Below are 280,292 nucleotides of genomic sequence, written 5' to 3' on the forward strand. Positions count from 1 at the left end.
GTAATCTTTCTTTTTCTCCAGCAGGCCCAGATGTTTTCGGAATCCAGGCTAGGAAACAAAAGAAGAAAAAGGGTTACGTTTCCTCACAACATGATGGGAACCAGCATCTCTGGGGCGCTCAGTCAATCCATGTCCTTGGAGCCAACCTGCTACCCTCTTCCCTCCCCTCCCCCGACTGGGCTCTGCCTCAGGATGAGGGGAGCTGTGCAGGCGCCAGAGAGGTCACAAGCACCGCCGTAGTAGGCGTCCTGGCCTATTAAGGACAGAGCAAGGCAACAATGACTCGGCACTAAGCAAGCAGTTGCCAGTTGTACTAAAATTACTACAGACTTAATCCAAGGGCTTAAAAAATACTATGAGGGGAAAATATAGTAACGGGCAACTGTGGTAGGAGAGCTAAATTTAGAGACTGGAGAATTGGATTCAAATCCAAGCTTTACCTCTTAACAATTTGTGACCTTGGGCAAATCACTTAACTTCTCTGAGCTGCTGTTTCCCAACTATAAAATGAAAATAACAGTATCTATTTCTCGTGGTTATCATAAGGATTCCATAAGCCTCTGGAAGTGGTGGTGTCAGCACATGGCTTGGCACATGACAGGTGCCCAGCATATGTTTACTGTTATTATTATTCCTTCAATACAAAGTATGAGAGAAAACCAAGCATGACAGAATATACTTTCTGTGACACAGAACTTGGACAGCACAAAAGGTACAAGGATTATATCTTCCTATTATCTTTCTACAAGCTACCATTTGTTGAGCATTTAATATAATCAGGGTCTCAACTAGATGCTTTTGCATAGAGTATCCTAACCGGCCACACTTATTAGGTACTTACTCTGTTACAGAGCAATCTGCTATGCTCAGCAAGTATGAGCACATTTAATCCCCACAATTATCGTGGAAAATGGGTAAAACAAAGAAATGGTTATCCCAGTATTCCAAAGGGGAGGAAGGTTTAGAGAATGATTTGCGGAAGAACAGAACTAGTAAGTGGCAAAGCTAAATTAGAATCCATCCTATCTGGGCGACAGTCTGTACTCTTCCTCTCCCCACTGGACTGCATCCTTTTCTGCTCTAAACAATCTTAACTCTTTTTTTTTTTAAAGAGAATTTTTATGAGCTTTTTGAGCTAAACTGATGACGTATACAGGGAAGCAAGACATCAAATGCTCCCTTATCTCAACTTTTGAGGAACCGCATATACTTCTCCAATGTTTAAACTGTATATTAATTTTTAATAGTCACCTTTCTCACCTATTATCTTTGAAGTGATACAATAAAAAATTCAATATTTAAAAATAATACCCAAAACCTCTCTGAATAATTTTCATTTTAATGACAGCATATAAAGAAGACTGACAGAGCCAAAATCAGTCTGGCTCAGTGGATAGAGCATCAGCCTGCGGACTGAAAGGGCATGTAACTTGGTTGCAGGCACATCCAGTCAAGGGCATGTAACTTGGTTGCAGGCACGTCCCCGGTAGAGGGTGTGCAAGAGGCAGCTGATCGATGTTTCTCTCTCATTGATGTTTCTAACTCTCTATCTCTCTCCCTTCTCTCTGTAAAAAATCAATAAAGTATATTTTTTAAAAAATAAATAAATAAGAAGACTGACAGAGAGTAGAGAAAGAAAACTCAAGGGTCAAATGGGCAACATCATGAGGCAGAAATCTTGAAAGCTCCATGTCACTTGAATGTATATCGGCATTATAGAAAAAATTCTGGCACTGCATCTGAGATAGTTCAGATAATTACACTCCCCCATCCATACAGAATATCTTCAATAGCTCTCCACTGCCTCCATGAAGAATCAATAGGATAAAGTCCAAACTTGACCCAAATAGGAACTGCTCCTGTCAATGTGTTTACCAACCTTTACAGCTGGCCTTCTCCACACCTCTCCCACAAAGACCCTCTATTCCTATTCAGACATAGCCTTGTCTTATTCATCACCTGCCTTGAAAGCCCTCTGTCTCCTCTGCTAATCTAAACCAACTACTTACAACTATGACTCTAGACACACTACTCAATCTCTCTAAGCATCAGATGCCTCATTCGTAAAATGAGGACCGCATCCCCCGAATAGGGATGCTGTAGGATTATCAGATAATCCTTGTACAGCATGTTGGGCTGTACCTAACATACAGTCAGTGCTAACGAAGTGACAGCTACTATCATTGCCTTTCAAGCCCAACAAGTTTCATCATGATGCTTTCTCTCATCATCTCTACTCTTCCCACTCAAATTCCTCAGCTGGCATTTTTTATGTCCACCTCTTATAAAACTGCCTCTTTCTTCAACTTTTAGTAGCCTCTGGATTCAAAACACTTGGTCTGATTACTTTGCCACTTGCCAACTGCAGCTGTATGTCTTTGGGCAAATTACTTACCCTCTCTAAACCTTAGTATCCTCAGCTGCAAATGTGAAAACACAACAGAACCACTTCCACACACTGCTGGGAGTTACGTAAACGAGGTAATGAGAGGACAGCATTTTGCACTTTGTCTGGCTCAGGCACACAGTAAGCACTTCTAACTATTATTACTTTTAGCTAGATCTACACACAGGTCCAAACAAGGTGGCAAATTACACTATTGCTCCCAGCATACCACGGAGCACACACCAAGTAAACAATAAATGTCTGAGAAATGCGATTAAGCGGGAAAACTGAACTGTGGTTAAGCGGTCTTAGTTCCATTCCATCAGCTGGCCACATAACTTTAGGCACGTCCATCTCCCTCTTTTCTCATCTGTAAAATGAAGCTAGCCCAGATATCTCTAAGGGCCTTTCTGACTTGGATTATGGGATTCCCACAATTGGTCCTGCAGGCGTAAAAGTGGAATAAATTAATTCTGAAAACATTCATCGATTTTCTACTCACCTCCCCCACAACACACACACCCTCCAGAGAAGTCCTACAAATGTTTATTCAGCCTGAATTTGGTGTTTGTGACTGGGCACATCACTTTATTAAATCCCTCCCTCCCCCGCTGACACCGGACAGTTTATTGTGAAAAGCAATATGGGGGGGGGGGGGGGGGGACAGACTGGGGTGAACAGGACCAGAACCCATCTGGGGGATTTAGCTGGATATCAGGCATTTCTCCACGTGTTTAGAGGCAACACCTTCATGGATAAATCCCCCAGAGGGCTCGGCGGGTGAGTAGAGGCTCCTTAGGCCTCGGGCTCGATGTCCATGGTGGGAAAGCGGCGGTTGTACCTGCACACAGGCACGCTATTCGGGCCCACAAGGAACTTCTCCAAGTTCCAGGCCAAGCTGTAGCGGCACGTGCGAGATCAGGTGATGAACTTGGGGTTGTCACTGGGTGTGGGCAGAGCCTCGTGCAGGCAAAGAGGGGGTACGCCTGCACTGAGTTCACCTCGCACTTCTCGAAGAGTGTGAAGTTGGGCTCGAACCTGCCATCAGGCCTGACACACTTGAGGGAATTCAGGATCTCTTCATTCTAGGCGTTCTCCTGATGCCTGAACTGATAGCATGGGAAGCCCAGCACGACCAGGCCCCGCGGCCCGAGGCGCCTGCAGCTCATCTGGGTGAGGCCACGGTTCTCAATGAGAGCACCTTGCCCCGCTGGGAGCCCAGGCTCCCCGGCTCCCCGCCGGCCCCGTGTGCACGGAGTGTGGGGCCGTCCCCAGCAGAGCGGCGCACAAGGCGTGGGGATTGCAGAATAGGAAGCGCTGGGGACAGGAACCTGGGCACGTCACTTTAGCTTTCTGGGCCTCAGTTTCCTCATTTGTATAATGGGGGTGGGAAACACCAACATTACAGGGTGAGACATAAACAAAAAGCCCACGGTGATGACACTACATTCATAACATTGGTCGGTTATCTTCGGTCAGAGCCCCTCTACGCAGGGAGCAGAGCTGAGCACCTTTCGATCAGGGTGCCAGTTCCAGCCGGGCACTTACTGGCTGTGTGAGCTTTGACTTCAAGTTCCGCAGAGGTCAAGCCCTTTGCACACACAGTACCCCGATTAATTATCTCATTTAAAACTTGCAACATAGCTTTAATTATCCCCGTGCTCTCCCCAAAAAAAGAACGACAGGCCCCGTCCCGCGAAGCCAAGAGGCCCCGCCCCAGCCACGCCGGCGTCATTACCATGTATTTGCATTTATTTACACGCAGTGTCTGCGTACTGACCCGGCCCCGCGAGCAAAGAGGGGGTTGAGGTGAGAGAAGCACATGGGACCAGAGCCGGCGCTCGTGGGTCCTGTGCGGTCTTACCTGGCTTCGCTCTCGGTGCTCCCGCTGTCGGGACTTCGCTGCTTTCCGAAAAGCCGCCGACATGTCTGCTCACGCCTGGGAAAACTCAGTAGACAACGCCGGCGCCGCACCACCTCCGTCTCCGGGTCCACTGAACCGACAGGAAACGGGCCTACCCGGAACGGTTTAGGACCGCCCACTCTCTCTCCACAGCCTATGCGGCGCCTGCTTTTCCGGAAGTACGTCCTTTAGCAAAGGCGTCCACCACAGGCTGCTTCTGGGAAATGTAGTCTAGTCTCGTGACGTGATCAGAGGCAGTTCCTATTCGCCAGAGCATGTCCACGTGTACCTCGCCTTCGCGCTCGGCTCCGCGTTGGCACCTGGGAACACGTGTCTGGCACTGCCCTCGGCCGAGCAGGGCCTGGAGTTTGCGCATGCGCAGTTACCTGCGGCTGTATCACCCGGTGCATTTAAAGCCAGGAGCTGTGAATTTTACAGTGTACTGGGAAAGAGCACTCCATAGAGAGACAACAGACTCTAAAATCATGTCTGACTCTGCTTTGTGACTGTTGACAAGTCACTTGGCTTTAATGAGCATCATTTTTCTCATCCATAAAACAATACTAGCATGCACTGCTTGCCTCAGAGGGCGATCAAGGAGCTCACAGTTGAATGGAGGAGTCATACTACAGCAATAGTTTTAAAGTTATGAGCCTTATCCCCTCAAGAGAATGGCTGTTTGGCAGAATGAGTGTCAGAAGCAGTACAATGTAAATGATTAGGACCATGAACCATGGAAGTGTGTTCTGATCCTAACTGCTGCCAATCAAGACAAAGTTAACTTCATTCAACCTTGGTCTCCCCACCTGTAAAATTAAGGCAATGATACTCTACCCACAGGATGGTTGGGAGGATTAAATGAAATGATATGTTTAAAATGCTGTGTTCATGCATATAAGCCTAACCAGTGGTCACAGACAACAGGGGGTTGAGGGCATGCGTGGGGAGGGGTTTGGGATGGGAATGGGGGGATAAGGACAAATATGTGTCCATAATCAATAAAGAAATTTAAATAATAAATAAAATGCTGTGTTCAGCCCAGTTTGGGTCAGTGGATAGAGAATCCACTAGCATGTGCATGGCCAACATGTCCAGTGTTTGTGGGGAGGTTAGCATGTACAATATGTGTGGTGGGGGCCCTCCATCCCCAGTAGGGGATGTGCAGCAGGCTGATCAATGATTCTCTCTCATCATTGATGTTTCTATTTCTCTTTCCCTCTCCCTTCCTCTCTGAAATCAATTTAAAAAATTTTTTTTTAGCCAGGACTGGTTTGGCTCAGTGGATAGAGCGTCGGCCTGCAGACTGAAGGGTCCCGGGTTCGATTCCGGTTAAGGGCATGTACCTTGGTTACGGGCACATCCCCAGTGGGGGGTGTGCAGGAGGCAGCTGGTCGATGATTCTCTCTCGTTGATGTTTCTAACTCTCTATCCCTCTCTCTTCCTCTCTGTGAAAAATCAATAAAATATATTTAATAAATAAATAAATAAAATAAATAAATAAATAAATAAATTTTTTTAATGCTATGTTCACAATCAAGTAGAGCTATTATTGTTGTTACTATTACTAAACCTAACTGTAAGGACAGGGAGTGTTGGGCACAGCAGAGCCCTCATGAGGGATTTGATTTCTTTTCCATCACGTAAAGCTAGCCTTCAGTGAGTTCTGAAATTGCACCCATTTCACACGACAGGGCTCACTCTTCCAGCTGAAGAGCTCTAGGGAAATCCTCTCCTCTGTCCTTGGAGGCATGAAAAACCTCAAAGTAGCCAGGACCGATTTGGCTCAGTGGATAGAGCGTTGGCCTGCAGACTGAGGAGTCCTGGGTTCGATTCCGGTCAGGGGCATGTGCCTTGGTTGTGGGCACACCCCCAGTGGGGGGTTTGCGGGAGGCAGCTGATCGATGTTTCTGACTCTCTGTCCCTCTTCCTTCCTCTCTGTAAAAAAATAAAATAAAATAAAATAAAATAAAATAAAATAAAATAAAAACCTCAAAGTAGCTGAGATCTGCAGCGTAAAAAGTTTTTTTCTGCATCTGAGTCTGAACCTTGCCCAATTAGTGCTACATGCATTCACAAATTTCTATCTCATTTGTTATTGAAAGACAAGGCCCCTCATACTTTTCCAGCCTCATCTTTAAAAACATATATATATATATTGTTGATTTCAGAAAGGAAGAGGGAGAGGGAGAGATAGAAACATCAATGATGCCGAAACCGGTTTGGCTCAGTGGTAGAGCGTCGGTCTGTGGACTGAAAGGTCCCAGGTTCGATTCCGGTCAGGGGCATGTACACTGGTTGCGGGCACATCCCCAGTAGGGGGTGTGCAAGAGGCAGCTCATCGATGTTTCTCTCTCATCGACGTTTCTAGCTCTCTATCCCTCTCTCCTCCTCTCTGTAAAAAATCAATAAAATATATTTAAAAAAAAATAAAAGATGTCAACACATTTAAAAAAAAAAAAAGAAAGAAAGAAAAAGAAACATCAATGATGAGAGAGAATCATTGATTGGCTGCCTCTTGCACGCCCCCTACTGGGGATCAAGCCCACAACCCAGGCATATGTCCTTGACCGGAATCAAACCTGGAACCTTTCAGTCCCCAGGCCATATTCACTGAGCCAAACTAGTGAGGGCTCCAGCCTCATCTTGATTAAGAAGCCCAGCCATCAGGCAGAGTGACCAAGTGGCATTCCCAGTCCCTCCTGCCATTCCCTCTGAAAAAGGCATTGAGAGATGGGTCTACCCAGGAGAAGGCAGCTCAGCTCACTGAAAGGGGGAAGGAACCCCAGGCAGCCCACAGGGTAAGAATGAGCAATACACCCAAAGAAGGAAAGAAGTTTTCTCTCTGGGGGAAGGAGGGCTTGTGGTTACAAGCATCAGAGGATGATTCAGCACCCAGAGGAAACCACGAGCGGCCTGTCAGTCATCACCCAAGACCTCCTTTTAAAAGCTCTTCCAAGGTGAGAGAATAGCTGTGAACCCCTGAGCAAGCCCCCTTCCCCCACAAGATAAGCACGGGTGTGTGGGGACCTCCTGAGTGGCGGAAAGGCTCGATCTCACTTACCCAAGGCTAGTTGTTCCACACTCAGGCTCTGCTTCCAGTCCCAGCTCAGACACACCTGTTCCCCGAAGAGGGGGGAGGGGGGAAAGACTGACGAGAAACAGGAACAGGGAGTCCGTGTGGCTGATCCCTAGAGCTCTCTAGGGCACGTCCTCCAGGTCTTCGGAAATAGAGCAGGCGGGGAAATGTGAGCCCACTTGGGGAGCTGGAAATGGAGAAGGGAACCAGAGGGGCATTTATAGTGTAGGCAGCAGGAACAACAATGATAAACAGCCCCATGCCCTACACCAGTTCCCCTTCCAAAGGTTGGGCCAAGTCAGAAATCTCCTAGCTTTTTCTAGCCTCTAGACTCCAAGTCCGGCAGCACAACCTTAATGACTTGATCATGAAACATTGAGTATTGAATACCTACTGTGTGCTCTCACCCAATCCTCACGAGAATGCTGTGAGGCAGGAAGGCAGCCGCTCTTAACAGATAAGGAGATGGAGGCTTGAAGAGATTAAATGACTGCAGAGTGTAACAGTCAGGCTCTTGAAGGGAACCTAAGTTTTGTCACCCTGAAGCTGCCTTTTGGGGGATATTTAAGCTGTTTATTAAGAAACAAAAGACTTGCCGGCACCGGTTTGGCTCAGTGGATAGAGCGTCAGCCTGTGGACTGAAAGGTCCCAGGTTCAATTCTGGTCAAGGGCATGTACCTTGGTTGCAGGCACATCCCCAGTGGGGGGTGTGCAGTAGGCAGCTGATCGATGATTCTCATTGATGTTTCTAACTCTCTATCTCTCTCCCTTCCTCTCTGTAAAAAATCAATAAAATATATATTTTTTTTAAAAAATAGACTCAGAAATCTAATAAGCCATTCCCTCTTCCCTCCCCCTACTTTTCTCCTGTGTCCAAAAAGGTCTTGTACACCCATTGTTGCCTCGCTGTCTTTGGGACTTTCATGCCTATGTGGATACCCCTTGTTCATGTATTAAAAACTTTCATTTTCACCCTAGCCATTTTTGCTCAGTGGCTAGATCATTGGCTTGAAGGTTCCCAAGTTCAATTCCAGTCAAGGGCACATGCCTGGGTTGCTGGCTCAATCCCCAGTAGGGGGCATGCAGGAGGCAACCAATAAATGATTCTCATCGTTGATGTTTGTCTTTCCCTCTCCTTCTCTGAAATAATATATATATTCATATATATATTTTTTTTCTTTTAAGTTTTATTTTCTGAAATAGCATGGAGAGACATGGAGAATATCATGCTAAGCAAAATAAGTCAGTCAGAGAAAGATAAGTATCACATGATCTCACTCTCATGTGGAATCTAAGTAACAAAATGAACTGATGAACTGAGTGGATCCAGAAGTATGGAACAGAGTGCAGAATCTCTGAGGGAAGGCAGAGGAGGGTGGGTGGGTGCTTGGGTGCGTGGGTGGGTGGGATATAATCAACCAAGAACCTTGTATGCATATATGCATGGCTCTGACAAGGGGGGAAAGGGACAGAGGACCTGGAATAAGTGGTGGGGGTGGACTAGAGGGGGTCAATTGGGGAAAACATGGGACTTATGTAATGCTTTCTACAGTAATTATCAAAAAAAATTAAAATATAAATGCAAAAAGAAAAAGTAAAAAAACACTTATTTTCTCCTGTTCATCTTCTCTGTCAATTTGATGATTATCCCAGTAAGAAGAACTTAGAAGGTGAGGGAAAGGGTATTAATATTTTTAGCCCCACACTCTTTTCTTGGCACAAGAAGTTTTAACATCTGACTGGATTTGAATCCAGTCTGCCATTAGCTGTGTCGCCCTTGGCGGGCTGCTTACTCTCTGTGTGCCTCCATTTCCTCATCCCTAAAGCAGGGATAAAATGAGACATTTCAAACGTTGTTGGAAAATCAAAGTACATTCATATATATAAACTGCTCAGACAGGGCTCGTGCAAAGGAAGAACTCAGAAAAGGTGGGCTCTTTGAGGATGTTCAAGCCACCAGTAAAAACCAGAGACCCCAACTAGACCTTTGACCCAGCACCATCCTCACTCCCTCATAAGCTCCCCCTTTCAGAAGGCTGCTCACCAGCTCCCGTCCCCCAGAGCAAACTGGGTTTTGCCTTCTAGTCCAAACCGGCCAGACAAACCCCAAAGAAAGGGCCCAGCCGGAACCAGTTTGGCTCAGTAGATAGAGTGTCGGCCTGTGGACTGAAAGGTCCCGGGTTCGATTCTGGTCAAGGGCTTGTACCTTGGTTGCGGGCACATCCCCGGTGGGATCTAAGTAACAAAAGGTACAGGAGGCAGCTGGTCAATGTTTCTCTCTCATTGATGTTTCTAGCTCTCTATCCCTCTCCCTTCCTCTCTGTAAAAAATCAATAAAATATATTAAAAAAGGAAAAAGTAAGGGCCCACCCATGGCTGCTCCCTCCCTGATTCCTAATAACAGGTGCCTAGGGTCCAAACTAGGGGGGGAGAAGGGGTCCAAACTGAAGCACGTCTGTCACTCATGCATCCTTCAGACATTTATTACCCAGACCCTGCAGTAGGTACTGCGAATGGGGTGATGATCAGGAAGGACCCATGGCCTGCCCTCGTGGCACGTAACAGTTCAGGCATCAAGAACACCAATAGTGAACAAAGCTACGGTTAATTCTGAAAGGAAACCTAGCTTCGGGGGTGACTTGGGACCCAGGAAGGCGGGCAAGTGATTCAGAGACCGCAGAGGAGGATTCCCGGGCGCCCCAGCCTGGGAGGGAATGGGTCTCCGCGGACAGCTCGGCTGGACCCAGCGTGGGGACTGAAGTCCCTCTGTGGCACCCGGATCCCCACTCGAGGTGCTGAGGTTGTTTCCAGGATCGGTTTTGTTGTCTCTTGTTTTGCAAACAGCGCCGCCGAGCCTCCCTCCGCCTCCCCTCCCCACCCTTCCAGATCGAGGCTATTTATTCCTAGTGACAAGCCTGAGGCTCCCAGGAGAGGTGGCCTCAAAGACCTGGTGGGGCCTCGTGTCCCTGGCAGGCGCCAGCCTCCCTCCAGGGCAGCGCGAGGAAGCCAGAGGGCTGGACACCGCGGAGGTGAGGGAGGAGGGGTTCCCTCCACCACCCACGGCGGGCCCTGGCCGTGCACACTCCTCGCCTAAAAATCATGGGGCCGAGGGTCAGGGTCTCCCCTGGGCTTCGAAGGTCAAAACTATCCCCCGCACTGCGGAAACCTAGGCAGGACTTTTCGGTCCGGGGATGCAGCTGGAGGTGAGGAGGTGGCTACTTCTGCTTTTGTCACTCAGAGATGTGGACTAAGAAGGCCCTTGGAAAGTCTAGTCCCTTTGGGGGTGCGGGTGGGGGAAGGACCCCCTCTTCACTCCACCACCGAGGTCACTGACGACAGGGCCATGGCCCTGGGTCCAAAGCCACTCTCCCCTCCAGGCTGGATGAGGGCCTTTCACTTAAATTCGGGCTGAGGGTGACCCCGGGGGGGAACTGGTGTGGGGGAGAAGGACACCAAGAGGTAGGAAGGCTCTTGGTCCCCATATGGACTGGTTCCCCGTATCGGCTGGGTCCTGGGTCCGGTACCTCTTGCCCGAGATTGGAGACGGGGATGTGGGGGAAGCTGGGGGGGGGGGGGGGAAGGAAGGGGCACGCAGGGAGAGGCTGGAAAGCTGCAGCATGGGGACAGGGGCGGGGTCCTGGCCGCCGGGGCAGGGTGGGAGAGCCAGGTTAGTCTGGGCCCCTGGAGGGGGGCTGGAGCGTGCTTCCAGGCTAAGGGAGGCGGGGCGGGGTCTGCCCGTCCCCCCACCACCCCTGGACTCGGCGGTCGCGGGCGGGAGGCGGGGTCCGCACCGGCGGGCAGGGGCGGGGGGGCGGGGTCCGGGCGGGGCGGGCCGGGCCGGGCGCTCACTTCCTCGGGGAGGGGTTGGGGCCGCGCTCCCACTCGCCCACACGGCCGGGGAGCCGCCGGCAGCTCGCTCGGCCCCGCGCGGCGCGGCCCGCAGGTAGGAGCGGAGGGACGCGGGCCCGCCTTCCCGCACGGCCCCCCTCGCCACGAGCGCGCCCCGCCGCCGCCGCCCGCTTCGAGGTGAGCTCCCCGCCGCGCCCGGCTCCGATCCCGGCTCCCGGCCCCGGCCCCGGCCCCGGAGTCCCGGCCCCGGAGCCGCGGATGGAGCGGCGGCGGCCTGCCCCCGCCCCTGCCCCCGCCCCCGCCGGGTCTGGCCGCGGGCGCCCGGGCGCGGAGCCCCGGAGGGTCTGCTCCGGCCCCGGCGGGGCGAGGGCGCTGCTGGAGAGGCCGGGGGAGGGGGCCAAGTTTGAGATGGAAAAGCCAGAGTCTCTAAATACAGACCGGAGGGTCCTAGAAACTGAGGGTCCCAAAAGCCCAGTGGAATGGGAGTCCGGGACCGGGAACGGGACCGGGACCGGGAGCGGGAGGCAGGCTCAGACAGGAGGCTGCAGTTACTTGAAACAGGACCGGGACTTGGGCTTACTGAGAGTCAGTGAGACACAGCCCCAGGCATAGGCGCCAGCCCAGGTTGTGTGGAGCTTTTTAGGAAAAAGCGGACAGGGAATCTAGTGACCACTGCGTGGTAAGGCCCTTCCCAGGGTTGGGGGCAGAAATCAGGCAGCCTGAACCCCCCTTGGTTGTCCGGTTACTCCAGGGCGGCCGGGATCCTGGGGGGGAGAGGGGCCCAGGAGCCTAGGCTTCCTTAGCCTGGCTGTGAACCCGCCTCTGGAGGCCTGTCCAGACCTTCAGAGCCTGAGACGGAGACACTCGGGCACGCAGAGATGCGGAGAGATGGAGAACGGGATGGGGTGGGGACCGAGACTTTCTTCCCAGGAGAGACACAAGGAGACCAGACGTGGGTGTTCAGAGGTAGAAATTCACAGAGGCGAGCTGCTGGGAGATGGCCAGTGGGAGATACAGAGACACCCACTGCGTACAGACAGTTGTGAGGTGTGTGTGCACACACCCAGGCAGGGCCGGGGAACGGAACAGCGCTGGATGCAGGAGACTGAGATTTAATGGAGGCGCCCTGGCCGCCTCCCGGGCAGAGAGCAAGAGAGACCCGGGCCCAGAAGACTGGGAAGCAAGAATGTGGGGAAACACAAACTCGGGGCCAACGTAGTCCCCAAGAGGAGAGGACCTGGGACCAAGATTAGGATCAAGAGCCCCAGGCATATACAAAGGCAGTTTCAACTTATTTTTAAACTCGGATCTTGGACGGCCGCTTCAGCCCTGGGGGACTCGGGGTGAATGAACTGTTCCTCTCTTGTCCCCAGAGCAGCTGCTGGATCCTGCTTCCCACCCCTTCACCCCCCCTTCCCCCTAAACTGCTCTGACTCCCAGGCCCAGGACAGGGAGGGGGAGTGGAGGGTTGGGGTAGGTGCCCGCGAGCAGGGGGTGGGGGTAGCGGTGGGTTGAGTTCGGTGTCTCCCCTTTAGTCTCCTGTCATCTCCAGGGAGCTAGAGGGGGGGTCCGTGCTGATCCTGGCTCACAGCTGTGGGGCCTGGCCAGGGAGGTGGACAGTGGGGGCGGGAGGGGGGCAGAAAGGTTGAGCGGTTGGCACGGGTGATTGGAAAGGCTCCTGGGTGTCTTCCAAGGGCAGGGCTGGCAGCGGGAGAGAAGAGCCGGGCTCCTGTCCTGCTGATGTCACCTGGCATCTCATGTCCCCCTGCTCTCCGCGCTTTCCCCCCTTCCCACCACCATCGCAGCGTTTCTGAGGAAAGAGAAACAGCCAAGGGCCCCTGGGCTCTCGGGTACCTGAATGACCTTGAGTCTGCCCCCGCCCGGGCCCTGGCCTGAGACGGTGGTTGGGTGGGTGGGTGGGAATGCACTTTGCGAGAGGAGAGGAGCGTCCAGATGTGTGAGGGGGGTCTCAGAGTTATGCTTGCTGGAGTCAGGCTGACCTCCTAGCCTGGGCTTCTTCGGTGCCCCAAGTGTAAGGTGACCAGACGTCCCGCTTTTGGCGGGGCAGTCCCGATTTTTAACAATTTGTCCCGCGTCCCGGGGCGTTTTTAAAAAGTCCCGATTTTTTGGGAAAGATTCTTTCCAAAAATCGGAACTTTTTAAAAACGCTGCAGGATGCGGGACAAATTGTTAAAAATCGGGACGTCTGGTCACCTTACAGGTGGACACAGGGCTTCCCTCCCTGTTCTCTCCCCAGGCCTACACTAGGAATGTCCAGGTCAAATCCCAGGCCAGCTCCCCGATCCAGGCCTGGCTGAGAAACGATTGTCTGACCCCCTTAGGAGGGAGGGGCTAATAATAAAAACACGAATATCCTCCATTGACTGGCAACTAACTAACTCAAGGTGCTTCCAAGTATCATCACATTTTAATTTTTTTTTTCTGTGAATTTTCTTTTATCGGGACATAGGGGGTGGGTAACTTGGTGGTTATACCCCATCCGGGTACTGTCATCGTCACATTTCAGCCCGACAGTAAACCCAGGAGGTAGGAGGTCGTAGGAGATGGGAAAACAGGCTCAGAGAGCGTGAGTGGCTCGCCCAAGATCACCCAGGTTTACATTTCACAGCTGAAGCCTCTGCACACCACATGGCACGGCCATGTATCCAGCTATTCTGAGCTCCGAGAGGTGCCAGCTGGGTGGCTGGGACAGGTGTAGAGGTGTGTGTGCTGGTGGGGGTAGGGGCTGAGCGCCATCTGGCCACCTGAGCAGTCTCCGCTGCACAGCCCTCCCCGCCAGGAAGGAACACAAGCCTGGCTCCCTCGGTCCCCCAGTGCTGCCAGGGAGCGGGGGAAGGAGGGAAACGGGCAGAGACAGGTGGGCCTTGATAGTGCCCTTCACTCTGTCCTCACTGGAGCCCAGCTGGACAGACGAGGGGATTCTGGGAAAGAAACAGAAGCCATGCCCATACCCTATTTGGGGTGTCCCTGTCTCAGAGTGGTGAGTGCCTCCCGGGGGGGTGGGGGGGTGGCCAGGGCTAGCATGGGCCTGGGAAGGTGGCGGCTTCTCAGAGCCAGGCCAGGAAGGAAGGAAAAGGCCCCAGGCGCTCCTGGACAGAGGCATAGCCACACTCCACCTGTGTGCCCCCTGCTGCCCGTGGCTGACAGCCCAGGCAATCCTCAGATGCCGGGCCAGAGGAAACCCAGGCCTGAGCAGTAGGAAGCAGGGTTTCTAGCGAGGGTACCCTCCACCCTGCAGCATAGCCCCTACCCCAGAAGTCCCTGCTCCGAAGACGCCAGCTCCCGGTGGCCTCAGGCCCTGGCCAGGGTATGAAGTGAGTGTCCTCGCACCGCACAGAAGGCCGGCTATGAGCTCACGAGCCATCCCCTCCGAAGAGCCAGATCCTACAGGCTTGGGGCGTCCGTTGGCGCCTGGAGTCTGAACTCCAAGGCAGAGCAAACGCTTGTTGGCGAGAATTTCCCACTGTGGGTGGCTGAGAAAAGGAGGGCTTTCCCTTCAACTGGAGCCAGGGCAGGCTCTGGGGACTGCCAGTTCCTGAGGTCTGACGTGGAGGGAGTAGGTTGGTGGGTTCCTTTGTACTCCCCGGGCTCGTGTGTGCTGTGAGGACATGCCCTTCCGATGGGTCCTGGGGCCTCCTCTCCGCCCACCCCAGGACCCCGGTCCTCGGAGAGCAGGCTTCAGGATGGAGGAGGCCGGAGGTGGGGAGCACTGACTCTGGGGCGAGAGACTGGTGTCAGGGGCAACCGAAGGGACCAGGAACCCCATTTCCCCACCACCACCCCCACTCCCCACCCTCCTGTTCCAGAGGCAGCTGTGTGGATGACCTCATCCCGCAAACATGCTTTGTTCCTGAGAAAATGGAAAGTGTCTGAGGTTTGGTGGGGGGAGTGGGTGTCTGCAGCAACAGCTCTTAGGGCTCCCCCTTGCCTGACTCCCCACCCGAGAGGGGGTCTGATTTTGGGGAGAAAATGTCTTCCGTGGCTCCCTCTCTCACCCTTCACTCCCCCGCCCCAAACCCTTAGAAACCAGGAAAGCTGGGGAGAGGCTGTCTCTCCCAGAGGCAGGAGGAGGGACGTTGTGACCCAGGGGATGGAAAGATTCCTGGGTTTTGCCAGATGCTGCCAAGCGTGATGCCCCCCAGCAGGAGATGGCAGGGAGGCACGCTGCACAATCTGCTCCAGTTCCCCTCTCCCTCCCCGGGCGGCTCATTTCCCTTTTCTCTCCCTGTTGCCGGTAAAACCTGACATCTGGCCGTCTGGGCTGCCACAGCTGCTGCAGATGTTGCAGGCCACGGGCTGCCCAGGCTGGTGCGACCAGAGCTCAGGCGGGGGGTGAGAGCAGAGAGTCCAGCTGGGGAAGCTTGCCCAGGTCCAGCTTGCAGGATTTCCTTCCTGCTGAAACCCAGGCTGGGCCCCTGAAGTCCTCATTGCTGAGCTGACTCTCCTGGGAGGTGAGGCTCAATGACATCGCCTCCTCCACCTCCACCATTCATCCGCTCAGCGTACCTCCGACGTCCCACTGCTTCCTGGATGGGGACAGACAGGAACAGCCCCTTCCCATCCCTACGCTCCCCGCGTCTGGAGCTCCTTTATCTGCATCCCGAGGGTCCCTTCAGGCGAGGGTGGAGTGCTGTTCCTCCGGGAGAGGATGGGGTGGCTCTCTGCCCCTGATCTTGCCCCCTTGGGGACAGTAGGGACAGTGGAGGCTAAGCTCAGGCCGGGGCAGGAAATGAGTCACTGACCCAGGAAAAGCCCCCTCGCCCCAGATCTGCCAGGGCCCAGATAAGAAAACAACTTCTGCTTCCTGATTTTTTTCCTGACCCCCTTCTACCCCCGCCGTTAAATATAGAAACAGACATGCAGGACTCCTGGGTTCCCAGCAGCACCCTTTCCCCACCTACTCTGACCTGGCATTTTCTTTCTTTTAAAAAAAAAAATTTTTTTTAATTAAATTCAGAGAGGAAGGGGAAAAGAGAGAGACATCATTGATGAGAGAGAATCATTGATTGGCTGCCTCCTGCACGCCCCACACTGGGGATCGAGCCCACAACCCGGGCATGTGCCCTGACCAGGAATCAGACCGTGACCTGGTTCAAAGGTTGACATCCAACCACTGAGCCACACCGGCTGGGCTGACCTGGCATTTTCTATGCCTGGCCTCTTGCTCTTTATGTAATGCCAAGGCTCCTGCAAGGAGTGAAGCCGCAGCCCTCCTTGGTGACCCTGTTGCCCCTTGTGTCCCTAGCAGGGCTCGCTCGCCGCCACCATGAGTGAGGCCTTTGACTGTGCAAAATGCAGCGAGTCCCTGTACGGCCGGAAATACATCCAGACGGACAACGGCCCCTACTGCGTCCCCTGCTACGACAACACCTTCGCCAACACCTGTGCCGAGTGCCAGCAGCTGATCGGGCATGACTCGAGGGTAAGGACCAGCCCGGGCGGGGGGCAGGGAGCGGGCGGAGGCTGGAGGGAGGGGATAGAGGTGCCAGTGCCCCTGCGATGCTTCTGCTTCCGGCAGGAGCTATTCTACGAAGACCGCCACTTCCACGAGGGCTGCTTCCGCTGCTGCCGCTGCCAGCGCTCCCTGGCCGACGAGCCCTTCACCTGCCAGGACAGCGAGCTGCTCTGCAACGACTGCTACTGCAGTGCCTTCTCCTCGCAGTGCTCCGCCTGCGGGGAGACCGTCATGCCGGGTACGTCCCCGGGGGCTCCTGGCGTGTGGGACCGGCATGCCTGGCCTCTGTGCAGGGTTGGTTCATGCATGTGCAAGGGACTGGCAATGCCTGTCTGATACATACGTGGAGGTTTATACAGGAAAGACCTGCACAGGCAGCATGTCCTTAGAAACTCAGGGTATGCAGGATCTGTTGTGCTTGTATGATCTTGGGACCTTAGCATGCATAGGGACTGGCATGCACAGGTATACACTTGAAAGCTTAGCATGTACGGGAACTGACAGGCCTGGTACATTCCTGAGGGCTTATACTATGCACTGGACTGGTGGGCCAGGTATACACCTGTGGGCTCACCATGGATGGACAAACTGACACGCCTTAGGGCTTCGCATGCCAAAAGAGTTGCATGTTTGGTGCATGTAGGAGCTAAGCGTATGCTGAGACTGTCATGCTTGGTACAGTGGGTCTTGGTGTGTGCAGAGACAGAGGGCTTAACATGTGTTCTGAGTGCATGCTTACTAATATGTGTAAGGATGTAGAATATGTGGAGAAGGGCATGATTGGGATATGCAGGGGCTTAGCATGTACGGAACCTACCGTGTCCAGAACTTTAGAACTTGCTTGGCTAGTGTAAGTCAGGTAGCTGTGGGTGTGCTAAAACCATCAAATCTGGTGCGTAAGGGCCTAGCATATACTGAGTCATCATGTCAATGACATGAGACAGTCCTATCTGTTCCATATGAGGACTCCACATGTGCCAAACCCTCATGTGTAGTGTATGGGGGCCTAGCATGTGCCTGGCCAACATGCCCAGTGTTTGGGGAGGTTAGCATGTACAATACGTGTGGTGGGGGCCTTGCTGCATGTGCACGGACACCGCCCTGCCTGAGCTATGGAAACGGGATTCTCCTGGGGAACGGGGCCAGAGCGGAGGGTGGCACTCAGGAGCTTGGCGCCCAGCTTCTGAGCGGGACCCCTGTTCCCCACAGGGTCCCGGAAGCTGGAGTACGGAGGCCAGACGTGGCACGAGCACTGCTTCCTGTGCAGCGGCTGTGAGCAGCCCCTGGGCTCCCGGTCCTTCGTGCCCGACAAGGGTGCCCACTACTGCGTGCCCTGCTACGAGAACAAGTTTGCTCCTCGCTGTGCCCGCTGCAGCAAGGTGGGGGCTGGGCCAACCGGGTGGGGCCCTGGCCCCCACGGTAGGATGGGTGGGGGTTGAGCAAGGCTCTGTTGTGGGGTGGGAATCCCCGCTCCCCCCCTGCTGACAGATGCTGCCCCCACAGACGCTGACACAGGGTGGCGTGACATACCGTGACCAGCCTTGGCATCGAGAATGCCTGGTCTGCACGGGGTGCCAGACCCCCCTGGCAGGGCAGCAGTTCACCTCCCGGGATGATGATCCGTACTGTGTGGCCTGTTTTGGAGAACTCTTTGCACCCAAGTGCAGCAGCTGCAAGCGCCCCATCACAGGTGGGAGAAGGGTCGGAGAACTGAGAGGGTGGGGTGCAGGCAGGGGAAGGGGATCTGGGGTTGGAGGAGGCCGAGGGCCCGGACCGCCCTCCGGGTCAGCAGAGCTAACGTCCAGCCTCCCTCCAGGACTCGGTGGGGGCAAGTATGTGTCCTTCGAAGACCGCCACTGGCACCACAGCTGCTTCGCCTGCGCCCGCTGCTCCGCCTCCCTGGTGGGCCAAGGCTTCGTGCCCGACGGAGACAAAGTGCTGTGCCAGGGCTGCAGCCAGGCGGGGCCCTGAGCCAGGGCTCCTGGGCCCAGGCCCTCCCAAACCGGGGCCCTGAGGACTAAGGCTCCTTTTCCAAACCGCCTCTCGGACCCAGCCTCTCCCCAAACTGGGGCTCCCCCTGGGCTCCAGGATCCAGCCTCCCCACTCCGACATCCCCAAACTGGTACTCCCTGGCCCGGGGTCCCCAAACCTGGGCTCCTTCGGACCCTCTGCCATTCGTATCTCCTTCCCAAGCCTGAACTCTAGAATACTCAGTCCTGTCCCCTAGAGTTGTGGTTCCCAGACCAGTCCCTCTCCCCAAATCAGGGCCCTAGATCCCTCCCCTCCACACCTGGACTCGGACCCAGGCCCTTCAGTCTAGGCTTCTCGGCAGACTGTAGGTCTCCTCCGGGTGCCTGCGAAGTCCTGGACTCAGGCCTGACCCTCCCCACCCCCATCCCACTCCTGTACCCGGGGCTGGGGCTGTCTGGGCAGCAGGTCAGGGGCTCACTGGCTAGAAGGTCCTAGGGTCCAGGGTTCTGCCCGGCCCGCGATCCATCGTTGTTTGTTTTCTCATTTCAGCTCCATTTGCCCAGAGGTGGGCAGAGGGGTGGACTGGTTCACCCCCTTAGAGATTCTGCAATAAAGCAGTGTGAGGCCGCACGGGCCCTGTGTGTGTGTGTCCGGGGACGGAGGGGAAAGAGGGTTCCTCTGAGGCTACTCCAGGCCTCGGTGCCGGCAGAGGGGGGAGCTGCGGGCCGCGGGATGGGAAATCTCTCCGGAGAAAGGGATCTCTCCCCCGCCTCCCCCCGGCCGCCGCCCCGCTGCTACCGTCCCTCTAGGGCTTAACCTGGCAACCCGCTGCTGGCTACGGGCTCTTTCCTCCCGGGAGAAGGGAGGGGCTTACGGGAGCGCGGGGGTACGGGTGCGTCTCCCCTCCCTGAGTAGTCCTTCCCAAGCCCCGCAGAGCCCCCGGTGCGGGTCCCCCAGCCCCCTTCCCCCTCCGCCCGAGGATTAGCGGAGGCGGCCCGGGATCCGCTCGCCGCCGCACGTTTTTCGCCAAAAAAGGCAAGGATGCAGCTGCACGCGCCGCGGGAACATCTGGATCCGATTCCCGGCATGAATGGGTCACGGCCCCGCCTCCCCGCCCCCACGGCCCGAGGGCGGGGGCGGGGGCGCGCCGAGGGGGCTGGCCCCCGAAGTGGGGAGATGGGGCGGAGCGCTGCCCCCCAAACCCCTCCCCCGGCGCCCGGTCTGCGGCCTGCGGTCTGCGCGCGGCCCCGCCGCCGGAGCCCGAGGCTGGGCGCTCCCCGCGCTCCGGCCGCGGCGCTCCGAGGCGCCCAGGGCTCGCCCGCAGCCTCCCGGGGTGGGGCCCGCGCCTCCCGTGGAGGAGGGGCCCTCGGCCCGGCACGGCCGCGTGGTGATATCTATCGCGTGTAAAATCTTCCCTGAAATTCTGTGGGGCGGGCACGTTTCCATTTCACAGAGGTGAAGACTCCGCGGGCCATTCCCCCCCAAGGTACAACAGGTAGTCCCTGTGGTAGATCCGGGGTTCTGATGGGCTTCATACTGTCTCCCTGGCCCTCTTTCAATAATATATATATATATATATATATATATATATATATATATATATATATATATATATATATATATATATATATATATAGTTGATTCTTATAGAAAGGGAGAGGGATAGAGAGTTAGAAACATCGAAGAGAAAGAGACATTGATCAGCTGCCTCCTGCACACCTCCCACTGGGGATGTGCCCACAACCAAGGTACCTGCCCTTGACCGGAATCGAACCTGGGACCTTTCAGTCTGCAGGCCTACACTCTATCCACTGAGCCAAACCAGTTTCGGCGCTCTTCGAATTCTTAAACTTTCTGAGGCCGAGGTTGACATTTTCAAATGCCCACCATGTGTAAGGCTTCTAATGCAATGATTATACGTTTCCATTTTTGTCTCGCCCTGCCTCGCTTGGCCCTGCATTCTCAGCTCCCGGCAATTACTACATGTTCAATAAATACTTGTTGGAGGAAGAGTAGTCCCAGCCTAGGAAACAGCTGGTGCAAAAGCCTGGAGGCCTGGAAAGAAAAACACATAGGGTGCTTTGAGGAAGCACCAAGCAATTTCGTTTGGAGGAAGTGCCAAGAGGCTTAAAATGGCAAGCAGAAGCCAGGTCATGAAAAGTCAAACGCCAAGTTAAACAGACCTCACCCTGCGGGGAAAGCGGCCAGTGGAAATGTTTAAGCAAGGACATGAGACGATCGCTCGGCTGCTGCGGAATGAATAATGGATAGGAGAGTAAGCTGAGCGGCTGGTTAGGAGGCTGGTGCTGGGTCCAGGTGAGAGATAACGAGGCAGGCGGCAGCAGGCGTGGAGAAGACAGGGCTTGGGGACTGGCTGGGCAGGGTGGGGAAGGAGAAGGTTTGAGGGAAAGGAAGGGATCAGGTGAATGGTGTCGCTCAGATGACCTACCCACCTAAGGAAGAGATGTGCAGATACCATACTGAGTCGTTGATTTCGAGATAAACATTTTTCAGATTTAACATCTCAGAAAGCAAATGCATCGTATAATCTAAGGTGTGACCTCGTTTATTTGATCATTTGTTTTCTTTATTTCTCGGTGGAACATAAAATAATGGGGAGATTAACATTTTACAGGAGCTCATATTCAATAAAATTCAGTAGATCCCAAACCTGAGCCTCAAACACCCTCCTCCCAGAAAAAACAAAGAAAGAAAAAAAGATACACCTGAGTCTCCACGATACTGAATGGAGATTTCTTACTCTTTCTTAGTGGTGCAGGAGAAGCCTCTAGTGAGGAGTTGTACCCAGGGTCCTCTCCCTGATGTTGAGGTCTTGCTTAAATTTTTAGACACCCCGGAATAGACAAGACAAGAGTCATTATCTCAATGTTATTTTACAAACTTGTAAAATAAAAAGCAGCTGAAACCAGCTTGGCTCAGTGGATAAAGCGTCGGTCTGGGGACTGAAAGGTCCCAAGTTCGATTCCAGTCAAGGGCATGTACATTGGTTGTGGGCACATCCCCAGTAGGGGGTGTGCAGGAGGCAGCTGATCGATGTTTCTCATTGACCTTGACCAGGAATCAAACTCCTGACCCTTCAGTGCTTATAATGATGCTCCGCCCAACTGAGTCATACTGGTTAGGGCTTGAGTCAACTGTTATAAAGGATATCCTGCTTTACCTTTCAACCAATGGACTGAGACCTGCCCCAACCAATCAGAATTGTGTGATTCAGACCAATCAGAACTGTGTGAATTGGATATTCATTTACATAAAATGGACCTAATTACTAGTAGGAACCTGGGTGGGAACTTTGGTGTAAAGAACAGCCCTCCCCAGCAGACTGCACTTTCAGGGATCATTTCTATAGTTTGTTCCTGGGGAATGCCTCTGAATGTGCAGCACACCCAAAACCAGGAGGTACAGCATCCTCTCCTGAGTGGGAAACCCGCCCTTTGGAGAGGAAGAGGGAGAAGACGCAGTCTGAGTGGTTTTTGTAAAAACAAAAAATCATCTTACCCTTTGTCTCAAGTGAAGTACATTTTCATTTGTTTACCGGAAGCTGTGTCTCCCCAGTTTGCAAACTATTCGCCTGAATAAAGTTTTCTCCCTCTTTTTTTTTTTTTTTTTTTTTTGTTAATCCTCCCCTGAGGATATTTTTTTCCATTGCTTTTCAGAGAGAGTGAAGGGAGAGAGGGATGGGAAAAAAAAGAGGCACCCACATTGACTGCTGCCTTCTGCACTCACCTGGACCAGGAGCGGGGAGCAAACTCACAACCCAAGTGCATGCCCTTGACCAGAAATCGAACCTGGGACCCTTCTAACCACTGAGCAACACCAGCAAGGGCAAGCTTCTCCTTTTTTCATTCCGACACCATTTGGATTTGTTTCCATTTCGATGGCAGCAGTGAGATCTGAAGCAGCACCCAGGCTCTCCTCCCAATGCCGTCTCAGAATCAATGCCTCAGCACCAGCAAGGTTCGATTTGGACTTGGTCCATATGGCTCTTTGGGACATCACCCATTAAGTTTTGTGGGGACAGTGAGGCTTAAGGGCCACTTGGAGGTGTTAATGGACAGTCCATGTTCTAAGCTCCCATTCAATAACCAGCCACCCTCTGGTACCCCAGCCACCTTGATGCACAGGGCCCATGGCACAGAAAGTGGTCTCTAGCTGGGTCTTTGGACAAATATCACTCAGACCCAGCATATCTTAAATTTTGCTGACCCGGATGGGGCTCTGAGATTTCACAACTTGCTTATTTGCAAGCACAATCAGCACAAAGAAAATACCAAACCTCCCAAAGACAATGGGAGGCTTTCTTTAACTGGTACCTTGAGAGCACTAAATGAGACCCATTATCCCCTCTTAAATAGAATAATTTTAAATGGAATAAACACCTTGATAAATTAGAAAAAGGAATTTGCACCTGTGAGATTGAAGTTAAAGAGGAACCACTGGGGAACTCTCTAAATTTTGCCCATGTTATTCTGAAGCTAGACCCCCCCTCCAGAGAAAACACCCTCTTCACCTCTTCCACCACTCCCACGTCACACCCCAATTTTTTCTCTCTTTTCTGATCTTTCTGAACTTCCTGTTTTCTCCTCTCCTGATGTCTACTTCTCTTAATGCACCAGACCTTCCTTCCCCTTACTTAATAGTTCCTTTTAAGGTTGAATTGGGTGATGGAGACCATCAAAATTCTTATACTGCTTGGACTAAGTTTGAATTTATGGCCCCAGTAAAGGGCTTCCCTGACCCTAAGATTAATTCCCTTGAATTTGAATGGCATTTCAATCTCATTATCAGTGCCTATCAGCCTGGGTTTTCTGATCTTTATCACATTATTCACATGTTTGTAGGAACTGTTTAGCCTGGAAATGTTTGTTGACCGCTGATCGGAATGAACCTCAGGAGGACTTTGGTGCCCAGGGCTTTGAGAAGGCACACAGGCCACTAAATTATTCCTCAAATCTTTCCTTGCGAAGTCTTTTGGAAAGCCATACACCGTTGTCTACAGAGAAAGGACAAACCTGTTCCTATTTTGATAGAACTGAACGGACTTTCCAACAAAATTCAGGGATTAAAAAATCGAATAATGAAACTCTCAGTCTGTTCAATTCCATAATTGTGGCTAGCTTTAGTACTTTGGTAAAACATGACCTTAACTGGGCCACAAAACAACCCCATAATATAGCCTCTTTGGCTAACTAGCTATGTAAGACTTTAGAGAAAGACAGAAACCTAGGGCTACGTAGCCCTAGATTATCAGGAAAAGATTGCTAAACTCTGGCACTCGAACTACAACAATTAAAAAGAGATGTCCTGCTTGGCTGGTGTTGCTCAGTGGTTAAGAGTTGTCCTATGAGCAGAAACCGGTTTGGCTCAGTGGTAGAGTGTCGGTCTGCGGACTGAAAGGTCCCAGGTTCGATTCCGGTCAGGGGCATGTACCTTGGTTGCGAGCACATCCCCGGTAGGGGGGTGTGCAAGAGGCAGCTGGTCGATGTTTCTCGCTCTCTATCTCTCTCCCTTCCTCTCTGTAAAAAATCAATAAAATATATTAAAAAAAAAAAAAAAAAAAAAAAAAAAAAAAAAAAGAGTTGTCCTATGAACCAGGTCTAATGGTTTGATTATCGGCCAGGGCACATGCCTGGGTTGCAGGCCCTATGCCCAGTGTGAGGTGTGCAGAAAGCAGCAGATCAATGATTCTCTCATCATTGATGCTTCTATCTCTCCCTTCCTCTCTAAAATCAATAAAAAATGTATTTTCTTAAAGCTGAGAAATAAATACTTTTAAAAAGAGAGAGGGATGCCCCACTCTTCTCAAAAGTAGCCAGAGGTGCCAAAACCGGTTTAGCTCAATGGATAGAGCGTCGGCTTGGGGACTGAAGGGTCCCGGGTTCGATTCCGGTCAAGGGCATGTACCTTGGTTGCGGGCATATCCCCAGTAGGGGGTGTGCAAGAGGCAACTGATCGATGGCTCTCTCTCATCGATGTTTCTAACTCTCTATCTCTCTCCCTTCCTCTCTGTACAAAATCAATAAAATATATTAAAAAAAAAAAGTAGCCAGAGGTGATCTTTATTCACTTGACCCAGAAACACCCATAAAATCATACAAATCAAGAGATTCAAATATTCATGCTCATTTTAAGAACACTCGTGAAACTGCCCAGGCTATCAAGGGTTTGAGTGTCCAAAAAACCACCAAGTATCTGAAGGATGTCACTTTCCAGAAGCAATGTGTGTCATCCCATCGTTACACTGTGGAGCTGGTAGGTGTGCCCAGGTGAAACAGTGGGGCTGGACACAGGGTCGGTGGCCCAAAAAGAGTGCTGAATGATTGCTGCACGTGCTAAAAAAAAAAAAAACCCAGAGAGCAATGCTGAACTTAAGGGTTTAGATGTAGAGTCTCTGGTCATTGAGCACATCCAGGTGAACAAAGCTCCCAGGAGGTGGTATGCAACTTCCAGAGCCCACGGTGGATTAACCCATACATGAGCTCTCCTGGCGACACACAGGATCCTTACCGAAAACGTGCAGATTGTTCCTAAACCAGAAGAGGGAAATATATTCCAGAAAAAAATATATCCCGGCTGAGACTGAAGAAACAAAACTTATGACCTAGGAATAAATTCAGTATAAAGTAAATACTAATAAAATTTTTAGTCTACAGCTATACCACCCTGAATGCGCCAGATCTCATCTAATAAAAATTTTAAAAGAGAGAGACATGCCCCCGAATTACAGTCTCTCAAAATCAAAATCAGAAACTTGGGTGTGTGTGTGGGGGGAGAGGGGGTTGTAAATACTTGGACATTTTAAAAGGGACTGTCTCAAATACAAACAATGACTATAACTAAACCCTGATAATGTTTACCAACTCTCATTATTTTTAAAAAAATATATTTTATTGATTTTTCACAGAGAGGAAGAGAGAGGGATAGAGAGTTAGAAACATCGATGAGAGAGAGACATCGATCAGCTGCCTCTTGCACACCCCCCACTGGGGATGTGCCCACAACCAAGGGACATGCCCTTGCCCGGAATCGAACCTGGGACCTTTCAGTCCGCAGGCCGACGCTCTATCTACTGAGCCAAACCGGTCCTGGCCCAACCCTCATTCTTTAAGCAGGTCTAGAGATGCTCCAGGGTCAGTAGGGGACATTTCCACCACTTAAAACAAACCAGTTGGGGAAGAACTGGCTAGAGCTCTAATTGACACTAGAGCCACCCTCTCTGTCCTCAAACCCCAACATGCTTTCAGAACTCCCAGAGTTCTAAATTTATCTATAATAGATAGTCAGAGCAGCCAACCAACCTATGTCACTCCCTAAATCCTTACTCATCTCTTTGTGATTGAGATCTCTTACCAGTAATTATTATCATTTATTACTCATTCTATCAACCTCCTGGGAATAGACTTTTTAGAAACCTACCAAGCCCATATTTCCTTTTCTCACCAGGGATCCTATCTCTAGAGTGGCTCTCCCCCAAATCCCCCTTTATTCAACTAGTCTCATCAACTACATACAGCCTGTTCTCCCAGTGCTGCCCAAAGGCCTATGGGCACAGTCCAAACCTGATGTGGGCCATGTGCATTCAGAACCCCAAGTAAAACACTGATAGACCCCCAAAAACTCTTCCTCACCCTAGCTGGTTTAGCTACTTGGATAAAGCATTGGCCTGCGGACTAAAGGGTCCTGGGTTCGATTCCAGCCAAGGGCACATGCCTGGGTTGTGAACTTGATCCCCAGTGGGGTGTGCAGGAGGCAGCCAATCAATGATTCTCTCTCATCATTGATGTTTCTATCTCTCTCTCCCTCTTCCTCTCTGAAATAAAAAAAGAAATATTTTTTAAAAATCTCTTCCTCAGCTGAAACCGGTTTGGCTCAGTGGTGGAGCGTCAGTCTGCGGACTGGGTGGTCCCAGGTTCGATTCCGATCTAGGGCATGTGCCTTGGTTGTGGGCACATCCCCGGTGGGGGGTGTGCGAGAGGCTGCTGGTCGATATTTCTCTCTCATTGACGTTTCTGGCTCTCTCTCTCCCTTCCTCTCTGTGGAAAATCAATAAAATATATATTAAAAAAAAAAAAAGAACTCTTCCTCAATCTCTCTATATAAAAGCCTAAGTGACCCAATGACTGAACAGCTGGTCAACCAGTCGCTATGATACACACTGACCACCAGGGGGCAGACGCTTAACACAGGAGCTGTCCCCTGGTGGTCAGTGTGCTCCCACAGCCAGAACGCCGTTCAGCTGACCAGGATGAGAAGGCTGGAATGAGTGGGGCCAGGATGAGCAGGAACAGCTCCTTTCTGACCATTGGCTGCTTCGCACACTACTATATCCCTCAGGAGATGTTGGATGCCGGTTTCAGCCTGATCCCTGCAGGACCTGCCAAGAGACCCCACCTAGGCCTCTAGTATTAAATAATATCCCCTAAATCCTGAGGCCTTGGGTGGGATTATATATATATATATATATATATATATATATATATATATATATATATATATATATATATATATATATATATATATATATATAAAATATGTTGTACACACTAGAGGCCCGATGCATGAAATTCCTGCAAGAGTAGTCCTTCCTTCCCCTAGTTGCTTGTACCCGAGACCTGAGTTTCCCTCACAGCCCTGGCTTTGTCCAGAAGGTCATCAGATCTAATTACCATATTATGCTTTTATTATTATAGATGTCTAATCATTCCTAGGGGCAGCCCTTGTGTTACCCCCATCTTAGCCATCTGCAAACCCAATGGAAAAGGATGGAAATTTGCTCAAGACCTCAGCCATAAATAATATAGTCAGTCATTCCTTGACAGTCCATGATTGTCAGAACTGGCTTCTTAATTTTTTCTTACTGTCTCAACCACTTGTGACCTACTCAAGAATCCCTTTTCTGACTCCCTACAATGGACATCTGATGTCCATCAATCTTTTTTTTTTTTTTTAATATGTTCTTATTTATTTCAGAAAGAGGGAGAGAGAGAAACATCAATGATGAGAGAGAATCATTGATGGGCTGCACATCCCCAAGTTCGAAACCAGACATATGCCCTGACCAGGAATCGAACCGTGACTTCCTGGTTCATAGGGTGACACTCAACCCTGAGCCACACCGCTGGGCCTAACAATCTTTTGAAAGAATAGAAACTCAGCTTACCTTAGCTGAGACCTTAGAGTAGGGGTGTCGAACTCAATCAGAGAAGGGGCCAAAATCTAAAATCCAGCCTAAATTGCGGGCCGAATGGTTTACTGAACAGTCATAAACTGACAATGTCATAAACTGACAGTGTAGTGCAGTGATGACAGCGTGGTGCGGGCCACATTGCAAGGCCTGGCGGGCTAGATTTGGCCCGCGGGCCTTGTGTTTGACATATGTGCCTTAGAGCATCCAAATTATAACCTCCCTTTTCACATCTTCACTTATGACCCTGAAGTGACCTCTAGAATCTAGGGGCTCTTACTCAATCACATGGGGTTGTAAAATAGGCTATAGGATAGTCTAGTCAGCAATTAAATCTAGCTGTTCAAGGACTTCCCCCTTGCCTTAAGGCAGTTGTCACTGTTTCCATCCTTATAAGGCTACTGAAAAGCTGGTGATCTCTTATTACTGTGTATGTTCCACACTCCGCTGAAACTCTCCTTAATTCTTTTCATACTCAGAATCTTTCTGCTAGTCATCCAGCCAAATATAAAGTCCTCCTCTGTCTTCACCCCACCTTACTATCCCTCAAAGCAACTTACTAGTACTTCCTCCTGTACCCTACTTCCTTTTCCAGATGAATAACATCCCGCATGGCTGCATTACGTTGACTGACCAAATCCTTACCCCACAAATGGATATATACGAAACCCCACTTCCCAATGTAGACTATGAATGGTTCACCAACGGATCCGATTTAAGGGAACCCAATGGCAATTACAGAGCTAAATGTGCCACTGTCTCCCTTAATACAATCATAGAATGAAGCCCTCTACTTGAGGCCAAACCTGCCCAACGGGAAGAACTACATGCCCTTACTAAGCACGTTTATTAGCCAAAGATAAAACTATCAATACCTATACTGACAGACAATATGCTCTTGGAGTAATCCATGACTTTGCCATGCTGGTATCCCTACCACATCTGGACAGAAAATTAAAGACAAACTGTGTCCTGGCACTCCCAGATGCCATACTGACTTTCAGAGCCTTTTTGTTCTTCTTATCATTCAGGGACATTCTTCTTCTCCAAAGTGCAAGGAACTGAAATTGGCTATTTCCCAGGAGATAACAACAACCCTGCCTATAGGAACCATCTACTCCTGCCCTCCCTCCATTTCCTCACTTAGACCAAAGACCAGGCAAACCTCATGCCATGGCTCTGGAGGATGGAGAGGGGAAGTGGATTAAGCAAGGCTGTTCCTTTGATTCTTCTTGATGCTTATAGCTAGGACCTACTCACCGCCCTGTCCTCCCCAACAATCTCCAAAGGGAGATTTTAAACTTCATCGATGATTTAAGTCCTTAAAACACCGAGAAAATGATCCAATGAAGAAAAGAATGTTGATGGGACTCTTTACCCACTATTGCCCACCAGGCATCTAAGATGGGCAAAATTTGTCCAAACTATAACCCTGGGAAACTGTCGCATGCCTCTCTGGGCCACTTTCCATTCCTAATGGGTCCTTTAGAGGTATGGCAATTAGATTGAATCCAACGTCCCCTTCTCATGTGGGTATACATACGTGTTAATCATGATCTGTGTGTTTTCACATTGGGCTGAGGCTTTCCCTTGCCATGGCCCTGGCAGTAGCTAAGGCCTATTAGGAAAAATCAGTCTGTCCAACCAGCATGGCTCAGGGATTGAGCATTGACCTATGAACCAGGAGGTCAGGATCATGGTTCAATTTCAGGTTGGTTGCAGGCTCCATGGAGTGGGCAGAGAGTGGAAGGTGCAGGAGGCAGCCAATCGATGATTCTCATCATTGATGTTTCTATCTCTCTCTGTCTCCCTTCCTCTCTGAAATCGATAGAAAACATTTTTTTTTTAATTATTATAACTTCAAGAATCCCTCAAGAGCTTAATAGTGATTGAGGAACTCATTTTATAGGATAGATTTTTCAAATGTTTGTAAAATTTGGCCTATCCATCAGCATTTCCATTTTATCATCCCCAATCCTCTGGATTGGTAGAACAAGCCAATGGAAAAATAAATACTCGGTTGGCAGAAATTTGCATGGCATTTAATCTGTCATGGCCCAAGGCCTTCCTGAACCCGCCTTAACTTTTCGTTCTACTCCCACTGCAAGACACAAATTTTCGCCTTTGAGATGATCACAGGTCGTGCTATGCACCCAGATGAAGAACTGCACCAAAGGAGATCTCCTGCATCACTGCAAGGAGCTTATCAACACCCTACAACGTAACAGTGGCTCCTGGGAGACAAGGAATGTCCTCAGAGCCTCAGGCCCGGGCGTTTTGTTGCTGGAAAAGACACCAATACAGACTCTTCCATCCCAGCTGGACAGGACCTTATCAGGTCCTTCGGACCGATCTATTACTAAATTCCGTGGCGTTGACTCACGGGTTCATCTCTCAGCTAACCAGACCCTTGAGCAAAGTCCCGAAAACAAACTCTGACCAAAATCTAGGCAACAGGATGAGAAGAAGACAACAGCTGAAGTAAACAACTATTTCCAAGAAAATGGACCAGGCCTGCGTCACACCAATTCTTCCAGAGATTCTTAACTTAAATTTATTGTCTTTATCTCTTGTTGGTCTTTGCATATAAGGCGGACCTTTATTTTTGAGAAGATTATCAACATGATAACAAACCCAGTTGTTCTTCCTTTTCTCACTCTCTCCCTCATTTCTTCCCCCCCCCCCCCTCTGAAAAATAATATTTTACTAAAACTCTCTGAGAGTGCTGCTAAGGGAGGAAATTTTCACTGATTGCTGGATGTCACCCAAACCCTAAACCAATTAAAGACAAATACCTGCTACTTGTTGCTCCATTTACCAAGTTTAATATGGTTCCCAATGTCACTGTCTTCCCAGATCAACCTATATTCAACTTCACCTTTCAGGTAAAGAGTATTAAAAACCCAGAGACATGCCGAAACCGGTTTGGCTCAGTGGTAGAGCGTCGGCCTGTGGACTGAAAGGTCCCGAGTTCGATTCCGGTCAAGGGCATGTACCTTGGTTGCGGGCACATCCCCGGTAGGGGGTGTGCAAGAGGCAGCTGGTCGATGTTTCTCTCTCATCGACATTTCTAGCTCTCTATCTCTCTCCCTTCCTCTCTGTAAAAAATCAATAAAATATATTTAAATAAATAAATACCGGGCCCGGAGCAGCCGGGCCCAGAGCAGCCGGGTCGGGTGCGGCAAGGCCCGGAGCAGCAGCAGCCAAGTCCAGAGCAACTAGGTCGGGAGCGGCAGTGACCAGACCCGGAGCAGCTGGTTGTGGAACGAACCAGAGCAACAGAGGCCAGGTCCGGAGCAGCCAGGCCCGGAACAGCTCGCTCCTCGCCTGCCCCTGCCCCACGGCTGCCTCTCAGACATGGCTGGGAACTTGAGGGTCTGCTGAATCAAGTGATGAAGGCTTAGATCTGGATGTGTTGAGTTAGTATAGGGCTGTGGTATTGATCTGTGAGTGCCTTGGGTGGGGCCTGGATGAGACTGGTTGACCTATTTGGAAATGTCTTTTGTGTGAAATGTATCATTGGGCATGTGGAGGTATTATTGATATGAGAAAATGCTAAGTAAATGATTTACTATCTGAAAAGGGATTTACTATCGGGGAAAGGGAGGGAGAAAGAGACTGAACATAGACTGCACCTATGGATGAGGACAATGGGGGATGGGGAGGGGGCGGAGGGTGGGGTGGGAACCTGGTGGAGGGGGGAAGAAATGAGGAACCTTTGTAATAATATGAACAATAAAGATTGATTTAAAAAATAAATAAATAAATAAATAAATAAATAAATAATAAAAACCCAGAGACAGCCGAAACCGGTTTGGCTCAGTGGATAGAGCGTCAGCCTGAGGACTGAAGGGTCCCAGGTTCGATTCCGGTCAAGGGCATGTACGTTGGATGAGGGCACATCCCCGGAAGGGGGTGTGCAGGAGCCAGCTGGTTGATGTTTCTCTCTATCCCTCTCTCTTCCTCAATGTAAAAAATCAATAAAATATATTAAAACAAAACAAACAAACAAAAAAAACACCAGAGACATCTGCCCCCCGTTTGTTATTATTCATTGTCCCAGTCACCTTCACTGAATTTAAATTTAAATATGCCCCAATCTCTTCCATACTTGATCTCTAACTGTCTAGGTCAGTGGTTGGCAAACTCATTAGTAAACAGAGTGGCAAACTCACGAGCCGTGGTTTGCCAATTACTGGTCTAGGTGACATTTTAAAAGAAAGATATATGCCGAAGCCGGTTTGGCTCAGTGGATAGAGCATAGGCCTGCAGACTGAAAGGTCCCAGGTCCAATTCCGGTCAAGGGCATGTACCTTGGTTGCGGGCACATCCCCAGTAGGGTGTGTGCAAGAGGCAGCTGATTGATGACTCTCTCATCGATGTTTCTAGTTCTCTATCTCTCTCCCTTCCTCTCTGTAAAAAATCAATGAAAATAAATATTAAAAAAATAATAAAATAAAAATAAATCAATAAAATATATTAAAAAAAAGATATAACCAAATTATGTAAACTTGTTGCTTTAATTGGATACAAATCTGTTGGATTTTGCAAAGCATGCAAACAGTTTCACCATTGGTTGGAAAAATTCTCTTGGCATATTTATGAATGTATCCATAAAGAAGAATACGTAGGTGTGTGTGTGGGGGGGGTTGTTTATGCACCTCCCTGGTTCATTTTATTTTTAGTATTGGAGAAGATATCCCAACTAAAGAATGGGCACATCAATGTTTGGGCAGTTGCCTGTTGGAGCAATTTGTGACTGTTTTATCTGTAATAATAAAAGCATAATATGCTAATTAGACTGGACAGCCGAATGACCTGCTGGACATCCTTCCGGACATACTTCTGGATGAAGTCATCTCAGTGGGGGCTGAGGCACAGGTGGTTAGGGGTGATCAGGCAGGCAGGCAGAGTGGTTAGGGGCAATCAGGCAGGCAGGCAGAGTGGTTAGGGGCAATCAGGCAGGCATGTGAGCAGTTAGGGGCAATCAGGCAGGCAAGTGAGTGAATAGGGGTGATCAGGCAGGCAGGCAGGCAGGCAAGCAGTTAGGGGTGATCAGGCAGGCAGGCAGGCAAGTGGCTAGCAGCCAGTGGTCCCAGATTGCAAAAGGGATGTCCCACTACCGGTTTAGGCCCCATCCCACTGTGGAATCGGGCCAAAACCGGCAGTTAGACATCCCCCAAGGGGTCCCAGATTGTGAGACGGAGCAGGCTGGGCTGAGGGGGACCCCCCCCCCCCTTGTACGAATTTTGGGCACCGGGCCGCTAGTCTATTCATAAGAACCCCAGCCTTTCCATAAGTTCTTTTAACAAAGAACTGTTTCCACAGGACCAAAGGCAGATCATGAAGCCCAAAAGAGAAACAGTGGCCAGTAATGATAAAATAAGACAAAGTATACTCAGCATTCTAGTCCCTAGTGCCAGAATATATGTCAATAAGAATATAACTAGGGCCGAAACCGGTTTGGCTCAGTGGTAGAGCGTCAGTCTGTGGACTGAAAGGTCCCAGGTTCGATTCCGGTCAGGGGCATGTACGTTGGTTGCGGACACATCCCCGGTAGGGGGTGTTCAAAAGGCAGCTGGTCGATGTTTCTCTCTCATCAACGTTCCTAGCTCTCTGACTCTCTCCCTTCCTCTCTGTAAAAAAAACAATAAAAATATATTTAAAAAAAAAAAAAAAGAATATAACTAGGAATCTGTCCACCATCATCAGACAAATAGCCAAAGAAGTGACTAAGACTATTGCTGCCCAACAGAAGTCCCTAGATTCCCTTGCTCCAGTGGTCCTGGACAGGATCATTGTCCTTGAATATTTGCTGGCCAACAGGGGTCTGAAAAAGAAGATTACACTGGTATTTCAAAGGTGTGTTTACCTAGAAGCACAAGAACAATGGACTTGAACTCTTTTTAAAATATATATATTTTTTATTGACTTCAGAGAAGAAGGGAGAGGGATTGAAACATCAATGAGGAGAGAGAATCATTGATCAGCTGCCTCCTGCATGCCCCACAATGGGGATAGAGCCCGCAACTGGGGCATGTGCCCTGACTGGAATCCAACTGGAACTTCTTGGTCATAAGTCCACGTTCAACCACTGAACCATGCTAGCTGGGCTGGACTTAAACTCTTTACTAAAAGTGTTACATGCAGTGCAGCTGGCATGGCTGTGGTTGAGCATTGACCTATGAACCAGAAGATTGCGGTTCAATTCAGCTCGATTCCAATCCCCAGTGTGGGGCGTGCAGGAGGCAGCCAAAGAATGATTCTCTCTCCTCACTCATGTTTCTATTTCTCTCTCCCTCTCCCTTCCTCTATGAAATCAATAAAAACATTTTTTTAAATGTTATATGCCGTCCTGGCCAGCATTGCTCAGAAGTTAGAACATTGGCCTGTGCACCAGAGGGTCAGGTTGAGTCCTGGTCAAGGGCAGGTACCTGGGTTGCAGGTCCCATGAGTGGGAGGCAACCAATCCATAACATCAATGTTTCTCTCTTTCTCCTTTCCCTCTTCCTCCCCCTCCCCCTTCATTTTCTCTAGAATCGATGAAAAAATATCCTCACTCCTTGAATGAGGACAAAGACAAAGAGGTTATATGCCTGTGGCATGACTGCTCACCATGACCTACCCAGTTAGGAATTCATGATCAGATCACTCTGTGAGGTTCCATTTGGTCCCTGGACTTGTCGGTTTTATCATAGGATCCTCTTCTCATTCACAAAAGAAACAACCTAAAAACACTACCATCCTCATTTTACTGACAAAGACACTGAAGTCCAGAGAAGGGGGAAATGTTGACAAAAGTCACAATGAGAGCTAAGGACTTAAGTTCCAGTCTTCCGATTCGCATCCATGCTCACCGACTACTCTTATCCCCCTTGCCGCCTGGCGGGCTCGGGAAAGCGCATGAAACCTCAGGTTCCTGGACTTCCATGCGCCCCCTACAGGCAGCTGCAAAGCATCGCTTCCTCCACCACACCCCCCGCCAGCAGGGGGCACTGCTGCCATCTCGGTCGCCTTGTGGTGTTCACTTTCCCTCCAGTCCCCGAGGCACTTCCGGGGAAGCGGAACTTTGGTGCAGCGGGACGCGCAGCGTGGGGACGCGGGCGCGCCAGGCGGCAGCAGTCGTTTCCGGCCCCGTCGGTGGTCTGAATTGAGTGGCGGCGGCGGCGAAAGAATGGAGACGATTTTGGAGCAGCAGCGGCGCTATCATGAGGAGAAGGAACGGCTCATGGACGTCATGGCCAAAGAGATGCTCACTAAGAAGTCCACAGTGAGTGGGCCTGGGCAGGGACTCCCCGTGCGGCTGGGCCCCATGCTCGGGGTAACCTCCCTCGGAGGGCTTTCCGGGACCCTCAGACTCGCCCCGCTCCCGCCTCCTAGGGGCTCCCTGACCGAGGTCCCGCCTGGGTAACTTCACCCTGGGCCCAGCGCCCCGGGCCTGCTGGTTTAGCACCTAAGACCTGCCAAGCGGGTAAGCTCCGCCCTCGGCGGCCTTTCCACCTCCGGAACCCCGACTAACGGCACCTGTGTCTCTCCTCAGCTCCGGGACCAGATCAATTCCGACCACCGTACACGGGCCATGCAAGATGTGAGTGCCCCGCTGCCCGCTTCTGTTTGGGTTGGAATGAGCCGGGAGAGGGAGAGGAGGCGGGGTGCGCGGGCTCTGGAGCCCTGGCCAGAGATAACCAGGGTGGCCAGCCGCGGGTTTTCTGCCTGGAGATGTCCACGCGGCTACTTAGCTTGAGGGTGCAGAACTGCCCTCCCTCGCTTCTCTGAATGGGGAACCTATTCATTCTTCATTACTCGGAAAGACACCCCTTCTTACAGCATCCTATATACCAAGGAATAGTTCTGAGTAGTCGGATTACTCAGGCACAGAAGGTACTCCTCTCCGAAAGAGAACGCACCACTTTTTAAAAATATATATGTTTTTTTATTTTTTTTACAGAGAGGAAGGGAGAGGGATAGAGAGTTAGAAACATCGATGAGTGAGAATAAATAGTTCAATTTATTACTTTTAAAAAATTAAACAAAATGTTCATTCTCATTAAAGCTGAGTGATAGGCAAATTTGAGTTTATTATATGGTGCTCTCTTGCATATGTTTGAAATCTATTCAAAAAGGAATAAAAGACCTAATTAGAGTTTCTGAATTTTTAGGAGATAATTCATGTAACCAATCTCTAATCCCTTACCTCTAGTCCCATATCTAAATTCCCAAATCCAAAATACTCTGAAAACTTTTTTTGTTTGTTTGTTTAGGTAAATATTTGGTGGCAAAACCTGACATGAACTTTATCCCACGTAGTAAAAGATTTTTTACTGCAGAACTATTAATATTTGTTCCAGATTCCACCAGGGATATTACATAATATGTGGTACCTTTCTGAACCTAAAAATTCCAAATTCTGAAACGGATCTGGTTCCAGAAGTTTTAGAGAAGGGACTATGTACCTGTTCCATCCTAAGTTTGAATCTAAAGGAAGCTGTGAGGTGTTTTCGCCTGTGTACTCCTCAGTCAAGCTTTTTGAAGAAGTGAAAATCATCTTGGATCACTCTTTTGTCTTTGAGGGTCTTAGGTGGGAACTGCTGATTAGCAGGTGGCTCTCTGTTATGACTCTCGTAGGGGAAGTGAAGCATCAGTTGCATGTAAATATAGGAACTCTTTGCTACCCCTTAAATTAACCTGCTTTTAAAACTAACCAGGAATCAGTGCCAGAAAGCACAGGCACTCGTAATACCATATCTCAGGGTTTTCTTGGACTGACTAGAGAGCCCTTCGTAGTTGCTTAGCTTTATAGTTATACAGAGCGCTTCCTTCTGACGGGTTTGTGTTTGTCTTTCAGAGGTACATGGAAGTCAGTGGGAACCTGAGGGATTTGTATGACGATAAGGATGGGTAAGTGACAGTCACAGCCAGTCCAGGAGTTGGTGCCCATAGGAGCCATGGTTAAAGGACTGACCTTATACTATATGTTCTCTGATTTTTTTATTTTTTATTTTTTTTTTTTCTGAAATTGCAGGTTACGAAAGGAGGAGCTTAATGCCATTTCAGGACCCAATGAATTTGCTGAATTCTATAACAGACTCAAGCAAATAAAAGAATTCCACCGGAAGCACCCAAATGAGGTATGGCCTTAAACAGTATTTTCTCCAAACCTGCCTAAGAGCCTGCTGTAGAAAAGTTGTAAGGAAAATGGAGATGTGCCACTTAGATGTTTCTTAAAAAGAACTTGCTGTTTAGCTGCAGGAAGTGTAGAGTACATCTACAAATCCAGTTCTTTTAGGATCCCCCTCAGCTTTAAGCCAAATGCATTCTGTTCTTGGGCAGCCCCCAACCAGTGACTGAACACAATGGGGGTAATACAGCCTGGCTTTCTGCCCAATATGAGACTTTTTACGAGTAATCTTTGTTCCAGAGTTCCCTGTTGGGTTGCTGAAGATTTCATCCTAACGGTATTATGGTCCCTGCCCAGTCCTCCTGTTCCCATTTTAATCTTTCATGGGTATTACTCCCTCCCCCCAATAAGTTGCTTATGCTCTTAACTGTCTTGAAATCTGCTACCTAGGATCCAGTTAACACAAAGAGGCTGGATGAAGGTACTCTTACACAACTACGTGTGGCTCCCCACCTCCCTGAGAGGGTAGGGTATAAAGTCTTGCTTACCAAAAGAGGACATGAGTACCACTCTGGTGTGTCAACCATATTCCAGCCCTGGTAGAAAGGCAATGAATAGTTATATAAATGATTGCAAAGATGCTCAAGACATACTAAGTAGGCCGAAACCGGTTTGACTCAGTGGATAGAACATCGGTCTGCGTCCCAGGTTCGATTCCCGTCAAGGGCATGTACCTTGGTTGCAGGCACCAAGTAGGGGTGTGCAAGAGGCAGCTGATCGATGATTCTCTCTCATCGGTGTTTCTAACTCTCTATCCCTCTCTCTTCCTGTCTGTAAAAAAAATCAATAAAATATATATTTTTTTAAAAAGATAGACTAAATAGGAAAACATAAGTTTATGTGAAAAATAATCTAAATGTATAAAAATAAAGTAACCTTACACTAGCTGGTCTGTGCTTGTACAAACACCAGGAAGTAATAATGTGCTCAAAACTATTAACCTACTTTTGTCCCACCTTATGTATTTAATACCAAGCAGTGGTTTCCAAATTTTTCTGCATGTTTGAATCACCTAGGGATTTTTAAAAAGTACTGCTATGTCCCGGCCAGCATGGCTCAATGGTTGAGCCATAGGTCCGATTCTCAGTCAAGGTACATGCCGAGTTGTGGGCTCGATCCCCAGTGTGGGGTGTGCAGGAGGCAGCCCATCCATCAATAATTCTATTCTCTCTCGTCATTGGTATTTCTATCTCTCTCTCTCTCTTCCTCTCTGAAATCAATAAAAATATATTCTTTTCAAAAGTACCGATTCTTGCATACAGGTATCGGTACTTTCTGATTTAATTGGTTTCAATGCATCAGGATTTTTTTTTTAACACTCTTTTAGATGATTCTAATGTGCAGCAAAGCTTGGGATGGCTGGCATTAAAACTGGTCTGTTAACAGTAGCTACTTCTTTGTAGAATTATTAAATCAGACTTTGATTTTTCATTTTGTGTTTTTGTATTATTTGAGTTTTTGTGAACATGTGTTACTTTAGCAATATTTAGTCAAATAATACAAAAAAGGAACATGGTAAATGGAAAATAGCAGTTGGCTCTTAAAGGAAAATCAAGACCAAATAAAGGGTCAGAAGTCCCACATTCTATACAGCCCATTTTTGTGATATTGCAACTTTTATGTTGAAAAACCCACCTGAGCATTTATCTTTCTTTTTCATCAGATCTGCGTGCCAATGTCAGTGGAATTTGAGGAGCTCCTGAAGGCTCGAGAGAACCCAAGTGAAGAAGCACAAAGTAAGTAGGATTTAGTTTCCTGTCTGGCACTAGCAGAAGTACAAGTTCCTGACAGAGCTCAGTTTGCCCTCGGAGCCCTAGAAAACATGTCCCCGGAGAAATCTTACTGGCTTTCTCTATGCTGGTTTCTCTGAGCCAGCTTGGCCTACTAAATTGGCCTTGGACAGAACATCCAATCCTGTGCTAGCCTAGCTCTGAGTCACTGGAAGTAGACCTGGAAAGCTGGGGCCTGTTTACTTTGTGAGCCTGGGCAGGACATTTGGGTGAAGGGCTGCTTCATGGAACGAGGAACTAGCAGTCCATTTGAAAAGCCAAGTCCAAGAAAATGGTCCTTTAGTGTTTGAATCATTGGTGTCTCTGATTCCTTCAGATTTGGTGGAGTTCACAGATGAAGAGGGATACGGTCGTTATCTGGATCTCCATGACTGTTACCTCAAATACATTAACCTGAAGGCCTCTGAGGTAAGACCCAGGAGAAGAGAAAGTGGTTCTGATTCTCAAAGGGAGTCAGGACGCTGGGCTGGGCTCCTAGACATATAGCAGTTGGTGTCTTCCTTGTATTTTGTAACTGTTAGAGAAATATTAAAGAGGTAATGTGGGTTTTTTTCTTAGACAAACAGTATTCAAAGCCCTGGCCTTTTTGGCTCTGTGGTTAAAGCGTTGGTCCACAGACCAAAGGGTCTCAAGTTCAACTTCTGGTCTAGGGCATGTACCTCGGTTGCAGGTTGGATCCCTGGCCCTGGTTGGGGCATGTGTGGGAGGCAACCAATCAATGTGTCTCTCTCACATCGATGTTTCGCTCTTTCACTCTCTCTAAAAATCAATGTGAAAAAATGTCCCCTGGTGAGGATTAAAAAAAGGAAAGAAACAGTATGTAAAATGTCAGGTTTCTATAGTGAATACAGTAAGCATGGTATTTTATTAATACAGGCATATTTTGCTTTTGTAAAAATAAAAATTTTAGAAATCTCACGTTACGTGTTAAGCACATATAGTACATGGTGCATGGAAGATACAGAACATTCTCACCAGCAAAGGGCTATATAATGTATTTTTTTAAAGACATTATAAAAATAACTTACCACAAGAGATGCAATTTAAGGTGACAATCTCAGAAAGTGTTTAAGTTCCCCTTGGAAATGTCCCAAAAGTCCAGTGACTAAACTAAACTCCATGAGGACAGGTTCCTGCCTATCTTGTTCTCATATGTGTCCATGAACTTGATCCAAAGATGCTCAATAAGTGATTGAATGAGTGAATAAATGCACCTTCCAGGACTTCATTTTATGATATAATGGGTATTAGTATTTAACCAAGTGCCTGGCATGTACGTGTTTAACGTATTTCTTTTAGTTTGCTGTTTATTAACTTGATCTTTAATTTGCAGCATTAATTGTGTCTGCTGTTTTCCCCCGTTAGTGTCGGAATTCCATGATAGAATAGAAAAAGACTAAAATGAGCCAGGCCTTGTTATTTTAATGTCATTTATTGGAGGTTATACTTTAACTTGGCGGAAAAAACTAACTGAAGCTCTCGTCACCTCTCTTCTTTCCAGAAGTTGGATTATATCACGTACCTGTCTATCTTTGACCAGTTATTTGACATTCCTAAAGAAAGGAAGAATGCAGAGTACAAGAGGTAAGCATTACTAGCTTCTAGGCCTCTAGTGGATTTGATTAAATTATTTGATGTGAAGAATTGTTGCCTGAAAGACTTTCATGAATGACTCAGGTTGATTAAAGGACAGGGATTTTGAAGGGTGTGGTTTTTAAACCTTTGTATAATATTCTGGTTCTGGAAGAATGTGTGTCTGTGAGCATATCTGCAGTCTTATACCCACACTGTTCTTAATTTTGCCTCTGTCTTTGGAGTTTACTGGGGAAAATTAAACTTCCTCAGATTGTGACTAAAGTGAAGTGCTTGGGTCTGATGTATAGATGTCAATTTTTGTTTGTGTTATACCTCTGGTTAGTGATAAGGTATTATTTTACCTGATATCTTTTATGTGTGAGTTTAGACTTTAGTGTTTAGAACTAAGTTATAAGGATACAAGAAGATATAGGGGAGGTCAGAATCAAGATGACATGATAGGAAAAAAGTCAATTGTAAGCTCATTTTAAAACGTAGGAGTATTTTTAAAAATTGTAAGTATATTTTACAGGGCATAACTATATAAAAAATGGAAACCCTCTTTGCTTTTCTGTATTGCTTTTGTCTGTAGATACTTGGAGATGCTGCTTGAGTACCTTCAGGATTACACAGATAGAGTGAAGCCCCTCCAAGATCAGAATGAACTTTTTGGGAAGATTCAGAATGAGTTTGAGAAGAAGTGGGAGAATGGCACCTTTCCGGGGTGGCCGGTGAGCTTCCATGGGGTGTGGGTGGAGGACATGCCCGAGAATTAAAGTGGCTGTTTTACGTTAACCCTGAGCTCTGCTCTAGGGCATTGTGTGCTGATCTCAGGGTCAGTGGTGACTATGAGGAGTCCTCTTCTCAGGGTGATAGGTTTTCTCTGTGTACTTTGGGATGAGATTGCTCAGGGTCCACTTGCTATTGGCTAGGCTCAGGGTTTGCATCAACCATGTCATTACTGCCGTATTTATCCATTCCAACTGACCAAGAACAGATAAATTATGTGCTAGAAATCTATGTATTTTCACAAATCCTGGGGATAAACTTGAGTTTTCTTGAACTCTCAGGAAGAGAATGTGCCGTCAGTTGTCTTTTTTGTTTTTGCTCTGTTCTTATAAGAATTTGATTCTTATTCATACACTAGAGGCCCGATACATGAAATTTGTGCAAAAGTAGGCCTTCCTTCCCCTGGCTGCCGGCACCCGCGGTTGGTGTCCTGGGCATCCCTCTGCCGGGCGATCATGGGGTGATGGCTGGGCCCCCAACCAATCACATCACACCTGCCTTGGCTAGCATGGCGCCAGTGGGTGTCATAGCGTGGTCCCGGATGGTTATCTAGATGGTCATTCCGCTGTTCAGTCAATTCGCATATTATGCTTTTATTATATAGGATATATATAAGAACAGGGCCAACTGGCACCTGGTAATTTAGCTGTTCCCTTGCCTTCATTCTAAACCTCGATCTGAAACATTGTGTTGTTGTTCTTGCCAGAAAGAGACAAGCAGCGCCCTGACACACGCTGGAGCCCATCTTGACCTCTCTGCTTTCTCCTCCTGGGAGGTATGTTTTCCTCAGCCAGTGTGCTGGTCTGGCCTGTTCCCTTTCCCAAGGGACCAATTTCATGATTTTAATGCCATGGACTTCCTATGGTAAGATACCATTCCACAGGAGCCAGAGCTCATTGGTTAGAGCGTAGGCATGAGACTGAAAAGCACATTTCTCAGTTGCAGGCACGATTCCTGGCCCCGGTTGGGGCACATGCAGGAGGCAACCAATTGTTAGGTCTCTCTCACATCGCTATTTCTCTGTGTATCTCCTTCTCTCTTCTACTCTCTCTAAAAAAAATGAATGGCAAAATATATCCTTAGGTGAGGATTAACAACAACAACAACAAAAAAAAAAACAGTTCCTGGGACCAGGCATCTAAAAGAATATGGAAAAGGGGAAAGGGAAAAAAAAACACACCTTAAAAAACAAGTATTTTGAAAACTATGGAATAATAATTCAGACTCTATTCAGCTGTAGTGGAGGTAATGGAACTCTGCCAATATGGTTATTTGTGAACTTGTGTTCATCTTATAGAGAGGGTGAGCTTACCGCTAGGAGGCTGCCTGTGGAAAGTATGGTGTTGCCACAGCTTCAGGAATAGCCATACCACCAGCCTCCTGAGACCTAAGTTTGAGTGTTTGTTGTTTATCAAAATCTGTTTAAATAAGTTGTAACTTGTCTCTTTTTTATGTAGGAGTTGGCCTCCCTGGGTCTGGACAGATTGAAATCTGCGCTCTTAGCTTTAGGCCTGAAGTGTGGCGGGTAAGAGACTGGTTTTTCCTTCATAACTGTCCCATTTACTGTGTTTGCACGATCTTCTGCGTGGCTCTGATACCCTTCTTTCTCTCACCCCTCCCTCCCTACTGCAGAAATAAGCAGGCCTGTATGAAAGTAATCCTGAAATCCTTTCCCCTGTCTCCTTAGGACCCTGGAGGAGCGAGCCCAGAGGCTGTTCAGCACCAAAGGAAAGTCCCTGGAGGCGCTGGACACCTCCCTGTTCGCCAAAAACCCCAAGTCAAAGGGCACCAAGCGGTGAGTGGCGGGCAGCACCGCGGCTTAAGTTTTAAGATGTAATTTCCGTGAAGCCTGCTTTATCACCATTACTGATCCACAGAGGTCCATTCTGCTCCTTTTCTTGCTGACAGCAGAAAGTGCTGTCATTGTTATAAACCGGGCACAGTTTGTACTCAGGCAGGCAGGTGGTGAAGTCTCCGATGTTGAAATTGCTCTAGGTGCCTTTTTTTTTTACATTAATAGCTTATGGATAGGTTCAAAAAATATTTTCCCAAGTATATTTTTATTTTTTATTTTAAAGATATGTTTTTATTAGCCAAAACTGGTTTGGCTCAGTGGATAGAGCGTCAGTCTGCAGACTGAAAGGTCCCAGGTTCGATTCTGGTCAAGGGCATGTACCTTGGTTGTGGGCACATCCCCAGTAGGGGGTGTGTGCAAGAGGTAGCTGATCGATGATTCTCTCTCATCAATGTTTCTAACTCTCTATCCCTCTCTCTTCCTCTCTGTAAAAAAATCAATAAAATATATATTTTTTAAAATAAATAAAAAATAAAGATATGTTTTTATTGACTTGAGAGAGAGAGGAAGGAAGAGGGAGAGAGAGATAGAAGCATCAGTGATAAGAGAGAATCATTGATCAGCTGCTTTCTGCATGCCCCCTACTGGGAATCAAGCCTGCAACCCAGGCATGTGCCCTGACTGGGAATCAAAGCATAGCCTCCTGGTTCATAGGTCCATACTCAGCCACTGAGCCTCACCAGCCAGGCCTACACCTATTTTTCTTAATGACAGTTGAATCTGTTCTTGAGCCACTTGCTTATACAGGCTATTTTTTATTTCATTTTATTTTCTAATTCACACAACAACGCTGAAAAGTACTTGTCATCCTAATTATTTTTACAGTTGGTAACTCAAAAAAAGTTACTAAGCAGCAGCATCAGGACTTGGGCTCAAATCTGCCTGTTCTGGAGCTCGCTCTCTCTACCATATTTCCTTTGTAGATTATATTGATGGAAATTTAAATATCCAGGTATGTCCTCCACTTTCTGAGTGAGGTCAAAGGAAGCTTCCATGCATTCCCAGAAATAACCTCAGTACTTCGGTCAGCGCGTCCTGAGCTGAACAGAGCATTTGCTTTCACAGCCTATTTCTTGTGTGTTTATGATTTTTAATGCACCTGTCAAATACATGGTGCAGAGAACAAGGCGTTGGTTTAAAAGAACCCCTGAGTGATACCGCTTGTTCTTTGTTGTCAGAGACACCGAGAGGAACAAAGACATTGCTTTCCTCGAAGCCCAGATCTACGAATATGTGGAGATTCTGGGGGTGAGTACCTGCCTCTGGTGAGGGCTATAAACGCTACAAGGTATGGGAGTAGGAGAAATATGGACTCTTAAGATTTTTTTCTAGGACTGAAGGAGGGGGAGTAGGTGTTAAACTAGTTCAGCAGAAAATGGAGTCCTCTCAGGGGACTTGGCCCTTGGGTGAGGTCCTGCTCTGCTCTTAGGTGTCTGTTGTGAGGTGTATTCCCAAGCCTGCCCCATTCCCATAAGGCCGGACAGAGAGAATAGACTCCCCTCTCAGTATAGTGTTCAGAGTGGTGCGGAGTCTTCACCAGAGCTCCCGAATATGCCCAGGGGGTAACCCAAGAAGCAGGCACTCAAAAGACAAGAGAAAGGCTAACCCCAGCAGCTTTTCAGGTATAACTATGAAGAGGCATCACGTGTTACACGATTGTGAGAAACTCGTTGGAGCTGGTACAAAGCTGTCTGTAAGCTGTTCCTTGAATATTCTTTTGAGAAGGAGCTGGAGGTTGGTTGGGGTGGGAAAAGGCCTAACCTGACCAGGATGCTTATCTCAGAAAGAAGAGGCAGGAGTCGGAGGAAACTTGTTCTCTTTCAGGGACAGAAGAAGGAAGGGCAGCACTCCTCCAGAGGAGGTGGCCAGTGTCCCTGCAGTGGCCCAGCCTTGTCTGGCGGTGTCTGCTTTCTGCCCTCAGAGCCTTTCCCTGTACAATGCTCACGTGGTGTATTGAGTGGATGGCTCTGGCTCAGATGGCTTGTTTATGTGTCTGTCAGTTGTCATGGATGTTTTCATTCTGCTCTGTTTGAGGACCACACATAATAGCTTCACTTCTAGAGTCACCTGTTAGTTCCCTCTTACAGCTGCTTTCACTAAAAGGAGACTAGCCAGGCATTGGACACTGGGGACAGTTGTGTTTTCCACAGTGAACTTGGGCGTTGCTATGTTGGCAGCTGTTCAAGTTGCCAGTCCTCTGAGGATGACTGGGAGGCTAATTTGTGTCCTTGGCATAAGATGTATACACTCCATTCTCCCTCCTTTGAGAGCATTTTGCTTTCCCTGTCAGAAGGTGGCGCCATTCTCTTTGGAATTACAGAGAAACTCATTTCCAATAGTTGCTCCTTTAAGTCCTGATATGATTTCTGTCTAAGTATCACCATTTATTCACATCTGTTGGTTTTCAGACATCGTGTTGAATCTTTGGGTGTAGTAGTGAATATGACAGCCTTCTGCCCTTGTTGAAATACCCACTTTGTGAGAGACAAATAAATGAGATATGCTGTAATACATTGAGATTGAGTTTTCTAAGTAGAAGGAGGAAAAATATTTCAGGTAGAAGAAATGGTAAGTATGAAAAATTTGTTGAGTTATTTTAGAAATTTGGACTTTGTCCTTTAAACAGTCGAAATCCAATAAAAGTTCTTTGTGCCGAGTGTACCATTAGGTTGGTTATTTTAAGCAGTTAAGTCTGAGAACAGAATGGAAGCTGGACTGGAATGAGGAGAGACTCAGGGCAAGTTAGAAGCTTCTCATCTTAGTGAGGGTGTTACCAGAAGGAAGGAGGAGGAAGGACTGGCCCAGGAAAGGTCAGAGACTTTGTCTTCCGTTGTTCTGTGCTGGTCTGTGGCCTCAGGTGAGTAATTTAGGCAAGTGGCCTAGATCCTTTGACTTTTTCCTCTGGGATCAGGGAAGGCCTGCTGATAGGAGCTTCGACTCAAAGGCAGAGTTTCCCTTTATTCACCGAGAAAGGAAGCCTTGTCCTTGGGAGCGAGGGGTCAGCAAGGATTTCGAGAAAAGCGGAAATTTGCCTTCTTGTTTTTCACAACTTTTCTCTGACTTCCCTTTTCATTTATGGACCCGACTTAGGAACAGCGACATCTCACTCATGAAAATGTCCAACGCAAGCAGGCAAGGACAGGAGAAGAGCGAGAAGAAGAAGAGGAGGAGCAGATCAGTGAGAGTGAAAGTGAAGATGAAGAGAACGAGATCATTTATAACCCCAAAAACCTGCCCCTGGGCTGGGATGGCAAAGTAAGTCCCAGCAGGACCGTCTTTCTCCCCAGTTCCCATTTTGGAAGCAGACGCAGACACTCCTGAGACTGTTCTTTCTCGTTTCTTGCAGCCCATTCCCTACTGGTTGTATAAACTCCACGGCCTCAACGTCAACTACAACTGTGAGATCTGTGGGAACTACACCTACCGAGGACCGAAGGCCTTCCAGCGGCACTTCGCTGTAAGGAGCTCAGAGCCGTTTCTCCTGGAAATAGAAGTAAAAACCTGAGTCTTAGCGAATAGACAGGAGCGACCGGAGAGGGTCACAGCCTAAGAGAATCGCAGAGGATTGGTCTGAAGTCCGGCATGCGGCCTCGAGCCTTTGGCGCCAGGGCTGCCCTGTGTGACACCCGACACAGTTTGTGGAGGAATTCTGTCTTAGATCAATCTCCACTCCTTCGTCATTTCTCTACCCCATTGCTGACAGAACCAAGGAAGGGGCTGGCTGCCTCCTCCTTCGAGTCTTCTTTTTTTTTTTCTTTTTTTTTTTTTTTAATCTTCACCCTAGTATATGTTTTGTTTTGTTTTGTTTTTACTGATTTTAGAGAAGGGAGAGAAAGAGAGAGAAACGATGTGAGAAACACCAGTCAGGGCTCCTCCTTTGAGTCTTAAATGGGCCTTTGCCTTTTGAGGAAAAAAAAAAAAAAAAAACCTAAAGGGACGATTTTTATCAAGCTATTCTTGAGACCAGGCATTATCTGGGTGGTACTCCAGTAAGTGGATTCACCCTTGTTTTGTTTCGGTCTTCACATCTTAGTACTTGGAAGGAAATTTTGCAGAATGGAAAAGATTTGCAAGACCAAGGATGGCAAATTTGTGTGGACCCCCTCCCTCCTTCAGACTTACATATTGTTAATTGGTCCTGGGTCTTTTCTGCTGAGCACCTGAGTAGTCTCTGAATCTTTCTCAACACCACTTCCAACGAATTGGAATTGGCATCCCTGAGCCAAAACTGTCATTGCGTCAGCGTCTCTCCCTGCTCTTTCATATCCTTGCTTATACCTGATAAACAATCTCCTTTACTTACAAAGGCAGCACTGACCGGCTACCAGTACCCTTAATCATACTGATGGTGGGGATTGCATGTGAAGTGAGTGGCTAGAGTTGTGATGTTTTTCTGTGGACTTGACACAGGTTTTGTCTGAAAAACTACTGGATCTGGGATATAGATTTCATAAACCAGCCCAGTGAGGTAAACAGTGCAATGCTGTTTTGCCGTAGCTGCCTCTTGTCAGTTGTAGCCAGCTGTTCACAAACATGAACCTAGAAAAATGCAGCCTATAAGTGAAGTCTTCTGTAAGGGTCAGGTTAGGGCCTGTGAGGTGAGTGGAATGAGTGCTCTGTGTTCATCTGTTTCCACTTCACATTGACCTTTTCTCTCCTTCCAGGAATGGCGTCATGCTCATGGCATGAGGTGTCTGGGCATCCCAAACACTGCCCACTTTGCTAATGTGACACAGATTGAAGATGCTGTCTCTTGTAAGTCAACTTTGTTCTTTCCTAAGCCAGACCAAGTGGCCACTCCTACAGCTCACTGGCCCACCCCCCTCGTGTATCCAGGCCAAAGGGCAGGTTCTGGAGATAGGACAGCTACAATAGTCATACATGGCTGCATGTTTGAGGCTCAGCAGTACTGACTGTTTCTCTTGAGAAGAGTCTATGCTGGGTATAAAACAGGGCTTTTAACCAAGGTTCTCTGAATGCTACGTGCAAGATTTTGAGTGAATGGGCATATGTATGTTTTCCTGAATTGATTTAAATATGTTAAGCATATTCATTAATGTCTGGTGGTCCCTTTTTCTTCTTTTTTTTTTCTAAATATATTTTATTGATATTTTACAGAGAGGAAGAGAGAGGGATAGAGAGTTAGAAACATCGATGAGAGAGAATCATCGATCAGCTGCCTTCTGCCCACCTCCCACCGGGAATGTGCCCACAACCAAGGCACATGCCCCCCACCGGAATCGAACCCGGGACCCTTCAGTCTGCAGGCCAACGCTCTATCCACTGAGCCAAACCGGTTTCGGCCCCTTTTTCTTCTATCCCAGCGATTTTCAACCTTTTTTATCTTATGGCATACAAACTAATTCTATGGCAAAACAAAAATGATTATATTTTCTAGCTGATCTGACAAAATAAAAATAGGTATAATTTTGATTCATTCATACCAGACAACTATTGTGCTGCTGTTGTCCTTTTTTTATTTTACAGTCTAAGAGAAAGTAGGTCAGTGCCCCTAACTAAATAGTTAGGTGTTGCATATTTTAAACATTCTTGTGGCACACCAGATGAAAATCACTGTTCATCATGAACTTTTAAGACATTAAGGTCACTTTCACCAATAATTCCTATAGGTTGTACCACATTTACTTCTTTCTTGGAGAGTATCTGTTATTCTAAGAGGTCTTTGGTTTATTTGATTCAGTGTTTCTTTTACAGGAAAGCAAAGATTATGGTAAATTTGCAATGGAGGTGTGTACAGGTGGTCCAGAACCAAAATTCTAGTTTGGGGCAAGCAAAAGCTTCAAGAGCAGAGTCATCCAGGGGAACCCTAATGTGGGGGAGGGGACTGGGAGGAGGTTGTAACACTGTAGCCAATGAATACTCAGAGTCTGCCCTTCTCTCCCCCCTCCCCCCCCCCTCGCAGTGTGGGCCAAGCTGAAACTGCAGAAGGCATCAGAACGATGGCAGCCTGACACTGAGGTGGGTGCTAATGTACCAACAGGAACAGCATGAAATGATAAAGCCCCCATCACCATGTAGAGGGGGAAATGGTCCCCGGGCCCAGCTGGTGTTCAGTGGTTGAGTGTCAACTCTTGCACCAAGAGGTGGCAGATTCAATTCCTAGTTAAAGCACATGCTCGGGAGGGGATGTGCAGGAGGAGGCAGCCAATTAATGTTTCTCTCTCATCAATGTTTCTATTTTTCTCTCTCCTCCCTTCCTCTCTCCTAAAATCAATTTTAAAAACACTTAAGCCCTAGCCAGTTTGGTTCAGTGGCTAGAGGGCCAGCTTGCAGACTGAAAGGTCCCAGGTTCAGTTTCGATCAAGGGCACATGCCCGGGTTGAGGGCTCCATCCCCAGTGTGGGGCGTGCAAGAGGCACCAATCAGTGATTCTCTCCCATCATTGCTGTTTTCTATCCTTCCCTCTCTCTTCCTCTCTGAAATAAATTTAAAAAATAATAAAAAGAAGAATTAAGGAAGGATGTGATGCCCTAACCCGTTTGGCTCAGTGGATAGAGCGTCAGCCTGCGGACTCCAGGTTCGATTCCAGTCAAGGGCATGTACCTTGGTTGCGGGCACATCCCCAGTAGGAGGTGTACAGGAGGCAGCTGATTGATGTTTCTTTCTCATTGATGTTTCTAACTGTCTCTCCCTCTCCCTCTCTGTAAAAAATCAGTAATATATATATATAAAGAAGGATGTGGCACATAGTATTAGAGTCTTTTAAAACACCTCTCAGCACGAATGAAAAAGGGCGTCCTTTATTCATACTTCTTTTTTTAAAGAATGGTCCCTGATTCTCTGTAATACAGAGTATAATATGACTGTATCTATAAATTGGCTCTAGACATGTAAGCCTAATTTATTTGTGATATTAAGTACATGAGAGGTTGTTTTTTTTAATGGGTCAGACTTCAAATCTGTGTCTTAAGCTTGGTTATATTCTCCCACTGAAATTTTTTTTTTCCACCACCAGCATCTCCTTCAATGACACATGAAAGATTGTATGACAGGGAAGCGGGGGGTCTCCTGAAATTTTGAAGTGGCAAGCAGGATGCCCAGTGTATGTCCTGCGCTAGGTCAATGGTTTTCAATATTCATTTTTTTAGTAACAAACGCTCTTTCCACAGTGTAACGTAGAATTCCTGTATATAAGAGAGAAGAAAACAGAACTGCTCTGGAAGTGGGGAAGCTCGGCCTGCGTGGCCTCCCTTTCCACCTTCCTGACTGCAGTGGCCTCTTGGGCAGAAACCTAGGGTTCTTGGGAACCGTTTGAACTATTGTCTTAGGTCAGCCTTTCTCAACCAGGGTTCCTCATCTTAAACACAGGAAGTGATTCGAATGAACGACTTTATCATATGTGCCAAGGATGGGTTACAAGAGGGACCATTCTAGATCCCCAGGAGAGAAGTTAGTTCGTTCAGGCAGTGGGGCTTAACTCTCTTCCCAAACCCCAGCTGAGAAGGGCTATCTTAGATGAATGCCATGGAACCCGGCCAGGGTGAGCTTGGGCAACCAGACATTGGTTCCAAACATTCCTCCCAGGAGGCCTAGCTAACAGTGTGTCCCTTCTCTTGTAGGAAGAGTATGAAGACTCCAGTGGGAATGTTGTGAATAAGAAGACATATGAGGATCTGAAGAGACAGGGACTGCTCTAGTGTTCAGGAGTAATTTCAGCTTTGGGCTTGCCCAGGCTCCCCCTGAATCTGCTTTTTCTATTTCCCCCGACCAAATGCCCCTAAAGACTCTTTGCCACTTAGTCTTACGGTCTAGCATGCATCTTGTAGAGACAAGGCATGCTGCAGATGGTAGGGTTGAGATGTGTTTTATCTTTGTTTTATATAAAAAATAAAAAAACATTGTCAGAAAATAAAACCAGCCTTTGTTCTCAATGTGTATTGTTCTGAAGCCCTGGAATATGGACTAACTCATCCTTTAGCTCAACACATCCCTACCACTTCAGTAGCAACTAAGCTTTAATGAGCACCTGTTAGGTTGCAAATGTTACCCTAGCTCAGTGGTCGGCAAACTGCGGCTTGTGAGCCACATGCGGCTCTTTGGCCCCTTGAGTGTGGCTCTTCCACGGAATACCACAGCCTGGGCGAGTCTATTTTTAAGAAGTGGCGTTAATTTAAAAAATTTGGCTCTCAAAAGAAATTTCAATCATTGCACTGTTGATATTTGGTTCTGTTGACTAAAGAGTTTGCCAACCACTGCCCTAGCTATATCTGACCTAACCTCTCCCCATTTCCTCAAATGAGCATCGTCCCAGGATAAGGCCTGCCCCTGTCAGCCATTCGTGCACATGCTAGGGAAAGATGGGAAGAGGGACCAGGGCTCTGCTAGGGACAGAGTTGTTGGCACAGGTTTTCTGTTTTTATTTGCCTGAAGGAGTTAGGCTGTTTGGAATGGGCTGTAGGCCTGCCCCTTCCCCAAGCCTCAGCAGCCTAGCACACGAGGGAACAGGCGAGCAGTGACTTTCCTGCTTGCTAGCTCACAACAGAGTCTTACCCTGTTTCTTCTGCAAGATCTCTCCTTGACTGAGGAGTGGCTAGGTTCAGTGTCCATGTCTATGGGAGAAGTCCTGACAAGCTTAGGAGCCAAGGATGGACTTTGGGAGATTAATGAGCCCCTAAAATTCTGTGCAGAAAAGTGATGCATGTATTTCCCCTGGGAGAAAGTCCAGTTATCTTTGTAGTTCCAAAGGAATCGCTGATCCCTAAATGATTAAGACCTACTGACCTAAACCAAGAAAAAACAACCTCCATTCCTTCCCTAGCCTGGTGAGTGGGCTCGGCTAGAATCCTGGTCTCAAATAGCAGAACCCCAAAGTTCAGAGTTTGAGGAGTCACCTCTGGGGAAAGCCTCTTCTGATGCCAAGATTGCCTGAACCTAACAGCTCTGTGCCCCCCAGAACTGGATGGCTTGGGCACGTGGCTCTTCCTGCCAGCCCACGAGGTTAAGGAACCCCCTTACCTCTGGTTCTGCTCCCACCTCACCTCCACCTAATCCGCAAAATCTGTAAACCGAGGTGTGTCTGGCATGTGGAAGGCACTAAAAGAATATTTGGGTGAATGTAACAAATGAAGAAAAGTCTTTGCTATAATAGGGAAGCCCCAGGTTTCCTCCAAGTCTGCTCAGCTGCAGTTTAACTGGGCAAGAACGCCTCAGAACCTGGTCCCATCTCCCTTCCACACTGTAAAGAAGAAAAACAGGTTCTTGGGACACTGAGCTAACCTGGAGGCCGGGCACCCACTCCTAGAGGAATGACAGCTGTGTTCCTTGGGAGTCCCGATGCTGCTATTGCTCCACCAGGCAGGCTGGAGGGACGCTCCCTCCCCACATTTCTCACTTCTAAGGCTTCACTCTTTTCCCAAATGGCAATGTCTCCTTGCACTTCGGGCTAGTTTTCTGTAATCAGTTTCTAGTTGGCTCAATTAGGTTTAATTACACTCACTCTGCTTCAGAAGCTCAGCCCCTGAAGAGGTTGTCCTACTGGGCTTTTAAGCACCTGGAGGAGCCAAGCACAGAGCACGTGAGGAGTTGCCCCAGGGATGGGTTGAACCAGGAAGGAAAATCCCAACTGAGAGTGAAGTGCTGTAGGGGCTGAGGCGGTGAAGCCCTATTGCCACGGAGATGACCAGGGCAATAGGAAAGTGTGAGGGAGAGGGCCAGCTACAAGTACATGCCAAACAAACCAAAAATCCAAGTGCTGAGGGGGCCTCGGGGAAATCCTGTTCTGGAGTGCCCTCAGCTCCCCTGGTCAGACATCTGTGCCAGTGGGCAGACCCTCGGCTCTCCTAGTTCTTTCCACTTGGGATATCAGACTCAGCTCCCGGGGCTGGGGCTCAACTCCACTCAAATATTGGCTACCTGGGCCTGGGTGCTTCCTGCTGAGAACAGGTGACTCTCTCTCCCAGGAGGAAAGCTGCCCATCAGAGAAGCTGCAGGACTCAGCCTGCCCCTCCCAGCCCAGGCAGGAAGCATTTGGGACGTCCTTCCTGGGACTGGCCCCCACTCATGCTGCTGACCTCCCTGGAGCAGGAGTCTGTCTCCTCACCACATCTGACAGGGTACAGCCTCAACTGCTCATCCCTTCCTCCGTTTTCCTCCTGCCCCCCACTTGTGCTGGAAGGGTCTACAAAGGGAATACTAAAGGTAACCATGTGAAAAAAAAAAAAAAAAAAAAGGTAACCATGTGTAGGAGAAGTGAGGGGCAAAGTTCTGAGATTTTCCTCCTCCCTCTGCATGTTTTTTAATACTTGGAATAATAGCTACCTCTTCCTTCATCCATTGAGTGCTGCCAGCAGACTCACCTTAGAGTTCTCATGCTGGGAATGCACCTGTGACCTCTCCTCACGTACTTCTCTTTCCACTGCCAGCCAGGTCTCCATTCCAGGTGGGCTCTGGGAGAACACTGCCCTGCCCTCCTTCTGAGGGCCCTTTCTACCTGCCAGGCAAATAAGGCGCATCCTAGTGGGATGTTGGGATGGGGGTCCTTTGATCTGTCCAAACTGCCAATTGGTTTGGTTTCCTCCCTCCTGCTACAGTCTGGACGTCGGTGGTGCTTCCTTCTTTTGTCTGTGGCCCCTGTGTGGCCCCGGTGGCAGCAACATCAGGGAATTCTAGGAGCTAGCAAGTGACTGGAGGAGAGGAGGGGCAGCCACACATGCTGCCCTTGGTGCCTGCGGGTGTGCAGGTAGGTCTATAGCTGGGAGGGGGTGGGGAACAGGGAAGAGTCTCTTAAGCCATGGACAGGGGCACAAACTAAAGTAGATGGGCAAGGTAACCATTCTAGGCTCTCCTGGCTTTCCAATTCTGTTGAGTGTCTGACCCCCTCACATGCCTGGAATATCCTTACAGCCTCATCTCTCCACACCAGGGAGGAAGAAGAGGAGCTTGTGTGTGAGACCGGGGCTCTTCCTTCCACAAGGACAGGGACCTGGGTAGAACCCTTGGGGCCTCCCATTATCCTATTCTCCTTTGGGGATGGGAGTCCCATTGAATACTCCATTGAGGTACTAAGTGGATGAGAACTGCTTCTTGCCTGTAGGAAACAGTGGGAGGGCTGAGGCTCCTGGTAGTAAGAAGGGGTGAGAGTGGACAAAGGAGTGGCCCTTATTGCCAAGGGGCCCCATCCTGCCTCACCTCAGCACCCTGAATCCTGAGCACTGCCCCATTCATGCATTGAAGACCACAGCCAGAGGAACCCAGCCCAGAGTGGGCTCCTTCAGCTGTCACCTGAGAGAGATCCAAGTGCTGATGGAGGACTATAGCCATGAGAGTAGGGAAACATGCCGTTAGCCCTGGGAAGGCTGGGGATGGGGTGTGCTCAGCCCCAGGAGTCTGAACCCTTAAGAGCCTGGTCAAAGTGAGCCCAGACTTCTGACCCTCTGTGACCCAGGTTTCCCTGCCCTGGGTTCCGAGGCAGCCTGTCATCCCCACCCCCTCCCCAGGCCAGATCCTGTTGGAGTCAAAAGAGGCCAGATCAGTGGCAATGGCACCAGATATCCATTTCCTGTCACTGCACATGCTCCAACTCTGTCTCCCTGGATGCTGCTGTTGCCATGCCAATGACAACATTCACTCTCAGAGGGGCTATTCCTAGGCTGCAGTTCCTGTTGTGCCTGCATCAAAGTCACTAACAGTATGACTTTTGGGAAACAAAAGCTCAGCCTCTGAGTTGACCTACAGTTGACCTCCCCTGCTCCCCAGCCTGTTTATTCATCTGCATAGTGCAATAATGGGACTCTGTTTGCAGTTCTCACCTGGGCTGCCCAGGACTGGTCCTTCATTCTCTCCCGCTCCTGCAGCAACAGAAGATGTCTCTGGCCACTAGTAGCCATAGGGTAGCTCCACTCAAAGGTAGTTGTCCTCGGCCCAGGGATCCTGGATTCTGTGACCAGCCCTAACCCATGACTACTGCTGGACCCTGGGACTGCCCCTTCTTTGCCCTGACCTCATGACCTCTTCTACTTAACCACTCCTGACCTTTCCTTGACTTGTGGCCCTTGAGATGCTTACTCCCTGCAGTGGTCCTCTCTCTCCTTTTACCAGTCCTCCTGCTGGTCTTACTGATAGCAGGAGGACTGGTAAGAGGAGGAACCTGGTCAGAAGTCAGCTGACCCCTGCTCCTGCCCGGGTAAGTGGCATAGGAAGGAGGAGAGAGCCTCCCGAATGCTTCACCCAAGGGAATGAGGCCACAGTGTTCAAACTCTTCCACAGAGATGCCGCTGCTTCCACTGCTCTGGAGAGATGCGCTACAAGGAGGCTCAGTTCTCCAACCCAATGGCAGAGTGTGAATCCGGGGAGCACCACTGTGAGGTGCAGGTGGGGCCGCTGGGGGGTGGACATGAGGGCTGCTGCAGGGGTTGGGACTGGGTCCCTTGGAAGGGATTGATGTTTAGGTACATACAGGAAGGTACTGAGAGAGAGACTGTTTGAGATGCCTAGAGAGGTTGAGATACAGCCCAACACTGGCTGTGTCCTCCCTTTCCCATCCTCCTGGACTCTCTGGTATTCCTTTTTTTTTTTTTTTTTTTTTTTTTTGCTTTGAATTTCCTTGATTTTATTTATTTGGGTTCTCTGTATCTTTTTCCCCCCTGATGAGTCTGGTTAAAGGTGTGTCAATCTTGTTTACCTTTTTTATTTCTTTCTTTATTGATTAAGGTAATACATATGTGTCCTCCCCACTTCTCTCCCTCCCACCACCCCCTTTATCCAGCTGATTCAACTCAATGCCTCTCACTACATGGCCCGGCGCATCCACGATTGTGAGGGGGGAAATGAAACTGGCCTCAGCCCTTGCCTGCTGGCTAACAGTTCGGCCCCCAGCCCTAGTCCTGCTCTCTGCAGTGAGGCGGAGGCAGTCCACTCTGCCTGGTGCTCCATGATTTGGCTTCAGGTGAGAAAGGCCACCAGCCTGCAGCTCCGAGCCTCCCTTCTATTGCCCTCCAAGTCGGAGTCTCCCAGGGGTCTTCAAACTACGGCCCGCGGGCCACATGCGGCCCGCAGAGGAGTCTGATCCGGCCCGCCAGGTTTTTTGGGCAGTGAGCGCAGCTGAGGTGTTACAGTAGGAATTAGTAGTTCATATAGTCCGGCCCTCCAGCTCTCTGAGGGACCGTGATCTGGCCCCCACTTTAAAAAGTTTGAGGACCCCTGTGTCTACTCTGACTCCTTCTCCCATTGGCCCCATTAGCTCTTAGCCCCACCCATTCATGCCTTGCCCACCTAGTAACCCCCCAATTCTGAACTTCACTCTGACAGTTCCGCAAATCTTAGCTCAGTATTCACCAACTCCTCAACCTCTATCAATACCTCATTCCTGCCGAAACTGGTTTGGCTCAGTGGATAGAGCGTCAGCCTGCGGACTGAAAGGTCCCAGGTTAGATTCCGGTCAAGGGCATGTACCTTGGTTGCGGGCACATCCCCAGTAGGGCGTGTGCAGGAGGCAGCTGATCCATGTTTCTCTTTCATGGATGTTTCTAACTCTATCCCTCTCTCTTTCTCTCTGTAAAAAAATCAATAAAATATATTTTTAAAAAATATCTCATTCCTAAGCCTCGGCAGGCTGATCCTTAGCTTTGAGGTCTACTTTCCTCATCAAAGCTAAATAGACCTTAGACCTACTTAGTAGACCTCACGGCTGAGCTTTCTAACTTCAGTGCTCCAGCCCCTTCCACATTCCCTTGCCAATCCCCACACCTTTCCCAGCCCAGCTTAACCAGTGTGCCCTCCCCCCAAGCACCACGGCAGCCAGAGCAATCTCCTGTGCTTGTCTAGGGTGGCAGCAAAGCGGGGAGCTTCAGGTTGAGACTGTCCATACACAAGGTGCCTTCCCTTGGGGTGGGGGCTGGGACTGCAGAATTGCCCCCTGCAGAGGTACCACAGCCTTCCCTGGGGAACCCTGCTCTGATCCCAGGTCTAGGCCATCTGATCGTCCCAGAGAACAAGCTGGCTCCCACTCCACCAGCCCCCAGAGAAATGTGAGTGTCTCAGCCACACCTGGGCGCTCTGGGAGGTGGAGGCGGGGATGGACGGCATGTGGAAGCTGGGCCAGTGGGACCGGCATGATGGGGCTCCAGCCTCCCCTCTCTGTCACCCACTCCCTGTCAATCTGAGGAGAACTCCCTACCCCTCCGCCTCCCCTCCACTTTCTCTTCCAGGAGAAAACCTGTGCCACCTTCTCCTGCCAAGGCAACGAATACTTCAAAGGGCACAAAGCTGTGGCCATGTGCCCTGAGGGCGTGGACTTCTGTGAGGTGGGCCCCTGGAGTGCTCCAGGGATTGGGGCGCTGTCCTGCCTCATAAATGCAGGCCGTCCTCCTTCTGTCTGGACCGAGTAGGTCAGCAGTCAAGTCTGGCTGTAGCTGGTCCTGCTGGGAGCCAGGCTGCCTGGGGTCTAGCATGCTTGGCCGCTCAGCTCTGCATTCCGCCTAATCCAGGGCAGCAGCTGGAACTTCCGAAGTCTCCCTGGCATGCCCCTTGTTTCGGAGCACCCTGTAGATTCTCCAGGGACTACTTGGCTGACCTCATGGAGAGAGAGCGAGGAGCCCAGGGAGGCTCAGCTCAGCCATGGCCCACTTAACGCTTTCTGCCTCTGTGAGGAGTGAGGGGCAAGGAGAGGAGGCACGGTCCCATCTCTTCCTGCAGCTGAAACGGTCCAGCTTGGGCTGCACTGCGGGTTGCAGACAAGCCTGTGCGGCAGGGATCCACAGGTGTACGGGGCCGTGGTTCAGTCCTGCTCCCAGGGGTGCTGCCAAGCCTCGGCCTCGGGCAGCTGCCTCCATCTGGATGGGAGCCTCCACTTCAACCAGGCAGCCTCAGGAGCCACCGGGAGGGCCCTGCCCTGGTCCCTGGCTGCAGCCTCCGCTCTGCCCTGCTCCCCTGGCCAGGCCCAGCCGAATCAGGGAGAAACAGCCAGGAAGACCCTGCAGGCCTGGCAAGCCTCAGGCCCACCCCCAGCTCTGATTCCTGGATCTTTAGAGGAAGGGATTTATCCACAGCTCTGGGCTCAGGGCTCCTCACTCCTGCCTCCCACCACCTAAGCCTGGCCATGGTGCCTCCCAAGGGGCCAGGCCTCAGCCTCAATTTCAAGGAGAGGCTGGGTTTATCGGGGAAAACAGAACCATTGTTTTTCCCCCTGTGACCCCCATCAAGTGGGAGGACCCCAGAGTCCTACAGGGACAGACTGTAAAAAGTGCCCAGCCTTGCCGAAACCGGTTTGGCTCAGTGGATAGAGCGTCAGCCTGTGGACTGAAAGGTCCCAGGTTCGATTCTGGTCAAGGGCATGTACCTTGGTTGGGGGCACATCCCCAGAAGGAGGTGTGCAAGAGGCAGCTGATCGATGATTCTCTCTCATTGATGTTTCTAACTATCCCTCTCTCTTCCTCTCTGTAAAAAATCAATAAAATATATTTTTTAAATTAAATAAATAAATAAATAAATAAGTGCCCAGCCTCATCCACTTGTCCCAGATCCTGCTCCCCAGCATTTGACATTAAGATTGGGGCTGGAGCCGAAGCTGGTTTGGCTCAGTGGTAGAGCATCGGTCTGGGGACTGAAAGATCCCAGGTTTGATTCTGGTCAAGGGCATGTACATTGGTTGCGGGCACATCCCCGGTAGGGGGTGTGCAAGAGGCAGCTGGTCGATGTTTCTCTCTCATCGACGTTTCTAGCTATCTCTCTCCTTTCTTCTCCATAAAAAAATCAATAAAATATATTAAAAAAAAAAAAAGAAAGAAAGAAAGAAAAAAGATTGGGGCTGGAGCCCAGCTGGTGTGGCTCAGTGGTTGAGTATAGACCTATGAACCAGGAAGTCACCATTTGATTCCCGTCAAGGCACATACCCAGGATTTAGGCTTGATCCCCAGTAGGGGGCGTGCAGGAGGCAGCCCATCAATAACTCATTTCCCTTCCTCTCTGAAATCAATAAAAATATATTTAAAACAAAAGGGTGGGGCTGGAATTGGGGTGCCCCTGCTTTCCTGCAGTGACGTCCACCCTGTTTATCTCTAAGGGTGTAAGTCAATCTCCTTTTTCCTCATCCCCCACAGGACTTTGAAGTCAAATTCAAACAAACCTGCTCCATTTTGTGCTGTGGATATTTCCAGGAAGAGGCGAGGATTGGGAAGAAGGTGGTAGCTGCTTCTGGAATCGGTTTACATATTCAAAGTTGGACTTGGCATGAGGGCAGCCATTCCCAGCTTAGAGCAAGAAGAGGGGGCACTGGTTAGAAGTCACAGGGATCACTCCTTCCCCAGCACTGACCCATCAGTTTGGGTCAAAGCTTGAGAGCAGGTGTATTCATTCAGGCAATTCATTCATTAATTCACTAATTCAGTCAACACTTTCTGAGGGCCAGCTGTGCGAGGGTGGTGGGGCAAAGATGGCGAGGTTACAGTTGGACAAGTGACCAACAGGCTGAGAGAGACCGGTCCTGGCCTCCCTCATCTGAGCTGGCCCTTGTCCATCTGGAGCCACCTCCTCATCTTTGATGGGGAAATCGAGGCCAAATGGAAAAGGGCCTTGCCCAAGTGCAGGTGACCTGGTGAATCAGGGGAAGGGGCGTGAGAACAAGAAGGGACGGAGCTTCTGGAGGAGGAGTGGAGAGAGGACTGGGTCTCAGCATGATCGGAACAGTGTCACCCTCTCTCCAAAGTGCGTTCACATCCGTTGTCCTCAAACAGTCTCTGAGTCAGGCGGGACAGGGTGTTCTCTGTTGAAGGCACACAATACATTCCCGTGAGGCTGAGGGAGGAAATACCTGAGGGAGGAAATAGGACAGTGCGAGGCAGTGTCAGTGCACAAAAGCGGAGTCAGACCTTCAGCCAGGCTCAGTTTTGCCACTTGCAGCGCCTTGGCAAAACCGCACCACGTCTCTGAGCCTCAGTTTCTCCAGCTGGAAACCGGCTAATGGTTCTTCCTAGTGGTGTTCCTCTCTAAGCTGGGACAGGGTAGTTATTGGGGGAGGAAGAGTTCCAGCAGAAGCAGAATTGACCCACCTGGCTGAGATGGGTTCAGAATGGAATTGAAGAGAAAGTAAAAACGCATTACTTTTCCCTCTTAAAATGTGACCACCTTCCTTGCAGGCCGTGGGCGGGGAAATCTGGCCCCGTGACGTGAAGGGTCAGGGGTGGGGATCAGGGCATTTATTAGGAAAATCTTCCCGGAATAGGGAGTCCCGCACACTCCAGCACCTAAGGAGTTAACAGGGGTGGGGAGACCCCCAGGATGGACGCAGGCATGCTGGGACTTGCAGGCTGGGTGGCCATGGTGTGCGCTAGGGCTGCTGGGAAATGTAGTCCCGGGTGGGGCGCGGGCCACAGAACCCCGCACACCCAGCGGTGACAGCTGAGGAGGTAGGGGCGATGACAGCAAGCTGGGAGGGGGAACCAGGGCAGAGCTGGCCAGGAGGTGGCTGGCAAGCTGAGCGCTGGGACCCCTGTCCTGCGCTGCCAGCACCGGATACTCCCATGGCCTGTGGCTGATGCAATGTGGCCTACTGGATGGGGTGAGGGCCAAGGAGCAATGGGACACTTTTCCTGTCTTCAGGGAAAGAGGAACAGGACAGGACGGGGGTCCTTGTCCAGGATGAGACCTTCCCTTCCAAAGAGGAACGAGATGCCTCTCCCACCCCCATGCAGACACACCACTGACACCTCCCAAAGAGGAGCCAGCAGGACTAATACTGCTCCCCCAACGGGAGGCAGAGCCCCATCCCAGGAGCAATGGGGCCATGCCCTTTCCCCATTAATGGGACCAGGCACCCCAATTCCCACAATACACTGCACCCCTCTTGGGGAAGAACTAGGCACCCTTCCAGAAAAAGGGCGGCACAACAAATTTTACATCCCACTTGGGGCAAAGAAGTAACCCCGCTCCTCGGAGACTTTCCAAGGCCCATCCTGGAGGGGGGGGGGGGGAGGATCAGGCCTCCTCTACCTTCTCACTGCACAGGCGCCCTCTCCCTGCCCCTCAGCCCCCTGCAGACAGCTCCATCGCCTCCTGGCTAACTTGTTGACTAAAGGGGCCTCCCATCTACCCTCCCAGGGTGTGCTTGCTCCACAGGGACCAGCATGGACCAGTCTGTGGCCATCCAGGAGACGCTGGCTGAGGGGAAATATTGCATCATCATATCCTTCCCAGCACTGAGCTCCCAGCTCCAGGGCCTGCCTGGCCTGGGGAAGTGGAAAGGAAAGTCTGTGTATCTTTCTGCTCTCCCCCCTCCCTCTCTCTCAGCATCCAGGGAGAGGGACAGCGGTATTTACTCAGTACTTCCTCAGTACTGGACTCTCCTCCCGACTCCCCCGGTGAAGCTGGGGTTTATTATTCCCATTTCACAGATGGGGAAGGCCCAGAGAGGTGAAGCAACTTGCCCAAGGTCACACAGTGAATCTGTGTGGGCAAGGGAAAAGCAGGGAAGGTGGGGCAGGCTGGGCAGGCAGGGCAGGCTGCCCTGGCCTGCTGTTCCATTTCCCTTGACCCTGAGCAGCAGGCAGTGCAAGGCGTGCTGTGTGAGGGAGACAGCAGGCAGAGCCGCCTCCTGGGGCTCGTGCGCTACCGCCCGGAACATGGAGGCCAAGAACACGCGTAAGTGAGGGGTTCGGCTTCCCTGTCTGGGCCATGGGGTTTTCCTCACAGTACCCTCCAGCTAGACTTCAGCCATCCCTCCGGGGCAGAGTCCGAGTCTTCTAGAATAATTATACTAATGACAGTTAACAATTTTACAATACCGTATTCTAAGCTCTCCATGTGTATTAGCTCATATAATCCTCGACATTTGAAGAGGAAGCTTCTGGAGAAGAGGCAGTTGAACACACTGGCCCAGATCCTGAGTCTGACGGCCTGTGTGCCTGGGTTCACACCCAAGCTCTGTTATTTCCAAGACACTCAGTCTTGAGCAAGGGGTTTACTCCTCCAGACCTGTTTATCCAGGTTGAAGTGAGTCATTACATGGAAAGGGTTTAAAGCACTTTGAGCTGAAACCGGTTTGGCTCAGTGGATAGAGCGTCAGCCTGCGAGCTGAGAGGTCCCAGGTTCGATTTGGGTCAAGGGCATGTACCTTGGTTGCAGGCACATCCCCAGTAGGGGGTGTGCAAGAGGCAGCTGATCGATGATTCTCTCTCATCGATGTTTCTAACTCTCTATCCCTCTCTCTTCCTCTCTGTAAAAAATCAATAAAAATATATTCAAAGCCGAAACCGGTTTGGCTCAGTGGTAGAGCGTCAGTCTGCGGATTGAAAGGTCCCGGGTTCGATTCCGGTCAAGGGCATGTACATTGGTTGTGGGCACATCCCCGGTAGGGGGTGTGCAAGAGACAGCTGGTCGATGTTTCTCTCTTGTTGACGTTTCTGGCTCTCTATCCCTCTCTCCTCCTCTCTAAAAAATTAATTAAAAATATAGTTTTTAAATATATATATATATATATATATATATATTTAAAAAAATAAAACTAAAACACTTGGTAGCACATAGGAACTGCTCAGCAACACCCACATATTACACACACACACAGAGAATACCAACCCTGTCAAAGGTCTCCTCACCAGCAAGGGAATCTCAGGGTCTCAGAGCTGGGAGGGAGGGGCCTTAGACAGTTTCTAATCCACCACCATCACTTTACAGATGGGAAAAGAGGTTCAGGGAGGGAAGGGGGTTGCACCGTTTTTTGTCACAGGTCCCTCGGGCCGGCCGGCGGACCCTGTCCTCACCTCTGCTTCCTGCCCTTAGTCTCTTCCTGTATACGCACCGGAGGATGGCCATTACTGGGGATGATGTCTGTTTGGACCAGATAGTGCCGGTCTCGCGGGACTTCACACTGGAAGAAGGTGCACAGTGGGGATGGGTGGGATGAGTCCCTCTCCTCTGGGCTCCCAGGTCCTTACGGCCCTTGTTGGGGGTGGGGCAGTAGGAGGATGCTGAGGCAGAGGTGCTCAAGTGCTAAGGGCCTTTCCATTTCCCTCCCCACAGTGTCCTCAGATGGTGAACTCTACATTCTCGGTGAGTAGCTGGGGCAGAGGGCTCAGGGTCTGGGTGTGAAGTAAGTGCCTGGCACAGTTGGGAAGACTGGCTGACAGCCAGCCTCTCTTATCTGCCTCTGTGTGCTTCTCACTCCACTTGCTGGGGGGAGAGACTTGTCTCTTCAGCTTTGTGTAGTGTTGTTGTGGCAAGGCCCAATGACTTTTATTTTTATTTTATTATTTAAAAAATATATATATATATATTATTGATTTTTTTTACAGAGAGGAAGAGAGAGGGATAGAGAGAAACATCGATGAGAGAGAATCATTAATCGGCTGCCTCTTGCACACTCCCTACTGGGGATGTGCCCACAACCAAGGTTCTATCCACTGAGCCAAACCGGTTTCAGCCCAATGACTTTTTAGAGCCTTGGTCCATGGCCTCTGCAGGTTGAGGATGATGTTAATTTGGAGCTGAGTGTATGGAAAGTCCCCTTACTGATCCAGCTCAGCCTTGCTAGAATTGATGTTTTAAAAAAAAATATTTTTGTTGATTTCAGAGAGAGGAAGGGAGAGGGAGAGAGAGAAATATCAATGATGAGAGAGAATCATTTGATTGGCTGCCTCCTGCATGCCCACAACCCGGGCTTAAGCCCTGACAGGGAATCCAGCCCTGACCTCCTGGTTTATGAGTTGGCTTCACCCACTGAACATGCTGGCCGGGCAGTTTCTGAAGGGCTGAAAGGACTTCAGGAGCTTGGACTGCTAGTTCTCCATTCTGGGGGTTCTAGCCTTAAGATGCACCCATCCGCCAAAACTGGCTTGGCTCAGTGGATAGAGCGTCAGCCTGTGGACTGAAAGGTCCCGGGTTCGATTCCGGTCAAGGGCATGTACCTTGGTTGCGGGCACATCTCCAGTAGGGGGTGTGCAAGAGGCAGCTGATCGATGATTCTCTCTCATCGATGTTTCTAACTCTCTATCCCTCTCTCTTTCTCTCTGTAAAAAATCAATAAAATATATCTTTTTTTAAAAAAGAAGAGATTAACTCTTAAAAAAAAAAAAAAAAGAAAGAAAAGATGCATCCATCCTTAGCTCCTGGAGGTCCAGGATTCATTTCCAGCCTCCTTTGTGCAGGCTCAGATGTGACCGTCCAGCTGGACACAGCGGAGCTCAGCCTCACATTCCAGCTTCCCTTTGGTTCACACACCAGGATGTTCCTGCAGGAAGTTGCCAGGGCCTGTCCAGGTAGGTAAGACCCGGGCTCTGTCGGGCGGTTGGCTGGTTATTAATCTACCCACTACCAGTTGACTTTGCACACCCTGGACTCTCACCCCCGTTTCTGTGCCCTCTCCCGTGGGCTGTCATGTGGCCACCGTGCCTCCAGGTCCCCAGCCAACCATGGTGCTTGCTTTTCACATTTCCTGTTTCTGGACCTGAGTTTGTCCTCCTGGCTCCGGGCAGGGCTGCAGAGGGTGGGTTGTGATTCTGATGCAGAAGCCTTTACTAGTTGGCTTGGTCAAAGCTTCTAGAAGCCCATCTTTTTATTATTTTTTTTATTTAACATTTTAAAATATATTTTATTGATTTTTTTACAGAGAAGAAGGGAGAGAGATTGTTAGAAACATCAGTGAGAGGGAAACATCAATCAGCTGCCTCCTGCACACCCCCTACTGGGGATGTGCCTGCAACCAAGGTATATACCATGCCCTTGTCTGGAATCGAACCTGGGACCCTTCAGTCTGCAGGCTGACGCTCTATCCACTGAGCCAAACCAGTTTCAGCTACAAGCCCATCTTCCCTGTCAGCCACAGCCAGAAACCCAGGGAAGTCTCACCTATGGGTCCTCCTGCCCTTGAACCCGGCTCTGTCCCCCACTACAGCTGAGAAAATGACCTAGCTTCGGCACAGCAGGAAGAGATTAATGGCCTGCAGGGCAGAATTTGCTTAGACCAGGAAATCAGCCAGGCAGGTTTGTAAAGGAGAGTTTGTATAGAGCAGAGGCTCAGCCACAGAACATGCAAATTTGAGCCACCAGGTGCTGGAGCTTAGGTGTTCACCCAACACTATTATTTACTTCCTTTAAGACTAAAGTCTTGTCTCTGCAGGAATGGGAGATGGGCCTCCCTTTTATCATCATCTTACCATGGAGCTTGAACACCTGGGGAAGGGGGGGGGGGTGCCAGGAAGGAGACTAGCTTTGGATGCATAGTGGGGTGTGGAAGGGAAAAAACACAATTATAGAGCCCTGAATGCCTGGCTAAGGGGTTTAAAGTTTATTCTATAAGCAAGGGGAAATGCTTCTCCAATTATTATTTTGTAGGAGGGGCAATAATAGTAATAGCAGCAAAGCACATGGACTTTGAAGCTACACAGCGTCTTGCATTTGAAACCTATCTTTGCTCGTCCCTAGCCGTGTGACTTTGAACCTTAGTTTTGTCGACTTCCATATATAAAGAATATCTTCATTGTTGACTTGTGTGTTAGACACTGCTCTAAGAACTTTTCGTACATTATCTCAATTTCTTTAGTACCACCTTACAAGGTTATTATCAGTGTCTCCGTTTTACGAATGAAGAAACTGAGGTTCAGAGAGGATCAGTGGCTTGCTGGTAAAATACAGAGTCAGGATTAGATAGTCTCTTCCAAAATCTGAGCTCCTGAGTTTTGCTCTCATGCTTCCTAAGCTCATGCCGCCCTGTACCATATACACAACCCAGAGAAGGCTTTGTGTAGGAGGTGATGTTCAAGCTGAAACTTCAAGCTTGGATGAGTTTTTCCCAGGAAGGCAACAAGGAGAGGCAGTTGGAGGGAAGAGCAGGTCATTTGGTGGAAGGAGGGTGTGGAAAGAGGTCAGGAGAAGCCAGGAGAGGCAGCTCACGAAGGGTCATAAATAACCAGCCCAATAGCTTGTTGGGAGCTACAGGAGTTTTAACCCTTGGAATGACAAGGCAGAATTTGCATGTGAGACAAGTTCCTCTGGCAGCTGGTGTGGAAGGGGAGAGCCTAAAGCAGGGAGAGCAATGAGAATGTGCTGCAGTCCTCAGGCATTAGAAATATGAGGCTTGCTGAAACCAGTATACCTCAGTGGATAGAGCATTGGCCCTCGGACTGAGGGGTCCCAGGTTCGATTCCGGTGAAGGGCATGTACCTTGGTTGCGGTCACATCCCCAGTAGGGGGTGTGCAGGAGGCAGCTGATCAATGTTTCTAACTAACTATCCCTCTCTCTTCCTCTCTGCAAAAAAAAAAAAAAAAATCAATAAAATATATATATATATATTTTTTAAAATATATTTTATTGATATTTTACAGAGAAGAGGGAGAGAGATAGAGAGCTAGAAACATCGATGAGAAAGAAACATCGACCAGCTGCCTCCTGCACACCCCCCACCAGGGATGTGCCCGCAACCAACGTACATGCCCTTGACCGGAATCGAACCCGGGACCTTTCAGTCCGCAGACCAACGCTCTACCGCTGAGCCAAACCGGTTTCAGCATCAATAAAATATATTAAAAAATATATATATGGCCGAGACCAGTTTTGCTCAGTGGATAGAGCATCGGCCTGCGGACTGAAAGGTCCCAGGTTCAATTCTGGTCAAAGGCATGTACATTGGTTGGGGGCACATCCCCGGTGGGGAGTGTGCAGGAGGCAGCTGGTCGATGTTTCTCTCTCATCGATGTTTTCTAGCTCTCTATCCTTCTCCCTTCCTCTCTGTGAAAAATCAATAAAATATATTTTAAAAAGTAAATAAATATGAGGCTTGGATAAGGTTCTGGTAATGACGATGGGGAAGAGCATAGACTGGAGAGATCATACAAATGAGAATGAAGGCACCATAGAAGCAATGAGTTTGGGTGTTCACAAAATGTTCATAACTTTAGCCCCAGTGCTTAGAACAGTGGCTGTCACTTAATCAATGTGTTAAATGGACACACAGAGCTTGGTACCCGGCTGTGAGAATGAAGGAGAGAAGTTGGGGATGACTTCCTCTTTTAAGCTTAAGTGTCTGTCTGTCAATCCCTTTACCTGCTTTCCCTTCTGGGTTCCACATCTGGGGTCAACAGGGAAACTATACTGACTCGTTTCATTGAGCAGCTGTCAGAGGGGGCCTGCGTGAGATGGGACTCTCAGAGCTGACAGGCTCTTGGATATCCATCAGCATAATTCTTGGCATTTTACGGATAAAGAGGCTGAAGTCCAGAATAAGGTTACAGGTAAAAGTCCTTTTTGCAGCACAAAAAGCCAGGGAGCGCAAGTGCCTTGGTCACTAGATGACAGAGAAAAGAATTAGCTGCCATTAATCGAGCACCTACGTGCCAGACATTCTTCTAGACATCTAGACGACAACACTTCCTCCTGTTCAGTCTTTGAGCAGACCTGAAGAGCAGATATTCTGTTCTATAGATGAGTTGACTGACATGGAGAAGGTAAGTAACTTACCCAAAGTCATAGGACTTGGAACCCCAGGTTCTAACATCAAAGCCCACGGAGACCAGAGATTTCAGTTCATATCCCAGCTCTGCCACTTCCTACTTGTAAATGTGAATAATATATTTGATTACGTGGCCTTAGCTTTATTATTTCTTATAATTGAGACATGAACTTGCCTTACTAAGAGTTTTATGAGGAAAAAAAAAAGAGTTTTATGAGGAGCAGATGAGGCCCGGAATAGGTTAATAGCATGAAAATCCTGAAAATAATTTAAAAGCTGTGCCTGGCAGTGCTGTCGTCATCAGGGCAGGGACCAAAATCTCCTCATTTCTGTTGCCATTGGAAATTCGTTTCAGGTTGGTCAGGTTCATGAATTTCTACAAGGGAAGCGGGCAGGGTAGCGTAGAAAGTAACAGCAAGTGTTTGGAAACCAGACAGATCTGAGTTTGAGTGACAGGCAGAGGAGACTCAAGAATTTCTAAGAAGGTCGGACGGCAGTCTGGTTAAGGGGGAACCAGAGGACTTGTCTGGAAGGAGTATTTCATAGCAAGCACACTGCTTTTAGAGTGTGCTTATTTGGAGTGGCTTGCGAGTTGCTGATGGAGATTATGGGTAGTTAAAACATTCTACTCACTCCCTAGTACTGACATCTATTTGAGTCCCCAACTCTGCCTCTCACTCTGTGACCTCAGACTTCACCCCTCTGAGCTCAGTTGCTCTTGGTTAATGGTTCCCTACCTGCTAAAGTTTGTCGTGAGGATTGAGGATACCTGTGAAGCATAGCCCTTGGCACACAATTACCACGAGATTGGGGGAATGGCATGGGTCTACCTTTTGGTTGCACAGTTATTTTTTTTTCCATTTTTAAAAATTAAGGTATTATATGTGTACATATCTTACCATTGCCCCCCCCCCCCCATTCCTATACATGCCCTCACCCACAATGTTTTGCATATGTTGGTTATTCTTATATGCATGCATATCAGTTCTTCGGTTGATCTCTTATCTTCCCCACCTCTCCCTAACCTTCCCGCTGTGATTTGACAGTCTGTTTGATGCTTTACTGCCTCTGTATCTATCCTTTTGTTCATCAGTTTATAATGTTCTTTATTATCCACAAATGAGTGAGATCATGTGGTTTTTTTCTTTCATTGACTGGCTTATATTACTTTGTATAATGTTCTCCAGTTCCATTCACGTTGCTGCAAATGGTAAGAATTCCTTCTTTATTATGACAGCATAGTATTCAATTGTGTAGATGTACTATAGTTTTCTGATCCAGTCACCTGCTGACGGGCACCTAGGCTATTTCCAAATCTTAGCTAATGTAAATTGTGCTGCTATGAACATAGGGGGGCATATATCCTTTCTGATTAGTGTTTCCAGTTTCTTAGGATATATCCCTAGGAATGGAGTTCCTATCCCTAGGAACTCCCTAGGAGTTCCATTTTCAGTTTTTTGAGGAAACTCCATACTGTTCTCCACAGTGGCTGCACCGGTCTGCATTCCCACCAGCAGTGGTTGCACAGTTATTACTGCATTTGAATTTAGGACCCACTTTGTGCGTGAAGGAAAACAGGGAAACACAGGCTTGGAGACTCTTCCAAGAGCCTGAGCGATTGGCTCAGGGTCATCAGAGGGGAAGCCTGCCCTATCAAGCCCGTGGCTCAGTATTTCCTCCTTCTTCCTGCCTCAGGCTTGGACCCTGCGACCCGGGATCCTGAGTTCCAGTGGCTGTCTCGACACAGGTGCACCGAGACGGAACCCTCGCCGCTAGGCTGGAACTCTGCCCCAGGCACCTGGCCTGGGTGCGCCAGAATTGGCGGAGGCAGGTATCCATCCGAAAAGGGGCGGTGGCGATTGGAGGAGGCCTGGCTGCAAGGGCGGGCTCTATTCTCTGTAGGGGGCGTGGTTATGGAGATAACCGGCTTCCTATTGGCGGAGGCGTCATGCAGGGGCGGACCCCCCGGGGCAGCCCAGGCGGGGCGGGGCGGGCGGGCGGCGAGATGAAGAGCTTGAGGAAGCTGCAGGGAGATGTCCGCCGCCGCGGGTGCTCGGGACCGCGACTCTTCAGGTTCGGCGGGCGGGCGGCGGGCAGCCGGCGGGGGCTCTGGGCCGGGAGCGGCGGCGGGGCCGGCCCGCAGGTGGGCAGGACCTGCGGCTTGGCGGGTGGAGGCACACGCCGCCGTCAAGATCGAGGTTCTAAGTCCCGCGGAGGTGGGGACACTGGGGCTGAAGTTCTGAGAGGGGATGTTAATGATTATTATTTTTAAAAAATATTTTATTGATTTTTACAGAGAGGAGGGGGGAGGGATAGAGAGTTAGAAACATCGATGAGAGAGAAACATCGACCAGCTGCCTCCTGCACAGCCCCCACCGGGGATGTGCCCGCAACCAAGGCACATGCCCTTGACCGGAATCGAACCCGGGACCTTCCAGTCCGCAGGCAGACACTCTGTGCACTGAGCCAAACCGGTTCGGCGGATGTTAATTATTTTTATTCGGGCGTGGCGTGGGCAGGCGGATGGCCGTGGGATATATTCTGGAACCCCGAGGCCGGGGTTGTGTAGTAAAACTCTGTTTCTGACCCGCTGTGTGATCTGGGGCCAGTCGCTGCCCCTCTCTGAGCCTGAGGACATCCTCCCCTTCAGCCAGTTCCGTTCTGACTTTCCGAGATTGGCTTGTGCCGGGGAGCAGACGACCCGACGGAACCTCCCATTGGGTGAGGGATGGTGTGCAGACTGGGGCCCTCTGGCTCCCTGGTCGGTCCCCAGCTCCGTTATGGATTGGGCTGTGCGCAGAGCCGGAGTCCAGGAGAGCCCTGTCCACCCTGGGAAAGGAGACCCGGATGAGGTTCCAGGGGAAAGGGACTAGATTTCCCCCCCCCCCCCAAACCCTTGTGCAGCACAAAAGGCCAATTGTTGAGCTGAAGGTTGGTTGCCTTTTGGAGAGCACGCAGCCCGCGGCTGCAATGTGGGTCAGTCTGTGCTTAGGGAGGACCTGCGCACCTGTATTTTCTGTCCAGCTCCTACGTGTTTCTGCAAGGGCGCCTGGTGGTTTTTTTTGTTTGTTTTTTTTTCTTCTTTGTCCTGGGCATGCCCATGTGGCTCCTGTTACGTTTGAGCTTTGGCATGACCACTTTTCTCAGCCATTTGCTGGAGATAAAGAGTCTCAAGTAGCTGTGTCAAGTGTGGGCCAGCACTTCACTGTGACTCTCACAAGGCTGGAAACTGTGACCGGCGGGGGGATAGCATGTTGCATAATTTAGAAAATGAGAGGAAACGAGGCAGGCAGAGGACTTCCGCAGTGCTTATGCTATTCCTTCACTGCAGCCACCACAAGACGTGGTCAAAGCACCTGATGGTGCTGATAGTGGGCATCGTTCATGGGGTGAGCCCTGATAACGTGTGCTGATCTTGAGACAGGCTATTGCTTCAGTTTCCATGACATTCTGGGCTATGGCTCTGGGACCCCTTAAGATTAAGAACATATCCCATTCGTAGCTCCTCGAGAGAGGCTGCCAGAATCCAGCCTGTGGAAAACAGGCCCAATGGCAACAGGAAGAGGTGGGTTCTGTCTTCTTGGCACACCAGAACCAGGCTGTGGGAGTGTCTCACTTCCTAAGTAGAGAGAGAGAGAGGTCTTCTGTGAGAAGTCAGCACAGCTCTGAAGCCAGTTATCTGTGCTGGGTGATAAAGGATGCAGGGATGTCAGCATCTTTTCATTCCTTAAAAAACAAAACAAAACAAAACAAAAAAAACCCACAAACTAGCTACACACTGGTGAGATATTTTTGTCAACGTTTTGGTTTTACTTTTGGTTTGAAATTATTAGTTCCCATCATAATACCTCCAGGGAAGGGGTTTATTTTAGTAATTTCTAGTTGCTCATGTTAAAATTGGGAAGTATTAGTACCGAACACCCAGTTCTGTTTGAGTCAACTGTGTTTCCAAACTTGTTCTGACCTCGGAGGAGAGTCACACCTAAAACAGGTGGAAGGAACGAACCCTTTGGACCCCAGCCTGGATGGCCCCAAGGGAAACAGAGGATTTGGTACTTTCTATATTTGCTCAAAATATCGACTTCCCAATAGCCTGGGGAACCAGCCCAAGGCTGCTTAAAAATGCTCTTTGCGCCGAAACTGGTTTGGCTCAGTGGTAGAGCGTCGGTCGGCGGACTGAAAGGTCCCGGGCTCGATTCCGGTCAAGGGCATGTACCTTGGTTGCGGGCACATGCCCTGTGGGGGGTGTGCAGAGGACAGCTGGTCGATGTTTCTCTCTGATCGACATTTCTAGCTCTCTATCTCTCTCTCCCTCTCTGTAAAAAATCAATAAAATATATTTTTAAAAAAATGCTCTTTGGCCCGGCTGGTGTGGCTCAAGAGGTTGAACCAGGAGATCATGGTTCAATTCCAATCAGGGCACATCATGCCTGGGTTGTGGGCTCAATCCCCAGTAGGGGGCATTCAGGAGATAGTTGATCAACGATTCTCTCTCGTCATTGATGTTTTATGTCTCTCTCCCTCTTCCTTCCTCTCTGAAATTAAAAAAAATAAAATAAAAATTCTTTAATGCTATTTGTCATGCACATCAGGAGAAACAGGGCTCCCCTGAGGAGATGACAGTCTGACAGAGAGGTGGTCTTTGTAGGGTGAGCCAAGAGTGAGAGCACCTGAGAGGTGAATCTGATCTTTACTCTTCACCTTTGCCTTGGCAGAGAAAGGAAAGATCTCACTTTGCTGCTGCTCTCCCAGATGTCTCTTCCTTTCTTTGATTGGTCTCTGCTTGAATCCAGGTGGTAGGGACTGTTGTAGGAAAATGAAATGCAGCTAGTTTTAGATTGGAGTCCATGTCTTCAAATTCAGGAGACATGCCTCCTTACATCTGTCTAGCGAATGAAGGTGCTCTCATCCAGAGATCCTCTTGGGGAATCCCGTATAAAGCTCAGGACATCCACGTCATTTTGTAAAATATTCACCTGCACTTTATCCTGGACTCACGCGAAGACCTGTGTTCTGGAGGATTCTGAGCTACGCACCGGAAAGGAAACGGCTACTCAGAAGTCCCACTGGGGCAATTCTGGGCCAATTTATCAAAATGGTAATAGCAAATTTCAGCCTTTTGAAGTGGCTCCCCCTCCACCCCCCCCCCCCCCCCCCCCCCCCCCGTGGTTGATTCAAAGTGAGGCAGCTTTGTAGTAAATTCTAATTCTCACATTTAGAGTGAGATGTGCCATGAGTATTTTTTCCCCTGGACCCAGGAAACAAAGCTTACAGTCGGCCAGGCCTGAGAAAGGAAATGGATGCTATTTATATCTCAGGGTAGCATAAAGGGTAACCCAGATCGTCAGGGTAGAAGCCAGAGCGAATGTTGGAAAATAGGTCCTGGGTGTGTCTGTCTGTCTGTCTGTCTGTCTGTCTCTCAATAAGTAAAGTCTGTGTGACCAACGTCCTTTTACCCTGGGGAAAATGAATTAATTTCCCTAGATGTTTATCCCACAGCAGGAATACGGCCTGTCCTCTCCACCTTTGGGGCAAGCTCTGCAGGCAGCTAAGCAAATTAATTTGAATCACTTTGTTTCTTTAAACAAAACAAAAAAAAACGGTGTTCACTTTTCTTCCTCCTTTTGTTGTCTCCTTCTCCATTTCCCTTTTGTCCCGTTTAACCTTGTTTGTTTCTAGAACTGGAGAACCCCCTGAAGACTTCCTTTAGAAAACAGTTTGTTTTGGAATTCTACAGTAGAAGTCTAGAGCAAAGTGAAGTGACCCACAAATGTTTATTTAGAAGTGGAGCTTTGCACAGAAAAAACCCTCAGGGACGAAGGTTCAGGAAGAGGGAGGCATCAATATTTATTAGAGGGAAGACAGTGTTGGAACAGAGAGGCTGGCTGACTTGCATGCTTTCTTTGCTGCTTGAAATATACTGCAACCGATTCGTAGGCTTTCCCAGGGATGCCTATGTGAACTGAAGCTAGCAAGTATGAATGATGAGAAGTTGAAAGTATATGGCTAGCAGAGACGGGTTTGGCTCATTGGATAGAGCGTCGGCCTGCGGACTGAAAGGTCCCAGGTTCGATTCTGGTCGAGGGCATATACCTTGGTTGCAGGCACATCCCCAGTAGGGGGTGTGCAAGAGGCAGATAGTAGATGATTCTCTTTCATCGGTGTTTCTAGCTCTCCCTCTCTTTTCCTCTCTGTAAAAAAAATCAATAAAATATATATTTTTTTAGCCAAAGCCCGTTTGGCTCAATGGATGGAGCGTCGGCCTGTGGACTGAGGGGTTCCGGGTTCGATTCCGGTCAGGGGCATGTGCCTTGGTTGCGGGCACATCCCCAGTAGGGGATGTGCAAGAGGCAGCTGATCAATGATTCTCTCTCATTGATGTTTCTAACTCTCTATCCCTCTCTCTTCCTCTCTGTAAAAAACCAATAAAATATATTTTTTTAAAAAAATATATATATATATTATATATATTTAAAAAGGCTCTGGGCCAGGTACTGGTTTAAAAAAAAAAGAAAAAAGAAAAGAAAAGAAAGAAAGTATATGGCTAAGTGGCCTGTATATTTATATTTTCTTTAATGCACTTTGGTACAACATAAGTCATGTTTCTTAACTTTTCTTTCTTCCATCTGTAAAATGGGAGTGAATGTTTTTGTCTCCTAGAGGGTCACACATGGCTTAAGGAATGCTGAGTTAGTTAGGGGGGCTTTGTTTGAGAAACACATTTAGGAATTCAGATTCTCACCACCAAGAGCTTAGAAACTGGCTGCCCCCTTCAGAGCCTATCCTGGGCTGGTTTTGTTGTTGTTGTTGTTTTTCCTGGGGGAGAAGGAGGTGGAAGGGAAAGGGAAATGGAGAGGGAAGGGAAAGGCTCAGGGTGTGTGTGCTCCCTGGAGGGAGGGTGCCCAGGCTGTTTTCTTCCAAATAACTACCCTCACTTCCTTCTCTACTCCTTCCTCCTCTCTAGTTTCTTTTCTGTTAATGCATCGCTAAAGACCTTGGTCATCTTTGATTCTTCCCTCCCCTCTTATGTCTAACTAGAGGCCCGATGCACGAAATTCCTGCAAGAGTAGGCCTGCCTTCTCTTGGCATCTGGGACCTGGGTTTCCCTCACAGCCCCAGCTTCATCCAGAAGGACGTCCGGTCTATTAGCATATTATGCTTTTATTATTATAGATAACCAAATTCTGTTCATCCTTTTCCTACAATTTTAAAATCTTTTGAAGGTTAAAAAAATAATTTAATCCCCATTAATACATGTTGTTATCATCCTCTTACCGGAACTAGTACAGTGATGAGCCTTCCTACCTTAAGTCTCTTTCTCCCTTAGGGATCTCTTCAGAACATAACTTCCATCATGCCTTACTTACATGTTTTGTATGTGACCTTGAACACTGCATCATCTCCTGCTGTCCACAGAGTAAAATTCAGATTCTTCAGCCTGGAGTTAAGGTTCTGCAAGGCCTGGCTGAGGCAGGCTCTCTAGTCTTATCTGCCCCAACTCTCACCTTCATTTCCCCTGACTTCACACTTGACTGGTCATTGTTTCTAGACAAACCCTGTGCTTTTTCACCTCTTTATTGATGGCTTGTTCATTTACATTTTTACAAGTGTGAACTTGTTGCCCTTAGCATTTTGCACCCCCTCTCCTCCCCACATGCCAGCCTAAGGCCTTATGTCTAACTAGAGGCCAGATGCACGAAGTTCCTGCAAGAGTAGGCCTGCCACCCCCTCTCTTCCTCATATGCCAGCCTGTATATCCCAAGTGCTCAAAAAAAAGTCTGCCTTCTTTGTTTAAACCTTAGAGACCTAGACAGTTCATGGCTTGAAGTGCTTTCCGCCTACATAGCTCCTGCCCGTTCCTCTCTCCCCTCTTCCTGGTTTGCTCCTGCCCACTTCTCTTTCAGCTTTATCACCAGACCACAGGCAGTTCTCAGAAAGCTCCATTGAAGGGAGAGTGTGAAGGAAAAAGTCAAGTCATTTCTCCAATAGCCCACCACCACCACAGCCCATTGCTGTGAAGTCATTGCACCGCCTTCCTCCTTTGAAAGCTAAACTGGCCACATTTAGTCCTTGCGAACCTAAGTTGGTTTTGCACAGGCTACACATTGGAGTTTGAGTTCAGAGCTCACAGGTTGGCAGGGCACAGGATGTGTTTTCAGAGATGTCTCTGCTCACTTTAAATTCCAAATTCTATGATACTTCTTTTTTTAAGCGACAAGAGAATGGGAAATGTTAAGAGACTGAAAAGAAAGAAAAACACCTAAAAGCATGGTTATTTGACTTTTAAGAAAGTAAAATAACTATTAAGGATGGTGCCCAGGCTGGAATTGGAAAAATTGATTCTTTTCACTCTTTTTAATTCTGGGTGCCTGTGTATGGGCTTTTCTCAAGAATTCCTTGCCTATGTACTATGTGCTGTGTACTTAGCTCCCCTTTGCTAAAAGAATAAAATCCAAACTGTACATGGTATTCAAAGTCCTACAGATTGGCTCTAATATATATATAAAGAAAAGTTTATTACTAATAAATAAAAAAGTAAAATTTATTACAAAATTACTGTTATGACTTATTAAATAGATATGATTTATTTTTTATTGATTTCAGAGAAAGGAAAGGAGAGGGAGAGAGATATAGAAGCATCAATGATGAAAGAGAATCATTGAGTGGCTGCCTCCTGCACAATCTGAGCCTGCAAACCTGGCGTGTGTCCTGACCAGCAATCAAACTGTGACCTGGTTCATGGGTTGACACTCAACCACTGAGCCACACTGGCTGGGCAAATGGCTACCGTTTATTAAGCACTCACTATGGGTGTGTGCTTTACACTGTGCCACAGAAGTTCTGTAGGAGCATGTCATCTATTTTTCAGATGAAGTGATTGAGGCTCAGAGAGGGTAGGCAGGTAACATGCCTAAGAGCACTCACTGGTCAGTGACAGGGTTGAAGATGGAACTCAGGTCATCTGTTTGAATCTAATGCTTGAGCCCTAAGCCTGCATTCTCCTTTTGTATCCCCAAATGCTTCTCAAACAAAACTTTTCTACTTACTTGTATTACTTCTGACCAGGGATGGGGTCGAGCCTGCAACCAAGGTACGAGCCCTTGACCAGAATCGACCCGGGACTATTCAGTCTGTGGGCCGATGCTCTATCCACTGAGCATAACTGGCCAGGGCTGAACTTCATGCTTTTCTGATAGTTAATTTAGTTTATTGGTTAAGAGCACAGACTCTTGACCCAGATTCCTTGGGGTTGAATACTGGCAGTGTGATCTATTGATTATGTTTTCTTGGCAAGTTACTTAACCTCTCTGTGTTTATCTCTTGGTCTGTAAAGTGTAGATAATAGTGGTTGTGAAGATTAAATAGACATAAAGTGATTAAAGCCATGCCTGCCAGGTAGAAAGCCTCAATGTTTGCTATTAATATTAACCATGATGATATTACTGTCACTGTCAAAATGAATTCAGCCTGACTTGGGTTCTGGGTTGTTGGACTGGATCTGTTTACCTCCCCGTGAATTGAATGCATGTGTCTCTTGCTGGTATGTGTTGCTCTATCTTAAACTAAGTGAGCCCATGGGACCACTCCTGGTGGTATGTCATCGCCTCTGATAAGCATCAGACCAACTCCTGCCAGTGTGAATTGTATTTTGCAAGTTCTTCTAGTGTGCTGGAATTGGAATGCAAAGGCCAGTGGCTGAGAAGGTGGGAAGGACACCTCCTCCTAGACCTGTCTGGTAGAAACTCCTGAAGGGAAGGAGGAGGTCTCCACTCAGCAATGAGAGCCACACCCACACATGTGGAAACCAGGGTTGCTGGGGTTCTTGTCCCAGCATCACGAAGGGGTTCAGCAATCTGGAGAAAGGCTGTGCGTAGATTCAATAAGGAGGCCAAAGACGAAAGATAGTTTTGAAAGCATTGAGGGTCAGAGGAGCTTCAGCTAAAGGAGCTAAAGACTCTTGTTGTCTCAGGACCTCATGCTTTTTATTAACACAATTTATCCTAAGGCAAGGTGGAGATAATACACTTCAGTAGGGGTGTCGAACTCAATCAGAGAAGGGGCCAAAATCTAAAATCCAGCCTAAATCGCGGGCCGAATGGTTTACTGAACAGTCATAAACTGACAATGTCATAAACTGACAGCGGAGTGCAGTGATGACAGTGCGGTGCGGGCCACATTGCAAGGCCTGGCTGGCTGGATTTGGCCCGTGGGCCTTGTGTTTGACACATGTGCTTCAAAGGGTAGGATTTCAAAGGGTAGGGTTTACCGAAGCATTGTCAGATTGGGGAATAGCCTACAGCTGTTCCGGTGTTTGTTCTACAGGAGGCAATAACTTGTAGAATAAGATGCCCTGAGCTGTCTGATTATCCTATTCAGGTTTGGGGGAGATGCTTTTTAGTCACTCCAACAGATGATCACATATGTGGCTTAGGCCTTGTTGGGCCCCCAAGCTTCGTCAACTTTTTGATGAAACTCTTGTAATTATGACATGCTGGAACTGGCTTCCGGCACAAGGTGGTTCTACTTCATTATCCAAACAGACTCAACCCTTCTATTTATGTACTTACCCCCAAGAGATTATAGTTTCATTGAAAATGTGCTCATGTTTGCAAAAGGGGATGCTGTGGAGTCGAGCACATCTGGGTTTCAGTGTCAGTTGTGCCATTTACTGGTTTGGCTCTGTGTACTGGGGCATGTCTGCTACCTGCTCTGGGCCTCAGTAACCTCGTTTGTAGAAATGAGGCCAGCAATCAGAAATAAGACATGAAATAACACAACAGCTAGCTTTTAGAAGGTACTCAATAAACAATAAATGGTTGTCATTGTAATCAAAGCAGTGGGGGGTTCCAGAGGGAAAGAACTAACAGTACCTGAATACCTACTATGTGCCAGGCATTATGCTAGGCAGGCTCTTGACCCCTTTAAATTTCACTTGTTTATTCCTTTTGGCCTCTGTAAGTTGAGTGGTGTTATCTTCATTTTACAAATGAGGAAACAAATTCAGTAATTTGCTTGAGGTTTCATATGAGGTAGTGGATGGAGCCAGTAAGATAGCCAGGTCTATTGTATTTCAAAGCCCAAGCCTTTTTCTAAAACACTCTAATTTTTTTTGAACAAGTTATAACTTTTTCAAACAAGTTATAAGGATAAAAAGGGCTTCAGGACTGGAGTGGTGGAGAGTGCTTTGTGAAGGAGGATGTTGAAGTTGAGCCTGGCTTTGAAGGAGAGGTGGCCATAAAGGAGGAGGGACCTCCGAGGGAGGCAGGAGTGAGGGTGGCATGCATGGGGAGTCAGTCTGGTTTTGCTTTTTAAAAAAAAACATTAAAAAAAACAAAAAACAGTTTTGCTGAAACCGGTTTGGCTCAGTGGATATAGCGTTGGCCTGCGGACTCAAGGGTCCCAGGTTCGATTCCAGTCAAGGGCACATCCCTGTGGGGGTGTGCAGGAAGCAGCTGGTTGATGTTTCTCTCTCATCGATGTTTCTAGCTCTCTATCCCTCTCCTCTCCTCTCTGTAAAAAAAAAAAAAATCAATAAAATATATTTAAAAAAATAAAAATAAAAATAAACAGTTTAATTGAAAATAAAGTTATGGCCCTAACTGGTTTGGCTCAGATTCGATTCCGGTCAAGGGCATGTACTTTGGTTGCAGCACATCCCCAGTAGAGGGTGTGCAGGAGGCAGTTGATTGATGTTTCTCTCTCATCAATGTTTCTAACTCTCTTACTCTCTCTCTTCCTCTCTGTAAAAAAAATCAATAAAATATATTTAAAAAGAAAAGAAAGTTGTGGAGGAGTGATGAAAATGACTTCCATGTTTTTTTTGTTTTGTTTTGTTTGTTTTTAACACATTGAATTAATCTCATTCATATTTGAAATTAATTCCCAAGGTTGATCTGCATTGTCTTATATATGCTTGTAAATGCTTCGGAGTGAGATGACTTTGTTATAAACAGAAAAACTAGAATGCAACAGGCTAGAAAACTTTTCATTTCCCATTGAATTCCTACCAGGAAAGGAGGAGGAAAAAACACTGGTGCCCAACTTATTTCCCTACTTAGTACATGACTTCATCACCACGTCCTTAATTCAAGTGTTCTTAGAAATTTAGCGGAAACAAGTGAAGACAAATTCAAACTGATCTATGTTGATATCGACTACATTTTTTGGAGAAAATTTTAATTCCAAACAGAGTTGCCACATTTCTTAAATAAAACTACAGTTAAATTTGAACTATAGAAAAACAACTGCTTTTTTGTTATAAGTATGTCACAAGAATTTATTCATCGTTTATCTGAGATTCAGATTTACTGGGCGTGCTGAATTTTATCTGGTTGGCAACACTAATTCTAAAGTGAGTCGAGTTTAGTGATTGGAGCCAGCCTGTTTTGATTGGGCTGTCTTTGGGAGGTGGATGGGTGAGAGAGAGGAGGGCCAGTTTGGGCCCCCTATGCCAGCTCTGCCAGTTTGGATCTTAACCTGCAGGCAGTGGTGTAATGCTGAAAGTTTTAGAGCAGGGAGAGATGAAGTGAGAGGTATATCTGGCCAGGTTCAGAGACTGAATTGATAGGGAGAAGTGGGAGGACCTCTTAATTGGGAAGCTCTGGAGGTAACAGGTGAGAAGAGGATGGCCTGGAGAATGACAGCTCTGAGAGCGAGGAGTCTGATGACTGACTGGCTCTGGGGGCCCGAGGAGAGGAGAGGGGCTGGCAAATGGCAGGTGGAGAATGACGGTGCTGGTGATGGAAGGGAGAGTTCAGGGAGCAGGCCCACAAGTTAAAGCACAGTTTTACTTGGGACACACCCTTGCAAAATATCCTGCAGACCCGCCCAGTTGACAGTGGAGGGACTGAGCTCGGGTGATGCGGGGTACCTTTGTTTGGAATTGAGTGTGATGGCTGATGATCCTTGTAGAACAGTGTTTCCCAACCTTCTCTCATGATGAGAATCACCTGGTGGAGTTGTTAAACTACAGATTCCTGAATCCCAACTAAGAAGTGCTAAACTAGAATTTTTGGGAACATATAGGTAAAATTGTATACTTAACTTAGTGCTCTAAGACAGAGCACTAAGACAGAGCATTAATGCTCTAAGACAGAGCACTAAGTTAAGTATACAATTTTACCTATATGTTCCCAAAAATTCTAGTTTAGCACTTCTTAGTTGGCATTCAGGAATCTAGTTTAACAACTCCACCAGGTGATTCTCATCATGAGAGAAGTTTGGGAAACACTGTTGTAGAAGATAAAGAACAAGATCCAGATGTATACTGATCAACGTGGTAGCTTCTAGCCACACGTGGCTATTTAAAGTTAATTTAGGTAAATCAAATACATTCAGTTTCTCATTATCTCCTGCCACATTTTTTAATGTGGCTTAGTGGCTGCTGTTTTGGGAAGTGCAATTATAGAACATTTTTATCACCACAGAAAATTCTAGTGGGAAGCACTGGTCTAGTGAGGAGCAGTTGAATTAAGAAATAATGTAGTGCCCTGATAGTGTGGCTCAGTGGTTGATCGTTGACCCATGAACCAGGCGGTCCCTTGATTCCCAGTCGTGTCACATGCTTGGGTTTCAGGCTTGATCCCCAGTGCAGGGCATGCAGGAGGCAGCTGGTCAATGATGTTTGTGTTTTGCTTTCATTGATGTTTCTATCTCTCTATCTCTCTCCCTTCCTCTCTCTGTAGAAATCAATAAGCACATATTAAAAAAAAGAAAAAAGAAAGAAAGAATGTTGCTGTTTCTTGGATAAATCTCAAAAGAAACGGTGTATTTGGATTCTGGTTTAAATTTGCTCTTTTTCCTTACCTGATGTCATCTATAATAATAAAAGCATAATATGCTAATTAGACTGGACAGCCGAGTGACCTTTTGGATGACCTTCCTGATGAAGCTGGGGCTGTGAAGGCTGGTCGAGGCTGTGCTGGGCTGCGAGGGCTGAGCCCCTTGCACAAATGTCCATCAGGCCTCTAGTGTTTAGTAAACCCAAGCCTGTGCTAGGCCTGGCTCTAAGACATGGAAAGCCAGGCCTTCCCTCCTAGCTTTGTTTTGTAGATGCGGTCTTTTAACTGGTCTGGTTCCGCCTTGCAGCTTGGGATAGCCTTGAGGAAACCATAGGAAAGAAGGACAGCAACCACATGAGGCAGATAACTGTTATCTTTTTAAGTTGAGGAAGCAGAAGCTCAGAGAAGTTAGATAACCTGCTCTTACAGCTAATAAGTGGCAGGACCTGAAATGGAACCTAAGTCTCACTCCAAAGCTAATTTAGAAAGTACCTATAAGCAAAAGAAAAGGAAATCCTGCTGCTGCGAAATGACTGCTGTTGGCATTGAATGTATCCTTTCCAGTTTCCCCATATGCACCTATCTATATAAATATATATAAATAGGCAATGTTAAAACATGTATACGGGTAATAATTTAATGAAAAAATAAATATATATAAATATATAGAATATATCTGTAACAATGTGGTATATCTGTGCATAGACATACACTCCAGTCATTTCTGGTGCATATACGGAGATATGTCAGGCCATGCTCTTCATTTGTGTCCTCTCCTCAATCCTTTATCAGCAGCAGTTCCTAAAGAATGAAAACAATTTTTTGTAAGCTTGGCCCAAACTCAACTTGGCAGGAAGACTTGCTTGACTGATATGAGACTATTTATAGGCTTTATTTAGCTCACTAAGTGTTACTACTCATACATCGCACTGTGGAAATATTCAAGTGTTGATTACTGGGTGTTGGCTCAGACTCTGCCGGGAGTGTTGCACAATATATGGTATAGGTAAAGTGTTATCTTTCTGAAATCCCCTCAGTTCTGAAGTCCAAAATACTAATCTTGGCCCCAAGGATTTCAGGTAAGGGGAAGGAGACTTATATCATGCTATAGCTGCTTGGGTCCAAAGGTCATTGTCTATTTAGTGAGGAATGTGAGAAGGGTTTCTATGAGATATGCCGTGCAGTGCTCAAATTTGCAAGGAAAATGGAACATTTCTGTACTTTTATACATCCTGACCGAGCTGCGATTGTTACTGTGGTTGACTTAGTAGTTTGGCTCTTGCTGGGAAATGGTTTCAGTTGTAGGTGTGAAAAGTGGTCAGCAAGAAAGCATCCAGAAATGGCGTTGAGCGTCTGCCCTGTGGCTGTTTGTTCTCTGTGTGTTTACTAGCAACTGCTTAGTTTGTTCCAAAGTGGGGGCCGCAAGAAAAAACATCAGTCCTTGGTTAGCTAAAGAGATAAGGCAAATAAAAAGAGTTAAATACAGTTACAGTTTCCCTGAGATAAATGTCTTGATAGAGGAAATCACTGGGCATGTAAGAATCTAAGGAGCCCTGACCAGTTTGGCTCAGTGGATAGAGCGTCGCCCTGCAGACTGAAGGGTCCCAGGTTCAATTCCAGTCAAGGGCATGTGCCTTGGTTGTGGATACATCCCCAGAATTGTGCAGGAGGCAGCTGATCAATATTTTTCTCTCATCAATGTTTCTAACTCTCTTACCCTCTCCCTTCCTTTCTGTAAAAAAAAAAAAAAAAAAAAAATCGATAAAATATATATTTAAAAAAGAAAATAATCTAAGGAGAAGGCCAGAGAAAGCTTTTTGAAGAAGATTCCTGAGCTGAATCTTAAAGGATGGGTTTGAAGTTCACCATATGTAGGTAGGATTGAGGAGTTGTTAGGATACACCCAGGATCAGGGTTGGGGTGAGGAGATAACATCTAAAAAAATAAATCATTTTGGCACGACTGGATTGGGGGTATGTGTGAGGGGAGGTGGGAGTCAGTGGTAGGAGATAGGGCTAGCAAAGTAGTTTGGGACTAATTGCAGAGATCCTTGTTTACAGAACAGAAAGAGTGCCCTAGCTGGTTTGGCTCAGTGGATAGAGCATCGGCCTGTGGACTGCAGGGTCCTGGATTCAATTCCAGCCAAAGGCATGTGCCCAGGTTGCAGGCTCCATCCCTAGTGGGTAGCGTACAGGAGAGAGCTGACAGATGGTTATTTCTTATCATTGATGTTTCTCTCTCTCTCTTCCTCTCGGAAATCAATAAAGAAATATAAAAAAGAAAGAAAGAAAGAATAACAGAAAGAGTTTGTCCACCTGGCCAGCAGAGCCAAATCCTAAACACTGAGAATTGTGGCGGAGAAATATTGACTATTTTATTATGAATGGTGCCACCCCAGAGAACGTGCAGCTAATGCTCAAAAGCCCGAACTCCCCAATGCCATGTGGGTTGCAGATTATGTAGGGCAAAAATCACAAAACACTGTGCATTCGGGGTTCAGGGTCATGCTGGGAGCTGATCAGTTGGAGGTGAAGTAAGGGCAACGGATCTTTTCTCCTGGTCGTGAGGACAGCTCTGGCCTCCGTTGGTCTGGTTTCATGGAAGAGTTGCCTGAGGGTCCTTCCACCTGAGGGCTCAGGTAGTGAAACGTTACTTAGGTTAAGATGTGATCTTTATCCTGCCAGAGGTCCCCATCCTGTGACCATTAGTCAGGACCAGAGGACTGTCTTCTGCTGCTGTGGGGGTTGCTGATTATTGGGAGAAAGCTAGGTCTCTGAGGGGTAGAGAGTGGGAGAGAGATGATTTCTAGAGATAGGATTTAAAACCACTTAATCCAAAGCATCAGGACCCTCGATTTTACTTGTATCTGATACTCCGAGGTTTGGGTTTTAGTCCAAAGGTGATGGAAGCGTTGAGGAATTTTGTGCACAGGAATGACACGCTCAGATTAGTTTTCTTCTAGGTCAGGGGTCCTCAAACTTTTTAAAGTGGGGGCCAGATCACGGTCCCTCAGAGAGCTGGAGGGCCGGACTATATGAACTACTAATTCCTACTGTAACACCTCGGCTGCGCTCACTGCCCAAAAAACCTGGCGGGCCGGATCAGACTCCTCTGCGGGCCGCATGTGGCCCGCGGGCCGTAGTTTGAAGACCCCTGTTCTAGGTGCTGACATAAAGGGGTGAGGATGGAGGCCAGAAATCACTGAGTATGCCTTCCAGAAATATTCAGGGCCTAACCCAAGGCATGGCAGTAGGGGGTAGGGAAGAGCATCAGGTATAAAAATACTTAGGAGAGCCGAAACCGGTTTGGCTCAGTGGATAGAGCGTCAGCCTGCGGACTGAAAGGTTCCAGGTTTGATTCCAGTCAAGGACATGTACCTTGGTTGCGGGCACATCCCCAGTGGGGAGTGTGCAAGAGGCAGCTGATCGATGTTTCTAATTTTCTATCCCTCTCCCTTCTTCTCTGTAAAAAATCAATAAAAGATATATTTTAAAAAAATACTTAGGAGAGAGGATTTATAGGACTTGGTGACTGAACAAAGGAAGAAGGGAAAGATCCCAGATATCGCCTCGTAGACCGAGTGACAAAGGATTGGAGGTCTGGGGTTGGAAAAGGGGCAGAGCGGAAGTGGGGAAGCAGGAGAGGAGGAAGGACAGGAAGCTGTGGCCAGAGAGGGGCTATGTGATAGCAGGTTTGGTGAAGAGCTGCTGACAGCCAGCTTCCGTGCCAGATTCAGGAGAGAAAAGATTCCGAGAAGACTGCCTGTGGCTGGAAATCCCCAAACCATGCCTTAAAGTTTCCATACATGCAATGAGGAATGAAGATGTTCCGGGCCTTGCCGCGTCTAGGGCAGATGCATTGTGAAAGCACAGACGACATGCAGGTCTGCAGGCAATACCGGCCATTTTCCAGTCAGTGCCCTGCCCACTTAGGGACCTAGCTAAGCTGACCGCTTGTCCTTTCAGCCTGGCTGATAGTAGGAAAACTAAAAAATCAAAAAAATCTGAGTCCATGGAAATGCAGAAGCAGAGCTCTTATACCTCAGTTTGCCTTTGCATATTCTAAAGCCCCGTGAGATATTTATATTAAAGTCCCTACTGTATCGATGAAACTAAGACCCAAAGAGAGGAAGTAACTTGTCACACAGGAAAGTAACGGTAAAGCTAGACTTCCACTTAAGTTTCCTGAAACTTCCATGGAACACGTGGAGTACCTGCTATGCACCAGATGCTGCTCCAGGTCCCTGGGAAATAGCATAGAGAAACAAGTCCCTGCCTCAGTGGGATTAACCTCCAGCAAAGCAATGACTGTATAAGATAGAACATCAAATGGTTTTAGCACTGGGAGGAAAAATGTAAATAGCAGGCTCCCAAATGCCGGGGCACCCTGGGGCTCCGCAGAGAATTCACAGGGACACTGGGACATTTAAAAATGTGAAGGTAAGCTGAAACTGGTTTGGCTCAGTGGATAGAGCGTTGGCCTGCGGACTGAAAGGTCCCAGGTTTGATTCCGGTCAAGGGCATGTACCTTGGTTGCGGGCACATCCCCAATAGGGGGTGTGCAAGAGGCAGTTGATCCATGTTTCTCTCTCATGGATGTTTCTAACTCTCTATCCCTCTCTCTTCCTCTCTGTAAAAAATCAATTAAAAATATTTTTTAAAAACTTAAAAAAAAAATTGAAGGTAAACACAGAAATATGTGAAGTTTTTTTGGAGCACCACACTTAGCACGAAGCTATTAACAATTTCAACCTTAGATGTTACTGCATCCCGCATATTTATATGGTGGTGGTTGTTGTTAATCCTCACCCCAGGATATTTTTTCCATTGATTTTTTTAGAGTGGAAGGGAGACAGGGAAGGGGTGGGGAGCGAGAGAGAAATATAGATGTGACATCGATTGCTTGTGTCCCGCATGCGCCCCAGGCCAGGTATCGAACTTGCAACCCAGGTAGCTGCCTTTGACCAAGAATTGAACCCACCACTAATTTGGTGCTCGGGCTGACGCTCTAACCACCGGGCAATACCGGCCAGAGTGATGACATCATATCTCTTGAAGCTGGCTTTTTGGTGGCTGCTGTGGTTAAAAATGTGGAATGTAGTGTGTGTGGCGTTCAGTCTGGTCCCAACGTTTGAGAAGTTGTGCAAAACTCAAAAGGTACACACATCTCATTTGTAAGTAATTGTGGCCACTGAAAATGAAACAGAAACGTTAATCTTTCTAAATATGTGTGTTATTTTTTCAAATTGCTACTAAGTGATTAGGGCTTAAATACTTAGTAATTTATTTGGTCCTTAACTATTTACACCGAAGGCCTAGGTATTTCTTTTGGCCGGGAGGCGATTTGAAAAAAAGTTATTGAGACAGTAAGGGTATTGTGGACTGGGAAAGCTCTGGAATAAGGGGCTAGAGTGATGTGGAGAGTGGGGCCTGCTTAGATTGGGTGTCAAAGAGAGCTTCTGAACAAGGGCCTGAATGAAACAGAGTAAGCAGCGTGGGGTTCCGGAGAAAAAGCATCCCAGGCAGAGGGATTAGCAAGAGCAAAGTCCCTGAGCTGGGAATGAGCTTGACATGCTCCAGGAACAGCAAAATAGAAGCGTGGCAGAATCAGGCCAAGTTGCCATTTAGCATAGAGGTGGGGCTGAGAGGAATGGAGGCCAGGTTTGATTCTGGTGAGGGGCATGTAGTTTGATTGCAGGCTCCTTCCCAGCCTGGGCCCTGGTCAGGGCTCGTACAGGATGCAGCCAATCGATGTGTTTCTCTCACATCGAGGTTTCTCTCTGTCGCTCCCTCTCTCTTCCACTCTCCCTAAAAATCAATGGAAAAATATCCTTAGGTGAGGATTAACAAAAAATAAAAATAAATAAATTGCCCCTGTCTGAGTGCGGGGATGGCAGCGAATGGCCCTGCAATGGCCAGGGTGGGTTCCCTGAGCTGTGCCCTGAGCTGCCAGGTCTTTATTTAGAGGGTTGGTGATATTTTTGTGACCAGAAATATGCTGTAGGAACTTAACTCTAAAAAATATATATTTAATTGATTTTTTTACAGAGAGGAAGAGAGAGGGATAGAGAGTTAGAAACATCGATGAGAGAGAATCATCAATCAGCTGCCTCTTGCACACCCCCCACTGGGGATGTGCCCGCAACCAAGGTACATGCTCTTGACCGGAATTGAACCTGGGACTTTTCAGTCCGCAGGCCGACCCTCTGTCCACTGAGCCAAACCGGTTTCAGTAGAACTTAACTCTTAGATTGATTAGCAGATGGTAAAATTGGTTTCTTATATATCGTTTTGCTTAAAGGCCCATTTTCAGAGACACTATTGATGACAGGAAGTAAGGACTAATTGTCATGGGGAACAGAGGCCCCACTGCAGAGGGTTAAGAAGAGCCTGGAGGTGAGGCAGAGACTAGATAAGCCTTTCAAGGAGTTTTGAGTTCAGTCCTCAGTCTGCCTTAAAAAAAAAAAAAAAAAAAAAAAAAAAGTTATTTTAGAATCGTTTTAGGTTTTCAGAAAAATTGTGAGGATAGTACAAAGAAATCCATGTGTGTCCCACACTCAAGTTTCCCCATCTGACATTAGTGATGATACGTTTTTCATAATGAACCCATATTGATACATTATTGTTATTAACCGAAGTTCGTATTTTGTTCACATTTCCTTTGTGTTTACATTATGTCCTTTTTCTGTTCTAGGGCCCCACCTAGGTTACCACATTATGTCTAGTCTTCACGTCTCCTTCGGCTTCTCTAGGCTGCAGCTATTTCTCAGGCTTTTTGATTTTGGTGACCATGACAGTTTTGAGGAGTGCTGGTCAGGTAGTTTGTAGAATGACCCTCAATTTGGGTTTGTCTGGTATTTTTCTCATGATTAGACTGGGATTATAGGTTTGGGGAGGAAGACAATGGGAGTCAATATCATTCTCATCAGTCATATTAAGGGTGTGCTATCAACGTGACTTGTCCCTGTTGATATGAACCTTGATCTCCTGGCTGAGGTCATGTTGGTCAGGCTTCTCCACGGTTGTTGGTCTCTTTGCCCACCCCCCCTTTCCCTACTGTCCTCTTAGGAAGGATGTCACCATGTGCAGCCCATACTTAAGGAGTGGGCAATTGTGCTTCACCTCCATGAATGCAGAATATTTGCCTAAATTACTTGGAATTCTTCATAGAAGATTTGTCTTTTCTCCTTTATTCATTCATTTATTTATTTATTTTTATTGATTTCAGAGAGGAAGGGAGAGGGGGAGAGAGAGAAACATCAATGATGAGAGAGAATCATTGATTGGCTGCCTCCTGCATGGCCCACACTAGGGGTTGAGCCCCAAACCCAGGCATGTGCCCTGACCAGAAATTGAATCATGACCTCCTGGTTCTTACATAGGTCAATGTTCAATCACTGAGCCACGCTGGCTGGACTATTCATTTTTATTCTATTTATTTATATCAGTGTGGACTGCTGGATATTTATTTTATATTTTGAATTATAATCTAATCCTGCTTTTTAAAAAATTTTGTTGCTCAAATTGTTCCAACTGTGGCTCTTTCAGTTGGCTTCTGTATCACTTTGACATACCCACGTCATGGGGTTTTCTTGTTTTTTTGAGCATGGTCTTATTTTCTGGTACTACAAAATGCTCCAGGGCTCATCTTTTATACTTCTTGCCTCATTCCTAAAATAACCGTATCTCAAGAAACCCTGGTTCCTTATATTGGAGAGTGAATTAGAAGCCAAGTGTGGGCGTAAAGTGTGGTTGTTGCTATCAGTATGTTCTTGCTTATAAGCCCTCCTTGCTGACAGAGCAAGGGAATATATGTGTGCTTACTTACCTGTGAGTATTTCTATATGTACCATCTGTATTTATATTTAGGTAACATGAGTTCATATTGTTATCTCCAGCTCTAATTCATTACCACCTGGATCATTCTATAATAGCTTCCTCCCTTTGCTTATCTGGAATGTCCCACTCCAACAGAGAGAGACCTAGCTCCCACCACCCACCATCCATTTACTAAATTGTTCAAGTCCAGTATACGTGTATGATGGTGTCAGCATGATCGACTAGAGTATAATACTCAAGTACAGTTTCTTCTACCTTTATTCTTACAGACTTCACTCGGGCATATGTCCTGACTGGCAATCGAACTGTGCCCTTCTGGTTCATAGGTTGAAACTCAGTCACTGAGCCATGCCAGCCGGGCCTTGTTGAGGTTTTCAAAGTCATTTCAGGGAGAAGTTGGTCAACTGGACTGGTTTAGTGACATTAGGGATAGGAATAGATTGATTTGAGAGGCACTCACTGATGAAGCAAAATTGAAAGGCCTCGCTGATTCATTGGAGGCATTGAAATTAATTATTTTCATGTTTCAATTATTGTGTTTTTTTTTCAACTCTAAAGTTCATTTGTTTTTTTTTCTGGGTCATGTGAATGTATGGTTGGAAAGTCCATGTTTAGTAATAGTCTTCAGAGCAAAATTCTTCAGTGATGTTTCATGCCTCTGGTGCCCCTTGAAACTTGTGTACGAAAGCGACATCTCTCTGTGGCCTCTTCATGCTGTTTCCTGTTGACAAGAGATGTGGGTTTTAAGGAGCAGAGACGCTATTGGCAGATTAATTTTCTAATTATTAACTTTAATTATCTTGGTTTAACAACTTCTCCAAATATTACTTGGTTGCAAGTCCTTGGACTCTTTGGTTTTCAAGGCAATTTGTTGACTCTGACAAGCTCTTCTCATTCTTGAGGGTACTTGGGCCCATTCCAGTTTTAGATATCTAACCCTTGCCTTTTTCCTCCTTGGAATTGAAGTGTCACTCACAGTAAGTGGTAATAAGATCTTATATTTTACGAGAGGCCAGGCCCACAAAATTCAAACCCTGTAAGGTCCCTACACCTGGCTGGCAATCAGGGCCATCTTCCAAGGCTGCCTGCAGCTGGCCCCACCCCCTGTTGCCATCCACCCCCAGTTCTGGTGATTGGGAGCCTGCCAGCCAGGGGCAACTCCTGTGTTGAGCGTCTGCCCCCTGGTGGCCAGTGCACTTCATAGCAACCGGTCATTCCACTGTTTGGTCGATTTGCATATTATACCCTTTTATTATATAGGATAGGACCGTGGTTGGCAAACATGCGGTTCTTTGGTCCCTTGAGTGTGGCTCTTCCACAAAATACCACAGCCTGGGTGAATTTATTTTGAAGAAGTGGCATTAGAAAAAGTTGTAAGTTTTAAAAATTTAGCTCTCAAAAGAAATTTCAATCATTGTACTGTTGATATCTGGGTCTTTTGACTAATAAGTTTGCCGACCACTGGGATAGGATATTATGTTGTGTTGTTTCAGAATGCTTACTCACGTGTCAATTATTTGATCCCTATAATAAACCTGTGAGGAGGGCAGCACAGGCCAAGTTACTGAGATTCAGAGAGGTTAGATAACTTGCCAATAGTCAAAGGACAACAAGAGCTAATGATAAAACTTAGGTCTGCAACTACCATAGCTTTATTCATCCTGTAGTGCACTGTCTCCAAGAAAAAGGAGTGTTATGTTTTCAGCAGTAGACAGCTGGATGAAATACTTTCTTTTTTTCTTCTTGGTATATGCTTTGTGGGAGCTCCACCCAGACACCAACAAAGGCCTTTCCTGTGTTTTTGGGTAACATGCGGACTGCCAGTAATGCCTTGTATGATCTGAGAAACCGTGGTCTATATGTTAAAGTATATGTGAGAGTATATGTAACTATGTTTTAATTCTTTCTCCCCCGACTTAGGTGGTTCAAACTTGGACAGTTTGAAGCCAAATGGGAAAGGCCTGTTTGTGGACCAAAGCTCCCGGGGTCAGGATAAACCAGATAACGTGCTCCCAAGGTAATCAGCTCTCCCTTCACTGCTACCTCTTAGGACTGAGGTTTTCTTCATTGTAGAACTGAAGCCATGCCTATGCATGAGGCAGGTTGTCCCCGGGGAAGCTGGCCTAAGAAACGTTGGATAGTTATAGAGCACTTACTGAGTATGCCACATAGTTACACAAGTTACCTTATTTTAACCCGAGAAGGAGGTACTATTATTTTTCTGTCTTACAGCTAAGGAAACAGGGGAGAAGAGAAGCTATAAAACTCACCCAAGATCTAGAACTAGCGAGTAGCAGATCTAAGATTTGAAACGGGTGTCTAAATCTATCTTAGAAATGCAGATTATTTAGAAACATTTTGATTTCGTCTTCCCATTCTTTCAGGAGTTTGCTGACTCGGAAGAGTCTTCTTTTTCCCATTTTCATTTACCCCTTTCTTTTTTTTCCTGATGTGCTGTTATATTTAGTACTATGTACTCTAGCGCTCCCTACTGATCATAGCCAGAGTCTGGTCAAGATACTTTATGTTAAAGTATATGTGAGAGTATATGTAACTATGTTAAAGTATATTTGTGATAGTATATAAAACTACTTGTATTGTGTCAGTATTTTAATTTTGCACTTAAGCTGCAATGATCAGACCCTGAACTTTAAGTGAACCCAGGTGTGTCATTCTCCATTCACCTTTGAGCCTTCTTGGTACACACAGATACATTTTTACATGGCCTTAGTTAATATGGGGTGGGGCAAAAGTAGGTTTACAGTTGTTCATATGGCAAATAATAGAATGATTAATAAATGACAATACAATGTGTACTCACAACTGTAAACCTACTTTTACCCCACCCTGTATGTACATGACAAGAGTAATATCTAATACTTAAGTGGCATTTATTTAGTGTCAGAAATTACTTCAAGATCTTAATTCATTAAGTGATGTTCAACAGAAGTTTCTGGAGCTATTATTACGATTCTGTTAGGTAAGTGTCAAATTTTGTTTAATTTTAAAGTTGGCTTTTGAATAATTTTTAATATGACTTAAACTACACAAATCGAACCCGTAACCCAGGTATGTGCCCTGACTGGGAGTCGAACCCACAACCTTTTGGTGCATGGGATGATGCTCCAACCAACGGAGCCACGCTGGCCAAGGCTGGATTATTTCACAGTTTTATTATATGAGGCACTCTGATACCATCCAGCTGCATGAATCATTAATGATGCTGGGTCTAATTTTTTCCCCATTTGAAAAATGAAGGGGCTAGATTACAATATTTCTAGGTCCCCTTCTGGTCTGAGAGTCTATGAAAGTGTTTTCAGAAACCCTCTGGACCAATATACTATATAATCCACAACATATACGTTTACTTAATTTCACATAGAAGTTGTGTTGTTTTAGCAAATAAGTTTTTACGTTAGCCTCTTTTGCCTTCTGTGACTCAGATGCTTGTGTGTGGAAACTTCTAGCTTTATATCTATGTCATGAAGGACTCATCAAAATATAACACATTTTTTTGTCTTTTTTTCTAGACAGACTAAATCCAAGTCGGAAATTACCGACATGGTTCGCTCTTCCACTATCACAGTCTCAGACAAGGCTCACATTTTGTCGATGAACAAGTTTGGGCTACGAGAAACACTGGTGAAATCACATCTGATGCAGAAAGAGGAGGATTATACCTATATCCAGAACTTCAGGTAGCTGACTGGCTCTTAGACTGCTTCCAAAGGAAAAATGATCATTCGATTCTTTGAAATTTAAGCACTTAACCTCCACTCCCAGTACCCTGGATTTGAAAGCAAATCCTACTACAGATCTCTTCCTTCATTTTCTAAGATGAGTGATTCCTTTCACTCTTTATAAGCAGGCGTTTGTTCTGTGCCTTTTCGGGCCAGGCACTCTGGTGGGTGTAGAGCAGTGGGAGTGACACAGCTTGCAAATAGTTACAGAAATATTTGAAGAGCTATATGGATAAAAAAAAAAGGGGGGGGAGGGGAAGGGGGAGGGAACGTAGCCTACCCTTACCTACCCTTCGTCGTTCTGGGCCTTTGAAGAAAATAATTTAAATTGAAGTTAGTAAATTGAAGTTAGTGTTTGGTAATCTTTTTAGACAGGATTACCGAAAGTTAAATGAATCAGGTTGCATGATTCTGCTAGATCTTTTTAAATTATTGCACTGTGACCGTAAGACAAAGTAACATTGCTTCTGTGGATAGAAATAGTCAATCATGGTGAGTACTGCAGTTGCTTTCCTTCTGAAAGTACTTTTCATTTCCGAAGCATATGCAGGGTAAAGAATTATCTTGTGGATTATAGTTCTCTAAGGGTTGTTAGAGCTAAGTAGGAATGTTTAGAGTAGGCTTGTGCTGTTTGAAATTATCACACAAGCAACAGATATCACAGCAGACGGCAGTCCATTGGTGTAGGTTAGATGTGACCTTTCTTATGTCTTCAAATGCGTTCCCTTGTTGTCTCCATCGTCCTCCTAAGTGACCGATTGATTTTCTTTGGTGACAGGTTTTTTGTGGGAACGTACAATGTGAATGGACAGTCCCCCAAAGAATGCCTCCGGCCTTGGCTAAGTCATGGTATCCAGGCCCCAGATGTATACTGTGTAGGGTGAGTGTTTCTCTTCCAGTCGCCTCCACATTCTCACACGTATGGCTGTAGCTGAAGGTAGGGGGGCATGAAGATGGGATGGGCAAAAATAGGTTTACAGTTGTTTCTATGGGAAATAATACAACAATTAATAAATAATGATACAAGAATAAACTGTTTTATGTACTCACAACTGTAAAACTACTTTTGTCCATCCCTTAGTTACCTGACTCTTCACAGCAGGCGAAGGAATTGAAGAATATGTACTTAGTAACAGCTGCTTCTCTGTTTGACACTCTTCCTCACAGTTAAACACATTTCTGGCATGCTTACAGTGATGTGCTTGGCAAATGCTAGTATTGAATTTTTAGTATAATCCTTTGTTAAAATCACTGCACCTTAAGCTTATTTTCATTACTTAGACATTCAACACTTTTGGTCATGAAGCAAAGAATATCTTTTGCCAGGGAAGGTTAGCTTAAAAAAAAAAGGAGAAGAAAAAGAAAGGCCCCATCAGTCAGTCCTTTTTGTTTCACACTTACCATCCTCCTACCGCTATACTGGGCACTGTTGATGGGGACGAGTCAGCAAAGAAGCCTGTATGGTAAAGTGGAAAGAGCCTAGAACTTGGAATGTATGGAGATCTAGGTTTGAACCCCTTTGTCGCTTGGTGCTTGTGTGAACTCGTGATCTCAGATGTAAAATGCGGATGCTTCCGACCACTTCACAGGCTGGTTATGAAGAGGAAATGGTATAGGTGAGATGTGACCTTTCTGTGGCTGTGAAAGCTCTGGTAAGTGCCTTAGCATTTTGACCCGCGGCTCTGAGTGTTGTTGTTTTTCTTTTCTCTTGAGGGTCCTGCAGTGTAGCCAGAAAGCTAGGATTTACGCACCCAAACCAATCATTGGACGTGTCATCTTGTACATGACCTTTCTCTACTTTCTCCTTGCTTCTCCTACTAGGTTCCAGGAGCTTGATCTGAGTAAGGAGGCCTTTTTCTTCCATGACACCCCGAAGGAGGAAGAGTGGTTTAAAGCTGTATCAGAGAGTCTTCATCCAGATGCCAAGTATGCAAAGGTAAGAGAGGAGTCAGGGACCTTCAGATGTTAGGCTGCCACGCAGGGAAATTCTAAGACAGTATCTCACATTCTCCCCAAGCCAGTCCTAATTACCCTGCTATTTTCAGTTCCAGATCCTCCAGCAGAGGCACCTGTGGGTGGGCAAGATTCAGGTCTTGGCACTTGTAGGCTAAGTTGTTACCGTAGTATGCCGAGTCAAACAGGTGATTGATTACCCTAGGTCAGTGGTCGGCAAACTCATTAGTCAACAGAGCCAAATATCAACAGTACCACGGTTGAAATTTCTTCTGAGAGCCAAATTTTTTAAACTTAAATTATATAGGTAGGTGCATTGTTATTAACTTACTTAGGGTCCTCCTAAGCTGGCCTTTGCTAAAGCCTCAAAAGGCAAAAGAGCCACATGTGGCTCCTGAACCGCGGTTTGCCGACCATCAGCGGGCCACATGCGACTCTTTGGCCTTTTGAGTTTTTAGCAAAGGCCAGCTTAGGAGTACCCTAAGTAAGTTAATAACAATGCACCTACCTATATAGTTTAAGTTTTAAAAATTTGGCTCTCAAAAGAAATTTCAATTCTTGTACTGTTGATATTTGGCTCTGTTGACTAATGAGTTTGCCGACCACTGCCCTAGGTACTTGTGTGGAGGAGATACATGAATACTCTCAGCCAGCTTTGAGACCACTCTCCTCTGGGATCTTTATTCCTGTTTCTGCCTTCTATTTAATGCTTTGACTTGAATGTTTGACTCTGTTTTCCAGGTGAAATTCATCCGGCTGGTTGGGATTATGCTGCTATTATATGTCAAACAGGAACATGCAGCACACATCTCAGACGTGGAAGCTGAGACCGTGGGGACAGGAATCATGGGGAGGATGGTGAGTCCTTGGTGGTATGTTTGGCACACGGACGGGCCTTGATTCCTAAGGTTTTGTCCCCACTTCTCATGATACCTTGACGCATGTGTCCCAGGGCGGATGCTGGTATTATAATAGATGATGAATTGTGCCCTCAGCAGGGCTGGACTGAGCAGACCACTTTACAAATGGTATTTAAGGGAATTGCTGGCTAATTTGTCCAACTAGCATGGATCCTCATGTTTACTGCACACTAGGGTCTCTAGTTTATTCTCCCATTTAATCCATGAAATAGGTTGCAGAAACTATATTGGGTCACAGAGGAAAAGAAAGAATGCTGATGCAGATTTGCCATTTCCTCTTCTTCCTGAGGCCATTAAAGCCCTGCTTTTAGATTCTACTGCCAGAGCTCAGCCTCCCGGGGAGAAGGGAGAGCATGTGGCTTACCTGGGATGACATGGAGCGTGGCTTCAGCTTGCCACGGGCTGGCTAGTCATTCTTCCTCCTTGGATTTGTTTTCTTTCTTTTTTTTCTTTTTTTTCAATATATTTTATTGATTTTGTACAGAGAGGAAGAGAGAAAGAGATAGTTAGAAACATCGATGAGAGAGAGTCATCGATCAGCTGCCTCTTGCACACCCCCTACTGGGGATATGCCCGCAACCAAGGTACATGCCCTTGACCGGAATCGAACCCGGGTCCCTTCAGTCCCCAAGCTGATGCTCTATCCATTGAGCCAAACCGGTCTCGGCTGGATTTGTTTTCTTGTAAAATGCAGACAGTAATACTGCTTTATTACCTCACGGGGTCATTATGAAGACTAGCTAAGAGAACACATTTTGAAAGTTTGCGGGTTTAAACAACTGACGTAATTAATCAGCCGACAAAACTGGATTTCTCTGGGCTCCTCTTCGTAGGGCAACAAAGGAGGAGTGGCCATCAGGTTCCAGTTCCACACCACCAGCATCTGCGTCGTGAACTCGCACCTGGCAGCCCACACAGAAGAGTACGAGAGGAGGAACCAGGACTTTAAAGACATCTGCTCTCGGATGCAGTTCTGTCAGGTTGACCCGAGCCTTCCCCCTCTCACCATCGGCAAGCACGAGTGAGTCTGGACTTCTACCCCACAGGTCACGGTGCCCCGTGTTGTGTTAGGGAGGTGACTGCCAGAGTGGGGGTTCTAGCCAACTCTCAGTGACACACGGATCATGTCCCTTGGAAAGGTTTAGTTTCCTGATTTCCCATTTGGCAGACCTCTAGAATTCTTCTCAAGTCAGGTGTCCCTGGAAAATGTGTAAGACTTATTTTAATGCGGGTCGGCTTTGATACAACACCACCATGCAAGCAGCCAAAGAGCGAGCATCTCAATGCCAGGCTTTCGAAGTATGTTTCAGGATTTTAGGCGTCTGTTCTTCCCAGGAGCATATGCACTTGAAAGGACTGCATTTGTCTGCCTCACTTAGTCTTTTTTTTTAAAGATGTTTTATTGATTTTATACAGAGAGGAAGGGAGAGGGATAGAGAGCTAGAAACATGGATGAGAGAGAAACATCGATCAGCTGCCTCCTGCACACCCCCCATGGGATGTGCCTGCAACCAATTCATTTAGTCTTTTCTACCTCAACTTTATAAAGCTGTAGTTGCAGCTGCTTGGAGCATTTTGTGCTAATTTTTGTCTATTTTTTTTATTTCGTTTATCTCTAAAACTTCCTCTATGTCTAAATTCAAGGCATATTAGAATTTCTGACTTGAAAGTAACACTTGAAGCTTGTGTCACTTTTTTTTATAAAGAGGAAGAGCCGCTGGGGCCATGGTGTCTGCCAGGGAGTGTTCAGAGTCCAGCCTCTCATCCTGCCTGCTGCCATGGTGGAACTGTCTTGAGCTCACTGGTGTCCTAGAAGCTGACAGGATGGCTTTCCTTCTCCAGGGAACCTAGCAGGGAGTGTGTCTTCTGTTCTGCTAAGCCTGCAGCACCCTAGTTTGTGAGGTTGCAACTTGCATGTCAGTTTGTCTGCTTTTATTTGGGGGAGGGGGGTTGGTGTACTGCTGTGCAGGTTCTCTCGTGACTTGGCTGTTTCCTCTCGGACTTTATGGGATGTGCAGTGTCATTGAGGAACATTCCATTAATTTCCCCCCAAAAGCATCAGGTGCCATAAAACACCCGTCACACTTGCCAAAAGAGCCAACCGATGATGCTATGGTGGTGGTTAAACTCAGATTCTACTGTAGAGGTTGAGCTTTGTTTCAGAGTAACTCAGCTCTAGAAACAAAGGCTGAGGGTGTGTTTTGTGGACTGGAGTGTACGTGGAGGCAGAGGCAACATCATGGCATCATCTAGTTTGGGGTCCCTGGATGATTGGCATGACTCCCCAAACTTGATCTTTTTGCCTCTTCCCAAGAACGAAGTGAATTATTGTCTTGCTTTTAGATCCTATTAGACTATTTTTCCAACCATACAAGAATATAAAGGAGTCAAGGAGAACTCGAGGCAGTTTATAATGAACTTGGACCAAGATAATTGTGTAAGCAGCTTGGTAGACGTGGTATTAAATGAGAGGACAAAAGAGAGATTTCCTGAGCAGCTGAATCATTTTCCCACCCAGCTCCCAACAGGCCGAGTCTCAGGGGCCTTCTGTGATGAGACGGGTAAAGTCCCTACTAATGCCTGCGACCTTTGTGCTCTGTCTTTGCAGTGTGATCTTGTGGCTGGGGGACCTCAACTACAGGATAGAAGAGTTGGATATGGAAAAAGTGAAAAAGCTCATCGAAGAGAAGAACTTTAAAGCCCTGTATGATTATGACCAGGTACCGATGGCCACCTGTGCCCTCTCAGAAAAGCTTGGCTTTTCAACTCCCAGCCTCTTCTTCCTCAGCCTGGAGGTTTCCCTGAGCAGCTGATGTCCAGCCATGTCTTTCATCTGCATTTCCATCGTCCATAGTTGTCTCCCCTTTGGCTTGTCCCTTGAGGTGCCTGGTCCCTCTTCCCTTGGGAGCAGTTGTTTTCTTTCTGTCTCTCTGCCTTGTGTGTGCTCATTCATTCATTCAAGTTGGGAGCAGGGGTACCAGACTTCTCATAAATAAGATAAGTGGCTATTTAAAATTATTTTCTAATTCTTTTGAATTTGTCTCCTGTTCCTCTATCCTTTTCCTCCCCAGACTTGTCCAATGTGAATGACAACTCTTTTTCCTGCTTTCTTCACTTCCGGTGGGAATCAGTTCTGTGACCTGCTTTTTTCCTGCCATGTTTGGGTTACCATTTCTATCTCAAAGCATTAGCCATTTCACAGGACAAGAGCAGTCAGTTTCTCTCTTTCTTTAGGCTAGGGGTGTCGAACTCAATCAGAGAAGGGGCCAAAATCTAAAATCCAGCTTAAATCGTGGGCCGAATGGTTTACTGAACAGTCATAAACTGACAATGTCATAAACTGACAGCGGAGTGCAGTGATGACAGCGCGGTGCGGGCCACATTGCAAGGCCTGGCGGGCTGGATTTGGCCCTCGGGCCTTGTGTTTGACACATGTGCTTTAGGCTACTCCTCAATAGACTGAAAAGCGGTTCCAGTGGTCAGAATTGTTCAGAATGATAAAGCTCTTTTTCTTTCTAGTCCATGTCCCCTTTTAAATAATCTTAGTATTCATTAGTCTACATTTTTCAGTTATCTTTTTCTCCCTAGCAGATCAATTGCAGGAAAAAACCCGTCAACTTTATATCTTAAAAAAAAAAATCTTTCTTTATGGAATAATCTCTTTATTAATCCATCTTTCTCTCTGTAGCTGTTTTCCTTGGTAAATTACTTTTATTCTCTTTAATACCCATTTCAACCTTAATCCAGTCTATTCTTTTCTATTCTATTCTATTCTAAACTGTCTGTTTCTTGCCTCTGTATTCTGGGCTGAGGCATTCTAATTTCCCTGGGAGTTTAATACTTATCTCCTCTTGCCTTCTTTTCTGGTCTTTCCTCAAGTAATAGTAGCTGTTTTGTGTGTTCTCTGCTTTCCAGATGGTTTTAAGGTCAACATATGCTCATTCAAGAAGCATCAGCTTACCTTAATACCTAAATGCTTTATTTTCTATTGCTTTTTCTTTATTAGTTTATTCTAGGAATTCGCTTTTGGGAGAATTTGGCAACTGTTGTCTCTGCATTGGAGCTGACAGTTCTTCCCCAGTTCACTTAGCACCCACTTTGGGGCAGGGGACGGAGAGGCAGAGCACCTGTATTTTTATCTCTTGCCGAGAGTGTGACCTGGAAGGAGCTCCCAGAATTAGTGCACTAAGAAGGATGCTAGCTATTATAATGTGCCAGCACTGTTCTAAGTTGACAGTTCATTTTCCAACAATCCTGTGAAGCAGATTCTAAGTCCAGAATTTACCGATAGAGAAATCAAGGCACACAGCTTCCTTCAGTACACTAACTGGACAAGCTTCTTTTGAAAGTGTTTGTTTTAAGTGATTTTTAAATTTAAACTATAATTCGCTTGGTATATTTCTACTATATGTTTCTACATAATGGAAGTTTCCCTTTGCTTTTTGGACTGTATCTTTCCAGACTCTTTTATAGGCAGTTTTGACTCTCAGTGTAATTAATTAAAACAACTGTGCTACACAGACGAAGCGTTTGATACCTAAAAAGGAAACGCTCTGTCTGTTGGTACCTAAACCTCCTAGGGACTTGTCAGTAAGATGGTACTCAGGCTCCCTGGATGCAGTAACTCCTATAAAAGCACCTTAAAAACTGTGTAACAGCCAAAGGAAATTTTGGCTTGCTTGCTCCTCTTCCTGGAAGCTAGTTAATTCAAGATCTTACAGCTGATATGTGTGGAATTGTGTACCTGAAACCTATGTAATTTTGTTAATCAGTGTCACCCCAATAAAGTCAATAAAAAGGGGCGGGGGAGGGGGAAGTGAAACAAATAAACAAAAATAACTTTCCAGACTAGCTTTTTCATGGGCCTTGCCCTTTGAATTAGGATTCAGATTTAAAATTGCTATCTGCTAATTCAAAGCTTGACCTTTTTATTCTGAGATCTTTTTTTCTTCCATCCTTTTGTATAGCTGAAAGCTCAGATGGCTGCAAAGGCTGTCTTTGAAGGCTTCACAGAAGGCGAACTCACGTTCCAGCCTACCTATAAATATGATACTGGCTCCGACGAGTGGGATACCAGGTAGGTCAGAGGTCACTTCAGGAGGTCAGGCAAAGGGAAACCCAGAAATTTAGGGAATCACTTGCCCTCGTGGGCCTAAAGGGGAAGATAGGTTTACTGTGACTTTTCTCCGTGTTTTGTACTCTGGTTAAACATTTTCTCCCAGTATCTGCTCATTAAGCAGCCTGCCTTCCTCCTTGTTTTCTATTTGACTGCTTTAGCCTTTGTTCCCTAATCATTCTTGTGACTGATTTACTTTTAAGTTATTCTCAGGGGGATAAGATGATTCCAACTAGCTTAGGTTGTACTTGGTCACCGCATAGTAGTTCATACATTTTATTAGTGCCTATGGTATGCCGTGCCCTATTCAATGCATTTTACCTGCATTATCTCATTTAATCTTCTCAACAACCTGTCCAAATAGGTATGATTTTGTTATTCTCGTTTTATGGATCAGGGGACTGAGGCATTAAAAAATGAAAGAGCCTCCCAAGCAGGCAAGTGGAGAGCCAGGATTGGAATCCAGGCAGTAGGAATTCAAAGCCTGTTTTAACCACCATCTTTTAAGAACCACAAAGTACTTACTGTCAGATTGCCTTTTGACTCTCGCCTCATCCCCATAGGAGGCCAGAGAGCAGGGAATCGTTCTGAACGGTGTTTTGGATGATACACAGGATACATGTTATGTCTCTGTGAGCCCAAATCGCTCCTGACCTCTCAGATCACTGGGCCTTGAGGACTGGACGGCTCTGCCCAGTCATCCCCCAGCTGAGCCAGGGGCTAGCCAGGCAGTGGGTACTGCTGTGCCTGTGAGGCCCCAGGGTGGACTTTGCGTTTCAGCGAGAAGTGTCGCGCGCCTGCCTGGTGTGACCGGATCCTCTGGAAAGGGAAGAACATTACGCAGCTGAGTTACCAGAGCCACATGGCCCTGAAGACCAGTGACCACAAGCCTGTCAGCTCGGAGTTTGACATTGGGGTAGGTGGGCAGCCGCGCCCGTTGTCACCATTCCGTGGGGGATAACAGGCTCTCACAACCAAGACTCCTTTTTTCTTTCTGGTGTCCTCTTTTCCCTTGAGTATGATGAAGCTCCTTTAAAAATTGTTTTAATTTCAATTTGACTCATAATTGCTTTGACATACTACCACTGTATGTTTCTACCTTCATGGAAGTTTCACTTTTTGGACTGAATCTCTGCAGACCTTTCTCCATGCATTTACAAATGTGTGTCAGCATTCTCTGTGTGACACAGGGAATGATTCTAGAGGAAGGTTTTCCTTTTTGTAAGAGAGATCATATTATGCACATTGTCCTGAGAACATATTTTTTCCCCACTGACTGTGTCCCAGGGGACCTTTAGATGACACTAAAGGCAGAGCTCCCTCATTATTTTTAAAGGTTTCAAAATACGCCACAGTGTATATGTTGATCATTTGTTTCCAAAGTTTTGCTATTGTATACAGTGCTATGGTAACCACCCTTCATGTATCTTTGTGGACCAGTGTATTTCTATAGAATGAAATTCCTAGGGGTTCAATGAAAAATGTATTTTAAATTTATTACATTTTCCTAAATTATCCTCCCAGCAGTTTTTTACCATTTTACACTTCTGCCAACCATGTATGACCTTATTTTCTCACACCCTGGCTAATATTGGGTTTTAGCAATCTTTTGAATTTCTACCAACACAGTGAGCCAAAAGAAAAATATATTTCATTATTTTAGATTACATTTCCCTGATTACTAGTGAAGTTGGACATCTTTTAATTTATTCCCTATTTGTATCTCTTTTTCAGTGACTTCAGTATTTATCAGTTCTCAAGGGTCCAGGTAGAAGCATATTGGAATCCGTGAAGGTGTGGGTGATTTGGAAAAAGCATAATGAATATTATAATTACAGTTTTATTGCTAGAAAGTGACAAAATTGTGTTTATAATTCAAAATACAGAAGGGAAAATCTGACAAAATCTTGTCTGTTGGAGCAGTTAGTTAAAAAAAAGCTTAAGAAATGCTTTTTAAAGAAATGCTGCTTTAAGTCAAAGCTCTAGAGAGGTTTCTTACTGCAGGCCTTACTGCTGAGCATCCCTCCGCCCTGGTCCTGAGGCCTGGGAGAACTGCCCACCAGGCTTCCCCTCCGCATCCTCTTTCTGCTAACAAGGAAGCAGTTGGCTTTGCCTCTGGGTGGCCCTTCTAGGTCTGTTGTTGATTGGGATTCTTGTTAATTAACTAACTACTTAGTCTCCACTTTCCGCCAGGAATGTCCTGTAAACTGAAAGAGGAAATGGGCAGGAGCCGTGGCACTCAGCCTCTGATGTTTTCTTCCAGGTGAGGCTTAAAGATGAAGAGCTTTACCGGAAGGCTCTGGAGGAGATTGTTCGATCCCTGGACAAGATGGAAAATGCCAACATTCCTTCTGTGTCGCTCTCCCGGCTGGAGGTAGGAAGGACTGTTAAGAATATCAGCATTGCCCCAGTTGCTTTAGCTCAATAGATAAGAGCATTGGCTTCCCGGGTTCAATTGTAGCCGGGGGTGCATGCTTGGGTTGTGGGCTCGATCCCCAGTAGGGGGTGTGCAGGAGGCAGCCGATTAATGATTCTCTCTCATCATTAATATTTCTATATTTTTCTCCCTCTCCCTTTCTCTCTGATATCAATGAAAAGATACAGCATCAGCCCTGGATGGTTAGGCTCCATGGATAGTGTTGGCCTACAAACTGAAGGGTGGGCCCAGGTTGAAGGGTCCCAAATTTCATTCTGGTCAAGGGAATGTGCCTCAGACCTTGAAACCAATCAATGTATCTCTTTCTTTCTTTTTAAAATATATTTTATTGATTTTTTTACAGAGAGAGAAGGGAGAAGGATAGAGAGTTAGAAACATCGATCAGCTGCCTCCTGCACCCCCCCTCCTGGGGATGTGCCCACAACCAAAGTACATGTTCTTGACTGGAATTGAACCTGAGACCCTTGAGTCTACAGGCTGACGCTCTATCCACCGAGCCAAACCGGTTAGAGCTCAATGTGTCTCTTTCACAGAGATTCTTCTCTCTGTCTATCCCAATCCTTTCCACTCTCTAGATATCAATGGAAAAATATCCTTGGGTGAGGATTAACAAAACAACACAAGAAAGAATATCAGCATCTTCTATTCATAGAGCTTAAATTTCATCTATGAGGGCTCAGAATCCCAGGAGGTACCCGTCAGACTACTGAACTCTAGTCTTCTTGATAGGCTGCTTCTAGATAAAGTGAGGCTGCTGGTGCTAGCTGAGAAGAAAGGGTTTGTTCATTTATACCATGTTCATCTCCTGATATAAACCAGAAGCCTTTAACCATTTGTGGCTCATAGATTTCACCTACACATGAGCCATCTGTGAGTTAAATAATGGCAAAGGTGACCCAAAATGTGGGGGGTTTTTTTGTGTAAATTTTAATATAACTGGTGTGTATTCTTGTATTGGGTTTGTCTTCCTACTGATGTGTTGCTTTGAGATCAAATTGAGTCTGAATTTCTTGGGTATGCTTGAGTTAACGGTAGGGAAGGCAGTAGAGAAAAAGCAGTGGGCTCTGGCCGGTTTGACTCAGTGGACAGGGCGTCAGCCTGCAGACTCAAGGGTCCCGGGTTCAATTCTGGTCAGGGGCGTGTACCTTGGTTGTGGCACATCCCCAGTGGGAGGTGTGCTGGAGGCAGCTGATTAATGTTTCTCTCTCATTGATGTTTCTAACTCTCTCTCCCTCTCCCTTCCTCTTTGTAAAAAAGCAATAAAATATATTTAAAAAAGAAAAAGAAAAGAAAAGCAGTGGTCAGTGGGAGAAGTCAAGTTAGGGTTAAAGATTTTTCATGAAAGAGCCACAGCATAGATCATTTAGAATTGACAATACCAAGAGGTCAGTCAAATGGGTATTTATGGTGAGAGTACTTTTAATACCTTAAATGTCCAGCCACTTGGAAAGATAAGTTTGGTCTTGAGTTTGTTTGGGTGTAGAAGATACGTTGGTTCCTTCAGGAAATTTATTTATAAAACAACATGCTTTCTTTGAGTTTTTTGGTTTCTGGGTTAAACACAGACAATTGGTCTTTAGCAGTAGCTGTGACCTCCTAGGTAACGTAGAGAAGAAACATGATTTGAAAGAAGTGGTCCTTCTTTCTTTTCTTTTCTTTTTTTTTTTTTTAGAGGAAGGGAGAGGGAGAGAGAGAGAAACATCAATGATGTGAGAGACTTGTTGATTGGCTGCCTCCTGCAACCCCTATACTGGGGATGGAGCCCATAACCCCAGCATGTGTTCTTGACTAGAATTGACCTGGGACCCTTAAGTCCAACTCTCTATCCACTGAGTCAAACCAGCTAGGGCTGGTCCTTCATTTTCTTTCCAGAAAGGGCAAGGAGTGCCCAGTTGGGTGTCTGGATGGGTTGCCGAGAAGAGGACATTGGTCTGATGGGTTTCGGGCTTGTTCCCAGTTCTGTTTTCAGAATGTGAAGTACATGCAATTGCAAGTGGAATCCTTTACAATTCATAATGGACAAGTACCCTGTCAGTTTGAATTCATCAACAAGCCTGATGAAGAGTCTTACTGTAAGCCGTGGCTGAATGCCAACCCCAGCAAAGGGTTCCTCCTGCCAGGTAAGGCCTGTTCCAGGTCCATGATTACTGATTTGGGGTACACTCTCCCCTAACTTTGCTCATTTTTCTGTAATAAGCTTTTTGTTTGAGTGTTTTGTTGTCTTTTGAACTTTTAAATAGTCCTATGAATGGCCAAAACCGGTTTGGCTCAGTGGTAGAGCGTCAGTCTGCGGACTGAAAGGTCCCAGGTTCGATTCCAGTCAGGGGCATGTATGTTGGTTGCGGGCACATCCCTGGTGGGAGGTGTGCAAAAAAAAAAAAAGTCCTATGAATGAATCATCTACAAATAAAATATAAAATATAAAATAGTGAGGAGCGTGAGTTCAGCTTCAGAAGCATTCTCAATCATGTATTTGTTCCATAATTTCACAGAAAGAGAAAACCTAAGATTGCTGTGAAGCAGCTGCTGCTGTTAACCATTTTGTAAAAAACATTTAATTGATTTTAGAGAGGAATGGAGAGATAGAAACATCAATGATGAGAGAGAATCACTGATTGGCTGCCTCCTGCACACCCCACACTGGGGATCAAGCCTGCAACCCAGGCATGTGTCCCTGTCTGGAATCAAACCAGAGACCATTCAGTTCGCAAGCTAAGCCAAACCAGCCAGGGCTGTTAACCATTTTTAACCTTTGCCAGTGGCTCAGTTGGTTGAAGCGTTGTCCTATACACCAAAAGGTTGCGGGTTTGTTTCCTGGTTGTTGTGTGTATGGGGGGGCAACCAATGGATGTTTCTCTTTCTCTCTCTCATCAATAAAAACATATTCTTGGGTGAGCATAACAACAAACAAAAAGCATCATTTTTATTGTCTGCCTCACCATAATCAACTCCCTCTTGCTCTTGTAGGGAAAGATAATGGGGTGATAACCCCAAAATTATATCTGGCTCTGGAATGTACCATGCAAATCTCTCCCCTAACTTCTCCTTTGCACTCTATGTTGTGCTATGTGGCAAAGGGATTAAGCCTGCTTTGTGGACAATTCACAGGGTGATAGTTTCATTATATTTTCTACTGGATCAGGTATCTTTATCTGACCTTGCTCAGGGTAAGCTCTTTGATCCATGCCTTCTTAGTGATTAGTAATTGGCTTAAGCTTTGCTACTTAGAACTTAAATTTCACAGTAGTTGCCTATTCACATGTTTTTATTTGTTGTTTTCATATTCCCACTTGGACTATCAATTCTGTTCGTGTGTCTCCTGAGTGCTGAGCACATAAATACTTGGTTGGCTCTTATTTCCCTTCCTTAACCCTTTAGGCCTGCTTGACTCTCTTCCTTTTCTATCCTTTTCCCTCACACCCTTTCTCTTGACCTTCCACCAGCCAACATTACTTTTTAAATTTTTCTTCAGATTCGGCCGTTGAGATTGACTTGGAGATATTTGTAAGTAAGACCATGGCTACAAAGCTCAACTCTGGTGAAGACAAAATTGAGGACATTCTTGTTTTGCACTTGGAGAGGGGAAAGGATTACTTTTTGTCTGTGTCTGGGAACTACGTGCCCAGCTGTTTCGGATCTCCCATTCATACACTGTGCTACATGAGGGAGCCGATCTCTGACCTGCCGCTTGAAACTGTGAGAGAGCTGGTGAGTTATGGGCCAAGGAAACATCTAGTACTGTGTAGCAGCCATGTCTGTCAAACAGGCTATTCCCAGGGATCTGGGAATTCTTCAGCCTTCCTAGAGCTGGCTTATTGTATCAGTTATGCACAGTATTGCTGTGTAACAAAACCACCCTGAACTCTTAATGGTTGAAATTATCCAAATTATTGCTCCTCCTGTTTCCAGTTTACCTCTTCCGCTGATCTTGCCTAGGCTCATCTGTGCAGTAGCAATCAGATGGTGGCAAATTGTGAAGCCAGCCCAGATTCCAAGGGCGGGAAGAGACTCTCCCACTTGGTAGAAAAAGCTACAAAACGCTGTGGCCATGTTTTTCAGTCTTTCATACACAGTGCGTTAGATAAACTCAGCCATGGATACGATGATAATGAAGGTTCCCTGGCCCATGTTCATCTTCTTATTTTCTATTTACTTTTTTCTCTCTTATTTTTAATCATTGTTTGGTCATGTATCATCCAAAACTAAATTTTCTGAGACCTCAGAGGTTCCTATGGAGACAATTCTTATACAAGGCAACTAGTGTGGAGCAGATTTATAGTAATACATATGCTCCTCCCACCCATGCATTTTTTTTAAATTTAATCTTTATTGTTCAGATTATTACAATTGTTCTCCACCCATGCATTTTTTTTCACCCATGCATTTTTAAATCTAGGTACTCTTGAACACCATCCTCTCCATTATACAGATGAAAACTGAGGCTTCATAAGGAGATTGATTTGTCACGGTCACATGGCAAGTTAGCACTGGACCTGGACCTTGCATCCTGGTTTTTGGACTCTCAAGTCTGTGTCCTATTTTCCCTGGACCACAGTGGCTTTCTAGCTCTGACAGTGAAATGCTATCGGCAGGATTTTTCCTAAGCCGTTGATGCATATTGTTACACAATTCATGGACACTTCTTGCTGTAATGCATTCCTAATTCTAAAAAATCACCTTTGTACTTTGTGCCACCTGATTTCATTTCCGACTGTGGAATGCTTGCTTAAGAGCATTGAAATGTTCCCTTTCTCCCATGGGTTTGCTGTCCCCACACCCTGTGTTCTCCTAAGCCAGCATAGAGTAAGTTCTCTGGGTGGGGCTGCTGAGTCTTTTTATTTTATTTCTTTTCAGACTCTGATGCCACTCTGGACTGAAGATGATGGCAGCCAGCTGGAGAACCCCATGGAAATCCCCAAAGAGCTCTGGATGATGGTTGACTTCCTGCACCGAAATGCTGCCCAGGAGGTGGGTGCTTCCACAGTCAGCCCTGATGGAGGCCGGGCTGCCCTGAGAAAGAGCATCAGCCCCAGTGTTTGGTGTAAGCAGCTTTTAATCCTGAGAACTGGTGGAAAGCTGTTCTTCCCTCAGGGAGTGAATGTCGGATAAATAGGTTCTTGTTTCACACCCTTGGGGGATCATGATGTTACCTGGAGCGCTTGGTTACCCCCAAGGGAAGCAGCCTTGCACAGGACTGCATGTTCCCTCCCCTGGCCTGGGGCGCCCATGTAGAAAGCCACCTGGAGCTCTCTCAGGGGCTTAGCCAGGTATCCTTTTCAGGAACTCTCCCAGCTTCTGGGAAGGGGATGTGCTAACTTGTAGACAACCAGATAGAGGCAGGAGGAATTCCCAGGTTATATGAGTCAGGAGGCCTGATTTCTACAGTGACTTGGGCAATGTCATCGAGATCAGATTAGCCAGTTTCACTGACTCATTTATATAGGTCACAGAGAGACCGAGCAACATATATTCTTATGATATTCTCTTTTCACGTTTTTTCTTTCACATTGAGTGTTACAATGTACCAAATGTTCTAAGTGTTTTATAGGATTGCCTCATTCAGTTCTCAGAAAGGCAAATAACTTGGTGAAGGTCCCAAAGCTGATTAATGGGCAGGATTGGGATCTGAACCCAAGGAATCTGGCTAGAGAAGTCACATTCTTTCTTTTTTTCCCCCCTTTAAAAACAATATATTATTGATTTCAGAGAGAGAAATAGAAACATCAATAATGGGAGAGAATCATTGATTAGCTCCCCTTGCACTCTCCCCATCAGGAATCAAGCCTGCAGCCCTGGCATAAGCCCTGACTAGAAATCGAACCGTGACCTCCTGGTTCACAGGTGGATGCACAATCACTGAGCCACGCCGGCTGGAGAGAAGTCACTTTCTTACATAACATGCTCTTCTCACTTCTCTATAGAGACGTGTAACTTTTGAACAATACATATAATATGGTTATTATCAACACAGTTAGATGGCATTGACATTTTATACAACAAAGGAATGTAAAGTCCCCTGGGACTACTGGAAATACCTTCATTGCCATAATCTTGTTTTCATAAAGCACTGAACTACATTTTAATTTTCTTCATCTTATAAAGGATATAATTTCTTCATAATTTTCTGTTTCTGGTTAGTCCCTCTGTAACATAAAGGAAACATAGCTGCTTTTAAGTTTCCCTTATGTTGGATCTTCCTGTTGTATATCACAGCCCTACCCATAGTTTTATAAAAGATGTCTTATCACTCACTCTGAAGACCTGTTGTGGGAGCCTGCCTGGGAAAGCCTGCAAGGTGAATTAATTGGCCACACCAGCCTAAATCAGGTTGTCTATCAGGGTGACCCAGAGGCCGCACTACATGCTTCTTTTTGTTCTCTGCTGGAAATTATATGTATTTCTAGGTCGGGAATTCATTGCTGATTTTCTGAGGATATAATTGCTTTGTGACACTCTTCCCTTTTGCAGGAGGATCTGTTTCAACAGCCAGGCCGAAGGTTGGAATTTGAGCAAATCAGGGACTGTTTGGATGCTGGAATGATTGATAACCTTGATACCCTCTGTATCCTTTATGTCTGTGTATGTATAAGAGAGGTGAGAAAAAGGAAATAAGTTTTTAAAGCTCAAAATCAGATATTGTGTCTTCAGCGAACATGTTTTTCTTACTGAAAGTTTGCATAGAGAAGTCTTTACAACGTTAAGCAACCAATACAGTAGGAACTAAGAAGACACACAGCTTGGCTCCTTCAAGCTAGCAGGCAGGTAGCACTTCTGGCATGTGCTCGGTCCTGGGCCTTTTCCTAACCACGGGCAGCAGCATCACCTGTTCCTTAACGATGGGCCAAAAGCCCTTAGCAACCACTCCGTAGCCGAAGCTTTGCTGCTTTTCCTGGAGAGCCTGCCAGAGCCGGTCATCTGCTACAGCGCCTACCATAGCTGCTTGGAGTGTTCTGGCAACTACACAGCCAGTAAACAGGTGAGGGGAAGCGCTGGGCACCAGCATACACATGCTGCAGCCCCAGGCCCCCTGGGGCCTGAGGGAATAGCAGTCACAGCCCCTCCCATGCAATATCTTAGAAACTCACCTGTATCTTTCCTTCCCAAACCAGTTTTTCCTCTCCTCCCCTTTTCCTTTCAATGGCATCACACTTAATTGTAGTGACTCAACCCAGAAACCTGAGTCATTTCTGACTCCTCCACTTCTTACCTCCCACATGCCCACTCCCCTTGATTTGTCACCCATCTTTTCTCTCCCATTCTCCTTCCACTTTCCTTGGTGCAGGGCCCTGCATTCAGGCTCTCCCTCTGCTCATTTGTTTTGTATACTGCCATTAGGTTGTGTTTTATTTTATTTTATTTTTTTTAATACATTTTTATTGATTTTTCACAGAGAGGAGGAGAGAGGGATAGAGAGCTAGAAACGTTGATGAGAGAGAAACATCGACCAGCTGCCTCTTGCACACCCCCCACCGGGGATGTGCCCGCAACCAATGTACATGCCCTTGACCGGAATCGAACCTGGGACCTTTCAGTCCGCAGACCGACGCTCTACCACTGAGCCAAACCGGTTTCGGCTAGGTTGTGTTTTAAAGCTCTCATCGTGTTACTGTTGGCCAAAGGCCATACTTGGCTTTCTATTGCCAATGAATGATTTTTTTAAAAAATCTTTATTGTTCATATTATTACAGATGTTCCTCTTCCCCCCCCCCTCCGTTGCTCCGCTCCACCAGGTTCCCACCCCACCCTCTGCCCTTTCCCCACCCATCATTGAATGAATGATTTTTTTAAAGATTTAATACTTTCTGTGATCTACTCTAGTTGCTCACATATATAACAGAATCATCTACAATAGAAAACCTGCTAATAATCCTAGATCCTAGAGCCTCAACCCACATTCACTGAATCATAATCTCTTTTGGAATCTACTTTGTACAAGCTTCCTAACTGATTCTCATGTGCAGGTGGATGGAGTGCTCATTGAATTCTAGCCTGACCCCTTCCAGCTTAGCACCTGTTCAGTTATGCTCCTGCCAACAATGACTTCTCACAAAGTGCTCTCTCTCCTTATCTCACTGCTTTCCTTCTCTTGTCCTTTTTTATACTTTTGTCCCAAGTCCTTACCTCTGCAAGTCCAATCTTGTCTTATATTCAAAACCTGTGTCTTCTATTTCCTTAAGTCTTTGGAGAGCACATAGAAGTTTGACCTCTAAGTCCATGTAATACTCGATTTGTGCTTCTCTCTCTTTTTATCTGTGCTGCTCTTTTGGTACTTGTGCCAAATGGTAAGTAGTCAAAGGTTTTCTGTGCACAGTCTTATTCATGTACTTGGATCAGGTACTCAATTCCTGGAATATAGCAGACCCTTATTTAATTGAATGAATAAAAAGGCAAATCCCAACTCTGCCTCTTTCAGGTCATTTCTACTCTCCCCACATTCCACAAAAATGTCTTCTACTACTTGCTGGCGTTTTTGCGAGAGTTGCTGAAAAATTCAGAAAAAAATCATTTGGATGAGAATATTCTAGGTAAGTAGCCAAGTGTCTGGAAAGCATCTCTGCAAACTGAGAGACTCGTTATAAGAAATGTGGTTGTAGAAGGTCCCAAGTCCACTAATAAAATCTCAAGCTCTGGGCAAAGTTTACCCTCAAATAGGTCTTAAAGCAGAAAATTTGCTTTTGGGGGCCCTTCCCAACTCAACACACACAAAAATTAGTACCTTCTTTTGCTGAATCATTTGTTTTCTGTGTTTTTTCATGCAGCTAGCATATTTGGCAGCTTACTGCTTCGAAACCCAGCTGGTCAACAAAAGCTTGAAATGGCAGAGAAGAAGGCTCAAGAATTTATTCACCAGTTCCTCTGCAACTCACCCTGAGCCTCTGTCTCTTCTCCTGTTTTATCTGAAGCATCCAATTACCAGTCTCACCTGTTTCCGTTCGAGAGCGGCCTTAGGAGGATGTGAGGCCACTTGGAAACGAGAGTGGCAACTGCCAGTTCCTGAGCCCAGGCCATTTCCCCACCATGGCTATCACACTTAGTGCTGCTGCGAGTTGTGAGGACATGAGAGAAATCCACCACAATAAAACTGACATTCAATGTTCAACTTTAGTTAATTTAACACATAGATTATTTTTTTAAAGATTTTTAAAAATTGATTTTTTAGAGAGACGGAGAGGGAGAGAAACATTAATAGGCTGCCTTCTGCCTGATTTCCCCCCATCCCCACCCCCACCCCCTAGGGATTGAGCCCCCAACCCAGGCATGTGCCAGAGATGGAACCAGAAACCTTTTGGTGCACAGGACAATGCCCAGCCAGTCAGGGCTCTATTTTTCTTTTCTTTCTTTTTTTTTTTTTTTTTTTTTTAATGTTTAATAACTGTACTTGTGCTCACTCAGCTTGTCTCCAGGGCATAGTCAGTGCCTTCCCTGTCACCTGGGGTGAGCTCCCCATGACCAAATATTTGAGCACACTTTGGAACTGAAAGGAGAATAAGTCGATTTGGACAAGAATGCAGGGTAAATAGGCTATAGCCACCCCAGATGCTTCTAGCCCTCTGAGGACATGTGTAAATGCAGATGCAAAACCTATTCCTTTTCCTGCTCAGATGTGGTGCAACACCTCTGGGGCTGGCCACTCAGCCACGGAGGTCAATACAGTGGCTTGAAAATGAAAATCCGGAAGAAATTGGTGTTCTGGTTAAACAAGTGGGACTTTCTGGGCCAGCAAATTCTCCATACTGTATTCAATGCATCCCCTCTCTCATATGTGTAATATATTTTAATGATAAATGTATTTTTAACAGTGGTTGTTTGTGTTTGTATTTCTTTTTTTTTTTTTAATATATTTTATTGATTTTCTACAGAGAGGAAGGGAGAGGGATAGAGAGCCAGAAACATCGACCAGCTGCCTCCTGTACACCCCCCACTGGGGATGTGCCCGCAACCAATGTACATGCCCTTGACTGGAATCAAACCCGAGACCCTTCAGTCCGCAGGCCGATGCTCCATCCACTGAGCCAAACCGGTTTCAGCTGTTTTTATTTCTTAATCGATGGCAGTTTTCTGCAGCTGGACTTTCACAGCTTAAGCATTGGGCAGCTGGTTAGGGGCCAAAGAGATATTTGCGGGGCATCTGGTGGGTACAGTCACTAGTCACATTTTTCAAGCAAGAGATGGTACAGGCAGCTCTAGTCTCTGGGAGTTGTTGCACTTCGAATATTCCATACAAGTACTAGCTTAGGGGGAAAAACAGGTGTTGGCTGCTGGGATGTTCTAACAGCTAGATCTCCCAGGGATTTAGAAAACACTACTAGAGCATAATGACGTCATAATCAAAATTGCTTCTTGGGCCCTGAAACACCACTACTTGCCAGTGTAAAATGGGATTTACTAGAAGGTATCAGCCAGGAGCATGACAATGTGAACCGGTCAAGAAAGGGAATGGCCAGCAGGTGGCGCTGGTTGGCGCCGGCGCGAATCCGGATGAGAGCTCACAGTCCTCAGCCTGGGAAAAAGTTGGACAGACCGCTGGGCCGGAGTGAGCGACCTGCGCTTCCGAGAGGGCGATCACGCGGGGAAAGGGGCGGCGGCGTGCTCCGGCTGGGCGTGGGATACTCCCTAGTCCGCCCTTTAGGTTCAACCTTCCTTTCTCGGACCCTCCGGCTTATGTGTATTAACTTTGCTGGGTGATTAGAAGCTGGGGCCATGGAGAGAAATGGCGGGAGTGCCACAGCCTTCCCGGCTCCCCCGGCGGGTCCCGGCCGGAATTCGGATACCTAACTTTGGTTCTTTCTGTGGCGGTGGTGGCTGCCATGGCGAAGACGGCAGCACAAGCTGGACCGAAGCTGCTCTGGATTAGTGTAGGGGCTCAACCCCCTTCCCCTGCGTCAGGTGCCGCGGGAGAGACGCCCCGACGGACGGCGGGCTCTTCCCCGCGCGCGACCCGCTCCCCGTCCGGCTACGTCACCAGGCGCCCCGCCCCTCCCGCTCGCCAATTGGAGGCTCGAGCTCCGCCTACACCAATCAGCGGCGCCAGGGAGAGGCGAAACCCGGCTCACCTCCTTCCTCCGGGAAGCGGAAGCGGAAGTGACGTTCGGGAAGGAGGGGGCAATCATGGTGCCGCTGGGGAGAGGAGAAGCTGTCGCTGCCGCCGTTGCCGGGAGCCGCGGAGGTAAAAGGCGGAACTAGACGCGGCCTGGGCTGGGGACTTCCCTGGGGGCGCGGGACTTAGGCTCCCCTCTGAAGCATTTCCCGGTAGAGACCCCAGTCCGGTCACCATAGAGACCCCACCCCGCCTCTGTTTCCATGGGGATGGGTATCCAGCCCCCTCCCCTGTCTCCATGGAGACCGGACCCTGCCCCTCTTCGCCCGGGTCGGAGCCCCCCAGCCTGTCTTCAGGTTTTCCGTGTAGCCCGGGCTGGGAGCTCTCCCAGGCAGGTTTCTTGCCCAGCCTCCTCTCTGGGGTGCTGTTGGTACTCCTCGTTTGCCACCCTCCAACCTCCTGGTCTTGTTTGTTTCGGACAGTTGGTCTCTGTTTGCCGCCGACGGTGCCTGGGCAGCCCGGTGGGGCCCCCGTGCGCTTCTCTCTCCTCACAGATGCAGCGAAATGTGCATCTACCGGGTTGCGTAAGCCAGAGCAAGGGGTCGGGGCGGGTTCTTCCCTCAGCCCGTCTCTGGCAACTATCCCTATCTAGCGGCCCCACTACGTAAAAGGTTCCCTCTCTAATCCAGAGCAGAAGAGAAAGATAAAGTGCAAGTCGAGTCTGAAAACTAAAAGTGATGGGGTTGTTTTTCAATTCTCTGTTCTGCCTGCCAAACTCATATCTGTAGAACCTCTGTGTTTGAAGGTAAATCACTTTTCCAAAACAGGTAAGCCTCACCTTTGGTATTTTCCCCAAGAGAGCAAATCTTCCCAAGAGAGAGATTCTGCAGGTCTTCCATTCATTTAGCGGACATCTGGACTCCTGGTGTCCCTGGTGTCACTGTACTGCGCTAGGGACACTAGAAACAAAAATAAGTTCTCATCCCCTCATTGCAGACAGCACACTGCTGGGAACCAGATTGTTTTAGGAGAAAGAATTGTTTTCATTAGGTATGTCTGATTAAGGATCAGCCCCTCTACTCAGAAGCTGAACCATCTGTTCCAGGAAGGAAGGAAGGAAGGAAGGAAGGAAGGAAGGAAGGAAGGAAGGAGGGAGGGAGGGAGGGAGGGAGGGAGGGAGGGAGGGAGGGAGGGAGGGAGGGAGGGAGGAATTCACACTTGTTGCCTTTTCTATTGCTTTCATGTACATTCTCTCTTTTACCTCACATAACTTTGAGAGGACAGAAATTACCAGTCTCACCTTCTACATAAAATGAGGCACAGAAAAGTTCCCCAAGTAGTAAGTGGCAAAGATGGAAATTGTAGGTACGTGACCCTGCCTCCAAAACTCACCATAGACTGCACTGCCTCCTGGTCTGATTTGGTGTTATATTTGAGTGAAACGTAAAACGTTACTTTTAAGATTGATAGCAACTCAGACTTGAATCAGTTTGCCCCTTAACCCCCTTGAGGTATTTTTTCCAAGCTTCACATTGTTTGGCAGTAGAGCACATTTGGAATGTCTTGTGAAAATGACTTTTCATTGACTTCAACCTGGTCTTGAAATGAGAGGAAGACAGCCCTGTGGTTGCTGAGGAGTCCCGCGGTGCTGTGGTGCGTGGCTCTAACCCTGACTTTGTTCTGTTGCAGACAAGTCATTACCTTTCCATTTCTCACAACTGGGCTGAAGCACAATTGAACCATGGGGGAACACAGTCCAGATAACAACATCATCTACTTTGAGGCCGAGGAAGATGAGCTGACCCCTGATGACAGGATGCTCAGGTTTGTGGATAAAAACGGACTGGTGCCTTCCTCATCTGGAACTGTCTATGATAGGACAACTGTTCTCATTGAGCAGGACCCTGGCACTTTGGACGATGAAGATGATGATGGACAGTGTGGAGAACCCTTGCCTTTTCTTGTAGGGGGTGAAGAGGGCTTTCATCTGATAGATCATGAAGCAATGTCCCAGGGTTACGTGCAACACATTATCTCACCAGATCAGATTCATTTAACAATAAACCCTGGATCCACGCCCATGCCAAGAAATATCGAAGGTGCAACCCTCACTCTGCAGTCGGAATGTCCAGAAACAAAACGGAAAGAAGTAAGTAAAGTGGTGGGTGAGGGTTCAGTTTGCTTTGGGGAAAGTCCTTACACAGCTCTCGGTGGCAATTTTAGCGGGAAGTAAAGGCGTCTGTGCTATCAGGATCGGCATTGGCTTTCTTGTCAATAATTCATGTTTCACGTTTTGTTGTGACTGGAACTTTCGGCTTGTAAGGCTACGTTGAAATTTGGGAAAACGAAATTATAATGTTTCTCATATTTCTCCCCAAATCATAAATTAAAATAGAAATTTCACTGAAGTACATTTATATTGCTGATGGTGGATGACTAGATCTGGCTTACCTCTGGGTTATATATAAATGATTTTTGAGTATTTGCTGGAATATGCTTTTTTAGTGAATGTTTAATGAATAATAAAGGCTAGCTTTTTTTCATAAAAAATTTAGGCAAGAGACACTAAACGAGAGCAGGTTATCTAAAATAAGTTTTCATGCTTTTATTTAGCTAGTGTGAGTAAAGTAATGCATGTTACAATGTTTTGGAAACTGTAAAACATTGTACAGATGATAATTATTAGAATAAAAGATGTGGTTTAAAGGTAGTGATATCATTAGGTAAGAACTAATTGAAGGTCAATTAGAAAAAATAGATCACTGGTAGTTGCAGTGCAGGGACTAAATGTAAAATGTTACCAAATGTCTACCAAATAGACATAGGGTAAATTGTTTGGCAAAATAGTTTCTGTTTTCTTGTAATGAAGGTCGTGGAATGGGGCATTTTATTATTCATGACATACGGCTTTTCCTTTGGTAGCCTTAGGATCTCAGAGCTGGAAGGAGCCCTAGAGAGACCATCTTGTCCTCCTCCTCCTTAACCCCCCTGCAGTAATCTCTATAGCATCTCTGACATCAGTTTATCTGGTCTCTGCTTGACCACTCCCAGAATGAGGAGAGCAGTGTTTCACGGCTCAGCCTAATAGATGTGTTGGCCAGCTCTGATTGTTAGAAAGCTTTTACTTGTGTAGAGCCAAAATCAGCCTTCCTGCAGTTGCCCACTCTTTCTAGTTTTGCCTTCCTGAACAATAGCAAGTTAAACCTCCCTTTCGAAGGACAACCCATCAGATATTTAAAGATCATGGACTTCTTTTCATTTTCACCTATACAGGCTAAACACCTCCATTTATTTAAAGATCCCTCTTAAGACATTTTCCCCTTGCTTATCATCAGCTTGGTCACCTTTGATTGTATGAATTCCAGTTTCCAAATTCCTCTTAAAATTCATAATTGAGCATAATCTCACAAGCGTGAGTCAACTAGCACTGAATACTGTGTGACTCGTCTCTTGATCTGGACACTGTACTATAATTACTATATAGTTTGTATTTTATTAATAACGACATCATACTCTCAGCTTGTACTTGGAAACCTCCAGACTAGTGATTCTTATTTGGGGCAATTCTGTCCCTAGGATATATCTGGCACTGTCTGAAGACATTTTTGGTTGTTACCAGGGGGAAGTGCTACCGGATAGGTAGAATCCAAAAATCCTATTAAATATTTCACAGTGCACAGGACAGCCCTCCCACAACAAAGAATTATGTGGTCCACCCGGCCAAGTGTGGCTCAGTGGTTGAACATTGACCTATGAACCAGGAGGTCATTGTTCAATTCCAGGTCAAGGCACATATGCGGGTTGCGGGCTTGATCCCCAGTAGGGGGGGTATAGAAGGCAGCCAATCAATGATTCTTAACATTGATGTTTCTAGCTGTATCTCTCCCTTCTTCTCAAATCAGTAAACATTTTTTTTTTAATTTAAAAAAGAATTATATGGCCCAAAATGTCAATTATCTGTGTTCCAATAAAACTTTATTTACAAAATGGGCAGTGGGCTGAATTTGGCCCACTGGCTGTAGTGTGGACTAGAACATAGGGGTAGTAGTAGATAAAGATGGAGAGATAGTAGAGATCCAGACAGGGAAGGCAGTGACAGCATGCTAAGTGGTTTGGACTGTATTCTGGAACTAGAGGGAAACCATGAAGGTGTCTGAACCAATGAGTGTTATGGTTAGAGTGGCCTTTTTAAAAAGGTTGCTCTGGTAACTGGTTTCTTGACTGCCCAGAGAGGAGATAGTTGTAGTTTAGGTTTGGGTTTTCATTTGAGTCTAATGAAGGATAGTGGCCTTTTATGTGGAGAAAATCGAGAGCTTTTCTTGCAGTATAAGAGAACTTGGTTATATTATGAGAGTCTGAAGATTGAGTCATGAATTGGGTATGATTCAAAGGATTCGTTCAATTTTCCAAGTGTGTTGAATTTCTTCTGTGTGTTAGCATAGGGGCCACACATGATTGGCGGAACTTCAAGCCTAGGGTAGTGAGCTAAGTGGTTAGAGTCCACTGTGATAGGCCCTTCAGTGGAGGCATATTCATAGTGCTGAGTACATGCTGAGGAAAAAGCAGTTGACTCTGCTGGCCCCTGCCCCCTCTGGGAATGGCGATTCCATAACAAAATTCAGGAAGACAAGAAGAGGAGACATTGATGAGTTTGTTTGGAGTATGTTAAATGCACAGTCCTTGGGGAAAATTGAAGTGAACATGTTGAGAAGTCCATTGGAACTGTGAATCTGAAGTCGAGGAAATGGTTTGAGGTTAGGATTGTAGATCCATGAAGGGACAGTAGTTCAAACTACTATGAGTGAGTTGTTTGCTTAGGGGAGAAGTCAGAGTTGACCTGAGAATTTAAGGTTTAGAAAGAGAACTATAGATCCCATAAAGAGATGGGTGAAATTCAGTGTGGTGGAAGCTGAGGTAAGAGAGGTTCAAGCCATGTGACCCTGCAGAGAGATTGAAGGGCCGAAGAGAAGCCGTTAGTTCTGCTGTCTGCACAGTTGATCACATTCTGAGAAGATGTTCAGTAGAGCCCTGGGGGCTGAAGCCAGATTGTGAGTGATGGAGAAACAGGTGTGTGGTGAGGAAACAGGAAGCAGGAAGTGTCAAGTTTTTCGTGTGTGTGTGTGTGTGTGTGTGTGTGTGTGTGTGTGTGTTTTAAATATGGTGGAGGAAGAGTGTTAAGGCAGTAGTAACGCAAGGGGATTGAATCATTTTTTAGCACAAAAACTCTGACATAGTTTAGGGCCCATCAGTGTTAATGATTACTAGTGAAAGTGTTTTAAGAGCAAATGTTAGGGAAACGTTAAGTTAAATCAGAACAGAGGTTTGATTATTACAGGGTTTCTCAGAGCTTTGGATGCGCTAACAAGAAGGAAGGAAAGGCAGAGTTTCGCAAATGTTTTGAACTTGGGAAACTATTTTTCACTTTCATGTCCAGATCAGTGTTTTGTGGAACACCTTTTGGGATATGCTGATCTAGTCAGAAGAGGACGTGGTAGGGAGAGGATGGTTATGCAATCAGTGATATGAGTTGTCGCTTTCCCACTTTGCACTACTGGCAAGCCTGGTTTACTGTTCACATCTCAGGTCATTGACAATCATGTTGAGTAGGACAAGGTCAAGTGTATTATGAGCCCTTATTCAATGTACTGTGGATTTAGCTCACTAGACTTTCCCCTCACCACATTTTCCATTCAATCGATGAGGCCTACATGGAAGATTCTATAACCTGTTTTTGAAATCAATAGGTGTGTGGTAGGTTGGGGATTGAGAGAGAAGCAGAAGTGGCTTTTAGTCTTCTAAAATCTTGCTAATAACCAGGCATTCAGGAGACTTCCCTTCCTGAAGTACCATCTTACCTTAGCTTTTGCTTTCACAGTGACTTTATATATATTTTTTGGCATTTAAATCCATTTTATAAACTTGTTTGGTAACACTCTTCATGGTTCTTTACTTCCCCTCCCTTCTTTTTTTATACTTAGTCTTTTTCTCCATTTCCCATTCTCTTACTCTTAAGAAATCTAATCATTTGAAAACTAGTTAGTCTTCTTGGCTACTTAAGCAGCTTATTTTTCTGAGTCAGATCTTAGCCTGAATTTCCTGTTTACTCCTGATTGTTCCATTGCTTTCTGTAGTGTGTAGTTGGCTTACCTATTACAGTCATGTGCCGCATAACAATGTTTCTGTCAAGAGGGACCTGTCATTCAAAGAGCTGGTGGTTCCATAAGATCGTAATGGAGCTGCGATGTATTATAGAATTATGTACCTGAAACCGGTATAATTTCATTAACCAATGTCACCCCATTACATTAACAAAAAGATTATAATGGAACTGAAAAATTCCTATTGTCTAGTTGCTCCTAGGCTACAAGCCTATATAACATGTTACTGTAAAAACAACATGAGATTAAATCAAGTACAAGAGAATGTGATGCGCCGAGACCGGTTTGGCTCAATGGATAGAGCGTCGGCTTGGGGACTGAAGAGTCCCGGGTTCGATTCAGGTCAAGGGCATGTACCTTGGTTGCGGACACATCCCCAGTAGGGGGTGTGTAAGAGGCAGCTGATCGATGACTCTCTCTCATCGATGTTTCTAACTCTCTATCTCTCTCCCTTCTTCTCTGTACAAAATCAATAAAATATATTAAAAAAAAAAGAGAGAGAATGTGATGCAGTCAAGATATACATTAAATACGAGATGAGACTGCTGCTAGCCTAACAGCATACTGTTTTACAGCAAACTTTTTTTCTGTATAAAGAGAACACCCTAAAATAACAATAAAAATATAGTAAATACATAAACCAGTAACATAGTCATTTATTATTATGAAGTACTAGGTACTGTATACCATTGTATGTGCTGTACTTTTTTACGACTGGCTGTACAGGTTTGTTTACTCCAGCACTACCACATTTAGCCTGGGTGTGCAGGAGGCTGGGTTTGTAAGTGCACTCTGTGATGTCTGCCAACAAAGAAACCGCCGAAGGACGCATTTCTCAGAACGTAGCCTCGTCATTAAGCAGAACACAGCGGTACTTCATTGCCTTTTCCACATGCTTGCCTTGTACAGAAATCAACCAACCAGAGCCTTGCTACAGACACCGTCTTTTTCTCCCACAGGGACACTGGTCATTCTGACTCCAATTTCATGTATCTTAGTCTCATACTTGCTGTTTTACTGTGCCTACCTGTTAGTTTGGTAGCTTTGAAAAATTTCCAATCAGACTAGTGTTATTCTGTTCCAGATCTTCATTCTTAAAAGTTGCTCCCAAACTTGAATCTCTGCCCTTCCTGAGAACCTGCCAGGACTAATACTGTGCCGTGAATATTTTCATGTTCATCCATCTCTGTTTGAAACACATCGGTGAACAAACAGAATCCACAACCACCTGTTGTAGCGCTGCCCCCTAAGCCCCCCACCCCTGTGGTTTACTGACCTTGTCACTTTTCTGCTGAAGAGTTGAGAAGTGTGAAGAAAGCCAGCAGTCATATACCAAATGTTTTCTTGTCGTACCAGTGTATCCCAGTGCATTGACTGAGAAGGAATATCTTTTTCTGCCGAGAAGCACAGTTACAGTGATGCTTTATAGCAGGGGTCTTCAAACTACGGCCTGCGGGCCACATGCGGCCCACAGAGGAGTCTGATCCTGCCCGCCAGGTTTTTTGGGCAGTGAGCGCAGCCGAGGAGTTACAGTAGGAATTAGTAGTTCATATAGTCCGGCCCTCCAGCTCTCTGAGGGACCGTGATCTGGCCCCCACTTTAAAAAGTTTGAAGACCCCTGCTTTATAGATTGGCTGCCTGCTGTATTGGTTAGTGACAAGAGGAGACTTACTTTTTCTAGTGGGACAAATGTGAAGTAGAAGAGTAAGGGGGGGAAATCTGACTCTAGCGTTTCAGAGTCTTTTTGCAATGGGTCCTTTACTTTGGGATACTTCCTTCCAATCTCTCTTTCCTCATTATCAGTCCCTCAGGCTGTGGAATGCTAGGTCCACTCAAACAAACCGGGATGGTGGTGCTGGCTTTCCCAGAGAGGACCCGCCCACTTTCATTCTTTGTATATATTATCATTACATATTTGTACAGGTTCCTTCTGAACGCCCATGGAATTGCCATTTAGAACTAGGAAAGACAGAGACTAGGAAAGACAGACAGTTTTTGCTTGGAATTCTAGAGTTAAGGATCCATTCATTCTTTCCACAGCTTTACTCGTTGGGTATCTACTTTTGTCAAATAGTTCCTCCCCAGGACTAAGACTCCAGTATGGAGACTGCTGGAGGCTGTATATGCAAAGTTCTGGAGGAATCCAGGGCGGGGAGCATTTTCCGTTTACCACCAGATGAAATAGTTGTAGTGCTGTCCCCTGCATGCCTGCCTGCATGTGTGTTACATACCTTCCCTGTCATCAGCATTTCCCTCACTGGGGCTTGCTGGCCTGGAAAAGGGACAAGGGTGGTTTTGTGTACATACTGGTTTTCCAACATGGTGCTGCAGGAATAACATGTCTCAGATGTACATGTTATATAGGCTGTACCTGTTGGGTTTTGCTAAAATGTTGCTATTGTGAAACATTGGAGAAAGAATTTGCATTTTCATGTCTTTCTCTTATTTAAACCAAGCTTATTCTTAAAAGTGTTTTTTCTTGATTTGCACAGGGGTAATTTAGACCTTGGTTCCATCTTGGTTTTGGTATATACGATATGGCTTTGGGCAAGTTGCTCTGTTACCACTTTTGTACAATTGAATTAAAAATATCTCATTGTATTTTGTGCAGATGAAATGAGATTTATTCATAATAAATATACAACACTGTAAGCATAAAACATTTAGCTTAATGTCTGGTGCATTGTGGTTGTTCAGTGAATGTTTATTTAGTTCTCTTTCTTGTAGGCCCCCATGGTTCTTAAAGGAGGTTGGGAGGTAACCCTCAGATTTAGAAGAGTTTACATTGGTCTCTGTTAGGAACTCTTTGGGACGCATTTTCTTCTTAAAACAAAGTTACAAATTGTGATTAGGTTCCAGGACAGTCTACAGAAGTCCCGGTAACTCATAATTAGCTCAGCTGTCATATGAATATCACTATGGAATGTGAACCATAGTCTATGACCATGTTTTTAAATGAGAACAGGTTTGTAGCCCTACTGCAGGGGTTTCCGTCTCTGCCACAGCCAATCCTTTGCTCTCCCACTTGGCTCCCTTTGATTTCCTTAGCACCAGACCACTGATAGACTCAGTGGAACCTTGTTTTTCGAACATCTCCCATCTCGAACAATTCGTTTCTCAACCGGACAGCCCTTTCATGCTGATACCTGTATAATGAGTCATGCATCTCTCAGGTGACAGATAAAGGAGAGAATGCGCAAATATGAGTCAGTTTATCGCTGTTAAAATCTCAGGATATTGTGCTGGGAATATTTTCCTGGTTTTTTTGTTTTTGTTTTTTGCTTTTAGTTGCTACTTATAATTATTGTAAAATTTTCATTTTTTACTGTAGATTTTTTTTGTTAAATTTACATTTCGTGACCTTTTGTTTTTAAAGTGCTTATTTATAGGTTAAACAGTACAATAGACAAGTACTACCTATTTATAAGAAATATTAAAATAAGGAATCATTTGGGGTTCTGGAACGGATTAATTCAATTTACATTATTTCTAATGGGGAAAAATGATTCGGTTTTCGAACAGCCTCCTAGAAAGAATTGAGTTTGAGAAACGAGGTTCCACTGAACTTCCACCGTGGGCAGTTGGGGCACCAGGCAAAGCTGAGGCTCTTAAAGCTAAAGAATGAGGACTCCTATTATGCTGGCAGTAGCAGTGGGAGAGGGTGCAGTGGCTTGCATCTATTGAGTGCCTGCCATATATATATATATATATATATATATATATATATATATATATATATGGGAGTCGCTGTATCAGGGGCTTTAATATAGTTTTGCATTTAATTTTCATAACAATCTTATAAGGTAAATATGATTGACCCTCATTTTATAGATGAAAAAACTGAGACTTAGAAACATACCATTAACAAGTGGTAAACTGAGATTTGAACTGAGGACTCTCTGCATGCCAAAGCCTATGCCTTTCTAGCATAGTACACTGTTTTTGCAAAGCCGGGGAGAAAGGACACAGACCTGTTAGCTGTGAAAGGGACTGAGAAATGAGGGGCAGCACGATGCCATTAGTTCTGAGGGTAAAGGTTGAGGAGTGGGAACAGCTGTCTGAACTTAGCTCCGGTGCCTGGTGAAGAAATGAGGTCAGTGCACAGCTCTTCCACTTCTCCTCGAGCTATGGTTGTACTGTATGCGTGGAAGGAATGAGATCAGTGCCAGCAGAGGAGCAGAGTCAGTATCAGAGCGGGCAGGGGAAGTCCTTAGTGATGGGGAGGGAAGGACAGCTCCTTCAGCCACAGTATCCCAGCCAGTCATTTATTTGTGAGAATGTTCATATGCTAGGTGCTCAGAATCAGAGACTCCACTCCTTAGTAGGGGGCTGCTGATGTGTATAGAGTTTAATTCTTTCAGACTCAGACCCTGTCTTTTCTTTTCAGAAATTTTTTAAGCATTGTCTCCTGGAGGTCTGGGTTTTAATTTTCTCATTTTTGCTTATTTCATTCACCTTTCCTTTTCTGATTCTGTGGACTTAACAAAGGCAATCGTCTTTGTTAGATATTTCTCTATTCTAGAACTGCTTAGAACACTTCTAAAGCAATATCAGCTCTCTGAAAGCTCATGCTTCCTGCCCCACTAGCATTAGACCCCATCCTCAGTGAGCCCAACCCATGCTCTCTCCAAGCTCCTTTTTCTTTTCCCCCCCTTTTTTTAAAATATATCTTACTGAATTTTTACAGAGAGGAAGGGAGAGATATAGAGAGCTAGAAACATCGATGAGAGAGAAACATCGACCAGCTGCCTCCTGCACACCCCCTACCGGGGATGTGCCCTCAACCAATGTACATGCCCTTGACCGGAATTGAATCTGGGACCCTTCAGTCCGTAGGCTGACGCTCTATCCACTGAGCCAAACCGGTTTTGGCCAAGCTCCTTAACTTAGTGATCCACTGCCTCTTTTGAGGCTACATAGGAACATTAAAGTGATGCAGTTCCCAAGTTCTTTTGGAGAAACATCATTAGTTGGAATCTTCACTGACATGTCCATATTGTATATACTTTTACTTAATTTTGATAAGCAAATTTAACTGAGTCACCTCTCCCTCAAGTTCTTTGACTTTAGCTTGGGCATCACCTCTTTGAGCAGCTTGTCTTAATCATTCCCCAGTCTAAGTTAAATGCCTTTTTTCTATATTTCTCTCTATTTTGACATCCACTTATCAGCACATTTTTTGTACTATCTTGCTCTTCTCTGTTTGAATCTCTTCTTCATTTTGAGCTCCTTGAGAGCAGGGGCTATTTATCCTGTATTCCTAGCACATGGGTCAGTAGAATTCCTGGAACATAATTTTTTAAATTCATGCATGCATGATATCCTTCATTGTGTTTAAATGTACCACATGTTGCAATACCTTCTCTATGTAACCAGGAAAACTCACATTTTTTTTTGCAACTTCCTGTTCTGATCCAGTTTGAGGAGGTTTAGTTTTTCCTTTTTTTGTGAAATCTGGTACTGTTTAAAATGATTCTGAAAGTCAGAATAGCGACTTCCATTTACTGGCTCCCTCCAAATGGAGTGAGATTACTCATTTATTCAGTATTTTATGAGGGAGTAGCCATTTGCTTTGACAGTCAGCCATTTCTCTCACCTTCAAATACAAATATCATCCTAGTCTTTATCCCCTTCTAACTCTCCCGTCTCTTTCTTTTTTCTCAGCCAAGTTACTTTAAAAATGTTTTTAAATATTTTTTCATATACTTTTTATTATGTAGTGCCCATGATTGACAAGTGTGAACATAGGACAATAGAGTATGCATGGTACAATTTTATGAGTATGCAGAAAGGAGCTCCAGAAATGAACATCCAGAAATGAACAAATGTTGGGTCCTGGCCCCAACATTTAATTTAACTCATGGCCTATCCTTGCCTGATGGCTCAGTTGGTTGGGCATGGTCTTATACACCAAAAGGTTGTGGGTTCGATTCCCAGTCAGGACATGTACCAAGGTTGCAGGTTTGATTCTCTGTTGAGGTGCATACAGGAGGCAACTGATCAATGTTTGTTTCTCTCACTCTCTTCCTTCTTCTCTTTCTAAAAAGCAAGAAAAAAACATATCCTCAGCTCTGGCTAGTGGCTCAGTTGGTTGGAGCATTATCCAAGAGTCACAGGTTAGATTTCCTGTATACCTGTATCACAGCGTATACCTAGGTTGTGGGTTCAGTCTCCAGTCAGGACTTGTATGGGAGGCAATCAATCGATGTTTCTCTATCATCTGTCTTTCCCCCTTACCTTTCTCTCAAATCAATAAACATATCCTTGGGTGAGGATTAAACAAAAACTTAGGAATATACCTGGTTAACTTAGGAAACACCTGGGGTGGAGTTTTTCCATCCTGATGATTTTTTTCAATTTCATAGGATAAGTTATAAAAAATAACATGTTTGCTTTTCAATGTATGTTAGAATAGTGGGTTCATTTGTTAAAAGGTCAGGGTAATGTCTCTTGCCCCATAGAAAGCAATACTGGGAGCCTGCTGATTTAATTTCCCCCCAAATTATATTGAGTTTCTGATTTATCTGTGTCAGTTATCCAGTGAGAATTTTCTTTTAAATTCATGGAAGACAGTATCCTGTCACCTATGTGCTGCTTTATCACTTTCATTTAGTAGTGAGTTGGGGAACACAGATCAATTTTAATTTTTACTTGGAATTCAAACCAATTTTGGTTTAACTTGATTACAGTGAAAACATAGGAGTCTATGAAGAGCACTGCAATATAGGGAGGCAGCAGTGGATGAGGTTGTAGATAAGAGCTTACCAGTACCTGGATTTGAATTCCAGCGCTGCCATTTCCTATCTGTGTGAACTACAAATTCCTTGAGTCTTGTTACTTCACTTAGTAAGCATCGCTTTACCTTTAGGACTCAGCAGTTAGGTCTTTCACTAAGCATTTTATGATCTCTCCAGGTTAAATTTCTCATTCCTCCAACTTTGTCTCTTCAAAAAACCAGAAGCTCAAAAAACATCTTTGAGCTTCCTTTCTCCATGGCCTTGATCATCTGGAGTCAAGTGGGGACTGCCTTCCCTGACTGGTGTGTGTTATACGCTTTAAATAGATAGGATTATATTTGTTAATTACTCCTTAATAAAGCTAGGGGGTGTGTTTATATGTTTTCTACTTCACCATTTGAGAGGCTTCGGTGATAGCTGGCCAGTTCATGTGTTAATTGGTTCATCTGGATCTTTTGTTTTGGTGTACAGGACAATGCTCTAACCAACAGAGCCACCCCGCCAGGGTCTGCATCTTTTAATTTGAACCTCTGGTTTAGGTATAAGCATTTCTAAGGCTGTGAGCTTTTTGAAAGAGATATTTATCTTCATATTACTGTTGCTGAGCATGTACTTGACACATAAAAAGCCTTTAATAAGAACTCACAGAACTGAATTGAATGGAGTAAAACCTTTCCTAAACAGATTTTGCCTTTTTCTGCCTTTACTTTAATGTTAATTTAATTAGATCATGGTGTTTATTTTTGCATTGTTTTGCATATAATTCTTCATAGCATAGAACATCGTGGTTGAAGGAACTGATCAACTATTTCTAAAGACAGAGAAAGAAAGGAAATGTACTTAAAGTATGATAGAGACACATTTCCTAGCTATAATATTTGTTAGGAATGAATTATTACGAGATGATGTTGCATCCTTTTATTTAAAAATCTTCTATGCAATTAGCATAATCAAGCACCTTCTTGAAGACAGAGAGAAGAACATTGTATTCCTTATGAGTTTATGCAAGTGCACCAGTGAATGATCAGAATGTTTCATAAAATTTTGACATGTAATAAGTAATGTAAACATATATTAACTTTAAGACATTATAGGTTTAGGCAGAATTTGAGGACAACTTTTAATCAGCAGGTGCACAGCTTTTGCAAAAAAAAAGTAGGATTTATCATTTCATAATTTGCTTCTCTATCAAAATCAGCTATCTCAGCTGAGTTTATTGAAAGAATAGTTCTATTCATTGTCTCCAGCTTCTTGCTTTTTTCTGATTTCTGAGCCCATTACATTCTGGTTTCTGTTCCTACTCTCAATGAAGCTAGTCTTGCTGAGGCAATTATGACTTTGTGAGTTGGCAGAATTCAAGAAATGCTTATCAGTCATCTCTGTCACATTTAACCTAGTTAACATCTTCCTTGAAACTCTGTTCCTTTGTCACTTGTAGTCCTCATTACTACTTTTCTCAGCATCAAGTCCTGCAGGTTTTAGTTTGTTCATTTGTTTAGTCATTTATTCCTTCATTCAACAAATATGAATTGGGTGCCACTTCTCCATAAGAGTAGGAGGCCCTGAGGCTGTGGCAGTGTCCAAGACAGGCATGGCAGATGCAATCCCTGTTCTCATGGAACCTATAGCCCAAAAGGCTGTTCATTCAATTCAAGAAATATTTATTTAGTGCCCCCTTAGCTACTAAATAGATAATGATATAAATTGTTAAATTATTTAATCTTAGTGGTACTATATGCTTTAAAGAAATAGAGGAAGCTATGAGAACCTATAATAAGAATACCTAATTTGTGGTGGGAGTTGGGAGTCAATCCAGGAGTTTCTTGAAGAAGGAACATTTATTTGAAACTTGAATTGGCCAAGTAAGAACCCTGATGGGAGTAAGGATTGGAAGGGCAGGGAGGTAGGGAAGGGTAGTTAATTATTGATTGTACTGTTATCTATAAAGTTATCAGCTGCTGTAGCATCTTAAGAATGAAATTCTGCTCTTATCTTTCGTCCTTGTCAAAGGCTTTGGTTGAGTCCTGCAGTCTCCTTGATTGCAGCACTCATGGCCCTTTTCTTTTTCCTGGTCAATGGTTATTTTGAAATCTCTATCTGGCAGCACCAAAGAGATTTTTAGCTTTGATGGAAAGTCAAGATATATGTTTGAGAGGATAATCAATAAGTGGAATAGTTAAATAGTACTGCAATTCAGAGAAGGGCACTGTCTCTTAGACATGGGACGATTAACCTCCCATGAGGGCTTTGGAGGTAGGTAGTGAAGCTTCAATTGAAGAAAAAGACTCAGAAAAGCAGAGAAGAAAGGAACCAGCCATTTCCAGTAGAGAAAAAGGAGAAAGCAAAGGCAGATAAGTGGAAATCTAGTGTTGCATTTGGGAAAGGTTGTACTGTTACCTGTAGGCCTAGACAGAGCCTACTTTGTACTGGAGTGATGCCATGGAAGACGGAAGAGGACCTACGAAGGAATCTTGACTATCCGGCTAAGGAATTGGATTTATCATTTGAGCAGAGGGATGGCATGTGTAGAACAGTTTCAGAATAAATCTGGCTGTGGGTAGCTTCAAAGCCAGGCTCTGAGACATGAGAATGCCTGGACTACTGGGCCAGTGATTCAGTTTAGCAGATGTTTATGCAGCACCTCCCTGGTGGCAGTGGAAAGGGTCAGGAATGAATAAGTGAGAGCACTTGCCTGAGGAATCCAGACTTGTGCAAGTTCATATTGAAGGTTGGATAGACGAGAGAGGAGCAGGAGGGGAGACGGGGTGAGTCAGGGCCCCTCATTCCCCCACCCCCACTGGTTTTAGGGGTTGGCAAACTGTGGCCCATAGACCAGATCCATCCAGATGCCTGTTTTTTATAAAATGGGGTGTTTTTTTTTTACATTTTATTTATTTATTTGTTAATTTTTTTTTTTATTTCAGTGAAGAAGGAAGAAGAGAGAGCTAGAAACGTCAATGATAAAAAAAAATAAATAAATAAAAAATCATTGATCGGCTGCCTCCTGCACACCCCCAGTGGGGATTGAGCCACAACCCGGGCATATACCCTGACTGGGAATTGAACCCGTGACCACTTGGTTCCCGGGTCAACGCTCAACCTCTCAACTGCTGAGCCATACTGGCTGGGTTGGATTTTATATTTTAAAATATCAAAATATAGCCGAAACCGGTTTGGCTCAGTGGATAGAGCGTCGGCCTGCGGACTGAAGGGTCCCAGGTTCAATTCTAGTCAAGGGCATATACCTTGGTTTCGGGCACATCCCCAGTAGGGGGTGTGAGAGGTGACTGATCGATGATTCTCTCTCATCGATGTTTCTGACTATTACTCTCTCTTCCTCTCTGTAAAAAATCAAAAAATATATATATTTTTAAATATCAAAATACGAACAGTACGTCATGTTGTATGAAAATGACATGAAATTCAAATTTTATTGTCATCGTGTTTTTGTAGCACAGCCTTGTCTATGTATTGCCTATAGCTCCTTCCACATAGAGAGCTGAGTTGAGTAGTTTTAACAGAGACTTCGAGGCCCACAAAGCCCAAAATAGTTACTGTTTGTCTTTTGACAGAAACTTTGTCCACCCTTGAGTCACAGCCATCCTTATCTCATTCCTCTGTTCTCTGAAACAGTCTCTCTTCCTACCTGAAGCTTTCCTTCTACCCAGGCCTTTAAATATTCTTCTCTTTATGTTCCTCCCTAGATCCTCAGCTTTACTCTCTTTAGGGACCTTTCCCCTCCCAGATATGCTCAAGACATGCCTTCCTTAGAAAACAAAAACAAACACTTTTACTGCTGGTCTCCATCTCTAGTCTGTACCTCCACTTCACCTAGACCGCTGACCCCAGCAGTCCATTAAAACTAGTCTTGCTGAGTCATTAGTGAATTCCTAGCTACCAGATGCAGTAGTTCCTCAGTCCTTATCTTCTTTGTTTTCCCTGACATTTAACATTTTGATCATTCTTTTCTTTCTTTTTTTAAAAATTTAAATTCTTTATTGTTTAAAGTATTACATAAGTCTCCTTTCCCCGCCATTGACCATTCCTTGACCACTCCCACCTCCCAGCAAGTGTGTGTGTGTCCCCCCCCCCCATCTTTTTTCTTAGAGACCCTTTTTCTTTTGGCTTCTGTGACATTGTTCTCCTTTACTTCTCTTCCTATTTCCCCAGCCCTTCCTGCTCACCTTTCAATGGCTTCTTTTCTATACCATTACCTTAAACACTGGTGACTTTCACGGTCTAGTCTTTGTCCTCTTATAAGAGCTATTATTTTATTGAGTACCTACTGTATGATCATCACTATATTTAAATGCTTTATGCAAATTATACCAAATCCTTACAACAACACTAAAAAGATAGGTTTTGTTTCCTCCATGTTATAACTAAGGAAAGTGAGCTCAGTAAGCTCAAGTGATTTCCCCAAGGTTATACAGTTAGTAGCCGCAGGGGCTGGAATCTGAGCCTGCTATAGTTTGCAGGTCAAGTGGGCTAATATCTGTGTACTGGACCTGTTTCTTAGCTTCTAGCTTACATATCTGACTGGCTACTAGACATTTCCATCTGGAAGTCATGGCAGTGCCTCAACCCCAACTCCTCATCTCTCTCCCAGCCCCCATCCAGCCCCAGTTGGTGGTATGACCATCTCTTTAGTCATCCGGGCATAATCTCGGGGGTAGATCTCGACTTTGCCTCTCCCTGACCCCTTTTGACCCAGTTGTCACTACAGCTGTCATTTCTCCCCCTTTAATGTCTAGAATTCATCTCTCTCCATAACTGTTGTCTTCTTAATCTTTCCCTTCTACTCCAGTCTGTCCTCCACAGAATACCAGAATGCTCTCTCCTAAACCCCAGATCTGAGTGTCTTGTTGTCTTGGTTAAAACCTATTGTTGGCTCCCCATTGTCCTATTTCTCTACTCCATAGCTTAACTGAGGAGGCTGTGCCTTTTTCTCTCGAGTCTTCTCCTTCCTGTCTTCCAAATACTGCAAGGGTTTTTGTGGTTCACTGTACCAAAAAACGCATTCATTTCTCCATGCAGTTCCCAAGGTGTTAATGACCTCTTTCTGGAATGCCCTCCTACCCAGTTGGTCTGAGGAAGGCCTTTTCAGTTTGTTCCTTAAAAACAGACTTTAACAGGCAAGCAAAAAGACATCCTCAGTTCAGAGAGAGTACCTTGGTCTCTGAGCCTTCACTGATTTCCAGTCTTTCTGAGAGGGGTTAGTTTTCCCTTTTTTATGCTCCCAAGTACCGTGTGCCTGTTGTTAGGCTCAGCCTGGTGTATAATAACTTGTGCACGTCTGCCTCCTTAAAATTGGCATTTCTTAAAAGTAGAGATTTTGGTCTTGCTTACTTTTTCTTATCTGTGATAGCTAGCTTGTTGGCTGGGATGTAGTAGTTCAGTAACTGCTGGATGAGTAACACCACTGTAGTTAGTAACACTAATATAAACTGAGGCTTTGGAGGAAGGATTAAAGGATGAAGATTTTACTAAAGCTGAAGAATAGACAGTACTGGCACCCTGAGAGGTATAGCATCAGAGAATTTACAGAGTATTTTCACAAATGTTTTATTGTCTTTTCTTCTACTCAAAAGCACTGAGGGACTAAGAAAGGGAGTGGACTGACAATTCTCAGGAGGAAAAGGGTATGGGGAGTGTGAGAAGAGACTGGACAAAAATCGTACACCTATGGATGAGGACAGTGCCGGGAGGGCAGAAGGCAGGGTGGGAACCAGGTGGAGGGGATTATGGGGAGGGGGGGACAATTGTAATAATCCGAACAATAAAGATTTATAAATAAATAAAATCAGAAAAAGAAAGAAAAAAAAGCACTGTGAGACAGCCAGGGCAGGCATTCATATTCCCATTTTAGAAATAAGGAACCTGAAACTCAGAGAAGTGAAATGAGGTGCTCAAAGTCTTGAACATAAGTGCCAGGATTCAGTCTCCTCCTGCCAAGTTGAATGCTATTCCTCTGCACCAGTGCAGAGATGGGGAAGGTGTGGGAATAAACCTCCATTTGGAGGTTAAAGGAAAGGACTGGCTCAGAGAAGATAGAGAGAGCCCCAAGGAATTACTGTGTGCTGTAGGACAGATTTTCAGGAGAGGGCATCAGCCTTGAGATCTTTTTGCAAATGAAGGGAAGTGGGGAAGGATAAAAGAGTTTGACCAGCAGGAATTCAAGAGAATCGTTTCATAACAGCGAAGCCAGCTTGCCAAGTAGCAAGGAATAAGTGGGCATTGAGGGAAGTAAAGAAGGCACATGGGAAAACTCTTTCAAGGAGTTCAGTGGTAAAAGGAAATCCAGAGTCTAGCCGTTTGAGAAATGTCAGGCTAGGCTCTGAGAAACTCATGATACATTGTTTTCATTTTGTAGACTTGAAAATATATACTGTGGATATTTATAAATAAACTATGCTAGTATATACCTGCTAATATGCACATGACTGAGTATATAAAATTTAGGATGTTTTAGACTCAATTTAACATTAGTCAATCCCAATCAAGATATAGTGCCATAGGGCAGGATGTTTGACTTAAACTGAAGTAAAATTTTATTTGTTTGTCGTTTTGTTTTGTTAATCCTCATCCGAGGACAATTTTCCATCGATTTTTAGAGAGTGGAAGGGAGGAGGAGAGACACAGAAAGAAACACACGGATTGGTTGCCTCCTGAATGTGCTCTGACTAAGGCTGGGGATAAAGCCTTCAACCAAGGTACATGCCCTTAATTCAAATCAAACCCAGGACCCTTCAGTCTGCGGGCTAACGCTCTATCCACTGAGCCAAACGGGCTAGGGCCGAATTTGAATATAGGTAACTGAAAGAGTGTATGCCCACCTTTAGATGGTAGATGTATACTAAAGTCTGCACCCTTCTTATAGTCACTTAGATAGTCACCTCTCTACAAGCTAGCTATTCCCCGTTACTCATTATTTTTGTCCAGATTGATTGGATCAACAGGAAAATAGCCCTACTTTGTTGTTAGAGGCCGTTTTCTGTGTTTCCGTGTCATCCACATCTCCTGGAGCCCAAGCTCAGGGCAGCTAGAGCCTGGGCAGCTATTTGTCCTGTTGCTGAGGTGTCCTCTGTCTGCCAGGTAAAGCGGTACCAGTGCACCTTTGAGGGCTGTCCCCGCACCTACAGCACAGCAGGCAACCTGCGCACCCACCAGAAGACGCACCGAGGAGAGTACACCTTCGTCTGTAACCAGGAGGGCTGCGGCAAGGCCTTCCTCACCTCCTACAGCCTCAGGATCCACGTGCGAGTGCACACGAAGGAGAAGCCATTTGAGTGCGACGTGCAGGGCTGTGAGAAGGCATTCAACACGCTGTACAGGTCAGCCTTCCTCCCGCTGTGCCAGCAGCTCTGCCCTCGCTGTCACCATTGCACAGCAGAGTTCTCTTTCCGGGCTTTAAAGAGCGCAGCTCTGCTCAGCTGTTCATAGAGGATCTTGTTATTTGAAGGTTGACTGAAAATGATGGCACATTTGTGTTTAGATTTTGTTTCTCCTGTAGTACCATCCTGGCCTGGGGATTTGAGTATTTGGCATGGAGTGCTATCTGCCTTGGCTCAAAACCTTGGTCCTAAGGCTTCTGTCATTTTCTTTCCTATCTCACTTTCAGAAAGATTACTTTCTGCCTAGCCTGAGAAATGGGAAGTGGTCCGCTCATTCGCTACCACCCTTTTCTACCATTGGTATCAGGAGACTTACTAGTGTTTAACGTTGGGTGTAAAATAGCAAACATAACAAGAGCTAACATTTCTGAGGCGCTCACTGTGTGCAGGGCACTCATCTGAGTGCTAATCCTCACAGCACTAATAAGTAAAGGGAAGCCCAGCAAGGTAACTGGCTCAGGGTCCAGTAGGAGGTGGGACCAGGATTTGAGTCCCAGGCTCCAGAGTCATGCTAATACCACTATGCTCTATACTTCTCGTTGAGCAAAACATTTTGTAATATAGAATTCTGGTGCCCTTAATCCCTTTATTTTTTTATTTTTTTTACTATTTTTAAAATTTTTTTTACTATTTTTAATCCTATCAAGGTTATACATTCTCAGTGTTTACAGAGTAGATAGTTCTAATAGGTTCATTACAAAAGATGTACCTCCCCATTTCTCCCCCTTCACAGCAACCACTTTCTACTCTTTTAGCTTAATATTAATATTTTCATATCTACTTCCATGCTTTTAAATATTAGGCTTATATTGCTCCTTTTTAAAAAATATATATTTTATTGATTTTTTACAGAGAGGAAGGGAGAGAGATAGAGAGCTAGAAACGTCGATGAGAGAGAAACATCAACCAGCTGCCTCTTGCACACCCCCCACCGGGGATGTGCCCACAACCAACGTACATGCCCCTGACCAGAATCGAACCTGGGACCTTTCAGTCCGCAGACCGACGCTCTACCACTGAGCCAAACCGGTTTCGGCATATTGTTCCTTCTTGATTTTTCCACATTAGGATATTGACTTCCCACTATGGCGTTAAGGATTAAGTTCTATTTCCTCCCTTCTCCCCTGCCCCCATCTCCATCACACTTGTTCCTTCCCTAAAACCCATTCTCCCAATGTTATTATTCTATTTTCAGTATGTATTATTTTTTATTAAATCAGTATTCAGTATTTACTTAGCCGTAAATGAAATTACTTCTCTCATAAAAGATCTTACTTGCCAGTAGCTTATGCACTTGACCCTGAAGGCGGTTAAGCTGTGTGGGAGGCTCTGTAATACATCATGACAAAGGGCCTTTCTCTGGCTATCTTACAGGCTGAAAGCACATCAGAGGCTTCACACAGGGAAAACATTTAACTGTGAATCTGAAGGCTGCAGCAAGTACTTCACCACACTCAGCGATTTGAGGAAGCACATTCGAACCCATACAGGAGAAAAGCCATTTCGGTAGGTCTCACTGTTTTCTATTTGTCACCTGTCAGGTTCCAGCTGGGTGTCTTGATGCACTCTGAAACTTTTTTATGGAAAGAAACTTCCCGTCACTAGTCCTTTGGCAGTGCTCGCTCTCCCCAGGATGGCTCTGACCAGTTACTGCCACGGGAGGGAGGATAATGAAGTCCAAGGGCACCCTCGCTCTGGATGATGGCTTCCTGCCTCATTCTTCCTTTTGTTTTGCAAAGCATTTGTTGCAGCTCACTTATGTGGTAGGATTTTTATCAGTGCTAGAGAAATACTGTGATGCAGGTTCTCCTCTTGAGAAATTTAGTCTGGTAACAAAGAACCACAGGAAACCAGACAGTTTCTGAGACTGAGATGCCCAGAGTGCTTTGGGCATAGGGGAAGGGATACTTACCTGAGAATCGGTGGGAAGAGTAGGAGACAAAGGGGGAAAGGAGGAGTAGCACTACTTAGGCTAGTGGTGCAAGTATTTTATTTTTTTACTGGTTTAGTGGTTTCTTCAATATCTCCCATGTATACACAGATATATATATATATATATATATATATATAGATATATATAGATATATATAGATATATATAGATATATATGTGTGTGTGTGTGTGTGTATTTAAATTTATGTACTTATACATATATTTAATAGATAGAAGTATAGATGTTTAATCTTAAAGGAAAGACTTGTATCATCTTCTGTGTTCATAGCATGTAGCATGGTTCTGAGCATTCAGTAGAAATTCAGAAACAACTTAGTGAGATAATCAGTTCATAAGGATTCCCACTAAATATAATACAGATGAAAATTGCACACAAACAATGGTTTTGACTTGTCTGGAAAGATTGCTGTTATTGTCATGGTATTGTTATTGTCATGTCATTCATACCTTTCCCTTCTTGAATCACTCATCTCCTCATTAGGATAGCAGGAAATTGAAGTCTTCAAGGACAGTCACCTCTTACACACCAATTAAAAGTAATTGTATTTTAAAATGACAGCTGCTTTTCTGAGTCAGGCCCCTCTAAAGCAAGAGTATTTAGATTCTCCTTGGTTACCCTCCAGATGCTATGACACTTAAGGTACCTCTTTCCCCTTAGGGCTGTTGAGGGGACTCTGATTTCTGTTCAGTCATAGGCATTTTTGTGATGTTAATATTGCTAACTTTTCTTGAATGTTAAATGGGACTTGAGATGATATGTAATTAGAAAGTAAAATGCTTTAGAGAAGCTTTCTATTTAAAGAAATAAAATATTTTAGCTTACAAAAAAATACATTCATTCATATAAATAGTAATCAAATGCCTACTGTGTGCAAGAGTTACAGCAAATGTCAAGAACTGCATGGACCCTGCCCTCGAAGAGTTTACAGTCTAGTGAACAGATAACGAATGTGTACACAGGAGATAAAACAAGATTAGAAAAATCACAGGTGCCATAAAAGAAGCTAAATGCATAGGCGTTCTGAGGAGGGAAAGATTACTCCTAGCTTTGGTTATCAAGAAAATAAAGGAAGAAGTAGATCTGACCTAAACTGAAGATTACAGATAATGATTTTGTTCTAGTGCTGTTTCAGGCTCCACACCTTTGAGAGCCCCTGTGCCCATTGTTGGTATTTCTAATCCTGCACTGGCAGTAGGTTTCCCAATGGGCTCTCATTGTCAATAGAATACTGTTAAGTAATTCATCAAAAGGCTTTTCTTGTCAGTGCTCTCAATAGTGCCTTTTCTATTGCACAAGAAATACTTATCCTGGGCCATCAGCTCTCTCTGAGCTCAGATTTGTCACTTTACTTTTCCAGGGACTTGTCATTCCCTTGTCTAAATCTAATTTTGTTGACATGATCTTGCTGTTCTGAACATTTGTTTGAGTCTGTATTTATACGAGATGTGAAGATAAAGAGCTATTAGCTGATGACTGCTGTTTCTTTTTGCTTAAACCACATATTTAGGTGTGATCATGATGGCTGTGGAAAAGCATTTGCAGCAAGCCACCACCTTAAAACTCACGTCCGTACACATACTGGTGAGTTTAAGTTCATTTTTATTTTAATCTTTGGAGAGCCAATAAATACCATGTTTTGTTGAGACCTGTAGAGCTCTGGAGGGAGGGAGCCTTATCAGCTTAGCCTTCACCTATGATGTTTGACTTACTTTCAGAGGTAAAGGATCTAAAGGTTGGACTCAGGAATCCAACCTTAAGAAATGAAAACAGTACAGAGATACTCAGTAAAAGAACCTGGAGGGGAACTAATCTCTTTAAACTTCCCAGAGCAGGCAATTCTCAGTGCTTTGCTCTCTACATTGAGTTTTAGGATTAAGATGGTTAACATATAACTTACTTAAGGTTTAATAGCTAGTAACCCGAACTCTCATAAGAATACTTCCCTCTTTTAGGGAATGGTAGGTGTCTTAACTCCGTGAAATGACTTCATGGTCAAATTAACATTACTTGTCATTCTTGCAGGTGAACGACCCTTTTTCTGTCCCAGTAACGGCTGTGAGAAAACATTCAGCACTCAATACAGTCTCAAAAGTCACATGAAAGGTCACGATAACAAAGGACACTTATACAATGCACTTCCAACTCACAATGGATCAGAGGTGTGCAGTGTTTTCTCTCTAGCTTTGAACTGGGCATTGCAGAACAGCAACCATTGTTTGTATATCAAAATAAAAGGTCAAAACATCTTCTCTGTGTATCTGTTAGCGAGAGGGAAGAAATCAGGGCCAAGATCTATGTCTTGGGGATGGGGTGGTAAAAGCCAGATTCTCACCAGACTCCGTGCCTTAGCCCTTGGTTCAGCTCCCCCTCCTTTCCATCAGGTGTGTGGAAGAGGTCTTGAAATCCGAGGTCTAGAATGGCTTCCAAAGGCCAGCCAGATGCTCCAAAAAGGTGTATTTTCCCTTGAATATCTATAAAATGGTTTATCTGTACTTGAGTTTGGAACACAAATTAATGCTTTACCTCACACACCCATTAATCTGTCATTGGAGAACCAGGAAGAGGCTGGGTGGTCCCTTGCCCTTCTGAATTGTTTGCAGACCAGAAGGTTTGACCATCACCAGTTTAAGGCACTGACCCACAGAACAAGCCTCTGCAAAGTTTTAGGCAGTTTTGTCTAGTCTTTGACAAGTTCCTCCACCATATTTCCTTCTCCCCCAGCTCATTTCAAGAGATCCTAGGGTGAATTTACTGTTCCTACTGATAATGTGGTATTGGGTACTTAGCATAGGTCTTTTAAACCTAGAAAGTGAATACTATTATTATCTTAATATTTCATAATTAAAGAAACAAACTGACCCCCTTTTGAATTATGAGGTCCCTAAAGTATATAATATGATTTTGATTTGGGGAGAGACAGCATACTTTAATTCTGTGTTTGCAACTTTTAAACAACAGACTCTCTCCCTGTGTTTTATTAGGAATAATAACGAACACTTACTGAGTGTTTGCTGTGTGCCAGCCACTGTGCTAAGTGCTTTTTTATGTTTTACCTCACATGAGCTCTATGAGGTCAGTACTGTTGTTATCCCCATAGTACTGATAAAGACACTGGAGGCAAGGAGAAATGATTTGCCTAAGTGACCAGAGTTTGTAATGAGGCTTATTGGGCAGGCAGTCTGATTCCACAACCTGGTTCCCGATCCCTGTGTTGTAGGAGGCAAAACCGCATGTGTTGTGAGGACTGCAGCTCTGGAGCTCAGCTGTCTGAACTCAGATCTAAGCTCAGGCACTAATCGGATGACCTTAGGCAAATGGCTTCTTTGTGCCTTGGTTTCTTCTTCTGTAAAACCAGATATAAATATTAAGATTTGAGAGTCTTTGCTAAACTGCATTTATGAGGTCATGATCCGTTTTCTGACTTTGGTAGTAATCCAGGGATAGTTTCACTGTTGACCACCTGTATGCCTTGGAGGTCCCAGTGCTCAGTGCTCAGACCTCTTCTTTGGATCACTCATCACCTCCCAGTGGAAGGAGTCTCCTCCAGCCCCAGGCTTTAAGTGCATTTAGGGTGCCTTTGAGTCCTAAACTCATAGTCAGCCTGGATCTCTTCCTGAACTTTAGACTTGTACATTCAACCTCCCACTTGACATCTCCACCCAGATATCATCTGCTCTTCTCCGACTTGACATGTACAAACCTGTTCCTCCTGCAGGCTTTCCATCTTACTAAGCGGCACCTGTTTTTCTACTGGCACAGGCCAGAAGTCTTAAGAGTTGTTTTTCTCTCATAATTCACATTTAGTAGCAAAGCCCATTAGCATTACCTTGAAAACATATAGAATCTGATCACTCTGGGTACTTCATTCAATCCAATCCCATCTTTTGCCTGATTATTGCAGTAACCTGCTGAGTGGTCTTCTTGGCACTCTCATTCTGTGAGACACACACCTTTCAACCTGTTACCGAGAGTGATTTGTCTAAACCACAGGCAGGTCATGTCTGTCCTCTCCGCATAACTCTCCAGTAGTTCCTTGTATTGCTTAAAGTCAAAGTCAGAATCTTTACAGTGGTTTACAAGGCCCTACACTCTGGCATAGCCACTTCTCTTCCTCTCGCTTTAGCCATGCTGTCCTGTGGTTCTTTGAACCAGGGAAGCTCACACCTGCCTCCAGGCCTTTGCACTTTCTGTATCCTCTGCTTGGAACACTTTTCCCGTTTATGCCCTCTTTCCTTTAGAATCTGCTCAACTGCTACCTTATCTAAGAGGCCTTCCGTATTCTAATAAAAGGGCAGCTCCTATACCAGCATTCCCTATTCCCTTATCCTCTGTAGCACTTATTATCATCTTGTATTCAAATATATTTGTTTGTCCCCTCCCCCATACTCTAAACTCCTGCTAGAATATAAGCTGTATAGTTGCAGGGTCTTGGTTTTGTTCATTATTGTATCCCTGGGTCTGGAACAGTGCCTAATACATAGTAAATGCTCAGTGAATATTTTTTTAATGCAAGCATGAATGGAAACATCTAATCCACTAGGTAAGCAGGGTTACCACAAAGTATGTGGACTGATACTGGCATTCTTGAAATCCAGAGTTGAGGGTTGGCCTAGGCAGCCGTATTTTAATAGTCCTCATAACGCTCTGAGGAAGGATCCCTGAGATGCCCATATTGAGGACACAGGGATGTGGTGGAGGACTTGCTGCTAGAAGCACTGGGTTTCTGTTCTGTGAATTAGCATGTGATTTTGGACAATTCACTGCCACTCCCCATTTTTCTCATTTCAAATGGAAATGTAAAATAATACTTCAACTTTTATATGAATAGCAAATGAGGTTATGTGAAATTACTTTATAAATGATAAGACCAATTATACAAATACTGTTTCATATTACCATGGCTTTTGTTACTCTAATCATCTTTAAGAAATGTAAGAGATTCTTTTAAGAATATCAGATTTTAAAAATTGAAGTAGTTCCTATAGTCCTTGTTTAGATGGTTTACATCTAGACATTTGGGGCATGATCATCGGATGTTTTAGTACATGATATGCTACTATAAATCCTGATTTTTTTTTTTTTTTTGATACTCAATAAGAATTTTTTCTCTTTCACAGGATGCAAATCACTCGCTTTGTCTGAGTGACTTGAGTCTTCTGTCCACAGATTCTGAATTTCGAGAAAATTCCAATATAGTAAGTATAGCTGTGATATGGGTACTAGAAAAATAAGTGCAAGAATTGAGCACTTGAGTTGGTGAGAAAATTGAGGGAGACCAGTTTTTGAAGTCTTCCAAATTTAGTTGTGTTCCGTTCACAACTATTCAATGCGATAGGAACAGAGACTAAATTACTATTTAAGGTTTAGAGTTTTCTGATTTTATTTCTGTGTTATTGTTTTTTAATACGAGCTCTCAGAGAGAGGTTGTTCTTTCTGATACCTAATGCCTTTTGATCCAGATCACTCACTTGATAACCTCCTGGCCTCAGAAAATTTCTTTCTTTATTCATTGACCAAATATTAATCAGGTGCCTACTCCATCAGGCAGTGTACTGGTGCTGAGCTTGTAGTGGTAAAAATGTAGGTGTGGTTTGTCCTTGAGGAGCTTAAAATTAGTCTCCATAAAGGAGAACCAAAATTCTAGTCTCCAGACTTTTGAAACCCCGCCAGTCGGATCTGAGTCAGTCTTTTCCTTTCTTTGAGCTCCCTACATTGAGGTTTTTAAGGCACCCTCCTCTTTGGGCCTCCTGCTAAAGGAAACCCCCCTATCCAGTTCACTGTTTGGCATTTCTCCTCCTTTCCCATGGCTCCGTGATGTGCCTTGCAGACCAACTGCATTAAGCCTTAACTCATGCTGCTCCTTGAGCATCTGTGTGTTTTACTGTGTCACCAGCACAGGTTGTTAGTGTGCAATTTTGTTGTTTTTCTTTGCTAAATAAATATAGCTTAGGTTAGAGTTTCTGGGTATATACACGGTAAATAAGAAGGAATCAGTGCGATAGGAACAGAGACTGAATGACTCAGGAATGCTTTGAAAAAGTATTTCTCAAAGTGGAGTAATCTGCAGCACTTCTGCTAGCGCAGGTTCTTGCTGCCACCCCAGCATTCCCTGTTCCCTTACCTGCCCCAGTTCCCTGGGAGGGGTACCTACACTACATTTTTATATACGCAGCCCAAGGCCTGGGTCTGGTCATGGCAGAGTCACTCTTATCAGACCAACTCTTGCATAGAAAACGAGATAGCCCTACTAGTGTGGCTCAGTGGTTGAATGTCAACCTATGAACCAGGAGGTCCCGGTTTAATTCCTGGTCAGGGGACATGCCTAGGTTTCAGGCATGTAGGTGGAGTGCAGGAGGCAGCTGATCAATGATTCTCTCTCATCGATGTTTCTATCTCTCCCTCTCCCTTCCTCTCTGAAATCAATAAAAATACATGTATATTTAAAAAAAAGATAACTATATATTTGGACAGAATATAAAAAAACAACTACTCGAAGGCACCAGAGAGCAACCCAAATAGGCAGAGGTAACCCTTGGAAGAAGGGGCCACCTGAAAGTTAGCAAAGGCACTTGGCTGGGTTTTCAGGTTTTATCACTTACCTGCTCAGTGCCAGCTCTGGTTGACACCAAACAAGGTGGCTAACACTCAGTAAACACTCAGTGCTACTGGCATGATAATCCAGAGGGCAGAGGTCAGGGCTACCAAAGCTCCTAGAAAATAAGGGGGCATAGCCTGGAAAGGAGAGAACCACAAAGGGGGATCCCCAAGTTATTTGTGTAAACTCTGTCCAGATCTCTAGTTGACCCCTGAACTGTGGCTGTGTGGCGCAGACCCTAAGTAGCCCAGCTAAGGCTAAAGAAGTGAACAAAGATTGCAGCTGCTGTCCACTGCAGGGAAGAGAGTGTGGCGCTAGAGTTCGCCCAGTCAATGGAATGTTAAAGCAAACACTCTTCCAAGTGTCAGAATCCAGAGTTTTTCTATAACATGTCATTTGCAATGTACAGAGTAACCCAGAATTAGTAAACATGAAAGAAACAAAACCATTATCCCTATGCAAGAGGAAAAGTAATCCTATGGAGACCCACCACAAGATACCCAGATGGGCCCTAACCGGTTTGGCTCAGTGGATAGAGCATCAGCCTGCGGACTCAAGGGTCCCAGGTTCGATTCCGGTCAAGGGCATATATACCTTGGTTGCGGGCACATCCCCAGTGGGGAGTGTGCAGGAGGCAGCTGATCAATGTTTCTCTCTCATCAATGTTTCTAATTCTCTATCCCTCTCCCTTCCTCTCTGTAAAAAATCAATAAAATATATATTTTTTTTAAAATGCCAGATGTTAGACTTGGTGGACAAGGATTTTTTTAAAAAATTCTCACTCGAGGATGTGTTTTACTGATTTTTATAAAGAGAAGAGAGAGGGAGATAGAGAGAGAAACATTGATTGGTTGCCTCTGTATTCCCTCCCCTGGGGATCAAACCCATAACCTATGTATGTGCCCTGACTGGGAATCAAACCCTTAATCTTCAGGTACCGACAATATTCCAACCAACTGAGCCACACTAGCAGGACTTCAGACAAGGATCTTTAAGTAGCTCAAAGGAATGTGCTTATAATGATTGAATATATAGAAAATATCAGCAGAGAAATAGACTATTAAAAAAAAAATGTACCAACTGGAAATTCTGGAACTGAAAATTTATGTGAAATAAAATATTCACTGATGAGCTTAGCAGCAGATTGGAAATTACAGAAGAAAGAATCAGTTAAGTTGAAAATAGGTCAGTAGAAATTAACCAACCAGAAGGGGAAAAAACCAAACCACTGTAAATAAGCACTTCATATGATTTTTATGCATATTCGCATTTCAGAGCTTGTGCTCTAAAAGAAATGTCTGTATTGGGTAGCCTTTTTGCCCTCTGAGCTGTGCAGCCTAAAATTTCTAGTTATAATAGCTCTTTAATCTCAGATTGTGTTAAATAGTTTAGGGGTTTGCTCCTGGCTAGGGCTGTGACGGATGATTGAGGAGCTTTCTGGAGCCTGGGGTCACCCGGTGAGGAATCTTGGTATGAGGGAACATTAAGTATGTGCTTATAAAAAACAGGACTGCTTTCCTACTACAGTTTACATCAGCAAGAGAGAGGCTGCTCTATCCCTTGGGGTCAAATTACATATTATGCCCTTACTACCCAGCATTTATTTCAGAATTGGAAATAGTCTCATTTTTAGCCTTTCAAGCTAAGGCTATACATTCCTTGAAGTCATAAGAATAATTTTGCATTGTTTTACTTTGCTTTAAAGAAATTGATTGTTAACATGAAATAGTAAATAAATACACCTTAATTTGTTCTTTCTATTTCCCTCGAGTATCTGGATAGTTTCTAATTTGGGGCCATGATGAATAGTGCTGTGAACACTCTTGTGCATAATCTTTTGGAGTCATGCAGGCTCATCAGTTAATGTTATTGTTGATGATTTGTAAACAAGAAGAACAAAAAAACAACCAAGAGGAAGTTGCAAAGTTTATGGTTTAGTGGTAGTTGTTAGCCCACTATTTTTCAAATTGAGTTGTACCTTGCTGTGACTGGTGTGTCTCAGGGGATTGAGCATTGGGCTGCTCACCCGAAGGGTTGCTGGTTCCATTTCCAGTCAAGGGCACATACTTGAGTTATCGGCTTGATCCCTGGTCCCGGTCAGGATGCATGTGAAAGGCAACCAATCAATATGTCTCTCTCATATAGACTTTTCTCTCTCTCTCTCCCTCTCTCTCTCTCTCTCTCTCTCTCTCTCTCTCTCTCTCTCTCTCTTTCTTCACTCTCTCTTCACTCTCTCTTCACTCTCTCTTCACTCTCTCTTCACTCTCCTTCTACTTTCTCTAAAAATCTATGGGAAATATATCCTTGGGATTAACAATAACAAGAAATGATCGTATCTCATTATTGGTTTATAAAATAGTATTTATAATCAGCATTTTAAGAACATCAATAGAATAGAAAATATTAGAAGACATTGGGTATAGTAAGGATAAGCTCTATTTCATAAACTCTCAATTCAGTTATACACATGGATATGTATGTTATATGAAATATCTATGTGTGTGTACATATATCTGTATGTGTGTGTATATATATATATATATATATATATATATATATATATATATACACACACACACACATACATACTCCATAATGTAAAACGTACTTCTTTGTATCACAATTAAAACTTTGAGGGCCGCCGAGACCGGTTTGGCTCAGTGGATAGAGCGTCGGCTTGGGGACTGAAGGGTCCCGGGTTCGATTCCGGTCAAGGGCATGTACCTTGGTTGCGGGCACATCCCCAGTAGGGGGTGTGCAAGAGGCAGCTGATCGATGACTCTTTCTCATCGATGTTTCTAACTTGCTATCTCTCTCCCTTCCTCTCTGTACAAAATCAATAAAATATATTTAAAAAAAAAAAAACAAAAAAAAAACTTTGAGGGCCACTGTCCTCCCTGTGGATGGAAGCTGGAAGGCTCACACAGATTTCTGCCTTCATCTCTGTCACACTGGCAGTCCGAGCCACCGAACTTCCCCTCTCAGCCTTCCAGATGGTGGGATCATGCTAGAGTATTAACTCAAAAGGGCAGTTTCCTCTCTGAGGACCTCCAGTGGGTGGACTGTTCTGCTGGGCACACTTTGCCCAGCCCCAGAGCGATTCTTCCCCCACAAGCAGAGTTGCTGCAGAATGACCTTAAAGTACAAGTTGGCATTGGGGCTCTCTGGCCGGCAGATAGGTTTTGTTTGGTTTATACGGTGTTTTTAAATGGATTTCAGTTACTTGCTTTTAATGACAAGTCAGTAGTCTTCACCAAATGATCCAAATTTGGGAATGAGCTTGAGCTCTGGTGCTCCCCATCCCGCAGAACCAAGGGGCAGGATTCCACTGAAGTTCCCGCCCCTTGTCCCTTGCTTCACTTATTTGTAGGACTTGTCTAGACTCTTGGAGGTTGCCTTTGCAACTCTTGTCCTACAAAATGAATGAGTGGAGATGGATTGCAGATAAAAGAATTGGTGTTTTCCCCTTCCCTTAACTAACAGGAAGCCTGGAGGTGGTCGTTTCATTTTATTTTCAAAAAATATATTTTTATTGCTTTCAGAGAGGAAGAAAGAGAAACATCAATGATGAGAGAGAATCATTGATAGGCTGCCTCCTGCACACGCTCTACTGGGGACCGAGCCTGCAACCTGAGCTTGTGCCCTTGACCAGAATCGAACCTGGGACCCTTCAGTCCACAGGCCACACTCTTTCCACTGAGCTAGGGCGAGGTGGTCATTTTATTTAATGCTTGTCAAGACTCAGGTCCTCAGAGTAATATGTGTTTGTTTGTTTCACATTTTATCTTTATAAATGCTGCTGACTCTTATTTGTAAGTTACAAAGAATCAATGTAATAACAAGACAATAGTGCATATAAAAGGATCACTATTGCCTGTCATTAAAAGTTCTTGATTCATTACCAGGTATACATATTAGAATATTATAGATGTTGTGTAATGACTTGAAAATTATTAACAATATATTATTACATGAGAAAAAACAAGTTGCAGGTAATGGGTATTATTCGATCCCATTTTATGTAGGATTTGGTCTTAGAGTATGGGTTGGCACACTTTTTTTGTAAAGGGCCAGATAGTAAATATATTACACTTCGTAGAGCATACGGTCTCGTCACAACTCCTCAGCTCTGCCGTTGTAGCTGGAACAATAAATGAACAAGCATGCCTGTGTGCCAGTAAAGCATTAGGGAAGCGGGCATTCAGCTGCTAGTCAGCTTGTCGGGTTCTGTTTTAGAGTATTTGAGGGCCCAGTGTTGAGTGTCCGAGGTTTAGGGACATAGATGTCACCTGAAAAGGAAAAGTTAGAAACAAGAAGCATATCAGAAGATCAGGTGGTTGTGCTGCTCTGTGTCCTCTGATTGTGAATAATTGCCTCCGATGGCGGGTCTCACATCATTGTCTTTGTCCATCAGACACAGGGCCAGGACCTCAGCACACTTTCACCAGCAACCATCTTTAAGTCCATGTTCCAGAATTCAGACGATACGGCAATTCAGGAAGATCCTCAACAGACAGGTTTGTTATGCAGTCTCTCTTCCTGCGCAGATCTCAGCACTGGGAAGGGGGATTCACACGCTGACTCTCTGAATGACGGCATGGTGGAAGATTATTTCAGTTTCTTTGAATGAAGTGACTTTCAGTGAGGGGTTAGAAAAGTGAGGGCCTTTCAGTTCAATTCCATCTTTTCCCCTACTTCCCTCAGCAAGGGTCTGCTTTTCCCTAGACCCTCAAAAAGGAGGGTCTCCTTTTCCAAAAGCTCTGGTTGGCTTTAAAAAATGAGAGGAACTGTGAGCTCTTCTGACGTGACACCATTTGTGAGAGGGTAGGATCCTCAGGCTTAGCTTAGACCGTGTTCGAAGGAGAATCTGCCGGAAGCCTGGCAGTAGTCAGAAAGGATGTCGAGCCCTATTTGTAGAAAAGCCTTACAACGCGTTTTTTTATGCTGAGACCTAAACTAGGTCTTCACATTTTGAAAGGGAGGTTGATTGTGAAGCCTGGTTCTTTGACCAGAGGTGTCATTAAATGAAAAGCAGAAAGCCAGCCTGCTAGCAATGAAGGAATTGGCCCCGACAGACTTCAGCTGTCTTTGGTTTAGCTCCTAGTGACTGTGTTTTTGTGGCTCATGTAAGGCTTGGGATATGTATATATGTTTCTATTTCTTTTTTTTGCCAGCTGCCTTGATTGAAAGTTTTAATGGTGATGCAGAGTCAGTCAATGATGTTCCGCCACCCACAGGAAATTCAGCATCTTTATCTCTTCCACTTGTACTGCAGCCTGGCATCTCCGAGCCACCCCAGCCTCTACTACCAGCCTCAGCACCGTCTGCTCCTCCGCCTGCTCCCTCCTTAGGACCTGGTTCCCAGCAAGCTGCATTTGGCAACCCCCCTGCTCTCTTACAACCTCCAGAAGTGCCTGTCCCCCACAGCACACAGTTTGCTGCTAATCATCAAGAGTTTCTTCCGCACCCTCAGGCACCACAGCCCGTCGTACCGGGACTTTCTGTCGTTGCTGGGGCTCCTGCATCAGCAGCGGCAGTGACGTCAGCCGTGGCAGCAGCGCCCCAACCACAAAGTACTACTGAACCCCTGCCAGCCATGGTCCAGACTCTACCCCTGGGTGCCAACTCTGTCCTAACTAACAATCCCACTATAACCATCACCCCGACGCCCAGCACGGCTATCCTGCAGTCCAGCCTTGTCATGGGAGAACAGAACTTACAGTGGATATTGAATGGTGCCACCAGCTCACCACAAAACCAAGAACAAATGGTAAGTGTTACGTATAAACAGATCCAGTGGGTGAAGTGGCCTTACATAGGTGACATGTTCAGAGGCTTTTGCTCCAAAAAAGGACAGTGGCTGTCAAGCCCTGAAATATTTAATTCTGTCTCTCGGTCATCTTTCCCAGAATCAGGTGGTGTAAACCCAGGGAATGCTGTGGTCGGACCTACAGTAGGGAGGCAGAGAATCAGGCTTAGGTTTCCCGAGCAGTTGGCACTTGAACAAGTATTCCACCTGCATCTAATCCTGTCATCTAGGACAGGAGCGCAGCCGGCCAACTCCCGAGGCCCCAGAGCGGTTCAGGAAGCGCCTTCTGTCTCCAGGGCAGAGTCACACTGAGCGCGGGACTGACACCACCCCATCGGATGCACGTCAGAGAAATAATCTCTGCTCCCAGAGCCCACTTAGAAGCTATTTCCTCAAAGCGTTTGGTCTCGATGATAAGGAAATGATTTCATTGTTCAATTAAATATCTCAAAATAAACTATTTAGGGCTAAATAGTGAGAGCACTCAAATTCCATAAACAGGGTGCCAGCCACCTCTGGAAGCAACCTAGTTCCACTTTCAAATGGGAAGGTCTTTTCAATATTACGACCCAATCTGCTTCCATGTATTTTTTTATCATTTCTTTCTGAATCTGCCCGGGGAGCTGCATGGAACAAGTGTTGGCATTCCTTTTCCACACAACTCATTTTCGTGTATTTAAATATGGGTCTAATTTTCCCATCATTATTTTACAGTGTCATCTATAACTTAGCCAGAAACTTTCACATTCCTTCTAGATTTTCTTTATTTCCTAGAGGGATAAAAGACAAAGCCCTAGATCCAGAGACAAATGGCAGCGGGGAAGGAAGGGGGGTTAGGGATCAAACAAAGGACTTGTATAGTAGCGTAACCAATGGACACAGATACTGGGCCAGTGAGGGCTTGCCCTCAGGGGTGGTAGTGAGGGAAGTCAAGGGGTGAGACATATGTAAAATTTTAAACAATCATTAAAAAAAAAAGACAGTGTTTTGGAGTTAAGACTTGAAGATAGTCAATTTAATAGGAAGTGTACTAAAGTGATTAAGGTGATTTCTGGGCATGACTTTATAGTCCTACCTAATAGTAACATAAGTAGCTAATGTTTGCCGGGCACTCTCCACTCACCTAGGACTCTACATGCATGCTCTCATTTCATCCTTGCTGGGGTTCTTTGGTTATCATCCCCATTGTTACCGATGGGGAAACTGAGACTCTCCAAGGTTGAATCACTTGCCTGACTTTAACAACTAATAAGGACTGGAGTCAGGTGTGGCAGAGTTCAGGGCCCTCCCTTAGCCACTGCCCTGTGCTCGGGGCCTTCACCGGGGCTGTTCTGCCTGTGAGGTGCAGTCTCAGCCTGTTCTTAGCATCCATCTTAATCCTTGGGGGGATAAAGAACGTTCCAGCCTCTTAGAAGTTTTGGGGAATGGCAGAGAGCGGAGAGCTCAGAGGGGACTAGCCCTGGGGCTCCCTCTGAGATCATCAGCTTGAGAACAGCAACCTTGGAGGAGCCTTTGGGCACAGGGAACCGCTGGATTAGGCAGCTGGGCGGCAGCCAAGGAGTGGAGGACAAAGCCGGCTACATTGTCCACACGAATGTCAAACAGCGGGGTGACCTCATGCCAGAGCGCAAACAAAACGACTCTCAGTGCAGATCCCACAGCACCGAGCGTTCTCTCCCTCTTGGGGGACCATCACATCGGAGCTCTGCCATACACGGGTGCCATAAATGTGAATTTCTTGTTTTCCAGCAGCAAGCATCTAAAGTTGAGAAGGTGTTTTTTACCACTGCGGTACCAGTGGCCAGTAGCACAGGTATGTAATTCAATGTGAGCTTTAAAAGATAGTCAACTCTCTGGGCCCTTTGAGGCACAGTTGTTAATTGTTGCTTTGCCCGGTTTTTAAAATTTTGAAATCAAAATTGTCACATTGTATTGTTTATTTATTAGAGTATCTCATTCTTTATAACTGTTGGCGGTTAGTGCACTTACTAATGCCACTTTTAACATTTTTTTTTAAAACTAGTAACAGTTCTTTCCCATTCAGCTACAACTTTTAAATGTAGCCAGAAAAAAAATTTTTTTGAATCACAGTTAATGCTAAAGAGGGCAGTTGTTAATTCACTGGACTCTTTTCTAATTACCATAATGAAAAAATAGTATCTGGGTCAGAAACTGTATAGAACTAAAAGTTCCCTTCCCCCCCCCCCCAAACTCTTTATGTTATGGATTAAGAAACTGAGGCCCTGAAAGGTTAAATGACTCCCCCAGAGTCACAGAGGAGTTTGCGGCAGAGCCAAAGCACGAGTTCTCAGGCCTCCTGGCTCCCACACTGCTCTCCTGCCCCTTGGTCTCTAGGGCTTTTGAGACACACAAAGCCTGTCTGAGTTCAGAGTGTGTGCACATGAGGCTGGTTGTGTAGAAGGAGGTTTTACGGACACCCACTGTGTGTTAGAGAAGGCTGCAGAGATGAGTGAAATGTGCTGACGGAGCCTCGGGCAGGCAGAGCGAACAGTCCCATACAGTGCGGACAGAGGGACAAAAATGCTAGATGCGGGAGGAATGCAGGAGCTCTCAGTGCCAGGAAGCTGCCTAGGGCCGGCCCTAGGTGTAAGCCTGCTGGAAACACTGCCTGGAGCATCCGAGGGGTCAGGGGAGTGACCTGGGCCTTCGGAGCTAAGAAGAGTAAGTTCTCCAGAACAGCCTGGGAGTTTAGGCCACAGGAAGCACCCATAGGCTCAGAGGTAAAAGACAAAAATAAAACATGTCAGGAAAAGGGAGGCATCCGCCGCCCTGGCTGGCATGGAGGGTGCAGGGGAGAGGATGGCTGGAAACAAGGCTGGAAATACAGGGCACATCTTGAGGGACTTTGTCATGGCACATGGCATCCACCCTCTCCATCATCATTCCCGCCTCCATGGCACGCAGCTCTCACCTAGTCTAGATCCCCCTGTGCCCTGCAGCCACTTGAAGAGCAGTCTCTCTCGCCTCTCTCGCAGGGAGCTCTGTACAGCAGATTGGCCTCAGTGTTCCTGTGATCATCATCAAGCAAGAAGAGGCGTGTCAGTGTCAGTGCGCATGCCGGGACTCTGCTAAGGAGCGGGCGGCTGGCAGGAGAAAGGGCTGTTCCTCCCCTCCCCCTCCAGAGCCAAGCCCCCAGCCTCCTGAGGGGCCCAGCCTGAAGCTTCCACCACAGACTTTCTCCTCACCTTCTGTCCCCCTGTCCTCCTCCTCCTCCATCTCCTCTTCCTGTGAGCAAAGCAGACAAGCAGAGACTCCTCCAGACCCTCAGACAGAAACGTTAAGTGCCATGGATGTGTCAGAGTTTCTGTCCCTGGACACACCGTCCAACCTGATTCCCATTGAAGCACTACTGCAGGGGGAGGAGGAGCTGGGCCTGAGCAGCAGCTTCTCCAAGTGAAAGGCCGACGGTGCTCCCCTCCGGGAAGAGAGGGCGAGCGGGAAGCACACGTAGGTGCAATGTCTACCATCATGGGATCGGTAATTTGAAGGATGAAGAAATCTATTTGAAATCCTCAGCTTTCGGATATATTTTCTTTATTCATATCCCAGGAGCATCCATTTTAAGGAACTGATCTTTGGGAAGAAAAAAAACACAAAACAAAACAAAAAAAAAAGCTAAGTTATAAATGAACTGTTTGGCTGCACTGTATGTCACTTTTGCTTATTGTCATGTGAACTTGGAAATTAAGGTTACTCGTATGCATAAAAATTCCAAGTGAAAGGGTGTGGTTTCCATCAGTCTGATGTTGCCCATCACTTGCACTGGGGCCTTGTGGTCTGGACAGTAGAATTCAGTGTGTCAGGTGTTGTTCCTCCCTGTGCGTCTTTTGAGCCTGAGGCTGAAGCTTGCTCCAAAAGCCAGCCCCTCACTCCATCAAAGAGGGAAGTGGCAAAGGCAGGTCAGACAGCCGTGAGCCGGACGGGAATTGGGTGAGATGGTTTTGATATTTGCACTTGGTGTCAGTGGAGCTCGGAGTGACTGTGGCAGGTGTCGTCTGCATCTAGCTGCAGCACAGATGGGCAGCTAAAAGCCTGGCTGGAAGCTGTAGGGAGGATCTGGTTCTGCAGGGGCCCGAGCCAGCTGTTTGCTACCTGCCAATGGCGTGTGTGCAGAGCAGGCTCTAGCAACGTGATCACAGTCTCTCAATTGGTTGCCAGGATTTGCAGGTCACAGCGAATTTTTCTTGGGGAACATCCCTGTTTTGTCCTAGCGTGGACATGTGGGTGTATGGCCAGTTGCTGATCGGTGCTCTGCCTTCCTTTAATGGTAGTTCTCTTCTTCGGAGCAAAAGAGCCGCATTTTTCTTATCGATGAGGGAGGTTTTTTAAGGTGGCATGTAATTGGCAGGCCAGGTTTCCTGGTTCCAGGTTCTAGCCAGGCTTTTGGTTGCCCCTCCCATCTCCACCTCTCGCCCCTCTGGATTTTGCATACAGCCGAGTACAGTGCAAAGAAGGATGTGACTTGCTCAGCTTAGTCACATGATTTCTAAACAAAAACAAAAAATAAACAAAAAAAAAAACAAACACAAAACGATGATCTTCTACTCAGGGTAAAACAAAAAAATTCCCCTTCCACCAAAAAGCCTGAAATGTTGCAATAAGTTATCTCATTTGGAATGTTTCATTAAGTTGTGTTATAGGAAAGAAGAATTGTTTTTTTTGATTTGTGTATAGAATTACAACCATCTGTCTGCCTTTGGCTCCAAGTCATTGCCTCTAAACATAAAATACAGCCCACACTAAAATGGAAAATTTCTCTCAACTGGCTATCTTAATGTTAGTCAAAAGCGCTCACCAAGCTCACTGAGCTCAGAAGCTGGGCATGGCCCCGTGTCTATAGACTAGGCCTCCTCCCCACCTTGAGCAAACAGGTCTGCTCTTCTGAGTCAATAATGTTGGGCAGAAAGTAGCCATAATCTTGCCTTCCTTTTCCCACTCCCTAATGTAAAATGAGCTGCATTTGCCACTCCTGTCTCTGAGCCATACTCAAGGCCAGCCAAGACAGTATCCAGAGCAGATCATTTTGGGAGTCAGAAGCCCAGCATTTAACAGGACATTCAGGGACAGACTTGGACAAGAGGGCAGTGGTGGTGAACACTGTCACTGCAATGAGAAGTGGGCTTAGCCACAAGCAGCTGCTGGCTTCTCATTCCAGGAGTCTAGGCAGGAGAATGAGTTTCCTTTTAACCTGCACTCTCCTCCCCAAAAGGCTGGCGGGTTCTGGGACCATTGACCTCAGCAGGCGTTGATAAGGCAGGAGGAATCTTCTAGTACCACAGTGAGTCGGTCCTGGAAAACCAGCTGCTGAGCGTGGCTTGTCCTTGGCTCTGTGGACCAGGCACCATAGGAAGCCTTGAGGTAGGACACTTGTGTTTTCTCTGCCTCTTCTGCGAGAGACCAGCACAATACAATCCCAAAGGTAGTTCGCATTGGAGGGCAGGAATGACCTCTTCCCACTCCCTAGAGTCACCTGGGACTGAGTTCCCTGGGAGCAGGTGGGGGACAGGAGCCCAGGGAAAGCTGCAGGAAGCGTCCATGGTTTAAATGTTGCTTCTTTCTGGTAGCCAGACCTGCTACCTTGTTGAGCCTGCCCAGTCAGTGGCTTTTCTACTCCAAAGATTGGGAGTGATGCGGAAGCATCTCAAAATAGTGTTGAGGTGGACAGATTTTTCTAGTTGCAGAATCTGCCTTTTGAGGAGGATTCAAGATTACGAGGACAACTATCAAACCCAGTCAACTTTTAAAAAATGGTCAGTGAGTGGTTGTAAAGAAGAGCAGGTTTATTCCACAGGATAGACAATCTTTCCTTCCTCCTCCAGCACGCTCCCTCCCCACCTCCTCTGCGAACCTGGCCTTTGGTGCCAAGGACCGTGGAGAAGAGCAGGCCGCTGGCTACCGTGGATCCAGGCAGAGCCTTCATGGAGTGTGGCTTCCAAACCTGGAGTGAGCCTAGGCTAAGGTTAGAGAAGGTCTGCAGACTTCTGCCAGGTGAAATCAAGCCTTTTTCTTCCCATGGTAACCTCAACCATTTCCACCCTGTGGGTTTATACTTCCGGTTCCCACTTAGCATCTGCAGTTATACTGCTCCTGTACAGGGTGCTAGTCAGCATCAGGGATTGGAGTGCATGGGCTCAGGAGGTGGAAGGGAACTTTGGCTGGCACCACCAAACTGCCTTAGTGGCTTTGGCCCTTCCCAGGCATTGAGGGAAAGTGGCCCTGCCTTCCCTGTGGGCGTCTGGTCAGCCTCGTGGGGACATCAACGGTTTGGTGGCAGGAATTAGTGTCATTTATTGAATCCCCTGCCCCACCTCCTTTCCGAGGGAGATCTTGGTACAAAGCCCGGAGGGGCCTTCATGTGTGAAGACCTCTGCGGGTAGAAGCAAGGGACTTGAGTTTACCACCTCTGGGAGAGTCAGTAGCTTGGAGAGTCAAGGCAGTGGACTGATGGGTGTAATGGAGGAGGGAAGGGTTTCTGAGAGACTTTGTATAATGCTGAATGTGTCCAGAGGGATGAGTTTGCAGAACCTCATATTGGTATATTAAAGAAATAATAAAATAAAAAGCACTTTAGGTTATTTTATCTTTAACCCAATTGCTGCAATTTCTTTTGTGTGTGTGTGTGTGTGTGTGTGTGTGAGTGTGTGTGTATGTGCGTGTGCTTCCCACAAAGTTTTATTTTTTGCTTAGAATAAAAAGTTAAATTGAGGTGTGAAAAGAAAAGCACTTACCTTGGTGCAATATGTGTAGCTTGATGGTCGTTGTCCCATGTGGCCCTGGCCTCGAATCTTCTGCTCCATCAGCCCTGTACCAGGAGGCTGTCTGTAGGGAAACACTATTATGCATTCTCAGCAACTGCTCAAACTATGCAAGCCTTCCCTGTGCGCCTGAGGGCGCCCCCTCAGGCTCTCTAAAGAACTGCGGGTCCTGTTTTCTGCTGACTGTTGAGGCCCTTTTGCATCTCTTCTTGCACCCTTACCATCTTCCCCCCTTCACCATTACAAAGTGATGCCTGAAAGGAAGGAACAGGATGCTTCTAGGTAGAAACCTGGCACCTTCTAAACGTTTATATTTGTAATCACGTCCATTGTCCTTAATCTTAAAAGACTTCTCCAGAATCACCAAAACCATTGATTTGTGGAACTTGCAACAGTATTGCTAAAGACTTTTCAGTTTTCCTAATCACCAATCAGAAATATGTTTGGGGAGGTGTCAGAGGTGGAGAGGCAACATAAGCCATTTCCTTCCGCTCCCACACTGCCCCTATTGGCTCTTTATGCAAAAAGGCCTCCAGCCTTCCTTAAATCCTTAAACAAAGCTGTTCATGATTTGCTTTATCAACTTTTCCCCTTTCCCCTCACTCCTCTCTCGTTTCCCCTGCCACCCCATTTTCCTTCATTCTCAGGCTACTACTATACAATGGGAAAGTTTGAAAAAACTTCAGCCAAAGCAGAAAGATTTCCCTAGATCCAATATGCAAATGCTTCTGCTGTGACATTGATCAGAATTGTTCATTCCTTAATACTGGGGAGGGAGGAGGCAAGAAAACTGAATTCTACATATTTCTGATTGGTAACCAGACAGGCCGTCTCCTGTGGGACAGTCTTGGGGGAGAGAGAAAGGGTCCTTCGTTTCCCCTCATGCCCTTTGGGGAAGCTGATGACCACCGTCTGGGCATTTCTCACTGTGAAGCCTGTTCTAGAGGGCTTCTCAATCTGCACTGAAAATGCAAATTAAACTGGATCTTTATGTGAATGTGTACATAGCACAGCCTTTTTACTGGATGCAAAGTTTAAAACCACATGCTGCCCTTTTGGTGGTGTGCCTGCTGGGCCAAAAAACTGGGTGATAACGCAGTGTCACTTTCTCAGCTCAATGCAGTTTCTACTCTTTTTCTTATGGGGAAGTTTTTCATAAAACCCTTTTTCACCAGAACCAAGGGTGTTTTTTTCTTCAATATCCTTGTTATCCTCACAGTGGTGCCAAGTCAGAGGCCTCTCCTGCCCTCTCCCCTGTCCTCAGGCCTCCCCTAGGGCGATGTGTGACTCTAGTCCTCTTGTTTTTGGTGAATGTGGGGGTGGGGGTCAGAGTTCCAGGTGGTTGTTTCCTTTCACTGCCAATTCCTAGACCCGTTTGGGGAAGGTGGTTGGAAACTTGGATTTGCTGAATCTCTGGCTTAGACCTTCCGGCCCCGAAGGCAAGACCCACAGAGCCTTTTTTTTTTTTTTTTTTTTGACATACACTAGTCATTGGCTGAAGGTCTTGGTGACAGTTCTCTAAAACCCAATAGTTTTATTTGGATTATGGAAAGCCTAGCAAATTTAAGTGTGAAACATGGGAACAACAGATTTTCACTGAGCGATATGAAAACGTTACAGGTTCAGTACTTCCAAAGGAAGAAACCTCCAAACCCAAAAAAAAGAGTAAATATGAATTTGTATTTTTGAAGAATGTGAAATAATGGTGTTTGCTTAATTGCTCATTTTGTATAAACTTAATATTGTACTTTAAGATATCTGCTAAGAAGTGAAAATTTAACTTTTTGGAATTGAAAAAGCAATATTAAATACTAATGAGATCCTAATTAAATGCTTATTTAAATCTGGTAGTTATCTGTGGTATTTCTTCCCAACCCTGCCAGCTTTCACCCACTTCCTCCCTCCCCAGCCCTCAGACTCAGAGATGGGACAGAAAGGAAAGGCCAGTCACCAGGAGAGTCTGCAGGCTTCCTTTTAATCAAGGCTCTGCTGAAAGTGTTTTGTGGGACTTGGAGCCCCCAAAGCATGAAATGGACATGTAACACCACCTGGATCCCCGAAAGCAGGCCAGGCCACTCTGGCGAGCACTGCTGGCCTGCCCAACTCCGGTCATCAGGCTGGATATTCCATGGCTACATTTCAAGGCTCAGCACTGCATCAGCCAGGATGAAGGAGTGAACCCAGCTGCTAGCAGAGCTGCCACCCCAGGCTGAGGGCCAGGTTCCAGCCGCTGCCAGTGAAGACTGGTCCTTTCCTGAAGGCAGTTGTTCAGAGTCCAGCCACCAGCCCCCCGGAGGGAGAGAACTCAGGGCCACGGGCTTGGGGAATGGTCAGGGTTCCGTAGCTCCATCGCCAGCATCCTTTGGGAAGCCGCCTCTGGCGCAGACAGCTGGCTGGGGGGGCGCCCCGGGTTTGGATGAGACATTCTGGTTGGAACAGAAAGGAAGAAAGTGAGGCTGGGAGGAAAGGCCTTGATTAGGCCCGCAAGGATATGGCTACTTGGCATCTGGACAGCACTGAACTTTTCAGAGCCTCTCACCCAGATGAGAAGTGGGAGGTGCAGCAATGGGGACACTTTCACGCTCGGGGGAAGCTAGGGCTCAGCAAATCTAGCCAGTGGACAGACCCCACCTCCCAGGCCCAGTCGGGAGGCACTGACCCCGCCACCCGCCGGCTCCGGGCGCCGGCGGCCCAGCTGCCGCAGCATCTCCTCGCAGGCGGCGATGGTGTCCAGGAGCTGCCGCTGCCGCTGCTCCACCGCGTCCAGCAGCTGCTGGGCGCGCTCATCCCGGGGCGGCTGCGGGGGTGGCCTCCCGCCGAGCCCCAGCCCCGCCTTCCCACGGTCCACGCCGGCAGCCTCCCTGCCCGGAGGAAAGAGCGAGAGACAGGCCGTCAGGGCCGGCGCTGGCGCGGGGTCCGAGCCCATTCCCCCCGCCCCGACGGGCCCCCTCTCACCCCCGTGACCAGTCTGAGCCGGGGCCCCATTCCATCTCCGCCTGCGCGGCCCGACCACCGCCCCCCTTTCGGCCGCCCCCTCCCCAGCGCTGCGCTAAGGTTCCGCAAAGCTGCGCCCCGCCCCGTTCCCACCGGTCTCCTTCAATCCTCCTGGGGGTCGTGGTCCCTTTAAGTGGCCGGGAGCGGAGGTGAGGCCGAGCCTCCCGAACCGGAAGCTGATTGGGTGCGTCACTTCCTCCCGGAAGCGGGCCTAGGCGGATGTCTCCGGCGCGTCCGTGCTGGGGACTGAGGGCCGCGGTGGCTGCCAGCGTGGGGTTGAGCGAGGGGCCGGCGGGCTCCGCCCGCAAGGGCCGCCTCCTCCGTCCTCCGGGCCCCGCTCGGGCGACGCCGGGGGCCCGGCTGCTACGGCTCCCGGGAAACGGGGCCGTGCGGGCCGCAAGCCCGGAGCGCGCCGGTTGGGCCGAGGCGCTGCGGGCTGCCGTGGCCGAGCTGCGCTCCGGCGCCGTGGTGGCCGTCCCCACCGACACGCTGTACGGCCTGGCGTGCTCGGCGAGTTGCTCGGCGGCACTGGACGCCGTGTACCGCCTCAAGGGCCGCAGCGAGGCCAAGCCGCTGGCCGTGTGCCTGGGCCGCGTGGTGGACGTCTACAGGTAAAGCTTCCCCGACCCGGCCCCGCTGGGGGCGGCTCTACGGGAGGGGCTTCCGGTGACGGCTTGGGAGACTGAGGCGCCGGGAGCGGGAGGGGCCGGGCCGGCTCGCCTTGGAATCCGGAACTGGAAATGTGTGTCGAGCACTTGACGTCTGCCAGGCCCTCTGCGAGAGGCGGCCGCCCAGCAACGAGCGAGGCGGGCGGGGCCCCTATTCTGGCGTTTTTGTGATTGATGGGGGCGGGGAACTCCCACGGTTAAAAAAAAGGGGGGGGGGCGGGGAAGGAAACGGTAGCTTAATTTAGTAGGGAGGGCTTTGAAGAGAAAATAAAACACGGAGCGGGATAGCAGCACAACTGTTGTGGTTTCAGAGACCGGAGGCATGTGGGCCCCAAGTTTGGGGCGCTTCCCTGGAGCCCAGTCTTCTGCTCAGGCTCTTAGGTGAAGAGCGAAGACAGGTGGATCCCACTGGAGTCCCCAGGACCCCCTTTTCTATCAATAGATCTGCCTAAAGTCTGAGCCAGGACCAGCAGTGGCCCTTCGTTCTTGGGTAGATTTGTGGCCCCTTCGTTTCCCAGGTACTGCCATGTGAGAGTACCCGAGGGGCTCCTGAACGACCTGTTACCAGGACCAGTGACCCTAGTGATGGAACGCTCCGAGGAGCTCAATAAGGACCTGAACCCCTTCACTCCTGTGAGTAGATTTCCTCTTGTGTCTCTCTGCCCTTTGGCTTTCACAAGGATCCAGGCTGGACCCACTAACCCACTCCTTTTATCCTTTCTTATGATCCCCTTTCACCTTGCTTCGTAGCTTGTAGGCATCCGGATTCCTGACCATGCCTTCATGCAGGACTTGGCCCAGATGTTTGGGGGACCACTAGCTCTCACCAGTGCCAACCTCAGCTCCCAGCCCAGTTCTCTGAATGTGAAGGTGAGAGTTTCATAGCTGTTGTCCCATTCCCAAATGTCATCAGTGAACCAGGAAACTTAACACAGTTTTCTCTGAACCATTGGGGTTGGTGGTTCACTGGAATTGCCTGACAGGAGAGTCATTAGAATGGGAAGTTGACGGGTTGGGTTGGGGGAAATCCAAGTTAAAGAATCTTGGAAAGCTTTTATTACAAAGCTTGAGAAGTGAGGGGGGGAAATGGGTGTTTTCTTTCTATCCTATATAATAAAAGGCTAATATGCAAATTGTCCCCTGGGAAGTTTGATGATGTGCCCTGACCACCAGGGGGCGGCACAGAACAAAGGAAGGCCCTGGCTGGCCCTACCCATGCACAGATTTCGTGCACCTGGCCTCTAGACTTTTTAATAAGAAACATAAGTATAATCATTTCCCCCCTTGTTGTAGGGGTAGCAGTTATTGAGGGAATAAGGCAGTAAGTCTTTACAACGACGCTATAAAGGAAGTTAAGGCTCCAAAAAGTTAAATCACTTGTCCCAGGGACTCCTGACGATGTTGTCTTACCTCTGCCATAAGCTAGGTCAAAGAAAGATTGCCCTAATCCTGTGTTAGCTGCATAGCTTGGAACAGATGAGGACACAAAGAAATTTGACTTACCACACTGTTTTCTTCCTCCTGAACTTAAATGCAGAACATAGTCAAAGGATGTGGTTTCCCATGCCCAGTCCTAGAGAGTCTGGGAAAGTGAGAGCTCACATCCCTTCTTATTCTCAGACTGCAGGCTTTTACTTGGTCTTGGTAGCCATTCTCAAGGCAGTGGGGAAGGGGATGGTGGGAGGTATTCCTACCTCCTCAGCAAACAGTTGACCTATCCAACTGGTATTCCCCCATCCCATATTCCCAGGCCCGTCTGTCACTGTGATGTCTTCATAAGGGATGAGGGGGAGTGGGTGATGCTGTAGCTAAGAAGGGAGTTCCCTTCCCACAGCCCAAGGATTGAGTGTTGGTGGCATGAACTTCAAGAGTCCACCCTGTTTCCTCTCTGTACCGTGATCCACAGTTCTCCTGAGACTGGATCAGAGTGCTGGAGCTGGAGGGAACCTTGGGGAGCATCTGTCCAGCTCCCTTATTTTACAGCCCTAGATAAAGTAACTTGAATGTGGTCATACTGAGATTTGGAGGGAAGTCCAGGGCAGAGCCCATCTCTTTGGGCTCTAGCTCGGACTCCAGTCATTGTACTTAAAACTCCCCAACAGAAATGATTGTATGGAATTTCTTCCTGGCACAGCAAGATATTCTTTGAGCTCTAGATAGATGTTAATTGGGGTGCTGATGTGGCGGGGCAGACCTCAAACATCATAGCAGACCTCAAACCTCATAGGATGTAGTATTCTAGGTGCTAATGCAGTGTCCTTAGCATAGCTGACTGTAATTAATTGAGGTTCCTTCTCCTCTTGTAGGAATGTGCCTCCTGGTTTGGGGTTGTGTAGCCTTTGTCTTACTTGTGAACCCTGCCTGCCTGCAGTGTGACATCATTGCATAGGGTTAGTGTCCATGCTCTTCCTCTCCCTCTTCTTAGGAGTTCCAGGACCTCTGGCCTCAGCTGTCCTTGGTAATCGATGGGGGGCCAATTGGGGATGGCAAGAGCCCCAGGTGTCGCCTCGGCTCAACTGTGGTTGACTTGTCTGTGCCTGGAAAGTTTGACGTCATTCGTGCAGGCTGGTGAGTCTCTCTCCTAGGCTATGGGGATAGGAATTGAGGGAGGCTGGGAGATGCAAAAATGGCCTTGACAAAATAAAGGTTGCCACACTCTCTTGCCCTGACAACCTTTATTTTGGAGAAGTGGTGGGTGGAGTGAGACTAAGTTTGCTGGTGGTTTGTTTGTTTGTTTGTTTGTTTGTTTTCCAGGATTCGAAAGGATCTTTCAAGGGTTTGATGAGCAGAATGCAGTAAGACCAGGGAGTTAGAGCTCCCTGATCACTGGACTCTGGTGGGCTTTGAGAAGTCAGACCCTTAACTCTCCTCCATTTCCTCCTCAGTGCCCTGGAAAACACTACGGCTGTCCTCCAAGGGAAGTACGGGCTGCTCCCTCACAGGGATCCTGCTGAGACGTGGGCAGCAAAGGGGCCCCAGGACTGATGTTGGACACTATGTGTCTGTCACCGGTGGATGGCCAGGCCTCATTTGCGAGGCCATTGGGGCCACAGCGTCACCAGTCTGACTTTGAAGGCAGTTTGTCTTTATGAGCACTGGAGCCAAGCCCCAGAAGAAGCTGGTTTAACTTCACACCTGGAGAGTGGGGCTATATTTATTGTCTGCAATTTCCTATGCCAGCGAAAAGCTGAATAGAGACTAATAACATTCCTAGGATGCTCTTCTAATAAGCTGCTCTCCCTCTCTCTTTTTTAAAATTATTTAAATAAAATTTTATGTTTGGAATCTAGTGAGAGGTGGTGGCATTTAATGTCCAAATAAGCTAGAGTGCTAGTTGGTGCTGTTTAAAAGTGTCAAGTGACCAGAGGCTTGAGTTTAGTGCTCCTGAAGCTGGATCCAGGTTGGCCTAAAGCCTAGACCCTAGAGTGACAGACAGACACACCTCCCTCTGAGGCAGGGCTGGTGTGCGGCGTGCTGCAGTTGCCTGGCGGAGGGTCATTGCTTCCTACCAATGGTGGGAAGTCAGCTCAGTTGGCAGGAGTGGGTGGGGGATCCAAATTAAAGAGGATAGGAATATAGATCTATCTCTTCAGACAGTGCCTTTTTTCTTATTCATAAAACACATTATAATGATACCATTATTGAAACCCAGTGTCCACTCAGCAGCCTTTATCTGCATTCATATGTATACCATGTGTTAAACAGTTATTGTTGGGCATTTGAACTTTTTCTTTCAGAGAAAATAAAGAAATTAAGACATCTTTGAAAATGGTTTTTCTTTGGATTATTTCTTTAGGATAGAATTACTGGGTCAAAGTATATAAACATTTTTATGGCTCTTGATACAGATTAGCCTTCGAGAACTGAATCCGGTTGCCATCAGTGACATAGGAGAATTACTGCCCCCATCCCCTGGGGCACTGCCATGCTTTGGGTATTTTTCACATTGTGTATTTGTGAAATGAGGCCTCCGTGCTACCCCTTCTGTAAGTTACAGGTCACCCCATCCAGCCTTCTCACCTGTCCCTGTTTGCCTTGGTTTCCCCAACTAAGTCACAAGCAGGTGACCAGGTCTGCCCCATTTATCAGTGGGGTTTAGTATCAGTTACCTAACTGCAACTGGGAGTCCTTGTGGTACCCTGTAGGGCCCACTACCTCCCCTCTGCCTTGCATCCCAGTTCCCAGAATTGGGAATCCCTCTTGAATCCATAAACTTCTCAATATAGTGGTTCCCAATGTACATATTTTCAAGTAGATCCTAATAATTTGCCAAAAAGGTATCCCAGGGCCTGCTTTGAGGGTCCTTGTAGTTGGCACTGTAGTTTATTTGTAAAGAAGCAATGGTTTGTTAAATATTCCCTCTAACAACAATCTTGCTATTTTCTTAAGCAAATCCCTCTTCACTGTGCTAACACTAGTCATGCCTCATGTTAGTCTGTCCAAATCTGACTACAGGGCCAGAATTTGTGAAGTCTTGAAGAGAGCAGGAGGAATGCTTACTTGAGAATACCACATCGTTTAATAATACAAAGCACAGTAGCACTGAAAATGGCTCTAGTGAACGGGCCTCATTCGGGTTTAGGCAGCTAAAGGGAGGGGGAAGTTCTAGTTCTCTCCCTGAAGCTAAATGTTCTGGGGAAAGGGAGGATTGAGCACAGAGGTATTTTCTTAGAGAAAACAACACCCAGCAGTGGGTAGAACTGCAAACAGGTAAAACCTATAGCTGTGCTCCTGCACTAGCTACAAGGCCATACATACCAAACGAGGGAGGCTGGGTCCTGTAAGGGAGATGGACCGCTTCTGGTCATTTGCTCCCGGCACATAGGAAAGTGGTGTTAGTCTGTGTTGAATTAATGTGTGAATGCTCAGGATTATTTTCTGAAAATTGGGTTCAGGAATCTACTGGGAATAGCTTAAACCTAGAATTTCCCTTTTAGAAAATCTCAAGTATGGTTCCCCAACTTGGACAAGATGGTCAATGCGGGAAGGAGGCCTGAAGAGAGGGCAGGGATGGCAGAAGGGAGCAGGGTGCATGCTAGTCCAGGACCCCAACACCCTTCCTAGAGCAGTGGCCTGGCGACTCCCCCACACCACAGCAGCCTGCTGAGTTCAGAGTCAGAAGGGATTATGTCTGTTCTCACTGAGGATGTGAAGCTTCCCTGGGCTACATCCGGCCTCTACAGTTCCCTCTGCAACACCGCCCAGGTTCCTGTCACTGCAGAGCAACCCAGCACCGCTTACGCCTGAGGAACAGGCTCTGGTCCTACACGGGCCCAAGCCTGATGGCCCACTCAGAAGCACCAGCTGCCGACGTGGAGACGGCGAGTGCCGACACCCTCAGCTGAGCCCCACATGAAGACAATATTCCCGGGAGGCTGGGACATCGGCACCTCATGCCCAGTTTGCAGGCCCCTCACATCAGCCACTGCTCCTTCTCTTTGATGAAGTGCTCCGCCCAGCGGCGCGTCAGCTCCAGGTACAGGCTGGGCTGATGAGGCAGGTAGTCCAGGTACAGACGAGTTGGCGTCTTCTTGGGAACGGCCTTCTCGATCTGGGTGCCCTCGTGCCACTCGTTGAAAGAGGTGATGGAGACGATCTCGGGCCTCACTGTCAGGGCTGCCTGCAGGGCCGTCTCGTAGTACTTGCCGTTGACCCTGTTGCGCGTGTTGTGATTATTCCAGGGCCGGATGCTAGTGTCAATATACCCAGGCCCCACACTGGGAATGAACATGAGGTTGTTGGCGTCACAGAAGTTCTTCACAGCTTTCCAGTTCTGGTGGGAAGAGCCGAAGGAGAAACCATTGGAGGCAAAGTAGGTGTACATGCCATCAAACCCGGCGGCCAGGATGTCGTGGGTGTGGCCCTCCTCCACCAGCAGCGCTATGAAGACCCCGTCGTAGGGGGTGTTGCGGATGGAGTGCAGCCCGTTTGGAGTCAGGAGATGGGCCCAGGCCTCGGGGGTCGTCAGGTACGAGTCGTAGATATAAAAGAGTGGGAGGCTCTTTCCCATGCTGTTCTTATAGCGGTAAAACGCGCCATGGGAGCCATACCTGAGGAGCAGAGGAAGGAGCACCTGAGTGGCAGTCTAGGGTGGCAGAAGCCAGCACTGCTGTGTCACCAGCCATCGATGAGAGCTTTCCTGATGGTCTACCACAATTTTGGATCCAGCCAGCCTCCATAAGTGGATTGTCATGCCTCAAAGCAAAAACTGGTTCCCTCCCCAGCCTTGTCATTCCTTTAGTCAAGCCTCACCTCCCTGCCTAGGCCAAGCCACATCACCTTTCATCTGGACTGCAGGCTCCCAATTCTACCTCCTTATAAACCCTTCCCTTTTAAAGTCTACCTCAGATGTGATTGCTCCGAAACCCGCAAGGCCCCACCTTCTTGATCTGGCCCTGCCTACTTCTATTCCTGCTATCATCCCATCTATCTCTACACTCCTAGCAACACTGGCCTTCATAGCAGTGCTGGGCTTGTCCCAAACTATGACCTTTGGATCTGACAGCCCTCTGCCTGGAATGTCTGCCTGTCCCGGATCTGCAGAGCTGCCTCTCCATTGGTGTCAGCTCTCATGTCATCTCGGAGAGCTCACTTGACCACCCATTCTAAAATATTTGTGGGACACACTCTAGCAAACACAACACTGTGCTTTATCCTTTATTATTACTCTTACATAGTATGGGTCACTACTTGATTTTTTTGTGTGTAACTAACTACTCTCTGTTCCACTGCACCCCTATATACACTAGAATGTAAACTGCTAATCCTACCTACTACCGTACAATGGGCTTGGGACAGTGCCTGGACAACTAACGGCACTCAATAAATGTTTCTGAATGAATGAATGACATGTGCAAGCACTGCACAAACCACTTTCACATATATTAACTTATGTAACTTTCACAAGACTCACAAATTACGAGGCTTGCCATGTGGCTCAGTGGTTGAGCATCGACCTATGAACCAGGAGGTCATGATTCGATACCCAGTCAGGGCACATGCCCAGTTTGCAGGCTCAACCCCCAGTGTGAGGCATACAGGAGGCAGCCAATTGATGGTTTTCTCTCATCATTGATGTTTCTATCTCTCCCTCTCCCTCTTCCTCTCCCTCTCTGAAATTAATTAAAATTTTTTAAAAAAAGGCTTGCCTTTGTTACAGATTGGAGGCTGCAGAATCAAAATTCAAACCTAGGTTCCTGATTCTAAAGCCCAAAACTCTCTTACTATAAAATAACTGCTGGGGACACAGACACTCTGCCCGTGTGTCTGTTGGCCTGCCCCTCCAAACCTTCTGTCCTTACTCCTATTTTGATCCCCACCAAAGTCCACGCCCCAGAGCAGCCTTACGTGTCAATGATGTACTTGATGTTGTCATGCAGCGTGATGTCATCCCGGCCCTTGTAGGGTTGGATGTGGAAGGCCACCTGCCACAGATAGGAGATACTGGTCACGTGAGTATCTGTCCAGGGGTCACAACCTATAAGGCTGATGCTCCAACGATGGCCTAGAGGAGAGGCTGAGTTCAGGAGAGGGTCGGCAATGGTGGGCACTATAGACATAAAACAGCCACTGCCCTCAGGGCCAAGAAAGAGCAAGAAGTGTGCCCACCTCCCACATCTGGGCATCACTTTTTTGGGAGGAGGGGGAGGGTCATTCTGTTGGGCTGTGCCAGGAGAGCTAATAGGTTTCAACTTCTCTGCCAGTTCAAGTGATTGGCATTAAATGCCTAAAACTGTGGGAAGAATTATACTGAAGCTACTTCAATGGTACAATGTGCTATGACCTTGTTTGGAATTGTTTGTGGAATTGTATGGAATTGTTTGTGGGCCCATTTGGTTCTTGCCTGCCCTCTATCAAGCATCAGGATCTCCAACTTAAACTCTATTGTTTTGATATTTAGTCTCCCATTTCTCCTATATTTAGTTTTCCCAACTTTTTTCCAGAAAGTTCTGAAAACTAGAGTGACATAGGCAATATTTATTAGAACCCCACCCCAACACCACACTTGCTTCTTATTTGCCATAGCTGGGCTCATGCCAAGAACTTGGGTGGAGGCACTATCCCTATGGGCAGAAGAGGGAAAACCTCCAGAATGGGCCAGAGGGCACTCGATCTCTTCTTGAAGACTCACCTGGATGTTGTACTGATGGGCGGTGTCCAGAATGGCGGGCACCAGGTCATCGGAGGGTTCCCCGTTGTCATCCGCCATGCCAGGTGGATACCAGGACAGGACCAGGACGCCTGAAACACAGCACAAGCTACTTCAGAGACACACAGCATCCCCGCAGCGGAGCTATGTTTCCTCACAGACCACCTCCAACTGCAAAATGGTTTCTGAATGAAACCTTCCAGCAAGGGCTCCGGCCAGGTTCACTTCCTGCAGATCAGATTCCAGAGCCCAGGTCCTGGAGCTGTCCTCGCCCACGGTGCTGAAGCGCAGCGTCTGGGGCGAGCTGAACGCATCAGCCTAGAAGGAGCCTGAGGAAAGCCTGGGTGGGGTCCCGCCTTTTGCTGATATTAGCAAGTAGTAGAACAAAGGGAAATGGGTGGACAATGCCACACCCACCCGGAAGGCGCCGAACTACCCCAGGAAGAAAGGAGCTCCTCTTGGGTCCTGAAGGGAGATGAGCCCTGAGCAGAGAGGTCCTCTGATTCTTCTGGTGGGAAATTGCATTTGTCTAGCCTGTCTGCCACTCTAGACTGTAAAATCCCGAGGGACAGACGTTGTGCTATTTACCTGTGAATACCTGCCCCAGTGTCTCTGGCATTCATTGTTTCCCTCACTCACTACCTGTTTCCAGATAAGCTGACATGGACTGTAAAACCCAGAGGAACTAATTCAAAGACAAAACCTGACACAGGTGAGCCTCCCCCCCAGCCTGCCTACAGGAGGCTCCCGGGACCTCCTTTCTGCAGAGTACTTTGAGGGAAGATCCCGGACCCGTGCTGCACACAGACCAGAGTCCATCCTGCAGCGGGCCGGCGCCGGGAGGGCTGCGGCTCTCCGCCCAGGCGCTACTCTGAATGTAAGGCTCCTGCAGGTTATCCGTTCTGGGATATCCAGGCGTCACTTACCCAAACCTAGAAATCCAACAGACATGAAGATCGCACCTGGCACAGGTCTGGCCCACCCGCCTTTCCACAGGCTCCCCCAGCAGGTCTGCCCTCAGAAAGGGCCCCGAATAGCTGGGGTTCAGGAGGCAGAAGTGGGTGCGTGTGAATAACAGAAGGTGGAGCGGTGCCTCGTGGAAGGGGTGGAAGCCAGGCTGTAGGATGAGTGGACCAGAGGCCCGGGGACCGGACCACGTGGAGCTGCGGTGAGGAGGGAAGAGGTGAGGCTGGGGGACAGGACGCCTGGGGAGGGGCGGGGAGAGCTCACCGATGGCGGCTTCCTTCAGCTGGGTCATGTGCTCCCGCAGCACGTCGGGGTCCCGGGAGCTGTAGGGCCCCAGCTCCGGGTAGAAGCTGGAGCCTAAGTCGTCGGGGGGACTGTGGCGGCCGCGGGGGTAGCTGGCCGAGATCTTGGGGTCCCAGTGCGGCACCATGACGTGGTCCCAGTGGATGTAGCGGCCCTCGCGCCGCGGGCTCCCGTACCACGAGTAGTAGAAGGCGTGCAGGTCCGAGTAGACCCGCAGGCTCTGCCCGGGGCCCGGCTCAGCCTGCGCGGGGGCCGGCTCCGGAGGACCACCGGGGCCCGCGGTGCCGGGGGGCGGCGGCGGGGGCGGCGGCGCGGCGGGGGCGGCGGGGGCCCGGGCGGCGGGCGCGGGCTCGGGGCCCCCCTCCGGGCGCCGCTCCAAGGACGCGAGCTCCAGGCCCGGGCCCAGCGCCGGGAGTCCGTCCGGGGCCTTGAGCGTGCGCAGGCCCATGAGGGTGCCGAAGGCGAAGAGCAGCACCAGGAACAGCGCGATGCAGGCGCGGCGGCGCCGCCGGGCCATGGCCGCCCGCCCTGCGCTCCCGGCGGCCGCGGGTCACCTCCCGGCGCGCCGCGCCATGGCCGCCCGCCCGCCCGGCTCCGGCGCCGCGCAGCCCCGCGTCCCAGGGAGACGGCGCCGCGGACGCGGGGCGGCGTGGGCGGCGCCGCCTCTCCCGCAGTGCGGGCGGGCCCGGCACACACAATGCGGGCGGCGCAGACCAAGGGGGCGCGGGGCGCGGGGCGCGGGGCGCGGGGGAGAGAAGGAAAGGGCCGCCCCGCGAGTCCCTGGCCAAAGCCAGCCAAGCGGCCCGCAGAGGACTGGTCGCCTTCAGCCTGGGGCAGCGGGGTGGGGCGCCCGAAGGGGAGAGGGGTGCCCTCCCTCCGGAGCCCGGGAGAAGGCCCGTCCTGGCGGCGGCGCTGGAGGGCGTGGAGCAGAGGGCGGCGGGGAGGAAAGTGAGCATCTATGGTCGTCCCTTTCCACGGTCCCCTTCCCCGCTGATCACTGCCCTGACTTCACCGGCCCCCTCCCCACTGATCTCAGCGCCTGCCCTTGATTGCCCCAGATCCCCCCTTCCACACACCCAGGCAGCCTCTGGAGCCCCGAGGTGGGGAGAGGACCCCAGAGTCAGACCCACCCAGGCGCTAGAGCACAGCAGGATGAGGGAGACCAGGACTTGCACAAGGTCACACGGAGCAGGTGTAAGCCCAAGGGTCAGAGCTCGCCAGAGCTTTCTCACTATCCAGGCTGCCTGGTCTCAGGCCTGCTGTGTCCCTAGCCACCCACCCGTCAGTCCTTGCACAATCTCCTGGGGTGGTGAAGACTAAGTGAGAGAGTTAGGTGGAGCGCGCTCCCAGGGCCTGGCAGAATTAGCACTCAAGCCAAAGCCGGTTTGGCTCAGTGAATAGAGCGTCGGCCTGCGGACTGAAAGGTCCAGTTCGATTCGGGTCAGGGGCATGTACCTTGGTTGCGGGCGCGTCCCCAGTGGGGGGTGTGCAAGAGGCAGCTGATCGATGATTCTCTCTCATTGATGTTTCTAGCTCTCTATCCCTCTCTCTTACTCTCTGTAAAAAATCAATAAAATATATATATATATATATTAAAAAAAAAAAAAAAAAAGAATTAGCACTCAATACCTCCACGGATCATTCTGGACTCCGAGCTCCAGAGCGCAGGCCCAGGTTGTGTTTTCCTTTTTAGATTTCTAGGGCTGCAAGAACAGGGTCTGCTCCTCAGTTCCCAGGGCGGTTTGTTGAACCAGACTCTGGTGTGATGTTCTGTAGACAAAGATAACTCTTTCAGTCCGCATGGATGGAGCTCCTACTCTGCATTATTCATTATTTAATTCATTCAGAAAATAGGTTTGTTCATCATCTGCTTCTTCACTGGTCCATAATGATAGCAACTGTGTTTCATCAGTTGCTCTATCTGTAGTGTCTAAAAACAGAGCTTGGCATAAAAGTATGCACCTGATGCTTTTTTCTTAAGTAAATGAATTGTAGGACAGCCAGGAAGAGGAGGCACAACGCTGGGAAATGTGGGTAGGTCTGGAGCCCAGGAAAGTAAATTTGAGACAATTCATGGTAGTAAATATGAATTAAGTGGAATGCTTTCAGCACCAAGTAATAGACCTGATTCAAACTGGCTTACTCACTATGGAATGTATCATGTCAGTGCAGGCAGCCCAATAGTAGGCCAGAGTGCATAGACATCGATTTTTTGTTCCACTAATTTATGCATTCATTGATTGATTATTTTTTGTTGTTTTTGTGGTTATTGTTAATCATCACCTGGAAATATTTTTCACTTGACTTTTAGAGAGTGAAAGGGAGTGGGAGACACACACAGACAGAAACATTGATGTGAGAACAACACATCAATTGGTTGCCTCCTACATGCCTCCCAACCAAGGCCAGGGATGGAGCCTGCAAGTGAGGTACATGCCCTTGATCAGAATTGAACCTGGGGCTCTTCAGTCCATGGGCCAATGTTCTATCTACTAAGCAAAAGTGACTAGAGCCATTGGTTGATTCCTGTATGTGTCCTGACTGGGGATCAGACCCACAACTTTGTTGTATTAGGACAATACTCTAACTGAGCTACCCAGCCAGGATGAGATTCAGCATTTCTGATAAGATCTCAGGTGGTGTGCTTCTGGTAGTCTCAGACCTCATTAAAGTACAGGAGGCTTATTACTCCACATTTTGAGGAGTCTTTAAGTAGGCTGGTTTCGAGATGTTAATTCAGAGGTTCAAAGACACTGGGGCAGCAGATAATCTTGTCTATGGTTTCTTGGGCCTGCCCGTCCTGGTCCTACCTGACAATATCCAGATATAGAAGAGGAAATGGCTGTCTTATAATCCTTTTAAAGAGTAGGATAAACTCTTCCAGCAGCTCTCAGCTGATTTCCCATCACTTCTGATTGGCTAGAATTGCGTCATATGCTGCTGCTTAAGCCCATCCCTTGTCAAGGCCATTCAGAGAAGGGTGAATGAAATCAAAAGGGAGGAAATAAGTGTGAGTTGGGTAAACAGCCAAGAATGTCTCCCACTTCTGCTCGGAGTTTATTCTCTTCTTTTTCGCGGTGTTGAGAAAGCCCCTCTTACCCTATTGTGGCAGGAGGTGGCAGATATTCTCTGTGGATGAGAGATCTCTGGAGTCCCAGGCAAAGCTTGATTACAGTACACCACACTTGAGTCCACCCCTTGCCCAATCCAATCCGAGTTGCCTGCTGCTCACAAATGAGTGGTCACACTCATCTCCGCGCTGCCCCCCCCCCCCCCAATCCACCCTTCCTACAGTAATGCTCTGTGGTCTGCCCTGGCAGGACTTTTCTCAGCTACCGTCTGACATGATTTCCTACATCTAAAAAGAGCCCAACGTTCAAGTTACATCAATCTCCTTTCACTTTTCCTCAAGCACTCTGTTCATGTCTGCCTGGAAGTCTACACTCGTCTCTTTTTCCTAATAAACTTTCTTTTTCCTTCCTGTTCAAATTCCACCCATCACTCAGAGCTCTTCCAGATATGGTTCCTCAGTCCCGATGGAAGGGAGCAGAAGCCCTGTGTGAGGATACTTGATTACCCACAACCACACTCCCATTCTCCCATCAGTCATGCGTATTGCCATTCCCCATTCTACTGGTGAAGAAAAGGCCGAGAGAGGTAGCAAGAGACTGGGCTGGGGTTCAAGCCTACCTCTGCCTGTGCTCTGAATCACTGTGCAATACTACCTCCTGAACCTGGCACAGTGACTGTTAGGCAAGTGGTTTATGACCTGTTTCATATACTATGTTAGTGGCCTCCTGACCCCAGCTGACCATGCCTGAGGTTTGTAGAGCACAGTGGGAGCAGGAAAGTACCCCACTAATGAAAACCCACCTGTGCCTTCAGAGATACCACAATAAGCCACTGTCATGGGCAGACCAGAGTATAAGGGGCATTGGACTCAGCACCACAGTCAGTAAGTGTGAGAAACTACCAGGAGGCACCACCGGAAGTGCCGGAAGTGGGCAGCTCTGGGGAATGAAACTCAGGAATTGTGGAGAGAGGCAGGGAGTTTCTCTTTTTATGGTACGCCTCATAGTACCATTTGACTTTTAATTCTTCTACATGCAATATTACTTTGATTAAAAATAACTTTAACCAAATTCAATGAATACATGAATGACCCTTTTAAAATCCTGAATGTGGAGAAAAGAAGGAAATAGTATAGATGACAATAGCCATCGTATGGGTTTGTAGTAAGTATCAAACAGAAGAAAAAAAGCATGGAACACATTTGACACAGAACCAGCAGCAAGAATTATTATGTTCGTTAGACTTAAGAGATGTCATTGTAAGGACAGGCTTTGATAATTAGAGGTCACTCGGGTCTCCATCAGGACAGAACGGTGCTACCTTCTACCCTGACCCTTCTTCTGCCTCTTCTCCTCTAGATTTTAATTTCAACCCGATCCACCAAACAGACTAATTCTCCTCACCAGCCTCTCTGCACTTATACATAACCCTTCCATCATGCTTCTACTTCAGCCCAACCCTTAACCCTGAGAAACAGGAGCAATGAAATAGACAATCAGGCTTTATAGTTCAGAGGGGAAAATAATTGACTTCCCTGGGAAAGGATTTATGTTTCTAGGAAAGTGAGTTTGGAAGGAAATACTGAGTCATGTTATTCAAGTCCCATTCATCCAGCCATTCATTGCACATTTACTGAGTGCATGCAAGGTGCCAAGCATAGTTCTAGGTACTGAAGATGCAACAACAAACAAGATAAGTAAGCTTGTGTCTCCATGGAGTTTACACACAATGTTACAATGACCCCAGAGCAGCTCTGCTGGCAGGCTGAGGCCTCTGGCAAGACAGTCACCTCCATTTGCTGCTGACGAGTTTAATGCAGTGGAATTAAAAAAAAAAAAAAAAAGACATGAATTGGGTGCCTGCTCATTCACAGCTCCCTGCTTAAGGGGACATCCTTATACCATGTGACCCTGTCCTAACCACAGCTTTCTGGATCAGTAACAATCTGACCCAAGCTAGGCTATTAGATTCTTTGCCAAAATTAGCTGTGGGGAGTGTGAACGAAAAGAGCCACATGCTAACCTGACAAGCTCAGGGAGGCCTGCATGGCAGAGACCTAAAATAACCACAAAAGATGGTTTGAAAATTAAATATCTAACTACTAACAGGTTATAGTGGGTAGTCATGTCTTATACTGATATGACAACCTGACAAAGATCAACTTAGATCTTCTTTACTGAGCCCATTTGCCTTTTTGCCTCTAAGATAACATATCTGTGAGATGTCTGGGTAACTTGTAACTTCCTTTTTACTCAGATCCCTCAGAGCACAACAAAAGGCCTTGAGACATTCCCTCATTGTTATTGTTATCAAGTTAATTGTCAACTGTTAATTATGTTAAAATATCCTGTATTCATCTCTGTAAAAGAAGCTCATGTCCATCATTTCACCTTTTACCCTGTCCCAGAAGTTCCTCCGCTTTGCTCTGTCCCACCTCCCTACTCTATCACCAGTGAATTTCATGTAACTCACCTATGTCCCTTTCCTTTGGTTGCAATGTATAAATATAGAAATGTAACCCGCCATTCTCAGGAGCATTATCTCAATCCGTTGAGGTTCTGCTTCCCGGCATATGTCGACAGTTTGGCTCAAATAAACTCACAAAAATTCTTTACAGGTTTCAATGTTTTTCCCCCTTGTTAACAGGAGGTAAGTTGAAAGGCCATGCAGAGTAGGGCCCACAGCAGAAACCAGGTAGACACCATAACAAGCCGATGTCATGGGCAGGCCGGAGTTATAAGGGGCCCGATGCTGTAAGTAGGCTGAGGTGAGCCCTCTGTCTACAAAGAGGAAAATGAGGCAACTATACTATCAGAAGAAGAAACCAGAGAAATTTGACCCCAGGAAGAAAAAGAAAGAGAGATCAAACCGATGACTTCTTTTAAATATATATTTTGATAGATTTGAGAGAAGAGAGAAGGAGAGAGAGGTAGAAACATCAATGATGAGAGAGAATCACTGATCAGCTGCCTTCTGTGTGTCCCTATTGGGGATCAAGTCCCCAACCTGGGCATGTGCCTTTGACTGGAATCAAACCCGGGTCCCTTCAGGCCGACTCTATCCACTGAGCCAAAGCAGCTAAGATTAAGACTTCTCTTAAAAGGTTAGAGCAGCTGCCCCCACTGGGGATGAGCCCGCAACCAAGTACATGTCCTTGACCGGAATCGAACCCTTCATTCCGCAAGCTGACGCTCTATCCACTGAACCAAACCAGTTTCGGCAAGAATATTTTCTTTTAAAGTTACATGGTTGCCTCTTCAATCCCCAGTCAGGGCAACTGATGATGTTTCTCACATCAATGTTTCTCTCTCTTTCTCTCTCCTTCTCTCTCTCTCTCTCTCTCTCTCTCTCTCTCTCTCTCTCTCTCTCTCTCTCTCTCTCCCTCCTCCCCCGAAATAAACATAACCTTGGGTGATGATTAAATAAATAAAATAAAATTACATTGTTACTGAACATGTTAAAAAAAAAAAAAAAAAGGGTTAGAATAGCTGCCTCACTATCTGACAGTCTCCAGACCCAGCTCCATCTCCTGCCAGTTTGTTCAGTTCATTCTTGGGAGATGTGTCCATGCACCCGATCAACTCCTCTCTCCTTCGCTTGAGGTTTAAATCTGTCTGTGGCAGATAGACCCTAGAGTGGTCCCCATGACTCCTGCCCCCTGGTGTCCGTGCCTCTCTGAAGTCCTCCCCACCCCCATGTCAAGATGCAGCAGCTCCAGGTGTCAAATGCAGACATGACATTAGGAGGAAAACTTTTCCTAGAATCCCCCATTCCGAAAGCCACGGTTGCATCACACACCCATGCCTAAGCTAAACTCAGACATGGAATGGGCTGAGAAATGATTAGCCAATGACAATATTTATTCATCCCTGAACTTGGAGATAGCATCATCTTCTCTGAGCAAAGGATTGCAGTAGATAAACATCCCAACAAAATTGGGGATTTCTCAGGAACAAAAAATATGAGAGGGAAGAGGTATTGGGATAGATAATCAACATTGTTTACCTTGCCAACAGATATACTTACTGTCTGTAAAGGTGTGTGTAAGTGCGTGTCATAAAGGGTATAGGCTAATCTATTAACAAGATTTAAGTTTTGAAATGGGACTGTGTAAAGTGAATGGATATGTTCACTTTTACTTGGGAAATTTTTATTAGTTTCTATTACTTTGGCAATTCAAATTTAAGAGGACTGCTTTAATCTTAAAGTTGGCTGATCAGAGAGATAGAGCTAAGCCTGGCCAGTGCTGCTCAGTGGTGGAGCATCAGCCTATGAACTAGGAGGTCACGGTTCAATTACAGGTCACGGCACATGCCTGGGTTGTGAGCTCCATCCCCAGTAGGGGGCGTGAAGAAGACAGCCAATCAGTGATTCTCATCATTGTTGTTTCTGTCTTTCCCTCCCTTCTCCCTTCCTCTTTGAAAGCAATAAAAATATTTTTTTTAAAAAGAAAGAAAGAAATAGAACTAAGATTTTAAAAAAAGAGAAAGTCAGAGAAGCATCTGTTGATGGATCCCATTCCCACCCCTGCCCCCAACTACAGTCACTCAGGTACCAGAGCAAGTTATTCCTACTGAGGATTTGGAGGCACAGGGCTCTCAGAGCCTGAGGCCATAAAATATTAAACCATCCAACCCCAACTCCCTCTCCTCACTCTCTCAGTGCAGCCTGCACATCACAGATCGGTTTCCTGGGCACATTTTCCTGCAGGGAAAGAATTTGCTGGACTTGGCCATGCGAGCACTCTGGCCCCCTTGGCAGTTCCATTTCTCATCGCATATTAACACATTAGTTCTATTTTTTTAAAATAAGAATAATATATTGTGTGTGTTTTTTTAAATATATTTTATTGATTTTGTACAGAGAGGAAGGGAGATAGAGAGTTAAAAACATCGATGAGAGAGAGTCATTGATCAGCTGCCTCCTGCATACCCCCCACTGGGGATATGCCCGCAACCAAGGTACATGCCCTTGACCGGAATCGAACCCGGGACCCTTCAGTCCCCAAGCCGACGCTCTATCCATTGAGCCAAACCAGTCTCAGCAACACATTGGTTCTTATAGCAGGATAGCAGCTGAGTTAGTATGATCTACTCCCCAGCATGTAGACTCTCTCTCGGTACTATTAAGCCAACTTTATGAGCTTGGACCATGATGAATCCACCAAGGTAAATGTCACCTCTGAGGCCACTTGGTAGCGGGCCAGCCAGCCTGCCCTGATAATATCCCTGTCTCTTCAAACGCATTTCCTTCAGGTTCCTTGCTTTCTAGCCACAGTCATCTGGAAGCGTGTCTCTTTCTGGACCCCTCGTTCTGTCTTTCCCTCTATGACTGTTTCTCTAAGTCTCTCTTTTCCTACTTCACCAGAGAACCTTCCTTTATCCTTTCCCGTTTCTTTCTTCCTGTTGTTCACCTTAATTAGCCATGGAGTTGAATAATAAAATACACCGGAACTATGTGCCAAGCACTGTGCTGGGCCGTATATAAACTACATTCCTACCTCACGATGACGCTGAAAAGCATTTTTATTCCTGCTTTACAGAGGAGGAAGTAGAGGCTCATGAGGTTGTGTTGTGTTGGATCATCTATAGGTTTTCTTTAATTTTCAAAGTCAAAAAAACGTTTTGTGTTTCTTTTTTCTTAGGAAAATACAGTGTGAGCGTTTGTTTATGCCTCCATCTTATTTTTGCCAGTGAGTCTCTTGTCCTAGAAAAGCATTCACCCTGACGGGAAGCCTGGGACTCCTTCCTGCCTCACTCAGGTCTGAGCTGTCCCCTGCCGCGGGGTGTGTGGTCCTCCAGAGTCTTTCTTCCTCCTCCCACCCCACCCCATCCCCCCAGAGCTCACACCCACGTGGGGCATCTCCTGGACACGGACCCACACACCTGAAGCCATCTCACCTGGGGAGAGTTAGGGTCCTGTCCACCTGAGCTTGGCACTCTGGTTGCTCACTTTGCTTTGGAGCCTGCGTGCCTGGTGTGTGCAAGTGTGTGTGTACTGTTGTGCCATCTGTGTACCCCGCTCACTTGCCACGGTTACCCTTATGAGAACACTACAATGGGGACACATTGATGTTTCTCTCTGCTTCTTTCCCTCCCTTCCACTCTCTCTAAAAGTCAATGGGGGGGGGGGGATCCTCTGGTGAGGATTAACAAAAAAGGAAAACTCACCCCACCCAAAAAATACCTCACCCCTAACCCACTCCCCATGCCTGCTGTTTTCAGGAGGGATCTAACTGCCCTTGGCTGACTGGCCCCAGCACTTACAGGCGACAATCCACCATGGCTTAGTTTCCTGCTAAGGCCCTTCCGAATCTCTCCATGAGGTGTCCATTCTGCAGCCTCCTGGTAGAGTGGAGTCGGCCTTGGAGCAACTCTTAAGATTGGGCATAAATCCGCATGCATCGGGGCTTCTCGTTTTGTTTTTATTATAAACGAACTGTTCAGAGGAAGAAAGACCAGGCTTGTTTCACTACATTTTCTCCCCTTCTTTTCCCCATGCCTAGGGTCTAGACATGGGGTGCCTACAGGTGTGTGTGGTGGGAGAGGGTGGGAAACAGATTCTTGAAAGCCAGGGGTTTGCGGGACAGACTATGTGGCTTTCCCCGGAAAATTGCCCCCATAGGCTTGGCTGTCTGCATCTTGTTGTAGCACATAGGGTCAGAACCTCTGGCTGAGGTCCCCGGACTCGGGGAAGATGCCATAGCTGGCGCTCAGTGACTGCAGAGGGGACGGGACCTGGTTTTGAAGAGAGGGTGAGCAGTGAAGGAGTGAAGACTCATTTTGAAATGAAAGGAGTCCTGGGTCTCTAAGCAGCTTCTAAAAATACCATCTCCTAGCGCTGGGGGGCAGGGGGAGGGGGGAGCGAGCGTGAGGAGAATGAAGATGGGAAGCAGGTGGGGGTGGAAGTCAGGTGGATCTGATTTCAGAGGCCCTGTCAGCATCCTAGGGCCGGCCAGACCACACACCGCCTTCTGCTGTTTCCAGCGGGTCCCAGCAGCGGGTCCCGGCCCTAGCCCTTCCTGATGGCCTTCTTGTCTGCAGGCAAAGAAGCCCTATCCTCCCAGCCCCTTCCATGGCTACTGCCCAGCGAGTATGTCTGTGAGCAAGCAAGTGTGCCTGTAAACATACCACACACACACACACACACACACACACAAATGACATGTGAAAGCAGCTTGTACATGTCTAGTGGTCTACAATGCCCAAACATGTAATTACACGTATGCTTGAGGAAGTATGGATGGTGGCAGAAACAGGGCGATGGGCTGGAGTATCCTCAGCACAGAGCGTGGGACCCAGTCAGCGCTGGTGGGAGGGTGAGGAATGCACACACACAACATGCGGAGACACTCCAGCCAACAGGTCACGTAGGCACAAGACTCGCATTCGTTCTCAAGACTTCTTCAGCTACCAAAGGGAGTGTGGGGTTAGGGTCTCCCCCCCCTCCCCCCCCAAAAAAGGGCTCTGAAAAGCCACAGGGTGGGCGGAGCTTTCTCCGTTCAAGTTCAGCCCAGATGGTGGCGCTCAATAGCCGCCTCCCTGGTCCTAGACGAGGGCCCGGCCCTCCCCACACCAACGCCTTAAGCCCTCCGCTGGCACATAAATGACCTTCACGAGATAGAGGTCGTGTTTCCCGGCGGCTCCTCCGGTGCCGGTGGAACTCGCCGAGGACGGCTCCGCCTCTCGGGCAGAAGCCTAGCAGTCGCGGCCGCAGCGCGCTTCGCCTGTCCCCCGGGGTGGGCGGAGAGGGATCCGCAGAGGGGTGACTCCAGGCTCCGAGGAGCCGACTGGAGACACGGCTGGCCGTGGAGAGAGCTGCCTGTGTCCTGGCAGCAAGAGCAAGAGCCCGTGAAATTGATCGTGGATGCAAAACCCACCACCGTCCTATCCCGGCATCCACATGGTGTCTGTTCCAGCTTCAGAAGCGTGGCTGGCAGGGTGGGAGTCTTTCCCACTTTGCTCTCTTCTCCGGCAGCTCCCGGGGGGCGGGGTTGGCCCCTTCCTCCGGCCCGTTTGGTGTGTATGTTGTGTGTGTGTGTGTGTGTGTGTGTGTGTGTGATGATGGCGGGGAGCTAAGGGAGCCGGATCCAGTCAGGAGACAATCCCGGGAACCGCAGACCCTGGAAGAAGCCGAGGCCTGGGAGAAAAGAGGAGCTCCCCAAAACCCCTGCAGGTCCTGGGAGCAAAGGGCCTGCCAGGCTAGCTCAGAGGCTGCAAGGGCCGCTGTCTCCCCGAGTTTCGCCCCTTTTTAAGCCACGCCCACAAGATTGACTTCTCGGTAATGAGGGGCTAAGGTTTAGCCCTCCGGACTACCGACGCCAGTTCATCCTCCTCCCCAGGAGCCCAGCCGGCGCTCAGCACTGCCCCACCCCCACAGTTTGAAGGCTGGAGGGACCCCTTCCTTTCCCCGATCTAGTTCGCCGTTCCGCCCCCCTGGCCTATGAAACTCCGCCCCTCAACCCTCTGCTGACGGTGATTGGTGAAGCTCCAGCGGCGGTGCCTAGTGATTGGTTCCCGTGGATGACGGTCACCGGCGAGGTCCCGCCCCCCGCTGGCGCCGGGGTCTGGGGGCGCTGCTCCGCGGCGCTGGGGCTGGCGGGGCTGGAGCCGCGCCGCACTGACGGCTCGGTCTGCGGACCATGGAGCCCGGCGCCGGCCCGCATCCGCTGCGCCAGTTCATTTGCCTGGTGCCACTCTCTCTCGCGTTGCTTTTGGGACCCGGGAGGCCCGGGACCGCCGAGGAAGGTGAGGAGACCGGCGGCTGGTTGTTCTCGGAGCCTGGGGTGCCAAAAGCTAGGGGGGCTGAAAAGCGGGAGTGCTGGCGAAGGAGTCCTATGGAGAGACTGGAGTCTGGATTGGGATTTGAAGCAAGCGGGCGCGGGAAGCGAAGATCTGGAGAGACAGAGGGAAAGGTGGCTGAGCCATAGAAAAGAGAGGGGCATCGAGGAGCTCCGGGGCTGGGGAGGGACCTGGGAGGCTGGGGAAGAAAAAATGACCAGCAACTGTGGGAGCCAGAGGCGGTGGTCCAGGGACAGTGAGACAGACCGGCTGAGCAATGGGAGGTGGGAGGTGTGGGGGCGGGGAGAAGAAGAGAGCAGAAGGGGGGAGCCGAGATGAGATAGGAGTATGGGGTGGGGGGGACGAGATGCTGCCCGAACAGCGGGGGCTAAGGGACCACTGTGCAGCCAGCTGGAGGTGGAACGCTGCTGCGGCTGCTGCTGCTGGTGGTGGTGGTGGTGTGTGTGAGGGAGATAGATCATGGAGCTGTCCGCAGTGCTGAATCTGGAGTGTAGACTATGCGGAGGGGTCCTTGCTGCGGGTTTGGGGCCGCCCGCGGTGCCAGAGCCCGAGTCTTGCCTCTGATTCTGAATTGGGGGGAGCTGTATGCTTAGTTGAAGCCAGGGGCGTCATTTCCAGGTGCATAATGCTGAGGAGTTGTGATGTGAGGCTTTCACGGCGAGGTGGGTTGGGGCGCTGGATTTCTGAGGCTTTCCCATGTGAAATTCCCTATGTGCTGTCAGTTATGTGGAGATCCGCTGTTGGCGACGCTGCCCACTGTTGCTGATGCCTTTGGGGCCAAACCTTGGAGAGGCCCTCACTGTGGAGCCCCATCCCTTGTGTAAGCTCCAGATGAGTAATCTTACAAGATTTGTCTGTGGCCTGGGCTCCTGTCTCTGAGCTGCTGCTGTGCTGTCCAAACCTGTGCTTTTCGGGGACCCATACTGAGAGCAGAATTCAGACTTCTGAGCCAATGCCTCCTGGGGGCGGGGAAATGACTCCAAGCCGCTCTGGTGCAGGAGGGGGTCATGGTTTTATATATAAAAGGACCACGGCCATTCTTTCAAAGGCAGTGGAGGTGACAGCCCTGGGAAGGGGGGTGGCTGGGAAATGAGAAATTTTTATTTGTTATTTCCAGAGACCCTAAAAGTCAAAGTAAAAAGGCTCAAGTTTCCTCCCTGATGACGCCACACCTCAGACGAGCCCCTGAGTCTATATAAAACCTGGGCTGTACACAGGTGTCTTCTGATATACTCACTCTCTCCCGCTTCTTGATGCTTAGTTAAAATTCAGAAAACCTGGGAAGGCTGGGTGTGTGTGTGTGTGTGTGTGTGTCACTGACAACACCCCTCCCCCATTTTATAGGCAACCTTAGAGTACTTGTCACAGGCTCTGTGGCAGGCTGAATAATGGATCCTCCCAACATGTCTACATCCCGATCCCCACACCTTTGAATGCTATCCTAAATAATAAAAAGCTTATCAGATGTGATTAAGGAACTTGGGATGGAGAGATTATCCTGGATTATTTGGATGGGCCCATTATAATTGCAATGATCTTTATAAATGGGATGCAGGGGGAGTCAGAGCCAGAGAAGAAGGCAATATGATGACAGAAGCAGAGATTGGAGTGAGGCACTTTGAAAATGGAGGAGGAGGCCACGAGCCAAGGAATCAAGGTGGCCACTGGAAGCTGAAGAAGTCAAGGAAGTGGGTTCTCCCCTCTGAACCTCCAGAAGGAATCCATCCTCTTGACACCCTGACTTTAGATCCATGAAACTGATTTTTCAACTTCTGACCTCCAGGACTGTGAGAGAATACATTTCTGCTTTGTAAGCTGCCAAATTGTGGTGGCTTGTTTCAGCAGCCACAGGAAACGAATACAGGCTCCTTCCCTAATCACATGGACACCCCTCTCTGGACTTGAGCCTTCTGGGGATGTATGAAGTGGAAAAAAACCTGTCTGTGTTCTTGGTCACATTCGCCATCCCTTCCAGTTAGCAGATTTACAGTGACCCCACCAAAGGCCCACCCTCCTGACCTTCTGACATCTCTGTTCTCCCCTCTCCCTAGTCGTCCTCCTGGATTCTAAAGCCTCCCAGGTGGAACTGGGCTGGACTGCACTGCCGAGCAATGGGGTAAGTGTAAACCTTTCCCGCGCTGTCACGGGGATCCTGTGGTGGTCCAGGACTCAGTCCCGTTAGCTCCCCATGCTTACATCACATCAAAATGATCCTTGGAACATGTGGTCTGCAGCAGCCCTGGCTTCAAGCCAGAATCGCCTATTAGAAAACGTTGAGTCTTCAGTCAGACAGTAAAAAAGCAAAACAAACAAACAAAAACCATAAGTGAGGCAAGAACTGTCTGTGTCTAGGAACAGAAATGTGGCCTCTGGGTGGAGCCAATGCTAGACAGTGCCTTCCACACGGCAGATCCTACAAGCAATACTGTTGATGGAAGGATTGATAGAATAAACAAGACTTGGAATTCTAAAAAAGGCGCGGAAAGAGGGTCAGTGTGGGGGGATGTGGCACGTGACAGCAGGTTGGCGTCATGGGAAAGGCCGGTGGAGAGCCACAGGCTCCAGCACCATTTCTCCCTCTGCTCCAAACTCCACATGTGTACTCAAAGACCACGTCATCTGGGAGCTTCAGTTGCCCCGTCTATAAAACTTAAAATTGGACTCAGTTGTCTCCAATGTTTCACCTTGCTTTGCATCTTATAACCTCAGGGGCGTGTACAGGGAGTGGTGGGGGCCAGCGTGGATAGGTGGGGCAGGGGCTTTCAGCCTCCGTCACCGGTCACCACCGGGACTCTACCTATGAGGGGCGCCCTGGCTCTGAGCAGCCCACATCTTTCCTCCTCCTCCTCCTCCTCCTCCTCCTCCTCCTCCTCCTCCTGCTCCTCCTCCTCCTCCTTCTTCTCCTCCTCCTTCTTATCCTTCTCCTCCTCCTCCTCCTCCTCTCCTCTTCCTCATCCTCCTCAGTGGGAGGAGATCAGCGGCGTGGACGAGCACGACCGTCCCATCCGCACGTACCAGGTGTGCAACGTGCTGGAGCCCAACCAGGACAACTGGCTGCAGACGGGCTGGATCAGCCGCGGCCGCGGGCAGCGCATCTTCGTGGAGCTGCAGTTCACCCTGCGCGACTGCAGCAGCATCCCTGGCGCCGCGGGCACCTGCAAGGAGACCTTCAACGTCTACTACCTGGAGACCGAGACTGACCCGGGCCGGGGGCGCCCCCGGCCGGGCAGCGGCCGGCCCCACAAGATCGACACCATCGCCGCCGACGAGAGCTTCACCCAGGGCGACCTGGGCGAGCGCAAGATGAAGCTGAACACGGAGGTGCGCGAGCTGGGGCCGCTCAGCCGGCGGGGCTTCCACCTGGCCTTCCAGGACGTGGGCGCCTGCGTGGCGCTGGTGTCCGTGCGCGTCTACTACAAGCAGTGCCGCGCCACGGTGCGGGGCCTGGCGGCCTTCCCGGCCACCGCGGCCGAGAGCGCCTTCTCCACGCTGGTGGAGGTCCCCGGCACGTGCGTGGCGCACTCGGAGGGAGAGCCCGGCAGCCCCCCGCGCATGCACTGCGGGGCCGACGGCGAGTGGCTGGTGCCGGTGGGCCGCTGCAGCTGCAGCGCAGGATTCCAGGAGCGCGGGGACGTCTGCGAAGGTAACCGGCGAACGAGGGGGTGTGGCTTGGGGGGTGTGGCGCGCAGGTGGCACTTAGGAGAGAGGGAGCCCTAGAGGAAAGAAGCAGGAGGTGGTGGGTGGAGAAGCCGTGGGCTGGGGAGCCCGGAAGTCCTGAGCGTTCGTGGAGCTTCCAATGGGTCCAGCTAGGACCAAGGAGGGATGTTACTAGGAGGTGAATTTGACTTCCCCAAAAAAGGCACATTAGGGGCCAGACGCTATGATAAATGCATCGCAAGGCCTTCCCATTTACTCGTGGCAATAAAGTTAGTCATCGTTATCTCTGCTTTGCAAATGGGGAAACAGAAGCTCAGAGAGGCTAACACGTTTGTTAAGTTAGGAAATGGGGAACCAGGATTTGAATCCAGATTTGCCCAACTCTCAAGCTGCTTCTTTGACACCATGGTGCCTCCCTATGCATAAGGAGGAATTCACGCGGGTAGCTGTGGGATAGTGGCATTAATTACATTACAGGGAATGGGCTACCTGTCACTGACAATATGCCAGTCAGAGGCAGCCAAGAGCATTCTGAGCTAAGAGATTGAGTGCAGAAGCATGGAGGCAGGAGAGAAGGCAGCACGGTTGGGGCTAGGCAAAAGTCAGCATGGCTGGAACAGAGGGCATCTAGGGATGGGAGGGGTGATGAAGCTGGGGAGGGGGTAAGGGCAAATCATGAAGGGTCTTGAACCCTGGGATAAAGACTTTATACTTTAGACCATCGGGGGATATTTGAAGAAGGAATCTGACATGAACAGATTTGTATTTTCAAAAGACCACTCAAGTGGCAATTTAAAAGAAAGGATTAGAGAAGGAAGAATTGGAGGCCAGAAGAGGAGGAAGGAAAAGGATACAACAGTCCAGGAGAAGGAGCACGAGGTCTGAACTAAGGCAGTAGCAGAGATCATTGAGAGACGAGGACGGCTGTGACAGTGAAACAGCATCCACAATGCTTGGTGGCCATGTGATACATCTTTGACTCCGATGCTTCTGGAGAAATGAATGGGCAGAGGGTCAGTCACTGGGGTGGAGAACACAGGACACTGGTGGGCATGTTGAATTCATGGTGTCCATGGTGCATTCGAGTGGGGGTAGCTAGAAAGTGGGTGTGGAGCTCAACAACAGGGAGGTAGATGCTACTTGAATGTGTGGGTGTGACTGGGACAGATCAAGGAGAATGTGTGGGGTAAGAAGCAAAAGGCCAATGATAAAGTCTCACGGAACAGCCATATTGAAGAGGAAGTGTAAGAAATGGAGCCCACAAGGAAGGTGGTGATCAGAGGTTGGAGAGTGTGAATTCATGGCCGCCAAGGGAGATGGAGGTGTCTGGGAGGCAATGGCCTACAGGGCGGGGAGCAGTCAGGGAAGGTGAAGATGGGACCATGTCTGCTCGGTGACAGCAGTCTCAGCTGAGTGATGGAGAGGGCGACCAGTGGCAGGAGGTTGAAGGGAGCACAGAAGCCAGAGTCGGAATATAAACAACTTCCCAGAAGGCTGGGCTTGGAAGGGGAGGACAGGGCGTGGTATCTTGGGGACACTGTGTGGGGTGGGAGTGGATTTTTGCTGTAGAGGAGAGCTTTGATTATTTGATAAAGGAAGGAACCAGTGGGTACCAAGAAGTGGGTAGTAGGAGGGTCTCTGGGTCTTGTCCTGTAATGTCTTATACCCTTTCTCTCCTTGCAAACTCCCATGCTTCTCCAAACCCCAATTTAAAATAACACTTCCCTGTGAAGCTTTCCTTGGCATCCTTGGGGGCAGGGGCAATATTTTATTACTGCTGTAGGTTAGAATAGCTGACACTTGTTGCTAATAAAAGCAGACCATGTTTCAGTTAGTTTTATTGTTTTGTTTTTTTAAAAAATATATTTTATTGATTTTGTACAGAGAGGAAGGGAGAGAGATAGAGAGTTAGAAACATCGATGAGAGAGAGTCATCGATCAGCTGCCTCTTGCATACCCCCTACTGGGGATATGCCCGCAACCAAGGTACATGCCCTTGACCGGAATCGAACCCGGGACCCTCCCGTCCCCAAGCCGACGCTCTATCCATTGAGCCAAACCGGTCTCGGCATGTTTTTAAACACTCTATAGGCAGGGCCTTACTGTCTGTATTCTAAAAAGTGTTCTGCCACTGGGAAGAGCCAGTAGAAAAGGCGAGTGTAAGAGTTCGGAGGTTAGGTAACTGATGGGATAAGTCTGGGAGGAGATGAAGGGGTGGGATCCAGAGGGAAGGATCCACAAGGCTTGGAAGGAAGGAAGGAGAGGTGTGTACAGAGGTGGATTTGATGGCCAGATACTGAGGGAATTACCAACTGACGGCCTCTCTTCTTCCTATAAGGTGGGAGGAGGGCCTCTGTGCCAGTGGACAGTAGCATCCTGGTTTCCCTGTTGCGTCTCCAGAGCCTAGAAGAGCACCTGCTCATAGTAGGTGCTTAAAAAAAAATTGAATGAATGGATTGGGGCTGGAGGGGGAGGTTTAGATCACACACGTACACCCAACACACTCAGAAACCCCACCCCACCCTGGAGCTGTGCTGAGCTCCCTCTCCTTAGGCCGAGACCAAAGATCACTTGTCATGGCATCAGCTCTGCTTGGGGAGCAGGGATCTGGGGAGGGTGCCAAGGAAAGCGTCACAGGGAGGTATTATTTAAACTGGGCGTAAGACATTGTAGGACAAGACCCCGGGCTGTGAGGGAAGAGTTCGTAGTGGCATGGGTGGTGTGAAGGCCGTGGGGAGCTGTTGGAGGGGAAGGGAAATGGTCAGAATTGTATTTAGAAGGAAGGCCTCCCACGTGTCTTTGTTTCTCTCTTTAGTGATCTTGACTCTTGCTTCCCCTTTCCCAGCCACTGAGAAACTGCTGAAAGACGTGGGGAGGAAATCGGGGTGTCTAACCTGTGTTTCCAAATCTTGGTAGAGCTCCCTTGGAGCAGAGGAACCCTTGGAGCAGATGCCCTTCCAGGCTCCACAGGGCACACGGAGAGCCTGTGATGTGGTGGCACACGGGGACCTCAGACAGGGAGCTGCCTGGGGCTCGATATGAGGCAGCGCTTTCTAACTGCCAGTGTTGCTTGCAGCCTCAGAGCAGGGTGGGCTCCCCATTACCAAGTATAGGAGCAAAGGCTACAGCTACTGCTAGGAGAGCTGCTGGAGGGCTGGGCCAGCTGAGCTAGATGCCCTCTGAAATTCCGACTGTGACCTTGAGGAAGAGAGGGAGGGGCTAGCAGGCAGGAGTCCCTTCTTGAGTCTGCCCCTCAACACAAACCTCTTCTCAACAAAGCCTCTCAAAGCAGAGATCACCAATGCTATCCCTGACGGGGCCACGCGTCTCCGAGACACAGATGCTCCCATGCACACAGAGCGAGGCAGCTCCTAGCCTCTTCTGACAGCTGCGAGGCCTCTCTCACTTTACAACAGAGGTGAGCCTGCCATGGTTGTAACAGTCATTTGACTGAGGGCTTCCTGAGACCAGGGAGGCAAAGGAAGTGGCAGCACTGACACTGGGAGCCCAGGACTTCTGAGTCCCAGCTGCGGTCACTGCTGCTCCCTACACTACAGCCCACAAAGTTAGCGGGTTCCATGCTTTGCTCTGAGGCAGAGAGGCCCAAAGGCTCCTGGGCTACTGGGTTGCCCAGCATTCTAGGCAAGATGGACCCTCCCAAGCCTAAGCCTTCCAGATGATGGAAACACTCAGCTCTGCCCCTCTTCTCCCAAGCAGAATGTCCTTCCTAAGGGCCAGTCTTCATCCCTCCCTTTGTACTCTGTCCTCCTGGTGCTGGGAGCAGCCAGCCTTCCATAACCAGTTTCAGGGGAGGGTCAGGGAAATCGTGCTGGAGCTAAGGAGCACGGGAGAACCAGCCAGGCCCTGAGAGGAGGGGCCTGGAGCCACTGCCTCCTTCTCTGGCCCAGCTGGGGACACATTTCTTAGAGTGGGTGTATAACAGTTTCCACTTCAGGCTGGTGACGGGAGAACAGTAATTACTACCATTATTGTGTAAATGTTGTCTCTACTTGGCTGAGCAGTTTACATGCTTTATTTCGGTGAATCCTCCAAAAACCTTGTGGAGGTATTCCACAACAAGGCTCAGAGAGGTCAACTGGGTTGCCCAAGACCACACAGCAAACAAGTGGCTGCAGATCCAGGTTGTTCCGTTTTAAAAGCCTGTGTGCTCTTAACGACCTGTGTTCTGGGTGAGGTGAGAGAAGCAAAGTCACTGAGACGATGCCAAGACTAGAGGTAGTGGCACTGTCCATCTTCTCTTCCCAATCCCCTGCCCTCCAGCTGGCTGGAACGGGTGTGTGAATTGAGGATTTATGACGCTTAACCCCGAATAGTGGTGGGAGGACGAGCTTTGACAACCTGTGTGTGCCGGAGTGTTTGTCTCTGTGGCTGGGAGTGTGTGGGTGTCTGTCCCTTGGGGACTGTGGAAGTGCCTCTTTTCTGTCCTCACATCAAGACTGGAATGCTTGCCTCATTTTCTTCCAATGGGCACCGGGACCCTGGTTGGAATCCCACCATTTACCAGCTGTGGGACCGTGGGCAAGTTACCTAACCTCTCTGAGCCTTCGTGTCCTCATTCTTAAAATGGGGAACCAGCACATATTCACAGACTGGTGTGAGGATTAAAAGGATTATTAACAGTTGAACAGTGTGCTAGCACGGTTAAGCTCTATGGTTAGGGAGCACGGGGTTGCTCAGTCAGGAGCTACCATGCCACAGGGCAGTGCTGGAGTAGCTGAGGCCCTTTCTCCCACCTCCCGCCCCAGTCAGAGGAGCTCAGCCCCCCTAACGCGGGCAGGCAGGAAAGCGGGGGAAGAGGATGCTGCGGAGGCCCCCGTCCCCGTCCTTCTCACGTGGCTCCTGCTTGCAGCCTGTCCCCCGGGGTTTTACAAGATATCCCCTCGGCGGCCCCTCTGCTCCCCGTGCCCAGAGCACAGCCGGGCCCTGGAGACGGCCTCCACGGTCTGCGTGTGCCAGGACGGCTACGCGCGCTCGCCCACCGACCCGCCCTGGGCCTCCTGCACCCGTGAGTCCCCCTCCGGACACATTGCCCACGGAGGGTGAGGGGCGTCTGTGAAGTCGGGTCCAAGTGTTGGTGACGGGGGTGGGAAGGTGGGGGTGGGGGGCTGGGGCTCCGCACTGGGGAGGGGAAAGGCCAGCTAGAAGGGTATCCGGGAAGGAAGGGAGCCTGGATGGGAATGGGGGCCCCGGCTTTGGGTTGGAAAAACCAGAAAAACGGGGAGCATGCCGACAGAGGGATGAGGTGGACTTCTAGGCAGAGGTTCGGAGTGAACCGCTCCCATCCGTCCCCACCTCACCTCACCCCCCTCTCCAGCCAGGAGGCAGCTCACTTTGTCCTAGGCCCCCGACCCCCCATCCTCGTCCCCTCACTTACCTCCATTCCCCCACCCACACCCGACCTCGCCCACTGTCTCATCCTACCCCCTCGCTGGAACCCCTCGCTGGACCCACGCGCCCCGTCCGTTCCCCGGGCCCCACGCGCCCACCCCGCCCCCTCGCTGGACCCACGCGCCCCGCCCCGTCGCTGGACCCACGCGCCCTCCCCGCGCCGCCGCCCGCACCCCGCCCCGCGCTGACCGCCCTGTCCGCCAGGGCCGCCGTCGGCGCCGCGGGACCTGCAGTACAGCCTGAGCCGCTCGCCGCTGGCGCTGAGGCTGCGCTGGCTGCCGCCGGCCGACTCGGGCGGCCGCTCGGACGTCACATACTCGCTGCTGTGCCTGCGCTGCGGCCGCGGGGACCCGGGCGCCTGCGAGCCGTGCGGGCCGCGCGTGGCCTTCGTGCCGCGCCGGGCCGGCCTCCGCGAGCGCGCCGCCACGCTGCTGCACCTGCGGCCCGGCGCGCGCTACACCGTGCGCGTGGCGGCGCTCAACGGCGTGTCCGGCCCCGCGGCCGCCGCGGGAGCCACCTACGCGCAGGTCACCGTCTCCACCGGGCCCGGCGGTAAGCCACCCCGCGCGCCGGCCTCCCCGCGCCCCCGTGCGCCCCCGCCCCCGCGCCCTCCCCAGGCCGCCTTCCCGCCCCCCGGGGTCACCCCACCCCCCGCAGCCGCTCAGAGAAACCGCAGTCCGACAGGCGCCCAGCGTCTCCAGCAGGCGAAGGGAACCCCCAAATCCCCGGCCGCGGTGATCCCCGCCCAGGCCAGCCCCTTCCCGAAGGCCAGGCAGAGGGGTGAGGGGGCAGGTGACTGAGAGTCCATGGAGCCGGCGGGCGCTCCTGGCTGCGCAGAAAGTCTTTGCTGGGAGTTGCCTTTGCTTTCCCAGGGAAAGAGAGGTGGAAAGTCCCTCAATCGCTTGTCTTCCCTTTTGAAAAAGTCAGTAGGAAGCAAAATCACACCCCCTCTTCGGTCTTAGAGGAATCATACCCTCCATCCCTCAGTCTTGGCAGGAATTTTGTTGCCTTGGTCACCTCTTTCCTGGTCCTGGAGAAGAGCTAGGAAGCTCTAGGGTCAGGCTGTAAGGGCGATGGAACTGCGATGAGGAAATGAAGACCGAGAACCCTTTCATACTACAGCTCCTTCGTTCTTGAAATTACTTTTGACTTGTCTCTCATTCAGCTGGGGGTCACCTTTTGCAAGAAGGATAAGTGGCCCAGCCGGTGATGTTCAGTGGTTGAGCATCCACCTATGAACCAAGAGATAGAGTTGGGGTCAGGGCACGTGGAGCCCCAGTAGGGGGCGTGCAGGAGGCAGCCGGTCAATGATTCTCTCTCATCGTTGATGTTTCTATCACGTTCTCCCTCTCCCTTCCTCTCTGAAATCCATAAATATAAATTTTTAGGAAGGACAAGTGAGTGGTATAGTTTCTGCCTTTCCATATCTGAGAAGATATGATTGGTTTGTGACTCAACTTTCTTGTCTTCTGATAGTTGTATTGCAGGAAGTCTGAGGCCAGGAATTTTCATTCCTTTGTGTTTGAAACCACTTGGAATTCACTTCTAAATGGAAGGAAACTGTATTTGAAAATACTTGGAAATCACTGATAAGCATCAGAAAACAGTGTAGAAGCATGTGACCACACACACACACACACACACACACACACACACACACACGGGCTTGTGCGAGCACATGCAGCTGTATGCATGCTCATGTGTATAATTCTTTAACCTACTGATGAAAGTAAAATTTAATCAGTAGCACTCTATTTTCATTGAGTTTGGCTGGAACACAGTAAAACTTTTGATTTGTACATCTTTTTTTATTCCTGCAAAAAATATTTCCAGTTATTGCTCTGACTGGGACTTCTGGTAACTCAGTATCTCTCTTAAGAATCTCTCTAAGCCTTGGGTTGTACATTCATTTTCTGATCTTCAAATATTGTCACTCCCTTTATCTTTTTTAGCTCTTAGTCCATTTCCTTTGCCTTTTGGGAAAAGATTGGCCAATTTGTCTGGTTTTCTGGAGCAACAGTTCTGGTTTCTTACTATCTCTGTGTGATTTAATATTTGCTATTGCATTTACATTTTTAAAATTTAGTATGGAAAAAGCACCCATAATTCTATTACCCAGAGATAAGCAACTAGTAATATCTTGGAATATATCCTTCTACATTTTTTCTGCCTTTTTTCCCCTGTCTTTATCTCAATACCCATATATAGAACTATCTACTAGAAAATCCTTTATGTATAATACTATATGTAATATAAACTTTTATCTGGTATTTCATATTAACAATTCTGTTTTTTTTATAGTGATGGATTTAGAAATTATGTTAAGGAAATATTCTTTATATCCAGGAAATACTCTTTATTTTTATTAATTAACAAAAATACAAAACTTCTACTGATTGAATGCTGCTTTATGTTTGGCACTGTGCAATGTGATTTTCTACATTAATTCATTTATTGTAAATAGAATGATAATCATCTTTTAGATGATGAAACTGAGGTCTGAGAATCGAATTAAGTTGTCCAAAGCCAATCAGCTGGTAAGTAGACACCAGTCTTTGAATCCAGGTCTGTCTACCACCAAAGCCCCTTGGCTATATAACATAATGCCATCCAGAGCAGAAAAGGAACTGCTTCTTCCTTGTAGGCATCTTTTTAAGAATAAGAAACCTTTTCCAGAATCCCTCTTCTTCTTAGCTGATTGCTCCCTTTGTTGGCCAGAACCGGATTGCAAGCCCACCCCTATAGCAATCATTGGCACAGGGAACGAGTGCACATAGATGTGCTAGAACAATCAGCGGTAACCTGCATCCTCTCGGGAGAGACAATACATCCCGAGTCAGAAATTGCGCTCAGCCGCCAGGGAAGGGGGACGTGGCTGGTGAACAGGTTCCCAGCGGCGTCGGCTGCACTCGTGGCCCCACTTGATGCAGATGAATCTCATCACACACCTGCAGCCGGAGAGCAGGTGCCTGGGCTCGGCTTTTAGCTCCATTCTCGGGATTTATCAGGCTCTCATCTGACGTATCTCTATGGGGCTGAAATGGAACCTTCTCTTACCGCTATGTCCTGTCCCTCTGATGCTTTCAATAAACGTGTTTTTTTGTTTTTTTTTAAATGACATTCCTGCCGGGACTGGTTTGGCTCAGTGGATAGAGCAGCAGCCTGCGGACTGAAAGGTCCCGGATTCAGTTCTGGTCCAGGGCACGTACCTTGGTTGCAAGCACATCCCCAGTAGGGGGTGTGCAGGAGGCAGCTGATCGATGATTCTCTCTCATCGATGTTTCTAACTCTCTATCCCTCTATCTTCCTCTCTGTGAAAAATCAATAAAATATATATGTTAAGAAAAAGACATTCCTGGCCCCTTTGTCTCTGTGCCGTCCCTCTGTATCTGCAAGGGACTGTGCCACCTCCCAGGACACTTCCTCACGCCCCCTTCCCTTTTCGCCACGTCTTTCCTGGGAGCTGCTGTCTCCACCCGGGTTCAGGCTGAGAGGCACTCCCCGGGGTCAGGAAGAGGGCTTTTCCTGAAAGCAGCCGTGCAGCTGAGTGATGGTTGTGCATTGTCCAGCTGACAAAGACCTTGCTATTCTGTCAGGGTCAGACATTGTGAGGAAGGACACAGGACCTTTCAGATTATTTTTAGGATGAGAGGCAATGCCACTCTGTGGGCAGCTTAGCCTGGGGTTCGCTACAATTGCTCTTTTCAATCTAGTTCCACTGGCTTTATCACAGGTAGAAATATGCCACTCCACTTCCCTTCCTGCCCCCATTCTGGCCATCAGCTGTCAAGAGTAGTTTATGGTGCTGTTCCGGGTTTTTGACTCCTTCTGTATCCCTGTTTCAACGGGGAAAAGTTTTTTAAAAAAAAAAACCTCATCCTAGGATATTTTTCCATTGACTTTTTTTTTTTTTTTTTTTTTAAAGAGGGAGTGAAAGGGAGGGAGGAGGGGGAGACAAATCCAGGTGAGAGAGACACATCAATTGGTTGCCTCTGGCATGTGCACCAGGGCCAGGGTTGAACCTGCAACCCAGGTAGCTGCCCTTGACTGGTAGTTGAACCTGCAACCCTGTAGGTCCCCTGGCCGATGCCTAACTACTGAGCTGAACCAGCCAGGGCTTTAGCTGAAGTTTGAGGAAAACTGGAGGTGGGGCTGCTAGATGGATACCATTTAAAACTGGAAGCCACGCTAACACACTTTTCAAAGAGGGAGTACATATGCCCTGCCTCCACTTCCTGGGCCCTCACCACCTGGCATCGCCTTCCCTTTAACCCCTTGAAGCCACTAGGAACCTACACAGTGTGAACGCCAAAGGGCACTTGGGGTCACCATCTTACCCCTGTCCGTCTCTTCTCAGCATGTGACACTGCTGACCGCTGGCCCCTCTTGTTAGCGAACTGCGTCGGCACTGTGCTTGGGCTCTTCATATCATCACTTCATAGAATCCTCACGGCCAGCCTGCACAGCCATTGCTGTTTCCATTCCGCGCATGAAAATGGAAACGGTGGGCTCTGGCTGGTGGACACAGAGCTAATGACTGGAGGCGTCAGGAGAGAAGCTTCTTAAATGTTCTCCCGGGGCTTCTGTGACGTCGTCATTGGCTTTGTTTTTCTCCTACCTCTCTGGCTCCTCCTCTTCACTCCCTGCTTTGTCTGCCTCTAAGATGTCCTGTCTTTGGCTTACTTCCAAAAAGCTTTTCCCACTGCCTTTCTGGGCAGTTTCATTCAATCACTTTCCGATGGCTCTTGGATTTCCATCTTCCTCGCGGACACCTTTCATGAGCCCTGGAACCACTTACCCAACTGCCTTTCCAGCATCTTTTCTTGGAAACTCCAGGGCCCCACACACTGAAGTCAAGTCATGACCTTTCCCCAGTAACCTGGTGGTTTCTGCTTTGGTTTAGGCCAGTGGTCGGCAAACTCACTAGTCAGCAGAGCCAAATATCAACAGTACAACGATTGAAATTTCTTTGGAGAGCCAAATTTTTTAAACTTAAGCTTCTTCTAACGCCACTTCTTCAAAATAGACTTGCCTAGGCCGTGGTATTTTGTGGAAGAGCCACACTCAAGGGGCCAAAGAGCCGCCTGTGGCTCCTGAGCCGCAGTTTGCCGACTATGGTTTTAGGCATTAGTACTGTTTTTTTTTGTTTGTTTGTTTTGTTTTTTGCTGTCCATCAACATTAAGTTTATTCTTGAGTATTTTATTCTTTTTAATATTATTCCAAATGAAGGTATTTTCTTAAATTTTTTAGACTGTCCACTCTTAGTGTATAATGCAACTGATTTTTGTGTGTTGATTTTGTATCCTGAAACTTTGCTGTATTTGTTAATTAGTTCTAACAGGTATGTGTGTGTGTGTGAAATTATTAGGATTTTCTTTATATAAGATCATGTCAGCTGCAGACAGAGATAATTTTACTTCTTCCTTTCCAATCTGGATTTCTTTTATTTATTTATTTTTTTTGTCTAATTCTCCTGGCCATGATTTCCAATACTATGTTGAATCAAAGTGGCAAGAGTGGACATCCTTGTCTTGTTCCTGACTTTAGAGGGGAGGCTTTCAGCCTTTCACCGTTGAGTAATATGTCGGCTGTGGTCTTTTCATGTTGGTTTTTATTGTGGTGAAGTGGTTTCCTTTCATTTTGTGTGTGTTGAGTATATTGCCTCTTAGCCAGATCATTGGAATGATTAAGTAGCTGGTCTTCCTGGCTCTTATACTCTCTGATGTCTCTAAACCACAAACAAATTAGGGAGAGCCTGGGGGACTAGAACCTCCCACCAGGAGGGGAGCTGGAGTTTAGGGGGTGTGTAAGCAGCAGGAGGCCTGGCACTTTTCCCCATAGAAGCCAAGGAAGTAGAGAGCAGGGTGTGGAGTGACTGGGCCCCGCCCCCCCTTGCCTCTGGCTGCAGACTCTACCCCTCAGCCTCGGCCCCTCTGGAGCCCATTGGCCCCACCCACAGCCATCAGGCCCCGCCCCTCAGCCTTCCCCAGCCCCGCCCCCAGTCCTCACCGGCGACCCTTCCAGCCCCCTGACCCCGCCCTGCAGTCAGATAGGGTCGGAAAACCCACATTCCTTTCTTCCAGGGCCCTGGGAGGAGGATGAGATTCGAAGGGACCGAGTGGAGCCCCAGAGCGTGTCCCTGTCCTGGCGGGAGCCCATCCCTGCTGGAGCCGCTGGGGCCAATGGCACCGAGTACGAGATCCGCTACTACGAGAAGGTGGGTCAGGGTCCCGAGGCACCTGGCGCTGCGTTCCCAGTGGCAGTCTGCCCCCGGGCCCGTCGTTTCCTCTTCCCAGCAAAATCTTACTTTCTTTCTAAACATACCCCTGGCCCCCTGAGTGGCCGGCCTTCCATGCTGGAGTCTCTTCCTGGCCCCTGCTCAGGGTGGACTCGCCTGCTCTTCCTCTTCCCCTCAGACCTCCCTTCCTCACCGCCTTCATCCCCATCTTCCCACTTTTGCCTGATGTTTACAGCTGACAAAGAGCTCTCTCTGCCGGCGGATCCAGGTTTTGTGTACCCGAATCGAATCGTAGACCTACAATTTACAATCCTTAGAAAAACAATGCAGAAATATCATATTGTTTCAAATTTTACAAAAACGCATGATTGTCTCAGCACAGGGCTACGTCAGGTGTCCTGCCAGGGCTCCAAGGGGTGCTGGTAAGTGTTTAACAGTCAGCTCCCTGGAACAGGGAATGGATGGGTTATTATAATAATTGTCTTGACATGAAGGATATGTAACATCATTTACAAATAATAATAAAAATATACAGTGGCCCTGCTGGTCTATGCAGCTTTGCTTAAGTAGATCCCAACTTCACCCCCTCCGAGTGAAGCCATCTGGGCTCTAAACACCATCACAGTTAGTTACCAGCCACTCCACGCCCCAGGGGGGCATTCTCTGAGATCCCGCTGCCTTAGAGGCGTTGTGCCAGCCTGAGGTGAGGCAGCCACCCTCCCACCCATTCCTGTGGAACTTGGCTGTTACGACTTGAAGCCAGTGTCCTGCCATTACCCTAGTAAGATGGCAGTACACAGAGGTCTGTTTACTTTTGTGAGGGTCAAGGGTGGGGAGAGGAAGAGGAGGTTGATGGACAGGAGGGAATTCCTTCCACTCTTCCTAATGAGGTACCCACAGACGGGAGAACTTCATGCTACAACAGTGAAAAGCAAAATCAAAGTTGTCAGCACATCAGCCCCCCTACACACACACACACACACACACACACACACACTAGGTGTGGACATCCTACTGTCCCAGCTTTATAAAATTTCAACTGAAATTTTAATGCATTTAATTTTAAATATATATTTACTGTAGGGATTTAGAAAATACAGAAAATTAAAATAGCCTCATGGGACTTTTATGATCCGATAAGAGAAGAAGGCATGGGTAGCATAAAGAAGATCATATGAGATTTTCCATTGACACCACGCTGAGGGGACTGCCCCTGGACAGCAACAGGATATGATCTGTATATGGATTGATAGTCCTTTGTCTACAGTTCTGACAGAGCCAAACCAGAATCTTCTCTGTCATTCATTTGGCATTGAAACCTGAGCTGGCATTATATATACAGCGCTTCTTATTGTAAACGCCTATAGCTATTGATTCTGATAGGATGCTCTGGCTGATGTTTTGCTTACCTCTTGTGTCTGTTGTCAATCCATGGTTGCAGTCCCGCCATGATTTGACAAATGGACTTACCTCCCGACCCACTATCTCTTTTCCCCACGGCTGTACTGTCTTCAAATCTGACACACCATCTGCTGTTAAACTGTCTCCCACGTGGTGCACATATCTTCATCACCGTGAAGCCTGCTCGCAGCCTCAGCCCTGCCTGTGTCAGAGCTTCGGGGCTCCTCAGTCGCTGGAGGAACCTCTTTGCTGAATCACATAATAGGTTTTGAATAGGAAGTCTGTTGGGAGCTGTGCTTTGGGGGCGTGGTATGTTGAATAGGAAGGTGGAGAACTACCCTCTGAGCTCAATTTCCTTATCTCAACGAGAGGACACCTCCTGTCCTGTGCCTTGCAGGGCAGTTGTGAAAACCAGATGACAAAGGGAAGAAAGACTTTATGAGCAACAAGGACCGGGCAGGTGCCAGGCCTCATTTTCTTGTTCTTTCCTCGGAGGCAGCAGGCCCAGCTCACCCCCTGGACTGCCAGGCCCTGCTGCCTGTCATCCTGTCACCCCCGCGAAGGAAGATGTAGCCCCTTCCCTGAAGGTTCCCTTAGCGAGTGTGGGTGGGAGCTTGTGGTGGGGGAAGGGGCCGTGGATGCTTTGGGAGAAACATGTGGAATCCACAAATGGAGTCAGGTTCTTCCTCCTAAGGGTGCTCTCCTGCCTCCTGCTCCCCCTCCCCCCACCATTCTCCCAGGAGCCTGGGTCTGGCCCTGGGTCTAGGCCTCACTTCTTGGTCCCTCCCCAGGGTCAGAACGAGCAGACCTACTCCACAGTGAAGACAGGGGCGCCTGCGGTCACCGTCACCAACCTGAAGCCAGCTACCCGCTACATCTTTCAGATCCGGGCGGCCTCCCCGGGGCCCTCCTGGGAGACCCAGAGCTTCAACCCTAGCATTGAAGTACAGACCCCCGGGGAGGGTAAGTGAGCTGTGCCAGGGGACCTGGGCGGGATGGGACAGGGAGACAAATTGCAGGGGGGCGGTTATCTGTGCAATTAAGAGAGCCTGGGGTGCAGTTTAATGACTGCTGCCTCGTTAACGAGTCCATTTGGGACCCACCTGATACCTCTTCAAGATGTGAATTAGACGGCTTCCTGTGCTGGAGGAGCTCCCGGGAAGGAGGTCACAAACACCCCAGGTCTGGGCTGGTGACTCCCTGCCTCTCGGGACCTATCCCATGTCTTGTGGAAACATCCTGTGCCCTCCCCAAGATTCTTGCTATTTCCTTGGGAGGAGTTTTAGTCTCATGGTCACCTCTTGCTCTGACCACTAATTCTTTCTTTTTTCTTTTTTTTTTAATATATTTTATTGATTTTTTACAGAGAGGAAGGGAGAGGGATAGATAGCTAGAAACATCAATGAGAGAGAAACATCAGCCAGCCGCCTCCGAAACCAATGTACATGCCCTTGACCGGAATCGAACCTGGGACCTTTCAGTCCGGTGCTCTATCCAATGAACCAAACTGGTTTCGGCCACTAATTCTTTTAAAAATATATATATATTCTTATTGATTTCAGAGAGGAAGGGAAAAGGAGAGAAATAGAAACATCAATGATGAGAGAGAATCATTGATCAACTGACTGCCACCTGCAAACCCACACTGGGGGTTGACCCACTGGGGACTGAGCCGGCAACCCAGGCATGTGTGCTAACTGGGAATCAAACCATGACACTCAGCTACTGAGCCACACCAGCTGAGCTGACAGCTAACTTCTTGTTCCCATTCTGCTTCTTTCTCTCTGCCGTGATATGGACCCAAACTTGCCCATATCTTGTTCGTTCCCCACTAGGCCTTAAAGTATTGAAACAGATTTCACTGAAGGTGGGGGCGATAAAGGGGTTGCACTGCAGCAATGAGCACAACCAAACTTGAGTTGTACATGCTCAGTGGTGAATAACTTCTCAACAGAGCTGTCATCAAAACAAAACAAAAGCCGAACATTAGATATGCTGATTCTAAAAGCTCCGCTTCTCCATGGCCTTGTCCTACCACCTCCTTCACCAGCCTCCCCCGTTCCTCGTCCCTGCGCCCCCAAACTCCCTTTCAGGAAGCATAAAGAGCAGTCCGCTCCCTCTTTTGTTGTTTCTCTTGCTGCTAACCTAGTCCTCGGGGTCTCACCTCTATCTATCCCCAGCAGCTCACGAAAGTATTTTCCTGGACAAAGGCAGTTCCCCCTAGGAGGCATTCTGGCACCAGCTGTCAAGATAATAATTCTTCCCAACCTGCTACACGAGTCTAATCCAAGATAGGAAGAGCTCTGAGCCCAAAGGGAGTTTGAGTTCTGGGAAGGGAGACAGCACTTCTTGCTCAAATGCCCGCCTGTGTCAGACCTTGGCCAGGTGCTGGCATACGGAGATTAGAGCCATGTCTCGGAGGCTGGGGAACATGACTGTGTGGGGACAGGCAGGAAAGGCATTTTGGATAGATGAAGCCATCTGAACAAAGGAGCATGGGTTTGACTGGAGTGAGTGTGGTGTGGGCAGGAGCTGGGATTGTTAGCAGAAGGGGCTGGTGACTTCCATTCCTCTGGTGCTTTTTGGTTAGTGGATACTGCTCAGTCTCCTGGTTATGGGGGCCTGGGCCTCCCGATCTGCATAGCATTTTTTCCAGTGAGCTATAACCCCAGATCAGGTTCATGATGAAAGACCATGCTTCAATGTCCCATTGCTGCAAAACAAATTGCCCCAAAACTTAGCAGCTAAAAATTTGTTATCTCATGTTTTTTTGTTGGTCAAGGGTATGGGTGCAGCTTAACTGGGTGCCACTTGACTCAGGACCTCTCACAAGAATGTAGTCAAGGTGTCCTCTGAGGTTGTGATTCATCTGAAGGCTTAACTGTGGGAGACTGTGTCCCTACTTAGGTCCCTACTTATATATTGATTTCAGAGAGGAAGGGAGAGGAAGAGAGAGACAGAAACATCAATGATGAAAGGGATCAATTATTAGCTGCCTCCTGCAGGTTGGACCAAGCCCACAAGCCAGGCATGTGCCTTTGACTGAAATCGAACCTGTGACCCTTCGTTCTGCAGGCTGACGCTCTATCCACCGAGCCAAACCGACTAGAGCCCTACTTGGGTTCTTGCTGGCTCTTTGGCGGAGGCATGCAGTTCCTTGGCTCATGGGCTTCTCCTTAGGGCTACTCACAACACAGCAGCTAGATTCCTTTAGAGACTGAATGAGCGAGAGAACACCCGAGACAGAAGGCACTCTCTCCCGTAATCTAATCTTGGGAATGATACCCATTACTTTTGCCACATTCTTCAAAGCCTTTGGGAAGAAATTATTGTTCATCTATTCAGCCCTGCTCAGCTTTATCTGTTTCTTATTTTATTCTACAGTTATGTTCTTGTTCCTATCTTTCCCGCTGATCCATACACCCCTCCTGGGCAGGGAATCTGGCTCATTCATTGCTTCCTCCCCAGTACCAGCCTCGTACTGTTGGATGGATGGGTGGATGGGTGGATGGGTGGATGGATGGGTGGATGGGTGGATAGGGCTGACAGCCTGAGCTCCTCTAGGCCTCTCCCTTGGTGAAATAATTCAAAGCAGAGGTTTGAAATCAAGTTCAAATATTAGGTTCATTGTTTATTAGCTCTGTGACCTTGAACACGTTATACAACTTGTCTCAATGTCCATTTCCTCAGCTGTAAAATGGAGACAGTAGCACCATACTGGCTGGTTGTGATGATGAGACAGGATCATTCAGTTCAGGCACATGGCCTAGTGTCCAGAATGGCACTAAATGTTTACTTTTATTATTATTGGTGGTGAATGGTCTCGCTTGGGGTTGGGGAGCTCCGGCAAGAGGCCATTCCCCCTGCAGAGCTACCTCAAGTCTGTCATTGCCCATCTGAAAGGCAGAAAGGGGGTCCCAGGTCTGCCTGTCTGCACCCCTGCGCCTCGCTCAGAGCTGGGCTTCTGTGGAGGTGCCCAGCCCGGGGAGAACTGGAGGCTGCAGGCGCCGCTGTGTTTGGCGGGACTGCCTCGATCCCCCTGCTGCTGGGAGTCAAAGGGGCTGCAGAAACCCTTCTGTGGGGCAAGGACACTGACCCAGGAGCCCGGTGCTCTGCCTGCCTCAGCCTCCTGCTCTTCCTCCCAGCTGCCTCCGGCGCCAGGGACCAGAGCCCCGCAGTTGTCGTCACCGTGGTGACCATCTCAGCCCTCCTCGTCCTGGGCTCTGTGATGAGCGTGCTGGCCATTTGGCGGAGGTAGGTGGTCCGAGCCTGACTGACCTCCGGTGGGTTGTGACCCTGTGCTCACAGGCACCTGTATCTGTACCAGCATTTGCACACACATGGATTTGCACATATAAGCACATTGCCGTACAGATGCAGGCATGGCTAGTCTAGTCCTGGCCCCGCCCCCACCCGCTGCTCCTGCGGCAGCCAGCACTGCAGCTAGCTAGCTCAGCCACTCTGAGATGAAGGGGATTTAGCTCCTTAACTCATTAAATGTCAGAAGGCATCACTGAGGATGGAATCAGGCTGTGGCTGCTCCAGTGCGATTAGGATTCTCCTGAGGCGCCCCGAGGCCCCCAGCTGCTGCCCCAAGGGGTCCTGAGGCCCTTGAACACAGGCAAAGGGAAGAAAGGCATAAATTGTGCTGTGTGTCTGTGTGTGGGAGGGAGGAGGACAGGGAGGGGAACTGATAAACCAGAAACCCCCAGCCCCCAGCAGAAGGAGGCTTGCAGGAGAGAGGGCAGAGAAGGGGGCTGGGAGGAGGGAAGATGGCTCTGGAATCTAGCTCAGAGAAGATTCCGGGCCTTTTGCCTGGAGCAGAAACCTCAGGGCACATGCTCCCCAGGCAGGTCCGGGTGGGGTAGGGTGGGCAGGGGAGGAGCTGAGCTCAGCACACTTGAGGGGTTGAAAGTCTGCACGCAAAGGGCTGCAGTTGGGGGAGCAGAGGAGAGAAATGGGCTGGCCGGAGAGCCACATCTCCACACATCTCAGCATCCCGGAACGAACTGCCCGAGGCTGGAGGGACAGTGAGCATCCATTGGGCACGACAGAATGTGACTGAGCGGGAGAGGACCTTGTCGTGTGGGTCTGGGGGGCAGCTCTGCCCGGGCAGGGGGTCAGGAAGGCAGGACCAGAGTAGCGAGCTCCTTCCTCACGGAGCCTCCAAGTTCATATGTTGGACCTATTGGAAAGCAGCTGTGGACAGGAGCCAAGAGCACTGTGTCCTGCCTGTGAGTGTAGGGGCTCAGGGAGGCAGAAGGGAAAGGGGAGAGAGGTGAACGAGGAGCACCTCCCTGGGAGGACTCTGCAGGCCGGAGCCACTGCCCAGGAGGGCTCAGAGACCGGTGTCCTGAGCAGCCAGAGCAAGCCAGGCGTGGGTTTCACAACCTGCTCAAAATCACAACCTCTGCAGCCCTTGCCCGGGGCAGTGGTCTCCCCTCCCCGTCCTCTCCTCCGTCTATCCTGGCTCATCCCACTTGCGTCTTCCAGAGGAAGCTTCTCATTTCCTCTCCCACTCCACCACCCACCCACCTTGGCCCTTCCCTTCATCTCAGCACCCCTCTCCTGGATGTCCCCTCACTCCTGGAAGTCCTGTCACCATGCTGAGAGACTTGTGTAGCCATTGGATGGCCAGCCCCAGCCCCCCACCCCCACCCCCGCCACTCCCTTCTTTGACTTCCTGGTTCCCAAGGACCTTCTCTTCTGTTCCACCTCTCCCTTCCCCTCTTCCTCCCTCCCCCTGACAAGGACCTGGACATCACCCAGGATACTGGTCCATTTCTGCTTTGGTCCTTCAGGCTCCCTGTCCCTGCAGCTTGCTCCCTCAGCCCCTTTGCTGCCCTGCCTACCCCTCCACCCCCAGTCTCTTCAACTATATCTTTAGCTCCTCATCTTCTCACCACCAGGTTGACACTCCTGCTTCTCTCATGTCCCCCCTTCTCTCCTTTCACTGTAGAGGAGGTACCTTCCTCCTAGGATCAGTCTTCCTGCCTAGACCCTGAGCCCGCTCCCTCTCACATCTCAGGAACCCGTACTGTTTATAATGTCCCTCTCTCCCCCACGGGACAGCGAACGTTTACTGCGCGCTTAGTAAGCTCCTTATGCTATCAGGTGGGGCCGCCTTTTCTTTTTTAAATCTTTATTGTTGAAACTATTGCATACGTTCCCTCTCCTCCTCCATTGGCCCCACTCCAGCCCGCCCCGCCCCCCACCCCAGACCTTCACCAACCTATTGTCTGTGTCCATGGGTTATGCACACATGCGTACAAGGTCTTTGGTTGATTATTTCCTGATTTTATTAAAGAGAAAACGGAGCCACGCAGCCCCTCCTCCGCTGAGCGGAGGAGCTGGGAAGCCAGTCCGTGCAGTGAGGTCCCAGAGCCCACGCTGTTAACCGCCCTGTGACCGCCTCTTCCTCTGTGACAGACAGCCTTTCTCCCCTCCCCCGCTGGTATGGAACCATGACCGTCTCTCTCCAGCCTCCCCTAATCCCTCTCTCTGCTGCTTTCCTTTCCTTGGTTCCTGTGACATCACCACCCCAGTTTCCCTCCCACTTCTCTGGCGGTTCCGTTGTGATCTCCGTGGCTTCCTTCTCCCCTACCCAAAGTCAAAGTGTAGGGGGTCCTCTGACTTGTTCCTAGTCCTGAACTTGTGTTCCAAACTCCAGACACAGACACACACATACTAACTACCCCCCCCCTCCCAGCCCTCCCCCATCCTCCCTGCTCATCCCAGAGGCCCTGCGAACTCAAATGTCTCCACATGAACTTCCATCCTCCCTTCCTGGTAAATGGCAGCACCATGAGCTCTGCTGGGCAAGCCTTCTTCCTCTCCCTTCCTGCCTCCCTGTCACCTGCATGCCTCTTGAGTCCTCTCGCTTTTCTCACCCCGGAGTCTGAGCCACCGCCATTGCCAGCAGGGACAGCAGCAGCAGCAGCTAGGATGATCTTTCTAAAATGCAAATGGCATCTCAGCACTCCCTTCTCAGCATCCCCTAGGGGCTCTCCTCCAATCTGGAATAAAAGTCAAAGTCTTTATCTAGGCCAGCAAGGCCCAGCCTCAGGGGGCCCTGCATGTCCTCCTGTGTAGGTGGTGACGTGGTCCTCTGGTCCCCAGCGGCCTGCCTCAGGCAGCTGCCCTGATGGCCGGGAAGGGAAGGGGTCGTTTCCATCCACTGCGCACAGCCCTCTCCTCTGCTGGGCCCTGTGAGCCGCTGTGGTGAACCCCCAGTGTTGGTTTTCCTGACTACACCGGAAGCTGCCCTCTGTGCAAGGCCTGTTTGTTCTGCTCCCCTGTACCAGGGGGGCAGCTTGAGCTGAAAGTCGGTGTGTGTGTGTGTGTGTGTGTGTAGATTTGGGCGCCTCGGAGTGGCAAGAATATGCCGTGACTCAGAGTGCCAATAACTAGGAATGCTGATGGGGGTAGAGTTAGGTCTAACGCTAGGGTTACCTGAGTGCTGTGGGGAGGAGCTTTCAAACCAGCTGAATAAGAAGGTCCCTCCCCTGGGGCACAGACCTTGTCCTTTTGAAGGGACAAAGAGGTGCCTTCCCCCCCCCCCCAAATGGGGAGCCTGGCTCAAGGAATGACTCTGCACCCCCAGGCCCTGCAGCTATGGCAAAGGAGGTCAGGACGCCCACGATGAGGAGGAGCTGTATTTCCACTGTGAGTTGCCTGGGCCTGGCGTGGGGCGGGGCAGGCGCCCCCTACCTCACTCCTCACCCCTCTTCCTGCGTCTACTGCACACCCCACCCTCTAGCCACGGCAGCCCCTCCTCAGGACCCTCTCTCTCTGTCCGTGTTCCCAGTCAAAGTGCCGACTCGCCGCACGTTCATGGACCCGCAGAGCTGTGGGGACCCCCTGCAGGCCCTTCACCTGTTTGCCAAGGAGCTGGATGCGAAAAGTGTCATTGTGGAGAGGAGCCTTGGAGCAGGCAAGCTGGGCACCCAGGAAGCCCTGTCCCTGGGGAGCCCCGCCTCTGCCCTAGCCCCACCCTCCATAGAAGTCCGAGCACCGCTCCACCCGCTTTGATTCTCTCAGCCTGACTCCGCCCCCAGGCCCTTTCAGAGCTGGCCTGTTCAGACTGCCATGGGCAGACGGGCAGGCGTTCAGTCCCAGGCCCTCATGGGGCAGTGAGGGGGGCCTTTGCAAGCTTGGGGACCAGACATACCTGAGCTTTGGTCCCCGCTCTGTCACTAACCGGCTGTGTGATCAGGGGCACATCCTTCTTCTGCTCTGAGCCTGAGTCTCCTCTGTAAAATGGGCATGACAGCTGCCTCAGACTGAGCTCCTACGGGACTTCACAGGCTCAGTCCAAGGCCTGGCTCATGGTAGGTGCTCGCCCCCTAATGGTCAGCCTCCTGACTCTTCCTTCCTGTTTGCACACCCGTGGCCTGTGCTGGGGAAGGCAGCCACGTTCACCAGGAGCCAGAAGCCAAGCCCTGACATGGTTGCCAGACTCACTGGGCGGAAGCCAGACAGCGGCAGTGTGGCAGAATGGGTGCCGTCGCCATCCTGGGTCACATGGGCTGGAGGAGCCCTCTCTTTGAGGCAGGCAGGCAGGGAGAAGTCCCCTTGCACACGGCCACCAGGCAGGAGAGGGAGAGAGAGATGGAACCAGTCGCTCCGCTGGTACTCAGTTTAGCATGATTTGAACCCGAGAGCTCCGAGACCCAGACGGGAAGCCGCTCATGATCCAGAACAGGGGTCCTCAAACTTTTTAAAGTGGGGGCCAGATCACGGTCCCTCAGAGAGCTGGAGGGCCGGACTATATGAACTACTAATTCCTACTGTAACACCTCGGCTGCGCTCACTGCCCAAAAAACCTGGCGGGCCGGATCAGACTCCTCTGTGGGCCGCATGTGGCCCGCGGGCCGTAGTTTGAAGACCCCTGATCCAGAAGTTGCTCTCTCCTCGGCTCACCCTGCCCGAGATTGGCCAAGGGAGTGGCCTCCGGCGGTGTCTGAGGCGCTGCTTCCCCACAGGGCGGTTTGGGGAGCTGTGCTGCGGCTGCCTGCAGCTCCCTGGCCGCCAGGGGCTCCCCGTGGCCGTGCACACGCTGCGGGAAGGCTGCTCCGACTCCCAGAGGCTCAGCTTCCTGGCCGAGGCCCTCACCCTGGGCCAGTTTGACCACAGCCACGTTGTGCGGCTGGAGGGCGTCGTCACCCGAGGTAGGGCCGGTGCTCCACAGGGATGGAGGTGGGGATGACAGGGCGGGAGGTGGGGTGCTCCTGTGCCCCAGAGCCCCTCCCTAAACCGAGAGGGAGCCCCTGAAACGCCCGGCATGGGGGAAGGTCTCAGCTTTGCTTCACCGGCTCAGGGTGGCCCCTCTGTCCCCGAATGACCTTTCTGACTGGTGGTGACACCCTGTGGGATGGGCTGAGGCCGTCTACACCACCAAGGTCCAAGCAGCCTTGGGGGATTTTTCTTAGCACACTTGTGGCTCTGGACCTCTGTCCCCCGGTAGACGCCTCCTCTTGTCCCTCAGCATAGGAGACCGTGGGTCCTGAAGGAGGGTGGCAAGATGAGGGGAGTGTGGCCCAGGTCGGGGCTCAGATAGGGGGGCCTGTGTCCAGAGGGAGCACCGTCTCAGCCTGTGTGTCCACGTCCCCGGGCACAGGGAGCACCCTGATGATCGTCACCGAGTACTTGAGCCACGGGGCCCTGGACAGCTTCCTCAGGGTGAGTGCTGCGGGCCCCGGGGAGACATGGCCCCGTTATGTTCTCTTTGTTGGGACTCGGAGCGGCCTCGTTCCCTGGGAAGGCACCCGCTGGCCAGGCTGGCCTGGTGGGTGACGGGGCAGACGGAGGCACAGGGAGGGCCGTGTCCCTTTCCCGGGGCCGCACAGCACCAGGGGAGCTGAGCGTGCAGCCCCGGCCTCCCTCTCCTTCCTCCCTCAGCGGCACGAGGGCCAGATGGTGGCCGGGCAGCTGCTGGGGCTGCTGCCCGGGCTGGCGTCGGCCATGAAGTACCTGTCGGAGATGGGCTACGTTCACCGGGGCCTGGCCGCCCGCCGCGTGCTGGTCAGCAGCGGCCTCGTCTGCAAGGTTTCCGGCTTCGGGCGGGGGCCTCGGGACCGCGCGGAGGCCGTCTACACCACCATGGTGAGGAGCTGTTTCCCCGAGGCCAGCCTGCTCTTGTTTCCACCAAACTGCCCCAGTGGCCTCAGCTCCCCCCGGCCCCCTCCCCTGCTGGGTCCCGCTAACTCCCCCCACCCCGCCCCTCGGCAGTCGGCCCTGGGTACATGTCAGTGTGGACATCGCCTTGTGGTTGGCCGTGTGCTTTCGCCGGATGTGCAGCTAGGGGGATGGCAGGTGGGGCTGGACCTGGGGCCCTGTGGTGTGGGGAGCCTGGGTGTCCCTCCCTGCCCCTGCCCCTGCCCCGCCCCTGCCCCTGCCCCTGCCCCTGCCCCTGCCCCGCCCCTGACCGCCCCTGCCCCGCCCCTGACCCGCCCCTGACCCGCCCCTGCCCCGCCCGCCCGCCCGCAGAGTGGCCGGAGCCCGGCGCTGTGGGCCGCCCCCGAGACGCTGCAGTTCGGCCACTTCAGCTCTGCCAGCGACGTGTGGAGCTTCGGCGTCGTCATGTGGGAGGTGATGGCGTTTGGGGAGCGGCCCTACTGGGACATGTCCAGCCAGGACGTGAGTGAGCTCGGCTCCAGCGCCTTGCCTTCTGATCCTCGTGCCCTTTGACCTCAGTTCCCCGGTTCCTCGTCCCTGTTTCTCTGCTTCTAGTCCTGCCTGGCCTGGCCACCCCAGTCTTCCTCGTGTGTGTGTGTGTGTTTGCACACGTGTGTGTGTGTTAGGGGGGATCTGAAGCCTCCCTCTGCACCCCCCACCCCGTGGCCCAGGTAATCAAGGCCGTGGAGGATGGCTTCCGGCTGCCGCCCCCCAGGAACTGCCCTTCCCCCCTGCACCGGCTGATGCTGGACTGCTGGCAGAAGGACCCGGGTGAGCGGCCCAGGTTCTCCCAGATCCACAGCATCCTGAGCAAGATGGTGCAGGACCCAGAGCCCCCGAAGTGTGCTACGGCCCCCTGTCCCAGGTACATTCCCACCCATCCCCCATCCCCGACCAGAGCAGACTCGGCGACCTCTCACCTGTCCGTGAATGGCCTCCCACGTGCCCCTCGTACAGCAGTCCCATCTCTCCTACCCCACCTGTTAGGTAGGGCTGCTCACCCAGCTGTCCCACATAAATCTGCTATTCCAGCTGCCTGAGGCACAGGCAACCTTCGTCCATCCCAGTCACCTTTGCTTGTCCTGGGTTGTGCTCACGTATCCCAGAGACAGTGGCCTCTGACAGATAAATACACTGTGATTTCTGAACGCATAATAATCTGGCCACTCAGGGTATATCTTCTATCAGTGGTCGGCAAACTCATTAGTCAGCAGAGCCAAATATCAACAGTTCAGTGATTGAAATTTCTTTTGAGAGCTGAAAACCGACTTCTGCGCATGGGCCACGAAGTTTCAGTCGCACTGGATGTGCACGCCCACACGTGGTATTTTGTGGAAGAACCACACTCAAGGGGCCAAAGAGCCGCATGTGGCTCGTGAGCCACAGTTTGCCGACCACTGTCCTATATGATAAAAGGCTAATATGCAAATTGTCCCCTCAATCAGGAGTTTGACCAGCAGGCAGGCCAGTCAACTGCCCATGTCCCCTCCCCCTGGCCAGGCTGGCTGGACCCCACCCATGCATGAATTCATGCACTGGGCCTCTAATGTGTGTGTGTGGCCACAGAGTGGCCAGATTATTATGCATTCAGAGATCATAATCTGGCCACTCAGTGTATGTGGTAACAGTCCTAACTGACTTGTAATTTCAGTAAATAAAATAAGTGAAATCAGTACGAGTTGTCCCAAATATGAGATGCCTCCACAACTGTCCTAGGTGTGTCCTCCCCGCAGGCTGTTCCAGATACTCCCAGGACCTTTGGCTGGCTCAGGTGCAACCCACTCCCACCCACCTGAGTGTGAAACACTCACCTGATCTGAGAATGCGTGGCATGCGGTGTGAGCCAGGTCTGCCCTGGGCCCAGGCCTCCCCGTCTGTCCTTGCACAGCTGGCCTGACCGCAGGACAGCGAGCAGGCTGGGTACCAGATCCTGCTGATGACTGACCACCCCCCTCCCCTCTGTCCCCAGGCCACCCACTCCCCTGGCGGACCGTGCCTTCTCCACCTTCCCCTCCTTTGGCTCCGTGGGCGCCTGGCTGGAGGCCCTGGACCTGGGCCGCTACAAGGACAGCTTCACGGCAGCTGGCTACGGGAGCCTGGAGGCCGTGGCCACCATGACTGCGCAGTGAGTGGGCGGAACCCAGGGCCCTGCCCCCGCCTCTACGGGAGGCCCAGCGGGTCCCGATCCTGGCTGTTCCCTGTCCAGACAGAGGGAGGGGCTTGAGCGGCTGGGTCTGACCCGTTGTTCTTCGCAGGGACCTGGTGAGCTTGGGCATCTCGTCGGCGGAACACCGGGAGGCCCTCCTCAGCGGGGTCAGCGCCCTGCGGGCACGAGTGCTCCAGCTGCAGGGCCGGGGGGTGCAGGTGTGAGCAGCCCCCGCCCTTCCAGGCCGGGACCCCGGTGGGCTGCGGACCCCCGCCTTGACGGCACCCTGGCAAGCTGCGCTCCACCGCGCAGAAGTGAGCCCTCGCCCCATCTTCCTCAGTCTGAGCGCCTTGGCTGACTCGGTCTCCCTGGGGAAAGGGTCACATCCGTGGAGAAGACCCTGGAGAGAAGAGGGAGGAAGCGCAGGGTTCCAGACGCTGAGGTGGGACTGGGCAGGGAGGGAGGACAGAGTTTGAAATCATCGGGGGCTCATGCCCTCCTGTCTCCCACATCCATGAGGGGCTGGGACCCGCCCCGTATCCCACAGGCCCATGGCCAGCAGGCAGCCTGGTCCCTGCTGGGCTCTCCTTAGGCCTGAGTGACCACGCTGCCTGGAAGCTCGTCCTCATGGGCCCTGGAGGGCAGGGTCCTCAGCTCCTTGCGCCCTGGCTCTGACCTGGCTGGACGTTGGTCCCCGAGGCGCAGGCCGCGGAGGAGGTGCTGAGCTCAGGGTTGGACCCCGAGGCCCTGGACTCTGGAGCTGGTTTCTGCTTCCCTTGCTTTGGGGCTGGGACAGTTCAGGGGGAGGGGAAGGGTCCTGGCTGGGCCCCTCGAGGTCCTGGTGCTCCCCGAGGCCCCGTGAGCCTCTCTTTGAGCTTTGCATTCCTTTTATAACCTCAGCGGCCGGGACCCCTGGGATGAGCAGGAGCGGAGGTGTGTTCTCTCCAGGGGGACCCCGGGCTTTGTGTCCAGCCGTGGGGGTGGTGAAGAAGAGACTCTCAGAGATGGACGTTTCTCTCTGACAGGCTGGGCCACCCCTCACTGTTCAGATGGGGAAACTGAGGCCCAGGGAGGAGTCAGGGCTGGGCCTGGGTTACAACCAGGTGGCACCGGGCCCTGTGCAGGGGTGAGGCTGGCTCTGGAGAGAGGCCTTGGTCCTGCCCTGTGACACCACCCCCTGCCCTGTGGCAGCCAGGGGTACTCTGAGGTGAGCCCCTATGGGGAGCTCCATCCCCTGGCCACCACCCAGCCCCCCACAGAGCGAGGTGCCTCCTCCCTGGGGCTCCTGCAGGCCTCTGTCCAAAGCAGGCGCCCTAGGCTGGCTCCAGGGTTCCTTGTCCAGAGGGGCTCCCTAACAGTGGTGGTGACCACGAGGCCAGGCTGTCGTACGTCAGGAAGGCGGCTGGGGCTGGATAGGCCACGGGCTGTCTTTCAGGCTACTCCTGTTGGGCATCTCTGGGTTTGGCTGTGTGTGGGGTGGGTGGGATGGGGTGGGATGGGAAGGAGCAGAGGGGTGAATGAGACACAGAGCCGGCCCTTGGAGGGCTTAGGCCAGGTGGGGAGATGAGCTCAGGCACCAAGAAGCACCCCAAAGGTGCCTTCCCACAGTGCCCCAGAGCCCCGGGGGAGACCTTTGGGCTGGCTGGCGGGCTGGCGGGGGCAGCTGGACGCTCTTGATTGTGTGTGTGGTGGGATGTCTGGAGGGCTTCGTGGCTGAGAGGCTGACTTGGAGGTTGGGGAAGGGCCATTCCTTAGTGGGTGAAGATGGAGGCCCTAGGAAAGGAGGAGCCCAGGCAGAAGGGGAGCTGAGAAGGAGCCTGGGGGCTGGGAGACGCTGTGCACTTTGAGGGAGCACCCGTGGTGGGGATGGTGCCTCACAGCAGTGCCTTTGGCCTGGCCCTGCCAGCTCTTTTCTCCTTAGGTCCCCACCCCACCCCCTCCACCTGCTTTCCGTTTACTGGGCGCCTGCCCCAGCTCGGAGACTCGGGGGTACTAGGGGAGACCAAGACATTGCTTCCACCTTGGACAGGGCTGGAGGGTCCTGTGCCAGGTGCCCTTCAGGCTCGGCACCCCCAGCCCCTGCCCCCGGGAAGCTTGGAGGAGACATGGTGTGGGGACTGGCGTCCATTCTTGTGTGGAGGGAGCCTCATCTCCAGCTCCAGCTCCCTCCTTCGAGGTCTAAAGGTCAAAGTCCCCCCTTCACCCCCCAGCAGCTGTTCTGCAGAGTGGCCCCTGTGGGCAGGACTTCGGTGTCCAGGGTAGATCTCCCTCCACTGGAGTGAGATCCCAGAATCCTGAGGGGTCCCAGGCCTCAGCCCTCAACAGGTGCTGGTGTAATGCAAGCTGATGGCTCTATAGGAACCCCCTACAGATCTATTTTTATATGGAACTCATTCACTGGACAGAGGGAGGTGGCCTGCAACCCCCCCAGTACCCCGTCTGAGCCCACCCAGGGAGGGAAGGGGCCGGTTGGGGAGATGGTTTCTTTGGTTAGTGCTAGAAAAGTTTTTATAATTTGGGGTTCTGTATGGAGGATAAAGTAATAAAAACTTGTCTGTGATATGGTGTCTCTTTCAGTGACAGTTGTTTTGCCATTAAGTAGTTTGAGACCCTCCTCCCTCTCCCTTGGGGGCTCTCCACAGTGTGTGTCTGAGATCTTTCTGCATGGAAACAAGTTAGAGGGTCCCTTTCATGAGAGACCCCTGTCTAGTGAGGGACACTCCTAGGAGATGACAAGACACTGTGATCAGGGCCCCCGGAGCTTTGCCAGCATGATCTTTGCATCGGATTCGAAGGGGTGTCTCCTTGGAGACTGTCACCTGTGGCCATCCCACAGGCTCTCAGCATGTTGTGACAGAGCATGTGCTTGTGGGCACTGCCCATTGGCTGATGGGATGCTGGGCTCTTGCCGGTGTCTTGGTACCAAGGGTATGTTATGTCTTCCATCATATCCATCCTCTGAGGGTCAGAAAACACCAATGGCATGGATGCTAATATCAACTAAGGAAAGACGATCGTGAAGTATAGGAGGCAAGAAGGGTGGGTTACAGCTGGTGGGAGGGAGTGGGGGAGAGGAGGCTTGTTCTGCAGGCCCGGTGAGGCAGGGGGACTGGACTAGGAAAGGGGACTGGGAAAATGCCTAATCCTGTGAAGGGCAACGAGAAGGCACCTTCGCCAAAGCGAACTGCTTCCAGACTCCCGTTAAGTGGGAGCTCCGTGTATCCCCAGTTCTGATTGACCTTTCATTGTTTCTCCTTCCATGTCTGAATTGTCTATTATTAAATCTTCAGCATGTGTGTGTCACACTGAATTTTAGGGACTGGTGTAAAATTAGAGGGGGACAACATTTGTCAGGGCTTGTGCACATGTGGACATTGAGACGAGTGTAGGACACAGCGTGATAAGCTCTCTGTTGGCATGTGAAGTCATTTCTTTGGCAGAGCGGGGGATAGTAGATCCTTTGAGCTAAAAGCTGTCTGATGCTGTGAATAAACGATGCCTGGGTGATGTCCTATCACACACCTCAAGCTCTTTCTATGAATAATTTAACCTAACTCTTGGTGAGGCACTACATCTGGAATTCTTTCAATAGGAAGCCCCAAGGAGGGCTTTGGAGAGACCAGGGGGCTTGCAGGGCGAAGAATGAAACTTTACTGAAATCCTAGGGTTCTCTGAAACGGCCTCAGGGGCCCAGGGAAGGGGACTCCAGGCCAATCTTCCCTCCAACCCAAAGCAGCTCTGCTTAGGGCACAAAGTAAATTGCCCAGAGGTACAAGGCAGTAACAAAGGAAAGTCAGAGCGGGAAATGCTTTCAGTGGGAAGAGGACTCGGCTGACTGTGGCCCGTGTTGCCAGATCTTATTTTTTGGAGCTAGCAATCACTTTTGTGAACTTTGGCAATTTTTAAATTGTTACAATTTTAAAAAACAGTGAACAGCCGAAACCGGTTTGGCTCGGTGGATAGAGCGTTGGCCTGCAGACTGAAAGGTCCCGAGTTCGATTCCGGTCAAGGGCACGTACCTTGGTTGCGGGCACATCCCCAGTGGGGGGTGTGCAAGAGGCAGCTGGTCGATGTTTCTCTCATCGACATTTCTAACTCTCTATCCCTTTCAATTCCTCTCTGTGTAAAATCAATAAAATATATTTTAAAAAAACAAAAACAAAAAACTGAACATATGTCTGTGGGCTGTTTTCGCTCTTTCTTTGGCTCAGATATATAAAAAATTAAACATATATATGTATATTTAATTTCAGAGAGGGAGGGAAATATCAATAAGAATTATTGATTGGTTGCCTCCTGCATGCCCTCCCCCCACCCCCCACTGGGGATCAAGTCCGTAACCTGGGCATGTGCCCCAACCAACTGGAAACTGACAGTGATCTCCTGATTCATAGATTGACACTCAACCACTGGGCCACATTAGTCAGGCCCGCTAGTAAGATTTAAATTTTCTTTGCAGCATTCCAGCCCTTTGATAATTCAGGCCATGTCCTGGGATGGAAAACACCTTACTTTCCAAGTCATCCCTTTATGTGGAATGGACTGTTCAGATTGCATCATGTGATGCATTTATTAGGCACCTGCTACATACTACACACTTCCCACACTTGGGTTCATTTGGGCAGTGGTGCCCGCAGAGTGAAACCAGGTGAGCCTGGCTCTGGTTCAGTCAAGCATGTTGGATCCTGTCTCCTTGACATCGAGCTCTTCCTAACACTGTGCCAGAGAATGATGGGAATGGTAGAAATCTCTGGGGACAGGATTACTTGAAAGAAGTAACCATAATTCCATGTGCTGTCACCGACCGAAGGGTCCTTCACCATAAACTATCCATGTCAGATGACTGAGCTAAGCAATGACTCAGATTTAGTTCCATGCTGATCGTTTTCCATGTAAAAAACTCTGGGAAGGCGCCCACTGAACTGATTACCTGCACGCACCCTTCTTGTCCTGGCCAACGGGACTACACAGGCAAACACACCACAGACAGAGTTTATCCTCCCGTGTACATTTCTAGTCATGGAACAAGTGTGTTGGAGAAAATCGTCTTGGGGCAGGTTCCCCATTCCTGGATCTTGGGGTGAGGGCTCCTCTTCAGGTATCCGAGTTCCTGCCTGGAGTGAAGGTTTCCACACCTGTTCGAAGGCTCCACCCTGACAGCTGCAGCTCCAAACCTGCCCCCAGTCCGGGGAGCACGGCTTGTAAATGACAGGCAGGTGCATATTAATAACAAACACACAGTTTATTGAAAACAGGTACCTCCCAGGAGCTCTTAGAAGAAATCAGAGCTTCCATTACTCAGGGAAACAATATGTACAAAGTCTCAGGAAAGGGAGCATAAAACAACTCAAATACAACTTAAACAGGACTGGGTTACTAGGATGGTCATGTCGCAAAATAATACAAAGTATAGGAAAGAGACACACACGAGAAAAAGGTGGCCCCCAAACCTGGGGTGGGAACTGTTCCCATATTCTTGGACCACATCCCGTGATTCTTTGGGACAGAGGCACTGGCTGGCACACAGGGATTTCAGTGCTAAGGAACTAGTCCATGCCCAGGGCACAGGCCAAATGTGGAATGAGATGACCAGGCCAGTTACACCTGTCCCTCAATGAAGCCAGTAAGAGAGAAGTGCTCGCTGCAGTCTACAGACCTGCAGGGCCACGGAGAACTTAGAAAGCTCCCCTGTGCCAGTCACATAAAATCCCAGACTAATCTCAGCCTCCGATTCCCTTATCCAAATCCCCACGAGCTGGAGAGGTAGAGGAGGAAGACATGGAAACTGCCTTCACACCAATTTTTGGTCTTCGGTCGAGATAAATACAAAACACCATTCCACAAGTTAGCCTGAAAACCACTGGCACAGCAGGAGTGAGATTCCACAGGAGGAAGGGATGGGCCTGGGAGGGGAGGGGTGCTCTCTGTGGTCACTGCTGAGACAGGTCCTGACTCGCTGTCCTAGCCCCATTTGTAGTTCCAGCATTCTGGGTCTGTCCTCTCATGGCCCAGAACTCACTTCTCTGAGCCCCAAACTCCCAGCCTCAAGCATACAGAGTAGAAACGCCAGATGCACAGGGTTCTCAGGCGAGGGTGAGTAGGCAGTCTGCCAAGAACATGAGTCCTTCCATGCCTCCTCCACTGGAGTCAGGACATGGCAAAGAGGACACCGAGTCCCAGGAGGCAGAAAGCGGCAGCTCTGAGAGCAGGAAGAATTCAGCAGGGAGAAGGACAGGAAGGTCTGATCGCACGGATGCAGTGGGCAGTGTCTTTGGAAGGTGTGGATAGTAAAACTGTCTAACAGATGAGGGAACAGTGTCCTCCCACGTCCCAAATTCTCCAAGAGAACACCACTTCCTGCTCTGGAACAGCACACTCAAACAGACAATAAGCTTGAAGGGAAGAAGGTCCCGGAAATGCCCACTGAAGATCCATCCTGTCAAGTTTGGCTTCTTGGAATAGCAGCCTCATTTGTGAGTCCGTATGCTGCTGCAGATTTGGGCAAGACGGCTCTATGAAGAAAAGGAGACGGGCTGTTTAGAGAGGATGGCACTGGGCAAGCTTGTCCAGGGAGCCGCTCAGGCAGCACTGCACGTGTCTGAGGCAGCTGTGAGGGAATCTCAGCCCTCCAGTCTGTCTGTTTCACAAACGAATTCACCTTCCTGATTCTCCGTTTCTCATCTGAACAAAGGAGCAAAATAACTTCTCACCGGAGACAGTGAAAGTATAATTTGGGAAGAGTTCTACTGTAGGTCCAGCTAGAGGATGAATGTCACCAGGTTTGGGTGGCTGGCTGTGTGATCTCAGCACTGGGCCTATGTGCAATAGGATGTTTGGGAAAGCAGCCCCCTTTGTCCCCTTCCATGGGTGTCCCCTTCGTGGGTGTCCCCTTCCTTGGGTGTCCTCTTCCCAAGCGCCCCAGATAGGTGGGGCTATGGCAGCCATGTTTGCACTAAGTGCTCCCACCCACCAGCCAAGACCATGCTGACTGGACCAGGGAGGCCCATGTGACCACATGACCAAAACTGAGCCAATTAACTTCTTCCTCCTGAGCATTTACAAAGACTAGTGTTGGAAAATGGAAGCAATAGTTAGAGCTGAAAGTGTGACTAACCAAGATCACCTACTAAATCCATGCAGCTGCCAAGTCACAAACCAACATAGAGGGAGGACAGAACCAAGAGCCTTGGGTGGGGGGAGAGGGGTGAGCAGGGAGAGGAAGGAAGATGTGTGTGGGGCCCCAGAGACAAGAGGAGCTGAAGGAGTTGGCGCACCAGAGTGGAGCTCCGTAACCCCCTATTGCTGATGGTCCCATCACTCCGAGGCCTTGCTGTTCAGCACTTGCTTTGATTCTGTGGATCCTTTGTAATAAGATTCCCCGACCCCCACCGCCCATTCCTGAACTGCCGTGAGAAAGCCTGAGTTCCTGGAGGTCAACTGTGCCCTCACATATAGGCACCAACTGCCTGAATGAGGCAGAATTTTGATTCTGTTAAGCAACTTCTGTGGCAGGCACTCTGGATGGACCTAAACGCAACCTCAATTTAGGGACAGAATAGCTACCAGGTAAGTATGACATCATCAGAATCCACTGGGGGAAAGAAGGCTGAAAGTACAAAGAGTGAGCCTGGTCCTGAAAGACAAACCAAGGAAGCTCCTGGAGGCAGCTCAGGTGTGGAGACAAGTGTGAGACTTACGGACAGCTGCTTAATGTTCCCCAAGGCCTCTGGATCCAGCTGTGCAATATCGACCCTCCTCAAGTCACTGGCCAATAACCGCATGCTCTGTGGAGGGGAGAGTGGGTTAAACTGCATGTCCTTCAGGGCGGGAACCTCCATCCAGCAGCCCAGCGTGCCCCCTTCGTGTCCTGCCCTTGGGGGGCTGGGGGAGGGGTGAGGCAAGGTAGGCAGGACACAGGCTGTCACTGTTGTCCCTAAGGATACAGTGACGTCAGTGCTCATCACTGGGCCGGGATCACCTGGGTACCAGGACATCCCCATCAGCTTAGCAATGCCCTGCAGACCACACCTGAGATCAAACACCCTTCCTTCCAGGAGGTGAGGCAACAACTTGCTCCACTCAGCCCGGAGAAGCTGGGCTCAGCCTGCCTCAGAACCCCTGGGAGGTACACTGGGGAAGTGACAGCTCGTGCTCCCCTTCCTAGACGACGCACTGTATCTTCATTACTGCACACATCGCATGGTGACAGTGTCCTAACTGTTAACCTGTACAACTACTGAACTGCTTCTCCAGGGCAGGAAGGTCTTCTTGGTCTGCTACAGACGGGTGCCCAAATGTTCGATGAACAAATGGAACCCGAGCTGGGCAAGGATCTTCCCAGTCTGGGAGAGGAAACTGGGTTCTGAGTCTTAGACAAGTGTGGAGATCAGGATCCATGCAACTAAAAGGCCTCCAGGGAGGGAAGTGGGTGACAGACCAGGGAAAGAAATGCTGCCTCAGACACACATGGGGGCCAGGCATCCCTCAGACTGAAGCACTCACCTCTCCGCCTCCCACGGGCACAGTGAGGAAAACCTCTTTGCTGTCGGCCAGAGGGCTGCCGTTCACTGAGACATTGTAGATCCGCTCTCTGGCTGCTGGAGTTCGAAGGCCTGGGGTCTTGAAGACCCTAGAAAGTGGGAGAAGCCTCTGTAAAGACGGCTTGGCAAACTGCATGACACCAGGCGCTGAGCCCTTCCAGAGCCCACGTGGCCTTGCCCTGGCCAGTTTGGCTCAGTGGATAGAGCATCAGCCTGTGGATAGAAGGGTCCCAGGTTCGATTCTGGTCAAGGGTGTGTATCTCAGTTGCAGGCTCCTCCCTGGCAACCAATCAGTATGCTTCTTTCACATCAATATTTCTCTCTGCCTTTCCCTCTCTCTTCCACTCTCTCTGAAAATCAATGGGAAATACCCTCGGGTGAGGATTAAAACAAAACAAAACACAAAGCCCACCTGGCCTCAATCTGCACTTTTCAAATCACACATTTCTCAGAAGGCGATTTCTAAAATTAGGAGGGGGATCTTTCTAAGCAGTAATGACTAAACACAGCTGGAGAAGGGAGATTGTAATTATCAAACATACATTTAGCAACTCAATTCTTATCCCTGTCAATTTTAGGTCTAGAGCTCCATATAAATTCCGTCCAGAAATAAACTATGGCTAATGTACTTCCAAGAGTAGCTAAGTGTTTCTATCAAGAGGAATTTCCAGGGTCCAAGGAGGAGGATTCAGAGATTACATCATTATATTAATTCCCAAATTCTAACTTTCTCAAGACAGTTACAATGCTATTATTATTCCTCAAGTGTCCTTTGCTATATGCTCATGTGAAAAACAAAGCTAAAGAAAATGGGAATTAAAAGCGGAAGTAAGTCTTCCTCTTCCCCCCACCCCAGGGATAACCACTCTCAGTTCCTTATGCATCCTTCCAGAAACTTTCTATGTATGTAAAAGCAGGCGGGACCATCCATCTAGGACAGTGGTCGCCAACCGATGGTCCTCGAGGTCCGATAGGCTGGAGACCGCTGGTCGAGGACACACTGTGTTCCAGCTGCTTGGAGATGCTTGTAATCCTGAAGCTGCCGCCCCCTCCCCTCCCCACTCCACCACACACACACACACACACACACACACACACACACACACACACACCAGCACAAACAGATCTACTTCTTTTTAAAAGTCTATATGGCATTTCCTATTTAGTTAATCAGCCCAAGGGAAGGGATACATTATACTGCAAGAATATCCTTGTTTATACTGGTCTCCTAAAAGAGGATGTCAATTTCCCCCAAGGGTATAGGAGAATGCCTACCCATTAAAAAAAGCCTTTTGATTAGACTCAGAATAGACCAAAATTCACTAGAGCTCCTAGTCATCAGAGACAAAGATCACTCTCTCATCAGATAAAGAGAAGAATCATTTTGTTGCTGAAACAGATGAACCTGCACTCAAGGGAGAGGCAAACAACACCAGGAGGCTCAGCCCACCACCCTCTTCTGAGAGGGCTCGGGCCAAGAGCCAGGAGTTGCTTTCTTAAACAATGTTCTTTTCTGCAGTTAAGTACTGGGCTCCCACCCAAATCCAAGCCCGGCGCTCATTACTCACCTTGAGTCAAATCTGGGCGTCATGCCTGGAGTAGGTTTCACCAGGGACAGCTCCATTCGGCCCACAGCTGGGGTAACAGTGTTAAAACTGCTTGACCTACAGATAAGAAATGGCCATTAGGTGCACAACTCAGGTCCAATGACAGCAGCAGCAGGGGCAGCTCACACTTGGAACACCGACCTTGTCAGATACTGTCCTGAGTGCCTACATAATCTCGTGTAATTCTAACAACCCTATGAGAAGCACCACCATTATCCTCATTTAGAGATACAGAATTTATTTTCAAATAATTTGCCCAAGATTGTTTCAAATAACAGCCAATCAGGAGAGCTACAACTTTGGACCCAAGCAGTCAACCTCCAGAATCTAACTCCTCAATCAAGCTAAGGGAATAAGAGGAAGGAGACAGGCCCCTCGGCTGGGTTCTGGCCCTCTTGCCAGGAGTTACCACTGCTCAGGAAGAACTGAGAGGAGTCCACTCCTTCAGGCACCCACATCACTACTTTCCCCAGCTTGTGTAAGATGCAGCCCCAACTCCCAAATGGTTTAGTGGGGTCTAGTAGAATCAGGTTAGGTTCATAGCGATTGTTTAAAAAATATATATCTTTATCTATTTCAGAGAGGAAGGTGAAGGGAGAGAGAGATAAAGACATCAATGATGAGAGAGAATCATTGGTCAGCTGCCCCCCTGCTCGCCCCACACTGGGGATCGAGCCCACAACCTTGGCATGTGCCCTCACCAGGAATCGAAGTATGACCTCTTGGTTCATGGATCGACACGCAACCACTGAGGCATGGTGGCTGGGCTCCATGGGATTCTTTATTTAGCAGGACCAGGAAGACATTTGAAGAAACTACCTATTGGGGTGACAGCTGCTTTGTGACAGACTATGGTGTAACTCTGCACACAGAATGTCAGGCAACTAACCATAATAATCTGCAATGCTTACCCCATATTATTGGGCCTCATTCTCCGTTTGCACCGAAAACTGTGGGGGAGCATAGAGAATGTGGGCAAAACTGGAAGAGGTATTGGTTCAGATCATTTCGAGAAGCCCCTCAGTTCAGATACTCAAGGATTTGATGACTTGAAGCTCTACAAGAGCCACAAAAGTCCCCTGCCCCCTAGTGCTGCCATAATGGATGTGGCTCTGCAATAAAACCAACACCACACAGCGGAACTGGGAAAAGCCGTTACCTTTTGCTTTTGCCTTTTCCTTGTATGGACTGCATTCTTTTCCTGGATGGAGGGCACCTTTTGACCTGAAGTCACAAGCAAATGAAAATGAGGTTACAAAAAGCCTTTCCTGCAAAGGGGACAGGGGAACCAGCTCTGGTAAAGAAACCTAATATTGAACATATGAAGGTCTACCTCACAGATGCAACTCAGAACATAACTGATCAACTAAAGCCTCAAACCTGGCTTGGTTTCCAAAAGAGAAGATTTTGGCCAAAATTAAGGTTAAATGTCTTTTGAACTGATTGCAGCCTGGCTGGTCATGCCCCTCCATCTCCCCTACATAAAGTGCCACTGAAAAGGTGCATCCCAGGTGCCCAATACAGGGAACGCAGCCGTCCTCACGCCTCCTGTATCCTCGGAGATGCGTGACAAGAACCACTCATCTTCTGACGATTCCCTCCTCCCTCTGCAGTGTATCTCACAAATTTCTCTCTCTCACCTCCTCCACGCTCCCCCTGCACAGCACGACTCCCACACTGGGACGACCACCCGAAGACCTGGGAGCCAGTGTGACTCTCAATCTCTTCCCCCTCTCTGGGCTCCAGGCTGAAATCTCTGTCTAGGCTACATGTCCCAGAAGAGTGTTACATGCTCAGCATGTCCAACAACTAACATGTGAACTGCTCCCCAAACCCCGCACCACTCTTCCTCGTGTGTCCCGCATGCCACCAGACTGCAGCTGCCTAAGCTAGAAACCACTTAGTCACCTCTGGTTTCCGTTCCTCCCTCCACCAATCTTGCCCATTCTCCCTTTTTAATCTTATCTCAACACCAGCTCTTTTGATAGGGTCAGAGGCTCATCCACGAGTTACAATGTTTCCTTCTCCCAGGGTTTGCCCTCTCCCATTTATCCGGAATATTATTCTGATGTACAGATCTGATGAGGTCACTCACCACTTCCGACCCGATGAAACTGAACTTCCAAACCTGGTGCACAAGCCATTCGTTATCTGACCCCTATTCTACCCAAACTGCCTCCACAACTTACATCCCAGCCATTTCAAACTGCTTCTTGTTCCTTACATGGGCGCTTTCATACCTCCTCTGGGAATTCCCTTCCCTTCCTTTTCCAGCTAATGAAATCTCATTCACCCTAAAAGCCTGGTTGTGTCCTAAGAGAACAGGTAAACCTTAATAGCTTCCTCTCTATGCCTACGCACTCTGTACATACTTCCATGATCGTGTTTGTTATCAGCTATTTAACTGGGATCTTCTCTACTAGACTGTGAACTCTGGGAGGGCAACACTGTATTTTAAGTATTTTTGTATTTCCCCATCTGTCAGACCACAGATGGGGAAATACAAAAATCTGAATTACCTACTTACTTTGGAAGTTTTAAGTTTCTTATTTTTATTTTCTTCTTCTTCTTCATCTTCTTCTTCTTGCACTTTCATTTCATTCATTACCTTTCGTGCTACAAGAAACAGTTTAACAATGATATTTCTCATGAGAATAAACTTTCATACATTCACATTTCTTATAGGAAAAAAAACTAAAGCAATCTTAGACTGTAAGCAAATAGACCCAATATAAAGATAATTAAAAAAAAAAAAAAAAAGAAGAAGAGGGTTTAGACAAAGGAAACTGTAGTGGTTAAGAAACCCAATATGATTGATGTCCTGTTATGGTCAGCCAGCTTTCTAATTAATAAGCGCCAAGTCTGTTTGTCTTCCTTTCCGTTTAGCCGGCATATCCGATTTCACCGAGAATGCTGAGAGAATGCCGAGGTCCAAACAGACAGTCACTGGTGACTGACATGGCACTTAACGTGTTAAGTGTAGACTGCCCAGCAGGTGCGGCTCAGTGGTTGAGCATCGACCCAGGAACCAAAAGGTCAGGGTTCCATTCCCTGTCAGAGCACAGGCCCGGGATGGGGGCTCTATCCCCAGTAGGGGACATGCAGGAGGCAGCTGATGATGTTTCTCTCTTGTCAATGTTTCTATCTCTCTCTCTCTCTCCCTTCCTCTCTCAAGTCAATAAAAACATTTAAAAAAGTAAAAGAGTCCTCGCTGGTTTGGCTCAGTGGATAGTGTTGGCCTGCAGATCCAAAGTGTCCTGGGTTCAATTCTGGTTAAGGGCATGTACCTGGGTTGCAGGCTCCTCCCCGGCCCCGGCCTTACTCCGGCATGTGCAGGAGGCAACCAATCAATGTGTTTCTCTCACATCAATACTTCTCTGTCTTTCCCTCTTTTCCACTCTCTCTAAAAAAAAAAAATCAATGGAAAGATATCTTCAGCTGAGGATTAAAAAAAAAAAAAAAAGTGTAGACTGTGTAATTGGACAGACATGAGCTTGAGACCTGGCCTCACCACTAACTTGATCACATAGCTTCATGGTAGCTCCTCAGTTTCCTTATTTATAAAAGGCAGTGGATGCCGAAATCGGTTTGGCTCAGTGGATAGAGCGTCAGCCTGTGGAATGAAAGATCCCAGGTTCGATTCCGGTCAAGGGCATGTACCTTGGTTGCAGGGACATCCCCAGTAGGGGGAGTGCAAGAGGCAGCTGGTCGATGATTCTCTCATCAATGTTTCTAACTCTCTATCCCTCTCTCTTCCTCTCTGTAAAAAATCAATAAAATATATATATTTTTAAAAATAAAAAGACAGTGGTCACTTTATAGGGGTATCATGAGACCTGGAATGTGTGCCCCATAACAAGGTCTTTGATACTTTTATTTGGTGTTTCCAGTGTGGGGCATATTTGTGAGAGCCATTTACACCTGTGGGTCACTGAATCTATGTAACGTGAAACTAATGTGCTGAGAAAATTGGTCCTTTACAGTTCTCTCTCACCCCTCTGATCAGGGGGAGCTGCAGCTGGGATGGCCCCGTCCTGGAACGCTTCTGTAAATCTTGCCAACTTCTCCAACTCAGGGGAAGCAAGCAGACAACATATTTGGTTTCCAGCACAAGTTTTTTTTTTTTTTGTTTTTTTTTTTAATATATCTTTATTGATTTCAGAGAAAGGAAGATGGGAAGAGAGAAACATCAATGATAAGAGAGAATCATTGATCGGTTGCCTCCTGCACATCCCCTAATGGGGATTAAGCCTGCAACCCAGGCATGTGCCCTTGACTGGAATCAACCTGGAATCCTTCAGTCTGCAGGCCAACACGCTATCCACTGAGCCAAACCAGCTAGGGCACAACTTTTGCTTTTATCCTTTCACTTTCACTCATACATCAGACTGGGGAGTTTGGTTAGTATCATTCTTGCATATAATTAACTGAATGCAGCTGCAAAATCACATTTTTTTATTTACAAGACTGAGGATCAGACAAGAGAGGGAAGAGGCTCCATCAGTGAGGCCTCCCTATGCAGCCAGCCAACCACCCTGGATCTCAGCCCTCTCAGTTCAACAAGGGATTTTGAAAAGTACTCACTTCTGGTAGATTTCAGGGGTGTCTGCATAGCTTTTGCTGTTAGCTTGTTTATTTCTGTGATATCCAGGTCAGCCTGTGATAAAAACAGCCATAAAACACTAGGCATAGTCCATTGAATATGAGGAACAATATTTTTTAATGAAAAAAAAAATATTTTTAAAGCATATCACATATCATTAGAAAGATTATGTTAATTATAACACATTTAATTAACACCAATAAGCCCACCACACCACTCAGGACCCAAAGCATCGACAATAACTTGCTCCTAGTTATCTATTCGTCCCTGTTCCATTTCCTTCTTTCCTCAAAGGTGACCAGTCTTCTAACTCTGTCATTCTCCAGAAATAACCACTACCATTCCATTTGCTTGAAAGTGTGTATATATATTTTCACAAATGTATCTGTGCTTAAATATTTTAAAAAAATATATTTTATTGATTTTTCTTACAGAGAGGAAGAGAGAGGGATAGAGAGTTAGAAACACCGATGAGAGAGAATCACCGATCAGCTGCCTTCTGCACACCCCCAGTGGGGATGTGCCCGGAACCAAGGTACACGCCCTTAGTAACCGGAATTAAACCCAGGACCTTTCAGTCTGCAGGCCGACACTCTATCCACTGAGCCAAACTGGTTTCGGCTTAAATAATATTTTGTTTAGTTTTTTTCCTGACCACTATTTGTGGTTAATCCCTTTTTATATAATATCTTGCTATGACTCTATCATAGTGGATTTGTCTAATCTCTTGTCCACAGTCTTTTGCTATCACGAACTCTGCTACTTTGAACTGTCAGACATACGTGTCCAAGTTTGCTCTTGGCTATATACTTAGAGAAAGGGCATTATAGGGCTATAGGGTACACAAATGTTCAGCCTTGCCATTATGCCAAATCATTTTCCAAAATGGTTACACTTGTTTACATTCCATCAGCAACCAATACAAGTCCAAAATGACCCACATTGGATAACACCTGGTGCTGTGTCAGACTTCTTGTATTCCTCTTTTTAAGTCTAGGTTTTCCACTGTGATCTGGGCCCTTCAAAAAGGCTTCCAGTCACCCCTTTAATTAAACTTCTTCCCAATGGTGGCTACCTACATGTATGAGACTAGTCAAGAGCAGGCATGATTCGTAGGGTTTTCCTTGTAGGGCATGTGTAACTATCAGAATAGTTGCCATAGACTTTGAGTGACAAGGTTTCATCTCTGGGTTGGGAGGGACTTCATGGAGCACTCAGAGGATTCTGATGGTGTCCAGGCTTAGCAAGAATCAGTGCTGTATAGGTTAGGGATGTCTGATGGTTGATGGGATGGAAAGTGCTGGCCAACTTTCTGCCATCTCTTCAGCCAGCTGGCATGCTATGAAGGGATCACTGGTGGCAGGACATCATTACCTAACATGCAGAGGATATCCATGTTTACAAGGTTGGTCAGTGGATGGCACTAGAACTTGGACTTCAGGGTCACACTATTCTCTGATAAGAGAAGCTTCTTGTGCCTAAGATTTATACAAACAACATGGTTTAGGCTGAATACCTGCTTTCCTTCTGAAGTCTGGAATTATGGTATTGCTAGGCACAAGAAGTGACCATCCTAATAAAACCCTGCACATTAAGTCTCTAAGGAGCCTTTCTGGTAGGTAAGGCGCTGAATTAAGCGTGTTCTGTGTGTCTCCCCGGGGAGAGGACTCTTGGGAGCTTGAGCCTGGTTTCCTCTGGACTTTGCCCATGCATCTTTCCCTTTGCTGATCCGCTTTGAATCTCCCACTGTAATAAATCACAGCACAGTAATCCTCTCACTGTAAGGATGCCACCCCAATTCACGGTTTCACTTTTTGCAATTTCAGTTAACTTGCAGTCAACCTGCAAAATATTAAATGGAAAATTCCAGAAATAACCCACAAGTTCAGAATTGCATGCTGTTCTGAGCAGGTGATGAAATCTTGCATCATCCAGCTGAGTCCTAGGACATGAATGATTCTTTTATCCAGCGTTTCCATGCTGTGTATATGCTACCTACCCATTAGTCCTTCAGTGCCCACCTGGCCCCAAGCATAAGAGTAGTGATGCGGGCAATTCTGGATATGCCAAAAAGAACTGGAAAGTGCTTCATTATGTGAAAAGGTGATATAGTACAGTAAGCTATTCTGAGAGAGACCACTTTCACATAACTTTATTATTAAAGCACACTGTTATAATTGTTCTATTGTATTGTTAATCTCTATGCCTGATTTATACATTAAACTTTACCATAGGTACCTAGGTACAGATCAAGTCCCCTATGGAACCTCTTCCATAGTAAGCATCCATTGGTTGGATGTGTGAACAGACCCCAACTTAGTTTCAAAACAGGTCAAGTTACTTACCGTCGCTGCCTCCTCCAGGGCCTGCTTGTTTCCTCCAAGGGCTTGAAAAAGAACATTTTGTTCAGTTACTATCACTTTAATTGTAAATCATCTTCCCATGATGAGCTATCTTTCTAAAATGGGACCAGAGTAAGCCCCAATAATTTGAGGACCTTCATAAGCTAGTCTTTCTCCAAGCTTGATTTGTCCCCCTCATGACCTAGTCTATGTTCTATTGAACTAAAAAGTTCCTGTTAGGCCGAAACCGGTTTGGCTCAGTGGATAGAGCGTCGGCCTGCAGACTGAAGGGTCCCAGGTTCAATTCCAGTCAAGGGCATGTACCTTGGTTGCGGGCACATCCCCAGTAGGGGACGTGCAAGAGGCAGCTGATTGATGACTCTCTCTCATCGATGTTCCTAACTCTATCTCTCTCCCTTCCTCTCTGTAAAAAAATCAATAAAATATATTTAAAAAAAAAAAAGTTCCTGTTAGTTCCCAAATGTGCCACTGTTTTCTGAGACTCAGTGCCCTGGTATTATTTCCTGTGACCAAAACATTCCTATGCACCCAACAAATTTCTAACTCATCCTTTGAAACTGAGCTCAAACCCAAAACTCTGCTTGTTTGTCTACAACAGCAGATTGCTGCTAAGTGCTATGTTAGTTGTTCATTCTCACCCTACGCAACAACCACTCAAAGCAGTTTAAGTCATTTCTTTTCCCCTACCCCCTGGGTATTGAACTGAATTCCTTGAGGACAGAGATACTACCCATAGTTTCTAGCAAAATGTAGGTATGTAGTTAATGTGTGTTGAGTGAAGGAAGGTTAGATGTAGAATAAAAAGTTAGGTTAGGTCTTCCTGCTAGAAACTCTCAAAGTACCCTGTATGACAGTTAAGAATTTAGGGTTTGGAACCAGAATATGCCTACATTCAAATAAACTTTGCACTAACCAGCTCATCAGGAGCAAAGCAATCAATCTTTCTGTGCCTTAATCTTGTCATCTACAAAACAGAGGTAATTTTAATAATACATTTTTTATGAGGATAAAATTAGTTAAAACAGCAAGTCCTTGAATAACAGTTTTAATTCGACTTCACTTCACTGGGGCTGATACATGTTCAATGACTATTTGTAGAAATGTGCAAACAAATGGATTAATAAGCAAAAGGGCAAGCCAAAAGGATCATTAAGTCTACTTTCTAAGGAAACCATGCATTTCTACCCTGTTTCCCCGAAAATAAGACAGTGTCTTATATTAACCTCTCAGGGGACATCGGAATTCTAGCATATCACTCGGATGTCCCCTCTCAGGGGACATTGCAGTTTATTAGTGATTACGGGGAATTGAGTTATTTCAACGCACGTTTCCGCCGCAAAGTAGCGTCGAGTAGCTGGTAGCCAATGTCCAGAATGGTTCAGAGTGCAAAGGGTTAATTTTTTCTCCCAAAGTTGCGCTAGGTCTTATTTTCAGGGGATGTTTTATCTTTCCAGGCACTAGGTCTTATTTTCGGAGGATATCTTATTTTCGGGGAAACACGTCTCTCAGAAGGAGGCTACATACTGGGTAATTAATTATAACCCGCTGGTCCAGAAGGCCTTAAGATATTATATGGCCTTTTAGAGAAAACATTTGACTACCTGCAGGGGTAGATGATGTGAGTGCTAAGGAGATTAAGTCTGCAGGGTTTTGTTTTATTTAAATCCTCAGCCCAGGATATTTTTTTCCATTGATTTTTAGAGTGAGAGGGAGATTAGGAGGGAGGAAGGTGGAGGAGAGAAAGAAACACTGATGTAAGAGAGAGACATCGATTGGTCCCACCCCACCCCGTGCAGAGGCTGACGCTTTAGCCACGGAGCCACCAGCCGGGGCAAACCTGCTTCCTGCAGTGACCACGGAGGCCCTAGCTAAGGTGACGGCTGCTGGGTGCGCAGCGGGCTCCGGGGCGAAGCCCGGGGACACGCCAGCGGCGCTTACCGAAGTAGTCGAGGCAGTTCATCTCGCGCAGCGCCCTGGGGAGCCGCAGGATCTCGATGTTGTACAAGTTATCCATCTCCTTGAGGATGTTCAGCCCGTCAGACAGAATCTGCTTGGATCGTATTTGCACTGCGATGGAGCAGAGTGGACAGAGCCGGGGTCCCCGGTGGGTGAAAGGAGCCCGGAACCCGTGCTGCCCGCTGCCAATCCGCCAGCACCCCGCGATCGCCCCGCAGCCGCCACGACCCGCGCTCGGCCCTTACCTTCACGGTCGAAGTCCTTAAGAAAGGAGGCGAGCTTCCGGCTCCGTAACAAGTTGGTTTTGGTCACCCGACGGCTGGCCTTCCTAGCCGGAGCCATGGCGCCTCAGTGGCGGCGGCTGCGGGGAGCCGGAACCGAGCCCCAAGGGGTTAGAGGCGGAGCCTGGGGAGGGAAAGCGGGGGGCCGCGAAGGCGAGGGAGAGGGCGGACGCGCGCGCCCCAAAGGGTTCGTGGAGCGGGTTGACCTTCGGGGCCTGAGCGTAAAGCAGACGCGAGGACCGTACCTGCGGACCCCAAAAACAAGGGGGAACCTCGCCGCTCAAACAGCGAGGGAGCGGCTCTGGGGCTACCGAGACGTGCGACCGCCGTCACGAAATTCAAACTGCCACAGGCTGACCAATGAGAAGGCGCGGTCTTAGAAGGCGGGTCCACGACACCCAATCACAGAGAAGCTCTTGTGTCGGCCGCCGGCTCACAGGTAGGACTACAATTCCCAGAAAGCACTGCGGCACGACGGCATATTTTCGCGACTTCACTGCGTAGGGACAGCGCTCTGAAGACCTGGGGGTGCAGGCCAGCGGCTCCCTTGCGTCCTCAAAATTGGACGGCCTCTTGAAGCGTTTGCGTTTTCCCGCTGGTTTAAGGGGAGCGACCGGCCGTCTCAAGGACAAGCGACAAGATTCCGGAAGCACAACCGGTCTGGTGTTGGGGCGGCCGGGCTGGGGCCCCGGGGATCCGCAGTCTGCAGCCCCGTCAGATCCTCCAAGGGACAATCGGGGACCCCTTCCCGAGTGGGGAGACCAGCGACCCGCCTCCCGAGAGCCCCTCTGAAGGTAAGCCAGCGCCTCGCGCCGGGAGCTCCCGTCGGAGGGGATAGACAGTCCTACCTGAAACTCATCTGGGAATGGAAATAACTCCCACCCTTGATCTGGTACTTCCCCTACCGACTTGGGACCCGAATGCTACATAACCTGTGACTAAGGTAGTTTTTTTACTCCTTCCGCAACAGATGACTCAAGACGGGCCTTTGCTGGCGGTGCAGGAGGCCCTGAAGAAGTGCTTTCCGGCGGTGGAGGAGCAGCAGGGCCTGTGGCAGAGCAGCCTGAGGGACTGCCCGCCCCTCCTGGCCTCCCTCAGCAACCTGGCCGAGCAGCTGCAGGCGGCGCAGAACCTGCGGTTTGAGGATGTGCCGGCGCTCCGGGCCTTCCCGGGTCTGAAGGAGCGGCTGAGGCGCAAGCAGCTGGAGGCCGGGGACACCGTCCTGGACCAGCTGGGAGAGCGGCTGTAAGAGAAGAGGCTCCTTGGCGCGCTTGGCGGAAAGATGTTAAAACCGGGCGTTCCATAAGTCGCTAGGCTCAGGCAGGAAGGGGTTTCCTTCCTTACTCTGGAGCATGGCATTCGGAGGTGCCTCAGCCTTCTTTCCCTTCTTTGCGTCTGTTGCAGAGGACCTCTGTCAGACAGCCATCTTCCGGCATTTCCCTGGTCAGAGGCCAGGTGTGGCCGCGGTGGGCTTCGTAGAAGTTAAAAAAAGTAAAATAGAGAAGCAGTGGAGAATGCTGATGAGCTAGCTCTCTTCTATAGTTTCCTTTGGCCAAAAGCAACGAGGAACTACCGTGGACCCCTGAGCAACACTTGGGGTTAGGGATGTCGTCCGGGGCCACGGAAAATCTACGTGTAACTACAGTTGGCCCTCCCCAAACGTGGGTTCCCAACTGCAGAGTTAACCCTTGAACAATGCAGGTTTGAGCCGTGCTGGCCAATTGAAAAAAAATCCCCATCTAAGTAGACCTGCACAGTTAAAGCCCATATTGTTTAAGGGTCAGTTGTATGTTGTGAACGTGGAGGGTGTCAGAGCTAAGGGTGTTACATACATTATTGCATAGAATTTTTTCAGCACCTCTGTCTTAACCTCACTGAACCCCATTTTGCAGGTGAGGAAACGGAGGCTCAAACGGATTGCCTCTGGTCTCATAGCTACCCCGGTTTCCCCGAAAATAAGACAGTGTCTTATATTAATTTTTGCTCCCAAAGATGCGCTAGGTCTTATTTTCAGAGGATGTCTTATTTTCGGGGAAACACGGTAGTAAATTGCAAAGCTGGGGTTCTCACCCAAGTGTGCCTGAACCACCACTTTGTTCTGCTGTACATTGGTGTCTGCAACGAGGAGTAGCACATCTGTCAACCCTTATCATGCCTGATGTTAGACTCTCCCTTAGTTACAGGTTATGAGGGTAGAGGAAAGACGGCACAGATTGTTCTAGTGTATAGAGTATATGCCATAGACCAATAGTCGGCAAACCGAGGCTCACGAGCCACATTCGGCTCTTTGGCCCCTTGAGTGGCTCTTCCACAAAATACCACGTGCGGGCACGCACGTCCAGTGCGATTGAAACTTCTGGCTCATGCGCAGAAGTCGGTTTTCGGCTCTCAAAAGAAATATCAATCGTTTGTATTGTTGATATTTGGCTCTGTTGACTAATGAGTTTGCCGACCACTGCCACAGACTAATACAAAACTGTCCAAAATGGGGACCTTCTTTGTACTCATTTGTACAAAATACATTTATTAAGCACCAGTGGGATGCCAAGTACAAAGTTCTGGGTCTACAACAATGAACCGAATTTAACTCCTTAGTTGGGTAGAAGAGATAGTCAATTAAATATTAGGTCATGGTATATTCTAAGAGAATGAGTTTTTATTTCAATTGTTTACATATGTGTGTGTGGATATTGGGCTGCTATTTTAAGTCCCCTTTAAAATTATGGGTCATGGTGAAACGTTTGATTCCAAGATAAGGAATGCCTTGCCCTTTAGGAAATTGTAAACTTTGCCTTGGTGGCTGGGCCTCTTGGAGTCACCAGTGGAGTAATAACAATATTTATCACAAGCTGGGAACTTCTCGCAGCATTTTATGTGCATTACTGCATTTAATCTTCACAATAACCCTTTTTATTCACTCAACAAGTGTTTGTTCTATGTGCCAGTCTCAGTGTTCGAGGTACTTAGGATGTGCAGTGAGCAAAACAGACTGGCTTTATACGAGAGAGAAAAAGAAGCTTTCCTAAGCCCACATCAGTCAGTGTGCACTGCAACCTAAACTTTCACCATTAAAGAATTTACTAGGATGGGGCTGGGCAACATCTGGATAGTACTGGTTTGTTGCTCCAGTTGTGCCTCTTACTCCCTTTTCACATTCATGTGTGAGCAGTTGCTTTTCTTATACAGCTTTATGGCAGCCTCGGAGAGGCCCCGTGGTCATTACTTCCTTTGAAAGCCATATAACTTATGTGTCTTCTCCATCTTTAAGTACATTCTTAATTCTTGAGCCACCCCTACCTCCAAGGCACCGTCACCAATCTCCTTGCACAAGTGGGTGTCCTTTGGAGGCAGTTTTTCCCCAAGGGGACATTTGGCAATACCTGGAGATATTATTGATTATCGCAGCGTGTGGAGAGTGGGGACGTGGTTTGGTCCTGCCATCTAGTGGGTAGAGGCCAGGGATGATGCTAAACCTCCTGCAGTGCACAGGGCAGCGCTCCACCACAAAGAATCGTGGTCCAGAATGTCGGTGTGCCAACGGCGAGGAACCCTGCCTTCTGCCTTTCTCATGATAATGCCTAATACCAGACCCTTTCCCCCAGAGCTGCCCTCCTCAAGGTGCGTGACGCTGTCAGCAGCCACGTGGGACAAGTGCTTCAGGTCTACGAGCAGCACGCAGACGCCATCGGCATTGACGCTGTCCTGCAGGCTTCGGCGGCGAGCCCCTCTGTGGCTGACATGTTGGAATGGCTGCAAGACATTGAGAGACATTACCGAAGTTCGTATCCTTTGCACACATTTCAAATAGTATCCAGGGCTGTTCCAAGAAGTCTTTTTTCCCCCTTTCTTTTTCTTTTTCTTTTTCTTTTTAATCCTCACCTGAGGATATTTTTCCATTGGTATTTATTTATTTGTTTATTTATTTATTTATTTACTTATTTTTTCCCCATTGATTTTTAGAGAGAGGGAAAGACAGAGAGAAATATCGATGTGAGAGAATCACATCAATTGGTTGCCTCCTGCATAAGCCCTGACCAGGGCCTGGCCTGGGGAGGATCCTGCAGCCGAGGTACGAGCCTTGGACCGGAATTTAACCTGGGACTCGTTGGTCCATAGGCTGACGCTCTATCCACTGAGCCAAACCAGCTAGGGCCCAGGAAGTCTTTTAATTTCATTTCTCACAGAATTACAACATTGTATAGTATGGGTCAGTTCTCTGGTTCCTGAGTTTTGGTTCTTCCTACCATTATTTCTCAACTCATTTATTGAGTAGCTATTACCTGCCAGGCATTTTTCTAGTTTCTGGGCGTTAAAAAAGGAAGACACAGAGAATGTCAGGTGGTGATGAGTGCTACGGAGAAAAATAAAGCAGAGAAAGTGAGGGCTGAGGGTGAGGTGGTGATCTTAAATAGGGTGGGCAGGGCAGGCGTCACTGAGAAAGTGACACCTGAGGGAAGACATCAGGTGCAAAGGCCCTGAGGTGAGAGCACGCCTGAATGTTCAGGAAATAGCAAGGAAGCAGTGTGGTTAGAGCAGAGTAAAGATGGGAACCTAACAGGAGAGGGGCTAGAGCTTGTAGGGCCGTGAGATCTTTGAGAGGATTTGGCTTTCACTTTGAATGAGGTGGAAAGCTATTAGAAGGTTTTTACATAAGCAAACCTGTTTTTAACAAAGCACCCTGGCTTTGTTCTGAGGAAAGACTTGGGACGGTGTGGAGCAAGAGTAGAAGCAGAAAGATCATTTAGTTGGATGGCTTTTCTCTCAATTCTTGCCTGATACACTGGCTTAAATGTCTTCCTTCATTTGGATAACTCTCACATCCATGCTTTCTTTCGATGCCTCCAACTGGATTGCTTATGCACCTGCACACTCAGATTTAGAATTGAGCTCCTCTATCTAGTCTTCACATTCTACATTCTACTTCCTTTTCCTTTAGTTGTAGAATCAACTGTGTATAATCGCCCACTTTGAAGACTTAGGCAGGATCTTCCCCCTTTCTCTCTGTTTTCTTTTTCAATTGCAGCAGCAGCATGGGCAGTAGGAGCGTCAGCTGCAGCTCACATTACTGAGCACTTATGTGCCAGGTACTGCTCTGAGCCTGTTTACAGTCACCTGTCAAATCCTTTTCCCCGGTTTCCCCGGTGTGTTTTATGAATTGTTTTTCCGCATCGCCTCTTCCATGGTTTCTTACCTCTCATTTGGACTTTTAATCACATGCAGCCTCCTGCTTCTGTCTCTAGCCTCTTTCCCAGTAAGCCATCCCCAAATGAGTAACCTCACCCCACTTTTCTTCAGGAGATCGAGTTCTGATCCTGTGTAGGAGTTTTTAGTAGCTCCTGTTGGGAGGCGGGCAAAATGCAGAATTCCCACGCTGGGCTGCAATGCTCTTTGTTCTGGCTCAACCACCTTTCCTGCTACTTGACACATTGTTCCATGCCAGCTGTGCTGGAAGGTTTATTTGTCCCTGAGTCTGTCCCAAATTTATTTGTCCCCACCTCCGTGCCTTTGCTTATGTGTTTCCTGCCAGCTGGGATCTTCCTGGTTCCTCTAACCTGGATGAATTCATCCTCGCGCTTCCTCTGACTTACCTCACGTGTCACTTAGATTCCTTCTCCTCAGTTTCTGGTGTTTCCTCGCCGTGGTGAGGTCCCGGACTGCAGTGTTCCGCCAGTCCTGCCGGTGGAAAACTCCACGATAGCTGCACTCTCCCTTTTATGCGCTCTCTAGCTCTGTCCAGGATATTTTTCTCCTTCCATATATTTCCTTTTCCTTTTGAGCGGTCCTTAACTTCCAGGAAGGTACCTGAAGAGAAAGTACCTCCTGTCCTCAATCCGTTGGGAAGACCTGGCAAGCATCCAAGCTTTGCCCGCAGCCTGGGACCGGATTTCGGAAGATGAACACCCAGACTTGGTCCCAGGTACTGGCTTTGGCTTACTCCTTCACGCCTCCCTCCTCCGTTCTGTCCCCGCGTCTTGCTTCTTTGGGAGCGTCGCAGAGGTGCCCTCACAGAGCCTGTCTCTCCTGTCAGCCTGGAGAGGTGGTATGTCACCGTTCTCTCTTCCTCTTCCAGACATCCTGCTGACTGTGTCCTTCTTCCTGGAAGAGTAAGGAAGCCATGTGATTATCTGTAGACCAGAGGGACACAGTTGAAGACCACCAGTGCTGCACTCTGCTATTTCTTAAGAAATACCGATATTGCAACCGAGCTTATTTAAAAGATGGTCTACAGCCTAAGGACTGGCTCTTGGGAGCATTGTTGGGGCTTCTCCCTGCCAGGTCACGGCTGAGGGTACGTGGGCCTCACCTCGCTCTTTCTAAGGCTCCGGGGAATGGGTGGAGGCAGAGAGATGCAGGAGAGGCACTGAAGATCACCCAGGACAGAAGCAGCAGCCACAGAAGTGGTAAGGAAGGACAGATAGAGTGGCACTGCCGTTGGCATCATCCAAAGCTCTGAGCCTGGTTGGCACCAAGCCCTGGTTTGGTGTACTTGTGTTCGTACCTGATTCTTTGAAGAACGAGAAAGTTACTTTGATGATTTAAAGAAATAAGGGTGATGTTGATAGAAAAGAGTAATTGTTTTCCAAGTGCAATATAAGCTCCTTATCAAGCCAGTTTCAATTCCCAGAGCCTACCACCAGGGGGACGTGGTGCAGCATGAATGATTCTGAATGCTGTCCTCTTGCTTACTATGTGAGAGTAAGTGGGGATAGTGGGACTCGTAAAATAATGAGTTTTATGACCAATGCTGGCAGCTGACTTGCCACATTCCTCTGATCTTGGAATAGCTGCAGGGGTGGGGGACCCCAGCCTAGAGTCCCTGATCAGGTTTTTCGATGTGTTTTCGTCACAGAGATGAAAAAGAGCTGAGAAAGGTTTGCAGCGCAACCAGGGAAAGATCTAACTCAGTGATTCTCAAGCTTTAAGGTGCACATAAGTCCCTGGTGTCTTGTTAAAATTTAGATTCATATTCTGTAGTTCTGGGGTGAGGTTCTGGATTCTGGATATCTAATGAGGTTCCAGGTAATGTTGATGCTGATGATCTAGGGACAAGACTGAGTTGAAGCGATTTGAATTGTAATACGATAATAAAAGTGTTGTAACGGAGCTAAAAACAGAATGCTGTGGGGAAGAGAGGCGATAACTCACTGTGAGAAGACTTCATAGTGACGGCTCAGTTGGGCTTGAGGCTCATTTTCCTGGGGCTAAGAGAGGACTGCAGGGCGCTTCATGCACAGGGGACGGGCTAAGCAACATGCTGAGAGCCCGGTGTTGTGCTTGTTGCTTTATACAAAATAGATATTGATTGAAAAGTTCTCCCCCAGTTACTCAGTCTCTTTCCTCGAGGCAGCCAGTGTTTAATGATTCTGGCATATCCTCCCCTAAATACTCCGCGCTTCTGTCAGTGCAGTGGTGGGTAACCTCTAAGACAACCCGGAACGATCTCACGCCCGTGGACATCTCCTCCCCGTCAGTGTGGGCTGGACTCCCAGACCTGCTTCTAGGGAAGAGGATACTGTGGACATGGTGGGATGTCACTTCTGAAACTAAGTTATGAAAAAGACCGCAACGTCCCTCTTGGGTGATGTCTCCCCGTCTCTTGGACCCCTCGTCCTGGGGCAAGTCAGCTGTGATGCTGGGGGCAACCTGTGGAGAGTCTGGGTGAGAGACTGAAGCCTGCCAGCAGCCACCGGAGCGAGCTTGGAAGCAGATCCTCTCCTTCAGGTGAGACCACAGCCCAGCTAACTGCCCGACGACACCCTCGTGAGGACCACGCCAGAGGCAAGCAGCTAAGCTGTGCCCAGATTCCTGACCCATGGAAACATAATAAATGTCTGAAGTCATTAAGTGTTGGGTTCCACAGCAGTTGTTAACGAATACAACAAGCAAATATGTTTCTGTGTCTTCTCCATAATTTTACACAAATAGTAAAGTACAGGCCCAGTTTTGTGCCTTGTTTTTTCTAAAGCAGTTGCCGAGTTTTCTGTTGTGTGGGTATACCATAATTTATTTAGCCCTGACCCGTGGACCAGTAGGCTGTCTGTAGTCTTAATGTCGGTTAGGTATAGGCAATCTCCCTCCACTCCCACCCCTGGTTGTGATGCTTTTTTTTTTTTTTTTTCAATTAGCTGATCCCATCCCACCCACTCAGCCCCAATAAAAAAGAAGAATCCTGCCGAAACCGGTTTGGCTCAGTGGATAGGGTGTCGGCCTGCGGACTGAAGGGTCCCGGGTTCGATTCCTGTCAAGGGCATGTACCGTGGTTGTGGGCACATCCCCAGTGGGGGGTGTGCAAGAGGCAGCTGATTGATGATTCTCTTTCATAGATGTTTCTGACTCTCTATCCCTCTCTCTTCCTCTCTGTAAAAACTCAATGGAATATATTAAAAAAAAAAAAAAGAAAAAAAAAAAAGAATCCTGTTGGTATTTTTACTGGAATCATATTACATTTAGAAACTAATTTAGGGAGAGTCATCATAGTGGGAGCCCTAACACTCTCCCAACCGTGCCACTGGCTTTGGGTTGAGATAGCAAATGTGAGTTCTTTTCTCTGCTTCCCTCAGGCTCTGAGTTCAGGACGCATTCCCTGTCAGTGAGACAGTCCGTTGGGATGAAATGAATGTAGGTTTCTTTCTTTCCTGTCTCTACCCCATCCCCATTTAGACATCAACCTCAAGTCTGTTCTCTCAGGCAGAGTAGGGGTTTTTCTTTCTTTCTTTCTTTCTTTTTTTTTTTTTAGAGGAGGGATTTTTCAAAGTCAGCGGGATCCTAGCTCAGAGGAGGACTTCTCTCTGCCCAAGGAGAGTCCAGGCTTTGTAGTGATTGTATTACATTTGATTTTAATCTGGATGGTAGGGGCCAGGGACCGTCTGTGACTTGTTTAAGCATTAGGTGTAAGTAATTCCTTCTTCCCATGAGGCAGCAGGCTCAGGGATGCGGGTGCGTTGATAATCAGCTCAGGGAAGGCTTGCTGAATTGCAAGTGACCCAGACCTGGATTCAAGTCCCAGCTCAGGTGACCTTGAGTGAGTCACTTCCCCTCCAAGTTTCGATTTCTTCATCTGTATAATGGAGATGATGATACATGTCCTCACAGGGTTGTACGTTTTAAGGGAGAGGAGGTATGTGAGGGCTTTTGGTTAAATGCATGAACATTTAAGGGGTTGAAATTCACTTGAGATTTGTTGGTCACCTACCAAGGGCATGGCTCTGTGTGGAACGGGTGTGCCTGAGAGACGGTGTTTTCCGAGGACGCACAGCTTGTCAGTGACTTGCCAGAATCTGCACCGGGTTCTGGTGAGAGGGGTCTTTCCCTGGCACCACTGTTTCCGCCTTGCTGCAGAGGCAGAGGCATCCCTGACACCTCCTCAGCGGGGACCACAGCCCTGCACGGAACACGGTTCCTCCAAACAGCAAGGTGAGTGCAGTGCCGTCCGGCGTGCCAGCGGCACAGGGCGGCCAAGGCGCTGGGCAGCTGCAGCCTTGCCAGTTACCCTCCCTCCTGGTCCCCTGGCCAGGAGGGTTGGAGTGATCCTGGGCTGTGTGCCAGAGTCTTACACTTTTGCTCTTTATGCCAGGGGCTGGGAGGAGAGAGCCAGTGGTGTGTGTGTGTGGAGGGGGGTGGAGCAGGGGTGGGGGGTGGGGGGGTGGCTGCCACTTCCAGGCACTCTCCCTCCTCCCGTCATTCCTGGAAGGCTCCTTCTGGTTTCTACATCGTACAAAGGAAAGTCATCTTTTCTGAGCCCCAGAGATTCTGACCCAGGATGTGTGGGGAGGGTCTAGGTGTGTCAGACTTCTTATCAAGTAGACCTCATTTTCTTTAAGAAATAACCTTAATCCTGAGAAAAAGAAGCAGCTCAGAGAGAGAGAGAGAGCTGGCAGAGTAGCCATAGAATTGCCCTTCTCTGGGGAAGAAACTGGCCTTAGTAACTTCCTCATTGCCCGCTTCTTCCCTGTTGCTTCTCAACACCCAGCTCATCCTCAAACAGGCTCATCGGCTCTGTCCACACCCCCCACCTCCATGCGTTTGGAGTCAGGTAGGAACAACCTATGTACATGGTGCCTTGCAGCCGGCCACATTGCATTTACTCCTTCAGAGGCCTCCCGCGTGCCCAGCACAGAACCGACGACCAGTGATACAAAGTCAAGTAAGAAGCACACAGCTGAGTGGGCCAGGCAGATCCGTAAGCCCATGGTGTACCGGGAATGCAGGGGATGGGAGGGACCGAGTCTTTCTGGGGGGTTTTGTGAGAGACAAGAAAGGGAAAAGTAAGAGCAGGCCCCCCCAGCAACTTGATTTCGGTGAGGACCTTTCCCTGGTCTGTCCCAGAGGAAAGGGGTGGGGAAGGGCGCCCGCAGGGCCGGACGGCCATCCTGGGGGCTGGGAGCCACCCTCGGCGCTCGGCTCCGCTCTTCCCGGTTCAGACGTGCGCGGTAGTACTCACTTTGCACCGAGAGCCCAGACTAATAAATCCTCCACTCAATTGCAGTCCCCACGGTGCGTTTATAGGCAGCAGCTGACTTTTATCAGCTAGTTTGTTCTTTCATATAAGGGTTTTATGAGGGTCTCCTGAGCTGGCTCGTAACGTGATGAAACGTCTGCAAAACTCAACCATAAATCCCCGGCACCTGCCAAGCGGAGGATACTGTTTTCCAGGCACATTTCGTCCAGCTGGCGGCTCTGTCCCCTTGCCCAGTTTGCATTTTTGCACTTGTCTCTTTAAACTTGGATTTGTTTTTCAACTCTCTTGCGGCCTCTTTAAAGGCAACTGAGAAATGAGGGGCGGGAAAAAGGAACTAGAAAGTTACGTCTGTGCTAAAAATTACCCCTGGCTTATGTCGCCCTGAAAGCTGGTTTGGATCCTTCCTGTGCAAGGGAGGCGTAAGGCTTCCCAGCTGATCGATGTTTGGGGGGGGGGGGGGGGGAGACGTGGGGGTGGCTGAAGGACAGTGCCAGCTCAGCTCGTTCTTAATTCTTTGGCTCCTTTCTGGGGCATCACCTTTAGTTCTTGCCAAAGGGCCCTCTCCTAGGTTGTCTGGTCTGTAAATGAAAGAAACCGCTCCAGAGGCCCTTTTCCCACATGCTCTCCAAGCAGGAAAGCTTTCCCCAGCATTCCGAGCTCCCCAAGCTGGAGATGAAACTTAAATGCCCTTCCTCCTCCAAACAAGGGAAGACCTGGACGCTCTGGGGATGCTGGCTGGCCTGAGGTGTGCTGGTGACTTGGGAAAGCTGCAGACCCCTCAGTGGAGCGTGTGATTCGTTTAGGAAATATTGGTTTATTCACCTGTGTGTCCACAGGTTCTCTCTTGTGGTCAGGAGACCTCTAGGTCAGGAGGAGACCTCTGTGGCTGCCCTTCGCGTGGCCTCATCCTTTGCTCACCTTCCCTGGACCCCACTTCAGGGCGGCTTCATGGGCGTGCGACCTTCGCTCACAAGGATCCCCAGCTTGACCTAATGCTCTGCTGTCACCCTCTTGAAACTCTTCGTAGTTTTTTTTTAACAAGAGGCTAGGTTTTCATTTGCATAGGGCCCTGCAAACTGTCTCTGGTCCTACTGCAAGTAGCTTCTTCTACTGCAAGCTGTAGACAGATCCTCTTTCTTCCCAAGTCCAAGTTTAGGCCTCCATAAAGCTGGTTACTTTGTTGTTTTAAAATGTCTTTATTGATTTTGGACAAAGAGAAAGGGAGAGGGGGAGCATGCGAGAGAGAAACATCGATCAGCTGCCTCCTGCATACCCCTACTGTGGATGGAGCCGGAAACCCAGGCGTGTGCCTGACTGGGAATCCAATCGGCAACCTTTTGGTACATGGGACGATGCTCAACCCACTGAGCAACACCAGCCAGGGCTTACTTGTTTTTTAATGAGGAATCTGGCCTTGCTTTACTCCCAAAGGCTCCTGTTACCAGTCTACTGGTTACAACCAACCTCTACCAATCTCTATCACGTTGACAGTATCTAACTGCCCTTCCAATACCAACTCCTAAGTGTCCTCACCAGCTCCTCGCCCTTTAGCACCTTTCAGAAGAGATTTCTAGTTAACGCATTCCACCAGGAGGAAGTGCCTGCTCCTGTGGAGGGGCTGGGGTCTAGGGGCTGAGCCGGTGATGGAAGGAAACAGGACAGGAGTGGACCCACCCCAATGACAAAGAGCCTCAGACCAGACTAAGCAGAGCATCCCTCCCTCCCCCAGCCCCGCCTGGCCCGGGCTCCTGGATCCACCCGGCATTGCCACACCAGCGGAAATGGTGGTTGCTGTCCCAGCCAAACCCTGGGCCAGTGGCGACAGCCCCCACTGGGCCCCGCAACCACATCAAGGGCACAGCTCCACCCTCCTATTTGCACCCCCTCCAACCTCAGGCTTCCCTGCCTCTCTCTTTCCCAGAGAACCCAGCTTATAACCTCTGCTTGGGGGCCGGGGTCAACCACGGGTCTCCGTGGCTGCCTCTGCGTGGTGGGGAAGGTTCTGGACAGGGAGTCGGGACACCTACCACTCACCCCTGTGGGATCTAAGTAGGTGGCTTGACCTCTCGGGGCCCAGGGTCCTCGTTGAATAAGCAAACGCAAAGTAGGCTGATAGACAACAGTGCCAGCTTCGTGAGGCCACTGCCAGTTAAAGTGGGTTAAACTATGTGAAAGAACTTTAAGCCTCGTCATACAAATTTAAGTAAATTTCCTCTGAGAAGCAGCAGGATGTAATGGAAAGAATAATTTGGGAGCCACGAAGAATAATGCTATAATTACTATTGAGCGGTTTCTCTTGCCTCATGCCTATGTCTAGTGCTTAAAAAAAAAAAAAAAAAAAAAGATTTTTTTTAATTGATTTTGTTTTGAGAGAGAGGAAGTGAGAGAAACATTGATGTGAGAGTGTGTGGGAACCCTAGTCGGAGTACGCCAGATGTTCAAGGCCAATTAGCCACACGCATGTGCAAAGGCAATGACACAACTGATTGCACTGTGCAGGCTTACCTGTCCATAGCCCACATATTGATATCACTGTTGAGCAAGAAGCCTCGTGTCTAAGTTGGTATAGAGATGGTGTGTGGCTGCTCTGTAGGGCTCCTTTGAAGAACGGTTTTGTCTAAGAGCTCCTATGGTAGCAATAGCTACTCAGCCTGCAATAAAGAATCTCCTATATGTCGACGACTCCTCATGTCTTCTTCCAGTGCCCTGCGTCCAAGGAGGTCAAGTGCCTGGTCAAGGGGCTTGCACCTGACAGTGAAATATCAATTGGCTGTTTTCTGCACGCCCCCTATCGGGGATGGAGCCACCCAACCATTTGGTGCATGAGATGATGCCCAACCCACGGAGCTACACTGGCCAGGGCCATATCGTGCTTTTCTATCCATTACAACCACCCTGGGAGGCAGGTACTATTGCCCGAGTTTTACAGGTCATGACACTGATTCAGGAAGATCACGTAGCTGGTCTGAGATTTTAAATTGTTGACGAACTCTATCTAGCTCCAATCTACTGCACAGCCATCTGAGACAGGGCGGGCTGGGCGTCCTCAGTCAAGTCACCTAACCCCTCGGCGCCCCGTTTCCTCCTCCGTGCAGGGAAGACCGTCATCTCCTGGTGACAGCCTCTGGGGTGAAGGAGCCCCCGTGTGTAGATCCTGGGCAAAGTGCCGGTGTGTTTTCTCCCACTTGCAGCCCTGGCCTCCAGAGCTTCTTTGGGTTGGTGGGGACTGACTTCATGGGGGAGCCGTAGTTCCCTGAAGTGGGCAGAGGTTCTGGTGACCACGCAGTGAGGAAAGCATGGCTCAGGTAGGCGCTGAGGTGTGCCATTTCCTGCAACTCTTGGCTACATTCAGAGGCAAGGCCAGGGATGGGAGCCTCCTGCTTGCCCGGGGCAGTCTGGGGCAGTCATTTCTTTTTTCTTTCTTTTTAAATATATTTTGTTGATTTTTCACAGAGAGGAAGAGAGAGGGATAGAGAGTTAGAAACATCGATGAGAGAGAATCATTGATCAGCTCCCTCCTGCACACGCCCCACTGAGGATGTGCCTGCAACCAAGGTACATGCCCCTGACCGGAATCGAACCTGGGACCTTTCAGTCCTCAGGCTGATGCTCTATCCATTGAGCCAAACTGGTTTTGGCAAACCTGTCTCATTTCTATCTCCACTGAAATCACCATCATTCTCAGCCAGTCGCCCAAGCCCCAGAATTCCCGGGCGGAAGAGCACCATGCAGCAAGCCGTGCAGACGTGTGAGCAGCCAGCATCACCTGTGCAGGCTGCAGGCCCATGGCTTCCATCCAAGGCCCGACGTGAGGAGGGAGGAGGGCACCTCTCACCCGCCAAGGACTGCAGCCTGATAGCTTCCCCACCACTGTCCCTGGGCTGCGCCGGCCCATTTACACTCTCGAAACTCTGCCCAGTGAGGAGCGAACAGTCTTCACCAGAGAGGATTTAGGAGTTTAAACCAGTGGTGCTTCTTGGCTTCAGTTGGCGTCTCTCGGGGAGCTTTATAAAGCGTGGGTGCCTCTGTCCACCCCGAGTCTGATTTAATTGGCTGGGATGCAGGAATTTTAAAAGCACATTCTCTCCCCAGTGACTTTACTGTGCAGTAAAGGCTGAGGAAAACGCTTTTATACAACTCGTTTGTTGAAGAGTCTTTTCTCGAGTGTCTACTGTGTATCATCTGGGCTTCGAGGTGGACTGAGCACCTGGATCTCAACACATGGGGCTCCATCCTAGTGGGGAGAGATACAGTATCGGCAGAGGATGACTTGGGGAGGGGGTGAGAGGGACCGAGAAGGCTTGAGGGGGTAACATTCGTGCTGAGACTTAAATGAAGTAAAAGAAACAGGTGTCCGTTGGCACAGCAGTTCTCAAAGGGTGGTCTGGTGTGGTCTGGGGACACCAGACCTCTCCAGGGACCTGCACGGCGAAAGGTTTGCTGAGCTGCGCCATGCTCCTCCTCGCATTCCTCCGCATGCACGGGGAGTTTTGAGGTGTCCCGTGAGGTGTGATGACATCACCACGCTGATAGCTAATGGGCATGTGCTTGTGTATCTAGCGTTTTAACATTCTCGGGTTTACTTTCTATTTTGGCAAATGTGGATAGATACAAGCCACATGAACACGCGTTCTTTGGGGTCTTCGATTTATTTTTTATTATTTTTATATATGTTTTATTGATTTTTTTTACAGAGAGGAAGAGAGAGGGATAGTTAGAAACATTGATGAGAGAGAATCATTGATCAGCCGTCTCTTGCACACCCCCTACTGGGTACATGCCCTTGACTAGAATTGAACCTGGGACCTTTCAGTCCACAGGCCGATGCTCTATCCACTGAGCCAAACCGGTTTTGGCAGGGGTCCTCGATTTTTAAGAGTGAAATGGAGTCATGGGACCAAAGAGTTGGAAACTGCTGATTGGTGGAAGAGCCCTCCCAAGGGGGAGGGGGAGCCAGCTTGGTGTGTTCAGAAAGCAGAAAGCAAGGGGTCTAGAGTGAAAGGGCCCATGCATGGGTTGCAGGCTCATTCCCCAGTGTGGGACATGCAGGAGGCCCCAGATCAATGCGGAAAAATATCTTCGAGTAAGGATTAACAACAACAATAAAAAAGAGGGCAAGGAAGAAGATAGCTTGAAGGAAGTGCAGAGGGGCTTTTAGATGGAGGCGTCGGGGATCTTTTGTGTAGGCTGAGGGGATGGTTGGTGGCACCGGTGAGCAGCTGGCTTAGGCCAGGAGAGGGGTGGTCGGTGAGAAAGAAGAGGAAGGACAGATTCATTTGTAAAAGAGGATGACGCCTGCGTCTCTTAATTATTCTAAGAATGAAAGGCTCCCTCCATTCCATCTGTGTACTAGCAGTGTGCCCTTGGGTGAGGTACATAAATTCTCTGAGATTCCCTGAATCCCGCCCACTGGACAGCCACCCTGAGGACCCCCCCGCCCCCTTCCCATGGCTACCTTCCTCCCTCCCTTCTCCTTGACTCCTCCCTCTTTTCTGCCTCCTCAGTCCACTCCCCTCCACCCCGCTCCAGCTTCTCAGTCCTCAAGATGGTGACACTGGCCACACCTCTCACGAATCTGTCCTTCCTCTTCTTTCTCACTGTCGGGACTAGCGCTGGCCTCTGCCCTGGATCTCTCCCTCCCGCCCCTTCTGTACCTCTTGGTACAGGATTGATCAGAAACGTAAATCTAACCATGCTGTCCTCTTACTCCTGAAGACTTTCAAAGATTCCCAGGGTGTCTAAGTAGAGACCCCAACTTTTCACCTTCTCCGCTTGTTCTTCCATGGCTCAGTTGAAAAATCACCTCCTCTTGGAAGTCGGCCTTGACCACTCAGGTTGTCACCTCCCGTATCTGAGTCCCCCCAGTGCCATGGGCTGCAGTAGGACAGCCCATCCCACTTTGTGGTAACCGGCTGTTAATACGTCCATCCCCCCCCCACCTCGCCCCCCCAGACTGAGTTCCTCCAGGCGAGGGGCCGGGTCTGATCCTCTGTTGTGGCCCAGCAAGGAACCGAGTTTGGAGCCTTGTGGATGCTTAATTGAATGAATGAGTCCATCCATGTTCTCATGCATCTTGTGTTGTCAGTCTGGGAACCACTGCTACGGCTGTCTTGATTAAAAAAAGTGTATCCGGTTTTATACAATCCAAAAATGGATTGTGGGTCAAAGACCCAAGGAGGGGGGCTTTGCAGCGCGCATGGAGGAGGACTCCAGCCCTCGGGGTGTCACGGAGGATTGCTGGCACCTTGCAGCCAGGGCCCTAGCAGAAGCCTTCCATGAGGTCATGAGGCAGGAGCCCTGGAGAGCCCTGTGTGCCAGCAGGACCTCGGGACACCCAGGGCCCAGGAGGCACAGATGGCCAGGAGGCCCAAGAGAGGTAGCCGTCACTGCTGGGGTCAGGCTGGCCCAAATCTGCCCTGCCCCGAGGCAGGGGGCTGCGTGAAATGAATCCTGCTCCAAGAGGCCCTGGCTCCCCGCGCCTGCGTGACAGCCCGGACGGTTAAAAGGGCTGTGAGCAGTCACATCTGCAGGTAATTTCTGCAGCCATCTGCATTGGAATGGATCTCATTCAATTAATTAGAACAACACCCTCTGTCCCAGCACCAGCTCAGGCGGGAGGGGCTGGGCCCCCTGGAGAGCATGTTGCTCGGGCTGTGATGGAACCAGGGTCTCCTCCGTCTCCTCCTCGTGGGCTCTAATTGCATTAGGAGTAACCATGAGGTCAGCAGGCATGCTCAGTGACGGGCAGCCAGGCCTCCAGCCACCTGGGTGCGTGCGCAAGGAGCAACCCGGCCGTGCTGCCTGACATTTGCAATCGTTTAATGGGAATAAGTTCCATCTTTGAGCTCTGCTCAGCCTTTCATACGGCAGCCAAACTGTCCACCCCGGACAGGACATAAATTCTGCTGGCAAGTCCCCAGGCCAGCTCCCCGCCTGGAGCTGCTTCCTCCCCAGAGCTCGCCAGGGGCGGCTGTTTGCACCCCGGTTTGGGAAAGGTCCTAGGGAGCATTTCTATTGGGAGCCAAGTTCCCGAGGAGCAGCGTCCAGGCCGGGCTAGGTCCTGTAGCAGCCTGAGCTTCGGTTTCCCCGTTTGTAAAAGGGGATGACGCCTGCGTCTCTTAATTATGCTAGGAATGAAAGGCTCCCTCTGTCCCATCTGTGTGCTAGCTGTATGACCTTGGGTGAGATACGTAACTTCTCTGTGCTTCATTTTCCTCCTCTGTAAAATGAAACCGTGGTCAGGTCCATCTCCTAAGTCAGTTGTGAGAACTGAGTGAGGCAACGCGTGTACAGTGATTAGAGCCGGGCCTGCAACATGGTAAACATAGTGCATGTCAGCCGCCATTGCTCTGGTTTCTTCAGAGGACACAGTGATGGGAGAAAGACCTGGTCAGTACATTGCTTGGGGTCCTTTGGCGGTTAATTCTCTCCTTGGCGAGGTTCTGAGCTGAGAGGTGGCAGTTTTGAAGAAGGGCCAGTGGGTAGGTAGGCTGAGTTCCCAACTGACCAAATGCCTTGTTCATCTAACAGATGGTTATTGAGGTCCTACTGTGTGCCACGCATTGGGCTAAAATGTAGAGTTGATAGGGACGTCTACCCAGTTTGCAGTCATTGGTATGATCTGATGATTGTAACTTTCTCTTCCCTGGGCTGTCCATCTTCTGAAAATCACCAGTGAAAGAAAAAGGTTCCCTGACACCCCCTCCGTCCCCACGTGATCCACTGGGTGTGTCTCAATGGGGCACAGGTCCTGGGTGACATCTTTCTAGGATCTTCTGTTTACTGTCTTCCCTCCTTTTCCAGTCTTACCGGGGCCAGTCTCTTCCTCCAGGAAGTCCTTTCCCATTTCCTCCAGCCTGGGTCAGGGGTCCTGTCCTTGCCTCCTGATTGTCTACCACTAACAATGCGTATCTCAACGTTGTTTGGTCCCCTGTCCCTGACGTACAATGGGCAGGCACCATGTCACTTGTTCTCTGCTCTTCTCCGGAACCTGGTAGATGCCTGGCAGGGAGTAGATGCTCAACCAATACTTGTCAAACAAAGGGGTGAGGCATGGACTTGGGGCCAGTGGCCAGGTGTAGGACTGGGGCCCCTGAGAGTAACCTAAGATCCTCAGGCCTCCACGCCGGCCCCTGCCAGGGACTGTCCCCAGGGCCAATGACTTCACTGTGTTCCTCTCACTCCCGTTTTAAAGCCCATGTTGGTGGGGAAGTTCTCCCCGATGTCTGCCCAAACCTCCAGGAATAACCAGCTTGCTGTCCCAGAGCCAGACAGCATGGAGGAGGATGGGGATGGGTGGCCGCCCTGAATGCCTGTCCTTGCTTCTCCAAGGAAAAGGCTGCACGAGGGACCAGTGAGTGGGGATGGGGAAAGGGTGTGTGTGAGGGGCAGGTTGGAAATGGAACTGGCAAATGTCAACCACATGTTCCCAAGGAAACAGAATGCAGTTGTGTGAGCGGGGCTTGGGAAGTGGGCCTGCGTTGGACCAGAATCTAAGAGCTTTCCTGGTGGAAGGGCAGAGGCATGGAGGAGGGCTGAGTTCTCGAGCCATGGGCAGCCAGGCCTCCCCCGTGTGGTGGGTGCCAGCTGGTGCCCAGTGCGGGGCATCAGGAATCCTGGAGTGCGTGCCAGGTGGAGGCGGAGGAAGTGGAGTCAGGTGGGACTGTCCAGAACCTCAGCCTTCCTGGGCTGGGCTGGGGTTGGAAGGAGAAGCTCAGCCTGGCCTGGACGGAGGGCCCTGAACCTGGGTCAGGGCTACTCCCCACCAGGCACGGAGGGCCTCTGGCTGGGGCGCCCGGCAGGAAGGGAGGGCTCGGTCTACAGTCCCGGTCAGGCCCAAAGGCAGGGCCCCCAGCCCGGCTGCAGATGAGCCGCCGCTGTCCTCTCTGCCCTCCCCACCGGGGTTCCCTGTTGCCTCTGCTCAACCTGGAGAGGGAAAACAGCAACTTCCTAAGAACCCGGGGACCTCTGACTGGCACCCTCCTTCCCACCCCTCAGTCCCTGCTTCTGATCTCTGGTTTCCTGCAGTCACGTGGTTTCCTGCCGCAGAGGGTGGCGGGATCAGGGACCAGCCCCACTCCAGGAGGCAGGGCACTTCCGTCAAGTTGCAGCTGTGTGTGACCCTGGACAAGTCCCTTCGCTCTGAGCCCTGAGTGACTTCACGGGCACAGAGCGGGAGAGGGCAAGGCGTTTTTAAATGATCTTTGTTTTTACACGAGTGGGCACGTTAGTGTTTTGGGGAAGAAATCTGAAGTACAAGGTCCATGTACAAACAAAAACGGAGCTGCTCTGGGTTGGAGTCGGGGAGGTCTGGGGTCCCACCGGCGCAGCCTTGAGCACCTCCCTCAAATCCAAGGCTGAAGGCCATGGGACCACATGACCTCTAAGGGACTTGTTGCCCTCAAGTTCCAGTTAAGACTGGAAGGTCCCAGTGCAGGGCTCTAGGCTGGAGAGATGTCAACAACCTCAATCAAGTTCAATGATAGAGAACAGGGAGGCAGGGCCCCGGGGGCCTTCTCATGGTTTCTCAGATAGAACCAGCTTCCCGGGATGGTCTTGCTCCAGGGGAATGAGCGATAGGAACCCCCACCCGCCTGCAGCTGCCGGTGGAGGGAGACAGGTACCCAAGCCTTCCGTGGGAGGCTGCTGGGGACACGGCCTGGAGGCAGGAGACGATTTGATGCCCTCCTGGGGCCTGCACCTTGGGTGGGGACGGCCGGAAGCGGGTGTGAGGAAAGCCGAAAGCACGCACATGGCCAGGGAAGTGACCGAGCCCGCAGGCCCGGCCCGGCCCTCTCCAGGAGAGCACCGGGCCAGACCCTGCCGCCAGCCTCTGCTCCGGAAACCCCCTCATTCCACCGTGTCTGCCTAATCCCTGTTCACAGCAGGCTGACCTCCCGCCTCCGTGGCCTCACACTGAGCCCGCCCCCATCCTCACAGGCCGCCTTTGAAAAATAAATAAATACTTTCTCCATTATCCCATTAGCAGCTTCACAGGTTTTTCTGCTATTAGTTCCCAGCTCCAGTGAAAGTGGAAACACGTGTCCTGAAGGGCCTCCACTTGCCCACCAGACACTCCGGGGGCCGGTGCTGAACTCCGGGGGGAGAAGGGGGCTGTGCCTGTCCACCTGCCGCTGCCCACTGGGGAGACGCGATTCACACCAGCTCAGCTCCCTCCAAGCCCTGCCATCCCCAGCAGACACCAGGGCCTGACAAGGGAGCTGGGTGATGCAGCTTCTGCACACTGCTCCTTACGTGCTGTGTGTCCTCAGGCAAAGCTCTGTACCTCTCTGGGCCTCAGGTATAGTGAAAATGGAAATTATAATTGTTATCTTGAAGGAGAGGAGGATCAAAGTAATCTTAGAGAGCTAGGAAGCGTCTTACGGGGCACAAGCGCTTTGCCACGGGGAGTGGGTCCTTGGGAAAGATTTACTTTTCTGGGCTTTGCTCCCTGAGACTGAGAAAAGGAAGCAGCCAGGCCTCTCACCACCCCGACCTGCCCAGAAGGGGCGCCTTGGGAAGCTCAGACTCTGGAGGTGTCCTGCCTGCCTTCCCCTGGTGCCCACCTCACTCTGCTTCTGATGACCACAGCTCTCTGAGAAGTCCGGGGAGGCCAGGCCGTCAGCTCCTCGAGGAGGGGCAGGGAGCTGCCCAGTGCAGGCCCCGGCCCATACAGGATCCGCTGGGAGCTGGGCGTGTGCTCTCTTCCCATCCCATCTCCTGGACCCCTCTGCCTGCTGCTGCCCACGCCCCAGGCCAGGGCCTGGGAAAGGCCAGGCCAGCTCTTCGGCCCAGGTGTGCGGGGGTGTGGGCTGTATCTGTTCGTCAGGGCAGAGCCTGAGGGCAGCCGGCATCAGTAGGCAGTGCCTGTGAGGTCACTGTTCTCCCTTCCTGCTTCTGGTGACGTTCCTGCTTCTGATGATGTGGGACTGAGCCCCAGCTCAGGACAGCTCTGCAACCCTCTGCCCTTTGACTCCCAGCCTTGGGCTCCCAGCCCCTCCTGCCACCCCAGCCCTGCTTCACTTCTTGTCTGTGCGCTTCTCAGACGGAGGGTGTCTGACTCCTTACCCCTGGATGAGCAGTTACCTGGGCCGGGGAGTGTGCCGGTCAATGCTGCATTTGGTGACTTTGATTGGCAGCACAACATTACACAAGTGACCCAACTTCTCTGTATCTCCGAGTTCCCCATCTTTATTTATTTTTTTAAGTTTTATTTTAAATTGATTCTTCTTTTTTTTAAAAAAAAATATTTTATTGATATTTTTAGAGAGAGGAAGGGAGAGGGATAGAGAGTTAGAAACATCGATGAGAGAGAAACATTGACCAGCTGCCTCTTGCACACCCCTCACTGGGAATGCGCCTGCAACCAAGGTACATGCCCTTGACTGGAATCGAACCTGGAACCCTTCAATCCACAGACCGATGCTCTATCCACTGAGCCAAACCAGCTAGGGCCAAGATCCCCATCTTTAAAGTGGAGGTAGCACATTGCCCTGTGCTGAGGGTCTAGTCACTAGTCATAGACTCTGGTGGCTGATGCGTTAACACAGTACCTGGGACTTCGAGGGCCCTCTGAGAAGAAGCTGTTATTATTCCTCTCCCTCTGTCCCTGGAAACCAGCCCCAGGCCTGGTACGGCCTAGCAGATGAGTGGGCGAAGGCATGCCCAGCCCCAGGCCGGGGCCCCTGCTCCCCAGCTCCCCAGCCTCGCCTTCCAGGTCCTGGCCAGGTGCAGATGCTGTCCGTTAGGCCAGGAGTGTGGCTCCTCCACGTGGGAAATCAGTGCAGACACCTGGGAGCAGCGGGGGACCGTGCTGGGCAGCCTCAGTGCCCACAGCACATGCCTGGTGGGGAGCTGGATGTGCCCGCCTGCACCCCGGACTTGGCTTCCGTGTTCTGATGAGTCGGCCTCGTCTTACCCACCGTGCTGTCCTCGCTGCAGCTCTGCCCCCGGGGCTCCCCCCAAAGTCTCCTGAGGAGACTTCCACCTGGACCTGCCAAGTGCCTCTCCGAGCCCCCCTTGGAGGGGGAGGGGAGGCTGGGCAGCCGCTGGCCCCCCTGTCTTGGCCAATGCAAGTCCTCCCGGGAGCAAAAGGGAGGAGGGACTGGGCTTCTCCCTCCCGGGATCCTGAGCTCTCTCTCTGGGCAGGGACCGGGGTGTTTGGGGAGGGTCTCAGGCCAGCGGAATACCTGGGCATCAGGGTCCTTGCAGACCCGGATGGGGGTGGGCAGGCCCAGCTCCTCTTGCCGCGCACATGGGTGGGGGGCTGGGCTCCGCCCCGTGGGGAGCTGGCCTGGACGTCGGTGGCGGCAGGGGGCTGGCCGGCCTGACCTGTGAGCCCAGAGGCAACAATTCCTGAGCGCCTCTCCCTGGGAGCGGCTCTCCTGGGAAAGCGCCGGGCTGGGTCAAGGGGAGGGAGGGAGGCTGGTGTGGACCATATTCAGGGGCGGATTAGCCGGGGAAACTGCTCCCACCAGCGGGGAGGGGAGAGATAAAGCCGGAGAGCTGCCGAAGGGGGCCCGGCGCAGAGAGGTTCCCTCCCCTGACCCCAGGCCCGGCTGTGGTGGGGGCGGGGGCGCCCCCTTTCCCAGGGTCCTGGCCGGGGGCAGCGGTGGAGCCCAGCGCTTTCTCAGGCCCTTTATTAAATTTCTCAGGAGCTCGATGGGGAGGTTAGCCCTCCCCCTCTTCCCCGGGCTCCCCTCCTTTTGTCTCCCTTCCCAGGAGGGTCCGAAAGGAGCTTTTCTCATTATTGTGGTTATTAAAAAATAAATGAGCCAGAGACAGAGACACACACGCAGAGACAGAGACTGAGGGGCTGAGAGACAGGCAAGCAGAGAGAGACAAAGGAAGACGGAGGCAGAGGAGGTGGCCCAGGGGCTCAGGGACCGAGGGGAATAGACGGACAGGAGCAGGCTGGGCGCCGCTGGGCCGTCCACCATCACACCTGCTGCCGAGGAGCATGTGGCCTGGGGGCCGGCTCCTCCCGCCACTGGAACCTCCGTTTCCTCACCTGCAAAATGGGAGCAGGGGTTCTTCCTCGGGGACCTCACCACGAAGCACAGAGAAGTGTCTGTCCGGTGCTGAGGTCGCACTGGAAGTTAGAAGAACACGGCATGTGTGTGACGGGGAGGGCAGGACCATGGCAGCCCAGCTCAGTCCCGGGGCAGGGGTGGGGCTGTGAGGGTCTGAGCACCTTGGCTGGGGAATGACTGTGTCTGGGCTCCAACCCCTCTTCCTGGTACTCCCCCGCCCCCCCCCCCCCCCCCCCCCCCCCCCCCCCCCCCCCCGCATCCCAGCTCGCTCACTCCTGTGAGCTGATTCTTGGCTACGGAGTGGAAAACAAACATGTTTTTCATTTTTTCCCCCTTTTATCTACCAGATTAAGGATTTGAATAATGGGCTTTGGAAGCAAACAAACCTGGCATGGAATTCCAGAAATTTACTATGAATTTTTTTTTTTAAGGGCAAAGGGCTAACCATGTTTATCTCACAGGTTGCTTTTTAAATAGCTTTCTTGAAGTGCAAGATTCACTTGTGCAACCACCCGTGTTAAGTGTACAATTCAGTGGCCTTAGTAAGTGCAGAGCCGTGTGGCCATCCTCACAGAACAATTTTATTTTATTTATTTTTTATTTATTACAGAGAGGAGGGAGAGGAGTAGGGAGTTAGAAACTTGGGAAAGCTGCAGACCCCTCAGTGGAGCGTGTGATCCGTTTAGGAAATGTTGGTTTATTCACCTGTGTGTCCACAGGTTCTCTCTTGTGGTCAGGAGACCTCTAGGCTCTATCCACTGAGCCAAACTGGTTTTGGCTGTAGCATCACATTTTGAGACTGACCCTGCTGTGGCCTGTGGCGGTGCTTCGCCCCTTTTTATTGCTCAGTAGTGTTCCGTTGACGGGTGGGTCACATGTGGTCTCTGTTCACCAGTCAGTTAATGCACATTTGAGTGTCCACAGTGTATTTTAAGGGTTAAATAAGATACTGTACATAAGATGATGAGATCAGTAAATGTCAGACAATTTTATTTATTTAAAAAAAAATATATGTTTTAAATACAACTTTTATTAATTTCAGAGAGGAAGGAAGTGGGAGAGAAAGATAAAAATATCCATGATGAGAGAGAATCATTGATTAGCTACCTCCTGCATGCTCCCCACTGGGGATCAAGCCCTCAACCTGGGCATGTGCCTTTGACCGGAATCGAACCTGGGACCCTTCAATCCGCAGGTCAACGCTCTATCCATTGAGCCAAATTGGCTGGGGCTTAAAATATATTTTTATTGATTTCAGAGGGAGAAATAGAAATGTCAATGATGAGAAACATCAGTGATCGGCTGCCTCCTGCACCCACCACACTGGGAATGGAGCCACAACCCTGGCATGTGTCCTGACTGGGAATCGAACCGTGACCTCCTGATTCATAGGTCGACACTCAACCACTGAGCTACGCCGGCCAGGCAACGTCAGACAATTTTAAATAGAGGAAGGAGAGAAAGAAAGGTCTTTGCCGGCTTACCCAGGCCCAGTATTTACTTCTCACCCCACCACTCTGGGGTGGGCAGGGCTTCTGCTTTATGGAGGAGCACATCATGGCTGGAGAGGGGCCTGGTTTGTCTGTGGTCACTCCCAGTAAGTGTGCAGCTGGGGCTGAGCCTGGGGAGCTGGCCACGGCCCTGCAGAGGGGCCAGGACCTGCCACTGCCTTCAGAGCTGGGATTCACACAGGCCTGGGCCCTCAGTCCCCAGCCAGCACCCACCTCCGCCCACAGGGCCTGCTGCTGCACTTAGCTACCCCCCTCCCCCCAACACACACACACACACACACACACACACACACACACCCCTGGCGGCTCCAGGTGAGTCACGCCTACTGGCAGGTGCTGCTTCACAGGTGTTGCATCAGTGACCCGCCAGGATTCTCAGGCAGCCCTTGGATGTTAGCGCCAAGGTTCAGAGAGGTTCAGAAACTTGCCAGAGGTCACACAGTGCGTGTGCGAGTGGTGGAGCCCAAATTCCAGTGTCTGCAGCTGTCTGATTCCGCAGGCCATTCTCCCCCTCTCTCCCTCTGCTCTCTGCCTCGCAGAGGCTGGAGCTCCACATCTGGAGTTCCACATCTGCCTCCCAAATGACCCCCCCCCCCCCAGGAGGGAAGGCGCAGGCACGGGCCCAGGGACACTGCGGCAAGGGAAGAGGGACTCGAGGGGGTAGGCGCGGGCCTGGCTGGCCTCTTCCCTGCGGCGGCCCCTCGCTCGGAGGCCCTCCCCAGGGTGGCAGGGTGCTGAGCCGCCCTCCTCTCTCCCACTGCTCCTGGGAGACAATGTGCTTCGCATTAGGCTGGCACCGGGTCTTGCAAAACCACAGGTCTAATTGCGAAGGTTTGGGGGTGTGAGTAACCGCGCATCTCGTGTGAAGGGGAGAGCCGCCAGGCCTCTCCCTTCCCGGGGTGACCCCTCGCTGTGCCCTGTCCTCACCGAGTGCCAGCCCAGAGGGGCAGGGAGCAGGCTCCAGGGAGGAGCCCGTCAGCGTTAGTGCAGGGGCCGGTGGGGCTGAGGCCTGGTCACACTGCCTTCCTCTGTGTCCTTCGGTCCCTCCGGGGATGGAAGAAGCAGCCAGCCCTCTGAAGGCAGGGCCGGGGCCCCTCAGCTCAGGCTCCCGGCACCAGGCTCCCTCCCTCAGCCTTTCCCCATGCCCAGCGGGAGGACTTCGGGCAGCGGAGGAGCTGGGGTGGGGGCACCCGCCTGGCTGCAGCTGGGTTCACGGTGGAGAAGCTGTGCGATGAGCCTGTAACCGAGTCAGGCCCACGGGAGCCTCTTAGGACGCTGGTTTCCTGCCCACCAGCCGGGCTGTCTGGGTGACTGAGAGGGGCTGGGATGCTACCTTCTCAAAAGTTCCAGGATCTGCTGAAACCGGTTTGGCTCAGTGGATAGAGCATCGGCCTGCAGACTGAAAGGTCCCAGGTTTGATTCCGGTCAAGGGCATGTACCTTGATTGTGGGCACATCCACAGTAGCAAGAGGCAGCTGATCGATGATTCTCTCTCATTGATGTTTCTAACTCTCTATCCCTCGCTCTTCCTCTCTGTACAAAATCAATAAACTATATTAAAAAAAAAAAAAAAGTCCCAGGATCCTCTGAGAGGCTGAGCCAGGCAGGCGGGGCTGCCCAGGACAGGGCAGGGTGTGAATGCCAAGCTCCCTGCCACTTCCCACTGTGCACAGACGCACTGTCACAGTCGCATACGGGACCCTCGCTCACGTGCACACACTCACGCACTCACAGACGCCCTCTGCCCAGACACACAGATGTCTGTCCTTCCAGTCCCACACGCACTGCATGTACTAACACACATGGACAGACACCTGTGCCGGCACTTATACTGAAACCACTTCCGGGGCCACCCTCGGGCACGCACACGTCAGTAAGCTCACTCAGATGCGCATGCTGGGTCTGTGCAGACACACTCAGGCATGTCCTCGTTCTCAGGGCAGGAACACCAGGGTCCCCATGCCCAAGGGACCTTGCAAGCAGCGCCTAGCCCAGCCCCCTCCTGCAGGCCCTCCCCTGCGGCTGCAGGATTGCCCAGGCGAGGCCCGCTGTCGGCCCTGGCTCCAAGGTCAAGGAGATCCCAACACATCTGACCAAAAGCAGATGGACCTTGTGGATCTGGTCCTGTGGGAACCAGCTGCCATCACGCAAAACCTCAGGTGCTGGAGCCCCAGGCTGTCTCTGAAAGGGCAGGGGCTCTGGGGAGGGGTGGGCCGGGTAGGAGGACTCACAGGGGCCCTGACACTTTGTCCTGTGCACGCCGAGAACATTCGTTTTACTTGTTTCCTTAAACAAAAGGAGGAGCAAGAGGCCCAGGCCTCTGTCCCTGTGATGCCCTCAGCAGACAGGGAGATGGTGAACAGACAGGGTGAGGCCCACGCGGGACAGGTCAGGAAACCTGAGCAGGATGCCGGTCGGGCCCCTCGTCTGCGTCTGTGCAGAATGGAGGAGAGGGCTGGCATCCTGGGCTTTGGGGGAAGGGAGAGGAAAGGGTCACGTGGGAGGCCCCACCCTGTCCACCGCCAGAAGGCCAGAATGAGCACCTTGAGCATGAGCTAGAACAAGACGTGCCACTGTTGGGGCCTGAGGCCTGAGCTCCAGGTCACCGGGGCTGCATCAGGTCACGGTTCCTGGAGGGCAACCGGTAGCTCTGTATTGTATCTAACCCTCTGCCTCCCACACTAGCTGGTGACCTTATTTTATGTCATTCCTTCATCCACTCAATCATGTCACTAGATACATACCCTGGGGCCATTAATTACCTTCTCTAGGAGATGGAGAATAATAGTACCTTCCTCCAGGATGGCAAGATCCAACGAGTTATTCTATGCAAAGGTCACAGAGCACCACGCGGCACAGAGTAAGGACCACGTAAACGTTAGCTTTAAAAAACGTAGAGCCGAAATGGGTTTGGCTCAATGGATAGAGCGTCGGCTTGGGGACTGAAGGGTCCCGGGTTCAATTCCGGTCAAGGGCATGTACGTTGGTTGCAGGCATATCCCCAGTAGGGGGTGTGCAAGAGGCAGCTGATCGATGACTCTCTCTCATCAATGTTTCTAGCTCTCTCTCTTTCTCCCTTCCTCTCTTTTCAAAATCAATAAAATATATTTAAAAAAAACAAACAGAGCCACATGCCGGACGCTAACGGCACTGGGGACCCCGCAGTGAGTAAGGCGGACACAATGGAGCTCCAAGTCTTAGGGGCTGGGGGAGAGGATGGGGTGTCATCCTTGCTCAAGTAATCACAATACTGTGGGGGAGGCAGGGTCTCCGGGGAAGGGATGGGTCCTCACGCGGGCAGGGGACTGGGAGGGGCCTCCGAAGCAGGGACATCCAAGGTGAGACCCGAAGGTCTCTTATCCGCACCCACATTCAGATCACACTTCCTGAGCAGACGAAGGATGCTGTAGGCAGGGGGAGCAGCAGGCGCCAAAGCCTCAGAGGGCAGGCTGTCTAGGCTAGTGGTTGGCAAACTCATTAGTCAACAGAGCCAAATGTCAAATGGAAATTTCTATGGAGAGCCAAATTTTTTAAACTTAAACTTCTTCTAAAGCCACTTCTTTAAAATAGACTCGTCCAGGCCAGTGGAAGAGCCACACTCAAGGGGCCAAAGAGCCGCATGTGGCTCGAGAGCCACAGTTTGCCAACCATGGGTCTAGGCCATTGTTACAGCTCAGAGTCTAGCCCAGAATAAACCCCCAGTCATGGTCATAGTCCTTGAATGCAGCATTGCGCTCTCTCTCTCTTTCTCTTCTCTTCTCTCTCTTCTCTTCTCTTCTCTTCTCTTCTCTTCTCTTCTCTTCTCTTCTCTTCTCTCCTCTCCTCTCCTCTCCTCTCCTCTCCTCTCCTCTCCTCTCCTCTCCTCTCCTTTCCTCTCTCTCTCTCTCTCTCTCTTTTCTCTCTCTCTCTCTTTTCTCTTCTCTTCTCTTCTCTTCTCTTCTCTTCTCTTCTCTTCTCTTCTCTTCTCTTCTCTTCTCTTCTCTCTCTCTCTCTCTCTCTCTCTCTCTCTCTCTCTCTCTCTCTCTCCTGCAGTGGACGTTCACATTTCATCCCACCGAATCTCTGTGGCAACCTGTGAGCCGGGCAAAGTAGTTCCATTCCACAGAGACCCTGAGGCGGCAGTGACAGAGGTGACCAAGGACGCACAGCTCGTGGGTCAGTGGTGCTGTCAGGACCCTCCGCCTTCTCCTTCCTCTGACTCAGAGGACAGAGGACTGTGTCTTCGCTGCTCCCGGAGAGCACTCCTGAGCAAAACCCACGGAGACCCGGCAGGCTGGGGGCACCGCGAGACCCTCCCTGTGAGATGCAGCCCCCAGGGCCCCTGAGGTCAAAGTCCCTGGAGCCTATCCTTCTGGGGGACCCTGTCCATCCTGAGCCTGTGGCCAACCTCACACCCCCAGCTTCACGGCCTGGACCGGAGACCCTGGCTCCCTCGGCCCACCTCTGCCCACCTCTCCCTCCCCGGAATTCCTGGGCGCTGCGTCTGGCTTCTGTCAGACGAGGCCTCAGTGTCTGCAGCCGCGGAGCCGTGGGCCTGGGCAGAGGCCCTGCTGCGGGGTGGGGGGGAGGCCCGCCAGCACACCCATGTCCAACACCCCTCTCGAGGCCCCTGCCTCCGCCACCAGACCCTTCAAATCGGCACATCTGGGGACAGGAAGGACAGGGTGTCTTCCTTCGGAAAACTGACATCTGGGAGGAGGACCCGTGTGTGATTGTGGGGGTGCGGGGACCAGGCGAGGATTGCTGTGTCTGGGGGCTGCTCAGGCCTGGCCTGTGGCTCTCAGCTCCACGTCTGGCCAACGGTCAGCCTGTTTTCAAGTGAGAAATGCTTCTTCCTTAGGGCACCCGGCCTCAGGCCCCGGGGCGAACACCAAGCCCACTGCATAGATAGGAACACTGAGGCCTGCGGATGCTGGGGCGGGGGTGGGGGGGCCTGAGGGCTGCCCATCCTCCCAGGGCCATCTGTCTTTCCCGGGAGAGGGGCCAGTCTGTCTGTCCTCCCACCCTCCTATCCTCAGTCCACTCAACCCCCAGCCCCTCTCAATACTCCCTGGCCTGTCCCCAGCGACCCCCTTCCAGGGAATGTGATGAAAGGTCTATTTATTATACTTTAGCTCGCACAGTTGTTTCAGATGTTTCCAATTCGTTAGCCTGCTCAGACATCTGTTCCTGGTTGAAGTCAGAAAGGAAAGAAGAAAGGACAACTCGATGCATTTCGCACACCATCAGTCCAATACATGGACTCGCACGTCCCTGACTCCCTCCCTCTCTCTCTCTCTCTCTCCCCTTCTCTCCCTTTCTCTATCTCTCTCTACCTCTCTCCCTCTTGCCCTCCCTCTCCAGCATGCCCCCCGACAGACCCTCACAATTTGCTCCTTCCCCTCACCCACACTCAGATCACACACTCCCAAGCTTGCCTTGGCTTCCACAAATGCTCAAACCCTAACGCAGGCACACCTCGTTTTATTGCGGGTTGTTGCTTTATCGCGTTTCACAGATGTTGCGTGTTTTACAAATGGAAGGCAAACTCACCAGCAGGAGGTTATAACTCGTCTTATTGCTATGCTTACCTGCTTTATTGTGGTGGTCAGGAACCGGCCCGCAATATCTCGGAGGTATGTCTATGCACCTAGCTGACACATGCAACCCAGCATGCACAGTGTCATGCCTACACACCTCCTTCTCTGTTCCCGTGTGGGGGCTCACACCCCTTCTCCAGGTCCTCCACTATCTGAACCGACAGGCCACAGGTGAGCCTCCCAGCATCAGAGGGTGGCCTGGAGACTAAGGTGATCAGACGTCCCGCTTTTGGCGGGACAGTCCCGCCAAAAGCGGGACATTTGGTCACCTTACTGGAGACTGGGTTCCGGCCTAAATTCGGACCCTCTGAGTCCTGTGACCTTGGTCTGGTTCGCTGAGCCTCAGTTCCCTAGTTATCCCCTTCTTTACCTCATGGGCTGGTTAAGAGCTTGTGTGTAAGCACCTGGCCCAGCACCTGCTAGTTACTGTTACTATCCCTCTTCCCCCGGTCACATGCACACCCACATCCATATTTGCTCCTGCACTAAATACCTGGGCACAGGATGGGACTGAAAGATCTCTGGGTCCCTGGGAAACGAGGTTCTGTGACGTCCCGCTGTGCGCCCCCCCCCCTTAAAGATGTGCACAGCTGCACATGCACGTGTGCTCAGCAACCCAGTCCGACACACAGAAGCAGACAAAGGCACACACACTCAGAAACAAACCTCCCATTTCACACTTCCAACACATGCACACCACCACCGTGCACACTCCTACTCGCACTACCTTCTCTCAGCCCATTCACACATTCACACCCAGCTCCCCCCACTGCGGTACCCAGGGGGAGGGGCTGAGGCTGAGTGGGGAGGGGGCAGGTTGGTGGGGGTTCCTGGGACAAGGGCTGGACTTGCTGGGGTCGGCATGGAGGAGCTCAACCTCCCCCAGCTTCTCCGGCCTAGCCTGGGGTGGGGAGGGCGGGAGATGATGAATACCTGATGCCTGGCAGTGCCCACCCCCCTCACCCCACCTCTGGGGGAACTCTTGAGCAGCTCTGAGCTTAAGGGGGGTTCTGGGTGGGGGTGGGGGAAGCAGCAGGGTCAGGGCGATGACTCCTCTGCCCAGAGCCCATGGGTTGGCACTTCTCCCCAGCCCCCGATCTAGGCCATGACCTTGGAAACAAGAGCCCCTTTCTCTGTCCTCTCGTCTCTCCCAGTTCCCACCAACCACAGGTGGCTTTCACCACGGCTTTGTCAGACCAACCCAGGACCTCTCCTGTTGGGGTGCTCCAGGCAGGCGTAACGGCCCTCCACTGGGCTCCCACCCCCGGTGGAAGGCATCGTGGGGGGCTGCTGTGGGCTGAAGAGCTCGGAGAACAGGGAGCCCGAGACGGGTGTCAGGGCCCAGTGTGCCACCTCTGCTTCCCCGCTGGCCCTCCAGCGTCTGTACAGTGACCATGTGTCTATGGGCCACAGCACTGCTCCCCCAATCAGCCCCCACAGCAGCTGGGAGGAGGGATCTTCCTTGTTAGATCTCAGCGATCCCGAGGCAGCTGGGGCACCCTTTCCTGTGGGTGCTGGGGGCCTCAGTCAGAGCCCCGCTGCCACAGGGAACCCAGTTCCCAGCTCCCCTCCCTCCTCCGCGCTAGCTCTGGGCTCTCAGGCAAACTGCGGCCTCCCCCTTCTCTCCTCTGTTCTAGAGTCAGAACAGACCCGAGCTCTCGCTGTTGACTTGCTCTGTGATTTGGGCAAAGGGTTTAACCGCTCAGAGCCTCGGTCTACTTCCCTGCAAAATGGGAGGTGCAGGCTTTGTGGTGAGAACCCACAGAGGTGGCCACAAAGGGCCTGGTGCCCGCGGACATCTTGGGCACTCTGCTGCAGCCAGGTGGCTTGTCCCTACCCCAGGGCAGATGATCCACAGACACACACGTCACAATGAACAGACTCCAGCTCATCCTAGGACTTCCTGCCTGGCTCCTGGACCTGCCCCATCAGTTTCTGAATCAGAACGCTGGAAGCGGTGATACCTTCCCTGTGGCGGCGCTTTTGATCACAAGCAGGGAGAGTGTCCAGCAAGCACACTAAATGCCATGCCAACCTGAAGAGCGATTTATTTGAACCTGCTTTGTGTTCGGGCCCTTCCGAGGAGCTAAGAGATCCAGCTGCCTGCCTTCTGAGACTCAGGGTCTGGCCAGGTCCGTGGTCGGCAAACTGGGGCTCGCGAGCCACATGCGGCTCTTTGGCCCCTTGAGTGTGGCTCTTCCACAAAATACCATGGCCTGGGCGAGTCTATGTTGAAGAAGTGGCGTTAGAAGAAATTTAAGTTTAAAAAATGTGGCTCTCAAAAGAAATCTCAATCGTTGTACTGTTGATATTTGGCTCTGCTGACTGAGCTTGCCGACCACTGGGCCAGGAGAATGGACACTCGCTCAGGAGCGTGCTGCACAAATGAGGGCCCGGGCAACAACCGGCTGGGGAAGGAGCCGAGATGCATATGACAAAAAAATAATTACAGTTCTTGCCACATAACAATTTCATACATCTTAAGGGGGAACCCCATGAAGACCCCAGTAGGTTAATGGGCAAATGATAGGGATCCAAAAAGTCAGCAGAGACAAATTAGGAATGTTTAGTGGTAGGCTTTTGTAAAACATATTTCATTTTCCCAATGGCCCAAGTAAGGCAAATGAAAGCGATGATGACATTCCTGCCTATCATTCGATAGTGAAGTTATTTTTCTGTCGGCAGCATCCTCGTGAAAAGACGACCTCAAACACTGCCACGTTTTCGTTCATCAGTTCAGTGTTTCTCAGGCACCGTCCTGGGGCTGGACAGCAGGTTGGCACTAGAGCTGCAGAGGCCTAACGGCACTCACATCAGCAACGCACAACGCAGCCGGTCTATGGCGCTGACTGACGCGGTGGAGGCATGTGGGGGCTGGCACGGATGGGAACTCGATGCAGAGTGTGTCACTAGTGGCTGTGACGTCCCAGGGGGTCTGCCTCCGTGGCCAAGCCCTGTTTCCTTGTCTGTACAAGGACAGCGTTCCCTGTCGTGAACACTAGGAGAAACAGCAGGTGCAGGTGCACCTCAGAGATGTTGTGGGTTTGGCTCCAGACCTCTGCAATGAAGTGAACATCTCCATTCAGCAAGTCACACAAAATGTTTGATTTCCTGGCACATGCGGAAGTTATGTTTACACTACAATGTAGTCTATTAAGTGTGCAATGATATTATGTCTAATTTAAAAATGCAGAAGTAGCCAAAACCGGTTTGGCTCAGTGCATAGAGCATCAGTCTTCGGACGCAAGGGTCCCAAGTTCGATTCCGGTCAAGGGCATGTACCTTGGTTGTGGGCACATCCCCAGTAGGGGGTGTGCCGGAGGCAGCTGATGGATGTTTCTCTTTCATTGATGTTTCTAACTCTCTCACCATCTCCCTTCCTCTCTGTAAAAAATCAATAAAATATATTTTTAAAAAAACAAAATAAAAATGCAGAAGTAGCTACTGGGCAGTCACAATGTGCGGTCACGGAGTTGAGGCTGCGCTGGGCCACAAGTGGCCTTGGGGGAAAGAAGGAGCTGGTCTTCCGCGAGAAGGCACAGATGTGGAGCAGGAGTGGCGATAGGGAGGGATGGAGAAGGACAACTCACCTTTCGGCCTCCAGGGAGCAGCCCTTCTCTCCTACATTTTTGTCACTTTCCTGGATCTTTATTGGATTATGGGTTGTAGCATTCCAATAAACTTCTTTTCCTTCAGCTGGGTTTATTTTGGCCACCGAGACCTTGACTTAAGATGTGGCCCTGGCTGACATGGTTCAGTTGGTGAGCATCGTCCCATGCACAGAAGGGTTGCCAGTTTGCATCCGGTCAGGGCACAGGCCCAGGTTGCAGGCTCAGTCCTCAGTCAGGGTGCTTGCAGGAGGCAACTGATAGCTGTTTTTCTCTCATATCAATCTTTCTCTTTCTCTCTCTATATCTCTGCTTCTTCCTTTCTCTCTCTCTCTCACAATAAAAACATATTTTGTTAAAAAAAAAAAAAACACAAAAAACCATGAACATTCTACTTTAAGTGTCAAATCCTCAGTAAAGTGACTGACTTATTGGCTACAAAAAATGGTTATTATTTTTATTATCTCATTTACTCCTTAAAGTAACTTAAGACAAAAGGTATTGTACTCATTGGAAAAATGAGGAAACTGAGGCTCACTGATGCATTCAGCACTACTACTAGTTGAGTTCCAGTCCTCAGGATACCGAGAGACAAGGTCCCAGCTTTGAAATGCCTGTATTATTCTAAATGGGGACATAGGCAATGAATAGATAAATAATAATCAAGAAAACATCAGGCGGAGATAAAGTGCTATGAAAAAAAAAATCATGCAAAATGGCCCATTAGAGTTACTTCAATGTCACCCCCTCAGAGAAAGCCTCTCTGAGGGGGTGACATATGAGCTGAGACCTACATGACAAGAAGGGGCAGCCACAAGACAGAAGAACAGGAAGGGAAGGAGATGGGGGGAAAAAGGGGTCCTAATATGAGGTGACAGGAGAAGATTTGACTTTGGGTGGTGGCACATGGTGCAATATCCAGATATCATAACATAGACATTCTCACCTGAAACCTACATGTTCATGTTGACCAATGTCATCCCAGTCATTTTAACAAATAAAAGTAAAAAAGACAAAGGAAAAACAAGGGAAAGGATTTCCGGCAGGACTGGGTTTGGCGCACTCAGGGGACAGTGAGGGGACCACCACGGATGGAGTAGACAAGCAGGAGCAGGCCACTGAGGGCTTTTAGGATCAGGAGAAATGCTTGCCTTTAATTTTAGGCGCAGTGGGAGGACTTAAGAGTGCTTTGCTAAACAGTCTCCCAAGGATATCTACATCTGAATCACCAAACCTTGTAAATACAGCAAAAGGGATTTTGCAGGTGTGATTAATTAAGGATCTTGAGATGGAGGCTTGACCCCAGATCATCCCGGTGGGCCTGATATAATCACAAGGGTGCTGAAAAAAGGGACGCAGGTGGGTCAGGGTAAGAGGAGGTGTGACGATAGAAGCAAAAGTCAAGTGATGCAAGGATGGGGCCATCAGCCAAGGAATGTGGGTGATTTCTATTGTAGAATGTGGCAAAGGCAAAGAAACAGGTCTTCCCCACAGCCTCCAGAAGAAATGCAGCCCTCATAACCCATTGTAGACTTTAAAATATATATATCTATTTCAGAGAGGAAGAGGGAGAGCAAGATAAAAACATCAATGATTAGAGAGAATCATTGATTAGCTACCTCCTGCATTTCCCCCACTAGGGATCAAGCCTGCAACCGGGGCATGTGCCCTTGGCTGGAATCAAACCTGGGACCCTGCAGTCCGCAGGCTGATGATCTATCCACTGAGCCCAACAGTAGACTTTTGGGGGCCCATTGTAGACTTTTGACCTCTAGAACTGGAAGATGATAAATCTGTGCTATTTTAAGCCATGGCGTTTGTGGTAATTTGTCACAGCAGCAACAGGAAACTAACGTAAGTGCTACGATATGGCTTATGTTTTTAAAAGTCAGAGGGATTTTGTGGGTGCAGAAGGGAAGCCAGGAGACCAGGCAGGTGATGAAGATGCTTGGAGCAGCGTGATGCAAGGAGTTGGACGGAACCCAATTCACCTTCTGCCTTTGGAGGCAGAAGAGAAATAGCTGGCTGATAGGGCAAAGGAAAGATGCCAATCAAGCAAAAACTCTTGAGTTTCACCTTGAGCAGTTGGGTGGCTGGAGATGCTGTTTATTGAGATGGGAAAGAGTGGGGGAGAAACACTTTTAGAAACATCAAGGTACTTGGATAGGATCATCCAGCCAGTAAGTGGCAGGTCTGGGACTAGAATCTGGGTGTCCTGTCAGGCCCAACATGCCTGTATATTTGAGAAAATCCTGCAGGGAAAGACTTTAGGAGATTTTTAGTTAACATTTAGGTAACACTGTATTAGAATTCTCCAGAGAAACGGAACCAATAGTGTGTGTGGATTTTAAGGAACAAGCTCAGATGATTGTAGAGGCTTAGGAAATCCAAACTCTGCAGGGCAGACCAGTAAGCTGGAGACCTAGGGAAGAGCTGGTGTTGCATTTGAGCCCAAAAGCCATCTGCTGGCAGAATTTCCTTTTCCCCAGAGGTCAGTCTGTGTTGTATTAAGACCTTCCACTGATTGGATAAGGCCCACCCACGTGATGGAGGGTCATCTGTTTTACTTAAAGTCCACCAATTTAAATAGTAATCTCACCAAAAAAAAAAAAAAGAAAGAAAGAAAGAAAGAAAGAAAGAAAGAAAGAAATACCTTCAGCCCCAGCTGGTTTGGCTCAGTGAATAAAGCACCGGGCCTGAGTACTAAAGGGTCGCCCAGTCAAGAGCACATGCCAGGGTTACAGGCTCAATCCCCAGTAGGAGGTGTGCAGGAGGCAGCCAATCAATGATTCTCTCTCATCATTTATGTTTCTCTTTCTCTCTCCCTCTCCCTTCCTCTCTGAAATCAATAAAAATATATTTAAAAAATAATTTTAAAAATACCTTCACAGAAACTTCTAGAATAATGTCTGTACCATGGCCTAACCAAGTTGAAACATAAAAATAGCCATCACACTGAGTTTTCTTACTATTAGACCTTGTACTTTTTATCTTTATTAGTTCACGGTTGAAGAGAAGGGTAGAAAGCCAAAAATAACTTTGAGCTCGCCAGCAGTTAAGGGCCAAGAAGAGAGGTGGGCAGAGGGACAAGGAACAGGAATCAGGACGATGGAGAAAAGCATTCGGAGGAGGGGATGTAAGAGCTGCAGAGACAGAGAGAAAGAGGAAAGACAAAGGAGTTACAGGAAATGGTGAGGAGGAGGTTGTGGGTGAGCTTAGCAATGGGTCGTGCAGGGAGGGTGGGGACGGCGAAAGGAAGGACCCTCACACGCAGGCATTGGGAGCTCGAGTCCAGTAGGAGAGCAAGCAAGTAAGCGATGACAAAACACAACAATCCATCAAGCAGAAAGGCAGCTGTGATCGGGAATGATGGGGAACTACTCAGGCAGAGCAGAGGTCAGGAAAGGCCCTTCTGACAAAATGATGTAGAAGCTGAAATTGGAAGGGAGAAAAGAAGCTGCCCACATGGAGAGAGATGTGGAGAGCCAGCCGGCGGAGGACCTGTGCAAAGGCCCTGGGTTGAGGAAGAGGTCAGAGTCCTCAAAGAATTGAAAGAGGCCCAGTAAGACTGGAGTTGAGGGAGGTAATTGAAAGAAGCCCAGGAAGACTGGAGCTGAGGGAGGTAATAAATGAAGCCGTAGGCATGTGGCCTTATAAGGGATGGTGTTTGGATTTCAATCTAAGTGCAATGGAAAATCACTGGAAGGTTTAAGCAGAGAGTGAGTGATGGGACCCGCTTTATAATTTTTAAAGTTTTCCCTGGCTACTGTGTTGGTAGGGGCTAGAGTAGAAGTAGGGGAACCAGTTAGGGACTCTTGCCATGGCCCAGGGAAGCAAGGGAGATGGTTACAGTGGGAGCGGTGAGGTGAGCAGTAGATGGGTTTGCGAAATGGTCTGGAGGTAGGTCCCACAGAATTTGCCAATGGAGTGGATGTGGGAGGTGAGAAGGGGAAGAATGAAAAACAACTCCCAGTTTCCTGTTTATCAGGTTCACTGCTGTTTACCACGAAGGGGGAAATCTGGGGAGAAAGAGGTTCTGAGGAGGGATCACGAGTTTGGTTCTAGGGGCAGGAAATTGAAGGAGTCACTCTTGGCCGTCTCAGCTGTCTTGAGGAGGGTGGGGCCCTGGGTGGCTTGAGGGATCAACACCAGTGGCGGAGGGCCCAGTGGAGGCTGGCTGTGAATCCGCGGTGGCACCGGCCCAGGTAGCTGGAAGATTCTCTTGCAGAACTCAGCAGGAAGAGGCAGAGGGTTGGCAGGGTGGTTGAGATGTTGAGGAAAGGCCAGTGTGGAAATCATTATCGAGTGATCGAAATGTCAAGAATCTGAATTGGGAGGAAGAGAGCAAGAGGCTGGGAGCAAAAGGAAGTCCTGGTGGGCATCTGGAGGGTCTGAGATCTGGCGGGAGGGGAGGTCTTAGAGTCTATGAATTCAGGGATGGAGCGCTTTGGGTGAGGCCAAGGCCATGTGATTGGAAGGCTGAGTGGATGGGAATATCAGCGGTGCTGGGAGTGGCCCTGGATGGAGAATGAGGTCCCCAGGCTGATGCTGGAGCCCACGATGGAGAAGAGTGACAGATGTCAAAGTCCGGTGGGAGCAAAGGAAGTACCCAAGGCCACTTGGCAGGTCCCAAAGCCCCAAGGTGAGAAGAGGAGGGAGGTGTCAGCAGGATGGTGAAGGGAGGGCCACCGAGGGAGGGTGAGGGGGAAAGATGCTCACTCCTCCTGTGGGAGAATGAGCGGTTTCCAGGCGAGGGCTGCTCCCCAGGTGTGTGCTAGAGGTGTGTGCTTGGGTCACACAAGGTGGAGAAGCTGGGAGGGTGTTTAGGGTGCAGTGGGTTCCCAGCTGGGCCTCTGGAAGGGAGACTGAGAGAGGAAAGGGGAGAGCAGTGTTCTTGCAAATGACCCCCTTACCCTCTCTCACTGGGGCTCCCTACCCCCTTCATTTTCTCCCCATCAAATTCAGCCTTCGCCAAAGCTGCCAGGCACTCCTTCTAAAGCACAACTCCAACCCTGCCTCTCACCCACCTCATCACCCCCACAACCTTCCAGGTAAAGTCCCTGCTCTTTAGCCTGGTGTCCGAGGCCTTCTGGAAGGATCTCAGCTGCTGCCTTCTTCCCACCTGTCACTTTAAGTCCCCACAAACCAGAGCTACTTCTAGCTCTAAGGCTCCCATGCTGAGTCCTCTGGGCCTTTGCACATCACCCCCTGTTCCTGGAATGGCTTTTCATCGCTCGTGCCTGGAAAACGCCAAGTCTTTCAAGCATCTCCTCCTTGGAGAAGCTTCTCTGACTCCCTAAAGTAGGGGTGTCGAACTCAATCAGAGAAGGGGCCAAAATCTAAAATCCAGCCTAAATCGCGGGCCGAATGGTTTACTGAACAGTCATAAACTGACAATGTCATAAACTGACAGCGGAGTGCAGTGATGACAGCGCAGTGCGGGCCACATTGCAATGCCTGGCGGGCTGGATTTGGCCCGCGGGCCTTGTGTTTGACACATGTGCCCTAAAGGATCGCCCCTTCCTTTGCGCGTCTCTCTGCCTCCTCTACCTTGTCTCCCAAATTTCCTCTCCCACTAGACCAAGAGCACCCTAGGAAAACAGACCACGGGGATGTTCATTTCTCTCTCCTCCATTGCCAGCCTGCTCCTTGGGATACGATAGCACTAATAGTTAATGAATGAAAGGACAAAGTTATAGCAAATTGTAAGAGCCAGCGTGTACTAACTACTCACTATAATTCTTAGCACTGTGTAAGCTTTTTAAAAAATATATATGTTGTTGTTTTTTTTACAGAGAGGAAGGGAGAGGGATAGAAAGTTAGAGTCATCGATCAGCTGCCTCCTGCACACCCCCCACTGAGGATGTACCAGCAACCAAGATACATGCCCTTGACTGGAATCAAACCTGGGACTCTTCAGTCCGCAGGCTCTATCCACTGAGCCAAAGCAGCCAGGGCTGTGTAAGCTTTTTAAATGCATGGCCTGTGTTACCCTTATAAGAACTGTGGTGGGTGGGTATTGTGACCATGTCTGGTTTACAGATGAGGAAACTGAGGCGAAGACTTGCCCGAGGACATTGCCAGTGGTAGAGATGGGTGTTGAACTCAGGGCTAGTTCTAGTGTCCATGCACTTACCCACTATCCTATATTGCCTCTACAAGAGAGACAACCGTTAGACCTCAGCGACCAACGGGCCATGGAGACGGAGGTTTGCAGAAGGTTTGCAGGAAATGGACAATAACGAAGCCAGCTATCCTTTGGGTAACGGTGAAGACCACAAACACTGGTGGTTGCCTACCCCAAAGCCTATCTCCCCTTCTTTTGCCTGTGAACACCCTTTCCTACACAATGCAGGTGAATGCTGACTGGTCTAAGCTAATCTTGGTGGCATCATCCCTCTTGTCTGTGATGGCTTCATTGGTGGGTATATAATCCAGGTAGCTCCTTAAAATTTTTTTAAATTATGGTAAAATATACACAACTCAAAATTTAGCACTGTAACCATTTTAAAGTGCAGTTAACTCTTTAAAAGGGACAGCTGGACTTGTTGCCTGGACCCTCTGCAATCATCTCAGGATCGCGAGGATAGTAGCCAGTACACTGAGACAATAGGATAAAAATACAGGAAAGAAAGTGGTTGCAGAATTTTTGGATCATTCCTACCTCAGCCCTTTTCAGTATAGGAGCTCATAAACCACCCTCCTATCTAAGCTCATTTGAGCTGGTCCTCTATTACTTAGCTGCACATACACTGATACGTGGACAGTGCCGGTGGTAGAATAGTGTGTGCTTGGTAAGGGAAGACAGTAAGTCTACGAACTTGAATGATCTCTGGGAGCTACTGCCCTGGTCCGGTCCACCGTCCTCTGGTCTAATGAGAATGATGACCTTGTCCTGGGTGATAGTAAGAGTGACTTGGAACATCATCTGAATAAGCTTGAAGGACTTACAGAAGGTCCAGTCCTGACATCACGTAAGTATGTCGCTGGTGCTGGGATCGTATGGATACATCAGATACAGCCCTTGACTTTCAGGGGCTCACCGTGTCTGGGAGGGATGATCACAGGCCAGTGGTGAGTGATGTACAGCCCCCATAAGGCCCAGAGGCTGATGCGCTAGGTGGCTGGAGGACACTTCCCCGGGGGCATTTGGAAGGAGGATGAGAGAAGGGTCCGAGGAAAACAACATTTCTAGGCGGAATGAACAGCCATACAAACCAAGGGCAGCATCGCTCTCTCGGGGACAGGACAAGTCATTTGGTGTGATGGGAACTGGGCTAGCCACTTTCCGGTCACGTGTTTCTGAGCAAATTACTTGACCTCTCTGAGGCTCAGAATTCCCTTTTATAAGAAAAAGAGGAAAGGAGAAAGAAGGAAAAATGGTTGCAAAATTAGGTAACATTCTATATGCAAGCACGGTGCCTGGCATGTATTAGGTGCACAAGAAATGCTCTTTATTCATCCTCCATGGTTGTCACATGGTTCTAATTCATTATCTTCTCGGATCCAGGTGGCTTTCTTCCCTTTCTCACTCATTCCTGAGCCTCGTGGTGCGCCCTCCGCCCCCACCCCAACTCCCACAGACTTTTTCCTCGGGCAGGAAACCCGAGCCCACTGCCTGGCCTAAGACGGCTCCTAGGGCTGGGTGGTTTGTGTTATCCTTCTCTTCTCTTTCTCTCTCTCTTTTTTTCCCCCTGAATGCAACAAAATAAAACCAAACAAAAAGCCCAACGCCTGGCGTGGCTTGTCGGGGAGTTATGCAAGTGTGCAAAAAAATAAAATAAAATAAACATTGAGTTTTCAGCATTTAGGGCTGTTTGATTAGGCAAGGAGCAGAGCCAAGGGCCAGTGAGACATAGGGAAGGCTCAGGGCAGAGGGGAGCGGGGAGGGGCAGGAGGGGGGGCTGGAGGGGGCCCAGGACCAACTCGGAAGTGGCTGTTTGCCTCCTGCAAACTTGGCAACGCTCTGGCTAACGGAGCCCAGACGTGGGGCATTTGGGGCTCCAGTGCTTCACTTTCTCTGGCCGTCCACCATCCCGGTTCCCTGGCCATCCGGACACCCGAGGGGTCCCTCCCTCGGTTCCCCTGTGGCTGTAAAAGACACCAGGCTCTTTTCCCAGGCGCCAGGGTTGCCCGCTCCTCTCCTGGGAAGGAGATTCCACAGCCTGTCTTCATTACCCACCCCCCACCCCACCCCCACCATCAGTGTAGCTTTTCTGCTCTAACCCCCTCCTGCTCCCGGCAGTTTCAGCCCATTTTCCTTTACCCAAAACGAAGCTGGGGAGCAGCTGGGAGCCACCCTGCGAGTGAGTCTCACCTGCCTCCCTTCTTCAGGCTTGGCTTCAACACCATCACCACAGGCAGGTGTCTGCAGCCCTTCAGGACTCATTCACAGACATTTAAAGAGCCCCCGCCATTGACCAGGCAGCCGAAGCCTTGGTTTCATGGACCTCTCAAAACAGACGGCAACTCTGAGGCTCAGAGAGGTTGAGTAACTTCAGCACGGCCACACAGCTGGTAAAGGATGGAGCAGGAGTTTGAGTTTAGATTTTCCTTCCAAGTCTCCCTCCCTCTCCTGCACCAGTTTCGTGTGGAGGTGTCCTCCCCGGGGTTCTAGGGATCCTAGAGCCCCGTGTTTTTCTCTGAACTGGGAAGAAGATGCCCTTGAACACCTGACCTCGAGAGGAGGAGGGCGTGGCCAGGGCGACAGACCCTGTTGCGCCTGTTCCTTGTCACTTCCCCAAGAATGGGGAAACTGAGGTTTTTCCAGAGGCTCCTCGGCCCTGTTCAGCCCCCAGGATGCAGCCTGGAACTGCAGCCCCTGCTCTGGCGTGTGGAACCCCCGGGGTGCGGGGCCGGGGTGCGGGAGGAGCGAGGGCAGGGGGTCTTCGCCAGGGTCCGGAGCGCGCGCGCGCGCGGCTGCCAGCCCTGCGCCCCAGCTGCGGGCGAGGGCGCGCGGGAGGGGCTCCGGACTCCCTCCCGGGCCCGGCGCTCCAGTCCGTTTTTTGCCGCGGATCCCGGGAAGGGGGGCCGGTTCGGGGGTGGGACGGCCAAGGGGGGGATTCCCTCCCTCGTGCGAGCGGAGGACTGGCCCCTCTCCCGGCTGGGAGCTGCGGCCGGGGAGGCGCGACGGGGAGCGCGCGGGCCGGGGCGGAGAGCGGGGAGCGGGGAGCGGACCGCCGCGCGGGGCGCCGGGGAGAGCGAGGCCGGAGCGGGCCGCCCGGGGGACCGATGCGCCGGGTGGGGCGCGGGCCCCGGAGGGCGTGAGCCGCTCGGGGATTGAGCAACCGGGGAGCCGGCGGGCGGAGCGCGCGGGAGCCCGGGACAGTCGTGCGGCGGCGGCGGGCGGACGGGCGCGCCCTCGCCCCTCCCGGGTCTGCTCCCGTCGGGCTGGCGGCGCGGAGGTGAGTCCCCCTGAGCTGCCCGGAGCTCCTTCCCGGCGCCGCTCCCCCGGGGTCTGGGCGCCGCGGGCTCTCCCGTCGGGGCGCAGGCGAGCGGAGCTGGGGGGCGGACGGCGAGAGGGAGAGGACTTCTGGCGGCTCTCTGGTCGGCGAGGGCGGAAGAGGAGTCGCTGGGAGCCCCTCCTGCAAGTCCTGCCGCCCCCCGCCCCCTGGGTCACCCCTTGGGCCAGTCGGCAGCCCCCTCCCAGTTGCTGCTTCGGTTCCCCTCCATCCCGCAGCCCCGATGGCCGTCTGCACTGGTGGTTCTGAGCGCCCCACGTCCGCCAGCCCTATCCACACCACCCCCGTCCAGAGACTTTGGGTCGTGGTCTCGGCACCGCGATTCCCCCGATCCTATGGTCCTGGGTCACCCCACCCCAGCCGCGCAGCTCGGCCCGGGCCCGACGTGGCAGGGTCTTGCGTGGCCGCCCCCTCGCACTGCGGGGTGGCGCGGCGCAGTGACCCGCGGGGCAGGTCGCGGAGGGTTGCAGAGCATTGCTTGGCTGTGGAGATGGGGGTTGTACGCTTGCCCCGGGCTCCTGGGTTGTGGGTGCGAGCACTCGGCTGCAGGAGTTTTCTGAAGGAACTGGCCTCTCCGGGCGTGGAGAGTGCTCTTGGGTTTTGAGGGGCAGCCAGGGGACCTCAGGTCCGCCTCTCCTCCCCCTGCACCTGTCGGGCCTCTCCGGGGTGATGGAGGGGCGTATGGTGTGTGTGTGTGTGTGTGTGTGTGTGTGAGAGAGAGAGAGAGGGGGGGGGGGGGGAGAGAGAGATTTACACGCTTGGAGAGGAGGCGAAGGGATGAGAAGCAGCCTTCCCTGCTGCTCTCCGTTTTGGGGGGCGAGCGGGGGACAGTCAGGACCTGCCTGACTTAGCCCCCGGGGGGGGGGGCGCACTCTCATCCCCACGGGTCCCACAGGCACGCCCTTGGTTCCTTCCGCTGCCCCGCAATTCTTCGGCCTCCACCCGCCAGCCCACTCGGCGGCCAAAACCCTGCACCCGCAGCGGATCTCGGGGAGGGCTGATGAGAAATGATGTGGATGGTTTACATTTTTGGGTCTGTGTCCGGCCCCGGATGGAATACTAATCTATCCTGATGGTGTTGCAGGCAAGAAGGTGAAGGGTATTTGAGCCCTCATTGGGGCGGTGGGGTGGTGGGACGAGTCCCCGCCCTCAGCTCCACCCCCAGCTACGTCCCCCTCCCTAGCTCGCGTCCTCCTCTTCCTGGACCACAGGACCACCTGGCACGTGCGTCCTCTCTCCTCCGTCTCCTGCCCCAGGTCTGCCTCTGCCTCCAGCCCTTCCCACCACCTTCCCCAGGCTGGGTCATACCCCCCTGCCCCAGCTCCCAGCCTCTTGCCTCACCCTCCAGCTCCCCCGTCTAGATAGCAAACCGGCTGGTCACTGAGGAGGTGGTCACCAACAAGACCCTTAACCTCTTGGCGCCAGGGAAATGGGGAGGCTTTTACTTTCCTCCCCAGGAGTAAATGAGGACCTAGCACGTGGCAGTTGCTGAGTGTGGATCCCTCACCCCCACTCTGGCGAACACAAAATGCCCCTCCTCACCCCAAGATGTCTGAGACCCTGATCACTGCCAACAGGTCCCACTGCTGGCTCTGCCACGCAGAGTCATGGTCCTCAAAGAAACGAACCGCTTGTGCCCTGTAGCCCAAAGGACCAGGGAAATCAGACAGAGCAACTAATAGAAATGAGGCTGGCGGGCTACTTAAAAGGAAGTTATCAGCTCCTACCTCCTCTCTCAGTCTGTCCTCATGGTTGTGTGTGTGTCCATTGCAAGTGTGTAGGGGGTGGGTGTTGCAGGGTTCCTAGTCTGAGACCTACCCAGTTATTTAAATCATAAAGTTCTGAATTTTCAACTTTTAAAAAAGTCAGAAGTCCAGGCAATATTGAGTGGTTATTTCTGCCTATCTAATGATGGGTGGCAGAGGCCGGTGTCCCTTGCTCCAGAGGAATTCTGATCTGGATCCTCCTCCCTACTTCCCAGCTGAGATCCTGGTTTGACGGTGATTCAGGTGGAAATAGACCATAAGGTCCTCACTGGCCAGGACTGGGTGAGCATGGCAACATGGGCTGCAGCTAAGACCTGGGAGATTGGAGGTGGGGGTAGAATGGAGAGGGAAGGAGAGGGAAGGAGAGGAAGGGAGCTAACCTTTGCTGAGCACTGGCCCTGGAGTGCCAGGTTCTGTGCTAGGCAGACAGCGGGGATTCAGAGTCAGAGGAGGCCTTTTCTGCGCCCAGACCCCAGGAGTCCTGACCCCACAGTGAGACCAGAGAAGGGCTCCCAGACCAGGGTTTACCACCAGGTGTGTCTGGTGTGGTCTTCTTTCTCCTCCAGGGTCTGCCCAGTGCATCTGCCTGAGGTCCTCAGACCTCAGTTTGAAAAATGCTGCCATTATAGGTTAACCCTATCACTTTGAGTGATCACTTTGGGGCCACGGCGATCAATGATAAAGAAAAATACAAATATGGAAATTGCATAACAGGGCTCTGTTAAGATACGTATCTAGAGGATACAAAACTGTTTATATTACTTCTTAAATGACCATTGGAATGTAGGCACGAAATAAAGTCTTGGTCATAGAAAACACAACAAATATTATTGTCTTCCTTATGTGCCAGGCACCATTCTAAGCAGTTGCATGTATTAACTCCTTTAAGCTATAAAAAACAACAACTTCCCTAGCCAGTTTGGCTCAGTAGATAGAGCATTGGCCTGTGGACTGAAGGATCCCGGATTGATTCTGGTCAAGGGCACATGCCCCGGTTGCGGGCTCAATCCCCAGTAGGGGGTGGGCAGGAGATGTGGCTCTCTCTCATCATAGATGTTTCTATCTCTCTCTCCCTCTCCCATCCTCTCTGAAATCAATTATATATATATCACACAACAAAAATCCACTTGCAAATAAGGAAACCGAGGCCCAAGAACAGCTAATAAGTAGGAGAGCCAACATCTGAAACCAGGCAGTCTGACTCTGAAGTTTATGCCCTTGACCATCATGCTCTGTGGCCAACCTCTGAGGCCATATACTTGGCACGGAAGATCCCAGTTTGATACACTGAAGGGGATGGAAATGTGCAGTGGGGGCTGGGGAGGGTGGGAAGGCTTTAGCAGGTCGTGCAGGGCTTGCTGGAGGGGCAGGTAGGGGCTGGCAGCTGACAGGCATTGGGGGTGGCTGGCCCTCGCACCAGGTGGGATCCATCAGCCTTGTGTAAACACTTCTCACAGGCAGCTTAACCACTTGAGTGTGTCTGGCCTTCAAAGCTGGTGGGAGAGGCTGCGGAGGGAGGTGCTAAGCTCCCCTGTGGGATAATGATTTATCTCCCATGCAGGTGGGCTCTCCTGGGGCCTCCTGAGAGGCCAAGGGGGAGAGGATTGGGACAGGGATCGTGAGGGGCACCCCCACTTCAGCAATACAGATTTCTCATCTGTAAACCCAAACTCAGCCAACTCTCAGAGCAAGCCTGTGGAATAGGCATATCTGTCCCCATTTTATAGATGAGGAGACTGAGGTTCAGAGAGGCTGTGACTTGTCCAAAGATCTCTCACTGGTGGATGGGAGGGTGATACTTCCCTGGCATCTACAAAGCATCCTGGAAGCTGGCTGTTTCCTCCTGTCCCCGTGTGAGTGTGAGTGTGTGGGCGTGGGTGGGTGTGGGGCAACGCATGGGCTGGCCTCTGCTGTGTGTGGGGAGCACGTGTTCCTGTGAGTGTGCAGCGGGGTTTCACCCTCTGACTCCCAGGTTGGGCTCCAACTTCCCAGACACATTTGATTGGGGAGGGACCGGCTCTCCCTGCCCCCATCAACAGCCGGCAGTCCGGAGACCTGGCTCTTACTGGGCTGGGGATTATCCCCATTCTCTGGGTCTCTGACCAGGGCGGGCATAGCTGCCTCTTTTATCCTCTCACAAAGGCCAGGCCCGCCAGGCCTGCTGTGTCAGAGTTTCTGTGGCCTGGGGAAGCCTTCCTTCCTTTCCTCTCGCCAAGCCCAGAGGGCCACGCAGGCTCTGCTGGCTTGTCGGGGCCACTGTTCTAGCTCCAGGACAGGTGAAAGGCACAGGGGTGACTCGACACCAGGAAAAGAAAGTTGAGGGGTCACTCACAGAAGGACAAAGAGCTCATCTTCAGGAGACACGATGTAACTGCATGCAGCATGAGGTCTGTAGAGCAGACCGAAAGGCTTTCTGTCAGAGCTGGCCAGTACTGGGCAGGGGTGGGGCCAACTGGTTCCCAGTGACCCACAAGCTTGGTTTGAGGATCCACCGCATGCCAGCTGCTTGAGTAGCCAGCTCTAGTCCCAGGGAATTCTGCAACACAGGAAAGGGAGCAGATTTCTATAGGGGTGCCCGGTGGGCAACTTACAATGTCCAAACATTCTGACTTCTCATAGTCTCCTTGACAGGATGATAGGAGGCATAAATTTGGGGGTTGGAGGTGTCCTCCTGGCCCCTAAGAATTAATCCTTCTCTCTCCTCCCCCAACAGGTTGGGTTTTGGAGGTGTCCCTGCCGAGTGCCTTTGAGGAAAGCTCTCTGGGCCACCTTACAGGCTGACAGAGAAGTGGACTCCTCAGCTGAAATCATGGTGGAATTGGGACACGGCCCAGGCCTGGGCCCCCTGCTGCTGACCCAGCCCAGGAGGCGTTAGCGAGAGCCCTGCGCCATCCATCACCCCGAAGACCACCCCTCCTGCCAGGGGCCTGGAGCTGGCGAGTGACTATGCGGCTTGGGCTGTGTGTGGTGGCCCTCATTCTGAGCTGTATGCATCTCGCTGCTGGCAGCCGGGGGACCAAGGGGAAGAGACAGAGGCGGAGTGAGTAATGGCGGGGCTGGGCCATGGAGGGCCTTGGAACGAGGGGCATGGTAGGGGGATCCTTGGGGGGCTAGAGGGCCTTCGGTGGCTTTATTCTGTGATGGCTATTGCCGATTTGTATGGAGTACTCGATAGATTATCTTGTTTGTGGATTATCCAGTTTGCGGATTTATTTGTTGAGATTGTGCACTCTGTAGACCACGCCCTTTGTCTATTTCCCCCTTTGTAGACTCTGCTTTCTAGATTAACCCCTCTCTTGGGAGGATCCAGCGTGTGGATTATGCCCTCTGACATCATAACACCAGCTCTGTGAGGTATCCATGGAGATGACCCCCCCCACCCCCCCCCACCCCCCCCCACCCCCGTCCCTCTGCTCCAGGATCCTTGGTTCCCTCCTCACCCACACTTCAGGGCCCTTTCTTTCAGTGGTGGCTGAAGTGCAGCCTCCACCCCTTTGGGCCAGGAGTTCTGCCCACCTGGTGGTAGGCAGCAGCCTTCCCTGCCCAGATCATGGGGCAAGCACGGTGGAGCTGGGAGCTCACGAGACTGTCCACTCCTATGGCAGGTGTTGAACCCTGCCCAGGGGGAGTCTCGGAGTTGCACTGGGGGAGGGAAGGGGAGGCAAGTGGGCAGGAGTCAGGCCCTACCTATCACCCTTCCAACCGGAGCAACTTTGCTTTTCCCTCCTTCCTGTAAGATCCCACATACGATATCATTGGAAGAAATGGTTCTCAAAATAAAATAAAACCATCACTGTACAGATGGGGAAACTGAGGCTAGGAGAAGGGAAGAGATGACAGTCCTAAGGACTGTCACACACCTACTTCCTGTGAGCCCAGTCTTCTTGAAAACAGAGCTCGACAGAGTTCAAGTTGCACTTGTCCACGCTGCCCTCGCTGTCCCTCACGGAGTCCCTCAGAGCCACTTCTAGGCGCTCCCAAGAGCAGGTCCTCTACCTCCGCCTAATGTTTCCAGTGATGGGGGCTCCGTACCAGCCCGTCGGTGTGGCCGCTGCATGTGAGAGATGTGTCAGGAGTGAGGTGGAGGCCTGTGTGGCAGACCTGAGGCTCGACCCCAAGGCCTGTCTTTCAACATCCCCATCAGAGAGGTCACACACACGGGCAGGCAGCTCCTCTGAAGCCTGGCCCAGCCACTTCTGGCTTCCCTTTTGAGGCCCGGAGACCCAGGCTGCCAGCAAAGGTCGAAAGGCAGAGGAGTTGGGTTGAATGTCGATGGGAGCAGCCAAGGGCAGAACCCAGCCCAGGACAGAAGCTCCGAGAACTGGTGAAGCTGAAAATCCCTGGCTTAACAAACAATTAGAGACGGTTAGGTTTAATTAGCATCGAAACCTTGATTTTCCCTCCCTTCTCATCTGTCGCAGCCAGCATTTTGGACTCCGCGGGCCAGATGCAGTTTAGCAGTTTATAATATCTCCTCCATTTCCAGGATGAGAGAAAGAGCGTGAATGGAGCCATTCACGCTCGTGTGATGTGCACTGGTGATCACACTGTCCCTCACACGTGCAGAGCCACACACCCACCTTCATCAGAGGCCAGACTTGTTCTAAACATTGTACTAAAAAAAAAGCACTGGCCTGGCAATCAGAAAGGGCGTGGCCCCAGCCATGACCGATCGAATACAGCAGTTATGACGCTTTTGATATATCACATCCCACAGCCTCGGCAGCAGTAACCCAGTTTTTATTACCAAGTGGTGTGCGACAGACATCCTTGATAGGGAGATCAGAGAATGGGGTAAGGTGAGGGGGGAAACTTGGGGTGCAGTGAGAGTCTAAGAGGGACATGAGCTCGGAGAGAGATGAGTGTGTGTGCTGCTGGGCAGTACTGCTTAGAGAATAACCTTTACGCTACAAGTGCGTATAGGGTTATAGTGAGGCTTGCATGAGATGATATATGTGTCCAGACAGTGAATCCTTTGTGAAATATCAAGCTATCTGTTGACTTCAGGAGGCATGTGATTGTTACTTAAACAAAGCGTGGACCATTTTGCCCTAGGATGTCCAGGGAAGTGGTGGAGAAAAGAGAGAGGAGTCAGACAATTGTGTTGGCTTCTCTGGCCTCCTGACCACGTGGAAGGGCAGCCGGGGCAGAGGTAGGCTTGCTATGAATATGAGCCTCAAATCTGTTAGCTCTGTCCAGCATCCCGTCACTGAGTGTCTATAGGGCCCCAGAAGCCAACCAATACAATTCTGATCCAAAGTCACACACAAGTTTTGAGCCCAAAAATGGCTGATTTCGGTTACGAGTGATGACCTCCCTGCATTGAGGGGCAGAAGTTGGGCAAAGAATTTTTTTTTAAGTTTTTTAATTTAATTAAAAATTTTTAAATATATTTTATTGATTTTTTTACAGAGAGGAAGAGAGAGAGATAGTTAGAAACATTGATCAGCTGCCTCCTGCACACCCCCTACTGGGGATGTGCCTGCAACCAAGGTACATGCCCTTGACCAGAATCGAACCTAGGACCCTTCAGTCCACAGGCCAACAACACTCTATACAATGAGCCAAACTGGTTAGGGCTTTAATTTTATTTTTTTTAAATATATTTTTATTGATTCCAGAGAGGAAGGAAGAGGGAAAGATAGAAACATCATGATGAGAGAGAATCATTGATCGGCTACCTCCTGCATGCCCCACACTGGGGATCAAACCCACAATCTGGGCATGTGCCCTGACCAGGAATCAAACTGTGACTTCCTGGTTCATAGGTCGATGTTCGGCTTCTGAGCCAAATCGCCTGGCCGAGCAAAGAATTCTTTAGCCAAGAGTTATGAACCCTCAAAGGGCGTCTT

The 280,292-nt window shown here is 49.0% G+C and overlaps 12 protein-coding genes and 1 pseudogene across 25 annotated transcripts in view; 9 read left to right on the top strand and 4 right to left on the bottom strand.

Annotated features, from left to right (window-relative positions):
• Window positions 1–7,554, bottom strand: part of UTP11 (UTP11 small subunit processome component) — a 14,104-nt gene extending 6,550 nt beyond the window's left edge. Inside the window, exons 1-3 of one of the 2 annotated variants that reach the window (XM_084873290.1) lie at window positions 7,351–7,554; window positions 4,251–4,712; window positions 1–48 (exon numbers count right to left, since the gene is read on the bottom strand). The exon at window positions 1–48 is cut by the window's left edge and continues 14 nt beyond it. In XM_084873290.1, coding sequence (XP_084729416.1) covers window positions 1–48; window positions 4,251–4,313 — 111 coding nt within the window. In that variant the 5' untranslated portion in view covers window positions 4,314–4,712; window positions 7,351–7,554. The remainder of the gene's footprint in view (window positions 49–4,250; window positions 4,713–7,350) is intronic. The other variant, XM_084873291.1, reaches the window with a different exon arrangement.
• A 2,701-nt stretch (window positions 7,555–10,255) lies between these two features.
• FHL3 (four and a half LIM domains 3) lies at window positions 10,256–19,291 on the top strand. Of its 6 annotated transcripts, none has more exons than XM_084872257.1 (6): window positions 10,256–10,394; window positions 16,484–16,657; window positions 16,754–16,928; window positions 17,900–18,069; window positions 18,194–18,380; window positions 18,507–19,291. In XM_084872257.1, exons 2-6 carry the CDS (start codon window positions 16,502–16,504, stop codon window positions 18,659–18,661), a joined length of 843 nt encoding a protein of 280 aa, XP_084728383.1. In that variant the 5' UTR covers window positions 10,256–10,394; window positions 16,484–16,501; the 3' UTR covers window positions 18,662–19,291. The 6 variants fall into 6 exon arrangements, with proteins under 6 accessions (XP_084728383.1, XP_084728384.1, XP_084728381.1 ...); XM_084872258.1 differs by having other exon boundaries at window positions 10,298–10,394; window positions 16,481–16,657; XM_084872255.1 differs by lacking the exon at window positions 10,256–10,394 and adding an exon at window positions 11,230–11,391.
• Window positions 19,292–24,748: 5,457 nt separating this feature from the next.
• Window positions 24,749–25,340, top strand: LOC311617327 (large ribosomal subunit protein uL22-like; annotated as a pseudogene). Its single transcript has one exon. The product of its transcript is annotated as a large ribosomal subunit protein uL22-like (transcript).
• Window positions 25,341–34,927: 9,587 nt separating this feature from the next.
• SF3A3 (splicing factor 3a subunit 3) lies at window positions 34,928–50,928 on the top strand. Its single transcript, XM_084872671.1, has 17 exons — window positions 34,928–35,136; window positions 35,407–35,454; window positions 36,712–36,764; window positions 36,889–36,994; window positions 38,708–38,780; window positions 39,151–39,242; window positions 40,336–40,418; window positions 41,002–41,140; window positions 41,905–41,973; window positions 42,656–42,723; window positions 42,886–42,993; window positions 44,232–44,301; window positions 46,144–46,308; window positions 46,400–46,510; window positions 47,718–47,808; window positions 48,977–49,032; window positions 50,634–50,928. Exons 1-17 carry the CDS (start codon window positions 35,041–35,043, stop codon window positions 50,709–50,711), a joined length of 1,506 nt encoding a protein of 501 aa, XP_084728797.1. The 5' UTR covers window positions 34,928–35,040; the 3' UTR covers window positions 50,712–50,928.
• A 9,358-nt stretch (window positions 50,929–60,286) lies between these two features.
• Window positions 60,287–113,035, top strand: INPP5B (inositol polyphosphate-5-phosphatase B). Its single transcript, XM_084873277.1, is given in 25 exon segments — window positions 60,287–60,413; window positions 61,105–61,187; window positions 61,550–61,644; window positions 62,785–62,882; window positions 63,025–63,054; window positions 64,149–64,259; window positions 69,144–69,277; window position 69,279; window positions 90,988–91,084; window positions 92,598–92,765; window positions 93,586–93,687; window positions 94,629–94,743; window positions 95,502–95,618; window positions 96,514–96,701; window positions 98,289–98,400; window positions 100,648–100,757; window positions 101,577–101,712; window positions 103,060–103,170; window positions 105,191–105,353; window positions 106,706–106,941; window positions 108,088–108,201; window positions 109,702–109,795; window positions 110,082–110,209; window positions 111,647–111,758; window positions 111,993–113,035. Coding segments are annotated over 24 exon segments (2,742 nt in total). The 5' UTR covers window positions 60,287–60,413; window positions 61,105–61,130; the 3' UTR covers window positions 112,106–113,035.
• Window positions 113,036–114,243: 1,208 nt separating this feature from the next.
• On the top strand, window positions 114,244–157,537 carry MTF1 (metal regulatory transcription factor 1). Of its 2 annotated transcripts, none has more exons than XM_084873279.1 (11): window positions 114,244–114,400; window positions 115,961–116,420; window positions 134,262–134,500; window positions 135,935–136,066; window positions 138,022–138,095; window positions 138,537–138,673; window positions 141,632–141,709; window positions 147,524–147,626; window positions 148,284–148,879; window positions 150,671–150,731; window positions 151,915–157,537. In XM_084873279.1, the coding sequence occupies exons 2-11, from the start codon at window positions 116,013–116,015 to the stop codon at window positions 152,334–152,336; spliced, it is 2,250 nt and encodes a 749-aa protein (XP_084729405.1). In that variant the 5' UTR covers window positions 114,244–114,400; window positions 115,961–116,012; the 3' UTR covers window positions 152,337–157,537. The 2 variants fall into 2 exon arrangements, with proteins under 2 accessions (XP_084729405.1, XP_084729404.1); XM_084873278.1 differs by having other exon boundaries at window positions 114,249–114,400; window positions 150,668–150,731.
• Window positions 157,538–157,648: 111 nt separating this feature from the next.
• On the bottom strand, window positions 157,649–158,915 carry LOC311617100 (uncharacterized protein C1orf122). 2 transcript variants are annotated; one of them, XM_084873302.1, is made up of 3 exons: window positions 158,782–158,915; window positions 158,354–158,555; window positions 157,649–158,120 (listed from the first exon to the last, which is right to left on the bottom strand). In XM_084873302.1, the coding sequence occupies exons 2-3, from the start codon at window positions 158,399–158,401 to the stop codon at window positions 158,025–158,027; spliced, it is 144 nt and encodes a 47-aa protein (XP_084729428.1). In that variant the 5' UTR covers window positions 158,402–158,555; window positions 158,782–158,915; the 3' UTR covers window positions 157,649–158,024. The 2 variants fall into 2 exon arrangements, with proteins under 2 accessions (XP_084729428.1, XP_084729427.1); XM_084873301.1 differs by having other exon boundaries at window positions 158,650–158,787.
• Window positions 158,908–162,645, top strand: YRDC (yrdC N6-threonylcarbamoyltransferase domain containing; the record flags this gene model as incomplete). The annotated part of the gene is made up of 5 exons (XM_084873286.1): window positions 158,908–159,299; window positions 159,875–159,989; window positions 160,107–160,226; window positions 161,782–161,924; window positions 162,242–162,645. The coding sequence occupies 5 exons, from the start codon at window positions 158,908–158,910 to the stop codon at window positions 162,339–162,341; spliced, it is 870 nt and encodes a 289-aa protein (XP_084729412.1). The 3' UTR covers window positions 162,342–162,645.
• A 365-nt stretch (window positions 162,646–163,010) lies between these two features.
• Window positions 163,011–169,572, bottom strand: MANEAL (mannosidase endo-alpha like). 2 transcript variants are annotated; one of them, XM_084873280.1, is made up of 4 exons: window positions 168,736–169,572; window positions 167,488–167,597; window positions 166,704–166,780; window positions 163,011–165,406 (listed from the first exon to the last, which is right to left on the bottom strand). In XM_084873280.1, exons 1-4 carry the CDS (start codon window positions 169,289–169,291, stop codon window positions 164,770–164,772), a joined length of 1,380 nt encoding a protein of 459 aa, XP_084729406.1. In that variant the 5' UTR covers window positions 169,292–169,572; the 3' UTR covers window positions 163,011–164,769. The 2 variants fall into 2 exon arrangements, with proteins under 2 accessions (XP_084729406.1, XP_084729407.1); XM_084873281.1 differs by lacking the exon at window positions 168,736–169,572 and adding an exon at window positions 168,432–168,706.
• Window positions 169,573–180,420: 10,848 nt separating this feature from the next.
• EPHA10 (EPH receptor A10) lies at window positions 180,421–212,235 on the top strand. Of its 2 annotated transcripts, XM_084873276.1 has the most exons (18): window positions 180,703–180,760; window positions 181,370–181,467; window positions 182,699–182,763; window positions 183,612–184,290; window positions 189,175–189,330; window positions 189,918–190,265; window positions 195,798–195,931; window positions 198,145–198,316; window positions 201,499–201,607; window positions 204,957–205,018; window positions 205,161–205,286; window positions 206,338–206,523; window positions 206,973–207,034; window positions 207,254–207,457; window positions 207,842–207,991; window positions 208,201–208,394; window positions 209,499–209,654; window positions 209,785–212,235. In XM_084873276.1, the coding sequence occupies exons 2-18, from the start codon at window positions 181,413–181,415 to the stop codon at window positions 209,897–209,899; spliced, it is 2,973 nt and encodes a 990-aa protein (XP_084729402.1). In that variant the 5' UTR covers window positions 180,703–180,760; window positions 181,370–181,412; the 3' UTR covers window positions 209,900–212,235. The 2 variants fall into 2 exon arrangements, with proteins under 2 accessions (XP_084729401.1, XP_084729402.1); XM_084873275.1 differs by lacking the exons at window positions 180,703–180,760; window positions 181,370–181,467 and adding an exon at window positions 180,421–180,593.
• Window positions 212,236–214,896: 2,661 nt separating this feature from the next.
• CDCA8 (cell division cycle associated 8) lies at window positions 214,897–229,105 on the bottom strand. Its single transcript, XM_084873287.1, has 10 exons — window positions 228,990–229,105; window positions 228,727–228,855; window positions 226,771–226,811; window positions 224,407–224,479; window positions 222,350–222,438; window positions 220,982–221,046; window positions 219,784–219,879; window positions 218,178–218,304; window positions 217,373–217,459; window positions 214,897–216,187 (listed from the first exon to the last, which is right to left on the bottom strand). The coding sequence occupies exons 1-10, from the start codon at window positions 229,084–229,086 to the stop codon at window positions 216,143–216,145; spliced, it is 849 nt and encodes a 282-aa protein (XP_084729413.1). The 5' UTR covers window positions 229,087–229,105; the 3' UTR covers window positions 214,897–216,142.
• Window positions 229,106–229,496: 391 nt separating this feature from the next.
• AIRIM (AFG2 interacting ribosome maturation factor) lies at window positions 229,497–236,990 on the top strand. Of its 3 annotated transcripts, XR_014794052.1 has the most exons (6): window positions 229,521–229,819; window positions 229,996–230,270; window positions 232,628–232,807; window positions 234,824–234,942; window positions 235,096–235,930; window positions 236,160–236,990. XR_014794052.1 is itself a non-coding variant. In XM_084873297.1 (5 exons), the coding sequence occupies exons 2-5, from the start codon at window positions 229,996–229,998 to the stop codon at window positions 235,131–235,133; spliced, it is 612 nt and encodes a 203-aa protein (XP_084729423.1). In that variant the 5' UTR covers window positions 229,497–229,819; the 3' UTR covers window positions 235,134–236,990. The 3 variants fall into 3 exon arrangements, 2 of the variants coding, with proteins under 2 accessions (XP_084729423.1, XP_084729424.1); XM_084873297.1 differs by having other exon boundaries at window positions 229,497–229,819; window positions 235,096–236,990; XM_084873298.1 differs by having other exon boundaries at window positions 229,517–229,819; window positions 234,820–234,942; window positions 235,096–236,990.
• A 35,346-nt stretch (window positions 236,991–272,336) lies between these two features.
• The window catches only part of RSPO1 (R-spondin 1), a 21,271-nt gene continuing 13,315 nt past the window's right edge, over window positions 272,337–280,292 (top strand). The window contains exons 1-2 of the mRNA XM_084873289.1: window positions 272,337–272,617; window positions 277,154–277,480. Coding sequence (XP_084729415.1) covers window positions 277,387–277,480 — 94 coding nt within the window. The 5' untranslated portion in view covers window positions 272,337–272,617; window positions 277,154–277,386. The remainder of the gene's footprint in view (window positions 272,618–277,153; window positions 277,481–280,292) is intronic.

Source organism: Pipistrellus hanaki (genome assembly GCF_964339955.1).
Source record: "Pipistrellus hanaki genome assembly, chromosome: 2".
NCBI classification, from domain to species: domain Eukaryota; kingdom Metazoa; phylum Chordata; class Mammalia; order Chiroptera; family Vespertilionidae; genus Pipistrellus; species Pipistrellus hanaki.

Bases quoted from the DNA above. Each gene is read 5' to 3' on its own strand.
- MTF1 (XM_084873278.1), top strand. From the start codon at position 116,013: ATGGGGGAACACAGTCCAGATAACAACATCATCTACTTTGAGGCCGAG. The intron at 134,501-135,934 runs GTCAGCCTTCCT...GCTATCTTACAG, and splicing joins GCATTCAACACGCTGTACAG to GCTGAAAGCACATCAGAGGC. The intron at 150,732-151,914 runs GTATGTAATTCA...CCTCTCTCGCAG, and splicing joins ACCAGTGGCCAGTAGCACAG to GGAGCTCTGTACAGCAGATT.
- CDCA8 (XM_084873287.1), bottom strand. From the start codon at position 229,086: ATGGCTCCGGCTAGGAAGGCCAGCCGTCGGGTGACCAAAACCAACTTG. The intron at 222,439-224,406 runs GTGAGTACTTTT...TGTTTCTTGTAG, and splicing joins ACCCCTGAAATCTACCAGAA to CACGAAAGGTAATGAATGAA. The intron at 221,047-222,349 runs GTAAGTAGGTAA...TTGTGACTTCAG, and splicing joins AGAAACTTAAAACTTCCAAA to GTCAAAAGGTGCCCTCCATC.
- MANEAL (XM_084873280.1), bottom strand. From the start codon at position 169,291: ATGGCCCGGCGGCGCCGCCGCGCCTGCATCGCGCTGTTCCTGGTGCTG. The intron at 167,598-168,735 runs GTGAGCTCTCCC...GCTGTGTTTCAG, and splicing joins GCTGAAGGAAGCCGCCATCG to GCGTCCTGGTCCTGTCCTGG. The intron at 166,781-167,487 runs GTGAGTCTTCAA...TATCTGTGGCAG, and splicing joins CCCATCAGTACAACATCCAG to GTGGCCTTCCACATCCAACC.
- SF3A3 (XM_084872671.1), top strand. From the start codon at position 35,041: ATGGAGACGATTTTGGAGCAGCAGCGGCGCTATCATGAGGAGAAGGAA. The intron at 40,419-41,001 runs GTAAGCATTACT...TTTTGTCTGTAG, and splicing joins AAGAATGCAGAGTACAAGAG to ATACTTGGAGATGCTGCTTG. The intron at 47,809-48,976 runs GTAAGTCAACTT...CCCCCCTCGCAG, and splicing joins GATTGAAGATGCTGTCTCTT to TGTGGGCCAAGCTGAAACTG.
- EPHA10 (XM_084873275.1), top strand. From the start codon at position 180,488: ATGGAGCCCGGCGCCGGCCCGCATCCGCTGCGCCAGTTCATTTGCCTG. The intron at 184,291-189,174 runs GTAACCGGCGAA...TCCTGCTTGCAG, and splicing joins GCGCGGGGACGTCTGCGAAG to CCTGTCCCCCGGGGTTTTAC. The intron at 206,524-206,972 runs GTAGGGCCGGTG...CCCCGGGCACAG, and splicing joins GGAGGGCGTCGTCACCCGAG to GGAGCACCCTGATGATCGTC.
- LOC311617100 (XM_084873301.1), bottom strand. From the start codon at position 158,684: ATGGAATGGGGCCCCGGCTCAGACTGGTCACGGGG. The intron at 158,556-158,649 runs GTGAGAGGGGGC...TCCTCCGGGCAG, and splicing joins GGCTCAGACTGGTCACGGGG to GGAGGCTGCCGGCGTGGACC. The intron at 158,121-158,353 runs GTCAGTGCCTCC...TGTTCCAACCAG, and splicing joins CGGAGCCGGCGGGTGGCGGG to AATGTCTCATCCAAACCCGG.
- FHL3 (XM_084872257.1), top strand. From the start codon at position 16,502: ATGAGTGAGGCCTTTGACTGTGCAAAATGCAGCGAGTCCCTGTACGGC. The intron at 16,929-17,899 runs GTACGTCCCCGG...TGTTCCCCACAG, and splicing joins CGGGGAGACCGTCATGCCGG to GGTCCCGGAAGCTGGAGTAC. The intron at 18,070-18,193 runs GTGGGGGCTGGG...CTGCCCCCACAG, and splicing joins GCTGTGCCCGCTGCAGCAAG to ACGCTGACACAGGGTGGCGT.
- AIRIM (XM_084873297.1), top strand. From the start codon at position 229,996: ATGACTCAAGACGGGCCTTTGCTGGCGGTGCAGGAGGCCCTGAAGAAG. The intron at 230,271-232,627 runs GTAAGAGAAGAG...CCTTTCCCCCAG, and splicing joins GACCAGCTGGGAGAGCGGCT to AGCTGCCCTCCTCAAGGTGC. The intron at 234,943-235,095 runs GTACTGGCTTTG...TTCCTCTTCCAG, and splicing joins ACACCCAGACTTGGTCCCAG to ACATCCTGCTGACTGTGTCC.